General features: G+C 36.6%; 1 protein-coding gene across 2 annotated transcripts; it reads right to left on the bottom strand.

The window, feature by feature from the left end:
- Positions 1-39,937: 39,937 nt before the first annotated feature.
- Positions 39,938-200,546, bottom strand: LOC102690782 (leucine-rich repeat transmembrane neuronal protein 4). 2 transcript variants are annotated; one of them, XM_015346213.2, is made up of 3 exons: positions 199,732-200,546; positions 184,174-185,714; positions 39,938-49,872 (listed from the first exon to the last, which is right to left on the bottom strand). In XM_015346213.2, the coding sequence occupies exons 1-3, from the start codon at positions 199,733-199,735 to the stop codon at positions 49,654-49,656; spliced, it is 1,764 nt and encodes a 587-aa protein (XP_015201699.1). In that variant the 5' UTR covers positions 199,736-200,546; the 3' UTR covers positions 39,938-49,653. The 2 variants fall into 2 exon arrangements, with proteins under 2 accessions (XP_015201699.1, XP_015201708.1); XM_015346222.2 differs by having other exon boundaries at positions 49,784-49,872; positions 184,124-185,714.
- Positions 200,547-288,358: the final 87,812 nt, after the last annotated feature.

The raw sequence follows: 288,358 nt of genomic DNA on the forward strand, positions 1-288,358 counted from the left end.
TGAATCACATAAAATAATGTTACTAACATAATACCATATTTTATATTACAATTATTGTAATATATTACATTGTAATGGGTACTTTTCAGCATCTGGGCTACAGTTCAGAATGGCATTAGTACTGCTTTCAAACAGCAGGATGGAAACAGGTTGTTAGCATGATTAGTGGAGGTTTGTTTCTTCAATGACATGAATCATTTCCTCCTTTGTTGTGAGCTCAGGCAGATTTCAGAAACAGCGGTTTATCGTGTCTCAGCAAATGGAGTTGCTGACCTTTCTGTCTCAAGGTTGCTCACCTGTGCTAAGGAAGGATTTTTTTGTGTGGAGATGTAGGGCCCACATGGCATTTGTATTTATCCCGCCAGCTTTAAGAATCTAAGGCAGATGTTTGGAAAAAAAAAAACTACTGGCTGTGTCTTCAAAGGCTTCTGCCTTTCTCAGGTCTCTCCCTGTGTCTCTCTTGTTAAAAACACAGAGATGCTAGAAGGTTTGATCTCTAATATCAACTCCTCTGCTTACATCAGTCGTCTTATTCTTATTCAGAATAGTCTTATTCTTAGTATCTTGAAGCTGGTAGCAGGACATACAGTTGCTCAATAAGAAAATCCCCTCAAGTCAAAGAATTCCTCTCGTACTCTTTGGTGATCCTTATCAGCACAGTTTATATTCAAAATGATGAGAGGAGACCTCACAAGTAAACATATGTGGTATGGTTGTGGATCACTAGGACCTTCACTTTTTATGCTGTGGTAAATAAGACATCAGTGGTTTTTAAAACGTTTTTAGTAGCACAGTGGCTCTTACTGTAAAGCCCCCTGGTTCTTATAAATGCACAGTGGTGGATAACTGGTGGTCTAACTAAAGTTTGTTTTACCTGCTTTGGGTCATGCTCCTTACTCCGACTGAGATTCTGTGACCATCCATGCTCAAGTGATCCCATTCTTGTTGAATGACCTCTAATTGGTCAGAATTCCCTTCACCTGCTGTGCAGCACTGAACCCAGAGATTGTGCTGGACGCATGTGAACTCACAGTGATATTATACTATTGTTTTTCCAGATGGTGTCAAGCTTCCTGTATAGTTCAGTGTAGATCATAGTGTGCCAAATTGTAAGTGGTTAAAAAAATGGGCATGATAGATGAGTACATGAACAAGTTCTTGTTGAGCTCCTCAATTCAACAATGAAGTAAGTGTGAAACGATGTATAGCGGGCAACTTATAACGGGGGCCTCCTGTATAATTTTGATATAAAGATTTCCTAAATGATGTACATCCACAGCAGAGAACCATATACTGTATGCCTTTCATTGACACATATACTTCTGGAATTTTTCATGCTCTGAGTTCTACTGTGCTTACAGAACGTTCAGAGAAAACAGTACAACCTTTGCATAACTGCCTAGTCTCTCTCAAGAGTCAATGCCATGGAGCCATAAGTGAGGACACTGACCTGCTCAAGCCAACCGAACATAGCCCTAGTTACTCTGAGTTGATTTCAAGGTGCTGTTTGGATAAATTTGATTACAGTTGGCTAATGACTTGGCTCAAACTACAGTATGTATGAATTAGTATATAGGATATATTTTGAACAGAAGCAAAAATATCCATAAAAAGGCAATAATCTTAATATATTTCGGCAAGGCTTACTATAAGAGCATTGCAAATGCAGATAATATTATAATGGATTCATATATAATTAATTCTTGTGCGAAAGAACAGGTTAATATGGATGATTTCAGGCTTCCTCAACCAGACAGTGTAAAACTTATAATGTCAGCATCTGAAATTTAAATAATAGACATGGAAAGCAACTATTTTCTTACTCAACTTCTCAGAGTATCTACTGTATATTCTTATAAGGAATGCTTGTGGTGATCTATATTGATTTTTAAGCAAATTACAGTAAGGAAAACTGAAGTGAGAGATCCATTAAAAGTGTGGCACCAACAGTCCCACTACACAAAAGATCAGATGGAGAAATAAGAAATTACTTTACGCAGTGAATTCAGGGGAAATATAGGTCAGAGTACAATTTAGTTTGGATTTTAGACAGGAAGGATGGCACTTTGTACAGCAGAGAACACGTGTCAAAATACTGAGGTGTTGGTTTGGCAAACCATAATCCCTTTGGTTGAGACTTTGCTGATTTGGGACAAGCACCTTACTTTGACTGAGATTCTGTAACCATCAGTGCTCAGATAATCAGATTTTTGTTGAATGACCTCTAATTGGTCAGAATTTCTTTAAGCCTGCTGTACAGCACTGAACCCTGAGATTTGCTGGATGCATGTGAGTTCACAGTGGTCCCCCAACACCAGTTACTGTACTGTACAATTTACTTTTCCTTAGGGATTGCAATCCCAGATCTTATTAGGACAGTCTTGCTTAGCTTGTGAAATCTAGCGAGATCAAGCTAGAAGGTGCCACTGTGGTGTAGATATGGAATCAGTACTAATTCTGCCTGAGGTACAAAACAGATTCATCCCATAAAGAAGGAACTATAGCTCATATAGTTTAATACATCATTTAAAAAGAATACAAGGAGAAAGAAAGCACTGTGAAAATGAGGACAAAATAACAGGATCCAGTAGAAGAAAAGGACTACAGTATACTGAATTGCAAACCCAGGTAACAAAAACAATATTAGAAAGGGCAAGAACGAGATAGAAAATAAAAGTGCAACTGAAACTGAAATTATGTATTTTCAGTATAACAACTGTAGGAAACACCAAAGAATAAGGTAAAATGTGTTGAGGTGATAATAGATGATAAATGAGAAACGACTCATGTATTAAATTAATTTTTCACTCAGGTGTTTACTAAACAAGAAACAGACAATGTGCCCCATGCTGAGGAAAGACAATGTTCTGAATAATAATGGCATAGTACAGGCAGTTGTGTTATATATACTGTACCATAAATACTTAAGGTCTCCAGGGTCAGATGGTACAGTACTCTACTAAATACATTTAAATAAGCAAGGAGTGTTATTCATAGACTATAAACAAAACTTTTCATGCAATGCCTCAAGGTAAGGATAATCCCCATTCACTGGAAAATTACTAAAGTAGTGCATCCCTAAAAAAATCCAAAGTTATTACAAACCAGTAAATCTTACGTCTATTACATGTAAAGTTACAGAAACAATAATTAGCACTAAGCTAGAGGATCGTAAGTAGTCAACAACAACTGATGAAATTGCCTAGCTATCTGGTGAGAATTCTTTGATGCAACAGCTATAATGGATACACTGCATATGATATGGTACTGTACATTTAAATTGCTAGGCGTTTTTGGTTCATCATAAAATAATAATTCTTACATTATAACGATTAAATGTGAATGTATTTATTCGGATAAAGGACTGCTTAAAGGATAAAAAGGAATACAGATAAGGAATTAATGCTCTGTTTGAGGTGATGTCATTAGTGGAGTACCATAGGTATCTATATTAGGACCTCTGCTGTCCATTAGTTTCTAGTTAGCTTGTGAATTTCCTAGGCGATATCAATACATGAGGGATTAGCAAACAATGGAAATTCAGAAAAGATTTAAATAGAATTCAAGGCTTGACAAACACCTTGCAAATGCCAGTTAATGTAGGCAAGTGCAGAATGATACATGAAGACAAAAACAAACTATAAATTCAAGTTAGGAAACACTGAGCTAGCTTCAAGAAGTTACTTTTGAATAGATTTAGGTTTTTATTTTGACACATCATTAACATTTTCTAGGCAATGTGCAGAAGCAATAAGAAATGCAAATAGAATGTTAGGATACCTTCCATAGTGTTTATTTTCCTGTAAATGAAAGAGGAAGAGAAGGTGACAGAGGTGAGAGGTGGGGTTGAGAATGGAAGGGGGCAGGGGGAATGTTGTGTGTGCAAATATCAGTGTCGTGAGGGGTTCTTTAATTAAGATTAAAAGGATGTGAAAATACGGGAAATATGATCAATGAGGCCCCTTCAGGTTGCTTCCCCGACAGTACGGCTGATTAGATCGCTGGTGATAAATTTGAGGCCTAGAAAAAAAACGGGATTTCTGTGAGTCATAAATTGCTCTCTGTCAGGGAAATGTAAATCAATTTGACGGCAGCAGATTGATGGAGCTTTTTCTGCCTGAGCGCGCCTTGATTTGATCCTGGTAATACCCCCCCACACCCTCCCCAACCACCCTTCTGTGACAGGTACAGGAAAAAGGGAGAGAGAGACAGACAGAGGGAGAGAGGTTGAGCAGAGATGAAAGAATATGGAGTGATAGGAATTGGGGAAAGAGAGGGATAGGGTGTTAAAGAAGAATTAAGGAGAATGAAAAAAGGAGGGCCCAGAAAAAGAAACATGTGATTCTGAAGTCTCTTATAAGCCTAAGGGAGAAAAGGAAAGACGAGCAATGTAAATGCGTTTTAAATTTAGAATCACTGAATTATAGTTTTCCAAAAAATAATTGCATTTTTCTACAATGTGGTACACTTTCCTATATGTTTGCAACACAAAATTACTTAAATAAATTTCCATCTCCCATGGTTCTTAAAGGAATGGTGTATGTATTGAATTTTTTTTTCCATGCTGAGACAGTGGCTGGGTGTTATTTTATTTCTATAATTTAATGTTAGCTAAAGCTTATGCAACTGTACGCCTTATTACAATGCTTTAATGGTCCCTAAAAATAAATAGAAGCACAAGAAAGAAGGGAAACAAGCGAGTGAGAAATGGCAATTCCGCAGCTGCCTGACAGATCTGCTTTCTCTATCAATAAATTCTCACGTCTCTCCGCATCACAAAGTCATTCCTGTATGCTTGTAAATTACAGATGGGGAGTCGACCAGCAGACATCCTATTGCAGTTCCATAGTCTGCTATCAACTGTAAGCTATTGTTCTGAATTAAGAGGCTGATCTCAATTTGAGCCTGTCTACAGGTGCTAGAACTGTGATGTGTCTTAAACACATTCTAAATTCCTGGGCTGACAAAAGTTCCTGAAATTAATTATAAAGTCTGGTGAAGAATTGCTGAGTATAGAGGAAGATAGAGAACATTTATTTTTAAAAGAAAGAGAATAGTGGGTGAGGGAATGTTACCAAGCCAAAATGTAGCTTAAAATGAATCATTTTCAAAAACAACAACAGTGGTAGAACCAACTCATAACTTGTTTGATCCACAGATGTTCCATCATTTGTTTTCATATTTAGGTAATTGTACGTGTGTCTCTGTCCAGACCTCATTGTGACGTAGAGTTGGTTTTGATTATGAAGCATTACTCACTCCACAGCACTGCTGCACATTGCTGTATGAAATTTGTGCGTAATTTTTCAACCTTTTTAGCTATGAGTCCAGAACGATAGCTTGGAGAGAATCTTTTTGGAAATTTTGGAAATATACTTAAACAGCAATCTCTCCATTTCACAATCTACTGTGAAAAAGATCTTGAAATGTTAAATGGAATCTGACAATGAATAATGAAGTAGAGTAATAGTATTGTTCTATTTTTGGAAAGGTTTGTCATAAATTATTTAAACAGAATGGACTGAGATTCTAAAAATATCCTTTATATTGCATAGTAGATCACCATGTGTTGCTATAGCTAGTTACTCAACATGCTTGAAGTTTTATTTTAATTTTCACATTTTGATAATTGTAAATTGATAGTTCCATATATAGTACATGCGTTTGACAACACCAGCTTGCATTTGTGCTGGTCTCTTGTGCCTTAAAGGCTACTGTCCATCAGTCTGAAGTCATTTTCAAAAGCTTGAGAAATGCCATTCTTCAAACCTCAATGCAACAAAATCTGCCACAGCTGCCTGTCACATCAGATAGACAGCAGCTTCCAGAACCACATACAGTACACCAAATGTGAGCAGATGTCAGAATTTTAAATTGGGTTTAAAGATATATATATACAACACTACTACATCTTTTTGCTTTCGCAACCTATGCGTTTGCATGAATTTAAACATGAACATGTGTGTATAGGATTAAGAAGCTTAAGGGAACATCCTGCACTGACAGAGACCTAATACAAGTATTCAAAATCCTCAAAGGCATTGAGTGGATCTCTTCAGCATGAATTGAGACATGAACAAGACAAGAGGATACAAGTGGAAACTAAGTAGAAGTGCATGTAAGGCTCTTCTTTACCCAAAAGCTTAGCCATGTTATTGAAGCCTGACAAGGTTATGAAGAAATGGCAAGAAGAGAATCTTGGATTAATTAACTATCAACTACCAAATGACCAAGATGGGCTGAACTGCCCTAATAGTTGACTACTGTAACTTGTGTTCTTAAGATGTAATTATAATATAAATGTTCTCTAAGTTACTTGTAAGGCAGTTGTTGTGATAGTGGGAAAGCAGATGTTCTAATGCTGTAAGAAAACAGTATTAGAAAGGCAATAGCTATAATTTATCTTGTGTCTACGTGTCTATTCTGAAGGCTCTGATCTGTTGAGGACCATGGTTCAAAACAAGTACAGCTTGATACATGAGAGTCTGGGGATTGGACACTGTGTTGCTGGAGCAGGAAATACAAACCCATTAGATGCTTAAGTCTACAGGCATCAGATATACATAATTAGTAATCTTTTTAATCCCCATAGAATGAGCATACTTATTAAGTGGCATTTTCAGCTTGACATTATTTAATGTAATTTCAAGGTCATTTACAGGCCATAAACATCAGAGAAGAATTCAAATGCTGTGCTGAACCTATTCCAGTACAATTATTTGGTCCAGGCAGCGTTGTAATGAAGTAAAAAAAAGTGTTAACAAAAGTAGTCTATTCCAGAGCAGCTCATAAATCCAAAGCTTCCAAAGTGACTTCTATCCTGGACAGGATACCAGCCCATCTCAAGGATTACTCCCAGTAATACCAGTACCCATTATAAACCTGGGTGTACTGAAGCAAATAGAATAAAGTACCTCACTCAAGGGTACAACAACAGGTCTGCAGCAGGTACAGTACTTGAACCCACAGCCCACCAGTTATAAGACCAGGGACTTATTCTCTACACTGTGCTGCCCCCTCTATAATCATGTAATTTACGTTAATTCTGTCATTATGAAACAAAGTAATTAAATGGAATAAATCCAAATCATATGTAGGATTTACACTCAAGACTGAAAATAAGAGACTTTCACAGCAGGACTGTCAACATTTGTTTTTATGCTCTGAAGACCTTTTTGCTTCCATAACTAGTATGACATTACTAAAAATCTAAATTACAATGAAATTGATTATTCATTGTCTTTATTTATTGGTAGATTTGTATCTTTTCACAGGTCTTACACACCATTCAGAAAATGTTTAACACATTTTACCTTGGCAAAACACTTTTAAAAGTATCAGTTTATCTTTTGTGTGTTCATGACTACCCCTGACAAAGTCCTTAGAGGTCCAGAGTGCAGAGACCAGTTTTAAAAAAGTGCATAAGTCATTAGTATGGCTCTCTAAGTGGCTTTCTTCTCAGCAAAGTTATTGAAACTCCAGTGCTTGGCACCCTGTGGGAGCTAGTGGGTTGACAAATTTATACCACCACTCTAACAAGGCAAAGAAAAAAGAAAAAGAAAAAAATAACATACTGTGTATTTCTAAATCTCCAGCTCCCACTCTTTCTCTCTCCCACGCACTGCATGAGGCCTGCTGTCTTTCCATTTAATAAGGAGCCAGGATTTAAAATGCGGAGACTGCCAGTGAGCAGTGTGCATGCTGAATTTATGCCGCACTCTCGTTAATGACATGGCTGTTCATTTCTTACGCTTCTGTGAGCTGCGTGTTTCCCATGTTGTATCCTTCTCACTCTTACTCACTTGCTCCTGCACTGCTTTCATTTAGCACTTTAAGAATGGGAAATTTCTTTGTTAATTGGAGGTGGAGTGTATACAGTACTTCTAAGCACATATACATCATTATTAATTGGATATGAGTTTTCAGTAATTGTTTAAACATACTGTATGGTCCTTTCTATTACTCTGAATTTTAAATAGAAATTCCAGGTCTTTCCTGGACAAAGTGTAAGCATTTCTCCTGTATTGCATTACATAAGGCAAAGCAGAAAAACAAATCCAGCTCAGCTGGAACAAAAACAAGCAGACACTGGGGCCTTGAAGACCTTCATTAGGAAGCCCTGTACTAGATCATACTCAGTACTTATGAAAATATACAGGCTTTTCAAGAATTGTGTAAATACCAGGTTTAAAAGCCATTGTGATTTGTTTAAGGGGGTGGGGGAGTATTGCTGGCTGTTTAGTATTGAAATAAGGCCTTTACCATGCTAAATCCATTTTCTACCTTCGTATGTAGTTTTACTGCTGGCTGATATCATTCTGTCTGTGGTCTTTTCATCTTGAACCATTCTCTTTCCCTCTTGTTACAGCACACAACATGAGGTCCACACATCAAATATTTCTCCCATATCTGCTTAATAATTAGCATATTGCAGCAGTCCCTATTATACATTAACATCTAACCAAGGTTTCAGTTTCTGGCTTGGGAAAATTAAAGGGCATTGAAAAAGAACAGGAACCTAATTCATATTTCTAGTTAGTGAAAAAGGTAAGGACGAAAAATTATCTGTGAGCTAAATTGCTTGAGATACACATCATTTTTAATTCTTTACTTAATGAGATTAGGAACAACCTTAGATATGCCTTAACTCCTTGAGACCCATTTACTGTATATAAAAAAGCTTTTAAGAGTACAGTTTAGCTTAAGAGCGTAACAGCACCATCTCACTTTGGACCTCTGGTCCAGGGTCCAAACTCTCACCACTATTCCATGCATCTTGGATCAATGGTATTTTACAGGCACATCCATAAACTGACACTGAAAATAAAATGTTATACAAGTTTTTAATCCCAAAGAAATAAAGCAACTTATTGCAGTGACAAGTCAATTTTCTACTATCATGTGTATTATATGTGATGTAAAAAGCAGAACAGAACACTTATTAGCTACAAGAATAATAACTATTCTACAAACACACATAATAGGTCTTTACATCATTGATTTGCCTTCCCCATTTCTTGTATCCTGACACTCCTTTGATGGTTAATTGGCCTCTTTCCAAATTATGCTTGAAATGAAATCAGAAATGTAGCTATCCCTTATTTTGGAGCACATTCACTAGATTCACCCAACTTTTCAAAAAACAAAACCCCAATAAAATCAAGAACAAGAGAACATACTGTATAAAGTACATATCCTTAGTCTGTTTATCCTTCAACAATTGACAGCATCAAGAGGCTCGCTAGCTCCTCCAGAACCTTTGTTTAGTATTCATTAAGACCCACTTTCAAACTAATTGTGCCTAAGACTTGAAGTAATCATACTCTATTGATGTTCAGGTGGGTAGCTGCGTCAGCATGCATAGGCTGCAAAGGAACAAGTAATAGGTTTATTCCATGCTGAAAAAAAGAAGAAAAAGAACACAACGTTTCGTCCGTGGAGCCTTCTTCAGGTGTGAAGACCTGAAGAAGGCTCCACGGCCGAAACGTTGTGTTCTCTTTCTTCTTTTTTTCAGCATGGAATAAACCTATTACTTGTTCCTTTGCATACTCTATTGATGTTGTAAAAATGAAATTTGTCAAATCAACAAATGCCAATGTTTCTTGTAAAATAGCCAGTTGAAATAACAGTCACAGTCCTTCCATCCAAACTTTGTTGAAGAGCTTTTGCGCCCATTGCCTTTCAGGGGAGCCAGAAACTATCCTGAAAGGCAATGGGCGCAACGCAGAATACACCCAGCAGGGGGACATCATTCCAACACAGGGCACACAGAGACACAAGCATACAGTAAACACACTCTTACACCAGGGCTAGCTTCTCCCAAAAACCAAATAAACTACTAGTGTGTCTTTGGACTGTGGGAGGAAACCAGAGCAGCCAGAGGAAACCTACGCAAACATACTGTAGGGAGAACATAAAAAACTCCACTTAGATAGCACCACAGCAATTGAACCCAATGCTAACCATTGAACCACATTTTTGCTCTAATCTCATTTCCTTCCTCACAAAAAGATCCCAACTGTTGATTGCAAATATAATCACAATTTATGTTCTACAATTTGAGATTACATTAGCCATAATGGCCAATATAAGGTACTGCTATTGCAGTCCACTAACACTGGAACTAATATAGATCATGGATGGGTGGTCAATTCATCAAGGTCAATAGAGTCCACTGGTTTACTTTCAGTCTCAGATCTTTATTACTCAATTTCACTAATTGTCTAGATTATTACCTCTTTTATCAGACACTAATAGATACATCCTTGTAAAACCTGCAGCAGCCTGGTGGTTGCAGACATTCTCATACCTGATTTGGATATTAAAAGTGAAACTAAAACTTTCAGTCCTATATTTTTTCAGTTGTGTTAAATAGGTCATATGATAAATGGGTAGTGAAAGGTCCTGGAGAATTACAGTACTCAATGTTCTAGAGGTTCAAACCTACAGCACACACAGAGCTTATTTATTCCAAATCAGGAAATAACTGGTCAATTATTAAGTGAAATTAAATAAGTGAAATACAGTTCATATTACCCTATTTCTGCCATTGTACCAATGCACATAGCCATTTCAGATTAAGAAATTAAATTTAGGTGTTTAATTGGAAATTTTTATTTCATAGTGAGACCCGAACTTTGAAGCTCAATGTTTCATATTAGAGGCCCGTTTAAGAAATCAAATCAGATAAGAAATCTCAACAGAAAACCCTGAAGGAGCTAGAAATGTGAACCATGAAGCATCAGCCAGATGGCCACACTCATTCTTCAAGGAGATTCAATCTTTCTGAGAATAATACTTTTTTTAAGAATACATCTTGGTATGTGATATCTGAATACATTGACACACATTAGGAATATCTATAAAGAAGTTATTAACAATTACATCCTAAAGTGGAACTAATTTCTAAAATGGAAATATAAAATATGGCACCCAGAATGCCTTGAAAGTTTTAACAGACCACAGTAAATATTCAATGATTATTAGAATCCAAGATATCTCTCTCAGATGTATAACAAGTCTATTCTGGTGATTTTATTAAAAAAATACAAATGTAACTCTGATTTGATTCAATTCAAAATGGATTATATCTTATAGAACTATACTTTAAAAATGTCATTGTTGTTTTTATTTATTATATGCACTGTTAAGCATGTTACATTTTTAATTCAAAAAAAGGAAAACTTGGGAACATAAATTGGGTTCAATGGTTTTAATATTAATGACAAAAAGAAAACTTTATGATTATGCCAATAAACATATCAAATCTGGGTAATGCTGGGAGGCTAAAACAGACCATCATAACCCTTCCATAAACAATACAGAGCACAATAAAACAATATGAATAAAAAACATGTAGCAAAGTAAAATGTAATATAAACCTATTAGGACCACTGTTACTGAGCTTTGTCTACGCAGAGTCCTTGTCAGTTCTTTATGTCCTTTATGGTGTCTTCCATGACATTTTCCAAGAATTTCAGGAAAGTGTCTCCTTATTTACCATTATGAATGATTTTGTACCTACTGTACTGTACAATGTCATTTGCACAAATGGTTGTAAAGGAGACTGACATGGTGGTGCAATTTGTCTGGAGTAGAGTTTGTATGTTCTCTTCGTGTTTGCATTAGATTCCTTCAGAGGATATGGTTACCTCCCACAACTAAAAGACAGGTACTGTAGGTTAATTGGCTTCTAGGAAATGTAGCCATTTTCTGAGTGTCTGTGTCTGTGTGTTCCCTGCAATAGACTGCCATCCCATCCATGATGTAACCTGCCTTGCATCCATTGCTTGTCGGGATAGGCTCCCGCTTCCATTTGGCCCAGAACTGGATACAGCAGTTAGAAATCGGATGGATGGAAGGCTTGTAAAGGAATATGCATGTTATACTGTGTTATGTTTATAAAGGTCATTCAAATCAAATTAACCATTACCCAAATCTACATTAAATGTTATCAAATGCTTTATACCAGGAGAAAGAACTAACTTCACAAACTTTATTGAAGATCATTAAAATATTTTTCCCATAGTTCATACTGAATTACAAGTTGAATCAGTAATCCTCAATTGTGGCAAATAAATATTTGGAGGCACTTGAGACATGTACTGTAACAGTGCCCTAAAATCTTCAATGGTTTTAACTTTAGCTGTAAGTCTCCCATTCATCAGACAACAAAAGAGAAGAAATGAAAACAAAAGCAAGGAGATAAATATAGTGTCTCCACATCTGAAACAAAAATAGAATTTTGACCAAAAAATTCAAAGGAGAGGAAACTTGAAGGAGCGAATCTCAGATTCCTTACAATTTCTACACTGGCATGTTTTCATTACTTCCTTCACCAAATGATCACATGTAGTCCAAATTGTGTTATGCAGAAGCGGAGTTGGTAATGTTGAATACTATTTTTATTTTACTTCACTTTACTGGCTTGAAAATTTTATTTTATTTCATTTGAACTTTTATAAAATTTTATTTATTTAACTTTATTATCTTATACTGAACATTTGTGTATAAAGCAAAAATGTTTGGTTTACAGTAAAATTACATTGTTCTTTTTCACACTACAGTTGGAGAACTCAAGTCATTTGCCATTGGTCGCATGGTACTTGTCACGGACGTCCAAAGGGACTAACCGTGGGGAGCAGGAGAGTGGAAAAAGACCCATATGCGTAGCGGCGAGACAGGAAAAAGGCCCGGGCTCATTAGTGCAAAGGGTTCAGGAATGCCGTATAGAAACCTATGCCCTCAGGGAGCAGACGTGGGGTGCCCTGGTGCTAGGCGGGTCTCAGGACATCCAAACCTCAATGCTGAGCGAGGACAGAGTGCAAGACCCGGAAATATATAGCCCAAGGGAAAGAGAGGGACAGGAAGGACAGCAGACCGGAAACTAGGGACAGAACAGAGAAGGAGCGCCCTCTGGCTGCAGAGGGCGTGACAGTACTACTGAACTGATAGACTTGTACTTCTTAATGAGAATGTGTAACATTACCAACCTATTTTTAGCCTGTTTTATTACTTCATCTTTCATTTTTAATGTTATGCTTATCTTTTGTCATGACAGGAATTCACCTCAGTGTGATTGGCAAAGATCATGTACTGTAATTCTATCACAGTTTTCTTCTGGGGTTTACTGTCATGTTTTTCTTGTTAACCAGTCAGTCTCTATTTGACTGTTCATCATTATTACATTCAGATGAACTCTCCTGTTATTTAAAATTTGAGACAGCCAACAGATAATTCATGTAGAACAAAAGCCCTGCTAAAATGAGTTATCATGAGTTAAATATTATAAATCAGTACTTTAATGAAGTTGTTTTCAAAGGACATAATCCCAAGGGAGTATACTGTAAAGTATATACTTTGGACTGCCAAATCCTTGAAGATCCATAGATGTGGGGTGTCCTTGTACTCTTTGTTGGAGTAGGAGCTACCTTCATCACTTAAACACTTATTGAGTTTTATATTCTTTATTTTCTCTGTTTCATTGTGTTTATAACTATGGACCACTGATAATTTTAGTTTAACTTATATATCTTGAAAACCTGCTTAAACTATTAGTATTATCACAATATTAAACTCTTGTGTCACAACAGCATCAACAGAGCTCATTTACAAAAATCACTATAGTTTTTAAGAATGAGGGCTGCCCACTAACAAATTAGTAATGCAGTGCTGCTGTAGATTGTCAATAAATTACATCTGAAAACAACAGAAATGTTTTTTTTTCTGTTTACTAGTGTTTAGGGCTAAAATAGGTGCATTCAAAACTGTAAAGAGTGTGCCATTTCTTATACACTTGATTGCAAAATAAATTGAGTTTTGATCTTTCTACTTTATTTGTCTGTAAGCAGACTTTGTCACAATTCAGCCCTACACTTTACAAAACAGTTTTTTGTTCTGCAAAAGACTATTGATTTTACAAGTTAGTTGGTTCTGGGTTCAGAAAATTAAAACTTCTATGAAGACCATACAAAAAAATGTAAAAAATTATAAATTATGTTTGAATCCATAAAATTGGATAGCGCATAATTCAAACATTGTTCAGGCAGTGGTCTGCTGTCCCTAGTGGTTTGCTGAAATATATACGGTATATATATCGGCAAGACAATTGTTCTGTAAAACTCAAGGGACAACTCAACATACAGTATGACTCTTCCAATCCACCCTACTGCAGTAGCAGCAGTTTTTTTTAACCAGTGCTTTGATTGTTACATTGATCTTGATAATTAACAGATAATGAAGGATTTTTTGTATCAAGTTGAACAGCCCAGCAATATAGACGGAGAGACATAACGAGAAAGCACTAGGTATGGATTATGGAAATGTGAATATTACTTAGCTCTCACCATTTCATAGTGCTGATAAGCAGAGCCTTCTAAATACTTAGACATTTAATTCTACTTTGCATATATAAAGTGAAATCACTGATAGCAGGGCAGTGATAACAGTGAAATTGGTATATATGTGCCTTCAATAACACCTCTACAAACATTTTTTTCATTATTTTATAAATTAGATCTTCTCCTTCACTGAAGCAACTACCCCCTCCACTCCCCAAACATGTCCAATTAATGCATTGGTTTGTCATAGGTGAACTCCAAGCTGACATGGAAGGTCACCAACACATTAAACACTAAAAGCATATTCTTAGTCATCACCCACTCCTGCTTCTCTCAACTTTTAAATTAGCCAATATAGCCTGCATAGAAAAATAAATTCTTCTGTACTCAGAACTTATTTCTATCATAATAATTTATAAAAAATATATAAAACAGTAAAAGGGAATTGGATCCCCAAATCCAAATAAATATTTAAAATATTCTAACAGGTTTAGTTTGGAACAATATAAGTTGCAGTGAAAAGCATAAAATGTTCTTATCTGGAAACACTTGGTTGAGTTACTTGGAGTTGGTTTCCAACCATTCCTGTTCCAGATGCTCCTCAGAACAATAACAGTAGTCGCATCTGTCGGAGTTCGGGGCTCTGTCATTGAGTTTTGATCACTGAGACCTTCGTGTTTGGAATCTAAGTTTTTTCTCTGCCCCTGGCTTTGCTTGTCCTCTGACTCCTGCTTTGTCCCTGTCTGCGTCCCAGGATAAGCTTATGGACTTCATTTGCTGTGTGTCACTGGCTTGAACTTGGACTGTTACTTGATCTCAACTACCGGATTCGCCCTTGGCATTATTGCTACTGTGTCTCCTTTGGTTTTGATCCTTGTCTGTACTACCACGGACTTGGACTGTGTTTGTCTGCACCACAATCTGGCTCCCTGGACAGTTACAGCACTATACTCCCCTGCTTGCGTGGATACGTGCTTCACAAATGTACAAGCACCATGCTCCTCAGCTCCAGAATATGTGTTCCCACAGTCTCAGTAACAAGCAGCACTGGGCAATTTCCTGTGAGCTGTTTGCAGTCTCCTCAGCTCAGCCACCACTTGCCTAGCACTTGGGTTTTCTACACTCCTGGATTTGCACTCCAGTGTACTGGTTTTGTTCTTTAATACAGTACTTTGATTGTGTCTAATTTTCATACATATATGAATGTAAGTATATATTTTACAAACATTCCACCACAACTTTCCTATCAATTGTACTAAAATTCAACGCATAACTATATCTGAACATTAAAATCTTGAATTTAATTTCCTCACTTTATTGTTCAGTTTATTGTCATATGCACAAGTACAATGAAATGCTTATTTGCATGTATGCTCCTAAACAAGACGTTAAGGAAACACCAAAAACAAAACACACACAGAACAGCGGCAGCAACAACAAGTTAAATAATATACTGTACATCTTAGAGAAAAAAAAAGAACACATCAGTGTAAGCCAGTGGTAGGGGTAGAATTCAGTAATCTGACTGCTTGTGGGAAGAAACTGTCTCTGTCTAGACATTCGTGCCTTTATGCTCCTACTGTATAACACTTAGCAGAAGAAAGGGGGGAGAAAAGTTAGAAACCAGGATGAATGGTGTCCTTAATGATACTTCCAGCCTTCCTGAGGCAGCGAGTAGTAAAAATGTCTGAAATAGAGGGGAGCTGTACTCCAATCGTTGACTGCGCTGACCTGATCACCCCCTGTAACGCCTTCCGGTAGGACAATGAGCTGCTGCCAAACCACACTGTAATACCACATGTGAGCACACTCTCAGTAGCACACCTGTAAAATGTGGTAAGGACAGTTGAAGACAGTCCACATTTTTTCAGTTTTTTGAGAAAGTAAAGGCGCTGTTATGCCTTCTTTGTAGCTCCAGTTACGTGCTGGGACCATGTTAAATCATTAGCAATGAAGGTACCCGGAAACTTGAAGCTGCTAACCATCTCAACAGCCAACCCAATGATGTGAATAGGGCTGTGGTTCCCACCCTGCTTCCTAAAATCAATGACTAGCTCTTTGGTTTGCTGACATTAAGGGAGAGATTATTGTCAGGGCACCACTCCACCAGGTTCCTGACCTCATCCCTGTAGGCTGTCTCATCATTTGTAGTGATTTGGCCAATGATGGTAGTGTCATCAGCATATTTGTAGATGGAATAAGAGCTGTGTCTGGCCACACAATCGTGGGTAAAAAAGGAGAACAGCAGTGGGCTCATCACACTGGAAGAAAGTTTTTGGAATTCTCCCATTTATACAGCTAGAATTCTCCCAGCATTCCAATTATAAAAACTTTGCAAACCAGGAAAATTAAGCTTTTGAATATGCATTATAAAGCAAGACCTAAATTATCCACCTCTTGAAAGGAAACTAAAACCAAGAGTATCTAGGAGTTTAAAAGCTTCAATTCTATCATCCACCAGTTCCTCCTTCTCCCCACCTCATCCTGTACAAGAAACAATGATCACTAAGACCCATTCCCTAAGCCGGATCTGTAGCTTACCTTTCCTCCATAATGCCATCCCCAATTCTCAGTGGGTACTAGGATCAAACCTGGAACAGGACCAGCAGTAGGTAATGAGTACTTACCTCTTATTCTTAAGCACACATTCCAGAAGTGGCTGGAGGATAGGGCTTCACTGCTAATTGGATGAAATAAGAACATAAAAATATTAACATTGACTAGAGTAAAGACATTGAAGTCAGCCTTGCACTGGTATTTACTTTTGTTGCCTAGGTTCTAATAATCATCTGCCTACTGCCTTTCTTAATGAACTGTGCATAACTTTGAAGAAGATTTGATTAAGAGAGATGTTTCATATATTTAATCATCACTTTTGGTAGAAGTGAATGGCTTATCCAGCAACTATATATTTTACTTTGGATTAAATGTACAGTAGCTGAATTAGATTATTAATTGCCAAAAAATCAACAATTGGTAAAATCCCTTTTTACACTGCAAGCTTATATTACTTTGTGTTGTATATTTATACGTATAGTATAAGACAACACATAAAGTACTGTGGGTCAACCATGCATTGTAAGATCTCTCTACAGCCCAGTAGCTGTGGTCCTGCTATCACAGGGAAGGGCGGTGACGTCACCCGCTCTGGTACGCCGGCTCTTACACACACTGCTTGTCGGCCGTAAGCGTTACAATACTATAATAGACCAGAATAATACCAGAGTAATTCACTTGGATGCTAAAAAATGTCCTTATTCCAAAATAGTGGATCCATAATCAATGAAGGATGCCTTTTATCCGGTGGATTCCAAAATTAGGAAACCACTATTTCTAACAATATGATACAACAATCAATTTATTAAAATACAGGATATGATATTATTGCAGGGCTCAGAATACCTGAACAGAATCTAGTGTCTTATTCTTCTGAAGGGGGCATGGCCCAGTTACTTCTCCTATAGCCCACTTTCCTCTTCGCTTACTTCCTTCTCTAGGTCTCATTCTCTCCTCTGATCTCACTTTTTGTGTATTATGTGTAATGTGTATCCTGACTTGAGGCCCGGTCTAGCTACAGTATATTCCATCCATGACGACTGGCTTAATAACCTTAATGAAATATTTGGTAACTATTAAATATTGATGCCCATTGTTAAATATTCTAAGAGGCTGACTTAAATAAAGTAACATTTAATACAGCTACTTGGCCATGCTTGCTGCCACAAGGACATAACACAGCTGCATAAACATTTACGGGCATTGTATCCTCCTTTACCAAAAGATTTTATTTTCTTGGAAACTTCAAACATTTGGATATTCCCTCAGATGGCAACAATATCTTTCTCATTACAGGTGTCAAAAGAAAAAAAATCACTCAACTGAGAATTTTCTGCACCATTGTGTTTTTCAATCATCTCAAAGGTTAAATGGAATTTTTTGCCTTTAAACACAAATATTTATATTCATATACTGACCAACACCAATGCTTTTGAAAGGAATCTTTTCACATCGGCAAAAATCGTTTTTGTTGACTGTGCTATCCCTGACTTCAAAATGAAGCAAATGAAGCAATGGAGGTTTTTGAAATGTTATGAAAATGAAATAAGTGTGTTATTTCATGTACTGTTGTTAACTATACAGTCTCATAGAATTTTAAGATCTAAGGGTTGATGATTTAAAAACAAGTATTTCAATTTTTACTACCATACTTTATTCCACATTAACATCACATTTACAAAAATATAACACGTATAATTATGTCTACATACAGTATATCAGGTAATTTCTAAAGCAGAACTCTGGTGAGGCATGATCATACATATACATACATATATTCATATGTTTTTATTACTTTTTAAGAAATGGCAGCAGAATGATTACTTTAGGTTTTAATGTGAATATGCAGTGTACTGTACATATTTACAGTAATTCATACTTGTTTTGCCACTGTAGGCAGATTAAAGTACTGTACATATACCAAACGTACAAATAACTTTTCTTTGATGCAATGTTTACCTGCAATATCCCATATCTTAGCTTTTTGAAAGGATATTGTATAATTTTTGTCCACTTGTTTTACTTCCCTAAATGAAGGAGTAGACATCGACCTGGCCAAGGCCCATGACACAGTGCTGGCTTGACTGTGATTTTACTTTATGTGAAAAAAATGTTAGAAGACCATGAAGTGACAGTTAATTTCTTTAGAAATGACTACTAATGCCTAATAATTGCACATTGATCACTTTCCAATCTCTTATAAAGGATTTAAAGTTCTTCCAATAACATATCAATACTGTAATAGTGAGGAGTTTGCATGTACTGCCTGAGCACAGTCAGAGCACTTCCTTTCCTTAGCCAGGTAGCGAGCAGTGTGCGAGTCTTCTCCGCCATATACAACGAGGGATCTTTCCACTAAAGGGAAAAATAATAGTTCAGTAGCCGTTTCACTACAACACTGGTTCAGAGCTTGAACCCCGTCTGCGCTCTCATGGGGATCTTAAATAGTAAACCCGCTGAGCCTCAGGTGCTGAAGCTGCGCATTCCCACGTGCCTCAGAGTAGGGAGTGCAGTGGGAGGTGTTCTCCACTGTCACAATAGTCTAAACCTAATTGCACATGTGATATTTGTAAGGGTAAATAATAAAGAAGGTTGCCTTGAAGATCAGAAGTTTTTCAAATCTGAAGGACTTGAGAGACATATTTTCTTTCTTTTTCAAGGAGATTAAGTATGTCAGTAAGATTGTATAGTACCTACACCAGGTTGGGGGTTCAAATCCCTCAAAAGACTATTTATAGTTAATCTACAATTGCATGTCACTTTTTGTTTTGGAGACGTTTAGAACTACAGTAAACAACTATTAATGACAAAAGTTATATATTGTGACTGTACTTTAATTTTCTTGAATTTAATTGTGAAAACAACTGGAGGGACACCTCAATCTTTGTCAAAACACTTTTAAAACAAGTCTAGAAGCAAACTAAATTTGCAAAAATAATAACATTAAATTGATTAAAATATGACATGATTTAAAGCAGCAATTTATTAATGCTAGGGTTGGAACAATATTGATTTTTGTAACTAAAGCCATTTTTTGCCATTTGTTTCAATGTCCATAATAAGATATTGAACCATTTCTATACATTGAGCATGGTACACAAGTGAATTTGTTCTACTGATTAAAACGCCATGAACTGATCAACAGGGAGCCTACTACAGTATGACAGTTACACACCATAATTACAGTATGTAGCCAGCATTGGAAAGACTACAAGCGAATCTAAACAAATGTACTTTTTTGCAACAGTATGTTAATGCTTTTCTGGTGAATTTTGTTCAAGATATTTAATAGACCATGGACTATGAAATACGTCCAGGATTGCTCCTGGGTCCGTATCACATTGTTGTCAGATCTCAGTAGCTAAAATAGTCCCAATGTGCAAATCGCGATCTGGAGAAGGCCCCAAAAAAGCTCGGACCGGCCCGGCTTGTGCCATGTACTGGCTGGTATAGGATAGGTATAGGATCTACAGGTAGCTCCCCTGTGGCCCTGTATTACATAAAGCAAGTTAAAAAATTACAATGCATGGTAAGTATTATCAAGAAAAGTACGGATTCCCACCATATTTTTTACATTTTAAAATACTGAGACTCATTAAATCTAAGGGGCACTTATTTAGAATAGCACACATACGATTTTAAAACCTTTTCCCAACAAGAGAACCCCAGGTTTTGGCAAACATGAAAGGATGGATGTTTGCCCATTATGCCTTTCGGAATGTAGGGTCAGCAACATCCTGTTGCTGTTACCATAACATTGTTTTATTATGGGACAGGGTTGTTAGTCTAGTGTCGAACATGCAACATGGAGGACCTGGCACCCAACATAGGACACAAACCCACTACCCTGAGATCTCATGCTCTACCAACAGAGCTAGTTGGGGCCCTTTGGCAAACATAATCAACCCATAATATGTAGATATGTTCTAATCGTTTGTTTATAAAAATATGTTAATTCTTGTATTAAATCTTCATGTTGATCCAGTTGTTGAAATTAGTCAAAATCTAATTAAGGCATGAAGAGAGAGTTAACAATCTGGAGTTCAGTTCAGAATAATCAAGTTTCAGTAATAAGAAGAATGTTCTTCCAGGAATTGTGAGGTGCAGACCAATAGAATTACAGAAATTAAAACATTAAAAACAGTGTAATTCATGCACTGTTTGCTCCATGCATTTATACTTTATTAAACATTTTGTTTTTGTAAAACCTTAATAATCACTCTTATTGACATAATAAATATGTTGTGGGGAGGTGTTTATCATAAAATACAGAAGAAGTGGGTAATATTTAATATTTAAAAGTAATACCATATTCATATTCATATTCATATTACATTCACAAAAGATAAATAATAACTTTCAGTTGTCAGCTAATGTGTTTCTTATCTACTGTGATTAGTTTAGCAGTGGAAAAATAAACAGGGTACAGTAGTTTACAATACAAGTAACTATTACACACTTACAGACACAAAATACAAAACCTAATACTATTTACAATTGTGTTCAATAAGAGTGAGCTCTAAGCATCCAGCACCGAACTTCCCTAGCTTCAACTAAATCCTTATCTTTGATCAGGCTAATGCACTCGGAAGCAGACATAAATCTTCACGTCATTTAGCATCAGGGTAAATAGGACTGCTTTCGTAAACTAAATAATCTTCCACAGATGAGCCAGAACTCTAATCCCCTGCTTACAAGGAGACAAACTGCCTGGTTGATTTAAAAAAATAAATAGCTCCACAAATATTAAAGTAAAGATCCTTTCCTTCAATTTAGTAGAACAATGTTCAATGCTATGTACTGTACCTCTCAGGTTCCATTTCATCAAAAAGGAATCCTGTTGTATGGTTGGCTTTAACTTGCTCATTCTCGCCACATTTTCTCTTCGCTCAGTATCACTGGTCACCATATAGGGTTTTTCTGATCTGTAAGGAAGAATGTCATCTACTGTATCTATTGGTAAACCAACTTTCAGGAACAATCTGGATTTCCTTGGATGTCTCCTATCACATGTCCAGTCTTGCTTTGTTTCTGAGACATGACAGGATCAAGCTTTAATGTGGTAACACTGTTCCTAATAAGTTGCCTTAATTATTGAAGAATTTTAAAATTCACAGACTTTCCTTATACTACTACTAATAATAATAATTGCAGAGTTCAACCCTGCAGAGTTACGTCCCAGTGTGTGGTCTGTGTGTTTTTTTTTATGTTCCACACTGCTGACCCTTGATTGTTCTCCCTCCCCCATTGGCCCACCATCACACCACTGTTTCAGTATGATGTCAACATCAATTAGCTTTCAGCCAATCAGAACACATCTTATTCTGGATATACATGGAGGTTTTCTGAAGGAAAGAGCCTTTTGTTTGACTTCGGTCCCATTTGGTTGTGGTTATCGCTTCGCTTCGCTTTTGGTTTTTGCTTCGGCTTTGTTGGTTTGTTATTTTACATTGTGTGTGTGTATTTTTTTATAGCTGTGGCTTTGTTGTTTTGTTGGCTTTTGTTCGTTTGTTTGTGTTCATCCTTGTTTTGCCATTGCCCTAACGTGTTATATGTTCAACTTGTGTGTTCTTTGTACCCTGTTCCTGTTGATTACTCTTGTTTTCCCTTATTTGTATTCCTACTGTAGTTCACTTGTGTTTTTGTGTGAACTTGTGTATAAGGTTAGTTTAAGTTGTTGGGTACATTCTACACACTTAGTTGACTTTGTATTAGTCACACTAGTTTAGTATGGGTGAGTGCCGTTTGTCTTGTATGGTTTTGGGTAGTCAGTGGAGGTTAGCTAGGGTGTTGAAGACGCCGAAGACCGTGTGTTTCGGGTTTTCTTTTGTAGTCAGGTTAGCTTTCCCTCACCTTCCTAGACAGCTCCATTTTGTTTATTTTCTTTTCTTTGGCACCACTCTAGTTCTTTACCCTTGTTATCACGCTTCCTACTGCCTCACCAGAACCCACCTGCTTCCAAAAGAATTATCCTAAATGTTACACCCCTTTACCCCTAGACACTTGGGGTCGTAACACCTGGCCAAGTCAACGTATCCTTCTTTTCTTATAGTAAATGTCGCCTCTGACTTTTCAACGTAAAGAGGTCAAACATAATGAATAAGGATGTTTTGTTTTTTTAGTAGCGCACATATGGTTTCTATATTTGTTCAATAATAATCACAACAGATTTATATATGACCTTTAAGAAAGGTCAAAGGCTACCAAAAAAGCATTTTTTGATGGAGCATTATGTGTGGGCTAATTTTTCATTTAATAAAACGGACAGGTCAAAGGTCTTACATGGCTGCCAAGAAATCATAATTTATTTTATGTTTATAATACAAATATAATAATCTAATATTTACAAATTGTAACACACAACTTCCAAATGAAAACAAATGCTCCCACATTCTGAAAAGTAATTGTTGTAATGCAACGGGGGCTCAGGCGGGCGCCCTTGCCGCATCTGGTCGGCCCCATCCCGACTGGAGGCTTGAACCCGGGACTTCCGCGTCTCTCTGCAGCGACCTAGCCCCGTGAGCTAAAGAGAGAGTATATAATTTCTACAGACACTATAACTACCCTAACCAATTCATGAATAGCTTTCCGCAGCTCATAAGCACCCAAGTGATACCATTTGTTGAATGTTCCTATTTCCAGTGAGGATAATGTTTTCAAGTCTTTTATGGGTCCCTAGTTACTGCTTTTGTGACATCCTTTCCCTATTTCTGTATTTTTTGCCAATTTAATTTGATTGCTTACTATACCAGAACCTAAAAGGTTGATCTACAGTAGAGTATGAAAAACATAGGGCTAAAACTTGTCCCTGTAGTACAGCATTGCTAACATTATCTCAATTGGGGGTTATGGCATTTGAGATGACTCAAACCAGTAACAGGTAGCTCCCCTGTAAATTCAGTAACCAGTTTTCTGTCTTTTTGTATAGATTGTCTTGGTTGTCTTGTCTTGGTTGTAAATATTTCTCTAATTTACCTCTAAGTATAATTTACACAACTGTACAAATAACAGGAACATTTGATACATCATTGTATGGTTCTGTTTTTCCCCATTTTAGGAACTGTTTTTACTTTTGCATTACTTCAATCTGTGGGTCTAGGTCCTGTCTTTATTGACAGCTGAAATATCCTCATTAAAGGTCCATGAATAACATCCCTTGTTTCCTTAAGTACAACAAGGAAAATACTGCCAGGCCTCACTGTAATTATTTATTAGTTTTAAACCATCCTTGTGCCTGTAATACCTCAGTGACAGTTATATTAAAATTTCTCAGATCTAAAGCTTTGCCCTGACTTTGAGCTTGATAACTGAGTGCTAAGACCTTTGCCCTTGACTTAGTGCTTTGTCCAGAGATTAAAGTCTGTGGCTGTCTCTTCTGTTCTATTTACTGTGGCATTATGACAATTTTGGAATTGCAGGGATTTTCTGTTTATGTCATAATTTTCCCCTTTCCTCTGAATTACGGTTTTCTTCTGGAAGCGTTTATTACTGTCAAATGTAAACAAAACCAGTCAAGTAAGAGAGACCAACAGGGATCACTCCAATACTACTTGTGTGACAGTGCCACTGGTTTGTTTTGTTCTAAATCAGTTGCAAATTGAAATATACCTATGCAATGCAAAGGACTAGAACTGCTCAACAGAACATCAGATAGGCTTTCAAGGATAAATCAAGCAATTCCATAAGGCTCTCGATAGCGAGAGAGGGCCCTCAGTGGTCAGCATTACCTGAAAATCTCAGCATATTATGTTTGGTAAGATCTCAGAGAGATATACTTTTATTCTGTCACTTTTTGCAAGTGCTATGAAGATATTTTTGTACTTTTTATCCAACCAATAAATCATTGCCAATTGTTTCTTCAAGTCAAGGATAAAATTAATTACATAGGAAATAATGTCAGAATGGTGCTGATTCGAGGAGTGTCACATCGCTCACTGATACCACCTGCAAGTACAGTATATGGGCAGCTTGGAAGTCACAGCCATTTGCAAGAAAACAAAGAGAGCTCTGGCAATTATTGTCACTATTTGTGAAATCTCATTCACATTTGGACAGTTTGAAAAGGGACGTGACTTAAGTTTGTACTCTTTGTGTCTGGATTAGAGAGATCTAAAACTCAGAGCAAGTTTTTAACATTACTTGTTGAGCCACCCATCATATGCCTTGTTTTAAATTAATGTCTCAAAAGCAAGAAATTGCATGTTTAAGATAGATAGATACTTTATTGATCCCCTGAGGGAAATTGCAGTGCAACAGCAGCTTAACACAGACAACACAGCCACAGTGTAACAAATTATATAATAATAGTACAATACATACAATACACTACAAGAGTTACTCACAGTCCGGACACACAAAGAACAGACTAGAACAGAACAGTACACAGAAAATTCGTTTCACACATATGAATATAAATATAGATGTAAATGTATTGCACAGGTCCCTGGCATATATTGCACAAAAAACGGTTGTAAACGGGAAAAGAAAAAGAAAGAGAACAGATGTAGCAGTAGATGTGTAGATGTGTTCAGTCCAGAAACAGGTCACTGTCAATGTTGCCTCTGCCCAGACGCAAGGTGGATGCGATGTACAGTCTTATGGCAGAAGGCAAGAATGACCTCCTGTAGCGCTCTCTGTCGCACCGTGGATGAATCAGTCTATTGCTGAACGTGCTCTTCATTTCTGCAAGCCTGTCATAGAGGGGATGGGAGATGTTGTCCATGATGGCCTCTAGTTTGGACACCATTCTCCTCTCAGCCACTACCTCCAAGGGGTCCAGGACAGACCCAATGACAGAGCTTGCTCTCCTGATGAGCTTGTTCAGCCTTTTAGAATCCACTGCTCTAATCCCAGAGCCCCAGCACACCACTGCATAGAAAATGGCACTCGCTACCACCGACTGATAGAACATATGTAGCATCTTACTACACACATTGAAGGACCTGAGCCTCCTCAAGAAGTAAAGTCGGCTCTGTCCCTTCTTATAGATGGCCTCGATGTTCTTAGACCATTCCAGTCTATCGTCGATGTGCACTCCCAGGTACTTGTACAAGTCCACCATCTCCACGCCACTCCCATGGATGTAGACAGGAGTAGGTTTGACCTTTTCCTCCTGAAATCCACCACCAGTTCCTTTGTCTTTGTTACATTCAGTTCCAAGTGGTTCACCCCACACCACTCCACAAAGCTGCTGACCAGTCCTCTGTACTCCTCCTCCTGCTCACCCTTGATACATCCCACAATTGCAGAGTCATCTGAGAACTTCTGCAGGTGGCATGACTTTGAGTTGTACTTAAAGTCCGAAGTATAGAGGGTGAAAAGGAATGGAGAAAGAACTGTCCCTTGAGGTGCCCCTGTGTTACTCATTACCTGTTCAGACACACAGTTCTGAAGTCTCACAGACTGTGGTCTGCCTGTCAGGTAGTCAGTGATCCACGAGGTCATGGAGGCATCGACTTGCATCTCCTCCAGCTTCCTCCTTAGAAGTAAGGGCTGGATGGTATTGAAGGTACTGGAGAAGTCGAAAAACATGATCCTTTCAGTGTTGCCAGCCCTGTCCAGGTGTGAGTAGGCCCTTTGCAGCATGTAGATGATCGCCATTTACTCACTTTTACTCACTTTAAGAGTGAGTAAATGGCTTTTTGGAGAGCCAACATCTTGTGTGGTTTAATAATTAATTATTTTTAAATATTCTAGTGCCAAAGTTATTTTTTTATAAATGATAGTAATAATAGAGTGAAATAAATGATGAAGTACATGTTTGACACACAAAAAAAAACACAAGACCATCTTGTCATCTGACCCTGTATGAGGTATTGCATTCTGTGTCTGTGTTGGTTTCTATGAGTTATTGTAATGTGCTCCTTTTAGAGTTTTGGGAATTTTGGGAATTTTGGGAATTTAAGTATAGCATCTCAGAATTGTTTATTTTTCTTTGCTTTATTTGCTATTTCTTTCTATTTATTGAGGGTAAATGTTTTTTTTTTGTGGTTTGAACTGAATTAACCTAATTACAGGAAATTAACCTTGTATGAATTTTATCTACGGTGAGCTGGAAAGGAATGTTTAATGTTACAATTCTAGCAATTCAGGTAATTAGCACTATAACAGTTATTTAACTGCATGATTACACCCAATAATTAGACATGGATCCCACAATTACACAAATGGAGAGATACAATTTATTTCTTTGTGTAATCACAATACTTTCATACCACGTACACCAGCACCCTCAATTTATAATATTATATTACTGCCAAAGGTGTTCACCCTGTTTTATCAAGTAATGGTTATTAAGGGGCCACCATGTATTCCACCCCTTTTAATAAATGAAAAACTACATGCCCAAACTGAGAAGCAATGATAAATAAAGATTTAACAAGTACAAGATCAGTAGGTGAAAAAATACAATTATAGAAAATTACAAAACTGAATATGGTAGAAATGATTCCCAAGTGTTCCTGATGTTTTTTTTTTCTTATAATGACATTATTGGTAAGGTAGATATTGGCAGACGTGTTTTAGTAAGTTGAATGTGTTGTGCTAGTGCTGCATTTTGCTGCATTTCATCCGCAATGGATAGCCATCCTAATTTCATGAACTATCATTTGCATTTTTTAATGGCTACACTAATGAAGTCTAACAATGGAGTTGAGAGCTTTATATTGTATTCAATATATATTTACAACAAAACAGACAAACACGTTTCAAGACTCCAGGCCACAACTTTATCTAGATTTTCTAACTTTTTAAATTCAGAAAATGTAGATATGTATCTAAACCTAAAATATTTAGTTATTTGGGTAATTAGTAAGTTAATGAATTTAATTTTAGTGGACACTCCTCAAAACAGCACCACTGAGCCCTGTTATGGAAACATCAGACTTAATTCTGACTATCAAACACAATATGATGTAAAACCAAGTTACCAAGAGCTTTCAAGATTGAAGCTTCCTCTTTGTAATCAGCTGTGTCTGTGTTTCCTCTTTTTTTGTTGATCCTGTTAAGTACATTCTAATAAAAAAAGATAGGACCAAGCATTTAACAAAATAAATTCTATGAGGGTCTAAAACAGACACACATTCTATTTTAAGTGTTTTGATTACTGGACAGACAAAGGTTAAACTTTCAATCCATCCATTTGCTAACAGCTTCTTCTAATTCAGGTTGCAGGGGAGCTGGAGACTTATCTTTGCCTTGGCACAAGCACCGCAGATCTGGAAATGAATGCAGGGCCACAGTGCTGTGAGGCAGCAATGCTAACCACTGTCCCACCACGTCACCTGGTTGAACTTTCCAAAACGGAATTTGAAATAATCTCATCCTTTAAACCCATTTTAACATGCTAGACATGACATAGAAGTATTAGTCAGTGTCATTGTGAAGAGGGTCTTTTGACAGACAATCATTATTGACACCTTAGAAGGCTGTTCTTCATTACTGTGACTAAACCACCTGGCAGTAACTCCGGGGGTGATCATAGAAGGGCGGAGCGGTGGCTCTGTGGCTAAGGATCTGTGCCTGTGACTGGAAGGTTGCTGGTTCAAATCCTGCAGCTGGCAGAGGAGTTCTACTCTGTTGGGCCCCTGAGCAAGGCCCTTAATCTTAACTGCTCCAGGGGTGCCATACAATGGCAGACCCTGAACTCTGACCCCAAGCTTCTCTCCATGTCTGTGTCTCCATGGAGAAAAGCTTGGGTATGTAAAAAGATGAATTCCTAATGCAAGAAATTGTATAGGGCTAATAAAGAAACCTTATTATTATTATTAAAAATATAGGACTGAAGAAAATAGTTTAAAATGTTTTTGTTTACTTGGTGATTGTGTGCAAGGAATCATATTTTAAAAAAATAGAAAAGACAAAACATTTAAAAAAGATTAACTGATGTTTTTCCTGGGAATTTCCTACTGCCAGTTTTAAAAAAGCTGTCCAACTATTAATCTGTGCACCAATACATACTGTAGTCATGGACACTAACTACTAAGACTAGTACTGTTACTCCATAAATGCTAGGGTACTCCTGGCACTCCAGGCACTGTTGCACCATGAGTGTTGTTAGCAGAGGAGTGCCATCCAAGCTTTTACTCATAGAGAGGCAAGCATCCATTGCCAGCATATCACTCTGCAACTCACAACTGGAAACCCACTGAAGCGAAGCAGTTTTGAGCCTTGTCAGTACTTGGATGGGAAACCTCCTGGGAAAAACTAAGGTTGCTGCTGGAAGAGCAGCCCCCAGCAGGGGGTGCTCACCCTGTGGTCCATGTGGGTCCTAATACCGCAGTATAGTGACGGAGACACTATACTGTAACATGCGCTGTCCTTCGGATGAGATGTAAAACAGGTCCTGACTCTGTGGTCATTAAAAATGCCAGGGCGTTTCTTGAAAAGAGTAGGGGTGTAACCCCGGCGTTCTGGCCAAAATTTCGCCTTGCCCTTTACCAATCATGGTATCCTAATAATCCCCATCTATGAATTGGCTCCATTACTCTGCTCTCCTCCTCACTAATTGATGTGTGGTGAGCATTCTGGCACATTATGGCTGCTGTCGCATCAACCAGGTGGATCACATTGGTGGTGGTGGAGGGGAGTCCCCATTACCTGTAAAGTGGTTTGAGTGGAGTGTCCAGAAAAGCGTTATATAAGTGTAAGAAAATATTATTATTATTATTATTATTATTATTATCCATTTAAACCACAGGTCAATTTAGGGTTTGTAACCTGACACATCATGGTGCAACACATAGCAGAGAAATTTTTATTTACAAGAACAATCAAAATATTAATTAAATTGTCATTTGTTTATATAATTCCCCAGAATTACACAGAAGAAACACAAAAGAAACATGCATGAGAAGCTATCTGACAGGCATGTAAACCTGCTGTACATCACAATTTCTTATGTAATAGGTGGCATTTATTTGTGAGCTGCTGCAAATGTTTTACTTCTTGGTAGTTTATAAATGATAAGGTAACACATAGAAAATGTCTATGAAGACATTGTCAAGTTCTATGGATTTGATGGTGAGAAGATGCTTTCCCCCCATCAGTGACAAAGGCAAATTAAAAAAACAAAATCATTTTAATGATATCTAGCAAGTTAAATGGGTTAAAAGGTGAGAAACATCAGAACACATTTTGAAATAAACTGTTATTTCACCTTATAAGCCATCACTGACACAAATAATTTGCTTTCACTATGCTGTCATGTTTTTATCTCTTGAATAATCTTTATTGAGCTTTCACTGTGCTACACTCCACTAATAATGCTATTATTTACAACAGTAAGCTTTTATAAGGACTTTTGATCTGCTTCTTTTATGACATGGTTAAGTGGCACCTTTTATTAATGTTTACTGGTAAATACTTTTTAATTAAATAATATAAAAGAGAACTGTCTGATGTGCTCTACCTTGTTCATATTTTTTTCTGGCCACAATTTTCCAGCGTGTTTCTTTATATGTTTTCCAACCTTAGGCTTTTAGAAAAATAAAAAAAAATGGGTTAGAAATGTTTCTCACTTTTATCATTAAAAAAGGAGTCAAACCTGTTTTACATATATACTTCATTTCAAATTTATCTGAAGGCATAGGTCTTTAAGCTGTTTTATGAAAGTATACAGAACATTAGATTAGCTCTTGGATTTATTTAATTTTATTAGCAGGTTTAACTGGCTAAAAAATGCTGTGATTACAAAAGCTTTTCAGTCATTTTATAACAATGTATTTTTTTTTATTTTACATATCAGTACACTCTACAGCAGTCCAGAAATTCATATGCTCCTATTCAATTCTGATTCACTCCAAGAACAATCTTCTTAATTAGTGACCTTAAAGTTTATTAAATAACTAAGGAGTGTGTGCTCAGATGTGGAACATGACAATGTGTCTGAAGGTTATTTAAGTACGCTATTGACTGCTGTACAAATGCCTTTTCAAAATTACAGTATCTTTTAAATTCAGTGCTTGGATTTAACCTGGCCTTGAATTAAATCTGAACCTCGAACTCCAAATTTAAGTACATTGGGACACAGGAACATTTTCAGTTGATTGTTGTCAATTGAATATTCAGAATAGGATTTGCAGGTTGTGATTGATGTCTGCTAAATGTATGTGGACACCCTTGTTTCCTGCTTTTCCTTCTCTACTAGCATTTCATCTGATTTTAATTGAAAGTTAATTAAATGAATAGTTTGCTTAATAATTTTATATTAAACAAACCTTTTGTAAGTACAATATTGCAAATCTTCTAGAATAATTAATAGTGTACAGTACATTACTCATAAGACGTAATTAAGTAGATTAATTGTCCAATTAAATGTATAATTAAATAATTGGGAGTATTGAAGCACCAACTCTGGGAGAACTCATTCCTTGGTGCTTAATATTAATTTTGGGTTGTGTTGCTGAATGCGCATTGACATTATATACTATGCATGAATGCGCTGTTACCACATGTTGTCTTCAATTGTATTTTAAATCATTCCTATTTAGTTTTTCCTTATTCAATAACAGTTAAATTCTGGATCTTAAAGTCATATGTATGACATGTAAGATGATACAGTACATTCTCTTGTTCAGTGTTCTTGCAACCGTGATCTGTGAAAGCCCTATTCCCTCAGTTTCTGCAGGTGTCTTCTATTCGTGTCTATAGACCACATTCATCTTGACTAATAACGACAATAATGAGATTTCAGTTGTATTGAAAACCATTTACAAGGGTTAAATACCCTAGCAGGGCTTTATTGACTGCAGGATCTTATACTGTATATGAGACAATGTTGGACATAGGATATTTAATGCTTTTGTTCCCTAAATTTGATTAAATATGCTTTGTGAGACAACTGGAGGCTGCTACTCCTAAAGCCAGTAAACAGACTACTGCACTCTCCCTCCCTTAACTTTAGCCAACATTCATTCACCTACAGTACATACAAAGTTAAAGCAGTACAGTGTACAACATCATAGTACAGGTGCTGCACAAATTAATTACTTCTGATAAATTAGTTATAAATTAACACAGGGATGGGCTTCTAGATCATTTTGAGCCTCTTTTTTACGAAGATACTTGTAAATAATCTTTCCTTAGATGTGTCTAAAACCCACAAGTATGTTGGTATTCAGTGCCATTTTAATAGATACTGTACATGCGTTAGAAAGCATTAGCATCTTATTAGCATAGCTACATGGATCTATTTTAAATTTGTGTAACTTAGGTGTAAGTCTAATGTGAAGAGGTACCGCATCAGACATTTCACTGAACATTTGAGCGTCTAGGTGCAATGATGCTATACATAGGCTCCAATGTTTATAAAGACTGGGAAGAGATTAAGCAAATGTGGGATATGCAGTGAGAGATGAGATGAGGGAGGGCAGAACAAATTGGAGGTACAGTAAATATTGAAGCATACTGAAATGTCTTTTACAGCTGAATCTGGACAGGTTAATTTAAAACACACAGACGCGGAGCTGTTGATGAATGAATTTGTTCCCACTGTCACACCAGCAGGATGCCTATTCTCAACCTATTGGGAGGTTTCTTTTCTTTAACATTCCAAGTATGGTTTGTCTAGCAATCTCTAGATTTCAGTGTCCTTTAGGCTCTCAACATTTCTCATTCCTTTTTTATTCTTTGAAAATGACACTTTTTAGTGTGTACAAGGAGGTTCTCGGCTCATTACACCGTTTTTCATTTGTGCAAACTAGCATGCAAGTTTTACATGCCAAAAAGAAGTGATCTGAGAATACCATTTGAATATCTTTAATCTTCTTACTTTTTTCTTTCCATAGCATTTGCATACATTGTCAGACATTTATTACATTCTGTACAGTACATATTAATGTATAAATCTTCAAATTTTAGAAGTGTTTGCACACAGGCTAAAAGTTAAACATGTACTGTATACATTATACAAATTCTAAGTCTTTCCCTAGTTGAAGACATCAAACATTGTAATTTCTGGACATATCGTAAAATGATATTTTATTTGCCTTTTAAAACATTTGCTCTGGTTAATTGGACTTACATTGACTTCAACAAATGTGTCAGAGCACACACACTGAATTACACTAGGCCATTTTTATTTGACATTTTTTTGTGCCTATCTTAATAGACAAATGGTACTGATGGAGCTAGCTTTTTCAGATGTGTTCTGATTGAGGGCATGTAGGCTGTCTCTGTGTTTGCAAGAGGACTCCATTTTTGCCTTCCAGAGACACGTTTAAAAATAACCTGGACCAGTACAGAGTTGACATTCTGGCTTTTCACTCAGGCAATGTAGAGTAATGAGAGTGCCTGAATGCTGCACGGAACTCATTCCCCTGGGAAATTAGCAACAGTAGCAGGCGGTTCCCCTCATCTCTGTCTGAAACTGAAAGCTACTCTGAGGTGTTGGGCTGCACAATAAATGCCATTGGGTCTGAGCGCCTCTGAAGTTATGGAGATGAAAAAACAGTTAAAAAAGGAACAGTGTGGATGGCAGTGATTTAACTTACTGTACAGTTTTAGAAGTATAATAATTGTTAATTACTAAGTGATTTATACATTTCCTATTTTTTTCAGACAGGTTCAAAGAAAGTTCATATTCATCAAAGAAATGTCTGTGAGAGGACCTTTGAATGTGTAAGTCCATCTATGATTCTGCTGTTTTGATTTTTGAGAAATCAAGATGCACAGCCATACTTGGTTTTGCTATCACTAAAATACTTTTTTTAAGGAATAAAATTAAATAAATTAAAAAAGACACTTTTGTGAAAGAGGTTTGTTAGAGGGTAGTAGGTTTAGACAAGTGGGCACTCTTATCTAAACTACATTCCCCAAAAAGCTGTGGGGAATTACCTGCAATCCTCAGTCACTTGAACAATTGTTGTAAGACAGGTGACAATTTTAAATGAGGAAAGGGGGATTACAGAGTTGGTCTTTTTTCTACAGTCTAGGGACAGAAAACCGGTTCTCTGTTATGTAATCTGTACCAGAGAGAAGGACAGAAGAAAGGGTCTGACCAACTGGGAAACAACAAAATTGATGAGTTTGAAAGCTGCAGAGGAAGAAACTTTATTTTGCAGCCTGTAAGCTGCTTAGCTGCCTGGCTACAGCTAGAGAGACTGAAGAAATCTAGTGAGAAGTTCAAAGAGTAGCTTATTTTTTTTGGTTTTGTGGTGTTTAGTATTTTCCCTCGCACTTTAATTAGAGAAACACTTTTTCTTTACCTTACAGTACAGAGCTTTCTATCAACATTCCTGTTTTACGACACCCTGCTCCCATGTACAGTATACAGCCAAAACATTTTTCAACTCTTGACTTGTATACTCCATCCAATAACTTAGTTGAGCCCAAAAGTGAGGAATGGTAATAATTTATTGATCAGTACTTATTAAAGTTCTTTTTTATGTTCCAAAAAGCTCACACTTCAACTTACTTGACAATGCTATTAGGTTTAAATTGAAATCCCCAATAGTGTCAGAGCTGGAACAATTAAAAAAAGACTAATTAGCACATCATGAATTGAATTAAGTCGTTGAGAAATTCAATGATGATGCAAGGGTCCTCAGGACATGACCTGTGAAGCTGTACAGTAGGAAACAGAAAACGTACGCCAACTGATGTTGTGAAGGGACTATTAATTTGATATGGAGTTAGAATTTTTCAGCTGTGCAGTCCTGCTGTACCAGCTGAAGAAAGGCTAAGGCTACATTAAAGGGACTTCCTAATATTGCTGATTTCAAATTCATTTTGAACCACCAGATATCAGTTAAAAGGGAAGTACAATGGAAAAATCCATTAATTACAGGAAGTGTTTCCTTGTGTTTAATTATTACATTTTCTATGTATTGTTTTTCATAGCGCTCAAGATAATGGGAAAAATAATTTCCGGCAATCTGAGTAATATTAACATATTTTACAATATAAAATGTTATCCAGCCATTTAGCTTCTAACCCTTTTACCCAATACAGGGTTGCATGGAAGCCAGAACATATCCTGGCAAGCAACGGGTGCAAGGCAAATATACCCTGGATGGGATACCTGTACATCGCAGGGCTCATATAGACATAAACACATATACAATCACACCAGGGCCAGTTTCCCATCTATCCAACCATTCACCAAAATGAAGTGTGGCTACAGCTTGGTAGTGGAGTGGTGGGAAGCAGTGAAAGAAAGGACAAGAACTCTGATACAGACCTACTGCAGATGAAAAAGATGGAGGTTTATAGCTCAGCGAAGTCTTCAATTCAGCCTGAGCAAGGGGGCTGAAGGAGAGGCTGTGCAACCTGTACACTGAGAAAACCAAGTCTTTCCTGTCCAAAGCACAAAAGGAACATTATGAGAATAATGAAACCTATTCATCTTATTTCTTTAACCAAGTCTAGGATCCCAGAAAAAAGGACAGTGATCCACAGCCTGTGAGGGAGAGTTGGAAGAGGAGTTGCTTGACAAGATCAACAAAATGGAGGCAGCAGGGATGCTGGAGAAGGTGAGGGAGGATTTGGTAGAACCGGTGACAGAGGAGGAGTTCAGGGCAGCACTTTTGTCGATGGAGAATGGCAAGGTGAAGGGGCCAGACAGACTTCCCAAGGAATTTTACTAGCTGCTTCTTGGACATCCTGGAGACAAACCTGGTGGAGGTGGCACAAAAAATCTTCTGCCAGGGAAAACACAGACACATGACGAGGGAAAGTGTCATCTTCCTGTTTGTCAAGGTGGGGGGTGTGTGGCCAACCTCTGGAGGCCTATAACAATGCTCTACATTGATTTCAAGATGTTGTCCAAGCTGCAGGCCAGCAGACTGAAGACTGCCCTGCCCCACATTATCAACAGTGACCAGACATGTGGGGTGGAGGGGCAATCTGTCAGTTGGAAACTCCAACTTCTTCCAGATACCATCGCCTGGACCAAGGACTGAAATGTAACCATGATGATAGTTTCTCCTGGACCAGGAGAATGCCTTCAACAGAGTTAACAACAGCTATTTGTTCATACTGTTGGAATGCTTCAGATTTAGAGAAAGCTTCAGCTTCTGGATAAAGATACTGTAATCTGAAGTGGGCAGCAGGGTCAACGTCAATGGACATCTAGGGGATTTCATCCCCCAGAGTAAGACAAGGGTATATTCTTCACCTCTTCTCTACGTTCACTTAACAGAACCATTGGCAGTGGTGGTGAGACAGGACCTGGTCATTAATGGCCTGGCGATACCGGGGGGCACGGGAGAAGTCGTGCATCAAGATCTTCCAGCACACATATGCTATGACGCTGTTCCTGAACTCGGACAGGGAGTTGCAAAAAGTGCTGCAGGTTATGGAGCTGGACTCCAAGGTACTAAACAGTACTAAACTGCCAAAAGAGCAAGGTCAAGTTCATCGTACCCTGGAGGGTTAGGAACACAATGCCAGAAGGTCTCGTGCTCTGCACGGGCCTCCTTAAATTACTAGGGGTTTCAATCCAGAGCCAGGACAGTGAGGCCATAAACTGGACAGAGAGGACTGCCAAGGTGAAAGCGAATGCTGGGTCTGTGGAAAACACCATCGCTGACACCCACAATGAAAGTGATGGTGTTGAAAGTGGACATCCTTCCGGCTTTAGTTTACCTGGCCTTGGTGTACCAGGTGCCAGCCAGATTCAGATGAGAACTGCAAGGAATGGTCTTCAAGTTTGTCTGGGGGGGGGGGAGGGCAGGTCCTGGGAAGGACACAGACAATGGAACAAGCTGAAGGATTTTAACTGGATGGCCGTGCACCAGAAGCTGGCAAACAGAGAGTTACTTTACAGGCACTCTCTCACCAGGAACCCACTCTGATCCCGGGACATGTGTTTTCAAAAAGATGCAGAAGCAGGTGTTCTGGTACTATCCCTTCACTAAAGTTGTGTGGGGCTAAGTTACCAGTTCATTCTGCTGGGGCTGGCACTGACCACACTGGACAAAGGGACATACTTTATTATCTGCTGTGTCTGCTGGTGTCCCTTAGAAAACAAGGACTATGGAATGGGAGGAATACTCTCATGTAGCACATAGTAGAGGGCAAAGGAGTTGGGGTGGAGGATCCTTGAGACCCTCACAGAAAGAATGAAGCGTGATGCAGCCAGGTGGTGTTTCTCTACAGCAAAAGAGTGCTGGAAAGGACTATGGGTCTTATACAAGGGCTGAAGAGGAAATACTAAAACCTGTTCCTTTGAGCTCCTGCAGAAAAGCTGGACTATTGCAATTTCTGAGACAGGACAGGTTATAACGACAGCAAGCGATACAACCCTGGAGGCTTGGAGGGACTTTGTTATTCAAATCCAGCCTTAAAAATTGTTGCTAAAAAGATTGATTGGTAATGGACAATCACCACTTTGAGACCATTTTGAATTGTAATAATTGTATTGCTTTATTAGAATTCTATTCTTTGAAAGAGTTGCTGGAATAAAGTTTATTTTCATAATAATGTACTGTATATCTTTGGACTGGGGAAGGAAACAGGAGCATCTGGAGAAGACTCACGTGGACACAGGAAGAACATACAGTACAATATAAAATTATATTTGATATTAAAAAGTAAAATTGCATCAAGCTATTTTTATAAAGAAAAAGGCCCATTTTAATATTGTTGTTTTTATTAGCTCTTAAATATAATTTGAAACCTTAAAGTAGATTTTTTGTGGATGTTGCAATGCTGCTGTATGATTGTAATCTTTGTCCTAAAATAAATGCATGCTGTAGGCCTATTCATTCAATGATGGCATATACTATTGTTTTTGTGAGCTTACAATTGATATTGTCACAATAATCAGTAAAGAATGTGGTCTTTAGAAACCCTGAAACATTTATAATTCAGATCTTCAGGGACATTTTTTTGCATTATCAATGATTGATACTGAAAACAATGTGGAGACAGAAAATAGAGGAAAATGCATGAAATCTAGTATTGCAATTAGCAAATAACAGGTTTTTCCTGTGTTAAGTGATAGCTCACAGATGGTTTAAAACATGTTTGAGGAGGCAATATTTAAATCTTTTTTAAGTAACATTAGCCTCCCCTCAAGAGCCACCAGTGATTGGCACTTCTGTTTCATTCAATCAAACCAGCATTTTAATTGACACTGGTGCTTAACATCACCACAATAACTAAAGATGAAAAAAAATATCTTGACAATCAAATGGAGAGGATTTTCCAAGGTTTCCTACCTAGGCTTGCCAGCTGGCCCCAGATCAAGCTAATACTTTGAGACAGGGTGTATTTTTCACATTTCTTTTAAACAGGAAGAAATTGACACTTGAGATGAGCATTAATTGTCTGAAAATTGAATGTTGTGCAATTCTCATGAGGCAGCATTAAAAAGCAATAGTGCTATACAAAACAAAAAACAATAATGTAAATTATCTGCTTGTATGGTTTTGCGTCATTCCTTTTATTACATTAGTATTTTGCAGAGGCCAAATTATAAATTTGCTTTACCCCTCTGCCAAGTAATACAGCGCTTTATTTCACACAGATTCTTTACTGTGTTAGTAATGTGGATCGGTTCTTCAGATCATCTGAACAGTGAAAATTACAGTTGGCAAAAAAAGAAACAACCCCACAAATTATTTAATACTGTTCAGTTTTCTGCATATAAAGTATAGTTTCAATTTGGAGGAGACATACAAAGCTCATTTTGTCTTAAATTGTCCAATTGACCTGGGGCTCATCCCCACCCCTAAGCTTATACTATGAGTTTTGGACTAGGAAGTTCTAGTAAATTGGTCTAATAAAGACAGAAACTTCAATTCCGCTAAGTAATTGAAACCCCTTGGGTAGAACGAAAGACAGAAGACCCTCTGACTCATGTGAGTTAGAACAAGCAGTTTTGCGCTAACTGGTGCAATTTGTCTGATTCAGCAGTTAAACTTAAATGCCAGATGTTTGTTAATGTACATTAGTGACAATCCTATTGTGAAGATGCGTATTAAAATTGAACAAAATTGCTTGGGATTCTTCATTACTTATGGTCGAATATGAATATGAATATTATTGTCATTATAATTTTTATTAAAATGTTAACTGACTTGCAAATTGATTGAATAATTTGTCTAACCTTTACATCACTGATTTAAACCAGCAAGCTTACATTTTGATTAATGATTTAAAAAAGAAAACTGCAAGCCACAGATAATTTGAACACATGCCAATCACAGTGAATCTAAGCAGCTTTTATTCATTTGGAGGGCTAAATAACTTGCAATCAACACCATTAAAAGCTTCCTGGAAACCACAATATGGCTAATCAAAACTAAATTGTCTCTAGTATCGATGACTTGTACTAATATAAGAAAAATAATAACATGGAGAATACAGTACATGTAACTTTGAAGAGCAAAAAATAGCCCAAAAATTTCATCTGTGGAAATCTAAAAATTTTATACCTCTTATGAAAAAACAGAACTACAATACTATTCTTATTTAACTTGTTCTCAGTAATCAAATAATCTCAATTTCTGAAAGTTCTGAAAAACATGTTTGAAGGTGATATAATTTTTTTTTCTCTGTGTTTAGAAACAATGAATATATGACCTTAGAAATTAAGGACATATGCATCAATATTTTATTTTCAGTAACTGCTTTGTTCTATGACAGATGCGGTCAGCTGAAGCCTAGCCCTGGAGGCAAAGGGTTTGAGGTAGGTTACACCCTGGACAGGGTACCACTGTCATCAGTGTCAGAGCACATACTGTATAAGGGGAGAGCAATTTTCAGACTTTCATTAACCTGGAAAGGGTGTTGTTTGTGTGAAGAAATCAGAGCACCTGTAGAAACTCAGACAAATACATGGAGACCATAAAAAATCCAAACAGAAGGAGTCCTATTCCAAATCAGAACCAAGATATCTGAATTGACTATTAGAAGCAGTAACCACCACTCCACTGTACTGCCCAGTAATAAAATCAGTTTTCCTTGAAGAACATATTGTTTGAACAGGTTAGTATACCATTATTTAGGAAACTTAATTCTGATTAAGTTCATTGAGTCATACAGTACCACAAATACCCATTTTCGACTGTAATGAGGTAAATATACACAAATATCACTGTTTTTTCATTTATTTTTATTTTTCGTCATCAAAATTTTACAAAACATTTCTGACAATAATATACTTAAAGAAGAGCCATGTTTTGCCTGAAATCAGGATGTCATGGAACGACTTGGGCTGTTTACAAAACCATGAGTAATGGCTTGTCCTGGATTATTTACATGCAACCAAAGGAAAAGTATTTTGCGATAAACTAAACTCAATGTTGAAATGATCAGGACACCTGGAAAACAGGGCTGTCAAAATCAGTTCCTGAAAAGACTGCATAACTTCCCAGTTTTAATTCCATCTAAGCCTCAAATTAATACTTTTCTGTCAATTTTACATCAACTGGATAGACGTGAAACTTCTGCCCACTACTGAACTAGCTTTTCAGCTACCATATCTTGGGTCATGTGTGTCATGTGTTTCCAGACCTAAAACCTAAAGCTAAAACATTTTGAAAAGACAAACATCCAGTTCATGAGATAATTAGATTACAGTACTTCCTTAACTTTTGAAAAAAAAGGTTCCATGTACTATGAATCCAGGATATTTTTGACAACCCTGTTATTATATGAATCATGTTATAAACGTAAAATATTTTAGTTTTTATATATTTGTTTAACCTCTTTACCTACTTGATTCAGCCTCTTGGCTTACAAGACAAAGAGGGAATGAGGCAAATAGAAACATTGGTTTGTGGTTGGTTAAAGAGTACAGAATGGGGAGGGCAACGTGCATGTGCTGGAGTGAATATAAAGGTACGACAATTTGCGTAATGTGAGATGTTGAGGAACATGGAATTCTGTCCGTCTAATAATGAACCTGATTGACCAGCTTCAAACTTCAAGGACTGAGAATAATATACAATTATTGATTAATAGACATTTTCTTGGATACGTTTCTTTATGGAAGGAGAAATCTCCCCCCCCCACTCCCATTTGTAAAAAAAAAAAATCAACTAGTGTATACTATTAAGTCTCAAATTCCACAGCATTGAAATCAGCAGACTCATGAGACGTCCAGCCTTCCATCGACTCTCAGTTCTATAAATGGGCACTTTAGTGAAATAAACTATGTTGGCACAATTTTTCACTGCTTTTGTTGGATAAAGTGATTGTGACAAATACGTTTGTAACTGATAAATCAGGGAATTGTATTCCTTAATGTTTTTTTTAATGTAATCTTAAGAATGTTCATGGATTTTTATGCTCTGTTGTTCTTCAAATCTTACAAGATCTAATGGTTTAAGTTAAGATGTTAACAGTTTTCAGTTTTGTAAATTTCAACTTAGTGAAGATTTTTTTCATTTTCTTTTGAGTCTCACCTTTTCATAACATATATGTGCCCATATATGTGAAAGTGTCTTCTTTCTACTGTAGATTAATAGAGTGTCTTGTTGGGACTTATTCCCTGTGCCAAGAGTGGCCTGCTGCAGCAGAAATTATGTGAAAAGGCTCCCCAGCCAGTTGAAGCAGGGGAGAGATGCTTACTTTGAAGTGGTTTCAAAACATTATCCTTCCCTTCCATTGCTGAATTTCCTTATAGCCTTCATAGCCTTCCTTATGTATTTATTGGATGATTCACTAGGTCAATATTACCATTAAGGCTCAGGCTGTCACAGAGCACTAGAATTGGCTGGAATTACTCCATTTTGAATAATGAAGGCATACAGCAGGGCCTCCCAGCCCTGGGACCCCATTGTCTTCTGGTTTTCATTATAATTTAGCTCTAAAGTACAGTCCTGAACTTCACTATTTCTTCATTCATATTTTAACAGTTTGCAGCCCTTTTGCAGATATTAAGTTACATATAAAATCTCAGAGGTACATTGAAAATCCCCAACAGTCTGAGACCTGCAATCTACCAAAGAGCTCTAATTAAAATCATTATTAGTTCAATTAAGGGTGCAATTAAGTAACTGAGGGCATAGTGGGGAATGAATACCTGAAGGCTCAGGGATCTCAAGGACTGGGAAACCGTCATGTATTGTAAAGTGTATGTTTTGAGAATAACTGCGCAGGACACACATCCATGAGTTTTGCTAACACAATCTAAATGGAAATTGTGAGCTGTTTCTGTTGGCGTTACTGTCTTGCAAGGCAGATATAATAACAACACTTTTTTTAAACTCCCCCATCCAAAGGTACTGCAAATGGACTGCAAATAAGGACTTTTAACTGATGTCTGTGACCTTGACATGGCATTTATGTACATACTCTTTGCAGGGAATGCTTGCAATATTCAGTTTTAGACCTTGTTATGCAGGGTTGCAATTCACTGTGGTATTATGTGTGGTGGGATCTAATTAGGTCATTGGGAAATACAGTAAAGTGATTAGTGGAACTAAAACATTAGAATCTGGATACAATATGAGGGTGTATTTATGTGGCTAGTGCATACAACTATACAGTATACTGGGTCATTAAATTGGAAATATTCATACTTTGTGTAGGGTAAACTGTAGTTTTACATTTTCTGAAACATTAAAAACTGTGCAATATTAAAAGGTCTAATTCTCATTCTGCAATAGCACCTGATATAAGTAGTTAGACGCCATTCTATTAATATTGCCATAGACCAAAGCTTAATCCTAGAGTTGATAATGATAACTGAACTGAGAGTACAGGACTCTCTCTGTGTATGATACTGGTCCACTCGTTTAAACCCTTTGCAATAACATATGGTATTCTTTTATATAGAAGTATTAAAAAGTGAGATAAAACATTTGTCTCAAAGAAAAAACAATGACCACAGTACAGACGTAAATCTATAACCATCAGGCTAAGAGCTTCAGATCTAGAGAGCCCTAATCAATATACTGTACCACTGTGCCTTCGCAGCTTAGCCTCAGCAAGCCCAGACCAGGATTTTACTTTCATTCGTGCTTCATAAAACTCTTCATCTACTTAATCAGACTTCTTGAAACAATTTATTTCTCATTAACAACTGGATATTTCAGACTCTACAAACTTTATCATTTAAAATCTAAGAATAATTCAGAGATAAATAGAATTAAAACAGATTAGTTAAAGACTGATGGTTCAATTAAAGATTTAAATTAAGCGATTAAGAGTTTGGTAGGAATAAAAAGACAGATGACAATGTCTCCCCAGAATTGTACTGGAAAACATTAGTAAGTAACATAAGAGAGAAATCATATTGTTCTATGCTCTAAAAATGCAGTTACAGTATATGCCACATGGATATTAGGATACCTACTGTATGTGGAGTAATGTACAGTACAGCCTTTGAACAATGTGATCACCACTCAGTTCAAAACAGGTCAGTATTAAGCATAGACAAATCTTAGAGTGTAGGTAGTGGTACACCTGGGTGCATACACTAAACCTTTCTTTGAGCAGGAACACTGTGCTACATGCTGTAAAGAAAAGTGAATGACCAGTGAGCTTGTCCAATGGTGAATTGGTTCAAAACAAGACAGCAACTCTCCCCCCTGAGGACGAAAGCAGCGTCACAGTGAGCAAGTGCTTTTTTTACAGGCCAGATTTGCAGTGCTTTCAGATATACAGAAACTGTATGGTGTTTTTTAAGTAGACCTTGACTTATTTTAACTGAAATAGAGGCAACAGAGGACTTGATGAATGCAAAAAATGTCAGTTTAAAAAAAATAGGTCCTCTTAATATGCACTGAGAGTGCAAGTTAGTGCATAGACATCAACAATAGACATAATTTGTCTGATCTGCTGTGAAACTTGGATAATAATATTACTATTAATTATAAAAACTGCTACTCTCCATAGAAACCTCACTACTTTCCTTTTCTCAGATACAGTAGCCAAATCAGAGTAAGAACATTTATACTTAATGCAGCTTAGTATGTCTTTTTAGACTGCGTTGTGAAATGCTGTACTGTATACACATTTCTTGCACTAAGAAAATGCACATTCAAAGGACAAAACTCCCATCCTGCTTAATAAGATTGGATGGTTTTGCCTTCTGAGCTTCACATCTCAGTCCCTAGCTCCCTAGCCATATCTATAGCACTCTCTCTTGTGTGTCTGTGTTTTCAATTTTTATGAATGAGACAGAGATGTAAAAAGGCATTCCTTGGTATACTCCAAGCTTTACCCCCTCCTTTTCAACCTCTCCCCCCCATCCGCCCTGAAGGCAATCTGCAAGTTCCCAGCAGGGACATAGACCTAAACCAAAGAAATAAAATAAAGTACATCTGTGTACACTGGCTCAGACTGATGGCTCCGAGTCTGAGCATTATATATTTACTCTTATTCAAATTTTTGTTTTAAGGGTGTGTTGAGCACTTTTATACCCCTGCTCACGAGAAAATGTTTAAAGGAAATTAAAATGTACAGTTCTGTGGTGGTTGAGGCATGCTTTCACACTTCAGATACAAGTCTCACTGGAAAATAACATGTACAGAGCGATGTCTTTCAAGATGAAAAGAAGCTTGTTATCCTTACCATGTAGTATAGTGTAGAATTATAAGGGATTTTGGCAAAGTGGGTAAAGGTTTACCTCCAGCATATAGTAATTTGCTGCTCTTTACAGTAACTGGATGAGACTACCTGCTTGCACTGTATAATGGCGGGAAAATGTGTGTGGAACCATAGCATGTGATGTGCTCTTGTTTATTCTGTGGAATTGTAAACTTTGTTCTTCTTCCAGGCTAAAGATGGATTCTAAAACCTCCGATTCTAGGGCTGTCATCTGGCTCCATACTCCCTATGATACTTTAAGATATGAAACATTATTAACCAAATCTTTGCTGCTGTTCTGCATATAGTTTGAAAACAAATTTATAAAATGCATTAATAACTTATGTCAATCTGATTTTGTAATTTGGTGTTTCTGTTTTTCAATGATCAAAGCCAACATGGGAAGGGATCAGTATGATGGTAATAGATCAGTATGATGTGCGAGTTTGGAGCTGTTATATAAAAAGAAACTTTAAAAATGGAAATACTTTTCTTAAATTGTATTTTTAAGCTACCTACGGGTTATTTAAGTTTCAGCTCTTGCAGTAATGTCATAATTCTATTTCAGATGTGAGCAAACCTCAAAACCTTTCCTGTCATAAGATCTCTCACGATCATAGAGCCAGATAACAACCTCATCTGACACGAGGGTTATCACCATTTTGTAAGAAATAGAAATCAAACCAATCCTTCTAATCAGGCTTAACCTCCTTGATTTTTTCTGTTTACCCAGTTTGTCAAATCAGTATCTCCCCAGGCTTCTTTAATCAACAGTGCCTACAGTGATGTGTAATGTAATTCACAGAACAGCTACTGAGTTGTCAAGAGGCTGTTACTGTAGCTGTGTTGTATAACAGAAAGTGCCTATACAGATACAGTATACAGTAACTACAAAAAGTAACATACTTCTTATAGCTCATTCCGTACTGTTAAGTTTTTTGAGTAAATGGTAAAAGTTTGTCTTCGTCTGCATTAAAGATGTCTTTTGTCATGTGTATCTTTTTTAGTTTTGGGTGTTGCGTCAGACACCCCTGCTGTGTCCTTTTATGTCTTCTACAAAATAAATACAAGAAATGAATTGGCTTTACTCTTCCCCTTGACATCATCAGTTGTTATTGCTGTTTTACAAGTTGAGGGATATGGTTAATACTAATAAACTAAAGAACTTTAATTTTTTTTTTTAAATGAGTAAATGGCAGCTGTGTCAAAAAATTAATTCAGTGGATGGGGAAATTAATTTAAGAGACCACGGGCCTTCACATAAAGATGGTATGTTATAATCTATGGAAAGCATACTTCATAACAATGTAGAGCAGCTGTACCAACACACGGGCAAACAAAACTCCAAAGCTTATAATTAATAAAAACATACTGTAGAAAAAAGACTCTGTAGTTTGGGTGTTTTCTGTACTTTTTAAACCTGAAATTGTCAGTTCCACTCCCAGTGTGGAATTGCCATGTGTTGTTCAATCTGCCTCTCCACAATTGCAACAACAATTTCACAGAAGAGGATTGAGAATGTTCTTCTCATATACACCAGATGTTGAGATACTCCACATTTGACATTTGGAATTGTCAATGGCAACCCATAGATTCCAATCTCACATAGCAAACCAAGGATACCCTGATGACAGGATGACAGCTCACTCCATCCTGATGACATTTGGAGAATTTTGGTGCAGTCAGACAAAACCCAATCTCAACAAGCACTTCCTGTCTGAGACCATTGGGTTACCCACAATTTTCTGAATAAAGCTAAATAGATCAGATTGTTCCACTACAGGGCAAGAATTAAAATGTTAAGGTGTGAAAAAAAAAACTTTCTCTGTCCTTACACTGCTGAGGGAAGGGACTTTGGTTGCACATTCTAGTCCCACGATACTTTTGTGAGCCTTTGGAATCCATCACAGAACAAGACAAAAAAACTAAACATACAGTGTTACCTACTGAAACATGACAAATCTCAGAATTTTAACAACAATTGCCAGTGGGCTATGCCGATTGACAAAATACAGAAGTATCCAAGTACCCTTATCCTTGGAAAAAATCTTAACAGGAAATCAGGAACGCACTGCTAATGTCAAAGGGATTTCACCCCCATCTCATAATATGTGCTGGTCTGTTTTTACCTACACATTTTTAAAATTCCCCGAAATGATTCATAAAGCAGGAAGTAAAAAAAAAAATAGTTTTTGAAAAAAATGCCGTTTATCAATAACCGTGAACACTTCTCTGACAAGCAATTTAGTTTCTGTCATTTTCTGAAAAAGGATACACGGAGACCTAGATTACAGAGAATGTTCTAGTGCTCATTCCAAAGGGACTGACAGGTATAAGATGCTCTCTTAATATTTCTATTTTTTTTCCTCAGTGCAAGGTCTCCTGGCATGATAATTAAAAGTGCTAGAAAAAAAAATCAAAGGGAATTAATTAAACCTTAGAGGAAAAATGGATCTGCTTTCTTTTTCAGAGGCTGTTCCTTCACTCTCTCCTGATCAGAATGTGTTCTATAACAGGCTTCATCTAACAATCGCATTCTTGTCTTTACTCTTCATGCTCCATTTAACACAAGCATTTACCGAAAGTTTCTCCACTGCTGTTTACAGCGACATTATAAGTGTCCTCTCCAGTCATGCAAACTAACAAACAGACAGAGAAATTGGTGCCATGGCACTAGTTGATTGACAAATTATGATTCAGAATCTGGCATGCCTGGGATGGGGTGTGTGAAGGCATTGCTTACTAAAAATGTTTTAAACACAAAATGAAGCTGATGGTACAAGGTCACTTACAAGTTATTAAATAAGAATCTAAAATATGCATTGAACAATATTTAATCAAATCATAAGTAGTTTCATTTGGTGGGTAAATGAAAAAGATTTTACTAGGCATGTATTAATTAAATATATTTTCTAACCACAATTCATGACAATGGGAAATGGGTTTTCTTTATCACTCTAGAATATGTACCTGTATGTGATTGTATAAGATGACCTTTGAGTTTCAGATTGTGTTCTTTCAATGAATCTCTAAAACTGATCCATTCTCGGTGTTATTTGGCATGTTAACAGTTTTTTAGTTCCAGCTTCTTTCGTAGAAACGTACTGTAGGAACCATAAAAAATATTTTTTCTAGAAAGCTCCTTAAAAATGAAATGTTGACAAAGACAGGCTATACAGTGCCAATAAGAAACAGTTGGGGCTACTTGTTAAGTATCTGACAGTGTGGGTTACTCCAAGTTTAAATGGACATTTCTCACACAAGCCAAGCTGGTTCAAGAATACATGCTATAATCAAGAGAGAAAAGTGAACATTCCAGGAAATGTAAAAAGAAGCAGATTCATTTACCTTTAAAGCAAAGGCCAATACGTCAATTCACCATTCCATCTTTAGCCTGTCACCTACCTCTTTGCTTGCTTGTCTTCCACTGGCTCACCTGGGTGTAAAATAAGGCTCCTCTTCTTGGTCACCAAGTTGTGTTTTCGAAGAAGTAAAGACATCCTTTTTTATTCTATTTACATGAAAAACAAGTCCGGTTTGATTTGTTCATCTGTTTTCTTTAGAGGTTTCTCAAAGTCCCCTGAAGCTTACACTGCCAAACATGAAGTGCACCCAATGAAGTTCCACAAAGCTGGAGGTCTCAGATAAACAGCAATCTGTTGTTTTGCCCCATCCCACCCCTCCCCTCAATCCCTAGGTCCTCTTCAGTTCTGGAACCCTTTTCATCCACCTAGGATTTGTATTGGCATTGCAGGCTGGCTATTGTGTGTGAAGTCAAAGTAGCAAAAGGGATTGAAAGACAGAAAGGAATCCACACAGATGAAAACATTGAAGAAAAGTCCAGGAAAAATATTGTTTGACATCCACTTTCAGATAATTTTCTTTATACATATATACACATATATATGTATAACTATAAATATAGACACAATCTTATCTTCAAAGGTTGCTTTGGTCTCCAAAACATTCTGGATTGTCACTCCAATCCCTTGCAGTGGGAGGTCGGTGCACAGATGATGGAAGGTTGTCGTGACAATCTAAAGTGTTCCAGAAGAAAAATCTCCCAGCAATCTTTTAAGAACTGAAACTGAATGGGGACCAATGACACCGGATGGCATTTTATTAGTATATTATTAGATTAGTATGAGTGAGCCATGTTGGATAGGTTTGTTGTCTAAGGCCTTTTAAAAGCTTATAGTAAATAACACAGAGTAACATAAAATAATGATTTAATTTTTTCGTGAATCCTGAAGTGAAAAAAAATACATATACTGTACAAACCACTCCAGATCTGACTTGTTTTTTTTTCTGTAAAAATGGAATTTTAAAAAACATTTTATTCTAAATGAAATGTTTTTTGAATCTGGGCACATCTATATAGGTTGCTCCACACTCAAATAATAATAATTATTGGCCTTACATTTTAAATGACACAATTAAAAGACAAATCCATATTTTTAACATAAATTCTAAACAGCTGCACCCCAATTAACCTCTTTCAATCCAAACGGCTCAATTCCCGTAATCAAATAATCACTAATTTGTTTCATTCCCTTAGAACAAGTGATTGACAGCCTTATTAAAACTAACAACATGAAACCTTTGAGGACTAACAAACTTTTTTTGTTGTTCTGCAGTTCAGCTTCTTTTTCCCCATGTTTTCTTCCTCTTTTCCAAGCGTATTTATTATATACATCTCTCACACTTCCACTACAGAAAAGGGCTTACTCTTCAAATTTTAAAAAGGCCTTTAGTAAAGACATTGATCATCGAGCAATAAAGATGGCTCCATTGACTAATAATATTTTAAAATATTACTTTTTTGAGATAGCTTGCAATGATTTTGTCACCTTGTATTTTTAACCACAATGAATTACAAAATGACATTTTTTTATAACAGGAAAATGGGTACTATCCATGTTGCAGTACAGTATGCCCTTTTGTAAACAGTACTTTTCCACTTTCTGCCTTCCTTTTATAAACTTTTTATTATACATATATGATCCTACTCTCTTTTATTACAGAATGCTTTGTACTGTGTGGCGGTGTGTGTTGCATGTACCCTTTGAAGAACTGCAGAACACATTCAGTTTACTCAAAGGAAGCCTGTTGCCAGTTCTCACAAAAAAACAACACCCTCATCACATTTGCCACCTGCCTGTGATCCTCTAAATAATAAAGCCAGTCAGGTTCAAATCAAGCAGGTAAACAGTAACATCTGGAAAGGTAGGAAGGTGCGATGTCCTTTATATATCCTTTCCATTGTGTGGTAGTTTCACTGTGGAGATGTCCGGGGATCTGTGAGGGAGGTGGCAGCCCGAGAAGGGATAGTGAGAGTCTGTATTGTGCCATGCTCCCGACCCCCAAGTTTCTCCAGGCTTTGGGGGGCTCCCTCAAATCCCACATTGAGGTGCAGAGGCTGATGAGCCTGACAGTAGTCCACAATTGGCTGTTCGTACCTGTAGAAGGTCAGCGCACTCACCTGGTGAGGGATCTGTAGAACAGAAAGAGAAAGAGAGAGCAGGTGACAGAGACAGAGATGGAGGGAGAGAAAAAGAGCAAAAGTGAGTGGGATCAATCTCTTTCAGGTCAGTATTCAATATTTCTTGAGCTGTTTGTTATCCAGGCTAATGGATGATTTCAGTGTAAAAACTCTTACACTGAACTAAGAGTGTAAGAATATACACCGCGGAGTATATCAAACCAGACTCCTGAAAAAGAAAATATTGACACATGAATGGGTTTAGATGGCACAGTGGCATGGCAGTTAGTGCTGCCATTGCATAACCCTTTTCACATTGGGCTGTTTTCTTTGTGGAGTTTGCATAATCTCCCCAGGCTATTTGATTTCCTCTCATCCACCAAAGGAGTGTTGGGTAGGTTAAGTGACACCTCTACATGGTCTGTAAACGCTTGCCCGTATGTATTTTACTGTATGTGAGTGCCAAGGATGTAGTCTTGTCTAGAGCTCTGTGCTTCTGGAATATATTCCAAGTTGCCATGACCTTTACCGGGAATAAGCTGGCTTCTGATAATGGATGAATGGAATAATTCATGAATGTTCCCATCCCCCATTTCATATCACAGGAGTGATACAGGATTCAGCTTTCTATCTCACATTAATTTTATATATTTCACAGTGAGTGCTTAAATCTGTGCTTTACTATCCAATATTATTTTCATATTCCTCTGGAGATCTGTGCTTTTTCAATAGCAGCTATTCCTTCTTTTAGCCCCAACCCCCCCAAAAAATGGACTAAAGACTGGTCATACATAGACCAATAAGAGAGAGTCTAGATTTGTTGTTTTTTCTGTACAAATCTATAAAACAAATTAAATAATCAAATTCAACACTTGTTTTCTTGTTATTTTTATTGGTCTTCAACAATGCATGATAACACACACACACCACCATTTTTTATTTTTTATTATTTTCAGAGACGATTACATCCTTACAAGAAGAAAAGTAAAAATGACTAAGTACTCATAATACACTATAGAAGTCATTTTTCCTTATTTTTAATTTTAGACTGTATTGTACAGTTTAAAGTTCGAGGTTTGGATCTGGCCTGAAATTTGTCCTTTTAAAATGTTACTGTATTTACATTGTTACATTGTATTCTAAACTGCATTCTCACATGTTTTACCCAGATTAGTTGGTATTATTATTTATGACACCCTGGTGGTATATAAGAGTAAGCATAAACACAATAATAAAGCATGACTTTTATTTCTCAGATAAAATTGGGAAAAATAATAAAAGGAAAAAAGTATTATAAGGTGGCAGGTCTCACTTTGGGAACTAGTTTACTTCACTCTTATGTAACAATTTAAATTAGTAATTGAAAAATGTAATGTATCTATTCTTTACAGTCTGTAATATATAAAGGCAGTGTTATAACTGAAATATTAAATATGTTTATAATTTTGTATTAATAAATATTTGAATTTGAATAGCTTAACTGCTACACATTTATAAATTCACATTTGCAGTTCCACTGTATTACTTTGGCGAAACAGACACAAAATAAATATAAACCATTTTAAGCAGACAGCATTGTTTCTAACAATGTTCATGTGAAGTAGGAAGAAAATACTAATTTTGGATAGCACTGCAAAATTGAAAAAAAAAACATGGGAGTACTGTAGTACAATTGAAAAATTGGTATCTAGAATACAAAACAGAGGATCCACAGCAGCAGTATGCCTGAATGGTTCAGAGATGTAGGCCCTCGTTTAGTAATATACTCCTTATTTCTTACTGCAGTAATGTGAAATTCTTCAGTTCAATGAGGATTTAGTTGCTTTGTCCTGAGTGTCCTGCTTCATCTGAAAAATGGTTATTCCTTTGCATTGTCCAGTTTGTCCAACTGATAAATACAGTACATACTGTATATGGCCTAATTTTCCCAACAGGCAATTTCTCCATCACAATCATTTAAAGCAGAGTGGGCAGTTTGCCCACAGGGAAAATAAGGACCTTAGTGTAGGTCATGTTTTACTTTTGCTTCATCAAGAAATCTATACATGGAAGAGACAAGGGTTCTTTTTCTTAACACTCTCTATTAAGCCTTTTTGTGTCTTTGCAATGTCAGCCAAGTTGCTTAAAAAATGAGGAAGTCACTGTATAGAAACTAGTGTGCAAACATGGCAATCTGCACTAATATTAATTGTGGGCACTGGACTGAAAAGACAGAAACATATCTCTTTTCATAAACTCGCCAAGATTAATATTAATGTGAGAAAATATAAATAGAATTTGTGTCAAGAAAGTGGTATAAACAGTATCCATCTACTATATCTAGACATGAGCTGAGAAAATCAATGTTAAAATATTTGCTGACTTATACAGTATATAAATAAATGACTTTCTATCTGTTTTCTGTAATGATATTAAAGACATTCATGGAAAGGTAGGGCCTCTAAGTTTTTATTAATACATTCTAACAACTGATTAGCATGTTTTTCATGTTTTTTGTTGGTCACGCGCCTCCATTTATATTATTTTCAAATTATTTCCTCTGAATTTGAGAACTTACATGGAGACTACACTTCTGAATTAAATTTGTTGAAAATTTGTTTCCAGCAATTAACCCTTATCCTTAGTGTAGCAGGGTCTGTTCAGAGTATAGTAAAAAGTGACAGACTGAAGGAAATACTGTAGTAAAGGTAGAAATGTAAACCTAGCTAAACATCGTGCATAGTGTCAGGAGTCAGTGCACGATAGTTGCTATTATAATTTGCCTACTGTAACAAATTAATACAAAACAGTTAAATAGAGAAGCACTGCAGTACATCTCGCTACTGAAGGAAGTAAAGTACAAAACTTTAAATGCAATAAACTGTTTAAACTACATTTGAGACACATACTATATATGAGTTCTGGTTGTGTTTGTTTTTTTCTCTAGTTGCAGACTTTATTAAAAAGTGATTACAACCTGTTTTTTCTATGTTTTCTAATAAGGAATCAACAGCTCCTGTAGTGCTGATGTAAATGTGCATCCTTTTATTCACTCAGCTTCTTAAACATTAAGAGTTTGAAGGAAGTAGTTCAGACGTTAACACATACAATACAGTAACATTCTGTCAGGTCAGGCAGATAGGGTAAATGGATTCTGTGCACGACTCAGGAAAGAGAAACACCAAGCTCAATTGCTAAGCAAAAACGAATACCAGGAAGTGAGCAAGTAGGTCTGTACACGGGAGAGACAACGAGGGAACGACAATCCAAATCACTAGGCAAATAACGAAACCAGGAAGCAAGCGAGTAGGTCAGGTCATGGGAGAGACAACAAGATGGCAACAATCCAAATTGTAAGGCTACAGTAGGTCGAAAAAAGAGAGAAGAGTATAACGCGCACTTGGGAGCTCCAAGAGTATCCGCAATAGTGAGGGGGGAAGTGAGGAAAGAGAACAAAAATAGGGACGGGAGTGAACAGTGATTGGAGTATTACTTGCGGCGTGAGTGTTAAAGAGTGTGCGCATGGGAATGCAAGAAGGGACAGAGACGCGAGTGGAATGTGTAACACATTCTGTATAAAACACCCCAAAGAACAGTGAATCTGTGCTTGAAAGATATCAGGGGTTAAGTAACCCCTTCTCTTTAATGACCACTGTCTGGTTAATTGTTTGGCAACTGGATGGGTTCTTTCATCTTAGTTTTAGTTCATATTGTAAGCCCAGAAAAAATAAATCACTTTAATTAAAGTAAATTATCGCATTGAGGGAACCAGATTTTTAGTGTTATCAGACACATGAAAATGAGCAACTTGTAAGACATTGATTACAAATAAATGAAGACATACAGTGCAAAGTTGCATGAACTGCTTCTGAAGGAATGCTACTGCCCCTTCTGTTGCAGAATAATCAGTTTGCATTGTAAAAAGTTTAAGTATTTTCTTATCATTTTATAAATCTGTTATCACTTTTAAACACTGTTTTAATGATAATATGTTAGCTTCTGGTGGTTTGTCTTGAAATTTTCAGATTTGGCTGTCCTACTGTCACGATCGCTAACCCCTCCTCTTGAGGGCGCTCCAGCCCTTCCTTGTTCCTGCCCATTGTCTGCACCTGTTCCCTATTCCCGCTCCCCCTTAAAAGCCAGACGCAGACCTCACTCCTGGTTCCTCATTGATTTCCACATCATGAGAGCCTGGGGTCTTGCTGCGTCTGGCTCCGTTATGCTTTTAACTTTCTGTTCCTAGTTCCTGGTTCCCCTCGCTGGTTCCGACCCGGTTCGTGTCCCCCCCCCCCACCGGATGGATCGCTTGGCTATGGACTTCAGCCCTTGTTTCTGATTTCCCGTTTGGATTTCCTACATGGATTGTTCACCTGGATTCACTCCCCTGGACACCAGCACTGCATTGACACGCCCCCCTGTCTCCAGACCCTCTCCCGCATGCCTTTTTCCCTAGTGTATCTTCACTATTCTGGATCGTGTCGTCCGCATAGGGCCCGGAAGGAACTGCTACATGACACCTAGTATGCTTCATAGTGACATAACGTGCCGCAAACGGCTTTGAGATGCTGCTCAAAATGTTCTGTGTGCCTCTCTCGCCTGTTGTGTTTGATTTGTGAGGAAACAAAATACAAAGTACATAACATGGAAGAGCCACAACAATTTGTTAGATATGCATTTTTATTTAGTCACTCCATTCATTTTCTGTCAAGTGTCACACTAATCGACCACATTTGCAGAACATTCTCATGACATAGATATGAACACTGAGTCGCTGGGTTTTCAAAACATTGTATTCATCACAGTGTGAAATGAACAACTGGGTGAGGAATTAGGATTTTTGTTTAACATGGCTGAGCAGGGAAAACAACTGTAAGTGCCCTGTAGAAATTACAACCTAGATATACAACACATAGCAGATTTTAGAAAGCAGTGAGCAACGAAGCAGCAGGCTGATAGCTCTGCTCCTTTAAGCAGGCACAAGAGAGCTAAGAACAATGTGTGAAGGCTCAGGGAGTGCAGTGACAGCACAGCGACTGCCACACAAAAACCTGATGCAGTGGCATTTGCTCATTCCCTCTAATAAACTGATTTTCATGCAACGCGGGCATCCTAAATGAACGTGTAGAATACCATTGCCTTTTTTTTAAATAGAGTCCTGACTCCATTAAGCGGAAACAGCTTATTACATTAGAGGCACTTTGTGGATTCTGTGGGACTTCCTTTCCTTGCTCTGGTGCTTCGAATTAATTAAGTGATATTAACTTCTGACCATTCCAGCAGATCCGACTCAGCATCTGATCATAAATCTCGCTTCTTTCAATCGCTTCTCCTCAACACACTATCCACCACCTGGCTCAGAACAGTAGCTGCAGAGTTTTCTCTTTCAGAAGACATGGGGCACCCTGGCCTTGAAAGATTATTATTACTACTCTACATTAGGAAAGTAGTTGCTATAACTTTTTAAGTAACTACATACTATTAAGGTTCTACATTATACCACATTACAGTATGTAATGTAATAATAATTTATGTAATTTAAACAAAAGAGTGAACTATTGTAAGTGGAATAACTCTGGATGATGTTTTCTATCATTAATTTTAATTAGAATGAGGTAAAATTAATGTATTTATGCAATTATATGCCACAATAAAACAAAATAATCCACAAACTGTATTTTTGTTTTGGTTTGTTCTGTTACAGTTTGAAATTTTCATCTATTCTATCTAATTTGCTTTTAAATAACCTGGGTAAAAACATGGTAATAAATAATGTGGAAATAAAATCAAAACAGTTTTAGCTACATTGTATATTTAATAATTGATATTCAATCACTGTCAACGTCTCTGCAACTTAAGGTTATGACTGAATGTATCTGAGAACTTTGTATTTTTTAGTCAGTCTGTGTACATTGATTATAGAAATCCACTTTATGCTGAACTATTGAAACTTACTCAAAATTATCGTTGGTTAATCCTGATGTCTGCATATTGATTCTAGAGCATATACTGAGATTGGAGAGGTAACACTGTATTCTGATATAAAAAAAATATTGATTTTCTTTAACATCCTAATTTTCTGAAGCAGCAGACATCTATTAACCCATTTTCTGCTGAACTGCAGTTCAAATGAGGAAACACACTTTCAGACAAGCAAAGCAAAAGGAGAAATGCACTTTAAAAGTGAAAAAATTAAGGGGAAAGGATATTTATATCAAGATTCCATACATTTCTTGTTCTTATTTACTGTAGCTTCTTATCTGCTTTTTGTGATTTGAAGGAAACTTGTAATCAATGAGAAAGAAAACTAGCAGAGGAGTCAGTAGCAAAGAAAACTTTTGATTTCTGCCCTCTAGTAGCAAAGCAACTTGATGTAAAGTGAGAGTTTGCAAGTATGTAAGATGAGAGAAAGCCCAATTATGCTTAGAAAAATTCCAGTTGAGTCTGTCTTGGAAGATCCAAGTTCCAAGAGTTGGTTGGAGAGAGTTGTAAATCCTTGAGTACTGTGATTTCAAACTCCTAAATAAAGTGCATGAAGAAAATGAAACATGTATGCAAAAGAGGGAACAAGAGTGATAATATTTAGAGTCCTTAATTAAGCAAAACCCTGATGCATTTAAAATCTCTCCATGTTGCACATAATTTTAGATTGTATTCCATATATTTAAAGGATTGATTGTTGCTCTGTTTACCCACACTGTGGCTAAAGCTCTGTATCTGTGACTGGAAGGTTGCCGGTTCAAATCCCGCGGCCGGCAGAGGAATCCTACTCTGTTGGGCCCCTGAGCAAGGCCCTTAACCCCAACTGCTCCAGGGGCGCCGTACAATGGCAGACCCTGCACTCTGACCCAAAGCTTCTCTCCCTGTCTGTGTCTCCTTGGAGAAAAACTGGGGTATGCGAAACGATTAATTCCTAATGCAAGAAATTGTATAGGGCTAATAAAGAAACATTATTATTATAACATTTGCTTACATACTGTATGATTCTCTAAATGATTATTTCACGTGTAGCGGCAAGGCTTATTAAAAATACAGGAATTAAGTTTGGTGCTTCCTTGCCAGTCCCTCTGTCTCTCATCTCAGTGGTGCTGGATACCGAGAGGCTATTCCATTTGGTTCACATTTAAGGTGTTTTTCTAGCTGATAGTTTCCTGATAAGGAACCGCTCCCAAAGCTGAGACTCACCAGCCACCCTAATAAATAGTTAACTCTGGCACCTTACTGTCTGGGAGATTCCAAGGGAGAGACTCATCCCAAGTTGTTTACAAACCCAAGGTCACGGTGCATGGTTATTCATCCTCCACCTAGATCAGCCAATCAGGAACTGGTAGGACAGGGTAACCCCACGTGGGTCTCGAATGCTCCAGAAACTTCAACCAATGAACGACCATAGTTCCTGCAGATAAAACAAGCAGCACAGGGCCCAGAGACAGGCTCCTCCAAGGTTCCACCAAGGCTCCTCCAGGAAATTCTCAGACTCATCTCGGACAATAACGTAATGGCCAGTGGGTCCGAGTGCCAGGACTTTCCTTTGTTCTAAGATTCGAGAATGGAGGTTGCCGCGTGTAACCAAAGGATCCGCCCGAGGTTAGCCCAGCAGCAAGCCTCGTGAACCCACCAATGCTCACCTGATCAACGAGTGAACTACAGTCGGAACTGTGGACAGCTGTCCCAGTAAATGCACAAATCCCCTACACACGTTACCAGCAAATTAGTACCTGGCCTTGGTCCCCATTGGCAAAGTGTGAGAGTGTAAATCTCATGTATAGTATGTACCTGTGTCATAGCCTCTCCTTATCAGCTTTTGAAAATATATTTGTTAACACAATATGATTCTTGACTTAGTAACTACTATTGTGTAAACATTTACTGTACATTTGGAAATGTACTGAAATACTTAATATACTCATGCACATAGTAGGGTTACTAACAACAACCCTAGGGACGTTAGTTAGAAAACCATTGAACAATCCAACCTGAATCAACATCTGAGAATTACACACAAAACATAATGACAAACTGTGCAAGATATCAATACCTGAAAAATAAAAAAGTGCAAACTGTATGCAATATTCCTTTAAAGTCAGGTTTTTGTTAGGAAAAGGAAGTACATTGGGTAGCATGAAAATGAGTTCAAGCTTCCTCTGTTCAATAAATATGCCCCTGTGCAGATGTTACTGTACCACTGGAGAAGGAAGAGCACAGTTTAAGTCAGCATTTGAAATCCTCTGCAATTTCCTAACTGTTCCATATCCAATTAAGGTAATCTGTGTGATTGGATGCTGGCTCTGCTCAGAGTATTTGCTATTCTAACTACAACCTTCATTAAAATGTATATTCTAATACTTCTCAAAACCAATTGTAAGGAAATGCATTAAAAAATGAATTAAATTAGTACTATGCCAATCTGGTTTATTATTGTGCATTAGGCCCACCACTGAGGCCATGTGCTCCCATGTGCATATGTGAACAACATTGATCGACTGAATTCCCCATTTCACTTTCTTGTGTAGTCTTTCAAGATTTTTTTCCTTTTTTTAAAAATAAAACAATAGTGCTCTAAAAACAGCAAAAAGCAGAGAATGAAAAAAGAAGTATACAACTGCATGTGAAACATTCTACCATATGGAATTTTGCACTGACAAACAAAACCTATTTATCTGCATCTGCAGAGCCTCAGCTGTCACAAGCAAGACTGCACGTCACAATAAACTCCCACGTTAAATGACGTGCTTTCCCTCAAGACTTATACAGAATTCTAAAATATGCAGGTTTATATCAATGTAGCAGAGCAACTCTCAGCCATCTGTGAAGGTTTGTGCTACAGGTTAGAAAAAAAAGTGCAGGTATTTGCATTACACAGCAAAAGTTAGATCTGTTGCAGTTGTGTTTGATCATTGAGCTTCTCACAAAGGTCTCACAGGTATAAAAGTCTAGTGAGCTAGTTGTGAAGGCAGGCTAGTTTAGGGCTATGATTAGACCAGGGAACAATATATATTTTTCTAAGTAGGGTTTAAGAGAGATACACACTGGTTGTCCTGTAAATTTCAAAAAGGAAACCATGGTTTGCTTTTCTTTAAGGTTAAGTGTTGAATGGTAAAGTGCAGCTCAGCTCTTCTATTATTTAAAAGTATTTTTACAGGGGAATAAAATGGGGGCACAGACGGGGTGGTAAGGTTTACAATACATCCTTCTAACCATCTTACCAGGTTAGGGAGGTTCTGACCCAATCTCTTAATCCTCAATTCACAGATAAAGGCAGAGAATAGATCTTAAAAGTTATTGTTACACAATTAAATCTTTTCCACTTTAAAACCTCGCCAGGAGTATCTGGGATTTACACATCTCTGTACACAACACCGGCTCTTACTCTCCCAACAACCCTAACCCTTTCCCTAACACACCAATACAATAGGTGTGTCCTGTGTCCAAACTGATGGGGTGCGCCACTGGAACATTAAAAGATTTTAAAATGATGATCTGCATTTGTGAAGCAGTTATGTTATGTTCCATACAGCAATGGCATGAAATTAAAGACGGCATGGATAAAGACAGAGATTTCCCCCCCAAAATTAAAATAGTCAGATAAAAATAATAAAAGTTGCAAATACTACAGTATACTTGAAGTGCAACAATTATTGGAATGGGACTCAAATGAAAACTAATGAACAAGTTATGAGGGAGAAATGAATGGTTTTCTTCCATAATTAACAAAATAACACAATTTTTAGACAATGCTTTTACCCTAGATTAATTTCATTGAAATAAACAACAAAATATTTGCTATGTAAAGCTATATTATTTTTCTGAACTTTAATCTTAAACTCACCTTCCTGAACAGAGTCTTGAAATAGGATTAGATATTTCAAAGTGATAAATATTTTTTAAAAAATAAAAGCGTTTTTGGCTCGTCATAGCAGTAGGCATTCATGTTTAATCAGGAATATTGGGATAAAGCTGGCTATTATACAGCTCTGGCTTTTAAGACATGATTCATAGTGTGGAACAGCCTGGGCACTATCCAGGGGGATACATTATGTGCTGCAGACTGCAAACACAATTTAACTCCCTCTCCAAGCTTTCTCCTGGGCAGTGACTGGCATTAGTATGTTCAACTCAAATTAGCATAAACTGTACGAGTATACAAAAAAAATAAAAAGGTTTTGAGGAATTTAATCAAATATTTTTTTCATGTACTGTATTTTGTTATAATCCAGTTACCCAGGTGTGGGCCATAAAATCTATAAAAGTGGCAATTCACATATTTTTGCATTCAAGACCTTATTTAGAAATCCTGGGACAATGGATATTCTTTGAAGTGTTTGCCTTGCAGCAGGTGAACTAACAGGCAGATAAATAAATATAGAAAATATTTTTTCTGGTAAATTAGTCTGGTTAACTAACTCTGTGGTAAAGCATTAAAGTCTCCAATAGTCATAAAAAGAAAGACCAACAGAGAAGGAAAAAGGAAAAGAGAGAATCAGAAGGAGGTGAAGACAACAGAGAAGACATGACACAGAGAGAAAAAAAACACTATCATCCTCCTGTTCACTTAATCTTATGACATGCAGAAGGGCCTTGTTCTGATTGGACCTGGAAACCAGATTCTGTTTAAGTCAGGGCTGGGCAAACTTTTTAGGGCCAAGGGCCACATACAATTTTGAAGCCTATGCCCTATATATGTTTAAAATCCAACATATGCTTATTAGTTCGAGGTTAATGATAATCTGAGAGAAAAAAAACTCACCAAAAAGGCTACTTGGGTAATGAGAGCCATGCAGCTGATCACCTCTTTTTGTGAGAGCATCAAAATCCATTGACAGCTGTGTTGTGGCGATCCGTAATACACAGCTCAAGTGGTGGTCACTCACCTGTGATCTGTGACGTGACTTGTTGATGTTCATTAAGCTGAATGTTTGTTCACACATTTAAGTAACACCAGTCTTTTTTGTGTTGCTTGTCAAATGTGGGAAAACATGGTCTTTTTCAGTGTTGCGTAGAATTCATCTAGCTTTACAGTATGAAACTCTTCCTTCAGAGTTGCGTCACACTGTAGATCGATCAGTTCCAGCTGTAATTCTTGTGCTGTCATCTCGTAGTCAAAAGTCAGAGAACATGACACCAGAGTAAGAGACCTCTCAAAATTTATCAAAGTCAGCTAATCGACGGGAAATTCTCCATGCAAGTCTTTGAGGGACTTGTTGTACTCCTTGCACATGTCCTGTATTCTCTTCGGTAGTCCAGCATTTTTCCCAGTTAGATTCAGAGATACATCTGTTTTAACATTTACTAATTTGCTCCACAGTAGCTTCATTCAGTCAATACAACCAGACACCTTGACAAACCAGTCCGAGCCCTTTGTTCCTTTTGTAGATTCCACTGATAATAATTTCCACTTCCATAATTTTTAAACTGTCATTAATTCCCCTGACAAAAATTAGAAGCTGTGCAGGGTTCTTTATATCTTTACTTTCATCCAATGCAATTGAATAAAACGTGAAGTTCTCCATTTTATTGTTCAACTCACAAGCCAAGTCTTCACCAATTACCTCGACCCAATGGGTAACTGTTCTGCATGATAAACCTATTTTCTCAAATTTGCTTTTGCTCTCTGGACAAAGAATATCTGAGGTTTCTATCATACACTCCTTCAAAAGCTCCCCTTCAGAGAATGGCTTGCTTTGTTTAGCAATTTATATGCAAGCAGGAAGCTTGCCTTTGTGCTGGCCTCTTGGATAGCAGAAGGGTGGAAAAATACATTTTGCTGAGCCTGTAAACTATCAGCTAGTTTGGAAGCTTTTGTTAACTCTGCATACAGATGACGTTGGAACATTTCTGCGGTGAAATATCTGTTGCACAACCTGTATGTTGTACACTTGTACATCACATTACATTAGTCATAACAGTGCTTAGTGAACACGAAGGACCACATTACACCTCGGTTCATGGGAACTTGAATGCAAGTTTGTGACAACATGGCGACACACAATACTTTCTCTTTGAACTGCTTCTCTCTATTTCGTAACAACATAAAACAAAATCACAGACAATGTGAAAAAAGTACAGATTAAAAAAAATCATGATAAGCTTTCTGTATAAGGTTGACACACTGTAAAAATAAAAACAGTACAAAGATACTATTGGGTGCAGCTTTCTTGAGCATTAAGACAATATTGGCAGTTCTGGCACATTGATCTAATCAGCCTTGAGGTAGACTTATGGAATGTTTTGCCATTCTTCCAGTTGCTCCTAGCAGCAGTTGGACAGTGAAGGTTGGCTAGTTGTAGTTGTCTCTTGTTCATGGCATTGACAAATTGGTCCCACAGATATTCTACTGGAGACAGACTGGGAAAATGCATGTCACTGTATTTGTATAGTTCTGATGGAAAATCTACACTTTCAGACTGGCATGCAGAAAAAGAGATGGTTGACTCAAATAATTCATCACTGTGTCATTGATCAGCACAGTTCCCCTCAATCTGCACACAAGACATTCTTATGAAGAAACAGATTTCTCCTCACGTCATCACAGTTTTGTCCTAAATAATGCAAAAGCTCACCACATTGCTCCACACACATAGTCTTCAATCAGGTCTGCCAAGAACAAAATGATATTCCATAGTGAATGAAAATTTCCACCATTCTGTCTTCCGACAGCACAGATGTTCTCTGGTCCAAAGAAAACTGTGATTTGGTCTCCCAGCTGTCAACACTTTATCCCTGAACTGTTTCTTACTATGGAGATAAATGATGATAGTGAACTATAGCAATTCTGATTATTCCTGTCTTATTTCTTCTTAAATTTCTTGTGCTGTAGCTACTGAAGTCTGAAAATAATTACACTGCTGGACAAGATGAATGACACAATCCTGGGCCAGTATGGTGACTTTCTCTTTTACAGAATTTTTCCTGTCCCTCACAAAGCTAATTTCCTGGTTCCTCTGATCTAGGCCGTTGACTTCTGAAGCAGAGCATCTCAATCTAAAGCCAGTAGGGAATGGTCATATCTTTCTATGTTCTTGAATTAATTAAAATCATCCTGTGTTGAAGATGAATATATACTCATTCTGAATGAATGTTTTTTTTTAATCCAAACTCTAAGTACCTTGAATGTTTATGAAATTGTCAGTTTTTTTATTATCCCAAAGGACAGTACCTCTCTGTTCTATTTACAATGTAAAGCATGTGAATTATTAATGTAAAATTCAGACTTATGTTTTCATTGTTCATCTGAATATTTGTGCTTAGCAAAATGGAAATGATAAGGTTTCCTTAGGAATGTTTTTTTTTGTCACAGTCAGTGATGGTTAAATCTATTGATCGCTTTGCTTTGTGCCATTATTACTGTGTTCATAAGGAAAACTTGTGATCAAATACTCTGCAGATAAGCTGTAGATAAAATCAGCCCTCTGGGGAGAGGGAGTATTTTTTGTTGGAAATGTTTAAAAAAGAATGATGGGAAATATTTTAAATCATAACTTACCAGGAGTTAAAATCAATAAAAAACCCTTTTATCCACAAATTGTATCAGGGAGCTTGAAGGCAGGGATGAACGATCTTTATTTTGTGAACATGGATTAAACCCTAAAAACTTTTTTCCGATAATGTAAAAGCACCTGTCATGAAAATAAATAATTAAGCCTATTAAAATAAAAGCATGACCCTAAACGTATTGTTTTAACAAGAATCACCACAAAAGAGTTCTAAGGCATGAAACAAGATAGTAAGGAAAGAATCACTGGATAACTGTGGTCAAAACAAGGTTAAGGTTAAAACAACGATATTCAGTTTTAGAAAAGCTAGATATGAAGAAATCAGTAGAGAATGGATCGTCTTTTTTAAAAAAGAAGAAGAAATATGTCCAAATAGTTGACACATGCAAAACGAAATCTAGGTAACGGTGGCAAAAATTGTTTAACAATTTAGAAATACATCAATGTAAAGAAGAAAATCTAGGTCTATTTAAAAGAATACATTCAATTGCAAGGTCAATTCAAAGAGATATTGTGAAAACTATTAGATACAGTAATATTGCTATAGAGGTCAAAACCAACACAAACAGTTCTTGATCACAATAGAAAAAGAACAGTGAAGGACAGTGAAATAAAAACCTTAAGAGATAATGGAAAAACTGTTGATTGACAAGAAAATGGTAGATATTTTAATTGTTTTAGTGGTACTGCATTTTTCCAATTGTTTTCAAAGAAATAAAGGGTTATTCATGAACCATCAAGTCAACTCTCTCTCAAACCTCCTAAAATGGCAGGATGCAAATCTCATATGGATAAGCTGCCCATGAGAATGATCAAATGATCTTTCTCATTTTAAGTCCTCTACATCTTTCCAGACATCTTACCCCAGTGCATAGGTAGAGCATTGGCTACCCCTTTATTTAAAATTATTTTTTAAATGATTTTAACAGCATGGAAATGAACCCTGGCTACCTCTATTCTTAACATGGCGAGGGAACAATTACATGCACAATGAATGGATGACAAACAGTATTCTAGTCCATTCACTGAAAACTGCTTATTCCTGGCATGGATTGCAGCACCCAGGAGCCTATCCCAGGACCTAAAGATCCCCTACCTGTAAAATTCCATTTGAATTCACATTACCTATGCTAAAAGTGTAGATCTTTAGAAATATTGTCTAAATTTAAATCTAATTTTCGTTGTATTGGCTTTTATGTAACTAGAATATACCTTAACTTCCTTGAGCTGTTTTTAATTTAGTATAGTACAGAACTTGATGCAATTGGCATTAAATGGGATTCATAAGAAATCAATTAGTTTTGTAATTAAGATGGCTTACGAGCCAGCTCCAAAATGTTATTGCTTCACTTCTTAAAGAACAGCATTTCTTTGCTAAGTTCAATCTCTTGCCTGTCAAAGTATATTAATGAAAGTTTTCCAAAAATGATGTCAAGTCCATCTGGTTGATAAATAGCAGTTGTTACTAGTCCCTATTTACATACTGCAAACATGCTGTGCACGTAACTAATAAAGCTCCCCTGGAGGGCATGTTCTTGGTTTCCTGTTTAAGGTTTTATTGCTGCAGTCCTACCCATTTGGTGCATGAAATATAAATATACAGTATCTCAGTTAATGCTGCTTTTTTCCGGAATACTGTCTAATGTGGACTGATTTCAGCATGAATCTTTGTAAAATGGTCAGTCCAAGCTTTGTGATAGGAAAAGATGAAAAAAGCCACTGAAGAAATACTAACTGTAGAATTAATGTATGCTGCTCATCAGTAGTCTTCATCCTTATTCCTGGAATGTCTTACCTTTTTAGGTTTTAGAGGTTTTTCTCTTGGTAACTCAAGATCATGTTTAGATTCAAAGTAAATCAACAACTCACTCAATTATGTTGTGGCAAGCTTGGCTGAAATGGAAATTCTAAGATCCTGGGGCTCTCCAGGACCAGAATAATATACAGTTGATGTAAAGAAACCCTTACTAATGTACAAATTAGCAATTCTTATTTTTTCAGTTGCATTTTACATCTTCCTAATGATGTATGCACAACAGACGTGCTTTGTGTAAAGTGTATATTTAAGTCATTATTTGCTATCTTGTGATCTCAAAAGAGAAAGCTGTATCATTTCTTCAGGGAAACGAAAGCAGCTTTGCTCTGGGTTATGGAGAATTTCTGTTCTTTAAAAAATGACAACAGATCCAAAGCATTTAGCACTGAATTTCTGATTTCAGTTGGCATAAGAACGCTTTTTTATGTTGTTAACAAAACAAAAAAAAACATTGCACATTCCCATTACTTTCCTCTGTCTCCTTTCCTCTCCCTCCTCCCCATCCCTCGTTCTTACAGTATATGCAAGCACACGGGCAATCAGTGCTTGTGCAATTGCACTCTTGCAATTAATTCTATTTTCTAAGCTATTGGGTTTGGATTGCTTATCAAAGCATTCACTCAAATCATTTCCCCTTGCGCCACTTTACATTAAGGCCGGCTTCGGTGAAATTATTTTTCTGAGAGTCATTACAAGACGGGCAGACTCTCTGTGCCAGGATCGCTCAGACAACAGCTTGATACTGACACTGTGGGAATTGTGAGGCGATTGGCATGTCAGGGATGTCTCAAGCACCAAGTCTACTAAGTTTTCAGAGAGATGGGTTATTAATTATATGATCTATACATTTTGAACATTGAAGTCTGTGTTGAGTATTTGCAGTCAAGCCTGGCATAGCAAATTTATTGTTACTAAGTGTGCATTAACAATAATGATGGCAGATCTATCCCTCAGAAATGTTCCAGCACCTTTACGAACACTTGAAAGTTTCCATATTAAAACTGCAGAGCATTTTTGCAATTTCTTAAGATGCACCTTACTACTGTATATCACACAATTAATTTGCTGTGCTTCCTATAGTTTGTGTTATTCTTTGTCATACTTTTCTAAGATAAAATAATAAATTTATTATTATAGAAAAAAATCACAGTCACAGGGATGACCTAGCAAAAAGGCTCACATCAGTTTTCCGCAGGAAGCACAAGCAGTGAAAGTGAATTTCCTTACAGGACATGGCACTGTTGACAGATGCAAGTGTGAGGGAGAAAAATATCATTTTTCATGATCGCATCAGAATAAACTAAAATACCAGAACCAGAAAATTGATTCAACATGCACCTAATATTGGTTACTGCGTCTGAGAGGTTCAGCATCATAAAGGGACGACATTGTAGTCAGGATGGTACAGAGACGTGCATTAATTGACATACTGTAGGAATGTTCTCTCCTATTTAGAGATTGGTAAATTGACTACAACTAAGCATTCATCTAGTTGCAGGGAAGAGCAATCGATCAAGGATCCTAATGATGAATGCAATAGTGGATGCCAGTGATATATTATATCATCAAGCCAACATACAATATCTTTACCATGATTTCATTGATTTTTAATGAATTTGTGCTTTTGCCATATCTACTTTTAGATTTATGTTTATAGTTTAGAAACTGTAGCTTACATTGAACAGCCATAAGTGTCACCTACCATTTTTATCCTTAGCAACTAGAATTTCATTATGGCAAAGAAAACTTCTGATTTCCAACTCGAGAATATTAACTTGCAAGCAATATAATCGAATTATGGAACATATTCATATATGAGGATATGGAAAGGTTGAGTTACAAACAATTTCACAGGACACTCTTGACTAGGGAAAGGGAAGGGTTACTGCTATCCAAAGCTGCATTCCCCTGTGGATAGGCAGAATCACAGTCTGCCAGTCAACTTGATTGACAATCCTCTGTCCTGACAGATGTATAAAAAATGACATTCAGCAAATGCTGACTAGCAAGACTGAAGCCCCAGTAAATCTGTGAAGCGTCTCTTTAGCGAGTGTAATTAAAATCGCCTAAGTCTTCAAATCCCCAATAAATATTTCATTAAGCGAGTTTGGGTGGCAAATGGAGAGGCTGTTATTGTTATGGTGCAACAATAATTCAAAGGATCCTAGCAGAGATTACAGAAAACGAAGTAGGAAAAGAGAAAAAAAGTTAAAAGAAGGAGAGACAAAGTACAGTATTTGGCTGTTGTCAAGTGCTTTTTCACATTTACCTTTCAAATCAGATCCTGAATTTTATCATAACATATGTGAGTGATGGGAAAAATACTGTGAGAATATGAACAACCCTCGTTGTGAACAACTTTCATTTTAACAGTATGAGGTACAAACACAATCAAATACTGTAGATGATACATTTTTTTAAATGTCTGTAGCTAAAATTCCATCTCATTCATTCAGTAGGATCATCCTCACCTGAGGTTGTGAGGAGAGTAATGATATGTGGAATTGAACTGCTTGTTCCACCGGTTCCATCATTTTTCCATAGTATTGAGATCTGGGGATTGTTACGGTTAGGGAAGGTGATGTGAGTTTGTCCTGTACACCCCGGTCATTGCTTTACAATTAACATAAAATTCATTTGGCTGGTGAGTCCTAATATTTTTGTTTATTTACAGATAGTTCTTGATTTAGTCACCTCAAAAATAAATTTCATTTTTGTTTTCAATTTAGGATGAACAAGTTCTCACTTTAACATGCTTGGCTAAGGTCAGCAACAGGCAACTTGACAGAGTGTTTGAGATCATCTATGCTTTGAGACGAATAGTGCTGCTTGGATGACACAAGGGCAGCTGGTTTATCACTGAATATTCTCCCAGCCACTGGCCATCACTCATCAACTCACACTTACTAAACAAATCTATAAAATGTCTTTAATTAGTGTCTACATTGTGTTTTGCTTCACAGTTGTCCATAGGCAGCAAAAACGTGTTTGTATGAGCAAAACCTGTTTATTTTCTAAAATGTCTCCTCATTTTGGAACAGATGTTTTTCACTTAAGCAACTACAGGGGCCATCTTTCTTAGAGAATGAACCCTGTAAATCCTGAAAGCAAGTTGAATAGTTGAATAACTGCTCTGTGTAATATACCTAACTCTAACCCTGTGCTGCTTTTGACAGCACTGTTATTTCTCAGAGAAGTGGGATCAAATTCATGGGGCTACCTTCAAGCCACTGACAGTTGTATAACTGTAAATGAGAACTCCTGTACCTCTATTTATTTTGTAATAATCCCAACATTATTTTTCTATTGAACTAAATTAACTAAAGGTAATCATGAAAATATGAATGATGCACACATGTTGTATTCTGTATATCCTTCAGAAACAACTTAACATTAATATGTGTTCTTTGGGGCTTCTGTAAGAACCCTGCAGAATATTATTTGGGAAGTTTTGTATCCAGCATGTTTTTTTTTAAATGTATGTAGAGGGAAATACTGTATGGTCAGAATTAGGGTGCAAGTGGTTGAACATCAAAAAGATATGAGCTATAAAATTGTGAGTTTAAAAAAATAGCTGGGAAAATGCTGTGTTCAATCCAAGGTTAGCAAAATAGGAACCTATAGAAGTCAAACAAAAACAGTTTATTGTAAAATGTTAGGTATCTTGGTTGTAAAAAATCTAAATGCATAGTTTTCAATCAACAATCATAACTACACAGCTGTCTTTAAAAAAAAAAATAAGTGCTGTGCCTAGGGCTTAATAGAACATTTATGCATCTGGTCTGTGATATACAATACACAAAAATGTAAAGTGATTGAACACACCATGGGGTGACTTCTGTTTGTGTACACGTCTCTAAGAAGGGGACTTAAAATCTAATCTGTCACAGTGTTCCGTTTAGTAATGGAGGAAATGGAGTATGTATTACTTATTGCTGTTTCTGTTTAATGTCTACGGAAGGGGATATTAGGAGGGGGAACACTAAATGAGTAAAAGTAATAAAATCCAGCCTAATGTAGCTTTTCCTGAGAAATATTTTCTTTATATTTTGTTGGAACATTAGGCAGTTTGGAGGAATGCAGGTTCTTTTCTAATTTTTGTTGTTCCATTTAAAATACAGCAAAATCACTGGGCCATCTATCTTACCCATTACATCATAGATTGTTAGCAGTGTCACCATTTTATGTGGGGTGTAGACAATAATAACCTTTTTTTAATTGTTCAGGAGATCAATGGGAAACACTTGTGGGCAGGACAAGCCTAAGAGTGAATAAATTATGAAAATAGAAAAATCCAGAATGCACAAAAAACCCTGTGAAACAATCAATAAAACAATGAACTTGCAATCCTGGGCCACGTCAAGATCATTTTCTCAAACCATCTGAGAAGCAGTTAGGAATGTATCCTCAATCCTCCAACTTTGATTCACTGAGGACTGTTGTTTCAGAAGATTATATAACGTTGTGGTTTAGAAGTGTTACAGAAAAGCAACCTTTAGACTTTGCACAATACAGCAATATTGGTCTTTTGTATTTGTCAAAATATTTATTGAATAAGATCAGCCATCAGACAAAACTGAGGAATGTATTAATTTGGTTTCTGTTTTTCCATACTTGGACAGTCAAATCAGAACACAAGAGGTGGTGATATTATTTGTTTAAAACAACGTTTTTCTTTTTTACCACCACCCTGTTTAATAAGTCTTGTACTTTGCTGTGTTTTTCTTTCGATCAACTTTGCAATATTGCATGCCCCTTTCTACTGCCCCCATTCTGATAGCACCTCCATCATAGCCAGTCTCATTCTTTAGACATAATTCAGTAATATAAATAATGCAACCTCATTTGCTCATATGAGGCACTTATTGATATAATGACAGTTTGATTGTTTCATTGAACCCAAGTCAAATTTATAATATGTGGTAAGGTCAGTCACAAAATGTGCTTTATCTCAGCTGGGCTTTCAGGATGAAATTCTGAATCGTTGTCTTTATCCAACTGGCTTCCTCCTTGACACACATGCCAGACGTTAAGAAATCTTGAGAAAAACACCTCACATTCTATGTATAGAGACACACATTATGAATACACTATAATGCGTTTTTATATCAAACATGTACTGTGGTTCAAACAACATTGAATTAACCTTCTAAAAATAGCTGGTTAATAGTTCACTGAACTGAGTAATGACTGATTCAGCAATTAAGAACCAGCTTTCAAAGTCCTTATCTGGAATGCATGAGAGAAAATGAATGCCATGTTGCACTGCAGGCTGCATCACATTCAAACCACAAAAGATCTGTGTGTTGCCTTGCAAATGTTTTGACTTTGATGGGGGTGGTGGGCATTTAAACCTTGGGTCTAATATAACAGTGTTTGAACTAGCTGCTTTTATGTTTACTATGAAAAGGAAATGAAAAAAAAAATCTTTTGGATGCACTCAACAAGGTGTTTGTATTCTTCAATCAACTAATTCATGCACTGTATGGCAAGAGCAAACTCCCTTTGAACAAGGAAAGACTTACTTATTCCAGCACAGAAGAAGTGTCCTTGCTACTATGAAAATCAATAAAAAAAATTATTTTTGAATTAAGAAATTCAGAAGGTTAACATTAATTAGATCAAATTATGCATACAATTTAATGCACACAACCACACAAACACACTCACATACATACATACAGTAGGTACAGACAGTCAGCACCGTGTGGCCAATTTACAGTGCCTTGCGAAAGTATTCGGCCCCCTTGAACTTTTCAACCTTTTGCCACATTTCAGGCTTCAAACATAGAGATATAAATTTTTTATTTTATGTGAAGAATCACCAACAAGTGGGACACAATTGTGAAGTGGAACGAAATCTATTGGATTTTTGAAACTTTTTTAACTAATAAAAAAATGAAAAGTGGGGCGTGCAAAATTATTCGGCCCCTTTACTTTCAGTGCAGCAAACTCACTCCAGAAGTTCAGCGAGGATCTCTGAATGATCCAATGTTGTCCTAAATGACTGATGGTGATAAATAGAATCCACCTGTGTGTAATCAAGTCACTGTATAAATGCACCTGCTCTGTGATAGTCTCAAGGTTCTGTTGAAAGCGCAGAGAGCATCATGAAGACCAAGGACACACCAGGCAGGTCCGTAATACTGTTGTGGAGAAGTTTAAAGCCCGATTTGGATACAAAAAGATTTCCCAAGCTTCAAACATCCCAAGGAGCACTGTGCAAGCGATCATCTTGAAATGGAAGGAGTATCAGACCACTGCAAATCTACCAAGACCTGGCCGTCCCTCTAAACTTTCAGCTCAGACAAGGAGAAGACTGATCAGAGATGCAGCCAAGAGGCCCATGATCACTCTGGATGAACTGCAGAGAACTACAGCTGAGGTGGGAGAGTCTGTCCATAGGACAACAATCAGTCTTACACTGCACAAATCTGGCCTTTATGGAAGAGTGGCAAGAAGAAAGCCATTTCTCAAAGATATCCATAAAAAGTCTCGTCTAAAGTTTGCCACAAGCCACCTGGGAGACACCCCAAACATGTGGAAGAAGGTGCTCTGGTCAGATGAAACCAAAATCGAACTTTTTGGCCACAATGCAAAACGATATGTTTGGAGTAAAAGCAACACAGCTCATCACCCTCAACACACCATCCCCACTGTCAAACATGGTGGTGGCAGCATCATGGTTTGGGCCTGCTTTTCTTCAGCAGGGACAGGGAAGATGGTTAAAATTGAGGGGAAGATGGATGCAGCCAAATACAGGACCATTCTGGATGAAAACCTGTTGGAGTCTGCAAAAGACCTGAAACTGGGACGGAGATTTATCTTCCAACAAGACAATGATCCCAAACATACAGCTAAATCTACAAAGGAATGGTTCACAAATAAACGTATCCAGGTGTTTGAATGGCCAAGTCAAAGTCCAGACCTGAATCCAATCGAGAATCTGTGGAAAGAGCTGAAAACTGCTGTTCACAAACGCTCTCCATCCAACCTCATTGAGCTCGAGCTGTTTTGCAAGGAAGAATGGGCAAGAATTTCAGTCTCTCGATGTGCAAAACTGATAGAGACATACCCCAAGCGACTTGCAGCTGTAATCGCAGCAAAAGGTGGCTCTACAAAGTATTAACGCAAGGGGGCCGAATAATTTTGCACGCCCCACTTTTCATTTTTTTATTAGTTAAAAAAGTTTCAAAAATCCAATAGATTTCGTTCCACTTCACAATTGTGTCCCACTTGTTGGTGATTCTTCACATAAAATAAAAAATTTATATCTTTATGTTTGAAGCCTGAAATGTGGCAAAAGGTTGAAAAGTTCAAGGGGGCCGAATACTTTCGCAAGGCACTATACATGGACCTCTTTTTGTATACTGTAACGCAACTGGGGTTCAGACGGGCGCTCAGCCAGTGAGCCAAAGAGAGATCTCTCTACAGCCCAGTAGCTGCAGTCCTGCTATCACAGGGAAGGGCGGTGACGTCACCGCTCTGGTAAGCCGGCTCTTACACACCCTGATGGCCGTATGCGTTACAATACCAAAGAGGGCAGTGGGGGACAGAATCCCACTACGTATCAGTTTCAACCATTTCAGGTCTTACCAACTGCAGGCTTTTGTATTTAAACCACTGCCACTGCCTGATTGTTATCATTAAATCTTTTCACCTCATTTTGCAAATATTTAATAGATTATTGTGAAAGTAACATATTGTAAATACTGTATAAGTGTTTTTCTGCTTCAGTGGTACAACATACAGTATTTGTGGTACAACAAATCCTGAATTGGATAAAAATAAATTTGAAGAATCAATAGTCTACTATCATTCAGGAATCTTCACTACTGTCACGACCACCAGGCAGTCAAGACCAAAGCGTAAGCGAGCTAATCAGACCCAGCAGCGGGTGATTATTAACAAACGCCGCCGCACGAGTTAAACCACCTGCGCACACTCATTGCGGTGCGCACTGCTATTTAAACCATCTTCACCTGCTTCCCACTGCTCGGTATTGAGTCTACTCCTTGAGAGCTCTACCTGGCGTTTTTCCCCGTACCTCGTTTATTCTGGTTTTTGGATTCCCCTTCTGCCTTTTCGACTTTGCACCTCGCCTCTCGACTCGGACTGTCTGCTACCGGTGAACTTCCTGGATTACGACTTGCCTTTCGCCTTTTGACTACGACCTTGCCTCTCGTTCTGGTTTGTTCGCCTGCCTCATCTATCACCCGTGCCTGCGTCTGCACAGGATCCGTGTATCTTCTCACCAGGGATTCCTAACAATACTATCTAAACTTATTAAACTTAAACACAAAGCCAATAAATTTTAAACCCACAAAGCCATTTTATTTCAGAATCTAAGCTTATTAAAACTATTCAGCTAACTAAGGTTATGGATCAGTATAATAATTTTGCAGAGGGAAAATGCCACCAAAACATTTTTAGAATATCTCCTACCTTTTCTGTTCCTAATCTCCTATTTCCTACCTTTTCTGTAGCATAATAGGTAAAGGACAGATTTAATTAATGTACTGTCATGTGGACAACCATCTTTGGTTGATATATTGTACGAGTCCTAGTGTTACGAAGCGTTCTTTCAGGACCCTATGCAGAGGACACAATCCGGAGGGGAGTGAACACACACAGGGAGGAGACGAGGAACTGGGCTGGTAGAGGAACTGGAGGGGGGGGGCGTGACAAAGGTGCTCCGGGAGGCGTGGTCCAGGTGAACAGTCCAAAAGGGAGTCCAAAGGGAAGTCCAGTGCAGGCGGAGCCGGGTGATAAACCCAAGATGAACAAAACAAAGTTTAAAGCCGGAGCAGAATCCGGTGAGGGGTTGTAGACAGATATGACAAAGTTAAAAATTGGAGTGGGATCTGCTGAAGGGTCTGGGGGAAAAAGGGGGAACAGAACCAGGCGCTCCAGGTCCGGCACTCGGCTGGTTCAGGAAACCAATGCAGAGCCCAGAACAGAGTGAGCATCTGGCTTTTGTAGGGATGCTGGAATGGGGAGCAGGTGCACAAAATCAACTAAAAAGTGAACGAGCTGGAGCGCCCTTAAGGGGGAGAGACTACAATTGCGACACCTAGCAAATACCCTTTAATTCCTGAGGGGCACTCTTTTTCAAGCTGTTCCTCAAGAAGGTATTTTCTATACAGTACTAAATGCATGCTTACTGTACATTACTATAGGTAGAATTTACAGCACTCCAGCTAGTTAGATGGAGTTAATGTAACGAAAGTTCGGGAGGGATGACAACAACCACGCTCAATCGTTCCCAGCTGTTACCAACGTGATATCTCTCTCCCTCGCGTGCAACTTTTGCATGCCACCTCCAACTCTGCAGAAACCCCTTGGTAAAATGGCATGGGGGTTCTGGCCTCCTCGTCCTATGGCCAGGAGGTCAGCCCTCAGTCAAGCGTGTTAAACCAAATATCAGCTCCATGATAGTTCATTACGCTTTGATCTTGGGCGTTGTCATTCCTAGTGAATTGAGACCAGAGTGCTAACTCCAGTTAGCAAACCAGTCTCAAACGGTCCTCTCCACAGTAACCAGTTCAATTTAAGCATTAATATTTTATTGGATGCTCATTTTGGAGTGGATCAAATAATTTAATAAGTAATCAATTAGGTTAGTTAACCATTGAAGCAGTTAACCATTGTCTATTTTTATGTCAGAGTTTGCTATCTCATATAATTTAATTGCCATATAAAATAATCTTCTGTTTTGGCACTAATTAATGCCTTTACATGCTTTTACATGGAATAAAGTTTTATGATAATACATTTATAATAAAGATGTTCAATGCAGTTTTCAACCTTAAATTACATTTAATAATCTTGGTATTAGTTTCTCCATGTCTCCATAATGAATTCCTTTTTTGGATTTTGCCATTCCCCACAGACTTTTGGGATAGATGCATTCAAATGCTTTGAAATTCACATGGAAATTTTAAAGCCTGAAAGGTTGTAAGTAATTAAACATTTTGCCAAATTATCAATCTTATCTTCCTGCTTTCATTTTGCATCTATTATCTGTTTGTTTGAAACCTGAAATTTCTGTATTCACTGCAATGCCATCCAGTGTCACGATCGCAAACCCCTCCTCTTAAGGGCACTCTAGCCCTTTCTTTTTTTTCCACTCATCTCCCGCACCTGCTCCCTGTTCCAGCCCCTTTTCAGTTCCCCCTTAAAAGCCTGGCCCCGTTAAGGTTTTAGTTTCTGTTCCTATTCCTGTTCGCCCCGCCGGTCCCGACCTGGTTCTGATTTTAATCATCTGTCTTGGATGGATCGCCTGGCTTTAGACTTTTGCCCTGTTTTGGATTTCCTTTGTTGACTCATCTCTGGATTGTTTGCCTCGGCCACACGTCCCCTGACTATCAGCACTCCATGGACATGCCCCCCTGTTTTCATTCCCGTCTCCTGCATGCCTTTTCCCCATGTTTTCTTCACTTTCCCTGGATTGTGTCATCTGCAAAGGGTCCGAAAAGAACGCATCCTGACATCCAGGGTGTGGTGTCCTTAAGAGGCAGAGCCCTCTTTTACTTCTTTTGCCAAGGTAACCACAACTTAGTGGAGTTTGAATGTTAATGAGACTCAGTTGTGGGAGAGTATGAGACCAGGGTGGCTATGTCCTGGAGGGGGTCCAAGCCAGGACGTCAGTCCTGAGTTAGCAGCAGGATAACTAGCATGTAGGAAGCATGTGTAGGCTGCAAAGGAACAAGTAAAAGGTTTATTCCACGTTGAAAAAAGAAGAAATTAAACAACGTTTCAGCTGTGGAGCCAAAATGTTGTGTTTCCTTTCTTCTCTTTTCAACATGGAATAAACCTTTTACTTGTTCCTTTGCTGTTTAAGGAGAGCATATGCATTATGAGATGTAGATATAGGGAAAACAGACTTATGGCTGCAGCTTGAGAAACCTCAATAAAAAGAGAGAAAAGAGAGTGTCAATCTTGGAGGAGACTGAAGAGGAATAAATGTGTGTTGTTTGAAACCCCAGAAGGGACTGGGAAGAGCAGCAATTCTGCAGGGAGTTGTATAGAGATGAAAGGAAGATTTAAAGGGGAGGCAGTCCGTTATGGTATGTGAGAACTGGGATGTCCAAGGAATCTGTTGAGTGAGAGTTAATGTGAGTAATGTGAGGTAATGTGAGTTTAGTGTGTTAAAGAATGAGTCAGAGAGTGAAGTGAGGTAGAGAGACCCTCCCCCTGGCAATACAGAGTGTCAGCAGTGCAGGGGAGAAGAGTCTATCTAGCAGTGGATCTCTATAGAGCTCCGTTGTGAGTGAGGAGCAAGAGTTAGCAGTGGTGGATGCACACAGGGGAAATGTGCACAAACAGCTGCTGATGTGCAGCCTGGGATGAGAAAGTGAGGCGCCAGAGAGGCTGTGTGGATTTTAAAGTGAGTGTGTGAGTCTAAGACTGAGACGGAGCTGCTAGAGCCTTAGTGTTGAGAATGAGAGTAGTCTGAGTGCTGTTGTTATTGAGGACAGCAGCTGGTGGCAGACCCAGAGGTCTGAGAGCTGGCTGGTCGTTAGTAGACCAGTGGCTGTTGTGAGGAGCTGAAAGCTCTGATCAAAGTGGAAGCAGGAGGCTCCATATGTGATGTTTAGGAGCAGGGAGATTCCTAGAGAGAGAGTGTCTTTGAGGTGTGGGGAAGGCTTTGAAGAGTAGCAATAAAATAAAGAAAAAGAGAAAAAGTTCCCAAACAGTCTGTGGTGAGAGGTGTGTCCAGAGAGGTGGACACACCTGTTTTGTGCCCAGAGTGATTGCCACAACCCCTTTAATGCGTCAAATCATGCATCCTCTTAAGGGACGTCTAGTCTGACCATGAAGGATTAAAAATCCGATTTACACCAGGATTGTGCTTAGATATGGTAGGCAGTATTTTGCAATTATAATTATGGAATTAATTAAAATTTGTTGTTCAGTAGAAAGACTCATAAAATCACAGAAGACATAGCCTATCCATTCTCTTGTTTATCACAATCATAAACTCCTTACAGGCAATTATCCTTTATCTTTTTCACATGAGAATTCACATTCCTGCAAATATTTTAAATAAGAATGGCCTTCACTTGCTTGTGGACCTGCAGTTGCAATATGAGCTTCTAGGCTCTTCTTTCTTTCTATACTTATATCTCTGATCTGCAATGTGTGCCAAATGCATCCCCTAGGGAGTGAGGTTGTTATACATCCAAAGTACAATCTGTTTGCTATCAGGAGTAAAATAAAGTGATTGGCTTACTCTATTTGTTTCATTCTATTAAAGGCATGTGCTGCTTCTGATGCAGTCAAAGCCTTGCTCTGAGGTTCCATTGTTGCTGTTTCACTCTATTTTAGTGGTTCTTACTCTAGGTTGATGCTTGAAGGCAAGTGTAACTGAAATGGATGGGTGAGGAGCATACCTCCTGGTTTATATTTTTGTATTGCATTTTATGTAGTTTACTGGAGCTTGGGAGACAGTTTTGATCTTAATTGTGCACATTTCTGCTTACCTATGTGTATAAGTCTCACACTCAGGACTTCCTCTTGCATAGCTCTCTCGTCCCCTACCCACCACCCCGTCTATACCCTTGCGGGAACTACCTAGCTCAATGCTCACAATACTGAGGGGAGTTTTGAACAGCCTATCTTCATGGATATATTCATTTCACGAGGAACAACAACATCTGAAAATCAGATGCATTGCTAGTTTTTCAGTATTTAAGTTTTGGCTTAACCCGCTGGATTAAGAGGTAGACTCTTGACAAAAGGATGATGGGGCTCAACTCCCATTTAGAGAGAGGAATTAACTAAGCAGGAGCTTCCAAGGTGGAAATAGGGTGGAGGCAGGATAAATGTGAAAAATGTGAGAATAAGTGTGTGCAACAGTAATATATAGCGAAAGTCGGCAATGACTGTGATTTAAACTAGCTGGGTGAGCTGATTTGCCCATCGTTATCCCTCCCGAGCTTCATTTAAGAATGTCCATATAAATGCATGGCCCTCTGGACTTCTCTTTGTGCATTTCTCTTGCACCCCTCCCACCACACCTTCTGCAGCCTTGCAGAAGCTACATTACCTAGCTAATTTCACCCGAAAGCGAGGGGGAGTTTGGTCAGCCTTGTCCTTATGATCAGGCTACCATTCTCTCAGCCAGGAGAGTTTAATTTAATACATTTTGCCCTCAATAGCAATTATTAGGATCTAACTGAACTGGAACACCGACACTTGTGTATGAGAAATCAAGACTATTGGTTCACCAAGTGATTGCATATGATTTCTTTGTACTGTACAGTATATGTAAACTCTACCAATTTTTTGAGTATTTTCATCCTTGGAAATTTTCTGAGTATCTTCTTAAAACTGTTAATATCTGTATCAGTGCCAGTTAATTTTGTCCTAAATCTGTACTGTAATTTGCATTTGTTGTAAACTTCTGCTTAAAACTTCAGTAACTGCCGTTACACTGTTTTAATCTAATTTTACACTGCTTGACATTGATAAACCTTTGCAAACCTTTTTGAAATTGTGCATGCTATGAAAAGGCACATTATATATTAAAGGCTGGCTGAATGAATGCCATGCTAATGATGTTCTTTTAAAAAAAACATATTTTGAAATTGTATGGCAGATCCCTGATTGCTTCCTGTTACAACTGAACTGTTTGTATAAACAAAATGTATTTGGTATAACAGCAGAGTGAAGTGTGGTTAAAAGATAGAAATTCTGTTGTTAGGACGTTATTTTCCAAAATTATGATAAAATATGCATTTTTCTCTGCAAGTCTTATTTTTTTACAATCATCCCTGCATTATTTTGTCTAATCAGCAAGGGAAGCCAGTATAAGTCAATCTCCTTCCAAGAGAAATGTGCATGATTATCAAATTTTCCAACACAAGAAAGAAAGACAGAAACAAACGAAAACACAAAGAAACTTGCATCACTGATGAAAAATTAGAAAGAAACAGGAATTGTGTTAACCAATAATGTACAATACATGATAGTCTAATGGAAAACTGTTGTAAATGTGGCAATGTTGTGGAGCAGTCTTTGTTCCAGGGAGCCTAATATTTATTTTAATCCACTGCTGCTTTCCACATAAATGGGCTGAGAAGAATGAAAAGCAAATGTTGCAATTCTATAATATCTATAGGCAAGAAAAAAAAAAAAGAGGCAGCTTCATTGTCTGAGATTACCACTTGCCGTAATGAATCTTTTCTGTCCAAAATGTTTTTTTTTTTTATTTTGCAATCTTTTGTACATGCTTGTACTTTTCATTTACCATGTTTATCTCTGTTTTTCAATTGTTACCTCCAGCCAGTGTTATGCTACCTGCCTCTTTTCTCTAATTGCCTTGCTGCCTGGAATGTTTCTTCTGGTGTGGATTAAAAAGTGGCTTTCAAACTCAATTGTGGAGGGGTGGTGAAAAGGAGAATTACAACCACTGTTTTGGCAATTAAAATAGGCTACATGGAGAGGGGAGATTTAGTGGTTAAGATTTTATTTTTAACTGGAGGTTCCCTGTTTGTGTTCTACCTGTATCACAAACTGTATGTCTGGTAGTTATGTGGCATATACATGTCTTTGATATTAGAGTTGGCATGTACGTAGCTGTGAAAATCTGAGATAAGACATGTGAACGCCTAGATAATAAAGCTATTCCAAATGTGACTAGCCTGTGTGTCGATATTAGCAAGATGACTTGCTTTTTGTCAACTATGGTAGTGCTTTTACCATGACATGCCATTCCAATATGATTGAAAATGCAAGTATTATCCACCAAGAAAATATTACATTATATTAATATATACCCTTGATATAATATATAACCTTGAGCATACAAGTTACAGAATCCACAAGGATACAGTACAAGTTCCTAATAAAAGTTGGAACACTTAACTCGCTGTTATTAAAATAATGTTCTAATTCGGAGTCAAAAAGAAAATCATTTTGATTCATTCAACAAAGAGCCCGAAGAGTCAAATGAAACTACAGAAAAAAAAGCTGATTGATACGAAAGAAGTATTTATTTTTGTGTTCTGGTAGAAACCATCAAATTAAATAATTGTACATTTTACATTCTGCAGAAAAAGAGCCAACATCCTTTTGTCTGTGTCACTGTCTGAGATGTGTCTCTTGCCTTGGAGATGTTAATGACATAACACTGACTAATCCTGACTAGGAACCAAAGGGCTAAGGGCAGACTCTGACATGCTGCGTCATGTGTCACATAACTTTTGAAAGCTGGGATGTGGTATTACAGAAACAGCAGGATCTCACAATTATGCAATCGCGTGCAGTTAGGGTGTTTCTACCAACTGGCACAGACCACTACAAGCCTGTGATGCTAGTATTATCAAATGTTAACAGGAACTACAAGCTCCAGTGCCAATTACACATACGTACATTGACTTTATATGCTGTATAAATATACAGTGATTTCATCATTGTGCCTCATCTTTGTGGACACATGAATCCGTTACTCAATCTATCAATACAACAATTTTATTTTATATGCAGCTGTAGCATTTTAATTAATTAGTAAGATCTGCTGCTCAAACTACTGTATGAGTGTTTAAAAATATTTTAACTAAAATTTATTTGAACACAGCTTTCTTTCCAGTACTTATTTTCCATCCCATGGGTCTCTGTCTGTGGTGTTAGAGAACCCTAATCCTGCAGATTACTACTTTCAATCAGGGGTGTGAAAACATATGTGGTAAGGCTATAGAGGGTGTCTGTCATGAGCACAGGATATGGCCTACTGTATAAGAAGAAGGAGTAAGCTTTCTATCCTTTTGATATGGACTAATGTCTGTGGGATTATTTTGAGACCCAGAAATCCTTCTTAATAAGAGTAGAAAATACTGGGGCAACTAATTTTAAGTCAAAGACAAGACAAAAGAGCAAGGCTTAGGTGACTAGTATGGCCAAGGTGTCACAGTGGCTACATATCACCTTAATTTTGATTTATTAAACTGTGTTCTCATAGTTATTTGAGAGTTTGAATAAAATAAAAGTCCTTGTACTTTAGTTCTTCAGGACCAGGAATGAGGGACTTCTGGTGTATCCTGTACTCTAAACAACACCCATCCTTGCTTGCAATCAAATACCTTGCTTGACTCATTGTGGCTCAATCAGTGAGCAGCCTCTTAAATATCCGACTTGCCCTCCTCTTTTTTTCTCTTTCTGCTGTATCATAGAGTACTACTTTAGAGAAGAGCAGTACATTTCTGTCACAGGCCAATGCTTTGAAGGAGACAGAACGAAGAGCTAGATAGGCTTGGGAAAATGCCGCCTAAGTGCACATCAATGTATTGCAGACAGGCCATTTCATTTCCTAATGTATTTCATGGGTTTATGAGGCCCTGATGTCCGCTGAGAAAGCATATCAAGTTAATGTAGCAACACGGCTACTTGGTGTTATAAATGCAGTACTGCGGAGAGATATAATCTTTCATGAAAAACAGCAGACACCTTATCCTAGGGAAAAGAAAAATTAAAATGCAAGCCTAATAGCAATGCAAATGGTCCTATACTTGCAAACAAGTTAAAAAAAAGAAAGGCAACAAGTAAACAGAGAATCCCAACCAGTGGAAAAAAAATATAAAGGATGATATGCTGAGCAATTAAAAAAAAAGAAAGAGACCTGCAAAGCTAGTTCAAATCTAGATAAAATTAAAGTTGACCCGCAAAGTTAAAGTCTAGAAAGTAGAAAAATATTTAATCTATGAAAACTAAGAACAAGGGAGGGATGAAGGAGTGCAGCAAGATGTTTAAAGCGTGATCCTCCAGGTTCCGTCATTCAAACCTGACATTGAGGTAGTCATTCCAGAGATAAAAATAATTGCTACATATTGTAGCTTTAATTACCCCCCTAATTAAAAACTTTGGCATGATTTTGGCCAAATTTGAGGATCACCCTCACACATTTCACTTTTCATCCCTGTCATCCAATCTGAATATAAATTGCATATATGTATTAATCATACTGAGAATGACTATATTCCATATACAGCAGAAGAAAAGGGAATACAGAAAGAGCAACCTTTTGCAGCATAGAGAAATCCAACACACACCACAAAACTAGCTCCTTGAAACAATGGAATTTCATTAAAACAATACTGGTTCCACTGAAGTTGTGCAATATAATGGAACACAAGGGCATAGATTTAGCTTGGTCATATTGGTTATATTTAGTTTGGATATGCCAGCAGCCATATCACTCTGCAACTCACAACTAGCAACCCACTAAAGCTAATCAGGTGTGAGCCTGGTCAGTATCTGGATGGAGACCTCCTGGGAAAAGCTAAGTTATTACTGGAAGAGGTGTTAGTGGGGCCAGCAGAGGGCACTCACCCTGCGGTCCACGTGGGTCCTAATGCCCCAGTATAGTGATGAGGATACTATACTGTAAACAGGTGCTTTTCATTCAGAGGAGACGTAAAACTGAGGTCCTGACTCTCTGTGGTCATTAGAAAAATCCCAGGGCGTTTCTCGAAAAGAGTAGGGGTGTAACCTGGCCAAATTTCCCATTGGCCCTTACCAATGATGTCCTCCTCATAATCCCTATCTATGAATCAGCTTCATTACTCTGCTCTCCTCCCCACTGATAGCTGGTGTGTGGTGAGTGTTCTGGCGCACTATGCATCATCCAGGTGGGGCTGCATATTGGTAGTGGTGGATGGGAGTCCCCATTACCTGTAAAGCGCTTTGAGTGGAGTGTCCAGAAAAGCACTATATAAGTGTAAGCAGTTATTAATGATTATATATACTGTTTTACTACCAAACATGAACCCTCAGAACAATTTTGAAGGACCCCTCAAGTCATTTTAAAAAATCTGTGCTAGTCTTGAAAGATGTTTATGATGCTTCCAATTCTATTATTACACAAAATGGATGAACTGCATTTTCATGTTTTATTCTCTAATTATATTAAATACATTTATAAAAAGAGTTATTTCTTGTCTCATTTCAGATTGTCTTTTCATGTATCACCTTTGGGGATTCAGATCTCTTTTTTCTGATTACCACTCTGGATTGAAAACAAAATTTTTGTTAGAAAGATATCTCTCTTTTGCTCTTCTAAGTATCTTTATTAAACCTTATTTGAAAGCATATTGCAGAACACATTTACAATAACTTGTTTTACAGTAATTAACTAGAGGAGGATATACTAAATTGATCAAACCAGATTGGATTTTATTGATTTGTGTTTGAAATTGATTTTTAATAATGAATATGATGCAGTCTGTAAATCATTGCTAAAGTTTTTGTGCCATTTGTTTAGGTTCTGCTTGTGCAGTATAATTTGAGTAACTCTTTGTATAGCTAATTTCTCATAACAAATAGTGATTTAAAATGCACACAGTAGAGTTACTTTCACTTTTATAATGATAATATGGATTTATAAGATTTTTCACGTATATATTTTAAAGGAGAACAAAATGAAAATATTATTAATATACAGTATTTTATTATCATACATCTTGCGGTTGCTATAGTTACTCACTGATGAAGAAACATACTGATAGCATCTAATTTGTTTTTAAGTCTGCCTGTCATATTAACACCATATGCTACTAAATAAAAAAAGTACCCATAATGACCGATGGTTTTTTATTCCTGGCCAACACTTTTTTTTAGACATGCTGGAAACCGTCTCATAGCAACATACCTGAGGCAAGACTGTAAGAACTAGAAAAAGTCATTATTTAGAAAAGAGAAGGATGGATGATAACATTAAAGTAGTACTGATGTGAGAGTCACCTACATCATTGACCCTTTCTACTGCCTTTACCCAGGAAATCCTAGGGAACTCTCCAAAGTGGTCTTTAATCTACTCAAATCCCTCAAAAGACTATGGCTAACTCTATTTGAGAAAATCCAACAAATGGAAAATTATTTTTGTAGGAAACCAATTGGAACACATTTTTATTGTATAATTTCCATTATGAAATCGTGAAACAGTTAATAATTTATATTGTGAGAAAAGCTCACAACACAAAAATATATAATATGGTCAATTAAGATATTATTACTGATGCTGACTGAAGTTGGCAGTTTAGTTTAGGACTGCCAGGATAACCCAGGAATTGCATAATAAAATGGTCTTCAACTTGTTACAGTACCAGCATCCCGCCACGAGAGGGCACCCAAACAGAGAGTATGTACCTCTTCCCCCCTGGGAGGTGTAGGTTAATCAGACCTAGTTAACCCATCATCACGCCTCCCCTCCAGCCTACTTAAACCCAGCTCTCTGGTCCCACAGTGTTCAGTATTGGTTTATACCTTGAGAGCTACACTTCTGGTCCTCTGTGATATCTTCCCTGGACCCCTTCTTGGCTTTATGGAATTCTGGCTTGCCTTTTGGCCTTGGTTTTTGGAATCTGTCGTGGATACCTTTTGCTGGGTTTTCTTTGTGGCTTCTTGACCTTGATGGATTTAGTTTGGGCACGATGACGTCATCACCCTCCCTTTGCATAGCAAGGACCTCAGCAGGACCTTCTGTTGCGTTACGCGGAACAGCAATGATCACAACTTCGTCTTTGGATTTCCCTGTTTATTCAGTATTTTTGTGATATCTTATCTGCATTGGGTCCATCCCTTGCAAATACAGTAGCTGCCCAGCAGTGTAACACAACTAGCCTCTGTTTGTGGATGTGGGACATCATAATGTAAAATGAAATGATATCCAAGACTGCAGTTGCTATGGAAGTCTGAGATGTAAGACAGGAAAGCTACCTGACTTCTGGATCAAAGTCCATACTGTATCTGCAGGTGTCATTTCATTGAAACAAAGCATGGTGAAGGCAAAGTAATGTTATTTTGTAGAAAATCTTTAATTTTTATTCACCAAAGCTTTATTTTAAGGCTGTTAATTAGGCTTTTGTGTGGATGCTAAAGAAAGCTGGAGAAGCTAGAGACAAAATCCTTGAACAAACAATAGCCCTTGACATCATATCTAGCATAAGTTATTTTAGAATGAGTGACAGAGAAGGCCTGTATAATCACTTGCAAATGTCATATTTTTGCCAAAATCTGGTCAGGCATTTGGGAAAATTCAGGGTCCTATCCCTCTCCCACTCTCTCTCCCTCTCAATCTCTTTTAAAAACCGATCTGAATCCCTTTAATCTTTCATTAAAACAACAACAACACAAACACCGTTAATTAGTTAGATAATGAGCTGTTAAAGTTATTCTGATAATTACAAGGCATTTGAGGATTGTGATGACTCCCCCCTCAAGCTGTGAAGTCAGCAGGCACTTACTTCCCCCACTGCAGCTTGTGAACTTCACAGGAGTGTGAATTTGTTTTTTCAGGATCCATCAAGGACCCCTTTTAAACTCTTCAAAGCACATAAACACTTTCAGTTTGTTTACTAGAATGAAAACCTTCAACCTAATATTTGTTAGTGTTAAAAGAAGTTAGTTTAGGCTTAGGTTTGAAAGCTTGAATTAGAGAGTTTAATAGAGTTCATATCAGAAATAGGGTTAAGGTGAGGGTGCATAAGAGTAGGGTTTAAGGGATAGTGTTATAATTTTGGATAGTTTAAAGTCTGGGATAGTGTAGAGGGATAGGTATAGTGTGTGGGATAAGGTGAGAAAGTGAATGTAAATAGGTTAAGATTACAGGAATAATATTTGGGATAGGGCAAGAGGCGTAGTATCAGATAGTTACACTACACTATAAAGTTAAAGTAGAGTAAAGGTTAATTTTTGTAAGGTTAAGGTTAAAGAAATAACAGATTTAGAGAACAAGGGTTAAAACGTTAGGAACAAAGTTAGTGTGGGAAGGTATAAAGTTACAGACAATAAGGGTTAATGTTAAGGATATACAGTACCTGTAGTTACAAACAGAGCTAGGGTAATGGTTACATAAATAAAGTTATAGGGATACAAATAAAGCCTAGTATTTAAGTTAAAATAAGAGTAGTGGGTTATTGGCAGAAATTTGGGCTGAAGGATGCAAGGTTATAAGGTTCAGGGTTAGCCTAACAATGTTCGTCTAATCATTTATAGTGTTGTATCTTCTGAAACTCTTCACAAACTACCATGCAGTCTATGATTACACCACATCAACACAGATTCATTGTAACATAGGTATTTTGTGTGACAGAATTATCAGAGAAGCAACTACAACAAAATTATTACCTACATCACTTAGCTTATGCGATGTGATTTTAGAAAGCATATAGCAGGATGAAGTTCTGAAAAGAAACAAACTTTGTATGCCTCTTGTGTTCAATAAATGCTGTGTAAACTTCTATCCTCCACTTGATATCTTGCTTTTCTGTAATCATCTCTGTTCTTGGCTATGAAGAAAGATGTGAAGACGGGGGTTTGAATTTAATCCTTTCTGTAGGGGGTTTAGACTTCTAAGTCACAAGCTGGGGTTTATGGCAGGAAAGGGGGTTAACTGATAAGGATTGCAGATGCAAGCTAGGAACCCCCCTGGGTGTAATGTTGAACTGACCATTTGTCCAGAACATCGTAAACTGGCCAAATACCATGAACCCCCCTCTTTACCATCAGACCGAGTGACGTCAGAAACGGAGAAGAAAACACTATATAACCCAAAAGTTTGTAACAGTACATAGAACAATACTTCGGTTTTGTTGTTTCTTGCGGGAAACAAGACTTCGGCTTTATTGTTCCTTGCATGCAATAAACTCATCTGTTTTACTTCATCTCGGGATCAAGAACCTTATTTCTTCTGTTACAACAGCTAGTATGAAATATCAATTGACTACAGGTATAAAGCAGCTCAATTCACCTGAACAATCGGTTGCAGCAGCGTTTATTTCTGTTTCTTTCCTGAACTGCCTCTCCAAAGAGGCAAGTCCTGAGAAAAAAAAAGTCTAATAACACAGGATCAGTAGTCGGTTGGTTTCCTTTCATGGTCCTTTTGTCCACTCAAGGACTGACCTGCTTCAAGAGAGACTCTTATAACAAAAAAATGCTAGACCCCAGGGTACATTTCATTTTATAAAAATGGCATTCTCTGAACCAAGACGAAGGCAAAAATTGAACCTGCACATTCCATAATCTCTGTCACATTCAATCACAGTGGAGTGACACGATACACTTTAAACCAACTTGGAAAACTGAAAAAAAGGTTTCAGTTATAGTTTTAGTGTATAAAATTGTATGGCCTAAATGCATATTTGGGACATACTGTAGTTTGAAGACTAAACATACTTCCCATATCTCTAGTATGACAAGAACATACACTGACAAGATTAGAAAGGTTACAAACAAGAGCAGGACATTCAGACCATCTTGCTTGTTTGGCCACTACCATTGTAATTATCTAATTAATAGTTTTAATTTTTAAGTATAACTTAAACAAACCTACAGAATTTTTCTCGTTAGGAATGGAAGTGAGTGAGTTCCAGACGTCTGCAATTCTCTGGGTGGAAATGTTCCCTGTTTGCTGTTCCATAAGTTTAATCAAAACGTCTTGTATTTAGGGGAGTCTGTGAATGATCTTGTTAATTTTGAAGATCTTAAAGTGTTGATCAAGACAACACTTTTGGGGATTTTGAATGTCTGATTTAAGTTCCCATGTAATGTTTTGTGCAACAGGCCAAAAATCAATCAGTTTAGTTATAGTAAGGGTCTTTAATTTATAATTGTTTATTTGAAAAATAATATCAAACAGTTATATTTCAAATCTGCTTCAGAATAATTTAAAGAGAATTAGTTTTACACCATGTCTCTGTCAACACCTATATTCACACTCATTCCAACTGGAACAGCCTTTAATTAAATCTTCCTAAAAGATTACCATGCAGATGCAGCATGCACTGTCCTGCAAATTTCAAGGAAAGCGGGGACAGAGAATGGAATCGTTGCCTCCACTGCAGGTCTGCCTTGCAGTGTCTTGACATTAGTGCTGAGTGTTCAAAATCAGTTAAATTACAGTGTGATACTTGGGTGATTGGTGTGTAATTGAATGGTTGTTCAGGAAATTTTTGTGCCGCTTCCTTCATTGTTTTAATTTCATTGTAATACACGGCTGACCTCTGCTACTGTGATCTAATCATGTTTAAATCAGGCAACGGCAGTGAATACAACCACAGTTTCCAGCTTTTTTAGTAGGATTATTAAACCATTCATCTCCCCACCCTGTTCCAGTTTTCCTTACAGCTCCAGTTGTTTTATCTCTTCATTCTCTGCCTCACTCTTTTTGTAGAAATCCCTTGTATCATATTCTGCATGAAACAATATTATTGTTCCACAACAGTAATTATTTAAAATATTTTTTTTGACCACAGAACAATATTCTAACTTTGAAAAGGATTTCTAACACAATGCAACATAAACACATGGTGAAGGAATGTTTAAGAATTAAACTTCAAAATCCCATACAGCTAATTGTTCTGTAAACATGCTTGCTAGTATAAACCTGTTTTTGTTTGCAAAATACATCAGACAATAGAAGTATATGATAAAAATGTGGTTAAAATATGCAGCATATGATTTATGTAAATTTAACAAAGATTGTATTTTATAGATTGTATATAATTCCCAAGTGCCACTAATTTTGTCTTGTAGGTTTATTATTTGGCAGGATTTCTCTATAGATGTTAGCCAAAAAAATAGTTGAAAATGGGCCAAGGAATACCTTCAACAAGATTTGTTGGTGAACCTGGGATCTAAATTTAAGCAATGTGACCCAGTCTCTTTGTTGTAAAATATCACTTTCAGAGCATTGATAAGATTTTCATTTTTTGTGTTCCCATGGTAATGATGACAGAGCTAAACCTAATGATGTAAGGCTAAACCTAAAGTAGTAGGTCTAAGCAGAATATAGGAAAGCAGAAGACTAGTGTTCTATTAGAGTGTACGCTTTTCCTGTGCTCTTAAATTGTGCTGAACTTCTAGACATGCATACTGTGTCAGGTTACAGTTCTTTCCGGACCCTATGCGGACGACACAATCCGGGTTAAAGTGAGAAAACACAAGGGAAAAAGTAATGCAGGAGACAGGAATAAAGACAGGGGGGGGTGTCCATGGAGTGCTGGTGATCCGGGGAGGTGTGGCCGATGCAAACAATCCGAAGGATACTGTAAATCCATAGGCGAATCCAAGAAACGGGCAAAAGTCCATGACCAGGTGATCCATCCAAAACGCAGGATTAAAAACAGGAACCGGGTTGGAACCGGTGAGGGGAACAGGAACAGAAACAGGTTTATAAACTTAAAAACATAACGGTGCCAGGCGCAACACGAGCCCGGGCTCCCACGATTACGAAACCAGATGCAGAGCCTCGAGTGAAGTGAGCGCCTGGCTTTTAAAGGTGAACTGAAATGGGGTAGGAACAAGGAACAGATCCGGGGAATGAGGCAAACGAGGAAAGGCTGGAGTGCCGTTAAGAGAAGGGGTTTGCGATCATGACATACTGGCCCTATCACCACATGGAAAATTGATGGAAGTGTCCTAAAATCTTGCACACAGTTCTCCAGGACAAAAAAAAAACATCTACAGTATTTGTAAGGAAACCAGTACCTATCAGTGATTTATTCCCTTTCCAACAGAGGTATAATAGGGGTACAACATTGTCAAGAAATAAACTACAGCTGATGCCTTTTTGTTGAACATGTTATTATTGCTTGTGGGGTCACTCCTGGCAGAAGAGCCCTGTTATACACATTAGGCCAAATTTAAGTCCATTTAAATTCTGCAATTAATCACAAATTCATGCTCAGCTTGTCATAAAAACATTTACAACACATTCTATATTATTACATAAAAGATTTTTTGTGTACATCTACTACACCTGCCGCTTTGTGTATTTTGTGGCTTGGTATAAAGACACAAAATCATAAAAAAAGAATTATTCTGCTCTAAAGATCAAATGCATAACTCACAGTCTATTAACCTGTTGCAGCTGGCTCGCTCATTTTTTAATAGTCTTCGAACAGACAGGAATCCTTTTCACAGCATATTTTTTTTACTCTCTGACTTCTTTAGTTTACAACTTTGGTTTGTATAGAAAAACATCAGAATAAAATGTTTTAATTTCCTTCATGTCATTCTTTTTTAACACCACTGAATTTTTTTGGTCTCGGAAACAATATGAATACCCCAAGTGTATGGCCTTTTATAAAAATAAAAAGCTTATAACATATCCATTAAAATATTATTAAAATATGGTTAATAGCTTATACATAACATAGCTATAACCAGCACTTTTACTGTACCTTAGCTTCAGTCTTAATAATCTGGATTATTAACCCCTTTTCAGACAATCATGCAATAAGATGAAATGAAGAGTCATGTGGAAATAGCCTGTTGAAGTATTTTTACTTATTCAATCTAAAAATATAACATTGCTTAATACACATGGAAAATAACAATATTACTCATGTCACTGGTAGATTAAATCTATTCATTCATCTTCCTTCACAAACTGTTCTGTAACTGTGTCATAAAGGTTTCCTTGACTTCTCAGTTTGTAAATTAACATTTTTTACTAATGTCAAAACCCAGAGGCCAGACACACACAATTAGGAAGCAGGCAGTTTGAATTCATAGACATTAAGCTATTTTGTGCATGTACTGTACTACCTTATACAGTATGCTGTTTTCATTCCACATCACTTAAGCTGTTTTAAGATGATGTCACAGAATGATAACAATAACAGTACTTGAAGTGCTAATTTGACAGGGGAATGTATTTTATGATGACAGCATTAACCAGATTACTGCCCTTGATGCAGCACACACCACACATGATAGACATTTGGAAAAATAATAGAAATAAATTCCGTGGGAGTAAATGTTCTGCATGCTGATATTACACGTCTGGCCGTTCATTCACTGCATGACTTGAATGTCATGAGTATATGCCCTTTGATACTGTAAATAATAATGCAGGCTGAAGAAGAACATGTGGTTGTAATAGGATGGAACACAAAAAATAGGGGCAAAAATAGAGAGGAGTTGCAGAAAAAAAGAGGGAGCTACAATATTCTGTTGGCTTATTGCACTTGTGTTTAGTAAAGTCTATTAACATTGTTCAGTGAAATCTTAAAACATTCTAGTTCTCTCTTGTGGAGCTTTTTTTTCTTTTTCCCCTCTGGAACAATTAACTGGTTTCCAGAAAATAAAGGAAAATATTGATTTCAATAACCTGATTCTCTTAGTATCAACCCTCATATGTTCCAGAGAGCAGAATCAGATACTTTCTCCAGTCCCAGTCTATAGGTCGTCCTCCAGGCAAATATACAACTTTTGACAAAGAATGATCTCTTAATCTTCTAGTTAGATATTTTCCTTTAGCCTCCCATCTATTCACCTGTCCTTGGCTTAAGAACCTGACTGAACTCCCTGTTTATACACTGTCGAGGAAAGTCATGTGACTGTTTAGGGGTAACACTTTAAGGAGGTGTAGTGTTTCCAAAAGTAGCCATGTTACCTCTGACCTGAAGCAAATACAAGATTTGTGCAGAAATTAGTGACTTTTCATAGCCATCCTTCTTACCATTATATACTGTATATACTCTTATATATATTTTTTATATATAAAATATTATATATATTCTTAGCATTATATATATTGTATATATTTATGGGTATACAAAGTTGCTATACAGCACATTTTATCTATCAGTCTTTACCATTTATTTAAGTTATTTACTATTCCTTATCAGAGCAAAATATATTTTGCTGTCTGCTTCTTATTGTGCTCCTTTTTAAATGATTATACATTGAACAATGGAAGGCATAATTGGAAATCTGTGTTCCCTCATAAGAAATGTTTTAAATTTACCATCTTAATAATATGACTGGCACATCAGGTCTGCTTTTTATTTATTTAATGAAGAAAGTAAAAAAAAGACTGTCCAGATGTAACAATTGTGCAGTGACCCACATCAATAATACAAGCAGAAGCTTCTATTATTGATGTGGCTGAAAATGGGAAGAGACAGGAGATGAAGAAGCCAGCTGAACACATTTGATGACATTGCCACAGAAAGGGAGTGTACAATACAGGTTAGCTCCAATCCAAACCAAGTCACCAAGCTCTTAATAGTATTACAATATTTGTCACATTGATTTGTCTCCAAAAATGAAACCCAAGAGAATGGTGGAGATCCTGGCAGCATAACGTGTTGTGTTTTTATAAAGCAATTTCAATGGTCTCATTAACAGTTCTTCTCATATCTACTGTGCATATTGTTAGAGATGTTACAAAAAAGCACTAGCCATTCAGTTTATCCTAGAGCTACTACAGTATGTAAATCTCTCAGATCCAGAAGATTCTAGTGAATCAGCCTCCACAACCTGACTTGTTCTTCTTTTTTGTCTTTTCTGTTGAAAAAAGGGCCCTGATATAAGTCATAAAGTGGCTCTGGGAAAGGATGAAATGATTTGAATTGCTTTCTGTGACATTATATTTTTGAATTAATTATTTAATGAGTTATCCATAAGTAATCCATAAGTAAACTTATTCATAAGTAATTGTAATTGGAATTATAACATTTTACCCAAAATAATACAAATAGGACTGCTTTTTCACTCTCAGGAGTTCAAATAAAAACAAAATGGCCAGCTAATATCATATTCCAAGTTTTACAAGGGGAGTGAACATAGTAAGGCTTAAGTAGTTCAGGTGCATAACTGCATCAGCATGCATAGTCTGCAAAGGAAGAAGTAATACGTTTATTCCATGCTGAAAAGAGAAGAGAGAAAACACAACGTTTCAGCTGTGAAGCTTTCTTCAGGTGTAGTAAGGCTTCAGTAGAGTATTGCTTAGCAGGAAATAAAGTTGAAGTGAGTCCCCAAATTAAAAACATAGCCTTAGAAAGTGCAAAAAGCTTACACTGAAGTGTTTGTCTCAATCTATTACTTATCCTGAAATCAGTAACTTGTAGAAAAAAGTCCAGAAATTCAGCAAAAAAACCCCAACAAAATTTCAGAATCATAATTTGGGTCAACATTGATAACTTTCTCCACTGACTGAGAACTAATACTGAAAAAAGTTTTCTATAAAGATCAAAAAAAGGAAAGGTGTTACTAACTGCTGCTTGGGAAGCTTTATTTTGGAGGATTAGTACCAGACAGCTGTGTCCTTCTGACCTGGTTGTTTTCTCCGAGCACCAATTCAGAGCTCTGTATGTTGGCCAAAGAGGATTAATTCTTGTTCCTCCACTCTGCAGGCACCTACAGTAGGCTACAGATCACGCTACTATGAATTGCCTTCTCTCTGTTTCTCATTTTTGTCTGTTTTTCTGTGTCTGTGCTTCCTCAAGACCATCTCAGTAGTGAAATTAAATTGTCCTCAATCTCCATAACCTCCCTGGCACACAGAGACAGGATTAAAGGGTTTTTGTAGCAGCAGGTTCAATTCTGAACCTGCAGTCCAATTTCACAGAGAGGTAAGAGTAAAGCATATTATTGCAGAACAGATGTCCTCACCATTTTCTAGACACAGACACAGCACCCTAGCTTCCTTTACAATTAGTAAAAAACATATTTATTAAAATATAAGAGAAGAGAAATCTTCCTGGAAATAAATATCTCATTCTGAGGGGGAGCTTCTGCATGGGACCTCATGTTTTGTTCTCAGTTTTGGTCTGTAAAAGAATTTATTGGGCGTAAAATATCTCAGTACTTAAACCTTTCATATGGAAAAAAACATGTCGATTCTGAAAAAATAGGTCAGATATAAAACAAAAAAACAACATAAACAGAGAAAACATGAAAACAGAAGTAAGGTTGCAAATGAGAGGGGGCCTTTTGACCCATCTTGCTTGTTTTTTATGTAATTGAGAGAATCTAAAAATGTTATACAGCCACTTCCTGAAAGAGATTATACCTCAACCATCATCACTGATCTTTGTTTCAAAAAGTATTAATGTTCTCATCCATAATTCTCTTTCAATATTGTAAATTTACATTATGTCCTTGTGTCTCTGCTGTGTCTGAATTAGTCTCCTGGGTTGACCATGTTCCTTAGGGAGTGATTTTATATTCCCGGATCAAATCTCCTCTTCATCTGCTTTATTCTAGTATGTAACAATTCCCCAAAACCAAATATCATTTGTGTTGCTTTTCCTTAATTTGTAAGGCTATAATATCCTTTGTATGATCGTGAGCAAAACGGAAACCAATATTCTAAATGAGATCTTTACTAAAGCATTGCAAAAATTCAACATGACTTCCCTGAGTTTAAATTCCACAGTTTTTGCTAGATATTCAAACATTCTGTTCACTTTTTAATGTTTTCCTGCCCTATCTTGGTGAGAAGCTAGAGGAATCTAAATAAATGCCTAAATTTTAATCAGATTGGAAAGAGGCATGGCCCCAAAACAGATGTCTGCAGTCCACTTTACTATTTGTTAACGTTTTTTATCCATATGCATATAGTGTATTGTCTTGAATTCCTACAGCTCTGATAATGTTTGCATAAGGAATCTTATCAAACCCTTTCTGGAAATTCAAATAGATAATCATATAGCCATTTGCTTTAGAAACAGTATATCACCTGTTCTCATTGCTTGCTCAAAGGAATTTAATAGGTTTAACAAAATGTTTTTTAAATACATTATTGTAGTCTTTTAAATTGTTCTTATTCTGTAATCATTCTACTAGTTCAGCTTTCACTATTGCTTCCAATATTTTTTCTAACAATAGAATTGTTTTCCAGACTCTGTTTTGTTACTTATTTCTGTGAATTGGTGTAACATTTATAATTCTCCAATATGTGTGAGCATATCCTTAGAAGAAGTACAGTGGTTTACAAAATTATTGTACCCTTTTCAATGAAGTCCTCTCTCTTTGAATTAGAAATGTGTACACAATTATTAAAGATATTTTTTAATTAAAACTTGAGTCCTTAATCTGACCACCTTTTTGGATGAAAGATGTTGAAAGCCAGCAAACGTTAATTTGATTCATTCACTTAAAAAAATTGATTACCTAATTTGAAGGTAAAAATGACTGGATACCATTAGGCGGTGTCCATATGTTTGTAAGGCACTATGAATTCACATTAAGTTATGAAAATAAGAGTTACATCCTAACAATTTAACCAAAAATATCTTCCTACAGTATGTTTCTCAGACAGACGAAGTGCCCTTCAGATCAGACATAGCTTCTATCTGCCCTGACCTGGTGGACAAAACACTACAGTGTATATACTGTATTGTACCCTGAAATAGCTGATGATACCTTTAGTTTTTTTTCAAATGCTTAATGAGGTATAAGCCAAAGCCATGCACTGTTTCTGTGATAGTCTTCCTGAATCTTTTAATCAGTTTGTAATAGGTCCTTCTATTACCATGCTGCCAAGTGAAGTCATCTTGGTATTCCCCGATACCTCGACTACTTTGCAAAATTTACATTCTTATCTTAGTTCTCTTTATGAAGACCCTGCAGCTACCATTGTAAAAAAGATCAAGAAAATGGCTTGTTTAGGGCTGCAACATACTGTACCTGTGTAGCAATTTAATATATAAAAGATCCTTTATAATTGTTCAGCAGGGTAATATTTGACTAACACTACATAATTACATACTGTAGAGTACTTTTTTTCTGAAATTGAGATTCTAACACCAAGGTATTCTGCTTTTCATCATAACCCAGGTCTCTCAATTGAATCAGTTGTTGGTACAGTCATCATTATGGGAATCTTTAGGCACTGATTGTAGACACCTTGACAACCTACAGAACTGAAGATTTTTTCAGGCCGGAGCTCAAAACCACAAGTCAGTTTAAAACCACAAGAATTGATTACAAATTCTTATTGAGTATATACTGTATGGTATACAGTACTAGACTCATATACAGTAGGTATAGAAAGTCACCACCCCTTTTCATAATTTTTACCTTTTGTTGTATGACACTCTGAAAATAAAAACAAATTAAATTAGGCTTGTTCCATTTTTATTTACACACAGTAACCCACATTAGACAAGTGAAAATAAAATTCTAAAACATTACATTAAAATATTACAACAGGAAAATACCTTATTTGGATAAGTGAACACCCCCTTACAATTGCATTTGTAAACTTGCTCAGGTATAACCAATCACCTTACAGATCACACAACAAACTAATTGGGTCCCACCTGTGATCACTTTTTTATTTTGATTAGTTTAGAATAAAAGCAGCTGTTTCTAGGATGCACCTGCTTGGAAGTGCATTTCAAAGCAAAGAATTCACTATGGGCAGAAAGGTGCTTTCAAAAGAACTTCAAAATAAAGTTGTGGACAGGCACAAGTCAGGAGATGGGTACTTTATATACACATTTCAAAGGCTTTAAGTATCCCATGGAGCACAGTCAAGACCATCATTAAGAAGTGGAAGGCGTATGGCACCACCCAGATCCTGCCTAGATCAGGTCGTCCCTCCAAACTGAATGACCGAGCAAGAAGGAAACTGATCAGAGAGGTTACCAAGAAGCCGATGGCAACTTTGAACAAGCTACAGGCCTTTATGGCAAAGACTGGTCATTGTCTGCATGTGACAACAATATCACAAGTGCTCCACAAATCTGGCCTGTATGGGAGGGTGGCAAGAAAAAAAATACTGTGTAAAAAAAGCCACATCAAGGCTTGTTTGTTTTGCTAAAAAGCCCCTTAAAGATTCTGTGGCCATGTGGCAAAAGGTGCTGTGGTCGGATGATACCAAAATCATTTTTGTTTGGCTGGAATGCAAAACCGTACATCTGGTGAAAACCCAATACATCTTACCATCCAAAGAGCAGCATTCCTACAGTAAGGCAGCATCCTGTTGTGGGGGTGTTTCTCTTCAGCGGGGACTGGAGAACTTGTAAGGATAGAAGGGAAGATGGACGGTGCAAATTACAGAAATATTCTTGAAGAAAATCTGTAGCCCTCAGCCAGGAAGTTGAAAATGGGAAGATGGTTCACCTTCCAACATGACAATGACCCAAAGCACACCGCCAAAGCAATCGTACAGGACAGGAAGGTGAATGTCCTTGAGTGGCCTAGTCAGATTCCAGCCCTAAATCCCATCGAAAATCTTTGGAATGACTTGAAGAGGGCAATCCATCAACAGTCACCACCCAGTTTGACTGAGCTTGAACAATTCTGTAAGCAGGAATGGGCAAATATTCCTCCATCTAGGTGTGCAAAGGTGGTAGAGATGTATCCAAACAGACTGAAGTCTGTAATTCAAGCAAATGGTGCTTCCACCAAGTATTAACTCAGGGGGGTGTTCTTTTATCCAACCCAGTTATTTTTTTTCTTTTTTTCACTTGGATGTTGCAAGGTACAATTTGTAAATAAAACTGGTAAAAGTCTAATTTTATTTGTCTTTTTTTGGGCTTTAGGGCAACAAAAGGTGAGCATTTTGAAAAGGGCGGTGACTTTCTGTTCCCACTGTATATTGAGTACAAGGTTCTATTGGATAAGATTTCTTATGAATTTATACCACATACACCCACTACTCCCCATGCACAATTTAATACATGAAGTGATCCTTTTGCTCTGCAGAACCAATATTCCTTTTATTCTTTAAAAATTTTTGCTTATTTAAAATCCTCCCCCATATACTTTTTCCCCAGATGAAGATTTCATACTGTATAAGACTGTGCATAATACACAAGTACATTTTCTCTCTGATCTTCTTTTAAAAAATAATAACACCTACAAAAGCTTTCATAAAACCTAGAAGCCACACTCATCTCCATATCAAGGCATAGCATGTAGCAGAACTTTTTACATTTCAAAGTGCAAATAAAAAGTGAAGAACACTCACTGTGACAGTTTCAAACCTGACAGCTGTTTAGAGCTGACAAAAGATTATTATTTTTTACATGTCTGTATGTTTAATTTAGGTCTTTGAAATTTGAAATGAGTTTTGACTGAGATCACCTGTAGGTTGAAAACAAATCTGCTAATGTTAAATTAAAGGAAATCTATTTAAATCTCATCACATCTTTCTCATGTCAAAATCATTTTCAACTGTGCAAAGAGAATAGTCAATATACTGCACACCTAAAATCTAAAGTTTAAAATATATTTAAAGTCTCAACAGTTGTTAAACAGGTGATTAAAAAAGCAAATGACTTTTTGTTGTAATAAGAAATTCTGGATATGAAAACCAAAGATCCCTGAATGTGCTGCACCTACCAGAGGGTCAAGGTACTGTATCCATGTATTCAAGGAATGCTAAATATAAAAAATATAATATCAGAAAATTCACAAATTTCCTTAAGTAAATCAGACAGATATTTTTTTTTCTTTGATATCCTTTCACAATCTCAGTGGAAAGCTCTGAGCATAGCCAGGAAAAATGGCAGGATATGTCAGCCTTGAGTCTCTCAATTGCTGTGGTGGAAATTCACTCAAATTAGTGCATACTTGCTAGGGGACGTCATTCACTGACAAAATGAGAACAGGGAGATGGGAACCTATGGCCTGATTTGGCATTAACATTAACATTCACTAATGAGAAAGAACAAATATATACAGTACTCAACAAAGCAAAATTAATCAGTCTGATTAAATGAAAAACACACTCACTTCTAAGTATTAACCTACCATAAATGACCATAAAATAAACTAAGGATTTAACTTATCCTACTGTTGACTTTTCAAAACATGGATTCACTTGATGGAAAAGCTTTATGTATGTACTGTATAATCAGGTCATGATTCCTTCATGGCCTCACCCGTAAAGGTGCAGGTTGAGTTCAATAGCCCAGATGTTGCTGGGTTGAGCAAATTATGACTGGTATTCTTCAAGGGGAAGAGCACAACAGAGATTATGTGATCTAGCACTGGTCAGGATTCTATTGGCTTGTCATGCAGGGCATCTGCACGTTTGCAGTGACACAACTGAGAGATGTGTTGCTCACTCATTTCACAGTGTGGAAGCATTGTTTAAACTGGCTTTATTCCCTACATATCGTACTGTATATTAATTCAACTCAATTCAAGACCTTTGGTTCTTGAAAAAATAACAGTGCAGAGAAACAAAATTCAAGCAGGAACTGGGACTAACCAATGAGTGGCTTCCTAGTCTAATGTGTTAGTAAAATACAGTATTTATATCAGTTTTAGAAACAAAGCAACTCTTGTCGAGTTGAGTATTAGGGTTAATTACTAATGGTGTCAATAAGACAAAATAAACCAATAAATGTAATTGATTAAAATAGGTTCAAGATTTCCTGGTCAGTCAGGTGAATCCACCCTATTCATCAATGATTTCAATGATCAGTATGGAGTGGAGAATTTCTGAGACCAATATGCCCTGCAAGGTATGTCCCTTTTCAGGCCAATATGCCCTGCAAGCAGAGACTTTAATCCATACTGTTTGTTTTAAGGACTGATCTAAAATCTATGCACTGATTGCCTGGAGTTGGACTTAAGCATTGCAAAGGTAAGATAGGCTTTGAATCTTTTTTTTAATAGAAAAGGAATCATTAACATAACTCAACATTGCAAACAAATCACTAAAAAAATAATTTGATATTGTAACATCTGCCAGTGTGGCAACATGTCCATACTTAGCTGTTTGCTGCCATAGGAAGGTAGGTCAGTCCCTTTTCAGGCCATAACAGCCCATGGGGAATGGGGGGTAAGGGGCACTACGTTTCCTTGACCATCCAACACTGGAAGTGGAGGTGATGTGGTCAACATCATGCTCTGGCTGGCCTTTTCCCCCCAGAAGGATTAACCCCTGGTACTCATTTGGAAAGCAGGCTTAGTGGACCTGGGAGCCAGCTGGAAGGAATTAAAGCAAGCTATATCACTTGCTCTTTCCTGGAATTGAACCCAGGATCTTCCAATCAGGAGCTAGACACCCTTGCCGTCTGAGCCTACCACGCCTCCCCTTTCTGCTATCGTAACACAAAATCAAGCACTCAATGTTAATAAAGATCTCATACAGTATAAAATCCATTCTAAACTCCCAGTGACACTCTCACCAGTAGATAAGAACATTTAAGTGTGAAGGCAATAAACACATGATCTGATCACCTGTCAAAAGGAAATAAAAAAATAATTTGATGATTTCATGTTAATAGTAAAATATAGATGTGAAGTGGACTGTGAAAACACAAAGTGATATAATTACAAGGACGTTAGAACTGTGTTGTGATGGACATTGTTAGTATGATGGTAGTAAGTGGAGCGTGACATTAACAGAAATGATGTTAACCAGGCTTGATTGTGTTTGTTTATTTTTAGAATGAAGAGTGAGGCAGTGGGGCATTCTGGGTAGATTTTAGCACAGAGAGGTAATCTGTCCAGCTGGTCAGAAATCACGGAATGGATAGGAATTCTCTTAGTTAAACAACAGAACTGTTGAGACCAGATTTTTAAACCAGACAGCAAAGGGTTTGGGGTTACCCTTGCTAGCATTTTGGAAGCATGTTGGGATTTTTCTCTAGATGTGAAGAGATGGGTTCACATATGGACAAATGAGTCTAGAACAGTTTGAATTTTGGTGCTGAAAAAGTTCATGGTTGTTAACGGATTTACCTTTGCATCTGAGATGAGGAACTTTGATTTTAGACACATACTGTTCATGCATAAAAGGTTAGATCTTCATTAACATGATAAAACATGAGAAATTATTAGTTTAATCAATTGTTTATTAATCCACTCTGTTCTGCTACTTCAACATTATTTTTTTGTTGCCATGTTTCACCTATTTATTTTATCTACAATATTACAAATAAGAAAATGATCATTAACCCATTTTCCAGACCTGTTCTGCATGTCAAGGTTAATGATGCAACAAACACATAGCCAACTGTTTTATTTCTCATATTTCTTTTTAATATGTCTAAAAAATGATCATTTTCTCATTTTAAGACCATGCACAACAGCTGAGGTATGGCAGGTATGGAGGTTTTGGGTATAGAATTAGGTAAAACAAGATGATAATGTAAGGAATAAAAATAGCAATAATTAGACACGATAATCTAGAAAGATTCCATTAATTCCTTAGAGTAATACAATCTTTTATTTTAATCCAAAGCTTTGGAATTAATATTATTTACTACACAAAAACCTTAATTTTCATGTCTATCAAATTAAAGAGGAAATTTCTGCTTAGAGGAACATTCAATTGTTATTTTTTCATTACACTGTATTGACAAATGAGTCAGATCAATGAATACTGATCAGTCACTTATTAGGTAGTATGAACTGAACAGGTTCTGAGCTAAATAAAATCAACTGAAACAAATGAGTAACATATTTACATATGCAGGAGTTCACATGGTTTTTCTTCAAAGTACATAACTGAGCAGACAACTATGAAGTTTTGACAACATGGCATTATCTAAATATTTTCTTGGACTGTATCAAGTTTTTGTACTCTGTTTATATTTTTTTGCTTTCTATTCTCTTATGTACTTTTCACATTTATATACTGTACACAGTATGACATTTACTGTAGCTTTTTTGGGTGCATGCGGTGTGCTGAGATTTTGCTGAAGGTAAGCATTGTAATTTAAGGATTGGATTTCTGCTTTGTTCTCACACATTAAAAATGCACAATATCTGTTGCATACAGATATACAGTATTACACTGTAACTAGAGAGAAACCTGTGACATGGGAAAGAAAAGGATTTTGACAGTACTGGTTAACAAAGTCATCAGTATTACGTCCTGTTGACCTGTTGAAAGTTTTTTCTATGAGTAAACTTCATGGCCTCTTGTTTCCCAAAATGTGGATTTGTAATATGATTTTTAAAACACTATATTACTACCACTTTTTATATCTTTTCTTTACATAGCCCTAACAGAACAGAATAAAAGAAGAAAAAAGACTGTTCGTTTACTGTAGTTATTGACTTCATTTATATACAGTACCTAGGTCTAACATTAGGAGTGAATTGAAGGTCTCTGGAGATATAAGCTGGAGTGGCATGATAAAAATATTTAATTTATGCAACATGGACGTTTAGTTTATGTCCTTTATTTCATCTTGTCACTCTTTTATTTGTACACCCTGGAACTACGTGGGTGTAGATCCACCAACAGCTGTAACAATCTGTGAAACATCTGCTGGTTCTACAGAACCATAAACATTAGAGAAGGTTTTTCTACAGCCCCTTAGTAACTTCATTCTATTAAATTTGTGCCTTCTGTCTTCTTCCTTGGAGAAGTGCAAATTTATGCTCTTGAAACAGTAGGTACAGTATATATTTTTTTCCACCTGGTACATAATTGGAACCTCTCTATAATAAGCAGAATAAAAACTATAACAAAATTAAATATAAATATATATCTTAAATAAAAATACTTTTGTAGAGATATGAAATATGCAATACTCTTCTCTTATCCTATAGTTAGCATACCATACAGACAAAGCAGACACTGCAACTTACTGTACAATGAACAGTTTATTCCCTTAATGCATTCTGGTTTAGTTCAGCTACTTCCCTGGGTTAAATATGAAACCCATATGTTTTTCTTTCTAAAGGTAATTTCTGCATTTTAAAATTTGAAATAGATGATGTTTGACTAATAAAGCAGTACGTTTTCTAATACTTTTACCATGAAAAAATGCCTACTGTCTGTGACCTTTCTGTCTGTGTTGCATTAAATTAAAACCACTGAACTACTGAAGTTTGAAATTTGAGACACTTCTGCATAAAGTGCATGAAAAATTTAGGACTGAATTCAGGGATGAATGGGTGGTTTGGCAATTATTAAGTTAATTATAATTCTGAAATAGTAATTGCTAAAGAAAACAACGTTCTGTTGACTATTATAGTAATTGAATATACTATTCTAACACTGTACTGAATAACCCCCTTTTCCTACATAAGCATGTCTGTATACTAATTAAAACCTAGCTAAGATGTCTTAGAAAATTGTGTTGGAGAACTTAGGGAATAATCCCAAAATGAGCATGAGGTCTTGATCCATAGTGCACTTCAAGCCAATTTCCAAACCTTGCCAGATATGAAACTGGATATTTTGTTTTATTCCACTTCTATAGTTTTAGAGCATGGCAATATAGCTAATGGTTTAGGTTGCTGCCCTGTCCATTAGGCTTTGTTCTTCCTTTGTGAATGGTACGAGATGTATTCATTTCTCTTGTAAATCCATTAGGCCCCATAGTCCTGGACCAGCGATGGTATGTGTAACTGTCCCTGGTAAACAATTTTTCCAGATGCGCTCAATGGCAAAACATCAGGAGCAGCTCTGCAGACTCATCTGCATTCAGTTTTGAGTTCAGATTGGCCTTTCTCCTTTTAATATAACAACAGTTCAAACCAGCAGCTGAAGCTGTACATGCTACCTCCTTTTGTCTCCTGTTCATACAATATATATCAAAAGAATGACTGATATCTAAAGAAGGATATCCACTGTTATAGGATGGAGCTATTAATGTGATTGTAAGAGTAGTGAAGTGGTCTTGATGTGAACGGGAGCCAATAACCTGACTGTTCACTGGGAGAAAATCAGACCTTTTCATCATTTTCATTTGTTGATGTTCCTTCTTGATCCAAAGGTTCACTACAAGATAGTTTGGGGTGCACCAAATATTCTGTTTCTCAGCAGTTCTTATGAGCTCTACAATACAGAGCTCTGTCCATCCAATACACGTCTGCTCCATTTCTGCTGGATCACCTCTAAATTTTAGACTGTCTGTGATAGGGGACCTTTAAGCACAGCAACTACTCCTCCTTAAATACTGTAAATACAACACAGGGATCATTGCTGATGTGCTGTGCATGCTGCCTGTGTAGATTACAGTGCTGACTACAATAGACACAAAAGTAGCAAACAAATTTATATAAGATGGGTTGTGCATTTCAATGTTTCACGTTCGAACAGTCAACAACACATTTTCTCAGAAATTGTAGTACAGTGTCTTAGAAAATCGGGCTAAATCTAGCTGAGACTACTAGGCTGGACAAAAACTGTTTTGATCACGTTACTATACATAGTTACAGTACTCATATCTTTTTTAAAACCGAATATTGTTTAGATCATATGAAAATAAGAAAATTTTATCCTTAAAATATTTTGTCAGTATGGTTACACATTTACTGTACAATATACTGTAGAGCACTGTATGTTACACGTGTAGTTGTGCTATGATCCAGTCAGGACTTGGTTGCAGCCTCAGACCAGAGACAATGCCATTCCCTTGATAGCAGTGAACTCCACTATACCAAAAGACTGTCTCTTCTGCTGTGACAGATTCTAGACTGTCTAGATTTCAAGGGGATGATGTCACTTCTGTAACATGTTCTTTGCTCTGATCCTGTTATTTACCGCGATTAGCACAGGCTAGAGGAGATCATATGTAATGATTATAAAACCCTACATACTGTACAACAACAGGTTCTAATGAACCTGTGTGGAAATAAAAAACAGAGAAAGCCAAATAGCATATGATATTGGTATTTGAAATTACTAATTAAAATGTATTTTTTATGTTACCTTCTTAGCATGTTATCACCAGTGATGACTTCTAGCTGATACATTTGAAAGTGGTTCAGTGTTTTAGAAATGGCCATATTAAAATTGAGCCCCCACACTTTGTGATTTATAAATTAAGCTCTGAATTCCACTTTTAATCCAAATTAATCTGGGATGGCCTTTGCATTACTTTCCTGAGAACAAGCCATAACTGACCATCTTTTCCAATCATTTTCCAGGTTTCTGCAATGTGTCCCGGAATTATTATCATTCTCTTTTTGTTCAACTCGAAGAACCGCTTTTGGTAATCCACTTTCATATGACAGTATAGATTAATGCAGAGAATCGCTATAATATTTCTAATCTCAACATTGAAGTCAGAAGATGACTTGAGAAATCTTGTTACTTTTCTTCCTCTGTCGGATTTACATGTTTCCCCTTCTTCAATTGTATTATTAATTAATGATTATTTTAATTATAGCAAGTTATAAAGGAGCATGTTGTTGATCAAAATCAACAACACAACAGTGGATGTGAAGGTTTTGTATCTAGCTCCTCCTGCACTAAACCTTATGATCCTGGAAATTCTCCTGTACTTGCTTGTGCAACAATTCCCGTTGTCTTATTATTTGAGATCTTATAAAACAAACACAGGAGAAGGCATTTTAACAATCCTCTACATGCTGATGATGTGTTGCTGCTGAAGAAGTATTTTAAAGGTAACCTTTTCTGTTCATCAACCAGTAACAAACATATCTTTAAACTGAAAAAAGGGCACTGCAATATCAATCTACTGCAGTACACCATGTATAATGGACATGCCCATATTTTTAGATGTAGCTAGAAAGAAGTTGATATACCTGTGATTTACCTGTAAATGTGATGAAAAACCTTTTTTAAAAATCCTTATTTTGTAAAAAGCATCAGGTACAGAGACAATTAATTATTGTTTGGTACAATGATCACTGGTACTTTATTTTCAGATTGTAGCTACTACACCCACTGTTCAGTGTCTACCTCACCTCAATTGACCAATCATCAGAACATCCCTGCCAAGTTGTAAGTCTATGAACTATGAGTTCACAAAGGAAACCATTTCTATGGTAATAGCCTGATGACCCTTGTGTATTTATTCCTTCCATAGTCTGCTGATGAAATTTCTTAACCTTTTCTCTGCTGCTAACAGATACTGTCATGGCTCCCACTAACTCTGATACCAAGATGCAGATTGGTCGTGAAGCCACATATTGTTTATATGGCCAATGTAAAGGTCACCCCAGTATGGAAGAGAGGAAAATATCTTCCCCTGGGGTGTCATGCTAGGCAGGAATCATTTTTCCAGCCTATAGGGTTGTCATTGAGTGTTGTGTAAGATATCAGCAAAACAGTAATTAGGACAACTCCACCTTTAAAACAAATGTCTGCTGGTGAAATGGATGAGATTTTCTACTACAGATTTCCTTGGCATCAATGCAATTTACTTAATTAATCTGCTTTCTGTCACATCTCTGTTAAGTAGTTTTTTTATGAGAGTGGACTACTTTCTTTTAACTACCTCTTTACTCTTTTGTGGATATATACTGTAGGTAACCAAATTAGCTATATAACAAAAACGTATTGAAATAATTTAACAACTTAAATGAAATCTGCCTTTTCCATGATGGGCAGCATTCCAGAGTCTTTTTGACTTCATGCTGTTGAATGAGAAAGCAAATGAGGTTTACATTGAAGTGAACTGCACTGCCTTAAGTTCTTCTGCCATCTGAGAACACTAGGCAATGGTTTAGAATAACATTTGATAATTTTGTCTGATTATTAGTTTTAGGGAATGGATACTGCAATAAGTTATTCCAACAAATCTATCATGTAAAACTACTATTTTGATAATATCAGCACACAAAATACACAATCAATTGGGTTAAACAAAAAACACCTTTAAATCTGTTAGGAATTTATTTCCTCTCCTGCCAGGAGAAAAAAAGATTTCTTAATTTGAATTTTAACCAGCACAAATTCTTTGGTTTTACATTACCTCTGTCAGGGTCATTCTGAAACCTCAGAAAACTAAATAATGAAAAAACTAAATAATCTCTTCATGCAGCTCCACTGTGGGTAGTGCTGCTATCAGAAAAAGAGTAAATCCACACTGTACCCAGTCTAATGACTGTGTCTATAACTGTCCTGAGAGTTAATTAGTGATGAAGCAAAGTCCTGATGATATGGAAATAGAAAATTCATGAAGAGAGAACAAAACTTGTCAGGTCTGAATTTCAATCACTTGTGCTTGTTTCATAAAAAGAGCATTTAATTAACAAAAAATGAAAACATTGTCTCCTTCTAATGAAATTATAAACTTACACTGTATTTGTACAACTGAGCTGCTTATACTCCATTCTAAATGATTAAGATGCATTATTGGTACTTATTTTGGCAGAGAACATTTCCTCTGGGAAACACCAAGCCACTTCAGGCTGTGATTACTTTTTGGCAACATGGGTCCAGACTATATTTTTATCTGATAAATACTTCAGGCATTTGTTAGGTGCCTGTCATTTAAATGGAACTAATGAAAACTATTTTATTTATCTTCCTGTTGATAGGCAAATGTCAATCAAAATTAATTCTAGCATAAAGTACATTCACAACCAAATAGGTGGCAAAAATGTAATATACTGTAATATAGGTTGTTAAGATAGATCACAATAAAAGCTAAGGTTAAACACCTAGCTATACATTCTGTGCATGAAGCTTTGTGTTGCATGAGAATCTTTAAGTTATTTACAAAACTGGAAATTGCACGATGGATTTGGAAATGAATTCATAAATTAACTATTTAAAGGGAAAATGTGAAAATTATCCATTCAGTTTTTCACACCACAATTTCTAATACACATTTTTCAATGGAAGCTACTGTAGCAAATCACATGATTAATAAAAGCAGACTGAAGCCTAATAAAAACAAACACATGTTGGATATTTTGTAGTAGTCATCAACCACTATTGTATGGTTCCCCCACCTGACTGAAAGAGAGTTTGGCATAGATAGGGTGTGTGCAAGTAGTCATTACTACTGTATCTGCAGAGACTATGTGGGGTGGTACTGTATGTGTATTATGCAGAGCAAGAAAGAGACAGAGAAAAGGAAGAGATTGACTCTTAAGTGAAAAAAGCAGGAAAACCAAAAATTACAAGTTGCTGCTTAAACCAAGATTGACGAGCATGTATGTGTATTTGAGAAGCAAAGAAGGATGCTTCCTAATTGAAAATAGCTCATGAACCCCTACGGTATACTCTAAGCACTACTCATTCTGTTATTACAATGTACAGTACTTACTGTAGCTTTCAGTTACCACCAATTGTTTAAATATATTTCCACTGTTATGAATTTGTCCAAAACTTTAAAACAACTTATGTATACCTATATATACTGTACACACAAACACATATTGTAGTTCACTTAACAACCACCCATCTTTCTTATTGTCAAAGTGCAGGGACAAAATCTTGAAAAGCGACAAGCCAGTGAAATTAAGGCATGCTGTCAGATTTACTGTGCACTTCCCAGCTTCTGAATTATTCAAAATGCTCTTTCATCATCTCCTGTTTAAGACCATCTTTTTCAAAGGATGGGGGCTTGTTCTGACAGTGCACACCTTGTGGTGAACCTGATAGGTTTTGTTCTCCATGACACAAAATGCAGAGTATTACTCACACACCCAGGTTCACACATAAAGATAGATCTCAGAAATTATACAAGACTTCAGTATGTTTAAGAAAAAACAAAAAGATTACTTTTATAAGCTTATTTTGCTCCAGTGGAAAAAACTGCCTTCCTTTTTTTCTGACTAAAGAAAAATAAAATCCAACTGGTTTTCTAAAATTAGGTTTCATTTGTGCTAGATTGGTACCTCTAAACCTATATAACTTTTCAGGAAATTGTGAGCAAATCTCACTCTGAAGCAATAATCTTTGAAAACAAACCCTATAATTTCTCACTGACATTCGAAATCTAGATGGTGCTGAAAGTGATTCATTTATTTGGAGAGGCTTTTAGAAAATTGGTGTTCATGCACTCCAATACACAGGCTTATGATCACTGGAGACCATCTACAGACTTAAGGTATTGTGCCTATCACTTGGGAAGTACCTTCTTACTTGGAAAGTCCAAAAGTTTATTTTACATTTTTCATAATAGTAAAATGCAAAGATGTTCACAAGATTCTACTTTAAAACATCGTCACATCGTCTTTGGCCTATATGTTGTATAGGCTGCAGTTAATTGAGTTGTTTAGGAAAAAGACATGCATTCAACTATTATCAGTGATTATAGTTAAAGGGCTGTGGGTTAAAACAAGCTTTAGGACAATGATGAGCATCAACTAAGACTTATATCAATAGAAAGCATGAAAAAAAGCACTGCTAAGTCATGTAATGCAAAGTAAAATTGTCTTCCAACTTATAATCTTTGCTTTTATTTTGATTACTATTATAGAAAAAGAAAAATAACCAAATACAGTACATGCAAGAAACACTTGGTACGAACATGTTCAATTGACACACTGTCAGGGTTTTCAAAGGAAATGAGCAGCGACATTGGATCGTTTTCAATTAATTATTCCACAGCAAAACACTCATTGTGCTAGCCACGCACTTTTCAGGTTTAAATGGCAGTCGACATAGAACTGAAGGAGGGAAGTTGGGGGGAGCAGACCTACATGAAAAGAAGAAGCAAGAGGTAATGCAGAATTAATTGGCAGGGGACTGTGATCAAATTGACAGCTTCCTCAAGACACCGATTAGCTCAGTGCCATCATAACAGTACAGACAGTGTACTCTGGAGACAAAAGGCAACTGATTCATCAAAGTCCCCATCCAAAGTGAAATAGTGTTTTGTCAGGGAAAAAAAGAACTATGGTATTGACTTCGCAAAAAAAACAACTCAAATTGAATGTTGAAATCAGAAGTGTTCAGTCTTTACAATTTCTTAGCACATAATACAAGAATAATTGATTTCTCTTTTCCTGAAAATGGTATAGATTAGATATTGTTAGGACACAATTGTCTGCAAATGTGGTCCACTGAGTTGCTGAAGTGCTTCAAGTTTTTAACTATGACATTGGTAATTGTTTAAAAATGGAAAAGCATGTTGTTATTGGGAGACAGAATTAAACTTAAAGAAACTTAGAAAAAAAATCTGAAAAAAACACTTTTTATTAATTTTTTTTAAAAACTTTGTGTAGTTATTTTAATTAAAGGCTGCAGGACCATTATAGAATCTTGCATTGCTCTCATTTTTTACACAAGAAACACTTCACCTTAGTGTAATACTGTACCTTGTATTCTGTTCCATAGCAGAATGGAACAATTAGTTTGTTAACATTTTGATTAATTGATCATTCAATTGTTATGTAAAACAGTTTATTTGAAAATGCCTGCTAGTGTGAAGAAGTAATACAGGTCAGTGATTGACTGCTCCTATTGTGAGAAAAACGTTAACAGACTGGTTGTGTTTAGGCCCTATTCCAAGGCTTCACAAATGAAGTTCTGTCATTGTATTGCTAGACACATTTTTGTTTCACCTGCTAAAGATGGATTCTCAGATTTATAATGTAAGACGACCTTCCCATTATTTAAGCTCAGGAGAGAGCGGTAATGGATCAGCATCTTGACAGGCTAAGCGAATGGTTCCCAATAGACTGCCATTTATCTTCAGGTCCGTTTGCCCTCCCCCAGCACCCCACCCCCCTTTGCTTACCTGGCAAATCAGAATCCCACAAAAAGGTGACTCTTTTTAGAAGCCACACGTTCCAGTAAAGAACAGAAGCAAACACAATCATACATTTAGTTACCAGGGAGGTGGTTACATAATTAGGCTTTTCCTGGTGATTTTGTTGTTAGTAACTCATTGGACAATCTCCAAATATATTTACATAAGATAATTTTCCAAACTACGAATTGTGATTATGTACTGTACCAATCTAGTTTAAATTTATTCACAGTATTTTTCATGTTTTTATCACATATACTTTTAAAAATATATAATAAAATACTGTATACAGTAAGGTGATAGATAAACAAGATTTCTTGTTGAACAGACACTACTTTTATTTTCTGAGTGGCACCTTGATCTTTATTTTTCTGCATACTGATAATTGTGGAACACTATTCCCTAGCAACAACAGCCCAGAATGCAAACAAACGTCTTAAAGTCTGTGGTTGCAGTTTAGGGAGCATCTCCTCATGTCTCAAAAGAATGAAAAATCAATTAAACCAGGATTAAGAAATTAAATTACAGATAAAATGATTCAGCTAGAGCAGAAACGTAAGGAAAGCCTGGAATTAGACACAGGTAATGTTGCGCATTTGGAATAATGACTTGTTAAAAAGTGTCTATCCTTATTTGATATACAGTAGAGTAAAATATTTAAATATGAAATGAAACATTAATCTTGGTCAACTCATCAGATTACATAACTTGCATTGTTAATAAAGCTCCTGTGATGTCTGGCTACCCTCTTTATATAAAGAACAGAAGAATGGTCAGGAAAGGGAGAAGGTCTCTAGGTCGACAATGTTGTGTTGGTTATTAGGACCATATTGATTTAAGAGCCTTCTTAAGTAGTCATTTGTACTATAATGCAATAGTTGTGTTCCTGGAAAGCTCGTTATGGAAAATTATGTTATAGAAACCATTGGTTCAATGGGAATTAAGGGGTTAGGAGGAAGAGAGTTCAGATTCACAATACATTTTTTCTGTTGTTATTGGTTATATTATTACAGTACACTGACTAACTTACTACATTAGTTTCAATGTTTATTTCTGCATATGTGCTTCTAATATATGTATTTGTGATCACTTTAAACAGAAAACAGTGAAAACAACAGATAAAATAAGTTATTATATGCATATGTACAGTATTTACAGGAGGACGTTGAGACAACATTTTTTGTAAGTTTTTTAACTATACACTATACACTACTAAGTCCAGTGGCACGAATGTTCTTTCATTTCTCTCATAAACATCAAGCTTTTGTTCCAGAGTAATATTTTTCCAATTCTTTTCACTAGCCAGCAGCCATATCACCCTGCAACTCACAACTGACAACCCACTGAAACTAAGCAGCTGTGAGTTGCTCACCCTGTAGTCTGTGTGGGTCCACAGTATAGTGACGGGAACACTGAGACGCCGTCCTTCAGAGTTGTAAAACCAAGGACCTGACTGTGGTCAATACAAATCCCAAGGCGTTTCTCGAAAAGTGTAGGGGCATTACCCCAAATGTCCTGGACAAATTTTCCATTGGTCTTAACCACTCATGGCTTCCTAAAAATCCCAACCTGTGAATTGGCTTCAGCACAATTTTTGTTTCATAGCAGAAATTACATACAATTTTAAAATAGGATCCCAGCCAAAACAATTTACCACAAATGGGACAGTAATTTGTTCCACAAACATACACACACACATCGCTCTCTCTGTGGGTGGAAAAGCTACAGTTTTAATTGCTACACACTGTTATACATATCAGCTCCAAAGACGGGAGAAAAAAAAAACACAATTAAAAAAGTAGGAGGTATGTTCCAAAAATTGGACACTGTTTCATGCTATGCTATTCTTGGTTCCCTTCTGGAAAGCGTTTTGAAAAATTCAAAAATATTGGTACATTTTCAGTACATCTTCTAATAAATTTCAGTGCAAGTTTGTAAACTCAGGGTAGTTTTGGACATGTTAATTAAACATAAGGTGAGAGCGAGGGCATTGTGCATTTGAATGTCTACTTAATCTGCCAAAGCAAGGATTGTACTGTATTATAAAAAGTATTCTTATTTCATATGACTGAGTGCAATAAGATTGGTACCCCATACGTCACATGAGGGACCTTTCCAGGTAAACCTGCCAATTTGCAATAATTTACAAAAATATTTTTAGCAAATAATTTTACACTAAATTCATTATTAGCCTTATGTGACAGATATTATAATTCAGTGTACTTGCAACTTCGCAATAGTGGCTTCTGGGTCATCTGGGTCACCAGTACTTAGTGGATTGAATATATGTGTGTTCTATACCCTATTCACATTGGTGCTCAAACTAAAAAAAAAAACATTATGTACTGTATTTTGCAAAAGCTGAAATGGCCTTTGTGCATGTGTCAGTCATCCAGCTCTGAACTGCACACAGTTTGTAGTGTGAGAAATAATTGAACTTTCACTTTTCTGTATTTGGTTTTGACATCTTTAAACCTATTTAATTCAACAATGCATATGCTTTGCCTAGCTACATATCAATAAACCACAAATATCCTATAGCAAAGATGTTGGGAGAGTCCCGCCTATCATGCTTGACTTCATCTAGAAAATCAAAATGGCCAAAATAACAAAACACAAAAGGTCCCCTGTGAATCAGTGGTAATATATGTTAATAAGTGACTCAAAAACTATGACTAGAGGATAATCATATGCAAATTAGACAGCCTTACACTGAAAGTAATTTGTCCCATACATTACAGGTTACGAGCGGTTTTATGTAATAAATCATATAAAAATGGTAATCACTTAAAAAGAGGGGTGAAGGGACTGATGAATGACAATCTTTCGAAATAACGGAAGGGGTGGTGCATGAATGTACAGTAGGCAGGAGTGACCCTCTTTGATTCATGACTTAACACGTTACTCCAGAATAAACTGATCTACAACTTTAAAGTATATCATATCTATCTACTGTATAGTATCTATCTAGATCACAAGACCAGACTTTTGTCTCACCAGTCGGCCTTACTGGGCACTGTACAGCTTCTAGGGACTGGCAGATACCTGAGAGATGGCAGATTAAATCCTAGCAGTGAACAAACCACACATCAGGCATTAGTACAGTGATTTCTAAGGCCAATGTTTATTGGTCACTGGAGTTGCTGCAGAACTACAGGGAGGAATGTAACAGGGGTCATTATATTAGAACCAGTTCTGGTCTCGTCTGGAGCTTAAAGGGAATTGCAAGTGTAAGAAAACCGGCTCAGGGACGCCAAATACGTAATCATAGCCAAAATGTAAATGTAGTGGCTCTCTGAAGGCACCAGTTCTGTAGGGTTTGGGCATTTACTGAGACAATTATTAATTGTAGCAGTAAATCACAAAGTTGATTCTTTTGATGGCTTTAGAATCCAACCATGCGACATAACTCAAACAACGCACACACACAGGTACTAATACACGAGGATACATTTATTAATACATAGAATATGCATGTAAACCTAACAGATCTTATCGAGAGGGTTATCAGAATACAAAAGGTATATTCGGTCAGTTACAAAGAGTTACACATATCAAGAGGACATACGTTCAGTATATCATTCATTAAGACCGTTTCATAAATAAACTTGGTTATAACTTCTACATTAGATACTCAAAACAAGTACATAACTCTTAGGAATTAAATTGATATCAACTGGTTGGGATAACAATTGAATTCTCGAGCTGTAATACATTGAAGTTGAATACTCATCCAATTTCTGGGGATTCAGATCTCCTGCGGGCACAAAGAAACAGTTGCAGGCTGTTGCTGTCCAATCCGTGCTCTCTGGCTCCGTGCCAGGCTGTGCTGTGCAGCTTGTGACGGTGCGCTGCTGATGCTCACTGTTGGCTTTAACTAGCAAAGTTTGTGCACAGGAGAAAAGATGACTGTGGGTCCCAGCAAGTCAGGAAGAGGACCGGTTCGTTCCTGATGAAGAGCTAGTTCTGAATAGAACAAAGGAAAGTTCTGGCACTGGGACACACTGGCCGTTCCGTGGTTGTCCGGGCTGAGTCTCAGGATGTTCTGCCTTGGGAGCCTTCTGCTCCTGGGCTGTCCTGCCCTGGAATTCTCCTTTGAATTCCCTTTAGAACAGTCCACAGAATCCTCTCCAGAATCTTACTGAATCTTACTGAATCTTACAGGCTCTCTGTGTTGCCTGTTTTTACCTGGAGGAACTTCAGCTCATTGATTGGTTGAAAGTTCCATGGGCATCAGAGTCCCACATGGGTTACTTGGCCCTACCAGTCCCTGATTGGTTGATCAAGGTGAGATATGAGTCACTTACTCCTGACACTTAGGAATGCAGTCCAGATGTCCAACTGGCACTCCCTAGACAGATAGGCACCAATGGAAGACCATTGATCATGATAGCCAGGCTTAGCTAAGTTCACCCCCCTTTGGGAGGTTGTTTCTTATCAAAATAAAACATCTTAAATCAGCCTGCATGAATAGTTTCTCTGTGGCTGCACCACAGAGATGAACAGAGAGATGAGGTCTAATTTGGGAAAGCTCAGAAACACTTAATTCTTTCTTATTAATAAGCCTCGCCGCTACACAGGCCTTCTGGACCAGAACAATGGGCTGAGGGGCTGAGAAATCCCATAGAGGTATTGAATCAAATCTTGGTCGCTATGAACCACATTTCCAGAACGTCTGATCGGAAGATATACAGTACAGGGCTTTTTTCCCTAAATTAAGCCATATTTTAATCTTTGAACCCTGTTTCGTTGATATACAAGATGCATTTTAAGTGCAACATAATCTCTTGAGATTTGAACTGTAAGGAATGCCGAAAACAAAAAGTGCTTTTTTACACCAAATAATAAACCTTAAACATATAAATACATATTTCAATATATTTTGAGACATTGCAACTTTGCCAATTACATTCAGTGTTATTACTGCCACCACCATTGTAACTGCTAGTAATAAAAAGTTATAAAATGGAAGTAGAAAACATGATGAACAGAAGAAGAATGGGAGAAGGACAAATCAAAGAGATGTTAATAAATATTGGAATGATTAAATAGCATGGTTTTTATAGTCATAAAACATGGCAAATATCTAACAGAATGTTAAGAAATGTGGTAAAACACTAAAATATCACTGAACATTTTACTGTAAGAGAGCAAAAGAGAATTATCAATCTACCACTAAAAAAGAATAAATCAAGGTGAGGAGAATAAATATCAAGGCAAAAAAGTTTTGAAAATTACTTTTGTCACTCGGGCAAGTATACTTTTGATTCACTATTTTCCTGATGTAATACAGTATGTACATCCAAACATTTTACTTATTTTTTATGACATTCTTATAAAAACATGTAATATTTATGTACTATGGCTGCTCTCCACACTTGTGCTCACCTCTTCAGTGAGATCTTTTATTCTTGTCTTTTATATCTTGTTCTATTTTATTCTTTTAACTCCTGTAACCAAACCACAAATACATGACCTAGATAACATGAAATCAAACATTAAAGCAGTCATGCACCATTGCAAATATAAGGTTTAAATAAAAATATTTTACATAGGAATAAATGCAACTTCTTTTGCTTTTAACATGACATTGTTCTGTATATACAGTATGTTTAACATACAGTAACATTCTATTATTTAAATATACAATTGAAAGAAAATAATTAAGAGAAAGAGAGTGATTTTGAAAGTTATTATAAACTTGCAGGAGTAGCTTTTTTTACAAATTGCACCATGAAGCACCACTTTCCAGAAGCATTTAAATTGAGTTTTGTTTTTCACTATGTTCTGAACTAAGTAGTGAGTTTTGAAATTGTGGAGCAGTAATAAAGCATGTGGTTGATAGCTATGAGAAAATAAAACAGGTATTAACACTCTACTTGAATGGCTACTAAATAACAGAGGCAAGTTTCAAATTGAGGACATGGCATTGATGTTCTTTGGCATTGTTTGTTTACCAGATAATGACAATTAGCTAACACTTCCAAAATTATCCAAGCTATTTTGTGCTTACATAAACTGTTAATGACATCCATCTCATTGCCAGAAACCTGCTTAATTCCTGGTTAGGGTTGCAACAACCTGGATCTCTGAAGGCTGGACTACACCGTGGATAGGCCCCGGCTCCATTGCAAGGCAGATAAACACAATATAGAGAAACAAATTAACCTTAATACATTAATTAAATGTATTTGCTAGATGGGAGAAAATCAAACCATGGAGCAAAACTCCATATGTGGGACTGAATCCAGGACACAAGAGCTGCAAAGCTAACTACCACCTGTTAATGACATGTTCTCTAAAATTATACGGCAGTTGCTATAATAATATCATATATAATAAAATAAAACTATATATAGTTTAAAGCAACTACTGTATATTTAGTAAATATAGTTGTTTTAAATAACAAGTGATGCAAAATTATTTTCATACAATAAATTAATAAAGATATTATATGGAAATACTGTACTGTGTATTAACTTACATACTGTACTATATGTTCGAAAGGTGATGTCAGAGAAGTTTCAGAAGCTTGGCCCTCCAATGCTACATATACAGTAGGTTTTTCAGTGTACAACACAGAACCCTATTCTTGAAACTGAGGGAAATTGAATGATAAGAGTGTCATACCTTCATTTCACATTGTCTTCAAAAATCAGAAATCATTTCTCTGTCTTCTCTGTTCCTAGTAGAGTCCTCTGTGAAACATTCTGGTATTTGAGTTGAACACATAAAAGTTCATGCTCAACTGTAGTATGGCTTCTTATTTTCTAACCAAGTAACATCCTGCGGCATTTTTCTCAGCACATTAGTCATTTTTTTTGCTTTCTTGTCACTGTGAACTCATTTTTACTGCCGCAAAAGGTTAGTGCTGGGAAAAAAAACTTGACTGCCTCAAATACATGAAACCAGACAAGTAAAAGGGGAAATCATATTGCTTTAGTCATTATTATTATATTATTTTCTACAGTAAATGAATTCTGAGCCTTGCATTTTCCTTTATATTTATTTTTCCCTATGTAGATCTGTTAAAACACTTTCTGTTGATTATGGATTTAGCTACAGTACTTTCACTGGCTTTACAGGTTTTTTGTACCATTTCAGATAAATGTTGGTGCACTTGAATTACATTATTTGTGTTTTGGGTAGGACCATAAGACCAAATAAACATGAGAACTGCTGTCCACAAACCAGGTTCTTTGAGATCAGTTCTCAAATTTAAAGTTCTAAACCCGGAAAAATTGATCTTGCAATGGACTTTTAAGGTCACAATAAAGATAAAAATATTTTACAGCTCCTTTAAATTTCTCTTCTGGAACTTTTAATGTGATTAAACCAAATTGAGCCAAATTTACTTATTTATTAATCTTAGAATTAAGGCATTTTATATTGTATCACATACGGCCGACAGGCACTGTGTAAGAGCCGGCTTACCAGAGCGGTGACATCACCGCCCTTCCCTGTAATAGCAGGAGATCTCTCTTTAGCTCATCGGGCTGGGTCCCTATTGAGTGACACGGGAGTCCCGGGCTCGAGCCCCCGACGGTGCGGGGCCAACCTAATGCGGCAAGGGCGCCCACCTAAACCCCTGTTGCCTTACAATATGTTATCTCAGGCTAAAATTATTTTTAATAAGTTAATATGGATAATGTAGAAAATACTTGGCTTGGTTTATGAATTTTACCACAAACCTGATAGATTGGCATGTGCAGTCATACAGATAGAATACTATAATAATACTAATACTAATCCTTGAGCTGAGGATCACCAGACAACTAATATGCTCAGTGTCCTAGATATCAATATTTTGGACTTTTCATCTGATGTCAATGCAGTAAATGACAAATACTATTTTCTTATAAAAGATATGAGCAGGTTAAGACCAGGAACATGCATTAGCAGAACTGAATTATGCATGCACCCTAGTTATTCCATAGCCATATGGTCATCCTTTTTGTTATGCCTTTAAATAAATTTGGTTCATAAACATGGTGATTGTTAACATATTTCCCCATCCTGCTGCCTGCTGCAAATGTCACTTTCCCTCAGCTTTTAGAGACACAAGTATAAAAATTAAATTGAAATAAATTCTACCTTAACAGTGTCTGAAATGAATCCTAAATAAGATTACGATTTGCAACTGCACAGCAATGTTTCTGCTTTGAGATTTATGAGGTACACATTTATAGAGGTGTTTTGGTGCTGTCCTGTACACGCCATTAAAGAGAAGGTATCTGAATTTATAAAGGTGAGATGATATGTCAAGCCTTTATAAACTCATAAAACCCAAAGGCACTATCACCTATAAAAAATGTGTTTAAAACAGTGCCGAAGCCTATAAATGTAGTACAAATGCTCCCTGGAACACTGCCTAAATAAAAAATTGCTTATTGTAACATTTTTTATAGCTTAACCTTGGTGAAATTTCTTTAACACAGTTTGATTTACACTTCCATATATTTTTATCACATGTGGTAACAGTTAATCAGCACAAAAAGTATTGTTACAAAATTAGCTCCACCATCACTTACAACTATAATTTTATCTTTAATTAAGATTTTCTGGATCAGATACTCTCTGCAAAACTACTTGTCCATTACCATCATCTGTACAAGAAACGATCATGGTTTGAATTCAATTCTCAGGAAGGCACAACGCTTTGCATGCTTTACCGTATTTTCTTTTATTTACTTAGATATGAGTAGATAATAAGATCTTCATAAGGAACAGAATTACACTTTCCTGTATGAACATGTTACAAAGGCACCTTGCCCATCATAAACCTGATTACAATGGGAGAGTAAAGTTTAGACTAAACTGCATTTTGAAAAGAAATGTCAAAGATAGAATGGCTCCATTTTAGCTTTTAGATTTTAATAGCAAATTCATCCTTCAAACACCACAGGGAAAGTACTTCACAGGCAGTTTCATTTTAAAACTATGAAAAGACTTGAGCTGTCATTTAGGTACTGACTTTTAGTAAAACAATATTTCATTATTCTTAAGTAGCAGATCAACATGACACACTAGCTTGGGGCATCTTCCCATAACAAGATATTCAGACCCTGATTTGTCCCAACGCCCAGTAGATATTAAAACGGGAAAAATTAGCCAGGATTCAAATGACTATTCTCACTTCCCCAGAGGGATCAGTCTTTATTATTATGCTGTGCTAATTTCTTCACTGCAAGTCATTCAGAGAGACAGGAAGGGGAGACAGTCTTTCAATCACTGCTGATAATTAGAGTTTCCGCATATATCAAAAATGGAACGTTAATTCTGTTATCAGTGATCCAGGGCAGCGATTAGTGAAGTTAGCGCGGGGGAGGAAGAGCTCTCTGGTCTGATTACACAGATGAAATTACACACTCCAACTCCTCCAGAATACCAAAGACTATCTAGAATTAGTGGCATCACAAACAAATACGGTAAGTAACCAAAAGAGTAGAGGTCAAATCTGACTTCCATGTAGATTAATTTTAGTTTATTGTTCATTTTGTGCTCTGTAAATTGCTGAAACAAAAATAACGCTTTTTATTTAGTGATATAAATGAATTTAAAGTAATGAAATCTTAGAGAGGGACTACAAATCGAGCATACTGTTCTACAAAAGCTGGGATTTCTCATGTGCTTCATATCAAACATTGATTTCATTAATTATGTTTTCCAACAGGAAATAAATGAAAACCTTGCTTAGAATTGTTTGAGAGTTTTATATTTGATTAACATATCCTCAAGAGGAGATATTTTGCTTGTTTTTCCACACATGTATTGTTATTTATGTTTTCTTTGAAGGATGGCACTGTGGATAGCATTATTGCTTTGCAGTACTGTGGCACTGGGTTCAGTTTTGGACTTTGGACTAGGGTGCTATCTGTGTCTGTTATAAGCACATTGTTAACTAGAATAAGGATAGGAGTTTTGAAATATACATTTGCACAAAATAACTATTTTATGAGTTTTGAGCGAATGGGAATCTATTATGTAGAGTTCCATTTGGGTAAACCATTTATACAAATGGGACAATGTGAACTGCATCTTAGTTTTAAAAATAGAAATTGGATTTTAGGTTTTATAAGCTGCATTAAGATGATGAAGCAGAAATATATATTTAATAGAATCTTAACTTAATACATCAGTATTTGCCAATTCACTCAAAATAATAAGTCAAAATATCCAGCAGTTGGTGGTACTGTAGCTTATGTGCAATACGAGGCTATAAAATCCAGAGCATATCAAACCGCTATACAATTGAGGCTTGTCTGTTCTCCAAAGCTTGTTTCACTGTTGATGGAGCACATAAAGAAGAGTTAAGTGCCTTTTTACACGAGCTACACTCAACGTAAAATAGAAGTAAATACTTGCATATTCTTGTCCAATAGCATATTGGCTTTAAATAGAATCAGTCTCCAGGCATGTGTATTCTAACGTAAAACCAAACTGCAGCATAACAGCTACTGAAATTGAACCCATGATGTTCTAATGCAGTCACTGCTAGATACTTGTCTAAAAGAAGCAGAGCCAAATATGGTATGTGGTCAATCCATTAATCTTCAAGTCAAAAAAAGAAACAAGCAAAGGCTTGACTTGAAAATTACAATGACTTTCTCTGCACAAACTCCCTGACAGCTTGATGCACTATGCTGACTGATGTAGCTCTTTTATAAATGTTGTCACAGGTTATTCCTTGTGCAGTCAAATGTTCCTGTGAAATTATTGTGTGAATGGATGTAAAATAGTTTTAACTATTTTTTTAGTTGATTATAAAATTCAACAACTATTAAGGGACTTGACAAAGTGGCAAAAGATTTCAGAAGCCATTGTAAGTGAGGGAGGGTGACATGGTCAAGCAGTGGTTAGCATTGTTGTCTCACAGCACTGGTACTCTGGGTTCAATTCTGGATCTGGGGTTCTATCTGCTTATATGTTCTCCTGTTCATTCGAGCTTTCTCTGGGTGCTATGGTTTCATCCCACAGTCCAAAGACATACAGTATTAGTAGTTTTATTGGCTTCCGGGAATATTGGTCCTAGTGTGAGTGTGTGCGTGTCTTTGTGTGCCCTGTGATGGAGAAGTGTCTGATCCAGTGTGTGTCCTGCCTTAAGCCTGTTGATTGCTGGGATAGGCTCTGGCTCCCTTCATGACCCTGGATGGATGGATTGTAACTGAGGGACATATACTGTACTTAATTTTACTTATTTTCAATGCAATCTAATAATAACATGAATGATATTCTATAAACAATATGTTAATATACATTTTATGAGATTAGAAATAGTTATGAAAAATTATTACATCTAACCCTAGAGTTATGGTCAGGATTAGTGGTTTATTCCTAATTTCCAATCAATCTACAGCAAAGGTAGAGGTAGAGGTAGAGCCAACCTTTATTCACAGAGTTTTTTTATATAACACTAATAACATATTAAAAATCTCTTTTATAAAAAAATAAATAAATACCATTTAGACCTACCTTAAAGTATTACTGACAGAATTAACTGGAACAGACTTCTTCAATTTGTTCAATTTGGAAAACAAATAATGCATGCACGATCTATGGCTTTTCCTGCATTTTCTACTTGCTCAGGGACAGGTTGTGCCCTTTAGCCCTCTAGTAGGTAAGGATTTGAGTATTGTCACTAGATGTCACTGCCCAAGCAGTGAGTGAGATCCGGATTGAGCAGGTTTGATCAAGAAGAAACATGCAGCATTCCCAATCAGTCCTAGGTTTCCTCTAAGGCATGTGAGAGCTTGCACTGTGTAAGATAAGAAATGACACTGAGACAGAGTCATGTCATAATAGCACAAGCACAAGCCCTCATTCTCCATAAGTGGTACAGAGATTGCGACAGGAAGCCGAGTTGAATCACAAGTGGCAATTCCATATTGAGAAAGTATAGAATAGAAAAATAATTCCAGCTTTCAAAAATAGTTTCACATTTTATTCCTGAGGAATCTCTAATTTCTATAATTGCTTTATTATGTAGAACAGTTTAGCAGTAGTGTGAAGGCCTGAAAAAGTTTACAGCTACTGTACCATAAATCAGATTAATCTCTCACAACATCAATTTTAAGAAGAATAAAGGAGATGCTAAATACATTAAAACCCTCTTAATATACTGAGAGGCAATAAAAATGCAATGACATTCACTTTAAGGAAATCATGCAATAAAAAAAAAAACTGAGGTTACTTTTCTCACCAGTCTGTATTAAAATAAAAACTTAGGGATCATTTTAGTGCGTGGAAAAAAAATGTGCCTTATAATAATAATGCATTTATGTGCTCTACCGTTCATGGTACTCTAACCAATGATTATAGAGAATTTCCAGGCTTAGGGGATAGTGTGTGCTGGATGTTATAGCACTTGGTTGAACATCATCTCAATGTCTACCATAAACTATTTCTCAGCTTTAGAGTGTGTTATGACAATGACTAGTATTATAACCGATTGTCCTCTTCCTAATACTGAAATGTGGCTTCACACTAAAATAGGGAAACAAACATTTGACTTTAACACTTTTGCAGATGTTTTCAGGTTGGCTAGAACTATGGCTAATTTTGTCAGCAGCACTTCAGGCAGGTCAGTTATTGATAGAAAAATCTGAAAACATAGTTTGTGCTTCTGTATGCCTTGTCCTGGCAAAATGCATTAGTATTAAATATTGACTAGCCTATCAGCATTGCACAGGAAATTGAAGCTGGTCATAAATGATGGGAATCATTTTCTTTGATTAATCAAGGTTTAATCCAAGCTTTGGTGATGGCAGGCTCCATGGACAATCAAAATCAGGGAGAATTGCATTGTTGAATAACATTAGTTCAGTTGTGTTGAATTCAAGCATGAATCCAAATTTATTGTTATACAGGTTAATCTGAATTAATCTGAGGCTAACTGGTACATGTCAAAATGTTGAGAGCCTCTTGCAACCAGTGCTTTATTCAAAGTACTGTACAGTATGTGTTATCTGGGCAACTCAGTTTCCAACATTACAATACCTCCTAATTACATTTCCTTGTGCACATGCTTTTTGCATCATTGGATTGCACTTTACAATTGCCCAGGATGATGAATATGAACGCCTGTTTAAGTTGGACCATTGGATTTGACAGTATCATTCTCAAACAGAAAGACTGCATATGTGAGATGACAAGGCTGATCAATTTCCTGCCAGGCTTCAGACATTTTTCAGGGCACAAGGTGGTTACACCCAGACATTGCTGCATATTTTCATTGAGCTGTTATATCACAGTTAATCTATAAATGTATGAACCACGTATAGCTGTTTTCTCTGCTCATTGCATAGCATTAATAAACTGAACATTAATAAAATGATCTAAGCAAGGTATTGGCCGCATGAACACTTCATGGTGCCATAATATTATTTTACTCAAGGCATTATATTTTTATTGCCTCTCATACCAGTTCAAGGGACTGAGCTAAACTGCTGACATTAAGGAGAGAAACTGAACAAGGTCAAGCTGTTACCATAGACAATAGTATACACATAGTACTCTTCAACATCCATATTGTTTTAGTCATATGAAGTACCAAAGACATTGAAGAGTTATTTAAAATAATTTCCATTTAATTTTTATCATGTTTTTAAGTACAACAACAAAATATTTAATTTAAACAAAACACATTAAGTAAGCCTTCCAACTGTACCAAAACATAGATTCTGAGACATTTAATTTAATTTACAGTTAGTAAAAAAGATCATATACTCTCATTTTAGTCAAAATACAGTATTCAGTTAGAACTGATATTACAGTAAGTGGGGTGGATATTACTTTTAGTATTTGGGGTTTGAGTCCATGCATTCCAACTAGATCCTGACCAGGATTTTTCAGATTAGTGACTGATATTAACAAGAGTGATAATATATGCCAGGTTGTATATTCAGTTGAGTCAACAATTAGATGGATTAATGTACTTGATATCTAGAAATGAAGACCAGAAGACCTCATTGCCTTCAAGGAACTAAATCCGAGAACCTTGATGACAGAAAAAATAGATTGAGAAAAAATGAATTGTTTGGAAATCAATGAGCGTTTGGATTCTCATTAACCATTTCCCTGGTTCAGATCTACTAAAATGTTGCATGTGGTGCAGAACTGTATCATTTGGCAATAATGAGAGAAAGAATATCTCTGTTGATACATCTCTCACCCTTTAGCAGTGATGAATTCTATACATCCAGAGCACTGCGAAGTAGTGAGTCACTGGGGATCAAATATTGATCGTACTGCATCAGCTACAGCCCGTCCAATTAATTACATTTCAGTTAGGTAATGCCAGTAGTATAGAAGGAAAACAGTTTTAGTTATTTCTGTATGCTAGCTAGTGAGAGGTTTAAAATACACAGTCCAAGAACGTTTATAGGCTTCTACTTACAACTTTGAGTTAGGAACACAAAACAAGAAGCTTTATTAATCACAGCTAAGTATACACAAAAGCATTTACAAAAGTGACCTACTGTAACTGAACCACCAGATACTCTGAAGTGTGGCTGTGCTAAGTTGCAATACCATAGTCACCCTGTGCACTATAGGACATTGCATGAGAACTGGTTACGATTGCACTGGACTGAGAAGGTAGTGAATCAGAGTTGGAACAAAATTATGAAGGTTCAGATGTATTAAACATTTATTATTGCATGTGGGTCAAAAAGTCTGGAAGTATCTACTATATACAGAAGAGACTCTTCAACATATCTAAAAGACAATGATAGATACATAGTTAACTGTTTAAATCATCTCCTTCAGATGACACTTCATATACTAAAAATGAAATAATGGAACTGATTTGTGTGTAATCTCAATTTATTCCTAACTAGGTGAAGTCGATGTCTCTCCATAGTTGTGCCATTTAGGTTGACATAGGTTGTAGACATTTACTGTACATGTAAAATAAAGATTGATAACTAATTTGAGGTGAAATTTTAAAAGCAGCAAACTGTGGGCACAATGTTAAGCAATTTGTTAAATAAAAAATCGGGCACAAAAATTCAGATAAAATTAAATACTGTGCTGAAATGATTTCCTACACAAGAGCTATACCCCAGTGTGTTATCAAAATGAAGAATGAATTAAAAACAATCAATGTTATCTGTGCAGGAATAAAAACTTTCAGTGCATCTGTCTGAATGTCTGTCATTTTAATTCTTCCTGTCACTTTTCTGGGGTATGATCATCTGTTGCTTAAGCATGTTTCCCAACATCGTCAGCATAAATTGATTTCAAATATGCTATCTAAAATTGGGCATAAGGCACCACAGCCTCTCTGCTTCTCGGCTCAGCTGTTCTCTGCTGTCAGGCATGGAGAGAGTTACATTGATGTGTCTTGGGAATTGTAGGGATTGCAGACAGTCTCCCAGCCCTTTAATGTCACTGGGGAAAGAACAGGCAGCTCTTCCTCAGGTATTCTGTACCTTCTTTCTGTAGGTCATGTTCAGAATGCACTGTTCTAGATAGTCATGATTAGGTTACTGAGGGACGGTGGATAAGTCTTGGCAGCAGTAGTTGGAGTTTTGGTTGCAGCAACATTATTTCAAATGGTGACAAAAGATGTACTGTAGCAGCATCATTTAAAATAGCAATGGTAATAGTACTAGCAGCAGCGGTGGTGTAAATAACAGTGCAAGTAGAAGTCTTTGTACAGCAGTAGCAGTAATGGTGGTAGATGTGTAAGCAGTATCTGTGGTATCAATTTAGCAATAGAAGTAGTTGCAGTGTGAGCTGCAGTAGGTGTTTTAATGATAATACCATTACTAGCAGCATTGACAGTAACAGTAATAATAGTACTTTTAGCAGAAATGGGATGTTAATAATAACCAAAAAAGTACCACAAACTGTGTACTATTATCTATAGTATTAGTAGCAGCCTCTGTAGCAGCAGAAGCAGCAGTTTGTCATTCCTTCTAATCATCCATTTGTTATTTAAGTGTGTTTCCTCGTCAGGAATGAAATTGATATTTCCCTTAACCTTGGCGTCTTCTTTGACAGCCTCCTACATAAATTCTGCATTGTAAATCATTTGGTATAGCAACTCCGAGAGCAATATCATTGCATGAGGATTGATGTGCAAGTGACACTAAACTGCACAGAGCTCAGTCTCATAAGCCCCAGAAACAAACATGGTTATCTGGAGTAATTAGCGTGAGCTCAACAAGCTTCGCTCGTGAGTGCTGACAACTTTTTGACTGCATTAAATAGCTGTCAGACTGCAAGGTCAAGGTTCAGTCCTTCATATTTCAAATTTCTGTACTTCTATCAAACTCTGAATTTGACACATTTACAATGTTTCAAAAGGCCTAAGTGATGGTTCCACACAATTGCCAACAGCAGAGACAGTGCATTTGTTGGTAATGTGTCATGTGTTAGAATAGATGAGTCATGCTTATTTCAAGAACACTAAACACGGGCAAAGCCCTGCTTTCCTGTATCCACATATCTTTCAAACCAGATCGGAATCGGCCAATCGGAAAACTGGCGTTTCTTCTTCATTTGAATTCATGTCAACATCTTAATTGTGTGTGTATTGTTCTATGGTGTCTGTAATTGAAACTCTGAAAAATGGAACTTCTCTGATATCCCTGTGGTAGTTTGAGAAGTGTTGTTTTCTCGGCATCTCGTTGTAAATCAGGGAAGGTGTGTATTCGATGGCTTTCTTTGAGCACAGGCTGACCTAATCTCTAAGACCCTTGTGTTGTGTTACTGATTTAATCAGTAAATCAGTCAAAATGAGTAAGTTTTCCATCTCTCTATCCAACTATGAAATTGTCCTGAAATACTTCTATAGTGCAGCACCAAGTCATGGAAGAAAAACTGATTATAAAATGCAATTTAAAGAGGCCAATGTTTTTAATTTTGACAATGTGACAGCAATATTCTTTTATGTCACGCATTGGGTAAAGAACAGAATGTATGCATTTAACTTTATGGGTCAACACATAAAATGGACATACACATTTTAAAATGACGACTTATCTGTGGATTAATAAGAATGTCCAAGAGTTTTAATTAGATATATAAATCACTGTAAATTATTTATTATAGCACCTTCGAGAGTTATATCATTTCATGAGGATTGATGTGCTTCATGTATTACTGTACGTCATACTCAAGAATATATTATTAGTAGAAAATTATTTGGAAATGTTATCACTTCATTTTATATCGAATACACATTGTGAGAGCTCAGACAAGAACCATTACCAGAAGGCAATGGGGAATGACCAGCCATCCTGAATCACCTGACTAATTGGTGGAGTACAATTGGTTGGGTGACATTTAAAACTTGGAAGTTGAGGTTTCCAGGGGGCCATTGAGCTATGTTGTACAATTGCACCAGAGTGGTAAGGAAGCAGAGAACAAGTAACTGATCGATGAGACCATGGACATAGAAAACACAAGATTTTGGTCTCAGAGAGAGACTTATGTTTTGGAGCTGGCATGCAGCTTAGCTGCCTGAATCTGATGATCAATAGGAAAAAAATTTTGTTGCTTGCTGAATATAGATACTAAATTCTTTTTAACAACCACGTTGAAGTGCAGCATTATCATGAGCAAAGGTCTCTAAGGCACACTACCAGAGACAGATCTATTACACCATATTTATTCACGTCTTGTCTTATATATATTAAATGTGCATAATTAATAAAAGACAGCATGAAATAAAATGGTGTTATTTTCAGATATATTATTTGCATAATTGCTACATTTTGCCATGAATGGTGCAATAATCCTACATTTCTGATTCTTTGCACATTGTCTTACACAGGCAGATTAAATGGAATTAATCTCTTTAGATTTGATCAGAAGAAATTATTAAGGGATTTCATTCATCTGGAATTCCTGACTGGCATTGACAAAGACACCCCAATGGGCTGTTTCAAAATTTGAAATGAAAACAGGACCAGGAAACACAAATGAAGATTAGATTGAATTGGATTTAAAACTATTAGAAGGCAACACTTCTCTACACTGGTGGGTGTCTGCAACACACTGTCTTGGCATGTCGCTGAAGCCAACTTCCTGGGCTTATTCAAAAAACCAAACACTGTTATGACTCTTATGTTTAGCTGAATTGAATTCTTTTATTTGTAGCTCATATTTTCAGATTTGCTAATTGGATTTATAGCTTTGTATTTCAAACTAACAAAATCCAGCTTCAGTCTAAGGCAGGCCACCATAAATCATCATGAAGAGACTGTAATCTATGACCTACTGTACCCACTTAACTTAGGCATCAGTTACCAACTCATAATTAGAATTATTATATTATTAATTTACACAGATTTGAAATTAATGTACTGTATAAGCAGTTGCCATGATATTAAACAGAAAAACTCTTCAGTGCCTTGATATTTTTAATTTGTGTGTAGACATTATCTATAGTATGACAGAGAAAGCCTGTTGAATTACGACTGTATATATGGTAATACAATATATAGGACTAGGATTTGTTATGCCTGTGGGGTATTCTTTAGTTTGTGTTTGAAGAGAGGAGTTAGATTTAAAAAATATACAGTTATAGGTAAGAGTTATAAAGTTATATAGTTATAAAGGTAAGAGTTAAAGAGAGAAATAAAGAGTGAGAGTGAAAGGAGATCTGTGCTATAAAATCTCTATTTGTATTTCTTATTTTTAGATTAAATATGTTTTGCCTGAGCCCAACATCTTGGCAATGAGAAGACATTGGTGTCAATCAACATGCAAAGGTAAGGCGATTATCCCTTTGATTTTATGGTGTTCATAACGGAATGTTTGCCTCCTTGTCCATCTGTAGTAATAATAATAATAATTGCTTACACAGCGTTTTTCTGGACACTCCACTCAAAGCACTTTACAGGTAATGGGAACTCTACCACCAATGTGCAGTATCCACTTGGATGATGCGACAGCAGCCAGAACACTTATCACAAATCAGCTATAAGTGGGGAGGAGAGCAGAGTGATGAAGCCAATTCACAGATGGGGATTATTAGGAGATTGGTAAAAGCCAATGGGAAATTTGTCAGGATGACGGGGTTACACCCTGACACTTTTCGAGAAACACCTTGGAATTTTTGAATGACCAGAGAGTCAGGACCTCAGATTTACATCTCATCCGAAGGACAGCACCTTTTTACAGTGTCCCTGTCACTATACTGGCACATGAGGACCCACACAGAATGCAGGGCAAGCACATTCTGCTGGCCTCTTTAACACCTCTTCCAGCAGCAACCTTAGGTTTTTCCAATAGGTCTCCCATCTCACACCTGCTTAGCTTCAGTGGGTTGCCAGTTTGAGTTGCAGAGTGACATGGCTGCTGGCTAGTAAGAGGGAGAGTGGAGTTGACCCTGCTATCTGTAACAAGAGTGAATGCATACCAACATTCCACAAACATCATGAATTCTAGATCTACATCCATCCTTTTTCTAACTGCTTCTTCCAGTTCAGAGTTGTGGGGGAGCTGGATCCTACCGGGGCAAGCAAAAGGCCCAGGGGAGTGTATACCCTGGATGGGATGCCACTCCATTGCAGGGCAGACAGACACAAATGCAGACAACGAACCTACTGGCATGTTTTTGGACTGTGGGAGGAAAGCAGAGCACCCAGAGGTAACCTATGCAAACACGGTTAGAACACACAATCTCCATGCAAATCTTCATAGTACTGGGCCCCATTGAGCTCAGGGCCCAGTACTATGAAGCAGCAATGCTAACCACTGCACCACCATGCTGCCCTAGTTCTACTTACTTTACATAAATACAAATATGTACAAATGTTTTAAACATACGATTTTATTTTTTTCAATATACAGTAGAGTAGAAGGATGCAGATAATGTTCCATGAGATCACCAGGGTAACCCATCTCTGCTTTTACAATCTGCCATTTTGTGTGAGACATTGCCAAGTGCTGACTGTTTCACGTTTAATATTTTACACAGTATTGTGGACTTAAAAAATGTATTGTCTTTCTGCTTCATTGGTAGTATTTGTATAATGCTCTAGACGCTTGTAAATCCTCAAATGGATCCTGCTGTTTTGCAAAGGAGATGTCATATTTCCCTGTTCTATTGTGTCTTGTCTGATTTGTACCTTGTTTCTTACACAGTGACATAGATGGGGAGTAAATCTTGCTCTGGGAAAGAAATTAGGAGTTCCATATCATAAGATTTTAAACCATTGTGTACAGTTTCAGTTTAAAGCTGCATGTCACCGAGCTGTGACCACAAGAAAAGTATTGCCTTTGTAGAGCCCTCACTCTCCCACCTTTTAATGAAGCACAGCCCCTCATCTCCACAACGCAAATAAAGAAAGCCTTTATTTATTGTTCGCTGTCAGCTAGGCTGATTTAAGCAGCCTGTTTCTGCGAAAGGACACGGATGAACTCCGTGAAAATGGACCGACATCCATATATTACATCAATGGCACAGACCCTTGGGCAGAAACATTAGTTAAATATACGAGACAGAAAGCCTTGACCAGGAGTAGTGATGAGCAGTCCGTCGTGGAAGGACAGAAATGCGGAGGGACTGGCTGTAGGGCAGGGGGAAATGCTGAAATTAATGTTTCATGGAGAGCAAGTCAGAAGCCCTTTGCAAACATCATAGAGATGCACTGCCACAACTCCCTTTCTCTCAAGGGAAGTGCCTTGTCCCTTCAGGAAAGCCTGAGTAGGACTTGGTTCCTGTTAGCAAGGACACGGCTTTCTGAAGGAAATACAGAGCCCCCAGCATAACATAAACACTACTTTCCCAACAGAGCAACCCAAACATTGAAAGTGACAGTTTTAATGCAGAACTTGATATAGAAACTTTTTTAGTACTAAACTCTTCATGCCTTATTTTTCATTTTTAGAAATGTGACTTGCCAACTGCATCCCCTCATTTATAATATTAAATGCATTAACAAATACACAAACATTAGGACCAATTTCATTCAGCTATCTTTCTATTAATGGAATGAATATTAATTAGCTCTTTCTCCATTCACAATGCTATAGGAGAAGAAACTGCTTCATGACTTTTCATTACAAGTTTTTCTGTACATTTTTAACTGCTGCTACTACTGTAACTCCCACCCTTGCTTGGAAGGTTTTTCATTCTAATTACATACAATATATACTGTAATATAGAGGCATAGGGTGGGGCAGTGGCTCTGTTGCTCAGGACCTGCGCCTGGAAGGTTGCTGGTTCAAATCCCATGGCCGGCAGAGGAATCCTACTCTGTTGGGCCCCTCAACAAGGCCCTTACCTCCAACTGCTCCAGGGGCACTGTACAATGGCTGACGCTGTGCTCTGACCCCAAACTTCTCTCCCTGTCTGTGTGACTCATGGAGAGCAAGCTGGGGTATGCGAAAAGACAAATTCCTAATGCAAGAAATTGTATATGGCTAATAAAGTGATCTCTCTTAATCATCTATGGCACTAGTCAAAGTTATCTACTACTAAGTATATCATGCTGATGAACATTAATAAGGGTTCAATGTGTGCTCACCTTGACTTTATACTATATGTTACAGGACTGTTTCCTGCAGTGTTATAGCAGGACAATTAAATAATTAATATTAATGTTCATAATGTATTGTTCATAATTGCTGCTCTTAGCTGTGACACTAATCTAGAATAGGGTTCTTTCTAATACTTATCTAGGTAGCTCATTTGGCACATTGAGAACAGTGTTTATTTGTATTTAAAAACTATGTAATTGAGCATTAAAATGTATTAGAGTTAATAATAAAATATTGTAAAATACAGTAATAGAAAAATAAGTAAAATTTTTATGAAGGTCAGCGTGCTTAGTATGTGTAAGCGCTTCTACTAAGTACTAAATGTTTTTGTGTATATTGTAAAAAAAATAAAAACAGCCATTTGTACCTCCTGTAATTTATCATGATTAAAAGGATTACACACTATCAATAGCCTCAATACCTCAAATATACTTACTGATAGCAAACTAAGGTGATTTTACTGCAGACATATACTGTATGCACATTCATTTCTATCACGTGACAATGAGACCTACCACCCTGAACTACCCAGTAATGTGTAATGTTTTGAACTATTTTGTTTTAATTTCCATTCATTATCTAATAACTGCAGGAAGGCTGGAATTACCTAATACAATTTTAATGACAAAGCTGAATTTTAAATTTTAAATGGAGACTCGGATAATTGTTAAATTAAACAATGCTTAAATCACAAGCATTTTCCTTCTGTGTCATTTCACACTTTTTTTTCTCTTCAACATACCCTGTGAGATTCTACAGCATGGTTTCTTGATAGAATATTTGCCATGCCAAATGAATATATTTCCAAAGGGGATTCTGAAGGGTTGTGCAGTTTAGATAGCATGCCATTTTACTGGTTTCATACTACCGGATGAGACTGTTACGGTGACATGATTGCTCAGGAATCTGAAGTGCATTTAAATTCCTCCTTGCCAAGGACCAGTCACAGTGGGATTTTGCTTATTCCTGATTCTTGTAGTAGCTGTAGAGCTACAGTACATCTATGAAGGGGATTTGAATCCATGGTGTTATTGCACACAATATACCACTATCGATCTAAAAAGAAACACTAGACAAGCAGGAGATAGCTCCCTTATATGATCCATCAAGGAATGTGCAATTTTATAATGTTATACAGATTTATTTTTTTACAGGGTAAAAAAAGTCACCAGCACACTTCATAAACCAGTTATAAAATGGTGATGCTCCTATCTCATTTCCATTACTGAGTTGATCAGAGACAGAAAAAAAACTCTAATACTCCTCAAGAAACTGATAAAAAACAGGGACACAGAGGATAAAATAAAGCTAGCCCTTTAAAATGATCTGTTCACCCATGAATAATAATGCTCTAACAAAATAATAGTATTTCCTCTGGTAAATAACGCCTATGCAACCTTGCTTTAATTGTATAAGCAAAATGCAATTCTAGTGGCAAACACTCAACAATATGTTTAGACAGAGATGATTAGATTTTTGCTTAAATGCTATTTCATTCTGGCCACAGCTATTACAGTACTTTTAAAGAAAATTAAATTAAATAAAGTGGGTCATCATTGCAATTCAACACACAGGAGACAATACATACATTCTTCCTGAGTTCTCAAAGTGCTGCCAATTTTTGCACGCTTTTTTCTTCTTGTTCATGGCACAATGACAATAGTGTCATTGTGGTCTTTCACATGCCCTTCACAAGAACATACCTAGATTATTTGATTTATACAATATTGACATAAATTAGTCCCCTGGTGAGAAATGCCACATTTAAAATCCCACAGTTGCCAATTGGTAAAAAAAAAAGGGTAATCTACATTAGTGTAATTTTTGACAAGTTTTTTTTTTGTGTGTGCCTGATGTCGGTGTGCCTCACTAATTACATTTCATTTGTAGTTAATGCTGCAGTCTACAGTGGCAACACTAGTGGCACTTTGGCAGCACAGCAACATATAAGGCTCTGCATCCTGGTTTATTTTTCCATCCATGCATTTTCTGAACTTCTTTATTGACTACTGGGGTGCATGGTGGCACAGTGGTAAGCATCACTGTCTTGTAGCCCTGGAGCTCTTGGTTCAACTCCCTGGGTGTTAATCTGCATATTCGTTCTCCCCTTGTTTGGGCAAGTTTCTCCAGGGACTCCAGTTTCCTCCCACAGTTCAAAGACGGAAGGTTGTCTGTGTTTGTGTCTGTCTACCCTGCAATGGACTGGCGTTCCATCCAGAGTGTACCCTGCCTTGTTGGGTCCATTGCTTGGTGGGATAGGCATCAGCTCCTAAACAACCCTGAATTAGAACACACTGTTTTTGCATGGGTTGTCTCTGGATGCTCTGGTTTGCTCTCACAGTCCAAAGACATACAGGAAGGTTAATTGGCTTCTGTGAAATTGGACCTGGTGTGAGTGTGAGCATGTTTGTGTCTGTGTGTGCCCTGTGATGGACTGGCACCCTGTCCAGGATGTAGTGTATCTCACCCAGTGCTTCCCAGGATAGGCCACCATGGCCTTGAATTGGATACATTTTTTATTGAAAGTTACATGTACAGGTATGTGATGATGATTTACAGTGTAATACATTTAATCGACTAAATAACAAAAATGGAATTAAATTATAATTTAATTAATTACAGAGAATAATACGTTGCATAAAAGTTGAATATGCTGTTTTTCATCAGTATCTGTTCTACATTGTTGACAACAAAGGAATAAACAATTAAGTTAAGGGGCTTGTGCTATACAGTATCTGCAGTAGGTAGAAAAGGAAAGGAATATGCTTTGGTATTGTAGATTATCAAAGGCATAAAAAATTACATGAATGGAACACATACAAATCAGAAACAGTGTAGCTTCAGTTAAACGTGTCATATTAAATATGACTTGCTAGTTACTGTAAAACAAACACCCCGAAAAAAATCCAATAGTTTGATATTTCCACATTAATTGCTGTCCCTGCAGAAATGTATGTTCTCTGCATATCCATCTTCAACAGGACCTTGTAATGCTTAAGGTAAAGCTACTCAATAGGGATGTGTTTGTACTACTGTATACTTTCATGCTGTAATGTAGCTATATTATTTCTGTCTCTGGGCTGTTTGTTTTCAGGGTGCTGGTTTAATTCACTTTTATCTTAATGCTGTTGATCATCATTAACGTTTCCTTAACACTATCAAAAATAAAGACAAATCCAAACTCTTATTCAGCTTAGTCAGTTTGCTTGGCACCGAAGGGGTTAGAAGCGAGTGGTGACTCACTGGCCGAGCGAGAATCAGAGAGAGATGTTATAACTCAGTTGGGCTCTCCTGGGGAAGTTTCTAAATTACACTCAAGCACCGACAGATTGTCAATTCTGAGGCCAAGTCCTGCTTTCTGGAACATGAGGCAGGTTTTCATTAGGTCTCTTGTCAGCACCTGCTTTTAAATCTCTGGGGATTTATCTATTTATTTACTCATTCCTTTTTATTTAACACAATCACGTCACCAAATTGAATTTGATGACCCCCCTCCCCCCAAAAAAAAATCCCCCACTCCCATCCTTCCATGTTTTCTTCTATTCTACTGTGTGTCCTACGAATTGAATGTGCTGCCTCTGAACTTTATATTAGGGACCTTTTGAAAGGTCACAGTTGTAGTAACAATGACTTTAATGCAATCATGGGAATGAATCAATTACATGTGCAGAAAGCCAAAGAATCTAACTGGTAACAAATGTTTCATCATTTTTTAAGCTGTACCCTGGCGATGTTGATGATGAAGAAGGCACGCACTGTTGCTTGTGTTGGCTGTAAATGTATTAGTTCTCTCGGGCTATTTTAATATATCAGAACTTCTCCAAAGACAAGTTCTTAATAAGTAATAAGTTGTTAATGCTGCAAAACAATTATCACCCTATCAATATACTGTATACACCTACTTAGTTATTATTTTTAAATACTTCATATTCACTAACTCCAATGCAGGGCCAGAAAAAAAAGAAACAAACATTTGTATACCTCTAAAATATATAAAATAGTACAATATTAATATATACAATAGTACAAAGGAAAAAAAGCATACAAATTCAATGTCTTTCAGGAACAAAGGAGTCACAAACCGTCTTATTCTGAACAAAACTGCAAAAGTTACAGTAATTTGAATTTACAAAATCACAAAATTAAGACTGCTTATGAGGAATAATGAACACCCAATAGTTAGATGCATCTAGGATATTCATTCATTTAGCTACAAGTACAGTATGTATAGTGACATTTGGTTGAACTCATGTGGTTGAAGGACAGCTAACAGGCCACAGGATGAGGAAACTCAGAGCCCCATGCAGTGTGACGTATTAATGTGGGAGCACATGTAAAGGTGGTGATGGAGTGGAGAAGGACACATGAGATAAAAGAGGGGCTTGGATACAGTATGTTATGAAAGGCTAATGATATAGTGAATGATTATGATTTTCAACAGCTAGGTGAAAGTATCTTGGTTGTTGTCATCCACATCAAATGTCAGTTAAGAACTTTGATTCAAAGAGGAATATTATATTAATCATTTACTATGGCTTTACTATGCATCTGTGCAAACAGTAAAAAGATTCAGGTTTCTCTATCTGTTAATAGGTATTTCTGGAATGTAAAATACAACAAAAAAATTGAATAGATAGATACTTTATTGATCCTGTGAGGGAAATTGCAGTGCAACAGCAGCTTAACACACACAACACAGCCACAGTGTAACGAATTATATAATAATAGTACAATACATACAATACAATACAAGAGTTACTCACAGTCCGGACACACAAGAACAAACTAGAACAGAACAGTACACAGAAAAATCGTACCACACATATGAATATAAATATAGATGAAAATATAGATATAAATATAAATGTATTGCACAGGTCCCTGGCATATATTGCACAAAAAATGGTAGTAAACGGGAAAAAGAAAAAGAAAGAGAACAGATGTAGCAGTAGATGTGTAGATGCGTTTAGTCCAGAAACAGGTCACTGTCAATGTTGCCTCTGCCTAGACACAAGGTTGATGCGTTGTACAGTCTTATGGCAGAAGGCAAGAATGACCTCCTGTAGCACTCCCTGTTGCACCGTGGATGAATCAGTCTATTGCTGAACGTGCTCTTCATTCCTGCAAGTCTGTCATAGAGGGGATGGGAGAAGTTGTCCATGATGGCCTCTAGTTTGGACATCATTCTCCTCTCAGCCACTACCTCCAAGGGGTCCAGGACAGACCCAATGACAGAGCTTGCTCTCCTGATGAGCTTGTTCAGCCTTTTAGAATCCACTGCTCTGCACTGCTGAATGTCTAAGATGATAGACTACTCAGATGCTTGATTTAACCCTCTCCTCATTCTCCCCAAAGAACATTAACTCAATGCATTATTTAGTAATCATTGTGCTGCAAACATTGAGAAAGACAAGCACAAAGCTTAAATGGCTGTGAAAGTAGGTCAGTCAGGTAAGACCATCAACAACTAAGTGGTCAGATCAGCTAAAATGTGTTTTTCTTCTTTCTTTTAACTTTTCAGCATGGAAGTAACCTTGGTTTATTCCTCTGCGGCTTGTACTGCTCCCTACCTCTACAAATGCCATTTTTCTTCACAAAAGTCATAGTTTCAAAAATGATTACAAATAAACAACAATAAAACAACGTGAAAATAATTTTAAAGCTAAGCAGATGAAAAATAACATACTTGGAAAGTCCACAATTATGTTATTCCATTTCAATATATTAATTAGTAGTATTTTACTCCACTTTGTGGAAGCACTGTATTGTCTTTCAACAGTTTTATCCAGAATATAGCATACCATGCTTCGCACTAACGCTCGTGGCATTGATTGAGCAATTCATTTAAGTGACTGCTTGACTCAGGTTGCTACGAATGAATGTGGAAAAAAACAGCTAAAAATGCTTAGAGCACTTTTAGCAAAAGCCTGGTTGCTGGCTAACCTTGTGAACCTTCTGAGTGGGTTTTGCCTAATGCAAAGAAATAGAAAGGAATAAAGTATTGAGCTTTAAAGCTTTAAAGCTTTGAAAACTTCACTGAACAATTGTCTCTCAGGTACTTCCTTGTATTGTATTCTGATGGGATAAATAGAGCCTGGAATTGCTGAAGCTTGATGGAAAGTGCAGGTTTGCCAAATCTCAGTAAAGAATAAAAGATTAATCATATAAAGCAATTTTGTTACTGATAGAAAGGATCCGCGTAAAACTAAAAGACATTTATTTTATTTTCAAAGGTGAAGCTCAACCAAGGACCTCCTGCATTTAAATAAGGCCAGTAACAAGGCAACTGACTGTATCCCCAGTGTCTTGCCTCAGGCGATTCATTTTAGGCAGGCACAATATCACTCTGTCACTTTTCTATGAGAAGAATTAATCAGTCCACAGGGCACCATGCTGGAAAATCAGACATCTCTCCGTCAATCAGTGAGGACACAGCTAGGGCTTTGACTGACAGCTTGTGTATAGGGCCTTACCACAGTTCTCCACCTCACAAGTACCCTACACTGGCAACATCTCAACTCCACCGTCTTTTACTCTCTTGCCATTGAGACCCCTCCTCTCTGGCACTAATTTGCCATATTTTGGGAGATATCAATAACCCAAGAATATTACCCTCATAGCCTTGACAATTGGTAGCAACACATACTGTATAGAGTTTCATAAAGTTTCATCGGTGGAGCACAGTGTCAGATGACAATTATACATACAATATCCATTAAAATATTACAAAAACATGTTAAACATGAGACAAAGGAACTATTTTCTATTTATCATCCAAAAAACTCCAGGTCATGTGACACATATTGCTTATCCAGTTACTCATTGCTTACTGAAACAGAGTTAATAAGACAATATAGTCTCCTCTCACCCCTACCACAAGAAAACATAATTGTGGTACTGAAAAGAATACTACACCAAAGATAGCCTTACATTCTTACACATTTTGTTATGAGCCACAACAAAAGCCTTTTCCCCAGTCTTATAAATCATGTTATCATCAATCACTGGCACATTTGCTCTATAGATGCCAAGCATTCATTGTTGTGAGAAAGCAATAGGATGTACGTCAGTTTAATCCACCCATTTTAGTTATTAAAACATTCAACTAATGGATAATTATTAATTAACAATAAAAATAATAATAATAATAATAATAATTGCTTACACTTATATAGCGCTTTTCTGGACACTCCACTCAAAGCACTTTGCAGGTAATGGGGACTCCCCTCCACCACCACCAATGTGCAGCATCCACCTGTATGATGCGACGGCAGCCATAGTGCAGCAGAACGCTCACCACACATCAGCTATTAGTGGAGAGGAGAGCAGAGTAATGAAGCCAATTCATAGATTCAAAATCCCACAGAGAACCTCTCAGGGGTTTCATGGCCAGTAGTATGAAACGGAAATCTGTAGCTTACTTAACCTCTCGTTTCTAAAATGTGGTCATAAACCGGATTCTGAAAATTTGGCCATAAACCTTTAGTGAAGTAGATTATTGCTGCTTGAATGCTGAAGTTAGCATTGATCTAGTGGAATGAACATCTGGCAGACATGGCTTTTATTGACAAACACATATGAATGACCCTAAATATTGTCATCTCTCTCCAAAATTATGTATACTGTAGTCAGTCATAGCTATGCAAGTGTTCACATTACCAGAATTTACTGTATATGATACAAAAAAAATATTTTCTCTGCTATTACATTGAGTTTATTGTCAAGCATGCATTGAAATAGTTCCCATCAATGCAAAATCCAGTGCCTGGTCATAGGCTTTTACTGGATGCAAGTTATTATTGACAGCTTGTTCAGTATTGCTGTGCACTTAAAGATAACTATACATCTCTGCTGCACATGGTATTTCTGCCCACAACCCTGAAAGATGATAACTTTTATCGCTTCCTATTTGTATAAAGCCAATTATTTATTTCTGCATCATATAAGAGGTGAAGGAGTGGGCTGGCTGATGCTGGAAATCAAATTCTCATCATTAGTGCTCAAGACAAGTGTGCCACTACATCACAGTAGGGCTGAGATATCCTATGACATAGGTAATCTATATCCTCAGTATCATCAGTAACTGTACCAAAGAATGTGCAAATAATTTAGGATGAAAGAGGTGTTTAGGTTATTTATCCTAGGTGGGCCAATGGATAAGGTAAAGATTTTTTATCAGAATGTCCAGGTTTTGATATTCACCTACTGTGTCATATTTTGCTATTCACTCACTGTGTCATACAGTAAGTTATCCTTTGGATAAGCCATGTAATGTCAATTCTATTTTAGGAGCCGTTGCAACAAATGCAGTTGATGCATAGTTCATCTGCTACTCACTAAGATGCTTTACCAAAATTAGTTATTTTATTAGTGAATCAGCTTGCATCATGATTTTACTATCTGTATCATGTTTCAGCTATTGCAGTTTTTCCGAAATCATACTTTCTAGTGTTTCAGTGACAACACAATACATGATAGTGAATTTATCACCCAAAGTAATGCTTCCTATATTTCCAGATAGAATCTTAAGGACAAACTGTTGTATGAGTCAATTCTTACTTCATACTGATTAATAGTTTAGGTGACATGTTTTCATTGTAAATGACTGAAAAACCTGGTGACATTTAACTCACATATGAGGTTAATCTGTGATTAATAAGCATAATTAATAATTTTGATGGATATTGTATATCCAAAATATTAAAGGAGACTGGGCAATATGCCTTATAACAAATGATGTCATACTGAACCACCTACATTATAAGGTTTCTCACTGCAAAGGTTAAAAAATGTTGAAGCTCACATAATTAACAAACATAGATATGAATACATGTACAGTATATGCATGATCAGGTGAATTATTTACTTTTGTTTCCTTTCTTAAGATCAAACTTTAGAGTAAAAATCAACCATGCAATTAAGAGAGTTTGAGTTTCTGGTAAAAAAAAACCTCTTTGACGCAGCACATCACAAGCTATGCCCAGGAAGCTTAGTGCAGATTGGTTGAGAAGCACATTCCTTATTGACAAATAAAACCTGCAAACACCCATGGGGCTGCAGAGGTCACTGGCACTGGAAGCCAAGGGAGCACTAATTCCAATTTCAAGTTTGACTATTTCCAGTCCTTCCATTGGAGGCACGTGTGTTTTAATTGTGTGCAATCACTAGTCATCTAGTGATATGACTCAGGTTTCAATCCACAACGTCTTGAGCATAGAGCTCACCCTGAACTTGGTCAGGTACTTTTACTAGTTGATCCCCTTGGAAGTCCAGAACTATTGAAACATTTGCTCAGATTAGTTAAGTAACTCAGAATTGGTTAAAAACAACTGTAAATACCTGTAGTTGCAAGTAGTTGTTTACTTGCTTGCCTGCAACTGGCAGCAGGAAAAAAAGTGGCTATAGTCTCCACAACCAAAATAAAACTGAACAGGGAAATGATAATCCTTTATTCCCCACTTTATTCCACTGACCAACAGAGAGCCATTCATGTGCAACATGCACTGCGGATGCATCACTGCAAGCCTAAACCCTTGTTAAATTTGGAGCCTCATAAATCTAGAATTAACATCTCTACAAAGTAGTCAGTAGGATGCTAGGAGTCTCCAGAACACCATGGAAATACCCAGTCACCATTCAACACGAGCATGTGCATTCTCAAACCCCGTTGTTCCATTTCTGAAAAGGTCTGACTGCAACATGACTGATTAACATTGACTTTGACATCCAATTTATGGCTCTGTTCTAAGTTCCTGAATATAATGTACTGCAGGCTTCGCGGTATGCTAACACTGTACAGTTTTCTTCTGAGGCCTTCAGAAAAAAAATCTGAAGCATAAATTGGCTTAGCACAGGACCCCCTTCTGACTAAATCCATTTACCGAGGAAAGACAAGGCATTTTGAAAACGGAGTATACTGTAGTACGTGGGAGTTGGCAATAATGAATTCTGATCTCTGTGCAGAGCTACAGAAGCATGCCGCTTCCATATGCTGAAGAGCTCGACTCTCACAGAAGCTGGTACACAATAGATGTCTTGACTGCAGCACTCAGGGTTATACCCTGGCAATCTTGCAATTCTTGCTTATTTCACTTCAGCTCGACAGCTAGATAATTATACAGTGCAGTAGCCTTGAGTCTTCTTTTTTTTAAAAAAAAGAAGGAAAAAACACGCCTACACATGGATTTTTATTTTTTGTCGCTTATGCTTTGAAAATCAAATAAAAAAAAAAACGCTTTGCCAGACACACTTCTTTTAACTGAAGACATATCTAACTTAAAGAGTACTGTATCTTGGAAAGTGATAACATTCTGAAAGTTTTTAAGGTTCTGATTTGGTTTCTGTAAAAAAAGATTTCAAAGAATCTTCCAAAGATTTAGCATTCCATAGAAAGTGAGTTATTTTATCACTAATTCATTATTAAACATCACAGCCATGAAGACAAAGTTTAAATAGTAATCACCAACAATTTATTTTAAGCTTTATTTTGACCAAAACTATTTAAAATAGCATTTAAAATCTGAGACAAGCATTGAAACTCAAACATGTTAATCGTTCAAAGAAAAAGTGACAGCTGTCAGGCAGAACAATACAGTAAACTACATTCACAATTCCTGCAACTAATATTATGGTATTTTATCTGTTAGGTAAGAGATATGCAAGTAGTTTTTTTCCCCTAATCTAAAAAAACATACTCTGGCACTGGAGAGATTTGGGTTGCTAGAGTGGAATAGCATGTTGACTGTGGCTTCACAGCTCAGAATCATCTGATCAGATAAACATCCCTCTGTTGAGCTGAGAAACCAGATGTCTTACAATTTATGAGACTCCAAATTTCCAGAACTGACCTGTGAAAGTCATGTGTTGAACACATCATATTTAAAAAAACAGATTGCAAAGGAGCATAAGAGCATTAAAGCAGAAAGGCAAAGAGAAGTAAAGGAGTATTTTAAGTAAAGGACATTTTTCATATTCATGCAGCTGTTTCTTTTTTAAAGTTTATGCTTGTATTTAGATGCATTCTTGAATATCCAATGTTGCTTCTATTCAACATCAGGCTAGCATGGTGAATTATTTCTTTCATGAAAGCGATCTTATTAACACTCTTATTTTTCCATAAAAATCTGGCTACTGATCAGTGTACTGGTCAATGTTAGTACTGTAAATAGGTGTTGAAGGTCGAGCTTATTTATAATACTTATATTCCTTAAAAGTCACATTAAAAGGGGATTTCTGGTACAAAATAAAACTCAATCTCAAACATACAAAACATTAGATCGGAACATAGCAAATTATGTCAGTGTATGATAATTATAATTTTTAAAAGTTTCTACATTGCCGAACTCAAATGTTAGCATTCTGTATAGCCTCCTAACCACATTTGATGCCTTTTCTAAAGCACAAAAAAGAGAAATACAGGTGAGATGTGATTAAGTATGGTAGCTACTGTACAGTATATCCTAATTGTTTGGTTTATGCAGAGAATTGCTATAACACTTTACAACAATAACCTCTGCAGAGAGTAGCTCTTCAAAGTTAAAACCAATGAACATTCTTGTGATTGATTGGTGCCAATTGCCTGGATTGGCCATTATCAGCATCAGTCATGATTCAGAAAGACAACAACTGTTAAGAGAATTACATGTTTGATGATATTACAATACATACACAAAAAAGGTTTATTAATACAGTACAATATGTGCTGAATGAGTGAGATCAAAAATATTTCTGCTTTAGGTCTCCCATGCCCAGCCGCTACTAACATGTTTGACTTTCAATGCAGTAGTATCAGAATTGAACTGTGTGAACTGTGAAGAATATTATAGAAAAGGCAACTTTTTTTGTTAATCAATACTTTTACTAAGATAAAATGTACAGTATGCACATGCAAAGCAAATACAGCAAAAGTATCTTTTATGAAACTTTTGACAACATCCCATAGAATGCTGGTAACATCAATCAAGCCTTGAATTTAGTTTGAAACAATCTGAAGCATCGCTTTTTGTTATAGCATGGTATTAAAATACAAACAAGGGCCACATGAATGCCTATCAGTAAAAATCTTCAGAAATTGGCATGGTGATCTGAAATCTACTTGGTTAATAGCTCAGAATTATCAGGAAAAAAGAGCTAGGGACGCAAAAATATAATCAGTTCTAGAGTACAATATATTTCTATCTTAAAAAAAGTATATTCTCTGGCTGAGGGGTTAAGTACACATCATATATCTACCACAACCATATCAGACACATCAATCTCACAATGTAGATGCCAGAGATTGGGCATTTGTCTGTTTTGACTTGGATCTGTCAACTATATGATTTGTGTCAGCATTTATATCCACATCCAGTATCATATTCAACTCAACAGGTTTCTGCTGGGATTTGATCAGGAAATTAAAAAAAGATTGAACAGATTAGCAAATTTCTCACTAATTTAAAAACCTATTAAAGATGCCAAACAGATACAATTAACAATTTGTTAATTATCTCTGAAGTTATATCCCCCCACACAGTTAGGTCCTCATAATAAGTTAAAAATTAATGATGTGTACAAGGTATTACATAAATTGAACATTCAACAACAAAACTATGTAGTGATTGCAAAGTGAAATTACAGAAACTAGAAGATGCCAGTTTGTGAGAATAAGACATGGTGAATGTTTTCATGCAAAATAGTGCAACTTTTACACAGTACATAGGTCTGAGTTTATTTGAGATGTCTCTCTCCTTTTTGGTTGGGAAAAAATATGCAGGAATGGAAGACAAGCACTAATGAAACAAATAAATACTACAACACTCTCTAAAGTCAGGAATCATGGGACTGGACAGGAATTTATATTGGAACATACAGTATCAGTGGTGAAGAACAATAAATATACTAAAAATATTCCGCTCCAGAATTTTTGCATGATATTAATGACAGGCATACGAATCTTGCAGATGATTTAAAGAAACAGTCTCAAACCGATATAAAATGAAGCCAATTTACAGCCACACATGAAATGGGTAACTTATTGAAATTAAAAGACGAAATAAAATAATTTAAGGTGCAGTCAGAATGAAGGAGGAAAAAATAAATCCAGTGAAGTGTGATTTGTAATCAGGCTTCATTTTGTTTTTTTTTGTTTTGTTTTGTTTTTTTCTTTTCCCGTGTGGGTGAATTGAAATTATGTTTATCACATCTCTACCATAACCATGATTAATAGAAAAATGGTACATGACAATCATCCCCTGACCTGTGATGTAAATGTGTACCAGCAGACTGAAGGACTACCCTGACAATAAAACATGGCAGGAGCATGAAATATGACAAACGGGAGCTTTTAGCTTTACCCTGTTTTAGTGAAGAAAAACTGACCATGTCTAGGCGCATGAAGGAGATGAGTACTTTGGATTAGTGAGTGCTTGGATTGCAGTCTGTATTACAGGTCTCATCTAGAAATTTAAAAACACACTCAATGGTTCTAAATATTATTTCTTATCATCTTTTTCCAAGCATTTTCTATGAATGACTTCCAGCAATGTGGGAGATATCATTCTGGCATCAGTGGTCATTCTTAATCATTTTTACATGGTAGTTCAAATCCTTCAATGCCACTGTAGATATATGCTGTTTAACACTCCAAGAAACCTCCAGATATTTAAATTGCTCCAGCAGTTAAAGAGAAATCTGATGTGAAATAAAAATCAGTGCTCTCACTGTGGCATCCTGAACCACAAAAATATCTGATTCTGATGCAGTTTGGCACTTGTACTATTGTAACATCTGTGGAAGCACAAATGCGAATTTTATCTTAATACATATCAAAATGGAAATCCATGGAGGGGAGTCCCCATTACCTGTAAAGCGATTTGAGTGGAGTGTCCAGAAAAGTGCTATATAAGTGTAAGCAATTATTATTATTATTATTATTATTATTATTACTACTTTATCCAGAGCAGGAGTCTATCCAAGCAGGCAATGGGCACAAGGCAGAATCCACCCTGGAGAGGATGCCAGGCCATCATTGGCAGAATGGAAATTGTGTTCATAATTTTAAGATTAGGTTTTACATTAAAATAAAATATGCAGCTTGGTAGTGGTGAAATTAACAATAGGTATATATTTAGCTTTACATACAAATGACAAATGGAAAACGTAAAATTGTCATTTAATGGTGGCATTTTCAAACAGCTGTCTGAGTGGATAGAATTGACGTTTATGATTGAGCAATCTACTTCTGCCTGGAATGACACTATCTGTGCCATAGAAGTGCAAATGCTGACTAGGTCTTTGGGCCTAATTAATGAGGCATTGCATGACAACACCACACTTCTTCACTATCTCAGGTCAGGGTCATGGAAAAGCTTTCCGTCTGTGTCAACTCACTAACAACAGAACCACATCATGCTAAAAAAGATGCTATTGTAACTACCATCTCCGGATAGTTGGCAAATTCCAGAATAAGATAAATTGTCCTGAGAACACATTATGTCTCTGCAACATCTGACATGTCAAACAGCCTTATGGTGTGAAATAATCCTTCCCATTGTGTGCAGAAAATAATACTGTACTTCATTGGAATACCGGTCTCTTCTCCTGTTTCACAGATATCACATCCACATATGATCATCTTCAAGCTTCTCTACTACACAGATTAACAGGTAATTGTACTTGGAACTCCCAAACAATAGAAATTGATGGTCATTACTTTAGTATCTTTGTGGATTGTTCTCTGTCTATGGCATCTAAATACAACAGGTTTTCCTGTGGCCAGGGTGAGACTCTATAGAGAGGGACTGGACAATTTATTTATTTACTCCTGCATTATACAGTTTTATTCAAGGGTGAGAAACTCCTGTTTTGGCCCACTGTGCATGTGCAGAAATCTCTGTCTTTACCATCATCCTGGCCTTACAAGAATCTTCTAGAAGGGCTCTCCAGTACAAACTATATAATGGATGAAACTCCTGTTGCTGAGGCATACCTAGAACAATGCTGTTTGGCTGCCACAGAAGATTACTGTTTTAAAAAAGTTCTAATTCATTATGTCATATTCTAATGTTGGGTGGAGGTTAAGTTTGAATATGCAAAAGAAGGGTTAAGTTGAGTGAAAAACTCTTGTTCTGATTCTGATAGAAGTTTAAATTTCTCACATCCTTCTCTTTGAAAGCTGCCTTGCAAGTAATATTAGATATACTGTTAGGTAGTATTATTTTTCATTTTAGTATGTTATGGATTGTGGAGGTCAGAGTTTAATTTATTAGTCTGCAGTGTGTACCATTTAAAGTCACATTACAGATCACTGCATACTGTATATTGCTATGTGAAGATTTAGGTCTGACCTTGGGATACTTTTTACACTACATACAGAAGATTTTACACTACATTCTGACTGACCTAAGCTATCCCACAGGAATAGAATAAAAACAAAATTCAGTTTTGCATTAAAATGTCTTTTCTCTAATTTTTAAAAGGTACATTCAATTCAAACTTGTACCATTCACAACAAAGTTAACTTTCACTTAATACCTGCTGATATTTTGATAAAAAATAAAATGCCATTTCAACACTATATTACTACAGAATACATATTTTGACATATTTTGAATACTCTTATTTCAAATAAAAAAAAACACATTAATTTATTCAAATTGTGGTTCAGGAAGTGAACCTTGCATTTACACTATTTACCATGTAATCTTAACAAATTCCTTTTGCATGAAATTAAAGAATCTAAAGTAAATTCCTTCTTCAAAACTAAGGAATCTAAATTGGTGTCCTTTGAGTACACATAAAAGCTTTTTCTAAAAAAAAAAAGATGAATTGAATTAGTTATTGCTAGGAAAGAACTCAATCTTTTATTCAGATTGTAGGCAGAGTTTCATATGCATAATGATAGATCGAATTATTTTTAAATAAACAGAACCAGCCACCATCTGAATATGACACTGTAGGACAATGAACGCTCTGCAATTACATTCCTTCTAAGACCTAAAGAGACTTGACCGAATTTTAATTAATTCTGAATTTGACTTTTTGAATTCAAAATTATATGGCTCTAACATTCCACGTGATACTATCAGATAAAAAAGCTCTTCAAGGCTATCAGCTGCTGTGTACTGTATCTCGGATAATGAATTAACTGCTCTGGGTGCCATGATTTCTCTGACATAGTTATACAAATTACATCTGACTTTGAATTGAGGCAAGATCCCTGTTTTTCTCACCTTTTAAGATCTAGAAAGTGCAGGTTGACATGGAGAGCGGATGTTTTACTATAAGGATAATACCTTAATTATAAAATAATAGTTAATACTTTCATTATTACAGAAAAAGAAAATGGTCCAGCTTGATGCAATAGCTGTCAATCTCTGTCCCTAATAAACCTGGATGCATCTCTGGTTGGTGTTAGCACTTACAAACTCATTAAATGATGAAAAGTGTATATGTAAATGGTGCTCTCAAAGCACCAAGTGTTCTCCACAGTTCTCTGTCTCCAAAGAGCACCCATCAGGGTATCCTCTCTCATTGATGCTGTTAACCATTTCATGAGAGCCCCTTGCACAAGAACTGTGCCTTTTTTCATACTGATCAAATTTTCAGTAGTTCATTTCTAATTATGATGATGTACTGTAAGCCAACTAATATAAAATGATAGCATGTGTATTTTGTTAGTGTTGGTAAGAACTTCCTGCCTGAAGAAATGACAGCCCTGGCCGTAAAATCAAAGATGTCATAATCCCTAAAACGTTTTGCAGGACCTGATATGACAAAATGCACCAAAGTGTGAAGTAAATCAGAATCATGTAAGATACAGGCACAAGTTTTGTTTGATCAAGTCAGTTCTAATATGTGATGTTTGGGAGAGCATGAGAATGAAATGAATGAGAAGCATGGATGATGCAGGCAATGGTATGTAAGTCAGTGAACAGGTGATAGTACAGGCACCAAACACTTGGTCACTTGACAATGGAATACTGGGGTGGGTAGAGGAAGATGTTGTGGTGAACAGGAAAAATGTATCCTGAGCTGAATTCTACTGATGCAGAATTACTGTAGGAGAGCACCGCATTTCACTTTTTTGCTAGATGATATCCCGTTATTTCTTAAGGATACTGCCTTCAAATATTAGGAATTATTTTTAAACAATTAAATAATCACAGAATGTTTTGGCTAGTGTGTCCACATGCATAAAACTTAAATATTCACATTAAACATCTCAGGAATTATTCCAAAGACATCCGCTGAAATTCACAATAGTAAGTTAATGTTTTGTGGTTTTAGAGATTATGAATTTGAATAAAAACAGATATTATAGTTGATTTATTTAATCTTGATGTTATTGTTACCTTTGTAATCTATGAGTGAATGATCAGCCATTTGTGTCATGGATTGACGTACTGTATTTTTCATGACAGACTCATTTTCTTCTTAATTCTCTCCATTCATTGTTGGTTTCATTTCACACCTATCTTCACTTCACCTATCCTGACTTCACACTACCTGATTGGCCACACTGTGTGTCCCATGCTCCCGCCACTCACCCTCCCCAGCTTTTATTCTCCTATGCTACATTACCTTTGCTTACTGCCCTGTCTTTCTCATACCTGAAGAAGGCTCCACAGCTGAAACGTTGTTTTCTTTCTTCTCTTTTCAGCATGGAATAAACCTATTACTTGTTCTTTTATTATATTTCATGTTGGTTTGTTATGCATGTTCTGCTGTTGTATTAATACATGCTCTATCGAACAAATTGAACCTTTAATTATTTCTAATTGTTCCAGTAAATTAAAGCAACAGGACAAATGTCAGTTTTGTTTTTGTGTAATCCCACAGAGGCTGCAATACTGTACAGTTCTGAGAGATTTAGAAACAATATAAAAAAAAGAGGGAGATAGGAAGATTTACCAATGCTAAATGTAGCCAGGGATGACATTCATAAGACAGGTCAGCTGGGATGAAGAACTGCCATTGGCGAAATCTACCATGTGACAATATATTTTTATTGTGCTCAGACTAACATCCGAAAGCCAAGATAAAAAGTTAACTTTATGCTTGTACTAGCAATGTTTTGAAGTCTATTTCAACTCTAAATCCATCTACAACACTTGTCAATAGTTTGCTGCCTTACATTTGCATTAAACATAATAAAAAATGTAATATGAAATACACAGAAATACAATACTTGACATATTCTGAAACAATCAAGCTTCATAAAACATGCTAATACAGTATATTTTGAGTATAAAGGAGCTTCTGTCAAAAAAGTCTGAACACAAATCAGAAAGAACTCATTACCCATACATGCTTGGAACAATAACCTGAACAAACTGACTGGCAAATAAACTGAACATAAAGTGCTTCCATGCAAGGATATTGCCAAAATTGTTACAAAAAAATAAATACAATTAATACATTAATGAACAATATTATATATAATTAATTATATCCATTGCATTTTCAAAATTCTATTTAAAAAATCCAAAGAAATTGCAAGTAATGCAGCAGTTGTTTCAGCCCCCTTTTTGTAAACTGCATTTCCAATCTTTGGTGAAGCTGTGCTCAGTAATGTGAAAGTAAGAACAATATCTCACTCAGCATCACATCCCTAGTCCTGCCCTGTATAACATGGCCACCCGTTTTACAGAAATAGAACGGGAATGACAGCGATCTGGAGCTGAAAACTAATTGGGAAAGACAGGGAGAACTCAATAATGTCAAACATGAGCAATGCTGGGAAAATCGATAGGCTCTCCTGATCTGCAATTGATGAAAAACTTCTCTCCCCTCGCTCTGGGATTATCTCACCCCCTGATTTATCTCTAGCAAAAATGTTTTACAGGAGATGCAATATTGATTTCACTCTCCCCACCTCACATCCCTTCTATTTTTTTCTTTTGGAAATATACATAACTGATCGTAATAACCATGGAAACTAGCTATCTGTTGGATAGCTGTAGAGCACAGTCACTCCTGAGAGACACTTTGCAAAACTGGATAAAACCACAACTGAGGCACTGTACGCCCCCTTACTCCATTCACTGATGACTCAGAATAAGTCTTACCAGGAGCCACTTAACAGTCACATAGGAGGCTTGGATCAAGTTACCACAGGTGGTGATGCTTTTTTTTTATTTGAAAGGAAAGCTTTGCCAATTTTGTGGATAAATCTGCAGGCAAATTAACAACAACTGTGAGACTTCATGTGCATTATTTCTTTGGTGGTCATCTATCATAAATCCATGTTGTATTGTACATGGTTTGAGAAACATTTACATCAACAGATCCAGGCAAGCCTCACAATGAAACACATTGCATTAAATGAAAAAATAAATAAATGCACAGTTAAACATGTATTAGTGTGTTTTGACTTTGGTCCTCAAGGACCACAATACGACAGGTTTTATTAGCTTTGTAAACCATTGAATGCAGTATAGTTTAAACAAGTATTCAAATGGTTCAATGAAGGGAATAAATAGTTGAAGTTAGAGTTCTGCTTATTAAAACATAAGAAAGAATATACAAAAGAGGTTTTGTACATAAAATTCTAAAAGAGGAGGTCATCTGGACAATCTTGCTTATTATTGTTCAGATGTTTCATTATGGAGTTCAGAGACTGGGTTTCGATCACTTGGTAAAACCCAGGTTATTTGTAACTCTTTAGTAAGGCCACATTTCTTGTTATTCTACTGAGTCTGAATTGATCCCCTGGATTTACCTTATTGATCAATTCTCTTCTCAAAACACTTTGGTCTAGACTGAAGAGATTTAACCACTTTAACCTGTCCATATATGACAATCACCTGAGACCAGGAATCATTATTGTTGCTCTTCTTTGAATGTTTTCAGTGGGGTGATCAAATGTTTACATTTCTCATCAAAAGTATTACAAGGCAAAAAAAAACAGCCTTGGGCAGTATTTGTGCAAACTATCCCCTTATCTTGTATTGTCACCTGAGGAAATCACAAAAGCAAAAGATCAAGGTGTTCAAACAATTGTACAAATTCTTAACTATAAACCAATAGCAGTTAAATTAACAAGACGGTTAATTTAAAGACGGTTTTCAAAGACGGTTTTCCGAACTCATACATCAGAAAGACCACCGAAACTAAAATTATTCTGCAGTTAGGATCACACATTCTCCCTTCCCTTAACGACAGATTACTGTTCTTTTAAATTTTCTCCATTCATTGGAAGTTTCATTTCACACCTCTCTGCACCCATTCTGACTTCACACCTCTTGATTGGCCTCTCTTTCTGTCCCCTGCTCCCGCCTCTCACTCCTCCTCCCTCCCAACCTTTGTTCTCCCGCTACTTTACCTTTGCCTACTGCCCTGTCTCTCTCACACCTGAAGAAGGCTCCACGGCCGAAACGTTGTGTTCTCTTTCTTCTTTTTTTCAGCATGGAATAAACCTATTACTTGTTCCTTTGCAGCCTACGCATGCTGACGCAGCTACCCACCTGAACTACTACCAGTTAAATTAACATATCTGACTTCATGGAGGAAAAGACATACTGTAGTCAAACAAGGCCTTAAGACATTATACAGTATAAAGAGAATACAAATCATTTTCAGCTAAATTCTTGGTAATCTGAGCACTAAAATGGCCAGATTAGGTTTTTTATAGGGGACTGTTGTTTTATATTTGTAAAAATACTAATGACTTATTTGTAGAATCCACCAGGCTTTAGGAAAATCTCTATTTTTTTAGCAATGCATTATTTTGAATAACAAAATTGTGCCTCAGTTGCTGGGCAGAGATCTGTGTTCTCATGTCTCTGGAAGACAGGACTCTAATGCTGACAGTACTGTAAAAATATTGTACACAACCATGAAGTGCTGTGCTTTTGTGTATTATTTTAAATAAATATTTGTATTTTTAAGTTTGTCACTTGGTTATTGATTTGTACCAGGCTGTAACAGAAAAACAAAGAAAATATGTCCTACAGTATATGATACTATTCTATTCATGATATTCTCTGACAAATAGGGGGCGTATAAATATTAACATTATCTAACAATGCATTTATTTATGGCAGTTGTTGGAATTCACTTTTAACACAACTAAAACTGGTTGTTTTGCTATTTTGTTCAGTTCTGTCTCCCTCTTTATGAACTGGAATTACATTGGTAATTCATCAATCTGTGGGTACTGCTCACATCCTAAATGAGTTTTGAAATACCTCATAGTCTTTCAATAATATCCCTTGTTTACTTAAGTATAACGATCTATTACTTTTAAATCTAATATAATGTAGAATCTTAGATTCAGATATACATGTACAGTACCTGTATAGTACTGTACTACAATGGCTTAATACTGTTGGAGGACTTGCTTTGTTATCTTTTATTATCATGTTTATATCTTCTATAGTTAATATGAGCACAAATGCCCATTTAGTGTGTTTATGTTTTTTTCACCCTCTATATTAGTCCATCCATCCATTTTCTAACTGATTCTTCTAACGCAGTGTCACAGGAGTCTATCCCAGCAAGTAACAGGTACAAGGCAGGGTGCACCCCGGACAAGATGCCCGTCCTTCACAGGGCAGACAGACACGGACCCAATCATAGCACCTGGAGAAACTCACACAAACACAGGGAGAACATACAAACACCATGCTGACAGCACCCCAGATCTGGAATTGAACCCAGAACTCCAGCATTACCAGGTAGTAATTCTAACCACTGCATCACTGGGCACTCGTTTATGAGTCTTTCACCTATTTTCTAAAAAACTGCTTCTGATATTACATTTCTATTAATGCTGTGGCGCTACAAAAAGTATCCTTTTAGTAACCTAGCTTGATATGTCTTTCAGAAGTTTTAAAACACTTTTTCAGCTGCATCTGCATCATACCGATTGGCAACAGAGTGAGAAATAAAAAACAAAGATGAAGAGCGTTAACAATTTCATAGTGTTTATTTATTATATAGAACTGTGGCATTGTGATGCAGTTGTTTTGCTTTTTTATTAAAAATCAGATCACTCACAAAAATCAGGGCTTGATGCACTCACAGTGCATCAAGCCCACTTTCTGATCAACTATTAATACATTTCAGAACTAACAATAATCTTCTGTAACTTAGCAAAGCAGGCATTTATACATTTTTTTTAAAAAAGCACTACATAGCAAGACAGAATATATTAATCTACATCTTGTTGGCATAATGGGTCTTCTTCTGAACTTAAAACAGTCACTGAAGGCTGGCTAAGTGCTAAGATTCTCCAATGAACTGAATGCAGACATTCATTCTTCTTTACAGAAGCCTAATGACTGAAAGAAAAACTCATGATCCTCATCCATATTCTAAAGGACATGATTTCAATTTATGACATCAATGACAAGAACAGGGACAGGACGTGATTCAATAAAGGCAGCTGGGTAGCCTTCAGTGTTTGCTTTTAACAGACTAGTGGGAGTTTGCTAATGCAAGCTTATAAATATCACATTATATGCAGTGTGCAGAAGTATAATACATAGAAGGACTCAGCCCCCCCCCAGTCAACAAAAAAATACTGAATGGCATCAATCGTGTAGTTTTGTATATGGTCTCAAATGAACAACATGTGAGTGATGGAATTACTCCATGGCAGCATTACCTATTAACAAAATCAATATTTTATTTCAATCGGTATTTCAATATTCCTTTGACTTGCAACATTAAAAAAATTCTGAGACTGCACAAGGAAAGTCAATTTTGTTTAGTTCACTCAATAGTTGCCTCTCTTACTGTATATGTTCCAGTCCACACCATATACAGTAAACATGGCCAGCTGTAATGTTTAAGACAATACTGTAGCTTTCTTCCAATTTATGAAAATTCCATTTCCACTCAATCTTTTGCATGTCTTTTAGATCTGTCAACAACTTAACAACTACAATAAACATAATAACAGGGTTCTCTTTAAATGATATTTGTTAAGTTTTTAAGAAAATAAATATTGTAGAATTCCTTTACAGGAAAACAAAAACAATCATCTCATTCCCATTTGGAACCGATTACTGAATTGAGTTGAAAATATTTTGAAACAATTGTTAAAAAGTATTGTTCACACCGTTAAAACGGTTATTTTCTGTTGTGGGCAAACAGTGGCAAAAGGCACTCACCATTTATCTATCCTGTAACGCTCAATACCAAGTGTAGGGCAGAGAGTCACCAGAGCAACAGGGCTAATGAGGTGAAGTGCCAAGTTCTTGTCTAGGTCTAAGGAGACCAATCCCTTGGAGGGACAATATGAAATCACCATCAAATCTATGCTGTGTGTCTTTGAGAGGAAACTAGAAAAAAACAGCAAACACAAGGCAAAGATATAAGAAAAACACACACAGAGAGCTGTCAATACAGAATCAAGCCCAAGCCTCACAGTGGAAATTCAGGTCCTAAATCATTTAGAGGGCTTAGAGGGCAGGTTATCAATTTCCCCATATCAGATTTTTTTTTAGATTGTGTAGAGATTTAATTAAAATTGTTGAAATCTACTAATAATCAGTGTTAAAACAAAGCACAACAAGAAAAACAGAGCCTCTTGAATTCACTTTCTTGGACTTTGGCCTAAGAGCCAGCACGCTTTCTAAGCCTGTTTATTTAAATCCTTGACATCTTAACAGTGTAGGGAAGGAAAATAATGGTCCAACTAAACCTCATTTAGACATAGACATACTAGATTTGTAGACATTGTCCCAGGTGTAGAGCTGTTAGAAATCACTTAAAGCGAAAAAACAAATCTGCTAGATTCCACACTCTGAACACCAGAGATGAGAACCCCTGCGCTAATGAGAAAAAACAACCCAGTTTTTGAGTGGGTGATTGTGGCACAGCAGTGACACTTCATCTTGCACATGAAGGCTGGACAAATATGGATCCAGACAGGAAAAAAACTTTTAGATCAAACAGCAATCGTCAAGTCTCTATGTGTTCAACTGTAGTTAAAAAGTTAAAAAATCGGCAAACTGAAATGGAAAAGAAAATATGAAAATGTCAATAAATCTCTTTCTATATACTGTATGTAAATTCACAAGAGAAACAGTCAAACGCAAGTGACTTTGCATGTCCTTGCAATGCTACCTTAGCTCTTCTAACATTGACAGCTCCAAGCACCTTTCTGGTAAAGAAGACTCAAAAAGATGACACCAATGAGACAAGGGACTCTGTAACCAAGGCAACGCACAAAGACCTTTATATCAGGACAGAATCTCAAGATTAAGCCATGAGACAGAGCCAGGAGCAGCCAAGGATCAAAATGAAAAGCTACACATGCAATCTGTGCTCAGACAGGTAGGACACTCACACATATCTCTCTTCACATAAACACAAGCTGCATTCAAATAGCATTTCCTCTGATCAAAAAATGAATTACAAGATAAAAATAAAAAGAGGCCCAAATAACGATACATCATCATTTACCAGATGCTTTTCCCCAAAGTACCTTATAAATGGTAGAGGATAACCACTTTATCTATGAACAATTCTACCCAGGAGGCACTTACAACAATAGAGATTGAAACTCTTGTAAACAGAGAAGAAGCAGCATTTTGAGGGACCTTCAAACAATTAGGAAATCTCAATTCCAAATCCCTTCAGTAAAAAAAAAATAATAAATCATTATCATTAATAAAATAATGATTTACTTTATGTAAATCTGTTTATTCTACATGTAAATGTTACCAGGAAAGGAAGATTTAGGTTCTTTAAAAGGTTCGATTCTGATTTCATAATAATGATGACAAAAGTATTCTGAAGGAATTAACTAAAGTGTTTCTGCAGTTATCACTGCATTTCCCATGGCATTTAAAACAAAAAAATTCTACCTGTTATTTCATGTTGTTATTTGAATCTGTGTACTGAAAGACAGTTGTAACAACCTGTTTTCACAATTCTTAAACTAAATGAAACTTTCAATATTGATCAAACTGTGGATATTGATTCTATGTAACAAATAATTTATGAATCAACACAATGAAGACACTTTTTTATGGTGACATGGGAAATCAATGGCAGACTTGAACCAGGAACCTTAAAAAATCATTACAAAACTTTACAAAAAGGAGAAGGCTCCATATCTGAAAAATTCTGTTTTTTTAGTATTTTCAGCACGGCATTAACATTTCATTGTTCCAATACATAACATACTGTAAATATCTGTACTGTATGTATACTGTACTGATGCACCATAATCCTGCAATGCAAAGCCATTTGCTTTGTATCAACTGGATATTGGAAAAAACACATAATATTGGTTGCATTTTAAAATAGCAAGTTTTGCTAGTTTTGTTCCTTAGTAGTAGTATTTTTCTTTGGAATAACTGAGCTTAAGTCCAGAAACCAGGAAACTAATTCTATAGCAGACAGGTCACATACTGGAAAGCAAAGAGTTATCAGACCAGCTCAGAAATATCAAACACTTCTTGTTCATCTACAGTATATACATGTTTTCACAAAGAGTTTCAAGGAGGAAACCACTTGCTCATCAACAGAATGATTACATCTCACTATCTGCCTTCGAATGACCTGCATGCTTGGATGCCATTTAGGAAGCTGTTTAGCTGTTAAGGATAATGTATCAGTGGCATCAAACAACACTTCCTGCACTTCAAATACATCCTAAACCACAGCAAAGGCATCACAAAATGTCTATGTGTTGTTCAAACCCTAACCCTAGTTTGCGCACTTTTAGAACATACTGTACATCAAAAACCTAGCTTTTAAAGACATGTTTTCAAAAAGGTTCATAAATAGATAAAATTGCCATCTTCTGTTGGTCACTGGTCGTATATGTTGGTTGCAAACACACTAGAGAAGAACTTCATTCACTGATTCCATTTTTTCCTTGACAAGCCTGACAGAACAATGGAGATGGCATGTACTGTAGGTCTTTATTCTGAAGCTGCGTTGTTCAAGGCTGCTGGTTAGACAGTAGAAGTGTAATAATTAGAGCTTTTTAGAGCTTGTATGGTAAAAGCCATGGTGACAAGGCCCAAGAAAGGTGCACCAGCAGCTGCATGTGTGGTTAAAGATAGTGGTGGCTGGGCACTGGGAAGATACACCGCCAGCTGCGAGTATACAGCAAGGATGCTAGAGTGAAGTACCAGAGAGGTTGTGTGGTTTTAAAGTGAGTGTGTTGAATCTCAGCATGAGAGTAAGGTGCTGGAGAGTCTGAGTGTGGGAGTGAGATGCTGGAGACTCGGAATTGTGGTAGAGTGTGTGAGACTCAGCCAGATGGCACGAGGAAGTGATGTCAGCAGCTGGTTGCCCCGATGAGGGGGCAATGTACAGTACCACTTGCGGTGGAGTGTGTGTAAATATAGGAGTGTATAAAAGTTCCCCCAAAGGCTTTGAAGGACATGTCCAGAGCACCCTACATACCTTTTCATGCCCACAGTGGCAGCTTCTACCCACATGGTGTCACAATATGATTTAATCCATTAAACGTGAGTATTGTATTTTGGTGTTCTGACTTCCTGACTAAATTCCATATTTCATATTATATAGAGCCAGTATGGCTTAAGGAGTTATGCTTTCTTAAATTTTTCCCTTAAAGTATTGGGAGGAGTTTCAAAGTTCTATTTTTCCACCCACTGTATAGTAGTACTGCTATTGCATAATGGCTGCTGCACATAACCCAGGTGGGTGCTGAATTTCAGTGGCAGATGAATTGGTTTCCCTCCTACATCTGAAGTACTTCATGATCCATTGTTATGAAAAGTGTCATAGAACTGCAAGTAATTAAATAATTAAGTGAATGTTGGAAAGATGAGTTGAGAAAAATATTGATCATTACCTAATATTTATGGGCCAAAATCATTGACCATTTGCAGATAACACATAGAGAAGAGGAAAACTTTAGGGAAAGAAAATTAGGGGGAAATATTTAGGCTTTGAATTCTATGCAGTGAAACACTGTATTTAATAATGGGGGTCAAATAATTGTAAGATTAATTAGATAATATACACAGCAGATGTATATAATGGTAAGTGTATTACTGTAAGTATTAGAAAAAATATATTCATGCACTGTATTTTAAGTCATATTATATAGAACCTGTCAGGAACAGTTCTATCCGGGCCCTATGCGGACGACACGATCCGAAAGGTGAAGAAACAATAGGGAAAAATATCATGCAGGAGTCGGTCAGGAGACAGGGGGGCGTGTCCGAGGTGAGCAGGTGTCCAGGGGAAGTGAGTCCGGGGCAAACAATCCAAGCATAAATCCAAAAGGGAAATCCAAAATGGGAGGCAAAGTCCAAGACCAGGGTATCCATCCAAAGTAATTAAAAACCAGAACAGGGTCGGGACCGGTGGAACAAGGAATCAGGAACAGGAAACTAAAACCATAACGGAGCCAGACACGGCAGGACCCCGGGCTCTCATGAAATGGGATTCAATGAGAAGCGCCGGGCAAACGCCTGCGTCTGGCTTTAAAGGTGGAACTAAAGAGGGGCTGGTATAAGGAACAGGTGTGGGAAATAGGACAGAACGAGGAAGGGCTGGAGCGCCCTTAAGAGGAGGAGTAACGATCGTGACAGAACCATTTTCTTGCTTTCAACAGACACAAATAAATTCCAGGTATTCTTATTGTCAAACAAAAAATAAGATGCTTCAGTAAGAAATTTACATGACATGTCGTACACTCTAAAACAAAGAACGATGCAAAGGCAAAACTTAATATTTAACTGCTGATAAAAGTGTCTTCTTATAAATAATCTTGGAGATTCCAATGGACTTATTTTGCTTTGTTTTGATCCCTGTAAAGTGCAAAAACAGGCTTTATTGTTTCAGCACAAGCAGTCCATTCTTCTGGGAATTTAGAAGAGGACATGAAGCGAATGCAAGTGCTTTGTTTAGTCAGAAGCTTGCAGCCACTTAAACCAAGTGAAGTGTTTACAGCGCAGAGACAATGTTATCTGTGTGCATAACATGGCCTCATTCATGCTCCCATTAAAAATAGGCCACGCAAGACCTCCCACAGAACATAATACCAAGCAAGAACTTGTAAAAAAGCACAAATCTGTTTATTATGGGAAAAGTTATACTGGTTATTCATATTTGAGTAATTTGTTCAAAATTGAAACACTTATAAATTTAAAAGTAAATTATGACCAATTAAACTTCTGTGCTTTTGAAGCATAAGAGTAATTGAACTGTGTCTTTTTAACCACTTGAGTAAATTAGCCTGTTTCACTGGGAACATGTGAACTCCATGTGTGAACTTTGCAGTGATAAATGGTGTGTGTATTTCTAATTTAAAACTTCTTATCTTTCAAATTCTCCTCTGAATTTTGGACTGGTACAGTATGGCACTTTATATACTTTAATATACACATTGAGAGTATTCACTTGGTTTGTACATAAAACACAGTTCACTCCATAAGTACAAAACTGATATTATTTTATTTTACAGTCAAATAATTTGTATTTTTTGATAATGAAAATAATATAAATTATAAAAAAACTGATATTATTTTGGATCATTTGTTACAATCGTGATAATAATATAACAAAATCTTTACATTTAATTCAAGTAACTGCAATCACTGGGGCTCATTCACTTAAAGTAAATTCCAAATTGTAAAAGCAACTATTGTATTTGGTTACATATTTCGTCGAGATAATAACCACACAAAGTCTGCAACCCATAGAGTTCACCAAGCTCTTTGTGTGTTTATTTGAGATGCATGCCTTTCTTGCTGCCACTTTGAGTTCTTGTTTGTTCTTAAGATGCTCTGAATTTTATCTTATTGAATTTTATTTTATTTTAGCCTGTAAAATGCATTCTCAGATTTACATGTGAAGATTAATGTAGAAAGATTTGAAACTTTTTACTCTTCATGCATTGGCTATATGTTTTGTTTCTTTGGCACCCTGTATGGTAAAATAAGTTTGGTGAAGCATTTTCTTCTACATGAACAGACAAAGTGTTTCTGTAAACTTCAGAACCCATTCTGCTGCTGCCATCAATACTTTCATCATCGATAAAGTTAGACAGTTCCAAAGGCAGCCTTGGATGACATGACATCCATCGTACTTCACAAATGAGCTAGTATTCTTTGGAGAATCTGCAGTTGGAGTTTGTAGTTTGAAGCAGCCATTTTCCTATTTCATCTTTTTACTTACGAGCAAATTCTAATCTGGCATTTCTGTTCTGGGTGCTTATATCTAGTGGCATAGCCTTTGCAATTTCGCTGTCTCAGTATTCAGTGAACTGTAGAGCTTTATACTCTCACTCCTGCACTCTGGAGGTTGGAGTTTGATTTCACTGACAGTTTTAGGGTTTTCCTTGATATCCCTCCCTGATTTCTTCTGACATCAATTGCAGATGTTTTTTCTTGGCCAGTCTGGTCTGATTGGTACTTAGACTTATTGTTTCTGTCTTTGGTATATTACAAATTGTTGATTCCGATATGCTCAGTTTCTGTGCTATTGCTCTGACTGGGATTTTCTTTTCTTTCAGCACAGAGCCTTTCTATGCCTTTAATTTTGATTTTTGGTGACATACAGTACTCCAAACAATGAAGCCAAATCAGGACAGGTGAACAGGATGTCTGCAGGTCTTTTATGAGCTTAGTCATTCAATAACAAGTACCTGAGATACAAAAGACTCTTGTTAACCAATTGTTTTTCTTCTTCATAATACGGAGGTTGAACAGTATACATTTGTTTAATCTACTCAAAAGAAAGGAAAGGAATTGGCTATTAGAAACAAATAATTAGGCTTTGTTCTTCTTCTTATTTTTTATATGAGAAATCATTATGAAAGTTCATTGTGAAAATCCAAGTTTAGACTTCACAGTCCCAATACATTTGGAGGGCATTGTAAATATTTTGCAGTCGTTTGTCTCCAGTAATCTCTGGATTACTTTCTTTCAATCAGAACTCACTAGAGTGTCTACAAAAAAAAAAACTCTCTTCAGAAAACACAGCAGTCAAAATGTTTCCAATCTGCTTGTTACATTAGTTTTCCACACAACCTATTCTGTTGAATACAGCACATCTAAAGAGCTTGTTATACCAAGCACTCATTCTAAGATTTATCATGCACTTTGCAACATATATTGATAAACAACATGCAGAGCCATTACTGTTTCCTTAGGAGTCTTAGAACAGGGTAATGAGGCTCAGTTAGCTAGTAGGACTTGGACTGACTGAATTGGATCTTTTCTCTTTCCTTTATATTTCCACTACTGTTGTTTTACTATAGACAATTTCCCAAAGGAATTACTATGCTTCTTCACAGCATTTCTTGCTCGTTTTCAGATTTCAGTTATAGAGCAAAGGTTGAAACTGCTGCAGTGTGACTCACAAATTCTTAATCCAACGCACCACTTAGAAAGACCACCACGCCTATCTCCTTAGTCTACAGGGCTACAAGGAATGGAAAATGAGAGAAAGAGAAAAGATGAAGAGGAAGCAAAAAGGGAAGAAAAAGGTTAAGACAGATCTTTTCCATAAGTTATGGAAGTTCTGATGGTAGTTAGTGGTTAGTGTACAGGTTGGTCCCAAAAACATAAGTTGGCTCAGGTGTAAAAATCAATATTCTCTTTGAGAAAAAAGGCAACATGAAAATTTACTTCCTTCCTATTTTCCAGCAAACTCAGCTCCATCATTCCTTTGGCATTCAGAATAAAATCCTATTACAGTTCAACAGCCCAAGCTTCCCCAGAGGAGACAAGAGGCAAGTACATCTTTCTCAGGGAGAGAGGAAAACTCTTTTCTTTCCACACAGGGGGTTATTAGTTATTCTAACCAGAGGAAACACTATTAAGCCTTCTGTTTGGTGGTCCCACACAGCTCTGTGAGATGCAGTCCTACATAAAAGGCAGCTGATTGCAGCAAAAAAAAAACAGCTGGAGCAGCAATTAATTGTAAGAATGCCAAAGCCAGCACCTTCTATCTTATTGGTAAATGGGTTTTATTTACTCATTTTTGAAAGAACTGCTGTTATGGTACAGTATGTCCCAATACCATATTGGGAAACAATCCAAAAAAATCTGTCTCTTCAATACAAGCAGAAATGCTAGAAACATTTAAAACAACACCTGCAGAATACTGCATACTATATTTTATACTGTGCTGTATGAACACTGAATGGCTAAGAAATCTTTGCCAAATGAATTGAATGTCTCACTAACAATGATTGGGATAAGGCAGACTTCCATCAACGTCTCTTAATAACAATGCCCGAGATGTTCTCCCAAAACCATGGAACATTTGGTTCAATTCAAAACTCCTGTACATTCATTGCAACGAACATGTAAGGTCATCCTATATGAAGAATTGTCACCATTTCCCAATCTTTTATCCATTTTCTGATCTTCGATTTTCAAAATGAAAATAATCAAATTGTGTCCCTGAAATTAAGGGTGCACTGCTTAAAGTCAAGAGCTTTTTACCAGGAAGCAGCATCTTCTAGTTAATAGTTGAATTTTGTGTGGATGTCACAGGATACTTTGTGACCTGTTACAATTCTGGTCTCCAGTGAGAAAATATTATCCTTAACATAAACAGCATAAAAGTACAGAAGATGACTGAAGATGGAACACCTGATAAGTTCTATGTTAAACCATTGTTTGCAGATGGCCAGACTTCTGGAATAACATTTCAGAAGCTATTGTATGTAGTGAAGAAAAGTTTTGAAATCCCATAACCATCAAGGAATTTAATTTTATTTAAGAATAAACAATTAACCAGTCAAACAAATAACATGTTTGTTTTGACAAAATCAAACAATGTAATACATTGGAATGTCTAGTATTTAACTTTCACTGCTTATTGATGATAGGGTCACTTCTGACTTTGAGTCTGAAGCATTCTTGATATTGAAATAAGAGCCCAATGACTACAGTTGATAAATGAGATGAAGAGTATTTTACCCTGAATGAGACCTTTCCCAGGCTCTGATTAGTGCCAGGTGTTCTGCGGTCTGTTTTCTTTTTCAAGACACAGTGATTCACAGCTTCCTGAACCGATTGGTGAGCTGGGCACTTCCTTTCACCAACAGGCACAGTGCCCATAGGGCCTGTCTGTACCCTCAGTTATGAGCTGGGCCAGCCTGGCAGCACATTGAAGAGAAAGATGACCTTGATACACAAATCAGATCTCTTTCCAAAGTCTAAAAACAATCTTGATTGTTGTTAAGCTTTTTAACAATTTAACAATTGTTTGTTTAGCTCTCAAACAATGGTGCTTTTTGTTCGTTATTCTTATGTTTTTTGTCACGTTATTAACTCAAAACACTGAAGCTTACTTCTCCTATGACCGGAAAACATTACTGGACATCAGAAACAACTGCAGGGATTTCTCCTTTAGTTCGCTCAACCTGGATTACATCAGCTCGTCCATCCTCTACCCTGCAGACCCAGAAGCCGCGGAGCCACCTGACCGTGACCGCCGGGAGAGGAGACGGCGCAAGCAGTGCGAGCGCAAACAGAAATGCGGTAAGAGAGCCGGGCTGCAAATAAGACTAAAAGAACAGCGGAACAGACCACCTATACCCAGCCTGTTCCCCGCTTACATACGGTCCCTAGACAACAAACTGGACGAAATAAAACTCAGGCTCACTACTCGCCAGGAAATAAAAGACTGCTACACTCTTGTGTTTACGGAAACGTGGCTTCACAACAACATACCGGACTCTGCCATTCCGCTGGATGATTTTTTAACTCTCCAATCAGACAGAACAGCCGCCCCTGGTAAAAATAAAGGAGGAGGTCTGTGTATTTACGTCAACCAAGCATGGTGCAGAGATACTACAGAAATCGTGATCCACTGCTCACCCGACTTAGAATACTTAATGGTAAAATGCCGACCCTTCTACCTACCTAGGGAATTCACGTCGGTCATTATTACTGCTGTATACATACCTCCTAATGCTAATGCTAAGGAAGCAGTCAAAATGCTGTCCAAAGCTATTAGTAAACAAGAATCAGCACACCCTGATGGTGTTTTTATTATTGCAGGCGATTTTAATCAGGGAAATCTGAAATCAGTCCTGCCTAGCTACAACCAACACGTTGACTGCCCCACCAGGGGAAACAACACACTTGACCTTGTTTATACTAATGTACCTGGTGCTTACAAAGCAGTACCTCACCCCCCTCTTGGACAATCTGACCAAATCTCCCTGTTCCTACTCCCAAACACACCAAGGCTCCAGTTATAACTGTAAAAACATGGACCAATGAGGCAGAATCAATGCTTCAGGACTGTTTTGAGTGCACAGACTGGAGTGTGTTCAAAGATGCAGCCTCCCATGGATCCCACACCGATAGTGATATGTATGCATCAGCAGTCACTAGCTACATCAGCAAGTGTGCTGATGATGTGGTGAGCGTTAAAAAGATACGCAAACTCCTGAATCAAAAACCTTGGATGAACACTGAGATCCGCTCCCTGCTCAAAGCCCGTGATGCAGCTTTCAAATCTGGTAATGAGGAAGAACTGAGAGGGGCTAGGAAAAAATTAAGAGCTGGCATAAAATCTGCAAAGAAACAGTACAAATCCCAGATAGAACACCACTACAACACCAACACTAACCCACGACGCATGTGGCAAGACATAAATACAATCACAAGCTACAAGAGCAAAACAAGCCGTGTAAGCGCTACTGACCCCTCTCTTCCAAACAAGCTTAGCACCTTCTATATACGCTTCGAAGCTCAAAACCCTGAACCAACCACCTGGACCACTGACTCCCCTACCACCCCACCCCCCACACTATCCAAGCTAGATGTGTGGAAATCACTAAGTAGAGTGAACACACATAAAGCTGCTGGATCTGATGGTATCCCTGGCCTGGTACTCAAAACATGTGCCTGGCAGATAGCTGATGTCTGTACCGACATCTTCAACATGTCTTTGGCCCAGGCCACTGTACCTAGCTGCTTCAAGACGACCACCATCGTGCCAGTACCGAAAAAATCAGCCCCCACATGCCTAAACGACTACCGCCCTATTGCACTCACCCCCATCATAATGAAGTGCTTTGAAAAACTACTTATTCCGCACATTAAAGCCAGCATTTCAAAAACACTGGATCCTCTCCAGTTTGCCTATAGGACAAACCGCTCCACAGAGGATGCAATCTCTATAGCTTTACACACCACACTAACTCACCTGGATAAAAGGAACACCTATACAAGAATGCTGTTCATTGACTTTAGCTCAGCATTTAACACCATCATACCCATAAAACTTTCTACCAAACTCAGGGCTCTAGGTTTAGATACAACTCTCCGCAGCTGGATCCTAGACTTCCTCACCAGCAGACCCCAGACTGTCAGGATTGGCAACCTCACCTCCAACACACTCACCCTTAACACCGGTGCCCCTCAAGGCTGTGTGCTCAGCCCACTGCTTTACTCCCTGTTCACCCACGACTGTACTGCTAAGTTCAGCACAAATACCATCATCAAGTATGCTGACGATACCACAGTCGTGGGCCTGATCACTGACAATGATGAGACTGCCTACAGGGAGGAGATAAAACAACTTGCAGACTGGTGCCGAACCAACAACCTATGTCTCAACATCAGCAAAACCAAAGAGCTGATTGTTGACTTCAGAAGACAAGGAAAAGTTCACTCCCCCATCTACATAGAAGGGTCTGCGGTGGAGATGGTGAATAACTTCAAATTCCTAGGTATTCACATCTCTAAGGACCTTACATGGACACTGAACACCTCCAGTCTCATCAAGAAGGCACAACAGCGGCTATACTTCCTTAGAAGGCTGAAGAAAATACACCTACATCCACTGATCCTCACCAACTTCTACAGATGTACGGTGGAGAGCATACTGACCAGCTGCATCACAGTCTGGTACGGCAACTGCACCGCATCCGACCGTAAGGCACTGCAGCGGGTGGTCAAAACTGCCCAACACATCATCGGCAGTGCCTTACCATCCATCCAGGAAATATACAACACCAGGAGTCTGAAAAAAGCCACCAAAATTATGTCTGACCCCACTCACCCCAGTCATAACTTGTTTGTTCCCATACCATCTGGCAGAAGGTTCCGGTCACTCCGGTCGCACACAACTAGACTCCAAAATAGCTTCTTCCCCAGAGCTGTCAAGTTGGTGACGCCCCCACTCCCTCCCACCATATTATGATCTCTCCTAACGTCTTCCTGTACCCACAACGACTGTACTCCTACACCACTGCACACACATGTAAGCCAAAATTGTACTGTTTGCGGAATTTTGCACAGTTTTGATTACTTGATTACATGTTATTTATGTTATGTTATTACAGTACATGTTACTGTTATTGCTATTGTGTTACTGTCAATTGTCTTATCTTCTGTCCTATTTATATACTGCACCTGAGTGACTAATGAGAAACACTTTTCATTATACTATGCACCTGTGTAAGTTTAATGACAATAAAGTTGAATTGAATTGAATTGACAAGATAGTTTTCTTGCACCATTGGCAGTTCTGCTTCATTTAAGTTGTCGCTATCATTTGACATTTTTTTTCTGGAGAGGTCATTTTTAAGAAGAAAAGCTGAAAACAGATGAAAAGAAACCCACAAAAATACATTCAAAATAGTTAAATTGAAACTGGTCCTGGCTGAATTTTGAGATTTAAAAAAATAATTTTCGATGTGTTGACATACAGTCTATTTAATTTGGGTTAACAGATTTTGCTTAGTGGTATTACTGTGTGTATTTCATGTTCTTATTCAGGTTTATTATTGCTGTGTTGGTTTGTTAGTGTGAGAGAAGTTTTAGTTGACCTCTGACCCAGTGTGGTAGTGAACATCTGAGGGGAGAATGCACCCATGAGCTGCATCCGTTATTTTTTTCTTCTCGTCTTTTACTTTATGTTGTCCCCAATCAAGTTTGATGACTGGATAGTGAAAGCTACAGTATGTTTTCCTTCATACAAATGCCTACAATTCTAAACCAAACCCAGGATTTTACAGTTCTGTCACTTGGATAAAAGTATTCATCTCATTTCTAAAACTTAGAAACAACACATCAAATCATGAAGGTGATAGATAAAACTTCAACAGTGCCTTAATCCATTTTATGAAAATTAATCTATTTTGTGACAATCTAAAGATGCCATAGAGCTACTTTAAAGAGTAAGGAAGCTAAGCCCAGGTCTGTAGAATGTATTTAGTCATTATCCACCTTATCTGCTAAATGGACTTCCAGTGCTACAGCAAATGGCTGCTGCTAAGAAACCTAGAAAATGCTGTTTTTTAGTGGGGTGTGAAGTGAATCATATCCTGCCTGTTGTAACGAAACAGTTCTTTCCAGACCCTATGCGGACGACACAGTCCAGGGAAAAGTGAGGAAACACTGGTAAAAAGTAATGCAGGAGACGGTAATGAGGACAGGGGGGCATGTCCATGGTGTGCTGGTGCACGGGGGAGTTGTGGCCGAGGCAAACAATCCAAAAGTAATCCAGATGGGGAATCCAAAAAACGGGCAAAGTCCAAAGGTGGTCCATCAGGAACAGATGGGTTAAAACCAGGAACCGGGTCGGAACCGGCAGGGGGAACAGGAACAGAGACTTAAAAACATGACGGAGCCAGACGCATCAGGACCCGGGCTCGCATGTTATGGGAATCAGATGCAGAGCCTGGAACCAACTGAGTGTCTGGCTTTTAAGGGGGACGGGAAGGAGGCTGGAACAAGGGGCAGGTGCACAAAATTAGGTCTGAAGTGAAAGAGCCGGAGCGCCCTTAAGGAGGAGGGACTACAATCGTGACACCTGTAAAGTGTATTGAGATACTATGGGCTGGAGAGCACAGTATTAAACGGGAAGTATTATTATTGACTATTTATCCAGAGAACTGAGGGCTTTTGGTCAACGTCTGGTCAAAATGAGAACAAAGCTTCTTATGGACACAACAACAGAGAGGCTACTGTATGTCTGTCTACTGCAGTATCTTTGTTTATTTCAGAAGTGGTAAGGGCTGACAAACAAAGGCACGTTTATCACACTTCAACATATTGCCAAGGCTGGGGACAGAGTACTGCAGCAGACAAGGCAAACACAGAGCAAGGTAGAATACGATGCATGGAGGCTAATTAGAAAGGCCAGATTAATTAGTCTTTCTGTCTTCTTTTCTCTTGCACTGTAGAATTCTCAAAAAAAGCCTTTTGTTGGCCACAGTTTCAAGACCTGTATTCTCATACTTTATTCCCAATTTCCTATAAACATTATAGTGTTACAGGAGAAATACATTGATACATTAGCCTAATGTTTCCTTTGCACAATATTCCCATTGCTGAATGACTGTAATGCATTTTCTGCTGAATTGATGTGTTGCTGTTTACAATGGGTATAAGTGCAGTCCATTTCATTACCTTAGATCAGTGCTGAATTAATGTTACCAAAGACATATTCTTTTTAATGGCAAGAAATGTTGCAGTTTAAATACATCCTGTGTTAACCTGCAGTTTACACCTGAACACTGATTGCATTCAAATAATCAGATTTTAAGGTAAATATACAATGATCTATTTATAAAGGATATTAATCTATACAGTACATGTACTGTAATGCTGATCTTACAATTGCACAAAATACAAAAGCACAAACTTCATATTATCCTGTGTCCTCCTGACAATTTGCAAAGTCTGTATGTACTGTATGCATGACTGTGCATACGGATGTACATGAACTTCAAAAGTTTGGACAGACTTAGATTGAAAGCAAAAACATGATTAATTTCAAGCCGTGCTGTGAATCCATACTCTGGCATTGGGCTATGGTTTATTAATCCCAGCATCTGCCAGTCTTGCCATTCTATTTTCTCTCTAGAGCATTAGCTGTTCCATTGTGGTGATAAGAGAGTGTAGAAATGTGTGGGTCACTCCACAAAAGCTGGGGCATTTTCTCCAAATACTTTACTCTTCTTTGGACATTTATTTTGCTGCTTATTACTGGGTAGGAAGAGACTTTCACCCTAATTAACAGCTTTAATGGCAATATCCCTTTTCCATCACAGAATAGGAGATACAATTCAACCTCCTTTATTTGACTGCGGACATCTGTGAACAAACACAGTAAAGACATCATAACAGATTTCTTTGCTGTGAATCATACATTTCTTCTAACTCAGCTTTGATGCAGTAAAGTAAACATGTGCTGTACAACCTTACAGCACATGTAAACCTTACAGCATCAAATAGAAATCCGATAACCACTTATCTAACTACCAACACGATAGTATCTGTCATGCTAACATCAATTCTCCATCTTCCACACACAGGAAATTGATATTCTTACCCACACCCCATAAAATACTACAATTTGATGGGTTGGTCCACAACAAATGCCAGCTTCAATCTAGTCACCCCTAATACCCTAAACATAGTGTTCACATCCATCATAAAAAATTAGTTAATAGCAGAATAAATAATAAATAACTTAATACATTATTAAGTTGTTAACAGCTTGAATCTAGAACTGTAGTTGTTTGCCCCCTAGAGAGAAACGGACAGACAAACAGCAACAGAGAAGTAATACCGTGCTCCAATGGTAGGTTTTGCAAGTCTCATTGCTATTGCCCTTAGAAATAACAAGTGACAATACCATCAACAAAAAGCATTTTCAAAAATAAATAAAAATGTTATGGTTTATTGTGCTTTCTCTCACTCTCAAAGGGGTTCTGTAGCAGTAACAAAGCATAAGAGAGTCCCCATGCTCATTCTCAGATCAATAAATTCAGTTTATGTGAAAATCAGCACAACCTGGCCATTTTTTTATTTGATATTTACTTTTTCCACCTAGAGCAAAGTGAAAGAAGATCTAAAATGTATAATATAACATCCCATGTTATTTGTTTAGTTTTTACTTTTAAAAGTATAGGGCTTGCTGACAGGCGCAGCGAAATATAATGTTTAGTGTCAGCTTTCACAAGTACCTTCAAAGAACAGTCTTGATTTGGGGGCTTGTTTTGGGGGAATATCAGAAAGAAGGAGATTCACACAAAACATGTATCCTAAATGTTTTTAAACTCTTCATTTTGCCAACAATGTTAAAATATGATGATTTAATAAGTTGCCATAATTAAAACGTGTATATTTAACATTTTCCCCATCAGCAAATTGATGAATAATCCCCATTTGTTTGTCAGCATGGAATAAACCTATTACTTGTTCCATAACAAATAACATACTAGTTTATCCATACAAAGATTTTGCAAGCAGAAATAGGTAGTAACTTCAGGATAGGAGATGGCAGGTTGCAGATAGCATAGAGGAAGGAATTGGATTCATCAGAATTTTGTAGTAGCAGACATCCTGCATCCAGCTCCTTATATATTCCTAGTAATATTCTGCAGGATTGTTTTAGTGATCCCAGATGGATTACTGGGGGTTTTCTGTAAGACTCCTAAAGAAAAAGATCCATTAGTATTTTGATGCAACTAATCCTGTAATGTTTGTGTGTATCCAGGTTTTTGTGGATCCAGGAATGCATGTTGGGTGTTCTGTAGGATTGTTTTATGTACAGTATGTGAGAGTGAAGGGGACCTTACTCAGAATTTAAGTCCGAGCCTTGCCCTAGCATTTACATACCTATTTAGACAATACCTTCTTTTTTTTCAAGATGCATACTATAACATTCGTAACTTTTTAAAAACCACACTGTGGAGCCCCTTCAGCTTTCGGAGGCACCTTGGGCACCACTAGAATATAACAGAGGATGAATATTTATCAGGGGCGGCAGCACCAAGCTGTAGAAAATAAAAGCTACTTCTTTTTGATTGACTTGGAGTCTCAGAGCTATAATTCATTTGGAATAGCAGAAGTGCCCTTGTGCTGCTTCTCTTCACAACTTTATTATAAGCCTCATAAATTACAGTGAACTCTGTTTAAAATGATTTTAATCATCTTAACAGTAAGACATCATACCCACCTAAACCAATGTATTTAATCTATCTATTAGAAATAGATCAAATATTGAATGGTGTTCCCCCTGAATCATACATCCATGCATCCAAGGTCATTTAACCTTATCATGCTGATGAGCCCAGAAAATGAGGTAAAAAAGCTGTTCATAGCAGGTGCATCACAATATTGTCTCCTATAGCACCATGATTGGAAAGTGCCAATATTGGATATTCCTCACGTTTTGGATTGTTGGAAACTCATCAAATACCCGCCTCTACCCAAAGTTGGAGATTCACTTATCAAGATAACATCCAAAAAGCTTACTATAACCATATGAAATGCCTTTCAGCTAATTCATATGATCAGTTCAATAGGTATGTTGTATTATAAATGTACTGTAATATAAAGGCACTGGTGCATGCTTTTAAACATTTCCTCTCCCTGAAGGAGTTTCAGCATCATGTGTTACCCACAAACCACTGGGAAGACAGAATTACTTGAAAGGCTTTCTCTAAGTGAGAATTAATTGGGATCTGGAAGATGTTTTTTTTCTTCTTCTAATGTAATTTGTAACTTATCTTTTAGCACTGTTATTGCAAATAATTCAAAGACACGTAAAAAATAAAATAACTATCGCTCTGTCTCCTGCATCTTAAAAATGTTTTTTTTTTCCTTTTCGAATCATTTAATAAAAAGGTGGATGACTTTGCATGACAATACAATACTCATGCAGTCCCATTTTCATAAAAAAAATCTCAAAGGAAATGGAAATGTTTTAAACATTCATATCATGAGTTAAAACATCTCTTTTGCTTCTGTGTTTTCCCATGTGATGGATTTAAATGAATGTGCCATTGCTGCCTATCTCTGAGAGCTGTTTATTTCTTTCACCAGCTTATCTTGTGTGAGTGAAGAGAGTTATTAAAGAGAGGTGTAGGGCTTATTAGGAGATGCCACTTTGGAATGTAAAAGCATTGTTTTAATTCACTCAACATGGTGCTTACTGAAATAATCCAAGTCATGAGTGCTGCGTGGATCTGGAACTGAAGTACTTTGGTGTGCAGAGCAGTTTGGCAATTGAGTTCTTTTTTTAATTTTGAATTATTTTGTTGTACTCACCTGATTTCAATTGTGTATTGTTTTTCATGTCAGCTCATAGCTATGAACCCTGTAACCACAGAGAGGGGAGAATGATTCCTCTGACTCAAAAGACACTTAAAAGACGCTTGTCTTTTAACATGTTACACACACACCAGAGATTCAGTGCCCATATACTGTAAGGATCTTCCCTTACTAATATCACCACTAAACTGCAAGCACCAGGAAGGGTACAAGGGCCTCTGTGTCTCACTGTGAGCTAAGAGAGCACTGTCTGAATAATCCTGCCCTGCTGCTTGGCAAATCCTGGTCAGTCACAGTATGATGACCCAGGTTCAAACACATGCTTGGAAGAGCTCCTTCACTGGTTGAGCCATTTGGAAGGCCTGACAGAGTTCATACAAAGGGGAACAGCTGGTCTGGGTCTTATCTCTTTTTTTGAGTCTAGGTCAGCATTGGTTTGAGTGTGCAGAGAAGGATCTACAGTATAAGGTCTGCGTGTACATTCCAAGTGATGACAGGACAGTTAAACTGGAGGCTGTGTACAACATGCACCAATAAATAACCTTAGCACCAAACCAAGTCATCCTGTGACACAGAATGGCTAAATATTAGTTGTCTCATATTACTACAGTATATCACACTAGACCATGCCCTCAAGAAAAGCTGGCAAAACAAAAGCCATTTAAAAGTCACATAATTTAACACACTGTATAAAATGCAAATAACAAAAATAAACATTTTATAATCACACTGTCGTTGGTGGTACTGTAGTTATTTCATGGTATTCTAAAGAACTGATGTTACAGTCAGATCAGCGTTTTTAGTTTTTCAATTATGGCGATAAATAGTAATCAAAGGAGTGTACAAATTCGCAAGTTTGCCCAAATAATGTGACTCCTTCTTAGCCACACAAGGTGTTACTGTACATTAAAATCAAAAGCTGAAGAGTTTGTAGTATACAGTTTGGCTGTGCTAAATAAGCATGCTCAGTTACAATGGAATCATCTGGTTTTCACATTGCTCCTTTACATCTCTATGAATTTCTTCTTCAATGTACTGCATGACACAAGGCCACGCATTGATATGCTCCATTTTGTGCTGTCAAGGCACACCTTTAACTATGGAAGTACTTTGGCTATTTGGATGATTTATCTGGAATAAGGTCCTACTCACACCAGATAAACATCATCCCTTTCTTCTCATACGCAGCTTGTCATTTAGTTCTGTTATATTGCAACTTGAACCTCTTCTTGTTCAAAGTGAAGATAAATTTTGGGCAATCTAATAAGGTTTTTATAACTGGAAGGTCTCACTTATAAAGAAATGTACTCAGAACAATATGCTTTAGTTTTTCTTTTGTAGTTATTCGTGTCTTTTTAAAATGATCCAGATTAAATTTATGCCTCGTTAACTAACTGGTCTACACATACCTAATTACTGAGAATCCTTCCATCCACATACAGTATGAATTACTATAATATCTTGTGATGGTTCAGATCAGATTAATCCATTTTTAATTGGGTTAAGGCTATAACTTATTCATTAACAAAGAATCTGTTCATTAAACTTGATTTTAAATACTTAGAATTAAAAGGTTAATCTTTTAATTCATTGAAGTCAGTACAGTTAATAATCCAGAATACACTGGTTTATAGTACAGTATATAAGGATTGGGGCACAGTGATTTGTATGTGTGCATTCATTTACATCCAGTATGTATTTATGCATCAATACATGTATGGGTGTATACTGTATGTATGTGTATATGGGAATGTGGATAAGGTTTCTTTCAAATACCAAATACATAACGTTTAACAGTTACAGTAGAGTGAAGGATATTCTGCTAACAAAGCAGTGTATAACTTTTTATGGCAAAATATGGCATTAATAATTTTACAGGAAGAGAAGATTTGTTGGGATTATATGTTTTATATGCAGTAATTATAAATGCAATCCTCACTTCCTTTTTTAACATAATATGGATTTCTTTGTTTCTGTCGAATTATCATAACATCAAACAGACAAAATAATACAATTTGTAAAGGAAGGTGGCTGGATACAATAATATTAAAATCCAGAGACATGAGGTGAAGCAAGACACTTGTTTCCAACTGATTAGTTTTGATTTTGCACAGAGAGATTTTGTGTTCAGCATTCTACTCAGCCTTATACAAGTGGTTTTATTTTAAATTGGATCAATTTAGAAGAAACAGCAGATGTCTTATAAGAGTCTGGATGCTGATGTTCTAGACCTCACCACAGGATCCAACATGTAAATAGAAATTGGGGTAAACTGTTACTGGTATAATTACAATAACTTCAGTATTTTTTGTATAATCTCTTCGATTATCCTTTGTCCCAGGATCCTTCCTTTAATATATCAAAAGTTTAAATGCAAATATTTTAACCTGATCTCCTTAAATGTCAGAAACTAATGGAAAACCTCTAAGGAGGTTGCTAGAATTGCTAGAATTGCTGTTATTGAGGTGATTCTTTCACCAATACTGTTCCATGGTGACAGCAAACACTGTGCTATATCTGTTACTGTCCTATCTACTTGGTTATTAAAAATCCCATTGCTTTCTATGGGTGTTAACTTCAGTGTCCTGGATAAATTCTACTTGGAGTCTTTGCAATCTTGTCAATTTAAAGTTCACCCTTAATTCATTCTGTTAATCTTTTTTCACTTTTGCATTTAACCTTCTGTGTAGTTAAGTGTTTTCAGGCTTAATGGCTATATCCTGTAGGTTGCTCCATATCAGAGACAAGTGAATGTTTTCTAGACTGTTAGAATACTTACAATTACTTACTTATAATTACTTAAAATATACTAATCATAGGAATTGTATTTTTAAAGAGGTAGAAAGGAAAATAATATTTTCTTCAGTCTTCAGCTGATTTCATACTTGGAATGCTGAAATAGACAAGTAAAAAAGCTGGCTTTTATGGTTATTAAAATTAAATGAATTACAGACACTAATGTGATTTTTTGCGAGAAACCCAAATAATGCCTACAAACTGTTAGCACAGTTTAAGACAGAATAACCTAACCTTGTGAAAAAACCTTATAGCATTTCCATAGAAGCAAACTGTTGAAAAATTTAAATCAGTAAGGCAGCCAAATTGTATTACAGTTGTATGGCACTGAAACAGAGCAAGTGAGCCTAAGTTATGACAGTCAGGTAATTAACTTCCTAAATTAGCTAGGAAACTAAAAAAAAAAGACAAATGTCTTTGAAATAGCACCCCTGAGATTCGCCAAACTATACGGCACATTCACATGTGCAGCGCCACTCAGTGACACATTAGCTTTCCAATTTCCGCACTGAAACACAATGAATTAAAACCACCACCAACAAAACTATGCAGCAGATAATTTGAAAGTAGTGCAATGAAGGTATATCTTTCGTGTATCTGACTTAAAAAAAAACTTGATTTACCTTTTATACTGATTGTTATTCCTAGTACAGAGTTTTAACTTGGATATGAATGACTAAATGATTATCAACTTAATATTCTAATGATTTGATATTCTGCTCAAAGTGTAGTGACAGGTCTGTCATGGAAATGTTCAACTGTCATACTGTCGGTGCCTACTCCAAGGATTTTACTATGGCTTTATTTAAGATAAAATCAGCAAATACTTATAGAATATATAGAAAGATGACCACCATTTCATAGTATTATGTAAAATCAAGTTTAATAAGGCAATATGATATTGTGAATAAATACAGAGGTAATAGCCACTTATGAAGTTTAAAAGGTCAAAACAAAAAGTATCATCATAAATAGTTAAACCTGCATCAGAGCTGTCAATTTATATATACATACTGTATATAGTTCAGATCAAATGCTTTTTAGCTTTAGCTAATTTTTAGCTTACATGCAAATATTATAAAATATAATTTAACTTATGTACATCTTTATGTTTATAATCCAAAGATTCAGAGATTCAGAATCGATGCATCAATGCAGAGTTAAAACGTAATGAAATACTGTATCTGTATTGTGTTAAAGTTTCTCAGAACTTAGATTGTGAATATTGGAAAGCCTAAGAGAACCAATGTATCTTCGATCTGGATTTCACTGAGAAGAGGGCAAGGGCCTCTCTAATAGTAATTACACCTCATACATAAACAAGAAGGGACCCAGATGTTATGCTTCAATACCTTATGCAATCACCCAGCATAGTGTCAATGCATAACAAGACTGTGATCGCATTGTTTTCCCCATCAGCATTAATTCAGAAGCAATTAATAAAAAGTTACTTGCAGCAGCAGGTCACAAAAATCACAGGGCACTGACATTTAGCACAATTGTCATTCACATCATTCATGGAGGGGCCAAATGGCTGCATCCTGAGATAGCAATTTTCAAGGGGATTCTTATTGAGTTACCTGTGATGACAACACTTTCTCTTTTCTTATCTCTTTTTTCCTCCAGTCATGCTTAAGCCTTTTCCCTCTTGCTCTGAGTCACTTATGACCAGGTCATGGAAAAACACATGTCAGATAAAAACACGCTCTAGCTGCCTCTCATACTGCTTGTGATCTCTCTCATAAAGGCATCAATTTGCTATGATTAAATCTGAGTTCCGTTTGAAAAGGCTGGGTTATCAAAGGGCCAGCACACAGGGTGCCTAGAGGCTTCAGCCCTCTGCAGTGGCTGTAAAAAAATAACCCCCCAGTAAGCACCTGTCTTTTGCAAAAGCTAAAAAGTAGTGACACACCTGGATATACACTCAAACAAATACACAAATACAAACAATATACAGTAACTTCTATAGGCAGCCTTGCAACCCCTCTTCAAATAGCACAGCTGCCTGATCTGTTATTCCTTGTTTACGCTGTATGGTTCACTTCATATCTTTGCCAATTACTCTGGTTTAAACTCATCTCTAGCTGGAAGGTTTTCGAGAAATGACTTATTACTAGATGGATCCCAGTTCAATTCTCAGCCCTACCTCTAAATCATTATTTGCTACCAGAAACAAGTTATTTAAATCTCTTGGCTCATTCCACCAGATGTGATATAAAACAGTGGCCCTGATATACTATAGGTGATTGGAACAGTAGCTGTTGACACATAGTTATTTTATTAAAGGCTCAGTTAAATAACTAACCTGATGCTTTGTTTATGATTTGCTTTAGAACACCAACTAGGGCACGCTGTTGGGAATACAGATAAGATATAGAGGGAAAAGGAAGAAAATAGAAAAAGGGAATGTAATAGCAACATTTCTGAGTTAAGGTTACTGTATGTTCTTCATCACTCATGCTTCTTCATTTCTATACTTATCAGTATAGAAACATACTGTATACAACCTCTGTGTCAGTCCATGTCAATTCAATAAGCCAATATCACCATAAATAACAGACTTGGTTGAAAATGAGCATATTAGTAAAAGCAATGAAAACATTTAATTGGTTAAATCCTAATGAGCAACATAATAAACGTATATCCTACAGCTGGAAAAAGTCACAAAGTTATAGCTGGTGCTCTGACATTTCACTGAATTCACATTACATACAGTTGGTAAAATCTTGAAGCTGATTAAGATTTGTTATCACCAGAGATTAACAACAGAAGTTCTATTGTGAAGGTTACAAGGTAGTAGCATGTGTTGCCACTATTGGAAACAATACTCGTATCATCATCCAAGTGTGTACATGCACAGTAGGCACTTTGCATTATGAGGTCTAGTGGGATTCTGTCTCATTATTCCCAAGGTGTTTTCACATGAGCATGCACTCACAGCAAGTGAAGCAGTGAAGAGCAGCAAGTGAAGTCCCAGAGCTTGATCCATGTAGCATTTGCAGTCAAGGTGCCATCAATCACTACAGGTGGAGGTATGCAGTGACTGCACACTAATGCCAAAACTATCACACTTGGATGATGATACGTTGATCTTAGAGGGGTGCCATGAGTTGCTTTCTCCCAGATTGTGGCCTCAAATTCACAGACAATTAAAATTGCTGTTTGTGAACACTCTAGACATCAAGTGAGCTATAATGCACTAGTTTGGTCCAGCCTCCAATACACCAATAGTGCAAAAGAGTTGTCCTGTTTATGCAACAGTTAAAGTCACTTAAGGTGATCACAGTCATGAATAATCTACTAATCAAAATGCGCTAAAACATATGAAAAAATGTATATATTATTTATCTAAGAACTTACATGTACAAATAAAGTGATACATTTGTTTGGAAAAATTGCTCAGTATAGTTCACGGGACAAATTTGTTTATACTGTACCTCGGAGTAGACCATTTTCTCAAAAACACAGTGATGTCAAAGCTAAGAACTTCTGAAATGAAAACACAACACAGCCACCAAAAATCACACTTAGATTTTTAGTTATTTAAACTTAACATAAAATAAATATAATACTGAAAAAAATACTTTTTATCATTAAAGACTCAGTGTGTCATCAAAAGATTTATTTTAACACTATGAGACAGATCATACAAAGGAGGTGGCATATTTTAGATAGTATAACATTGGACACACAGGTTCGTTATCACATTGATCTAATTTTGGAATAAATCTAATTTTGGAATGTATCTCTACTCTAGAGATATAAATGATTTTACTGAAAAGAACTGTCTTTACAGACCTAATTGCAGTTTCAGGACAAAAGAAAAAAGAAAGCAATTTGTTTATAAAAATGAAATTGTAAGTATGCGATAGATTGCTTCTTTGGGCATGTTTGACATATTCCTTCCCACACGTGAACATATGAATGATGATGACTAAAAAAGGAAAAAATCTTTAATGAAATAGACTGAAGTACGACTGACACTGCATGATTAAAAAATTATGTTTTCTCATGATATACTGCCTTCCACTGCTAAAACTTAGAAAGAATAGGAAAACAATATAGGATTTGACCAAATGGTATATGACATTCATCCACCTGAGCTGGACAGTATAATAGCGAAAGTTTGTTATGATTCTTGCACTGTACCTTACCAGGGAAATTTACCACTGATTGTGATCTCTATACTATTTTGTGATTACTCCTGCTGCTATTGTTTTATGTGTTTTGGAATTAATGATTTAATTGCTCAGTGCAACACCTGCAGAATCGTGACTCTACAGAACCGAGCTGATATACTGATATACTACAGTTGTGAATTCATACTACAGTTGACTGTAGACAGATAAAGCATTGTCACAACTTGTGACACCTGTATACCTATTCCCATAAGAAATATCTGTAGGAAAATGCACTATTTGAACACCTGAGTTTATACACAACAGATTTTAGAAAGAAAATGTAATTCTCCTTTACAAGTATTTGAAATAACTAAAAGAAACACACAGTAAAAATTATTTAAAGTTCTTTGAATCAATAATTTGAATGAAGATAATAAGCAGTAAAATCTACAGTAGTACTAACAATTGAATGTGCATTAAATCAGAAAGTCATACAGCACAGGCAAACTATCAAACTACTTATTTATATTTATCAAGAAATCACTTTCTTAATCCTATTCAGAATTGAATGTCTGAAAATGTAATTCTGTCTATAAGTACTCTTTTTTCCATTTCTCTTTTTTATATCTCTGGAATAAAGATGTAAAAACTGAAATTGTGCACATAGTTAGATGAATGTTTGATCTACAGTATGTCACAGCATTTCTAATTAAACATCTTAAAGTTCTAAAATAAATCTCTTGATTTATTTGTGTGGTTTCTAGATTCAGTGAATAAATTCTGGATGTGATTTTGGTGACTGTATGATACTTGTTTCAAATACTATTAGCTTCTGAAATTGCTGTGTATTTTTTCATATCTAAAAAGTGGGCTGTACCATCCAAGCCTTAATAATAATTTTCCAGCAATTATTAGGAGATGACCATTTACATTTCAGACTAGTCTCTATGGAAATTGCTTTAATTTTATTGATTTTCAAATTTGAGATACATGGTGACCTCAAAATGTTTAAATGATTTGACAGGGAATAACCCAGCAGTTAGTAAATATCAGTACTACATCAACTTTTTCTAGTAAAAAGGAAATTCCAAGATAGCAAGTATTATGATTTTTCCAATACAGCTGCACCTGAACTTATTGCCACTTTTCTTGCTAGCTTGCAATATGGAACCAACTGTAGGATGAAGTGAATTGAAGGGAAAACACCACACACTGATCTACAGTATTCCATATCTCACAGAAAAAAGGCAAGTAAGATGGAAAAGTAAGATGACAAGATATGAAAGACATGACATTTCCTAAAGGAACAGGTAAAGGTTCATTCTACTGTATGTTGGAAGGTAAAGAAAACAGACACAACATACTGTAACATGTCAGAGTTGTGAAGATCAAAGATCTCTTCAAACCGTGAGTTCCCCATTTCACCTCTAATGGCCACAATCTTTCCTTTTCTTTTTTTCTTTTTTTCGTTCTCATATGCTTTTTTTATTTGCTACTTTCCCTATGTCCCTCACACCCGAAGAATACACCACAGCTGATATGTTGTGTTTCTTTTCTTTACCTTTCAGCATGGAAGGAACCTTTACCTGCAGTCTGTGCATTCAGACACAGCTACCTACTCAACATGACATTTTGTAACCAAGAAGACCCAGTATCAGCAAGGTTACAGAAAGCAATGTAGTGTTACCCAATGTAGCAAAAAACAGTAGATAATTTTCTGTAAAATAGAAATAGAACTCAGGCTAGACATATGATTGCTCTCCAATAAAAATCTGTCTTGGCATGAATGAAGCCACTGATTCTGACTGGCAGCAGAGTTAAAACCCCCAAAACATTCTTAAAGAGGCCATTATGGCTGAGATTTCCCTAAGGGGAAACACGATATTCTTTTCCCTCCATGATCTTGGCATGTTGGTTTCTCAGGCTGACCTACAGACCCTGCAAGCACACTATAATGATTCACCCTCAGCAATCGTATACGGTATGGATGAGTTGCGATCTTGCTAACACTCTGCCAAACGGCCCCCTTAGCGAATAAACTCTGTAGTCATTTCATGAAAGAAGAACAAAACTGATTGTTTCCAGGTACTGAAAAACCTGTCTCAAAAATCTAGCACCCTCATCAAGAAATGATCAGCCATTGCCCCAGGAGAAGTCATCTCCTCAAAGAGAGCAGTAAATCAGGCAGGATAGAGGGGATAAGACACATGTCTTCTGAGGAAGAATCAGATAGAGGCCAGGCTTTACTGTGACATATGAAGCATAAGGCCCTAGGATGCTATATGCCCTAGGATGTTCATACCAGGCTGTAAAATGTAACAGCAATAGTTAGAGCTTGAATTCTCTACAATATTCAACAAAACTGTTTATTGTATTTAAGCGATCACTTCTTAAACTAACATCTTTAACAATTTGTTTTTTATATACTGTTTAATAAAATAGTGTTGAGATAATTGAGATCATACTGTATGTGACCTGCTCTGCCAAATCCAGACTCTTCAAATTTGATTCTCAAAATGTGACACATTTGTTTATGCACATACCCTAGTTTCTAAAGTTACCTATGGAAATCTGAAAAAGAAAAATACATTTTCTATGATTTAGTATATTTAGATACATTCTGACAGTGAGATTAATTCATACTGTTATTGTAATTTATTTTGTGAAGTTTTGGGAAACCGTACAATTTGACTTCAGTTTTCAGAAATGGTTGGAACAGGTCCCATGCTATGCAATGAGGCAATAATAATTAGAGAGAAGGTTCTCATAAAACAAAGAAAATCATATAGCAAAATAAGGACTCGAAAGAAGAGTAAAAATGAACAGATACTGGATGTTACTAAGAGTATCGTATTATGCCTTTACATTGGCAAATCTACACTGTCAAAAAGAGAAGCAAAATAGGTAGACTTCAGATGAGTACTGTAGATTCCATGTGTGCTATAATTTAGAATACAGATTTGACTCTACCTAACAAACCCTCTTGGAAAACATTAAATTAAATTAAGATAGCATGCTTTATTGGCCCCAGTTAATCCACACTCATATCATACTACATCTATATACACTGTATTGCCCCTACAAAAATCAATAGAAACTAAAATACATATCAGTTTCTTCATAATTGTACAAAGTCCAGGAACCTCAAAAACACAGTTGAATTGCCCTGCCATTTTGAAACACTTGCATGGCCATAGCATAAATCACAACCTTCTGTGTGAGCATCTGTGTGAGGCTCTGCATGATGCCTAAGACCATGCTATCCCAGTTACCCGCTGTGTTAACATCTGTTCCATTTTTGTGTTTACTGTTGCGTTTCATTCCTATTATATCTGTGCCAAGACTGCTCATTATAATATGGCAGAGCCCTGTAATAATTAGAGAGCTGAACATGCAGTTGTATAATTAACGTAGCTGAACAGAAAACTGAATAAGTTTACACAATGATACCTCAGTGAGGCGATCCAGAAGAATGATTTATTTTATGCTGGCAATTAATTTTCTTTGCAGAAAGAACATAGAACAATAGACTACTACATATGAAAACTGACAGAGCTGTAGGGTAGACAATGGAAACCTGAAAATATCCAATGAGATATGCACATTTTAACAAATTTTATCAAGTTAAATAAATGCAGTAAGGCAACTTTGGAATCTATTACAGGACATCTTATTGAAAAAAAAAATGCTACCGGCTGTATTCACATAACTTCTCTCCGTTAACCTGCTGTGACTCACATACTTTAGCTCTGCATAAATTAATATATATTTACATTACATTACATCCCCTAAAACTGTTCAGATCACACAGTTTCTGATGGCTGTGAATAATGATGCAAAACAATTTGAATATGTGTCCTTGAATATATTATGATTCATTGATTCCTTAAACTTGAAGAAAGGCAGAAAGGAACAAAGAGAATGGAATCCTACTGCAAGGGAAATCTCTAGATATGATACAGTGCAGATTAGTACAGTATGTAAAATCTGAGACCAAGTATCTTTAGTTTGCAGATGTTGAAATAAATAGATTATACAAAAAGATAATCTATGTTATATAACATATTTTCTCCAAACTCAAAATAAAATAATTCAGCTAAGCTAAAAAAAAAAACATTTATTTAAATAAAACTTTCACTGCACAGTAATTTGAAGTAATTCAGACTTCTGTATGATATTTACAATAGAAGTTATGTTAATAATTACATAATAAATAATACTAATACTATAATAAATACATCATAAAAAGTCATTAAAATATAAAATATATAAACTAAATATATTAGTTTATTTATTTATCTCTATTTAAACACTTAGTGAGACTAAGTTTGGATTCAGGGCTGTTTAACAGTCCCTAGAAAGAACAGTAGTTGAGTCATTACAGTAAGCATCTCAATTACAGTGCATTGGAAGCCTTATTTTCTATCATCAAACAAATGACCGAGACAATTCCACCTTTCAAAAGCACTGAAAAATTTACCTCTCATTCCCCGCAGTGGAAATGGTTTTTAGGAGGATGGCGGATCATACCTCGCATTCTCTGGAGCCTGAGATGGTGTAGGTGCAGGGTCCTGTCCCGTTAACCAGCACATCCATGGTCTCAGAGTTTGTGGGTTTGTAGTCCACATAATACTCCTGCAGGGGGGAGCTGAGTGTACGCTCGGCCTCCCGTGCCTTTTTCCTGCGTTTGCGGACCATAGAGTGCTGCTGCAGCTGCTTCATGCTGCTTGGGTACCGCTTCCATGAGACATAGATCACCAGGAGGATCATGGCCACTGAGAGAAAAAGTGCCACGCTGCCTGCAATGATCTTGTGGAAGGAGACGTGCTCGAACTCTGGCTCCGGGGATAAGGTGGAAGCACCTGAGGGTGAGGGACTTGGAAGGACTCCTTGGGACTCCTCCTCTCCCAGCTTGGGCACAGTAGGCTTTGGGGGTAGCCTGGGTTTTGGTGGAGTCTGGGCAGGAGGGAGAGGCTTTTCAGTAGAAGGTGCAGGTGTCTCTTTACAAATGCTATAAGCCTCCACAGCGTCCATCACTTTTTCCCCTTGCACCTCCTTGGGACCAGCACAAATCATGGTGGTCTCCTTGTTCCCCTTGAAGTTTTTGAGCCAGGATACCAGGGGGCAGATGCTAGGGCTGCAGTCCCACACATTGCCAGCAAGGCTAATGGTGGTCAGGGAGATCCAAGCAGCAACTGCCTCCTGAGAGACGTTGCTGAGCTTGTTAGAGTCCAAGTTAAGGGTCTGAAGGTTAGGCAAGCACTGATAGATGCTGGCCTCCGCCACTTGAATATCATTTCCTGAAAGGTCCAGCTTCTGCAAGGAGGTCCAAGTCCAGGATAGACCCTGACTGATGGAACGGATGCGGTTCCACTGCAAATAGAGTGCACGCAGGTTGAAAAGGCGTGGGAAGTGGGAAAAGTTGATCTTAGAGAACTGGTTGTGCTCCAGATGTAGTTCTGTTAGCTTGAGCAGCCCTGCAAAGGCATTGCGTGTCAGGCTACGTAGGCGGTTGTAGCCGAGATCCAAGAATTCCAAGTTGCGGCAGTCCTGGAACACTCGGACAGGCACGCTCTTTAGGGAGTTGGAGCGCAGGTGCAGGCTGAGCAGCTTGCGTAGCCCTTGGAACTGCCCAGGTTGCAGAGCTTGTAGCTTGTTGTAGGACAAGTCCAGGTTACGCAGGTTGGGGACAGAATGGAAAGTGGTGTTGTGGAGCTCTGTGATCTTATTGGAACTCAGGATGAGCTCCTTCAGTCGGCGGATGCCTTGGAAAGCATTGCTGTCTACACTGTTGATGTAATTATGGTCAAGGTAAAGCCAAATGAGTTGATTGAGGCCAGAAAACTGGCCGGCTCGCAAGCTTAGCAAGCTGTTATAACGGAGGGAGAGGCCTTGGCAGCCTGCCGAAACATTGTTTGGTACGTCACGGAAGGCATTAGACTCACAGTATACAATCTTCCCATCACAGCGGCAGCTCCTAGGGCATGGTCTTTCCCCCAGACAGAGAGACACGAGAAGCCAGGCCTGAAGGAGTAGAGACACAGCCAACCATCCACCTCTCATTAAGAACCCTGTGAAGACAAATTCAGAAAATTTTCTCTCATCAAGGTGGTTATGGACTTGTAATTCACATTTATAGGTTAAACAGCTATCTAAGCCATAGCCAAAGCCTAACAGGGTAATACAGTAAACATACTTCCATGGTTTGGAGACCCAAAACCCTACAGGTTTTATAGCAATCTGAAATCCTTCAGTTTAAGAATGGCTACTTCAATAATGTGCAAAAGCTCAGGCAGAATGAAAACTAGAAGTAGCTCTCCAGGACTGGAAAGGAATATAACTAGGCTTAACACTGAAAGGACAGGCTTCTCCATCTGTAGTGCTAACTAGTTGTTTTATTTTACCCACATGACCAAAGGGATAAAAAATAAAAATGCAAACCAGCTCATTTAGATTAAAATGCAAGAGGTGATGTTTATGTACATAAACCTGGAGGCGTTCAATTTAGATTTTGCACTTCACTCTGAACTAGAATGAAGCACTTAAGGACACTGAATGATTCATTGCTAGATTTTTTAGAGTAAACTTCATTTCAGGCTTAATTTATTGGTTACAATGTCGAAAATAAAATCTAAAAATGGTTTGGTTTGTATTTTAACCCTACCACAACCCAATTCAATTTTGTGCTATAATGACTTTGTGATAAGCCCCTTTAAATGAAGGTTGTGTCTAATATTATAGCAAACCACTTCAGGAATCATGAACCATTTTAATAGAGCAGACTGACTTTAACAGTGCCTCAAATATAACAGATATACTGTATGAGGATCTACTGAAAATATTATGATTAGAATCTAAAAAATAGACAAAACTGTGACCAAAAAAAAGAGACAAGACAATCAAACTGGAAAAGTAGAATATTAATTTCTAAGGAAGGTGTATACTCCATGTGTTACATGGTACAACACCAATATATTTCAACTTGAGACACCTGCAGAGCTCTCTTCAGCATAATGGACAGCACAGGGTAATGGATAATGGGTTGTTCAGTATGGTTAATGGTTTGGTTCACACATTTTATATTTTGAATTCTGTAACTACTGTATATGTTACAATTTAAATTTCATATTTTAAAGTCTACATTTTGGCTTTCTTCTATATCATTACTGACCATGTGAAGAACTATGTGAACCCATTTCGTTTGCAAGTTAGAAAGAGAGAAAACCTTTGCGCTGCAATCAAAATATTATCAATATTGCCAGTCATAATCTGTGAAGCGTAGACTAGAATACCCACTGGAGAGTAACCTCCACATGCAAATTCACACTTACTGTATGCAGCTTGCCCAAAGACAAAACAGCAAAGCAAGAAATAGTCTTAAACAGATGTAAAACATAATGGGCCAATATTCATAAAGCCTGTTTAATAACGCTAGTTTAATAACACTAGATACTAACATTAATTTTAATGAAAGTAAACAATTTTTCACTATAAGGAATTTGGTTGCTTCTATAATGGCTGCTGCTACTACTATTTTATCAATCTAATTGACATCTGCAATGCCTTTAATATCTATGTTTTTCAATTTTAAGTATTAAACTCAATCTGGTGTGAAATTAATGAGTTTTTTAGCACCCATTGATCATAATTTTAAAATTATAAACACTTAACCAAAGAAAGTTCAGAATTCACATATTTCTCATTCTCAAAGGTTATTAGCACAGCTTCTTTGATTAATTCTCTGATCAATTTCAGTACAATCCAAACTAATACAACTGTACAACAAAAAATTGTGTTAAATCAAAATACCAGAGTATTGTTACAGCAAATTGTGATTATTGAAGAATCTAGATACAAAGGGTAACACCTGACTTGTGTCAGCATTTTCAGCTCTCAGGAGCTTTAAAGCAAGGGGATATTTGCTGAGATGTACAGTAGGAATCCGAGATTCAGTGATCAAAGCAATCGTAAAGTTTACATTGATTTACTTTAGTTAAGTAAGTTTTCGATAAATGATTATATGTCAATCATCACTTCAGAAAAACAGCATAAAACAGGCATGTTGGGAAGAAAAAGACAAGAAGACACAGCAGGGATGACTAGAGACAGAAAGGCAGAAGGCAAAAGCTCCTAATCCTGATGATCCAGAAAGCCCAGACTGTAGTTAGGTATTTGAAACTTGTTAAAACAGCTTGCTATTTTGTTGTTGTAGGGAACTACAGGTTGTAGGTTGTGGGGGAATAATCCCCCAGTTAAAAACAGCCTCTCCTTGTTAGTGGGAGATATGCATTAATATTCTGTTTGGTTTACAAGGAAGCTTTATCTCTTATTTTGGCCTGTATAGGCATCATATAAGTGTTGAATACTTGGTAGGAATCTGTAGTTTTTCAGGGTGGTTAGGACATTACAGTAGGCCTCTGAAATGCCTTTCTGGTAAATGTGTACATAGTGCAACTTGTGTGTTGTATTTTTATGTTGTGTGTTGTTTTGTATATCATTATTTATAAATATTTGTTTAACCCAGTGTGTATGAATTATTACTCTTTTCATCAAAGCTGTGCCAGAGACCAAAGAACTCAGGTGCCTCCAATTATACCAACGTCTTGGGTAAATACTTAGCACAATCTCCAAGTTGGGGGTTATGATTATTTTAATTATTGATTTATCGGCTTGGTCATTTTCTGATATTCACCATTTTCGTAACCACCTACCTATTTGTAAAAATATATTTCTATTTCTCTTCTACAATATGTCTGTTCCAGCATGTAGGCTCCAGATCTATTCAACTACAATATGCTAATTCTAAATGAGATGAAAGTTTTGATTGTGTAAGGTCAGAGGAGACACTTAAAATAATGAATATCCTGGCTAAATTGAGTCTTACTCAATCCAGGCAGATACTTATCAGAAAGAATGACAAGCACTATCATTGCTCATATGAGCCTGTGTGCACACAGAACAAAATCCAATGAAGCCTCCTTATGTGGAGAAAATAATTGCATTAATGTTCCAAATTTTGTAATGAACTTGCTTTCCATTAATTGTGAGGCAATTTTTATTTTTAAGATCAGTTTCAATACCTTATCCATAGCTAAGAATTCCACTAAGAGTGTTTCAGCAGTGCTTAGGCAACATATGCTAAATATGTTATTTTATGTACACTATGCATATGTTTATCCATATGGGTTGTTTTGGGACTTTTTTAGGAATATCTTTTTAACTCCAACTGATTCCAGATGGAGAAATCCATGAGGTTTTGCTTACAAAATGGGAAACAAACTGCCATCCATCTCTCAAAGGAGTTTAACAAAAAGTTAAGAATTCCAAATCTTTTGGAAATATCCGTATGGTAAAATTGACAAGATACAAGCTGTTTTGGCAATGGTTCAGTAGCTTCTATGTACTGAGAATGCTAAATATTATCAGCAATTGTTACACAACCCCCACCTAAAATATCCCATCATTAAATGTACAGTATAGAAACATTTTAATCTTTTTTTTTCTTACATCAACCAAATACCTTGAGATTTTTTATATATGAAGCATGTTTTCTTTTGTCAATATAGGAAATTGAAAATTAAATTGATATATTCCATTCTGCTTATCTGCATTGGTCATTAAACAGCATATATAGAGACATTAATCTTACTTTATATAAACTCATAAGATATATGCCTCTCTTTTCAGACATGCCAGGATGTTTAAAAGCAACTACAAATGCTACTATGGTAAAAATTATAATTCTATATCTTTTACAGATGTATTTGAATTTAACCCTCTTAAACCTGTGAACATAATGCTTATCTGAAGTCAAACATTTTAAAATCAGCTGCAAAAAAGAAACAAAAGCCTACATTATTCAACACCTTTCAGTGGCAACACCTATACAGTACCTATTTAGTTTTTCAGTTCCCTGTGGGTTTCCCTCGTACCCTCATTTTTTTTTTTAGGTAATGGTTATGGAGGAAATGTTTTGGGACAATTTTTGGGAATGCAGACAAATTTCAGAGGAGAAAGCTGCCACCCTTTGCTTCCAAAAAAACATCCCCACTGAAACTCAACACGTGGCCCTTCCAATTCATTACATTGCAGCTCTACCTGTATATTTAATACAACCTTCAGCTTAATTGCTATATTTATCTGGCTACAGAAATAGCAATTTAACTGCTTGATTGTACCTAAACTCTGCAGTGCCATATTTGCAATTGTTTCTAGTTAAATATTACTAAGCAAATTGAGTAATACATGGATAGTTTTGCTCAACTAACATCTTTGCTATGACATTGCAGAGTGTTGTCAAAATCTAACACTAAGGGCAGAAAAATGTTAAAAGTGATTAATCAATACAGCAATACTACAGTATATTTGCTTACTATCTGTGGGATGACTTTTCAACAAAATGCTTTTGGCATATTTTTAAAGAGGGTTCAGGTAAGCAAAGATATATGGTCAGACATAAATCTGAGAGAAATAACCACAATCTCTGACTTATTCAGCCATGGTAAAACATATTAAGTGTAAGCACAAATGCACCAACAGCTGACTTACAGTATGGGATATCTTAAGGTGAATTACCAGGAAAGATGATAAGACTTTTTGGCAGCGAAATTTGTGAAGAATACTGCAAAATAAATAAGTACATAAATTAAAATGGACATTTAATTGCTTAATAAGGTCCTCCTCCTCCTCAAAACTTTTTTTATAACATGTTGTGTCACGATCTTGGCCTTTATTGTATTTTAAGTGATAGAAACAGTACACTTTGTGTATTTGGCCTTTGCAAAAAACAAAATAAGGACCTTAATGTTTAGAACACCACTTAAAGAAGATGTGTAATTTTGAGTGGGATGCAGCCATGGGAAGCTGTCTGTGTTCACAGTGGGGGAATCAGAGAGAAGGTATGAGACTATACATCAGTACAAGGGGCTGTGACAGTGTCCATAACAACACTGTGGCTAGAGCACTGCGTAGGAGGCAGATTCCATATCTACATGGCTGATAAAGTAGAGAAACACTCTGTATGTACGGACATCAGGGTTTGATTATGAGTTACAGTCACCAGAGGGGGGAGAGATTTTTCTTGGCCTCAGTAACTCTGTGAGACAAATTACCTACAAATTAAAAACAATATCCCGCACAGAACTGGGAGATAAACCCTGTAGGATTATGGAGTCCTGTCAAAACAAGCAGTTAAAATCCTCTAGGACCCATTTCATAGGAAAACTTAAATGATTCCCGAAGAATCCTACTGTATACCTTACATGTTTTGTAGCCTGTAGATTAGCAATAATTTACTCCTCATATAGTAAATTGTTCTACAACAGTCTCCCACTCAGCAATAATATTCAATATGCGCCCTGAGAAGTTTAAAGCACTAAATTGCAGCTGAAGTCTTTGAAGACCCTTTATCATCTGATTTACCTTCCATCTCTCACTCAATTAAACAATTGAATTGTAGCTGATTGTTAAAACATTGTTTTTTTTCAGTTAAAAAAACTTGGATGATTTTATTAAGTACTATGATCCCAGAAAACAACTGTTGTGTGTAAGATATATGGAATGTAAGGATTGTAATTAGAGAACATACAGTAGCTGCTTTTTTGGTGTGAGGGTTTGAAAGTGTAATTTCCACCTGTTTAAACATCCTTAATTGGAAGCACCAATTAGGAGAAACCTGTTGAGCACAGTATAGAAAGCAATGATATAGCAAGCACTTACTTAGCAAATTGAGTACTCCAAGGATAGTTCTGTTCAACAAACATCTTTGCTATGACATTGCAGAGTGTTTTCAAAATCTAACACTAAGGGCAGAAACATGTTAAAAGTGATTAATCAAAGTATCCTGTGCTACTTGCAACACATATACTGCATCCTTAAACATAACAGAAATAAAAAGAAATCATTCTGCCACAGTAAAAATAATATAAAACTGGGATGATAGACAAAATAGTAAGAAAAGCACAAGTTAAAACTATAATGCATTAGCAGAGAAAGCAGACCAAAAAAGATGTTCATTCAGTGGTAAACTTGTAGGTATAGAATCGTTGATCGCAGTAAAGAAAGAATATCATTGAGCAGGGTTTTCGGTAAAAGTCGACAACAGTGTAAGGGTGATGATAGGTGCTTTCTAAACTGAGGTGTCTTGAGTAGATTTCAAAAGATGGTCAGGAACTGAGAAGTTCTGATTTAAATGGATAATTTACAGTATTCCACCTAAATGGGGTGAGGTACCTGAATAAAACGGTGCTGGTGGTTTGAGAATGAAGAAAACAGTCACTCAGGAGGCAGAGGAAGAGTGGAGAGGTCGGGAGGAGATACTGGGAGAGATGGGGTACCTGGAGAGAGACCAGGGTAGAGTGATAGACATTGGTTGGCAAGAAGTGTTTGAAATTGATGGGTAGGGCCATTGAGAGGCAATACAGGGACCAGATTAAAGTTGTGACATTAGTAAAATGAGATGGAGAGAAGAGAAGGCAGAGTTATGTGCTAGAAAGGGCAAGTAGCACTGGCTGACTAGTCCATGAGGGAAAGCACCTTGTTTTTCATTGTGTATGAAAATCATACAGGAATTGTGTACACAAGCTAACATGGAAGGGGAAGATGCTGTTCATTATTTTAATTTTAGCTTTCATGAAGAAGTGGCAGAAATGGGCCGGAGTAGAAATGTGATGGGAATAGAGAGGTTCAAGAATAATACCAAGGTTCTTGGCAGAAGAGGAATGGAAGATACTACTGTAGGTTAACATAAGGGAAAAAGGGGGAGGGAAAAAAAGAAGGTTATCCTCAAGAGGTTACATTTGAAACAAAGGAAATGCATCCAAATAAAGATGACAGAGAGACTGACATTAAAATGGGAGGAGGCAATGATATTAGAGGGAGGAAAAGATCTGACCATTATCTGCATAGAAATTACATGGAAAGCTGTGGAAGGAAAGCAGAGGTTGTAAGCAATGGGTGTAAAGAGAGAAATGCAAGGGACCCAACAAAGACCCCTGGAGGACACCAGAGAGCACCTTAGGTTAAAGGAGAATCAGTTGTATGTTATGCTAGTGACTACCAGGCAAGCAACTGCTGACAGAAGAATATCATAAAGCAAAATCAAAAGCAGCAAAGAGTACGAGGAGGTTGAAGACTTAGAGAATCTTAGAGAAGCAGCACAAAGAGCAGTCAAGTCTGTGAGTATTGGTAAGCAGGCTGAGGTGATTCAAGTAGCAAGTTGTGAGAGAGGTACTGTAAGTGGAGAGTTTGCAGTGAACTGCCTGTTCACTGATTTTATAAACAAAGGGGAGACAAGAGACAAGGAGATGCTTCAACAGATAGATAAATCAAAATGGCCGGTCATGCACAGAAAACTAATTGCGAATATGTAACAAATGTATTTTTTAATCTTTTGAAGATGATAATGTGGATAGAAACTGTAATTATCAGTCTACAGATTCTGAACACAGGTCTTCCAGAAGTGAGGAAAAGGCTGAACACACTGTCACCAAGCATGAACTACAAACAACTGTATCATGGTCAAAGTGATAGTATTTTTTTCTCATTTGCATTATTTTTTTAAAGGCTATACTGTAAAGCGCTTTGTGATGGGTGCACAAAAAAGAGACTTCTAGAATTTTATTTGTTATGGCTATCGCTGCCATTTTTTTATTGTTGTTTGAATGTTGCATAACCTAGTGCAATTCTAAAATGACCTTCTATCTCTTCATACCTTCTTTTTTCAGTTTTTAATTATTAATAGTATTAATTTGGCTGATGTTTCTATCCCCAGCAAGTGATATTTGTGCCTATTTATACAGGTGGGTATTTTACTGAAGCAATTTGAGTGAAGTACCTGCTTCAAGGCTACAATAGCAGTCTTCTACCCACGATTTGAACTCACGACCTTCCTATTATGAGTCCAAAGTCCTAATCACTACTCCAAACTGCTATCTGCCATTGATTTTTTATTGTTGTTGATGTTGTTTTATTTTATTTTTATACTTGTTTTTGTTATTATCAGTTCAAGTGCAATATAAAAATCTTCTTATACATAAAACCAATAACAAAAGCATGACCTTAACCTAGTCTGGTCCATTACAAATAAAAGGTACTGCATATACAGCACGGGGTACACTGTATTCATAATAGTATAAAGAATCTCAATAGGATTTTACTGAGATGTGAGAAAACATGCAAGATATTTTTTTTCCAAGTGAGAGAACAGCAAACGTTCCTCGTTTATGAAGAATTTAGTTTTTGCCACTTGGTCTTATACTAAAAATTATATAGAACAGGGGATCCCAACACTGTTCCTGGGGACTCACACACTTGCTTCTTTTCATTTCAGCCAAGCTCTTTACTTAATTGAATTCTTACTATAATTTAACTAAGTTCTTGCTTCATTGCAAGCTTTCCATCTGTTTTTTTTTTTACAAAAAGTCAGAAAAGTGACTAATTTAAACAACAGGTGGAAGGTAATAAAAAAATACTTTTCTGCTTTAATAATGAATGAATTTAGCATTTTATGAAGCCCAAACTAATACTATCATTATCTCACTCAAAGGTTTGTTTATGTAATGGAGAAATCAGGTGAAAAACAAACCATACTGTATGGGTTCCCAGAAAAAGGGTTTAGAACCTATGATATACAGTAGAAGACAACCAAACTATAGTGTTTTTGTTACACATAACTGCCTTTGAAGACACCGACAAAATCAGCCTTTGAGAAACACCAGATTGGGAAGTTATATAAAGGACCATTTTCAATACAGGGATAGAAATAAGAAGCCTACTTTTCCAGCCCCCTGAACATTTGCCAAAACCACCAAAAACAGATGCTGGATATACTGTACCATGCCTGACATTTGTACTCTATACACAGATCTGTGAGGATACATATAGATATTGAAAACAAAAATGCTGCATCTGAAGTGGAAGTCAAACTCTGTTGCAACAGGTGCTATATTTGCATTCCCTCTAAGCGGCTCAAGGCACCAGTGCATGTCTAATGATAATGAAGACATAGAATTGTTTTCTTCATGAGCAAACCAGATTGAGAAACTTAAACCTTTTGTGGTTCCTGTAGATTAAAAAGCGTTGTTCTCCAAGATCCATCACCAGCCATAAAATGCAGCACTATAATAGATTAACTCAGTTTGTGCTGCAATTATTCTAAAATAATTAATTCAACAGTTATTTTAATGAAATAATAATTCAATAATGGCAAACAGTACATACAATTCATTTTTTAACAGGTTTTATTTCATATTCATTACATTTAAAACATACTACAAATTATTCTGTAATTGGGAATTGATTGGGGACAGACTCACTCACTTCTCTTTAAGTCTTTTCTTTATTTTACAGGAATAAATCTCCAGTTATAAGAACAATTTTATGACCTGACTGACAGGTCTTATTTGCACCGCCTAAATGATTTGAAATATTTGAGTTTAAATTTCCATGATGCAGTACACGATTGTCCCGATTACAGTAGCATGGGAGCTTGTCTTGATTACTAATGGGACATTTCCTAGTCAATTCCTAATAGTCCTGAGAGATAGAGAGCAATACCTGCCACTAGTGCACTAGATTGGATGACATCAGTTTTGAGACAGGAACTGTCCTGTGGGACTGCTGATACACAGCAATGAAAATTTCACTTAATGGAAAAAAATACAAACAAATCAACACTAACAATTTTTTTACTGTTGATAGTACTATTTGTTCTCGAGACCTAATTTTCCCTGATGGGAACAGTTAAATCTGAGTAGATCCAGAACAATTCTCAGCATCACCTATCATCATACCTCAGAAAACAGAAATGACTCCAACTTCTGCTCCCCAGACAGGCTTTCATCTACAACACAGTTATCTGTTTTGACACTCTCCTGCTATATTACATGGGAGAGCTCTTAGACGTTTAATCAATCTGTCTTAATGTTTCCTGGTGCTCAGTTCAGGACAGTATTCAGACTGGTCATATGAATTTCAAATTGTATTTATATTAAATAAAAATATATAACTCTCAGTGATCATCTTCATTCTTCTACCACTATGAACACATATTGCATGAAGCAGAGAGCAATTTGTAGGAATCTTGTTTTTTTTTAAGAAGTATTTTAGATACTGTATAACCTGCTTTCTAAAGCCCCCAACAAACTGCTATAAATCTTTTTTCCACCGTCTTTTAAGCTGTTTCTGTCTCTAGTAATTGTGTTCCGTACAACTGCTTGTTTTTCAGAAAGAAAACTAAAACCCAACCAAGATTGTACTGAGTAGGCAAACATTAGATTCATCCTGGTTCAATTTTGCACAGGTTGAAGACCACATTTATATTCACTGATTAATCTCCCAGCCAAACCCTGTATGGCGTGCATAGTAATACAAACATACACACTGACTGAACTAGCGAATTTGCTAGGTACACTTACTGTGGGTATTTTACGTTGCGGCAAGCGGCACGCCACAAAGACAGAACGTGTATTTTTTCTGCAAATAAAACACATACTGTATACCCTGCCCTCAGTGGGATAAAAAACTAATTATGATTTGATTCATGAAGAGAACACCCGAAGCAAATTAATTGACTCGGCTGAGACGCACAAGACCTGTGGTCGCGGCCAAGTGACTTTCCTGCTAAACTATTCTGATTTAAGGTTTGGTTCTACCGCTTATTCATGAAGAGTCAAGTAACTGCTTTCTGTGCAAACTATCGTTGTACAGTAGTTTGAAAAACAATATCTAAAACACTGATGTCCGATACCAAGTACATTAAGACTTGTTTTTATTAGTGCCATAATTTTAGGGTAAAGACCTGATTAAATCAAAAGCAGCACACCAAGCACTGTACAGCAAAGCGAATAAACCACATTCGCTTTGATTTAATCCCCTCTTGGGGGCAGTCAGCTCCGTTATAGGAGGGGCACCACCAATGGTTAAAGGATAATTACATGATTAAGTGGCTGAGGGCCCGCTGAGGATTTTATTGGGCCACTTTGCTAATTAAACTCGCAGCCGGAGCAAAAACCAAAGCAGGGACAACCGTGTTGGTCCAGTAGCGCTCTCCTTCAAAGTCTGCAGGTGTAATCATACTAAATCATCATCATCATCATCATTATTATTATTATTATTATTATTATTATTATTATTATTATTATTATTATTATTAAAACGATGATGATGATGGTGATGATGCTGATGATCAGTTTGATGAAGTACAGTAGACGATTGCACTGCGGACAAAGAATGTACCTGCTTTGCGTACTGTATTACTTTTGCCTCTTTTCTCGGGGTTAAATAACAAACCTTGAGGGCCACTAGGATTCTTTCGACTAATAATGAAGACATTTAATTTTGTTTAATAGAAAGCGCCAACTCCCCTCCTCCTCCGTGACGGTCATTAATAGAAGAGTCCAGATGTTTCCAGCAGGTATTTTGCAAAGTATTCTGTGCCAGAGCGGCACTACCGCTTGGTATTTTTTTAACTGTTCCTTTTTTTAAGCGGAAGCAACGGTAAACACGACTGAACGCCTCCGCACCTTGTTCGGTTATTAATTTGTATTTGCGAAAACAAGAACAGCTTTTAAAAATAATTTCGCAGAGGCACTGATGGACTATATCTTGGTACACTTTATGTAATTAAATCAGTTGCCGTCTGTATCACAATGCAAGTTCACAGTTTTAACCCAAATAATCCCATGTAAAGCACAGATGTTGTCTAATTTACAGTATCATTGATTCGGGGATCAGATAGCACAGAGGCGCATACGCAAGTATCTAATACTGTACAGTAGTTTACGCAAAGGACATGAATGTCAGAGCTACAGTATGTATTATAAGAGAGGAATCACGGTCTCCAGTTTTTAGGCTATTATAGAAACTGTTCTTTGTGTAATAGTGCATGTTATTCACATAGTAAATTTAACGCATAAGGGACTAGAGTAGAACGTCCCAGGCTTCAAGCGAATTTAGAAATGTGCATATAACTTTTATTGTAAAACGTAGCTTTCATAAATAATTCCATGTGCTGTTATACAGGCTTGAATTACATAATACCATAGCAACAGAAAAAAGCTACGTTTTCATCTGACGACGAAATCCTTTAAAAAATGCTGCTAAGTTTTTTAATAAATACGACTGTCCAACTGCCACAGTTCAATATAAATCATTTCGAACTGTAAAAACTGTAGTTCGACAAGGGAGACTATTCACAACCGATCTTACTAGTGTATCTGCTCTGTGTCATTTATCGTGAAAATTACCAAGTGCAGGTTCAGTTTAATCTCTGGTTCACTTTGGGCCTCCGCACGACAGGCTACAGACACATTTCATTAGATAAATCATTAAATCGGCATGTAGGCTTTCGTCAGATTTCTTTCTTTCCGTTAAAAAAAATATCGATTTTGTTATAGAAGTCCAGTCATTGGAGCGATATAACAAGCAGGTTTTACGATTCATCTTTGTTTGGAATACTGTCAAAATGCTCATCTGTGTATAACCTAAACAGTGGATGCAGACAAATACAGTACCAATGGCCAGAAGGAAATACAGGGGAAAAACCCCCGCCTTAATTGTTCCCATAACCGTGCACTAATCTAACACATCGGAAAAGAGTGAAACTAGACATTAGGAAGGAGTAGATGATCTACAGTCACTAAATATCCGATTATTAACAATTAACACGCACACAAATATATTCATTGATATACAGTACGAGTTTGACCATACGGCTTCAGATCTTCTATTGCAAAGTTATTATTGAATCCCAGCACATACTGCATATACTGTACGTCGCACAACAATACTGAGATGCCCTTAACCTGTGTTGCTCAACCTTCTCCACAACAATTACAATGTCGCACAGAGCATCAATTAATCCCGCACTCAACGTTACCTTCACTTTCTTTGAAGGGAGAAGAGACGGAAGCAACAGTGTTGCACGTAATGAAAGTATACTCTAGACCGACGATAGAAGAAACATAGAAACGGTCAGTCTAGGGCCCGAAAGTTGCAGAGAAAACTGCATCCAACCCCGTCTTTTACTTTTGTCCTGCATCACCACCAGAACTTGAATCAACCCCAATAATAGTAATTTATGTTATGCTTGTGAGCCCCCAGTAACATTTGTATTAATCTTACAGATTTATCATTCACCTTAACAAACCGCATAACCTGTGGATACCACAGTTTTCCGCAGGGTAAAGTTGCTCGGCTTCCGGTGTTAGCCCTTATTAATAGTTCAGTCAACTGATACTACTATGTCCTAATTTATCTGCCAATCAAGGACCGAAGTTTTTAACCTGTCTGAATCGTCAATGAATCTAGTTTTGGTACTGTAGTTGAATAATAACACCGTGATGTGTTTTAACATACCGTATGAGTAATAAGGAGACGCACTTAAGATACATCGACTTACAAATAAGACACTAAAGCATGGTGTAATTTTGGATCAGAACGGTTTGCGTCAATTAATTTTCTGTTTTGTGGGGAATGTTTTTAATGCGAGCTTTCGTCTCTTTTTTTGTATGTGCCAGAAACCAATGCACGAGTAAGTCACCGCGTTAGTGTTTATTATAAGCGTACAAGTAAAATAATTTTCCTCGGGTCGTAAGTGGCAGTAAAATGGAAAAACGGTAACCCCAAAATATTCTACAGCGCTACAGACACGAAAGACATGCACCTGCTGTACTTTCAACAAAAAAGCGTTCACGTACTGTACCATTCAGTAATAAGAAATTATTTAGCAATAATTTTTACTGCTATCACCACAACTGTCAGTTCCACTACCAGTATGTTACTGCAACCGCTACAGTTGCTACGACTATAAATAAGTATGGAGAATTACCTTTGTTTAATACCTATTAAGCAAGATAATGTGAATATTCACTTGCCATAGCCTAGCATCAGCTCCCTTTGCATTTCTGTAGGTGAACGCTTGATACTGTATATTTTTAAGCTCCAAAACAAACATACGCACACAAAAACGTTGATTTACAAACATCGGTATGTCTTTATAAAGCCCAAATTAATGCCATGAAAATACCACAGTTACTTTACAGCTTTAGTACCATTTTGTGGTTTTTCAAATATGCTTTATTTTCTTACCCATGACTGGCAATCTGGTATCAGGCTCCTTTCCCCGGGTCTAAAGCCTTCTAGCGCCCGACTCCAGAGTCTGCATGACACGCACTCTTCTCACAAGGCACCTCTCCTTTGAGGGTCCGGTTCTAAACCCGATCCGACCCGACAGAGCAGATAAGCGCCCGCTGCCGCCTCCACGCACACACAGGGTGCACCTGCCCGCTGTTGCGTTCCTGAGGTACGGCAAGTGTGTGCAGCCTCGCACCCAGATTTCAATCCCACGATCTCCCTCCAGCCATGCAGCATCTCTCAGACCTCCACCGCAAACAGAAGAGCATCTACAGTAGTTTTCCCCTAAATTCGGGACGCGGGAAGAATAATAATAATAACAACAACAATAATAATATTATTGTAAATAATAATGAGAAGGAACCAGAAAACGAATTAAATGAAATCAAATCCGAAATAAAGTTTAGGGAAGCCAGATACTACTTCTTAATTTCTTTCCTTCCGTTCCATCCATCCCTAATGCCACGATGTGTAAAGATCACTTTCCTGGTGAGGGTTTAGGTTTGCAAGAATAAAGTCGTCCACAAATCATAAGTTCCGAATCGAATGCCACTGGCTGAAAGTCCGTATTCCACTGCCACTGGCCTGAGAACGAATTATGTCCGCGACTCGTTCGATCTAACGCTGTTTGCAGGCAAACAGTCCTGGTTGAATGAATGCGCCTTCTTCTCCTTTTCTTTCTCCTTTTCGTTCGGTTCCAAATAGGACAGAGGTATAACAGGCGTTTGTGTAGAAGCAATGTTAAAGGCTGTCTGTCTCCGCTCAACTCCGCTCCGCAGAATGACTGTGAATGCCCTCTTCTGGCGAAAAGAGTCGCGTAATCCTTCCATCCTTCCTTCTCTTTTTCTCACACTCTGAAACAAATGCAAAATTGTACACGCAACTTCCCAGGTGGATTAAGCAGAGTTAAAAAAAGAAAGGAAACGAAAAAACAACACAAAACGATATATTACACTAATATTACACATATGCAGCATTTTATCTGTCATTCTAATAGGAAGGAATGGACAGAATGTCTTGGGACAAATTATAGAATGATAGTTGCTGAGTATTATAAAACTGTAAATATAATAAGTATAAAATAATGCAATGGTGAAGGCGCCATTATTCAATTAGGGAAATGTGTTGTACAGTATCACCGCAAACTTTTTTAGTTTAACACTAGTTTTGAATAATTTGGACATTCTCCCGCTTAGTTAAAAAAAAGCTAAAGAGATCTGTGGAATTCTTGTAAAAATAATTCAGAACCTAAATGTTTTTAACGTAAAATGTTCATTCAAAATGTGAACAACGGCTGAAGGACACAAGTGAAAATAAAAGGCACGTGCTTCTGGGACACTTAACACAAAGCGTCGTGCACACAAATCATACTACCCAGCCATGCTGTAGAAGGCGACTTTACCTTGTGTTATTGTTACAATTAATTTAACAAGGTAGGCTCAAGTGCCCCTTCTCGTTAATAACCTTTTACTTTTAGCTACTGTACAGCGCTTTGAGAAACTACTCTTTTTGAGACTTCCACCCATTTAGTGGTCTGCATTTCTAAGGCAGTCGAGTCCTTTGGATTGATTCAGATAAAATCAAAACGAAGAGAAAAATGAAATATAACAAAATTAAAAGCTCTTTTTTTAGTATTTGGCAATAATGAGGTTTTAAATGTCTTCCTAGAAACAATCGGATGAATTAGGATTATATTTAGTCTTTAAAGGGTGGAATTCTGATGGTCAAGATTTAATAGGTACAGTACAGTAGAAGTTTCAGCATCTGAGCAATATTTAAAAAATATTTTTAAAGGGAATTAACATCTTGCAAACTTTTTGACAGTGTTAATGTAATTACATTAGAGGTCTTGTTGTTTCTCTAATTTCTCCATGTTCCCGAAACATACAGATATGTACTGTATCATTACTACAGCATAATCTTCCCAGATTGCACCTAATTTCTCTTGGATTTCAGGTACAGTATGAATTTTACTGTTCGCACATACAGTACAGCTACTCTTTCTGAGGAGCCATTACTCCACCTAAACATATAAAGTTGTATAGGGACTTGTAGATTTGATTCAAACTATAAAGTATTTATGGTAACTGTGATATAATCTGTTAGTTTTGTAAACAAAATAAAAAATACACAAAGGATTTAAACAACAGGAAAGTAATGCAACTGTACAATATACAGTATACACTTTTTCCAAACAATTTTCAGATCATTTTCCAGGAAAACATTTTGGGAAAATAAAATGAGCTACATTTCTTTTTTTAATTTGTATCTTTCTTTCTCTGATTTTCTGATGAGATATAACAGACATGAGAAGGCGTGTGCATTATTTTCAAGATAATGATACACTAATGCTAGAAAAAGAATGTATTGTAAATAAACAACAGCAGAAAGCCTAAGCTGTTAGTAAAATGCAAATTCTGCTTTCATGATCAGATCTTCAGAATTGTTAATATACAGATCTATAAAATGATTATGTTTGAGTATATTAATGTAAACAAACACTATGGGGAACAATATTAGAAACTTAATATTTCTGGAATGCATCAGAATTATGGTACAGTGCCTGGTCATTCGTATATTTTATAAATTAATGAAGGTCCTGCTTGCTGACCTCTTAATGGTATTCACAGCCATGGTCACTTCATTTCATTGTCATTTCATTTTTCATGTCACTATCTCTCAACCGTCTATCATTCAGCTAATTACAGATAATGGATGCTTTAGTGTACATGCTAACTGTATATGTAATAAACCATTGTTGGCTGGAGACAGCAAAAATAGCAAATATTAAACAGACATGTATGAGAGACAGACATTTAGACACACATGAAAGGTAGATGAATGGACAGACAGACATAGATGGATGGAGGTGTGGATTGATATCCAAAGAGAATTATGTAACGCTGCTCTGTAGAGGTGAAAAGGATCCAATGCAGATGCAGGAGTCGCAGGGAGGTAAGTAAACGTACCGAGCAAATCCAGGAGCTGAGTCGTAGTCCGAAGGCGAAGGTAGGTCGAGATCCGGTAAAGGCACTGGTGGCGAACAATCCAAAATGTGAGACAGAATCGTGGTCGAAAAGAGAGCTACAGGGTCAAATCCAAAACAGGCAATGATAGCAAACAATCCAAGGGGCGAGACGAGATCCGAAGTCCGAAGGCAAAAGGTGCAGGCAGAATTCCAGGAAGGCAAAAGAGGGGTAAGAACGCTAGGCTGAGCAACAAGTAGAGAACTCAATACCGAGCAACGGGAATCAGGTAAGAATGGTATAAATAACCCGGCGTGCCGCACGGTAGAGCGATTGCAGGTGTGTTAACTCGTGCGGTGGCGCTTGTTAGTAGTAATCCGCTGCTGGTGCTGATTGGCTCGCTTACGTGTTGATCTCAGCTGGCTGGTGGTCGTGACAAATTAATCATCCTTAACCAATTTTTTTTAAAAATAATTCTTTACACTTATACAGTACAGTATAGCACTTTTCTGGATACTACACTCGAAGCGCTTTACAGGTAATGGGGACTCTCCTCCACCATTACCAATGTACAGCACCCTCCTGGATGAAGCGATGGCTGCCATAGTGCACACAGTATGATCACCACAGACAAGCTATCAGTGGGGAGAACAGAGTGATGAAGCCAATTCATAGATGGAGATTATTAGGAGGCCATGATTGGTAAAGACCAATGGCAAATTTTACCAGGATGCCAGGTTAACACCCCTACTCTTTCTGAGAAATGCCCCTAGGATCTTTAATGACCACTGAGAGTCAGGACCTTGGTTTTACATAACTTCCACAGGAAGGCACCTTTTAACAGTATAATGTCCCCATCACTATACTAGGGTATTAGGAGCCACACAGACCGCAGAGCGAGCACCCACTACTGGCCCCACTAACAGTTCTTCCAGCTGCAACCTTAGCTTTCCCAGTTCTCCCATCCAGGTACTGACCAGGCTCTCACCTGTGTAGCTCCAGTGGTTTGCTAGTTGTGTGTTGCAGGGTGATATAGCTGCTGGCTGGACTTTTACGTAGAGCAAGCTTTTTCAATTGTGCGCTAACAGATATTTTAGATTTTTTATCTCCTTTATCCCAGTATTTTTTGCTTTCCTTATCAGAAGAATGAAAAATGATGTCAGCACTTTGAAAGGAAACATAAAACAACAAGGACATGCATTAAATTCCTTCTCATCATCTGGCTGCAGCGTAAATTTTAATAGAGGTTAGAGTATGGTGCTGTGTCAGCGTGCAGGCTGTAATGGAACAAGCAGAGGTTAATTCCACTCTGAAAAGTAAGAGAAAGAATAAAACATAATATTTTGTTTGTGGGGCTTTCTTAAGTTGAAATGAGAAAAATAACTGAAGGATTCACACCTTAAATGTTGTGATTTTGCTTTTTACTTTTCAGTGTGGAATTAATGTATTTGTGAATATCAATAGCTTTCTGGTAAAAATACTGTAATTACTTGTGGACATAAAACAGGAATTTAAATTAATTTCCATTCATAATATTCCCAGTACAAGGTTGCAGGGGAGCCAGAGCTTGTCCTGGCAAGGACAACACCTGCAACAGATGCATGACAAGATACTCCTTAGATAGGATGTCAGTCCATCAAAGGGCACACACAGACACAAACACAAACACTCCCACACCAGGGCCAATTAACCTACTGCTACGTTTTTTGGACTGTGGGAGGAAACCTGGTGCACCTGGAGGAAATCCACACAAATACAAGGAGAACATACAAACTCCACATTGATTAGACTGTGAGTTAGCAATGCTAACCACTATGCCACTGTGTCACCCTTGTGATTATGAGTTTTAGAATAAATACAGCTTTTTGTGAAAGCATTTTTCTGTGCTAACATTTTCTAGAAGTAAAATTTCACTCCTCTGAAAAGGTTGATTGCGGTGGCACCTCCTCGCTGTTTTTGATTAGAAGGATCCAAATTTATCCTGATGCGTTGGGCTGCCCCATAATGTGCACCAGATTGCTATTGATCGGTACTAACCTCTCTGATACTAAAACAAGTCAGCAGTAATCCCCGTCCTGCCCAACAACACAAAATAAAGTAATACCACAGGTGATCTGTAATAAGACAGAGAAATGATAACTTGAGATTGGAATTTGCCTGGTTGTATTATGCAGAGATTGACACCAGTATGCCACCAGTATGCCCTGTCAAGGCCAGAGAATACCTTTGTTGACAAACAGTAAAGTTGTACAGAGACAACTGAAAGAGATGCTGTTCAGTTTGTTGATTGATTTGTTCTCACATTACTGCAATGTACATTTATTTAGTTTATGTTCTGATTAGATGTACTGTATGTATTTAGGGATGAAACAAAATTCCTTTTTAACTTGTAAGTGCCATACCATCCTCTTTATCTCGCTTTGTCTCTATATTCCTATTCAAGGAAACAAAGTAGACTCAAGCTGGAAAGCAATTTAATCCTTTTCAGGCTTCTCATACTCCAGGTATTTGCATAAATTCCGACAGCAGGTGCTATATATACAGTATGTCATGTCTGTTTTTTTTATTTTGAGTAAATCTTCAGAAACAGACATGAGACATTAATGTGATGCTATAGTGTTTTCCTGCCTCACCAATAGAATTCAACTTATGGCCTGTTTGCTTGTTATATTTGAAATAAATCAAATGGCTGTAAAAATGGTGTTTTACAGCTATGTTTTTGTAAATATGTTATTTCTGTCATACTGTACATAATGGGTAAACTGAAATGTTCTATTATGTCAGTTCAGAACATGTAATTCTGATGCAACTTTATTTCTTAAGAACACATATTGTAAACACAGGAATTATGGAAAATTGGATGTTGTAGAACAATTAGTAGAAAAGAAGGCATCGGAAGGGCATGGAATTAATTAAGTAGACCTTATCCCTATTGCAATTTCCTCTAAATGGATATAGTTCAGTTAACTTAGGTACATTTAAGAATATTGAAACATATCTGATATGTGATATTAGTGCACACACCTATAGAATTCAAAGTCTACATGATCTTTGTTCATTGGGCAATCTTTCAAATGATATTTAACCACTACCAAAAGAAAGAACAGAAGTTGGTGTATCTCAAAAGGAAAAGAAAAGGAAAATTCACTTTTCAGCACCCTTAAGGTATCCAACGCTTCATTGTAATGTTTAACCTTGGATGCCAACACTTAGCTTCTGTATTAATGGAATACAGTGAAGAATTCCATTAATTAAAAATAAGCTGCTTATGCTGATGAGGGCCCAAGCAAGTTGGAGTCTGTTCCACAAGTAACTGTTCTCACCTTGGACAGAATGCCAGTCCATTGCAGGGTCATGAAGAAAGGACAATTTAGAAGAGTCAGTCAAACCATGGAAGGATGGAGGGTGCTTAAGCATCTGGAAAAAGCCTACAGAAAAATACAGAAAGAACATACAAGTCTCACACACAGAAGTCCAAGGTTGGAATTAGCCCCATCACACTAGAGCTGTGAGTCAGTATAGCTAATCAGCAAACTATTATGCTGCCCACAGTTTGCAAGTCAGAAGTATAGCCGTGTTGTGTCAGATTCAAACCTGTTCATCAACCTAGCTATAGAATGAAAGAGAAAACCTCTTCTAGAAGCTCTTCTCTATGAAATGTCAGAAATTAAGTGGATGGCATACTGTAGCTTGAAATTAGAAGGGAAGATTTGATAGCTGTGTCCTGCATCAAGATACACATTTTTGCTCACTAATCCTAATTGTTCCAGCTGTTGCTGATACAAAAAGCTCACCTTAAAAAGGCTCCACAGCAGAAACACTGTGTTTCTTTTCTTCTCTTTTCAGCATGGAATAAAAATTTACTTGTTCCAAAAATACTCTTGCCCTGTACTTGGGGCAAATGATACAAAACAGCATCCTCAGCTGCTCTCTGACACTCGAAAGCTTGAGTCCTGATTAATTCACACAAAAACTCTCAATTCTCTACTCATCTCTATATCACTTCATTCTCAGCTCCCTCAAATTTTGAAATAATCCATTTTCATCTTTCTCTCCATGCAGAAGTCCCCAGTACCCAGCTTAAACATTAAACCTATCCATTTTCTTCTGTCAGTTTACATTGTCATGTAAACAATCAGTAAGTTCAAGAGGAGGAAAACCTGAGCAGAGCAACATCATTTAATACTTAATGACCTAAAAATACCTTTCACAGATGGCTGTACAGTAAATGTGAAGCTTGGCAGCTATACTCTCTCATCCAATCTCTTCCCCGGGATACAATCATTGAAAAAAGCTGCAATACTTACGTGCATTCAGTAAAGTTTTATGAGGGAGGAGCCTGCACATTATGAGAACCATTCTGTATTCTTTCTTGGTTAATTCAGGTAACAGGTACTATTATGGATTAAATTCAAAGAGCTCAGACCAGCGTGCTGACAAGAATAAAAAAAATAATACCGTGAACAGCAGTTTTGGAAGCACATTAGGAAGAGAGGAACTAAACTGCACTGGAGAAGTAAGTTCTGAGAGATTTTTATTAACAATGCACTTCTGGGCACCTTCATATTACAGTATGTGCTTTATCTATGATGTATTTGTTCCTGGAGATCCTTAGGATCTTTTGGTTTTCTTTCCTGAATTATTTAGTGCACCCATTGCCTAAAATTGGTGATAATTTTTGTGGCTTTAATGACTGTCCAGAAACATGAGTAAGAAATGCTATTATTTCTATCTTAAAGCTTTTTTATATTTATATTATTACTGTATATACTATATATAATGTACTTTATGTTCTATTTTATTAAATTTAAATAAAAAGCTTTATTATTTATGAATGCTATATTAACTAATGATGTGGTTGACTGATAATTGGAGCAGTATATTTTTCACACACCTTTTCACCTCCTCCTGGTTTAATATGGTGTCTTACCTCTTCTTATCAATGGTGCTGCATTAAGGTACAATACTACCTCATAGCCTATAACAAACATCTTATTTCTGAATATTATTCAGTTTTGCTGCCTGATTGATGAATATTACTGCTATCTTGCCTCCTGGAAACAAGAATAGAAAAAGACATCAGAAAGTAAGAGTTTCATCTTATATATCTAAGTTCTTTGCGCTTATAGGAGAACAACCTTTCCTTTCTTAACGTTTTCAATTCTTTATTCCTCCAGCTCAACTGTTGCTGCCCTCAGTTACACCTTGGCTTGCTCCACATGAAGGTTTCCAACTACAGTAGGTTGTCCTCATGAACAATCCACCATCCCTTAGCCAACTGGTAGCAGTCAAAGATTGTCTCTTACAACCTGCACATAATCATCACATTGTGGGGTTTTCAATTCTCCTGAAATGATCCATTATTCATATAACTTGCCACGTACAAGTGTCTATCATTTTTCACTTTAAAAGGATCGTGCCACAATATTGACATTGATGAAAATCCACAGTAGGTCTCTTCAAGATTCTCCTCGACAGTAAATCTCTGAGGTTAGTTGGGATAAAGGTCAGTCTGACAGTACAGATGTTAACCAGCCTGATGAAGCAACACACAGATGGTCACAGCTGGGATTAATGCAATTTTAATGGAGATGACAGAACAGCAAAAAATTTTGTGAGACAGACTAAAAAAAGAACTGCTGTCAGTGCAACTTAAAATGACCTGAAGCCATCTTTTACATTAGCTTTTCTGATGGATTCATTGAGGAGCAGTGTACAGTGATAGACATAAAGTACATCTTTCCTTGAATCTGTTTTTGTAGAGCTTCTAAGTGACTCAACAGTGCTTCCTAGAATATCTTGTGATTGACGTGGACTGGGCATACATACTGTAAGTTGCAAAGCTCTCTCTTGAATTGCAAACTAAGGAGGAAAGAACAAAATGAAAATGAAAATGAAAAACAAGCAACAATGTTCCTCAACAATGTGGTAACAACCTTTGAAGATCTTCTAATATCCCTCTGGTGGTATTTTCAAATTATCTAAAATTATATTTTTAATTGTAAACTTTGTTCAATTTGCAATGCCACTTAAGAAAAAGAAGAAGAATGCATTCTTTTCAGAGAACCAGATAATTATTCCTACCTCTAGTTTCAAATTTGAAAAGATGTTTTTGAGGTTGTGATTAAAACTGATGTTTTATTACATTAAATACACTGAGAGAATATATTGGACAGTACTGTATTGCAAAATGTTTTTACTTTAGTCCACATGGTAATGTTAAGTTTGTACCCTTCTTGTAATTGTGCTATTATATTTCATAGCCTTTAATCTTAACAAGGTTTGGCCTGGGGTTTTAGTAATACACACTGATCTTCATACCTTACAACTGTGCCTCAGTAGTTGAATGGCTGGGCAAACAACAATCCCAGTCTTTTGCACGTGCTAGCTCCAATGGTGGAGCCACAGTGCAGTTATTGGAACCCCACTAGGGCCCTGCTACACAGGGTCATCGTAGAGTACCACAGACCCTCATATCATACTACTTATTTCTTAATATCATACTACTTATCATATCATACTACTTATCATGTGCAACAGTACATTAATTTGGTGATCTCAAAAGAAAAATCAGAAGTTTGAGGTGCCAGTTAAATCAAATAAAATGGAGCATTTTTCTAGCTTGCAAAGGATGAAGAGGCTGAACATGAAGCCTCAGTAAACTCTAGCTCATTGCTTGTTAGCAACACACTGCACAGCACTCCTGTGGAAATCATGAAGGAAAAGTTTTAACACGGATAGAGCACTGTTGAGGAATACACCACACCAGTGATCTTCAGCAAATCCATGGGCAGGGACCTGGGGTCAGGTGATAGTTATGCAAACAATAGAAGCCATTTTACAGAAAATATAACACATGGACAAATAAAGCAGTATATATTTTTAAAGGCCTCTACAAAGGAATTATAGCCGACAACACTGAGTGTAAGATTTGGGGGATGAATTTCAAATAACAGAGTAGGCTACTTTATTAATATGAGGGTGTTAATGTGTGCTATCAGGGGAGGGAGATGAAGGGGCCCATGAAATATTTTCACTGGTTTCTCGATCACCAACTTCCTCCACTGGTTGGCTTTGGGTCTTCATATGGTAGTCTCAAAGAAAAAATAATTTATGAAAGAATTGACTATCATAAAAGACAATCCCAATTCCTACGTTTCAGTTCAATGAAAGCAGTTCAGTTTTATACTTGCAATTATTATTGTTTTTATCTTGCAATCTTTTATTAGGTTTGCCCACTGATCTATCGGTAAGGAAAATTATCTTTACACAGGACTTCAGATAGGAAGCAGAGATTTATTTTTATTTTTATTCATTTTTTGTTTTGAAATATTTAAATGTTGTAAGATTACCAGCTAACACTTTATAAATAAAGCACTTTAGTGCCAACATTGAGAATTCTTCCTGGCTCTATTCACACATTTAATTTTGACACCTAAAAACCTTGGTCAGCTGTGACCAATACTATATAAATAGTCAGAAACATTTTCTTGTTATTCTTTAATGACTTGTTAGTTGTTTTTCAAAAGTTATTTGAAGGCTGTAGACACCTTTCATTGTTGAATATCTTTTATGCCTTCTGAAAGGTGGAAGCCAGTCCTCTAAAATATACAGTAGCAATTTTTTATTGATTGCTTTTTAAGAAATAATATGCCATATAAAGACATAATACCACCTGTACAGCACTTACTGTATACTGACTATCACAGTCTCCACCATGCATCGTGGAGGGAGGAGGAATAGTCACAAGGAACATCTATTTTAATTCTGCTCTTTCTCCAATTATATAAAGTATTCTTCCTTTCTTGGTAGGGAGAAAAAATGCTATTTTGGATTTTACTGACCATGAAACACATTTAAACAATCACAAAGCTTCTTCAGAAGTTAAATGAAAAACATACTGATACAGATAAAATATAGGTATTTGCTAAATGAGTTCCACCTTAAGTATTGGTCAGTTTGAGTGTGAGAGTATATCAGTTTTTTGGAGTGGATCTATGTGAGGAGATTGGAAATTAACTTTGTTTATAGATCCAAAGGCAATGCTGTTTATCAGCACTGCTCTCATTAGATACCTTACTGTCAAATTATTTCTGGAAGAGCGTACGTTCTATTTTTTTAAGAAAAGCACAGGCAGCTTGCAACAAGCAGAAAGATTTTTCTTTGAGGCTGCTGTCAAATTAAAAGCAGAAAGTTGCAAGCAGATGAAGTATACTCTTTCCTGATTGCCATTCCTCTGGCTCTCTCTGAGTATGTCTCTCCATTCTAAGACTGTGGTGTGATGTCAAATTCACATGCAATTGAAGTATGAGTATGCTAATCAAATTTGGAAGTGGGATGGGACAGGCACTGCTTCTTTTCTGTATCTGTGAGTATCACACATTGAGTTTCACATTGATATTCATATCAAAGTGTGTCACTGGATAACCAAAGTAAATATAGGTAAGATTTCCTCTGTAGCATTCTTGCATACCACCACCTGTAAAAGTACAACTAATTTTAAACTAAAGAATAACAATCACACATTCAAATGTTAAACCTTGAAAGACCTGTAGAGACCTACTTTATACTACCAGTCTTTAGGTAATTGTAAATATTGGTAGAAGAAGCAGCATATGAGAAGAGGTAATATTGAACTACGTGGACAAGTCACTAAACCTTTGATTGTCTAATATATATTCATCCTGAATAACACTTTGGAGGCTGTAACCCATTTTATATTCCACGTGGAATGGAAATACAGAAGGAATCTCTATAAAATATATTAAATCAATTCTATGACATAAGTTATATACTGTACACACTGTGCATATAACATTGAAGGATTCACGTTACATTTTTTTATCAGAAACTTTCAGGCTTTGATATTGTATGTTCTGCAGATGCTACGCAGGATACAAACCATACATTTTTCATATCAAGGCCAATGTACTGCTGTTCAGGGTTAATATTTACGAGATGTTGCACTAGAAAAAACAAAAAAAAATCACTTATTCCATACTGTATATCAACTGTAAGGCTAGAGGGATCTTTGTACTAGAAGTGCCTGTGAATGTTCGACTCCAGTTGGTGTGGGCTCAAATCCCATTTGGGGCACTGCTGTGTAATTCTTGCATTTCAGAGGGCCCCAGTAAATTGCTCTGTTGTACAAATATATACAAATATAAGTCATTTTGAATAAAAGCACCAGCCAGATAAATCAATAATTAATCAAATTACATACTACATACTGTAGTAGTAGTCAACCCCAACCTAAATAATGACCCAATACCCAATATTTAAATTAAGCTTTGGAATTAGTCAGTCATGTTTAAAATAATGTTGTTAGACAGTGTTCTGGTTACTTACTGTACTGCGAACTAAGAATAATACAGTATTTAAAATGGTGAGAACTTTCTTAACTAAAACCAACTATTTTCCTATGTTACAAAATGAGTTCAATGAACACCATACTTTCTTTCTTTCTTTTTTGAAGACCCACAGAAGAAAGTGACTACTCAGTGTATTTAAAAAGAAGATGTGTAAAGTAAGTTAAAAATGGTTGCTGACAGTTAACTTTAACTGCAAACTTTATGGTTTCTTTGCAATAAAATAGATGAAACAAGAAAGATCACCATTTAATCAAACACGCATAAAAAAAGATTAGTTCTTTGAAGGAAAATTCTTAAGCCAAATATTTAAATGCAACATTACCTGATTTGTTTTACAATGACCATACAGTCTTTCAATTTTTTTTCTTCATATTTTAAATATGATGCTGTACTCCTGGATGGAGTGAAAACGGTATTCAGGGCACAGATATGAACTGATGTTAAAGTTAATAAAAGATGCAAACTCTTCCCTTCTCATTTGCATTAATTGTGAAACTAGTCAGGAATGAATAAAACAAACTAACTGGGAATTATAGTGTAAATGCTTTTTAAAGAGAGGAATCAGTCACATTTTAAAACTGGATTGAGGTGTGTACAGTATGTACAGTATATAGACTAGCAGCTTCAATTTGATAAGTCATAGGCAAAGGCTAGAGTTAAAGTTAAAACTTTCAAAAGACCTTCCAGTCTTAGTTTACAAACTTAGTACCTTATAGCACTCCTCCATTGATGGAAGAAAGGGCATCTGACAAATGGTATCATCTTTTATCAGCCAGCAAGTCCTGGATTTACACTTTGCTATCAAACTGTTCTTCATGCTAATTGCTTTCTCTGGTGCTTATTTAAGAATCAGTCGTGTAACTTTTAAAGAACAATGCCTCACCAGAAATACAGTGTGAAACAGCTTTTCCTGTACTGTAGGTGTGGGATTGATGTACAGTACAGTAAGAGAATATAATGGATTTTTATATTTGAGAAAGCTTTGATTAGACCAATATGTACAGTATATGCCAACCATATTCATAATTTTTAAAAATTAAAGTTCCCTTGGAAATAAGCACTAAAGAATACAACATAAGAGGTTAGCCTAAATTGGGAAGTACTTGGGTATATACCTGGGGATCCTGGGAGGACATGCTGTGGAGCACTACGTGAAAACACAGAAAAGCTTCTTTCTAAATGAGCTTTAGCGGATCTGTTTCTAAATCTTGCTAAACATGCCCTCTAACAAACAAGTAACATTGGTTGTACATTACATAGGTTAGAAAAGCAGTCAAAGGTAGGGGACTGTAATTTAGGCACTTTCATTATTTGTGTAAGATCCAAAGTATCTACAGTATACCAGGGACAGTCAAGTTGAACCAGTGAAAAACTGAAACACAATTATACAGTATATGAAGAAACTGGCTACACTGAGGACCTGCAATGAAATAAATTGGTTGGTCTGTATTGATTCTCTCAGTCTTTAGCTTTTTGTCTATTAAATTCATAAATACAACAAGCAACTTGATGAGACAAATCAGTGAAAAGTGCATTCCTTCAAACATTATCAGCTGCTTTCTTGAATTATCCTTTACTTTTACTGTCTCACTTACCTCTAAATTATGTTCACTGACCTTTCAACCCTGGTACTTTTTGTTGATAAAAGTGCAATTCAAAAGCAATGCAGGCAAATACAACAGCAGAACAACATGGTTTCCAGTGGTAGTTATATATTATAACGGTCATTACTATACGCAGCCATACAACACCCCACATTACAATGTAGCAAGTCAATAGCAGGTACTCGCATAACATTTTGTACTGTATTTGGAAATATGAGATTTTCACAAAGTAAAACTTGGCCATTGATGTTTTATAATTTTAAATGTAAAGCTACAAGTATAAAGCAATAAGATGTTTCAAGAGAGATATTTCCCCAGTTCCTTCAGATCCTTCAGTTCCTTCCTTCTCCTAATAAAATTTTTTGGATAGCAATATATTAGTCAGTTATTTTATTCAGTTTTCACTATGAAATGTCAGTGAAAGTGGTTTCTTTAATTTGATTTTGCTGTAATGGAAGTGGCAATTCTTATCACATCTCCTCAATTACTGACTAGAGTTTTCTAGATTAATTTAAATTGCATTAATTGTTTAGCCCACATTCATATTTTATACAGGGTAGTTCATGATTATGAATGATTTGTGAAAGATGGTCAAAGCGGTTGATTGTGGAAGACACAATTAGCTACACTTAAGAAAAGCACTGTCCAGTAACAGCTCATTCTTTACCATTGTCATTTATTGTGTTTGGTTAAGTAGACTCCACAAGCACTGATAGCAATGAGATTGGAGCCTGATTATTTCAGTCCCACCATACATCCTCTTCCATTCAGACTGCCACTGGATCTCCTGTGTTCTTTGATATACTCATATTTTTATATCCAGATGAAATGAAAACGTGAAAGTTTTAAAATTGTTGGTGCTTAAAAAGAGGCCACAGCATGTGCAAATACACAGTATTTTATGATTTTACAAATTTACACAAAATTTTGATTGGTACTTGTACCTATGTACCAAGGCAATGATCCTAGAACATTTGGATTTTGGGATGATGAACTACATCCATCATTTCTTTTAGTCACTACTCCAAACCTGTAATGATGACATGTAAATGACTTAGAAAGCACAGCTAACAAAAAGCTTATGGTAATTAGGGATGTGAAGCTTATGTCAGAAGGGTAGTACAGAGGCCTTCAGTGTTCTAATTAATCAGCCACAGGCAGTATATTATATAGACTTATTACACTGTAATCTCCCACTGCCAACCCTCCACCCTATCCCTTCTGGGCACATATATCTTTGTTTGAACTGAATTGGAGCCAGCAGTTCCTAAAGCTCTAAAGGAAGGAGTATTTGTTATTGTTTATCCATAATTCTATTTCCCCTGTGACCACGCCATGGCAAACTGCCAGGATCTGATCCAAAATAAGACAAGAAAAGAGAAGTAAATAAAACAAGAAAAAAATGGACAGATATGTAGGAAGAACCAGTACATTAAGAAAAGTATTACTGATAATTAGGAGGAGAAGATGAAGTGGGAATAATATATCTTTGATCATTTTTGAAGCGTTTGTCTAATTCCAATGTTCCAATCTAATTGATGTTGGGTTTTATTTCTGTTTTCTACACTGTTTTTAGTTTGTGCATGTACTATATATATTTGTTATATAGTCAGTCTACACTAAAAACATCACTTTTAAAAGGCGTGTGGACGTGAGTGTCTGTTTAACATTAACAGAACTGTCTACAGTTTACTCTTTGTATTCCCATTTGAATTATTTCACTTCTAATAAACATTCTTTGCCTTTTAACTTTTAGAAAACAAAAATTGCTTTGACACCAAAGACTACACTGTGTATATCTTCTAGAATACTAATAGATAAAAGCTTATAAATACATGTACACTCTCCTCCGTTAGAACCACTTCAGGATTCTTAGCTTTCAACAGCATTACAGTAGAGTCTAACATATAGCTTTACAAAATGGGATGCCCTTGGAAATCACAGCTTAATGAATATTCTTCTATGCCATACATGAGGTCATGAAAGAAAAATGGCACGGCATAATTTTAGAATCCAGTGCCTCCAGTGCCTTCAACACTTTCCAGCCCTTATTGCTAGGAAGGAAGCTGGAGGAGATGCAACTGGGTGCCTCCATGATCTTACAGATCACAACTATCTGACAGGCAGACCACAGTTTGTGAGACTGCAGAACTGTGTGTCTGAACAGGTAGTGAGTAATACAGGGGCTCCTCACGGGACAGTTCTTTCTCCATTCCTCTTCACTCTCAATACTTCAGACTTTAAGTACAACTCAAAGTCGTGCCACCTGCAGACGTTCTCAGACGACTCTACAATTGTGGGATGTATTGAGGGTGGGCAAGAGGAAGAGTACAGAGGACTGATATACAGCTTTGTGCAGTGGTGTGGGGAGAACCACATGCAAATTAACGTGGAAAAGACAGTTGGTAATAGACTTCAGGAGGAAAAGGGTCCAACCTACTCCTGTCTGCATCCATGGGAGTGGTGTTGAGATAGTTGACTTATACAGTACAAGTACCTGGGCGTTCACATTGATGATAGATTGGAATGGACTAAGAACACTGAGGCCATCTACATGGAGGGCCAGAGCCGACTCATCAAATAGGCAAGTTCTGTCATTGGGTCTGATCTGGACCCCTTGGAGGTAGTGGCTGAGAGGAGAATGGTGTCCAAATTAATTGCCATCATGGACAACATCTCCTATCCCTTCTATGACATGTTTGTCAGAATGAGGAACACGTTCAGCAATAGGCTGATGCAATCACGATGTGACAGGGACTGCTACAGAAGGTAATTCTTGCCTTCTGTAATAAGACTTTACAACTCATCCACTGTGTGTCTGGGCAGGGGCAATATTGACCTGTTTTTGGACTACAAATGAATTTTCTGTTTACAGCTGTTTTTGTATTGATACTGTATATGCCTGTGGATTTGTGCAATATATTTATAATGTGCAATACATCTTCTTGTGTACTGTACATTCTGGTTTGTTTTGTATCTTCTTTACTGTGTGCAATTCCATATACTCCATTTGTTACTGCACTTCTCACTGACTGCACCTACTGTATTGTATTGTTGTTTTATTGTATCATTTTGTTACATTGTGCTGTGTTGAGTGTACCAGGCTGCTGTTGCCCTGCAAATTCCCTCCTGGGATTAATAAAGTATCTATCTACAATGCTGTGAAAAAGGATTTGCTGATTTCCTCTATTATTGCATATTTGTCACACTAGATGTTTTCAGATCCGTAGACAAAATCTAATATTAGATAAAGGGAATCTGACTGAACAAATAACGCTTTTTTATTATGATTATTTCATTTATTTAAACAAAGTTATCCAACACCCATATCCCTTTGGGAAAAAGTAATAACTGGTTGCACCACATTTAGCTGCAGTGACTACAACCAAATGCTTCCTATAATTCCATATCAGTTTTTCACATCGCTGTAGAGGAATTCTAGCCCACTTTTCCTCACAGAACTATCCTTAAAATGTTTCTGAAACAGAGCAGAATTCATGGTTCCTTCAATTATGGCAAGTTGTCCAGGTCCTGAGACAGCAAAGCATCCCCACATCATTACACTACCACCACCACGTTTGACTGTTGGTATGATGTTTTTACTGCGGAATGCTGTGTTTGCTTTACACAAGACATAATGGGACCCATGTCGTCCAAAAAGTTCCACTTTTGACTCATCTGTCCATAGAACATTCTGCCAAAAGGCTTGGGGATCATTCAGGTGCTTCTTGGCAAATGTGAAATGAGCATTTATGTTCTTCTTCGTTAGCAGTGGTTCCGCCTTGCTACTCTCCCATGACGTCCATTTTTGCCCTGTCTCTTTCTGATTATCGAGTCATGAACACTGACCTTTTTTTAGAATCCTAACTTCCTGGATGAATTTATGCTGCGCCCTGAGAAATTTTGACAGGTCGGCCACCCCAGGGAAGATTCACCATTGCTCCAAGTGTCCTCCATTTGGAGATTATGGCTCTCATTGTGGTTCAGTGGAGTCCCAGAGTCTTAGAAATGGTTTTGTAATCCTTTCCAGACTGATAGATATCAAAAACTATTTTCTGATCTCTTCAGGAATTTCATTTGATGGTGGCATAATGTGCTTGTTGAATCTTTATACTGGCAACTTCAATCTGATGGTAAGGGTCAAAATTAGTGAGGTTTATATTGTGCAGGGCTAGCTGTAATAAAGCCTGGCTGTGTTCAGTCAGCTGACTCTAAATGTTCCCTTTAACTGGGTTAAAATTACTTTTTCACACAGTACCAGTTGGTGTTGGATAACTTTGTTCATTAAATAAATGAAATAAGTAAAAACTAAATTGTGTTATTTGTTCACTCAGGTTCCCTTTATCTAATGTTAGATTTAGGTTGAAAACCTTAAAACATTCAGTGTCAAAAATCTGGAATAGTAGAGGAAATCAGGAAAATACTTTTTCACAGCACTGTATCTCTCTAGAAACCAAGGAGAACTAAATTAAATGCTTTGAGAGAGGAAAAAAACATTGCTGTTTGGAAGGAAGCAAATGCTTGTTATGTTTCTTATATGTTTTACTATAAACACATGGTATAATGACAAGTTCTTATGAGGTTATCTGAAAAGCATGCTGGACAGAACCTCCTGACAGAAGCAGTGAATTTTCACTTTTCAAAGCAGTTTTGCTTGGAATGAATACCATTCTCAAGCACTTACTAAAACACTCATATGAACTACAATAAGACACAGTAAAACAAGAAAAATATTTTTAATTCAAATCCAGAGTGAGTGACTTATTACAGTATATACATTACTACAGCATATAAGCATGAGGGATAACAGGGTAAATTAATAAAATGACAATAAAGTTAGCACAACCTGGAAGTGTAATGCAAGTGATGAACAGAACAGTAGCAATTCAGTGGGTACTATAAGATGCTAAAAACAGCCTGATATTCAATGTGAATAAATAAAATATGCAACTCACATTACCACTTGAAGAGTTGAGAGCATTAAAGCAATACAGTGTAAGACTGATTGAAAAATGTAATTTACAGCTGTGAGAGCACAGGTGCTGTCTAAACAGATGTGTCTTCAGAAAGTCATACAAGAAAGTAGCAAAATGTAAATCTGGTCATCATTGTTGGCATTTCATGCCCCCCTCAACCAACCCAAAATTAAAAGGATCAAAACTTGGTGTTGCTTGAAATCAGAATAATGACCAACATGAAGTGAGTATCACAAAATAGGTCCAAATGGACCATCTGCACAGCCCCATCATATGTTAATAAGCAGCCTTAACATAGAACAGGCAACACTAACTGAAGCAATGGTGAAGCTTGGCCTTCTGCATAAGACAGAGCTTGATGCCAATACTCATGCGCTATGCTAATATTTACACCAGAAGTGTACATCTCCTGTCAGAAGACTCAGCGATTGCCCTCTGTTTGTGGTGGAACACTACTTAATTCTCCTTACCTATTAAACCTTAAAATCTCAAATCAATTACACTAGTTGAGTGGCACACAACTCTTCTTGATGTGGTCCTTGAAAGCCACAGACCAGTAGGATTTTTAAGTATATTTCAACCATGGATAATTGACACCTTGCAAAAAATCTTATGTCTTCTTAAATAGAAGCCCTTCCATCCATCAGTCTCATCTGGGGCTATTTCGTTATTGCCCCAATAGCCAATACTAATTGAACTGAAAATATTTTTTCCCGGTATAAGCATTACTGACTGTAGGGATAACAGAGAAATAGAACCAAATGAAGGAGAATGAAATCTCAGTGGAAACTCTATATGGAAAGAAGCAACTTATAGCCGTTCAAATGGAGCCTGCATGCCTTTCAGAGGTGGGATGAAACTCAAACCTCATGCCACTATGCAGAACATGCTTACTCCACACAGATAGACATCTCCAGTTGGAATAGAGCCCAAGACCCCATAGTTGTGAAGCAACAGTGCTGCCCATGTGACATCCGTAATAATGTTACAGTTCACTGCTGAAAATCACAATGATTAAGATCTCACTCTGTATAAAAATACATTATATTTACATATATAGTCAGTAAATTAAAAAAAATAAAATTAATCACATTAACAAAATGAACTGCACATCAATTATCCAAGCATTTTCAGGTAACATAGGAGACCACTACTGATTATTTCTCTTGATTATTGTTTTTTATTCATTTAAAATGAGATTTTCTACCAACAAAGATATCCAGGCTTCCCCTAATAGCCCAGACCTTTGAGAGTGAGCCGAAGACATTTCCACAGAGACTGTTCAAACCGTCCAATTTCGCTGGCAACAAAAGCTCTTTTTGAAGCCTCATGCCTTGATTAACAAAAGGTTTCTTTTTTTTTTGACAGCATCATTTGATTTTTCATTATGACCATGACGGGAGATCGATTCTTGGATTTCTCCTCCTTATTTCTTTCAAATTTAGAAATAAAAGCCTCACAATGTTGCCTTGAGGTTGAAAAAAAAACTGAAATAATACAAACAACAGACTGACAGGATTACTACAGGGTAATCAACACGAGTTGCGACAGGGTTAATGGCTGGGGGTGTGGAAGTGGGTGAGTGTGTAGGGGGGACTTATTAGAATTCTGCTCCGTGCTCAGTTTTCCTTGGGACCATTTGTTTTAGCTGGAATTTTTTTTATTCCGCCCACAGTCACCATTCTCTCTTTCTCTCTGTCTCTCCAAAATCTGAACTAAATGAGATGCTTGTGTGTGATTTGGCTCATTCGATTGGCTTTCATGGCAAACGTTTTGCTGAAGAGGCTCGGCTGTGTCGATAAGCCATTAGGATTCACAGAGGGAGAGGAAAGAAAGAGGAAGGTGTTCTGTCAGTCACAGTGTTTAAAGTGAAGAGCTGGAAGACGGCACAGTCACTGGGGTCAGTGGGCCTGTCTTTCTGCCTTTCAGTACTTTGTCATTTTGGACTTCACTCCTCAAACTCAAATAATTGGGAAAAAAAAAGAAAATGACATTAATGAAAAAAAACAAAACACAGCCAAGCATTTAATATAATAATAATAGTAATTCAATTTTGTCAAAATAATACATAAAAACCACGAAACAATAATTATCTTTTCCTCATTTGTATAAAGCTATAAAAGCATTTGCCTCATGGAAGAATGGTACAATGGGCAACTCCAGAAATTACGAATGTGGCTACGTACTGTAGTGCCGTAAGTTTACTGCATAAGGTAAGTCAGAATACTCTAGGCCAGTGTTCCTCACTGCTATCCTAAAATTGTAGAATAAACATAAACTATGTGAAAAATTATGTATATATATTAAGCAACATGTTATCACCGCATGTTTGACATTTGGATTTTGCCTAAAACAATTATGTCTTACTGATACTACCGTGTATCTAAAATGTCCACTTTGTGTTATACAACAGAGATTCGATTTGTCAAAGGAATGTGAACAATCATTTTTGTATTTTTCAATCGTAGAATTGAACAGGAAGTTATTTGTTCTCTTAAAAGCCCTGGGGTAGGTTTGTGGGAGAGGTAATTTCTGTTTTCTTTCAATTTTGACATTGCACACCTGTTCATATCAAGCTGAATTATTGGATTTCCTCCACACTTTCCTCTAATTACACCCTGGTGCTTCATCAATGCTGATTGATTCAGCTTTGCTCCGTAGAGCTCAAATGACCCCTTTAATCATTTCATATCCTTCTATCTGGATACTTTGACTAGGCCTTAGCAAAAATGAACAATTATTTCAGTAACTGTGATGAACTTTAATTGGCTTAGAAACTTAAGGTAATATAGCTAAACAGTGATAAAATTGAGAGAAAAGTAAGGTCTTTAGGATATCAATGAACTGATTTCCCTTTGTGCCAAACATTTACTTGTGAAATGTTTCATTCAAGGATGCCTATGTACGTATTTTACATGGTAAAAACTGAATCACCCAGCATTGCTTAAAATTGGTTTACTGAGTAATAAATCACATTGCATACCACAACAATCATAATTACAAATACATCTATCTCAAATTTAGATTTAAATCTTTGGGAAAGCTATATCACCTAATACAAGTTCATTTCTAATTACTTTTACGATGTATATACTGTAATACACATCCATATTCTTTGCAAATGAAATGCAAATAATACAGCTACAGTATGTACTATAGTACATAAACTGTATATCAAAGCTGAAGATTCTACTGTTATAGGGAAGGAACCTTATTTGCAAAAGTGTAAAACAGAGTAAGTCATTTATGATTTATAAGAACTAAAACTGAGGGGGAAGAAAAGAGATGTGGCATTTCCACTGACCGTAAACAATAAAAAAGCCAGTGTTAACATTTAATTCTTAACGATTCTTATTGATCTGAATGCTAGATTGACTATGAAGAACATTATTCACAATAACTGAAGACTATTTAAAGAGAATACAAAAACACTTCATTGTAAAATAATTGCAGGAAATACAAGGCAGAGAAGCAAAAACTCACTGTGCTGTGTGACATAGTTTTGAAATAAGTTTATGATGACATATATTCAGACATCATACATTCCTCAGAGTCCTAGTCAGTTCAGATAGAGACCCTTCATTGCTACATAACAGGTGGCCTGCTTTTTAAAATCTGAAGACAAAACCAACATATGTCTGCTCTACTTTTGTTTCGAAAACCTGAACTTCCATGCTGTAGTTCAGTCAATCCCCATATGATGTAATGTGATTACAATGTCTTTGACTTTAATTCACTTGGACAAAAGGGTGACACTTGACAATATAAATGAGAGGTGTGACCCTGAAAAAGAAATGAACAAAGCCATTTAGGACCTACGCACATAAACCTCCTTGAAAGCAGGGTTTCTGCACCCTACTTGCTGTAATCTTTAATAAAGCTGTCTCTTTAAGCAGTGGGGAATTGGGAATACCAGGCCTGAGGCCAGGGCTGGTGTACTGTATAAACCTTTCCACCCTGACTTAGTCTGTAGATTGCCTTTGCCTTACCAGATTCCCCCGTAAGCCTGTTTCCTAAATGTGAGAGCAACACTGGACTTCTCTTTTCTAATCTTACCCTTAAAGTAAAACAAACTTCTTTTAATCACTAACTGTACAGCCTGCTTCTCCCAGCAACCATATGGGAAATTCTAAACTTCCTTTAACTACTGTAGTCTAACCATAACTTTTAAACTTCATGGCTTTTCAATTAGACTCAGACCTGTGTGTTGAGCCTTTGTATAGAGAGAATTACTGAACATAGCTTTAGCAGATCTTACTATTGTTGTCTCCTATGGATGCCTATACTTTTTCCTCTCTCTGATTGGTCTCTAAGCAGCACACGCATAGTGCAAACCATCACTGAGGGCTTCACGACTGCTCTATTAAAAGCCCCAAGAAACAAAAAAGTACGCAATTCACCAGAATCGGCTTAGCTAGGGAAGGCGACCACCCATCTGTACAAAGTCACTTGCCTCCCTTAGCTACATAGATTTAAATTATATAGATAATTAATTTAAAGCAACAATTAAATACCACAGAATCTGTGGTATATTGGGTGATATCTACAGAATAATAATTCATATGACAGTGGGTATACTTAGATTTGCTTATGACCTGCTTGATGAGGGGACCACTTGTCTATATGATTCAGGTGTCCAGCACCTTTGGCTAGTCCACTTAGCTAGTGGTTCCCAATCTTTTTTGTTTTATGTACACCCATAGCCCTTTCAATATGGCTCAAATACCCCCTCGTCCACAATAAACCAGTGTGATCCTACATTTGTTCATTTAAACTGATATTAAACTGGATATTATTATAATGATTCAGTTTCAACCAAAAGACCAATTATTGATACTTTGGGTGAAAAACACAGTCAGACTCACAAAGTAGATTCATCTCCCTTTAATGAGACACCTGAGCTTGTTTGTCTTTCAAAAGTTTTGACAGTTCTGGGGACAGTGTGGTCATGGCTGAAATCAGGCTATTCTCCACATTGAGTCTGTTCCACTGCTTGGTTTTGATTTGGGTCAAAGCTGAGAAAGCCACCTCACACAAGTAGGTAGATCCAAAGGGTAAATGTTCATTAAGTGCATATTGTCAGAGTCTCCACTCGCCTCCACCTTCCATTGCACTCTGTTCACCGCAATTAACCTATTATCCAACCACTTTCCACTTTTTTTTCTACTTTCTCTCCATGCTCACTATTGAGTTCTTCTCGCCTGAGCTAAACCTTTCTCGCCGCTTGATTGTCTCGCCACTTTGGATTACGGATTTTGCTTCCCACCGACTACGGACCTGCCTTACAGATCGGATGTGATTATCAGACTCGACTCTTTGGTTGAAGGTTCTCTGCGCTCCTTCTGACAACGGAACTGCCTAATGATTTGGACTTCGGTTATGGGACACTATCTCTCTCATGACCCTTTACTCCAATCCCGCACAGGGTCTAAATTTGCCACCTAATGGTCCTTGACACATATTACCCCAACTCAGGGTATTCCTTTTACACATCACACCAGAACTGTGTCAGTGTCTTGTCTGCATGTTTCATCTTCAGCCCACAGTCTGAGGACACATCCATTAGATGTTCCTGCAGACTGGCAGGAAGGCTGCTGCTGCTCTCAGTCACACTGAAAAGGTTCCTGACCCAGTCCAGTGTAGCAGACGTGGTTTCAATATCAATGAAGTATTACACACTGTTGAGTCTGGACACATGTTCTTTCACAATTTTCCCTACGGCAGCTCTGTCTGTATCAGTGGTGGTAAGATGGGGATGGAGCATTGGGAAACCGCTCACATCTCCGTCCTCACATTTCCTCTTCCACAGTTTGACCTTCCTTATGAATCTATTCAACTTGTCATACATGTTCAGGGCGTGTGTGTCTTTACGTTGTAGTGATACGTTGAGTTTATTCAGTTTGGTGAACACATCAGCAAGATATGCCAGATGCCCAACCCACCCTGGGTCTTCAGACAGTGTTGCAAGGGGGTGCAGGTGCTCCTTCAGATAAGCACATACCTCGGTGTAAAGTTCAGTCTCACTAGTGTTTTGCCACGGGATAGCCACCAGACAACAGTATGAAGCAGTAGCTACTTGTGCTCTGATTCAATGTCTTGACAAAGACTTTGAAACAAAGGCCTGGACTGGTTGGGAATCACTGCACTAGGCCATATATATATGTACAGTATATAACAAGCTGCAATATAATATTTAGATGGTATTGCAAGGAGTCAAAGTACAAAAATAAAGATTTATATGATAGTGAGCATGGTCATAAGACGCTTGAACAAGATTTCCTGCTGTTTTTTGTGTAGCGATGACTTGAAAAAATGGGTCTAAAAATTGCTGGGTAGCAGTTCATAGCAATAGCTGAAATTATTTGAGCACTGCTTTTAGAGGAATATTCTTAGATTCATTTGTAAGTTACATGAATAGAGGGGTGACCACCTGGAAAATCAGATGCCTGGCCTCTGTACTGCTCTAGTACAGTAGCTGCAGCCTTGTAATGAGAGGCAAAGATTTACAGTGCTAGTAACAATATGTCATGTAAAAGGTAATACAGTGAGCATGTTTTGCACACCTAAGCTAAATTATAATTGAAGCAAGAATGATGGAGTACTTCAGTATAAGGAGGTGAGTTTAGTAAAAATATGCTTTTAGTCCCTGGCCTCTTTTCCTTTTTCTCAAATGCAACATTAAGCATTTGAAGTCCAGCATCAGAGAGCTTTTAATCAGAGAGTCTGGAGTTCTGTGCCCTTCAACTGACAAAGCAGCTCCTGACTGAAGGATGGAGAAAAACTCAGCAAGAAACCAGAAATCTAGGAAAGTGAGAACCTGGATCTCAATGAATCTTAAAATGATGCATCTACAGTATGTTCAAGTATTTAGAGGGGATACTGAAACAATTCCCCTTGCTTCACATGGGGGGATGCTATTGAGTACAATTACTTTTCCCATTAGCCCTTTTGAAAAGAAAAAGTGGTAATGTCTTACAAATGTGGTTATTTTTTGGTTGAGTAGAACAGGAAAATATATTCAGACAGAATAATGAGACTGGACACAGGGGTAAAACAAAACTCAAGCAATACAGGAAACCAGCAAGAAAAGGGGTTGGAGTGTTTCATCAACAGAGGGTGTGTGCTATTTAGACTTAAGTGTGGTAGTGCAAAGTGAGAGTTTCTAATACAAGTGGAAAAGTAAGACTTAGAAAACTTAAAAATCTCAAACAACAAAGAGAGTAGAGAGTGAGCACTTTTATTCATATTACCTGGAATGTGAGCAGCCCATCACTGAATATAAACTGGTTGCAGATCCTTAACTAAATAAACTGTCTCTGTAATTTGTTGACATAAAAGAAGGGGAACTCTTTTTATTAGTTACAAGGATCTACTTTACATTATGAGCACAGAGGAGAACTGATCTGAGAACAGAATGACAGAAAATTTAGGTTGCCCACTGAGTAGCAAAAACTTTTCCTGGGAGAAAAAATTGGATCCTACATGTTTTTTGTAACTACAAATAACCAGAGAACTGGTAAAAGAAGAAAGTAACCCCACATTTGTGCATTTGGGAACAATTGCCAAAAGAATAACCTGCAGTCAAAACAAACCAGACATGGTAGTAGGCAAGATGGAGAAAATGAAAGACAAAACCACAACCCATAGGAAGCATAGTGCAAGCAAGGCAGTGAAGCACATACTGTACAGTAAAACTGTCGCCTCTTTATAAAGCAAACAAGAGAGAGTCTCCCTCTCAAAGAAACTCTAAAGTCAAAATGAAGTGTAGATACAAAAAAAAGGCTGAAGTAGAGATAATATAAAAAATGTGGAGGTTGTAGTGGATGATAGATAGCCGCACCCAGTCAGAAAAGTATGTCAACAAACACAATATTTGAATGGTATGGGCAGTTTAAGCAGAATCCAGAAGAGTTCCCTGGCAAAGAGAAATATTACAGAGCTAACCCCACAACCAACAATTAGATGCAAGTGGCAACAGCCATTATCTCATGATATGAAGCTGAAATTATCTTCCTAGCAAAAAAAATGTTTAATATTCTTTCTATACAGATTTGCAAGCAGAAAAACAACAAATTACAATTTGCTAAGTCTGACAGTCAAACAAATGTAAATGTTAATTAAATAAATGTTTAAAGTTAAACAGTGATATCAGACTAATGCAGTAGTCCCTGAATAATTTAAAGTAATTGAACATGCATTAATGCAGCCACAGTATACTGGCAGTGCTGGGAGCTGGGAGTCAAAGATGGGAGTTAATCTGGACTAGCAGCTACTCAATGAAAGCCTATTTTTAAACAATGCTGTCTATGTGTTGTGGACTTCTCATGGAGTATGGGATTCCTCAGTGGGATATTCCAAAATATTAAGCTAGCTGCTTTGAGGACTCAATAATTTTGGAACTTTATTAGCCACATTTCTTTTTTTTACGTTTTTTTATTTTCATTTTCCCATCATGTTGGATTTTCATTGGCTTTATAAATACTTTTGCATTTTGCTTATGATGGCTACTAAAGCTTCAACTACAGGAGTTTCTCAAATACTGCAGAGTCTCTTAAGCTCCATTTTTACAGGAATTCTAGGCAGCAGAGTGGACATTGTAGTCAATCTGTTAAAAAAACAGAGGGCAAGAAAAAAATGAACGAAGATGTTGCTAATTATTGCCAAATTGAATGAGTAAGGTTTGGTCTTGAAAAGTGTCAGTATACTGTAACTCTGCACGGATCATTACTGGTAGTCATTGCACACATTTGTCTTGTATGGCTTATAGGGGAACATAGATTTAACTAAATTTCACTAAATCTTCTGCGCTCTCCCTGCTGACTGAAACGTAAAATGGTCATGACGAAAAATCTTAATCCACATGTTGGATGTGGCTTCCTCTAACACATGGAGTAGCCACCTTGCATTGACGTTGAACTGAATTCTGAGAAAAAGTTATACCAATAACCAACAGGAAAAAGACAGGAGTTAAGCATAAATAACAAATGTATATTCATACTGCCTCCCATTTAAAGCACTGATAACAAGGAAAAAAGTCACTCGCACCTACTGTATATTTACAGTAGGCTAAGTAAAGCAATTGTACAGCTATTGTCTACAAGACTTCATTCCTCTATGTTCCAAACGTGTTAGTCACAATCTTCTAAAAATGCAATTCATAGGGGATATCTCACTTTCTGAAAAGTATACAATTTAATTTAACCTTAAAACAGGACATTCTTTCTATTTAATGAATGATCCTGGACAGCCTGTATGTCAAAGGGGATGAGCATTTTTAAATATTTCTTCTTTAAAGATGCTATTAAAGCTAAAAGCGTTTTTAGAGTGAAAAACTGTCTTCAGCAGTCAAAGGTATTACTAGCTAAATCCTTAAGCTGGCTATCAGCAAATGCTTAGAGGTCCATAGAAGGTGACTCCCACTGGCACTAATTACTGAGCAAATGGCAGCAGCTAAACATTGGTGCTGTCCTGCTGCGCTGTACTGTAAATTAACATCTGTGCCAAATACTAGAGAGACTGGCAAGCCTCACTCTGCCATCATACTAATTGAACGTTAATAAAAGCGAGTAGTTAGCGCTCCAACACCTTATCCCCAGTATTCAATAATCTTCTCTCCTCTGGTTTTGTTGCTTAAATATGTTTTCATTTTTTCCTCAATCCCACTGGTCCACTTAGTTCTGTGTTCAAGGTTGGATTAAGGAAAAAAAGTGTGTGTGTGTGGGGGGGGGTCACAAAATGAATTGCCCATTCCAGTGCTGTCCGACACAAAACGTTATTTTATGCATTATTTTAGTCACATACTGTATACAGATTTTAGTAGTAAATACAGTAGATACACACACTGTAATGTACTGTAGATAATTCAATGTCTAGTACTAAGTATTAATACTAAGCAGATAATGTATGGGTTTATACTGTATATAAATAGTCTACAGCGCTAAATATGGTAGCTGTTGCTGACTTTACTCAGGTACTGTAGCCCACATACATTTGGCACAGTAATACAGCAATATATAAAACATGTTACGTTTGCTTACTGCCCTGTCTTTCTCACACCTGAAGAAGGCTCCACAGCCAAAAAGTTGTGTTTTCTTTCTTCTCTTTTCAGGATGGAATAAACCTATTACTTGTTCCAATATATTAAACTTTACAAATACCTGTAAGTTAAATGCAGTTATCCACACATGTCCAGTGGTTCATTGAATAACCCCAATCTAATGCTCTCCAAATCCATATTGTCAAAGGGTCTCAGATTGGGACTTTTCCCCGTCATTCTGATCTACTTACTGTATATGGTCATTTAAACGGTTGAAATGTTTGACAAATTGCTTTTCAACACAAATTTGTTTGTAAAACAGGTTTAAGAATAAAATCTCTTAGAGAATTCCCCTTCCTCTGGCTGACTCCTTAAGTTTAGGTTCCAGTCCATACTAATGCACAAATCAGGCATATACTGTATCTCACATGGTTTATTTTGCCATTCAGTGCCTATGTTAAAGACAATATTTAGCACATCTTGCCAATAATACATTACTGTATAAACACAGAATGTGGTTGCAGTTTTCTGTTGTCCTCCAAATGAAGAGCTGTCAGGAAGAACTTCATTCTTAGAATATGCTTAGTGGGTGGGTCAAGGTTTTGATTTATCTTGATTCTTATAAACGAATCAATATTGCCTTACTGGCAATATTGATACTGCTAGGGCAACAACAACTGTTAGTCCCCAGTGCTGAACATAAGGTGGATGCTTCTGACCAAGCCAACATGTGAATGTATTTGCAGACATTGCTCCTTTAATATGACAGTTTCTAATACTTTTTTTTTAATCAACAGATACAAAATTACATCTAAATAACAACTGGGTCAGCCTTATTTATTATGATCTATTCAGACTGCCAAGTTTAGGACCAGACTGGTGCTTAAGTTAGTCAAATACACGTTATTGTAATTTGACAATAGAGCAGTCAACACTGCATTCAATTTTAATATTAGTTATCATCTAAAGAATGAATATCCTTCATTGCATTTATCTCTATTTTATAGGTGTTATACTAGATAGTAATAGGCATAAATGTAATATGACATTATTGTTTTGCTTTATTCAATTAACTAACTAAATCAATAGCAAACAGTAGGCTTAACATAATAATCAGAAGGAATTATTATTGTTATTATTAGCCTTTTTAATAATGAATGTTTGCTGTTGTACTGCATATATTAACATAATCCTGATTGCTAAGGCTTTTCAGGAAACAATCCTCCCAGCACCTGAAGCAATGAAACAATAATTGAGAACCAATACTAAAATGCCACACAGAAATATATATTTGCAATTTCCAGGTCACAGAGTGGTTATTCCAACTCAGTCTATCTTTGAATTAATCACATTTGGATTGAAACTGGTGTTGCAGCCAAATTGCTGATGTACTGTAGTCACTGTACTATTCTTTGCATCTCTATGAAACAACCTGTAAATTATATATATACAAATTAAATGCTTTGCAGTTAATGTTAATGTTAATGTTACTGTTGCTAATCTAGTTGCTAGAGACTGAAAGAAACCTGGTCATGATAATGTTGTGAGTTACATCAATCAACAAAAGATATGCTGAACAAAATGGCACTGAATAACGACTATACTGTGCCATTGCATCTGATTTTCACTAGGACTTTTAATTTAAACCTTAATACATCTAATAAACAGAGTGAATGCTGACATTTTTCATCATTCCCAGCTCTCATAAATACTGCTATATGTAGTTTGACATTTGATAATGTTTATGAAGAAATCATTTTAAAAAGTTCTAACTAACACACTATTAGTGCAGCTAAGAGTTCACTTAAAATCAGATGAATAAGCAAAATGTTCGATTGATAAAAACTAGGAAACTGTTTTGAGGACCAGGGTTAGATGTCATAATGTTAAGGTTATCTATAACTCCAACCCTCCCTGTCTTTATAAGGTATTTGATGTGTACAAATACTATACACGTGGGTTTCAGAGAGTTTGTCTTTGGACAAGAGGAGAACATACAACATAGATCATTCTGAGGTGGCTTGATGCACACTGATGAGAATGAACACCTCTACAGCAGCTTATTTGTGTGACGTTTCCAACATTGTTGACAACATGGTCATGTATTACTAATAGCAATCATGAGATGGCAACGTTTTCTTTCTCATGTCTTTTATGTTGTACTTTTGTTTACATGTGTGCTGTTTGTTTCCCAAAGATCATAATGAAATAAAAAAGTGGAAGGAAAAAAACTAAGTAAATAAGGGACTGAAAGGGCAACGTTCAATAATTCAACCTGAACCTCTTTATGATTCGCTTTGATGTTTAGCTTCGTTTAGCCGCCGTCACCCTCCGAAATAGCCTAGGCCTCTAAGATTTATGATTTTGCTCACAACCCCGGCAGGCAGGCTTGAATAATTCACAATGCACTGAACAGCACGTGCCCTGAATGTCTTATACAGAGAAAGTGACACACAGAGAAAGAGGGAATGAGAAACAGAGAGAGAGACAGCAAAAGTGAGTGAGAGAATGTGAAAGAGAGACTCTTGGCAAGAATCACAGATATCTTCATATCCACTGGAGCCAAGGTCTCCTCTAGGGGCATAGCTAAAGAAAGACAATGGCTCTGGTTGAAGCCTCACATGCTTTTACTGAGTAATCAATCTGCAGTTCTGGAGACACCAATGCTGGGATTTACCAGGAAAGCCCATTAGTCTAAGATGTAAATATTAAAGTATTTTGTTTATATCGCATTTGTTTCCATTTAGATTATGTTCATCATCATGATATGGTAGGAAAAAAAACAATGCAAGGCATATCTCAGTGTGCCTCAAGTGGCAGCTCTTCAGGTGAAGCACAGGATATAAAATGCATTCTCAATATAATGCCCTATAAACACATTTTATCCAGTAAATTATCAATTAAAATACTGGATCCTGCTGAAGATTTGTTAATTACTAGATAAGGTTTCTTGCTTTACATTAATTTCCAATCATTGTTTTACATAGGAGTTGCTGATTACAGTTAACTGACCTCTGACAATCAGAAACCTTACTCATCACAAGGAAGTCTGTCATTGTTTTTACTAAGTGTGACCAATAACTGTTCAGACTGTCTGCAGATGCTATTCTTTCACCCACATTGGTACTGAAACAATGCACACATTCAAAATGAAGGGAAAAGGCACAGAATATAACCCTGTAACCCTACATTATTTTAATTAACTTTATTGTTAATGTTTTAAGGGGAAAATACTTAACTTTTGCAAAGTTTTGTAGTTGTGTATGGTTGTACAGTATCTGTCCCAGTCATTTCCAAATACAAATACAGTAATCTTGTTTCTTCACATTATTAACTATCACCACTTGAAAAGATTGTCCAGAATGTGCTATTACTGTATATGTAATATACTGTATACTGTACATTATGTTGTGGGCAAACGTTCCAGTGGGCATTAATATGTCTTTAATGCATTGTTCCTTGAGATAGAAAGTCCTGAACGTATGTGTTTTAATAGAAATGAATTGTGCTCAGTGTTTGGTATTTAATTTGGTTTTTCATTTGAGTTAAAATTACCAGAAGTAAAAGTTGATGTGATTTTAATTAATACAAGAACAGTCAAAGATACCATGTCTTGCTTCAGTATTAAAAGATCATTTGGTTGCTGTTGGTATAAATGAGAGTGACCTGCCTGTGCAAGAAGCTGATCTGTTTCAACACGCAGTAGACTAGTTCATAAACAAGTTTCTTGACAGGTTATGTCCTGGAATTTAGACCATATTGTAGGTGGCACTGGGTCCAGGACCATCTCATCCACCTGATCCTTCTGTGTAAACTTTTTCAGACAGCAGTGGCCACAACATGAAAAATAAATCAGGAAGAGATAATCTGTGTGGCCACTCAAGGATAATATCACACAGATGAGATCACTGTCTTCAACATCAGAGTTGCTAGCAGAAATAGAGGTGGTATGTTTTCACTAATATATGCAGTTTTTTTTTTAAGAATCGCACATTATTTTTTATTATACCCAATAGATTTGGAATAGCCATGTCAGCGGCAGCTGTTCTAGATGCATGGTGGCAGTAGTGAAATAAAACAAACTAGGCTGATCTCTAGGGTATGGTGACAAAAAAAATAACATGAGCCTTTAATTACAGTAACTGAAACAAGAAATCCAAATATTTAAAAAAGATTATAACAGAACACAGCTGTGAGTGAAGGGAGGTATGGTGTGGGGAAGGGAAAAGTCGATAGAAATACAGTACACTCTTTCAAACTTTAAAAAAACGACTATATGACCATGAAACAAACATGCTGTAGCTCACTGTATACAGTACAACTATCTTTCTTGCTCTCTTAACTCCAACTCCACAAGTCGGAACACACAAGTGTACACTCTTAATTTTTAAGCTCCATCCCCTTCAATTAAAATAATTTCAATGATACCGGGGCAAGACAGTACAATGACCTACAGTATGGTGAAAGAATTGTAACATGTTTGCAGAGGTGAGTCAAACAGAATATTGAGACACCACAGAGCCCTAACATGGACAACACAAATTACTGACCAAGAAGACACAACAAACAGCTACACATACTCAGTGTCTGGTGTTAAATACAAATGTGAGCTGCATACAATTTTGTCAGTGCATCAGTAAATGAAATGTGGTCTGAAGGGCTAATGTTGTTTTTTTTTTCCTTAACATACTGTATATGGTTTGCCAGCAACCATGATGTGGGATTTCAGAATAAGGCCTTTCATGCTTTAATGTACGTTTGCATATACAGTATGTATATGTTGTCTCTGTCCATATTATGGAACTTCACTGTCAAAAGCTGGTGCATTGACCAGGTGCTGGTCAAACATAATGACCAGAGATAAAGATTCCTTGAGTCAGTAGTTGTTCTATTTCTTCAAACTAGACAACTTAACAGTTTCCCTCCGGGATTGTGCGAAGTTTGTATGTTCATCCCATGTTTGTGTGGGTTTCCTCTGTGTGCTCCAGTTTACTCTAACAGTCCAATGACATACTGGTAAATTAACTGGCTTCTGGGAAAATTGGCCCTGGTGTCTGTCCTTGTGTGTTCCCTGTGATGGACCAGCATCCTGTTCAGCATGTATCTCACCTTTTACCTCATGTTCACCTAATGGGATGGGCTCCCCCATGACCCAGAATTAGACATAGTGGTTATAAATTGAATAGATGGATGAATTCTGATTATAATTAATAATTATTTGCATCTGTATAGTATTACTTTTCCAATGATCCCAACATGCTTTTATATATAATGTTTTTACACATAATGTACCACTGAAGTGCAACACCTGCCCATAATGGAAACCAGCCATAATCAGCTGCCCCATCATACAACAGGTCAGTTGGAGAAGTGAGAAATACCGCACCAAAACACTCAGCTTTTAAAATTGGATGTTTTATTAAAGCCAGGTAACTTTGTATGTGCTAAATATTTTCTCTTATTGACGTGATTTCTCCCTTTAACTACAGTAGGCAATTGTCCATTCGTTTAGTTGTTTATTTTGTGTGTATGGAATTATTGTAAAAATGAACTGTTTACCCTTTGGGGAAAAAGGAAAAGTTGCCAAATAATTACATTTTAAATATGTTTATAAGTACCCTGTAAGATTTTGCAATTAAAATTGTCACCTTCCATTAGCCCACTGCTGGGGGAGGGCCTTCTTAATTAACAGATTAAGATCTTCACACTGACGATGATATTGCACAATTTTCTGCACTAACCCATTTGGAATTCTGAAATTATGCATTTGAAATTCCAGAAATATATGAAGCTACAATTAATAGTGGTCTGAAAATATCAATATAAAAATTAATTGTTACTCCCAAGACTGCTGAAATAAATTGTGCAAATGCACAAGTCGATAATTACTTTGTATTTCACTTTGGTATTGAAACGGTGAAGTACTGTATAGTGAAGGATTTTCACCATATCTCTAGTAATAATCATTCCACATGAAAAACAAAATAACATAAGTAATTTATTTTGATGAAGTTAATTATTCACCACCATCTTGGATCAATTAGACAAATTGTTAGTGTTGACTGTGTGTGTTTTGTATGAGCAAAAGTATTGGGACAATTAAGTGATAGGTGTCTCTTGTTAGTTGTGTTGTGCTGGTGTATTTTGCCTTACAGCTGTCACATGTGTCGAGGGAAAAGGTAGGGAAATAGACCTTGTGCTGAGTCAGAGAGAGAGATTAAACTGAATTCCTAAAGTGAATGTAATCCAAATGGCCGGGCTACAGCGAAGATGGAGATCAGGAGCAAACGGTCAGAAATCCAGAGGGTCACAAGAAAATCGAGAAGCCGCGAACTGTATGTGTAGCTCTGTCTGAGGAAACCTCAATAGTGAATAAGGACAAGTTGCAAAGTAGGAGTTTAAATACACAAGGTGAGTTTATTAGTGAGTGACCGGGTGCTCATGGGAATGCGACGGTGTCTGCATGCCTGCGTGCAGTTTGTGACAGCAGTCAAGCATTTTGTTATGTGATCCTGTGATTAATACAAAAATGTGTAACATAATCAAAATTTATTTTTAGCCAATCATTTGTGATGCATTGTCAAACTTTTGCTGTAGTCACTGAGTCGTTGCTGGTGGTCTTACTTTATTTTCCCTTAAGCATGTAAAAGGTACACTCAATTGGATTTAAACCTGGATTAAAAAGACACTACTGTATGTATAGCAGCAAAACAGGGGTTAGCCGTGGCTCAGGAGGTCAGATGATGTCAGATGATGTCGGATAGAAACCTATGCTCTCAGGCCGCGGAGGATGTCTCAAGACATCAGAACAGCAGTTAGCAGAGCAGAAAGAGAAAGTAAATAGGCTACACAACAAGACACACTGGAAAGACATGAATAATCACAGGGAACTAGGAACAGGACAGAAGTAGAGTGCCCTCTAGGTGTACAGGGAGTGACAAGCATGACCTCTCATGTTTCATCATGCTTCATGATTGAGGTGATTCTCTTTGGAACATGGTTTTCCACGGTTTAAGCTTTCTATTATTTTGGTGAAGGTTTACTGTATATTGGTTTTGTACCTTCAAGCAAATACTGTTGAAACATTAAAATCTCAAAGTCTGAGTGTTGGTGAAAGAAGAGCTGTTTATTCATATACATATGGAAGATCAGCTTGTCAAAAGCTTATCTCTCTGAAAGATGCTGCTCAGTGCTTTTTTATACACAGTAATAGACAAACTTCATACCTTTAACATAGATTACCTAATCCCTAAAACGAACCATTAGTTCTTAGTCAATCTTGGATAATGGAAAACAACTCCTTATTGAGACTTTCGTTATTGTTTACATTTGCAAAACAATACATTCTACTTCCCTTTTTACTATATTTAAGACATGAGCTGTACTTTTCCACTGACTTATAGATGCCCACTCATATGTTCCCACTTGCCAATGTTATAAGCAGTTAGGAAACTAAAAGATAAGCAGTTTGTTAGTTTTTTATAAAATTTATAATATTCCTAATGTTATATACTAATACTAATACTAATCTATTTTTTGTTGTTCCTGGTTGCTGAACATCTGGTGGTGTAGCTTTTGTATGTCTACTGTTTCATCTTTTGAAATCATTTACTGCAAATTGTGGATTCTTATACGTTCACCCCTGCACTCTGACAACTGAAACAGTAATTTCAGGATTTTCCTTGACAGTTCTGATAATTTTCTGTCATCAACTGCAGATGTTTTTTCTTGGCTGACCCAGTGTTGGCTGAATGATAATTAAAACTATGGTTTTGTCTTGAACATATTCTTAATTGTTAATTTGTGTAAGCCCAGCTACTTATTTGGCTTCAATTGTATTTTAGCTGCAAAATATTTTTTTAACAAAAAGTTCATTGGTCCCTGGCCAACAAGCGACTTGTCTGCCATCTGTCCTAATATTTTATTTTATATAGTTAAATGTTATAAATTTGTTTGACTGACAAAAGAGAGTAGAACTGAGCTGTCCATATGAAAAATAAGTTTAATTATTACCTTTATCAAACATAGATAACTTTGCAATTGTACTTAGAAGTCATGTTTGTATTTAAGGAGAAAATGTAATTATTAGAGTTTATAGTGACAATATAGTGAAAATACCCCTTTAGATCAGTGCTCCAATGCTTTGGAGAAGACTGAATAATATGAGATAATTAGATATCCTCTAATTGAACTCTGTACTCTTTATAAAGATAACATAAGACCTTGCATTGGTTCAAGAAACTGATACAAAAAGTGTGCATGTGACTTTTGACATGGTTACAGTCCTTTAGTCAAGCATCATGTGACATTAGAGCAAGGCCAGTTCAATACCTCTAACAGAAGGCAGAAGCCTCTATATATCTATAGAGAATTTGTAGGCACAAGGCAGATGGCAAACAGTTGGAGCTGAGTAAATATGTGGAAGAGATGGTACACAGGCGGCTGGGGTTTTGCAACAGCGCCATATTGTGTTAAATTTTGTCTCAGTACACAGGAGACCAACTTTGTAATGAGGCCCATTACAAAAAACAAAAGAACCGCAGTGTGTATTGGTATCGCTATCACAGGCATTGTTCTTAACCCAGTAAATATTACATGACAACATTATGGGAATTGCAACAAACATAAATTAGAAAAGCTAAGTAGAGCAAGAAAATTAGGTTTCAGCATATGTGTGTAAGAGCAATGTGTGTACATTTTTGCAATACAGAAGTATATTAAACATTCCAGGAATCATTTTTAGTTCTGTTTCTGTCTATACTGTATATTCACATATAGATAAAAACAACATTGTACAGTATCTATAAAAGTATTTGATTTGGTAGTTGCAAAGAGTAGATCACACACAGTGCACAATAACAAGTATTGTACACCTGTATTATCTTACACTCTTCTGTCTTTGCAGAAATCAGGTTATGTTATACATGGGAACACATTTTCTGCACGTTTAAATAGACAGTAGGAGACTAGGAGAGTATTTTTGTGGGCACAGCTATCAGATTACCAGTATAAACCAATTTGCTGCAGCCAGAGGGTAAGGTAATTAATTGCTCTGAAATTTAATCAATTCATTCATTAAGATTCATGCTATTGTAGCAGTGCTCCTTCACTGTGTGAGCCTGTCAGAGTGACATAACCCACTAGGACACCCAGGACTGTTGAGTCTTCCCCAAATGGAAGGCCGCCCTTTTAATGTAGTGGAATTCACTACAGTTGGAGCTGCAAGACTTAGATGCTTAAAATATATTACATGGTGTTTATTTTACACATTCATTTTCGGATGTTTTTTTTGTACTTTGTACATTACTTTTTTAAAAGAGACCTGCAAATTTGATTAAAATTTAGCACCAAAGACAAGGATGAAGCCAATCATAATATATCTGTAATGTTTTAAAGACTGAATCAAGTTATATCTCTGGTTTTTCTGCAAAATGTGTTTCCATGAATTAAATGGAATGAAACATTTTTAACAACTTCCTCAGTTTTACACCATCGTCAAGGCAAATCTCCTATGGCTTTTGGCGTTAACACCAACACATTTTCACTTTGTACCTTTGGTAATGGGAAGTGCTTGTACATATTTTTTGTCTGAGTGCCACTTTCCTAATAAACCCCAGGCCCCAGTGCTGTGCTGCCTCAGCTTGCCTGTTTTACAGGGGAAATCTCTCTACCAAACTTCCTGAAATGTGCAACCGAGCCGAACTGACATGCTATTCATCCACCTACCCGCTCCGTTCTCCCTGTTCTCCCCTGGGTACTGCAGACATACGCTGTAATCCATTTACGCCTAACCAGCAAAATCACAACATTCACTTTGGGTTCTTACATCAGTCACATGGTAAAAGTACTTCAAACAGGAGCTGGGGCTAAACATGTTACTCAACTGCTGCTCATGCTTATTAAAAAAATATTGTACCATAGTCCTGATAATGTATTTACTGTATCTTCCAGTAGCAATTTTCTTATTGTAATTTTTTATATGAAGTTTCTTAACAAAACCTTTGTTAATATGGAGGATAGAATGGGAGCATTTCCTCACAATCTCTTAGCTTTCCAGATTTCTACATCTTTCTGTTCTTCTTACCTTCATATTCCCGCTCTCTCCCTCATTCCTCCACACAGAATATGTCATAGTCTGTGGAATCTGCTATCCTTTAAGTTTTCAGCATGGGATTAATCTCTATTTGTCTGTTTTTTTTTAGTTTTGTAATGTTTGTTTGTGTTCCCTATTTTTGAGTCAGCAGGAATTCAGGTAAACCCATGGTTAAAAAATGAACTTGTTAGGGTTCCTTGTTACTTGTTACAGAACCTCCACATTCAACAACCTTCAGATAAGATATAAAATGTGACCCTCTAGCAGATACTAATGCATAGTTCATCTATTTGTTTTTGTAAGTTTTTTTTGGTCTATAAGCTTCTTCCATATAACAATACTAAATATGGAAATGTTGACACTACTAACAGATATAGCAATAAAGTTGTCCAAGGGTTATTTTTATCTTTGATTCATGTCCAAAACCAGCCATGATTACACTCAGACAAAATTGTTTTAACCACACATTTTGACAATAAAGAGCACAACAGCAAAATAAACATGAATCCAGAATACTTCAAAATATTGAGCCATTTACCATTACAATTTCCAAAAACAAAATTTAACTATGAATTGATTTGAAGGACATTGAAGGTAGTTGCCAACTTAAATTAGAGGTGATAGTTTTGACAATACTGCCAGCAATAAATTATGTAATGAGCACTGCTGTTTTTGCTTGAGGTATAATAAAAAATTAAAAGATGATTACAGCATATAAAAAAACTCTTAGCAGACTAATGTTTACAGTAAGGCAGGCAAGCTCTCACTGAAGTAAGGAAGACATGGCCATCTTTCAGCACCAGCAGGAGGAGTTCACTGATCGCAAGATAAGTGGGTGCTGCAGTCCTTTGACTGCTCAGCAAATGTCAAGACATTAATTTTTCTATTTGACAAGTCACCACTTGTCATCATTACAACATAACAAATAGATCTCAAGCAACTTATGGCAGACAAGGAAATCAATTGACTATTTCTCATAACCAAAATGCAAAAGTGAAATGGAAATGCCATTTAAAGCCACATAGCTCTTTGGTTATTAGTTGTCACGACACCTATACATCAGATGCAACTATCAAGAGTGTGTTACCGCTGTAATTGACATCATTGCTCAGTAAGCTATTGATTTTGTTTTTATTTTTACACATCTCTTGAAAGCACTGTTTCCGTTTTTAACACAATCTATCCTGCAGCCCTAAACCTCTTCGGCTTTTCCCTTTGATTTCTGCTCAAGGAGTGCTCATACAGGAACAGTAAATGCTGACAATGTAATTACTGTATGTCCAATGCTTGGCTCTTCTTTGGAAATTGATTGAAATTTTTTCCATACTTCAACATTGTAAGCTAATGGTGGCTTGAGTGGCTTTGTTAAGTGTATAGATAGCCATCTCCCTCAGGGTGTAAACCTGTTTATGTTTGTGACAGAAGGGGCTGCCTTCTAGCCAAACTCTGTCTCACTTTCAGCTCTAGGACCAACTTCCTTCTGTTTACAGAGTATGATAAACATACATACCCTGTGTCTTAATATATTTTATGAGCTTCCTTCATCAAGTTTTAGTTTTTTGGGGTTCATTCTTAAACTAATAACATTTAACCCTAAATACATAATTTAAAAAACTCAGGATACAAGTTGTCCAGCGGCCAACAGAGTGAGGGAGGCCTGGAGAGGGCCAATGAGCTGAATCTTTTCTTTAACAGATTCGATACAGGGTCCACTGTCCATTCATCCCAGACACCCTCTTCATGTTCTCAGTCACCCCATCATGTGATCCCTCCTACTCCTACTCCATCTTTCCCTGCCCTCCTCGGCTTATCCATCACAGCTGACCAGGTCAGAAGGGAGTTGAGGAGACTCCATGCAGGGAAGGCAGCAGGTCCTGATGGTGTCAGCTCCAGAGTGCTAAAGATCTGCGCAGACCAACTGGATTCAGTTCTGCAGTATATCTTCAAACCTCAGCCTGAGATTAGAAAAGGTTCTGGTGCTCTGGAAGACATCTTGCCTGGTGCCAGTACCAAAAAAGGGGCACCCTAAAGTCTTGAATGACTACAGACCAGTTGCACTTACATCACACCTAATGAAAAGTCTGGAAAGGCTTGTACTGGACCACCTCAGAACCCTGGTGAGTACAGCACTGGACACCCTGCAGTTCGCCTACCGGTCACACCTGGGAGTGGAGGATGCAGTCATCTATCTACTACACAGAGTTAACTCTCACCTGGAGAAGATGGGGAGCATTGTGAGAGTTATGTTCTTTGACTTCTCCAGTGCCTTTAACACCATCCATCCACCTTTACTGAGAGATAAGCTAAGGGCGGCGCAGGTGGACACTCCCCTGCTGTCCTGGATTATAGACTATCTGACCTGCAGGCCACAGTATGTACAGCTACAGAGCTGTGGGTCCGAACAAATTGTTAGCAGTACTGGGGCTCCACAGGGGACTGTCCTTGCTCCATTCCTGTTCACCTTTTACACCTCTGAGTTCAGGTACAACTCTGAGACATGTCATCTGCAGACGTTATTGGATGGCTCTGCAATTGTGGGGTGTATTAGAGAGGGGAGGGAGGAGGAATATAGGAGCTTGTTTACCAATTTTGTGGAGTGGTGTCATCTTAACCACCTCCAGCTTAACACCAGCAAAACCAAAGAAATGATCTTCGACTTTCGAAGGAATAAGTCTCCGCTGAACCCTGTTTCCATCCAGGGTGAGGACATAGAGGGCGTACATTCCTACAAGTACTTAGGGGTACACCTGGATGATAAGCTGGAGTGGTCTGGTAACACTGATGCCCTGTACAAGAAAGGTCAGAGCCAACTCTATTTTCTTAGGAGACTCAGGTCCTTTGGTGTGTGTAGAACACTGCTACACATTTTTTATGAATCAGTGGTGGCGGCGGCCATCTTCTACGCTGTTGTGTGCTGGGGCAGCAGCATCATGACAAAAGATGCAAATAAGCTCAATAAACTTATCAAGAAGGCTGGCACTGTGTTGGGAATGAGCCTTGACCTGTCAGGGTGTATAACGCTGCCCTAGGCTAGGACTGTTAGCCCTTCATTTGCTCCTCAATGGACAGCATGTTTACTTCATTGTATTTTTTGGACAATCAGTCTGTATAAACCTATGCATATTTTGCACATATTTTATTGTTTTTACAGTGACTATGATCAGCATATTTTGCACACACCTATGTATTGATTTATTTTTTTTATTTTGTTGTCTTTTGTTTTATAACTATTCTGATGTCTGTTTTGCTTGTCTTGGGCTGGACTGCTGTAACATCAATTTCCCTACGGGATCAATAAAGCATTATCTATCTATCTAAATCTAAAGCAACTATTACTTTTTGTTTAAGATCTATGCTTGTCTACAGCCCTACCTGCAGTATATTCAGTCCCTTACTATAGCCCAAGCCCTCTTTATTACCCCAAACCTAAAAAACATTTGGTATGAGCATAAATTTGGATTCATATTCAGAAAACTGGAAAAAATTCAAAGCAAATGGATCAGTGACCTAAGCTATATAATAAGGTTCAAATGTAATGATACAGGTTGTGTGTGCATTTGGTGAGAGGAGGAATATCAGTGGATGAAAATGCCAAGAATGCACAAACCCATTATTAGGAACAAATTGATATAGATTACTTCATTTGCTGCATCTTAGGGGAAGAATTTCCATCACAGCTTTGTGATAATGCAAATTCAATTCATTGACTGCAACCTTTTAAAAGGAAAGTAAAAATACAACAAATACATTAACACCAACGGCAACTGCAATAGGACAATCATCATTCCCTGTTCTTTTTTAAGGGCATACAATTATTTTATTTTTTTTGTTAAATTGATTTTTCAAACTTGAGCTGATCATTGTGAGATGCCCAACTGGAAATTGCAACCTCAGGCTGGTTTTAATATTCACCAGCATGGGCTATGTTCCAGAACAATTTAAGATGGCCTGACCATCGTACCAGCTAGTGGATCATCATTATCAGGACCCCATTAGCCTTCAGTTATTATGATTACATAAATTTTGTGAATTTCAGGAATGCAAACTATAAGTTTTTACTTGAATATGTGCACCATGTGTTACTTGGAGTAACCAAACAACAGACTCAATACAAAATTGCAGTTTTGGAAACAATCATTACATTGATGCCCCTCATGAACAACAAATAATCAATCCCTAGCTTTAAAAAATAAAGCCTCCACATTGTATAACCAGACTTCAGATTTTGTGAAAGAAAATACTAGACATTATCCAAGTAGATACAGTATTTTAGATTCTTATTTAAGTGTTTTCCATGTCTTCTGTTTATTTTACTAACTACAATCTCTTTCAGTTTGGTCTGTTAGTCAAAGCATTTATTTTGCTTTAGAAAGTAAACAAATGATCTTAACTTTGCAGATTTGATGTGCAAAATACAAAAAAGGTTTTAAATGCTTTGATTCTAACATGGGTCTAATCAAGTCTATAATTAGTTCAAACCAAGAATGTGTTTGGGAGCTTCAGCCCATTGGTTTCCTAAGCTTCTTTAATTCATGGACTACAGTGGAAGCCTGAGGAAAAATAATACATTTTATCCACCCTTTTCCAGAGATCTTAAGCAATAAACAATAAAATCTGGAAAACCTAAGAAAGCTGAACCTTGCTGGGGCTTTTGTTTGACATACAATCCGATGTGAGTGGAGAAATTAATCTTTTGTTGTAAAAGGAGAAAATGATTATACAAAATGATTATACAAAGATTGTAGTATAAATTGTAGTAGATTGTAGTAGTTTATCCTTGTATCTTCAGGGAGTGCAATTTAATATATACATTTGTTCTTTAATCAAATATATATATATTTAAAAAAAAATAGTTTGTCTGTGATTTATGGCCATCATAATTATTTTAAGCTTTAAAAATATATTCCATCAGAAATTAAATTAAAATATATATTTGTGTCATTAGTTTCTCCTAAGACATAACAAAATGTTAAAAGGTGAAAGACATTTTTAAATATTGTTTTTGTGATATCTTAATTTACTAAATTTGTATACAATGCCTATCCAAATAAATAAATTAAGAAATATGCATTTGTTTATAGAAATAAAAAAATAATGTATTTTGTTTTTTATAGTTTCAATGTCTTCGAGGAGTTATTAGCGTGTTATTACTGTACGTTAGTGAGAAGAACGTTATCTTGTTCTTATGAAATAGCAAATTACCTTGTAATTATGAGATAGTAAATGATATCGTAATTATGAGATAGCAAACGAATTAATATATATGCAATAGCAAAGGTCATTTAAGTGTATCAACAACCTGTTACATTGTGCAACGGCAGCACCTTGAAGCTAGTGAGAGCTGAACTGGAACTGAGGATTTAGTGTTTAACAACAATATGCAATGCTGCAGAATTTTCCCATATTGTACTTTCCAATGGGGTTTATTCAGAACGAAATGTTTCTAACAATTTGTAACTAATCCGAACACAATTTTATCCATGAGGACAGTCACACATATCCTTAAACAATAATGAGTATACCATGCGATTGATTCTGCTGCTTAGAACTGAAAATCAGTACGACAAATGTGCTATATGTGGCCAGCAGCCATATCACTCTGCAGTTCACAACTGGCAACCCAATGAAGCTAAGCAGGTGTGAGCCTGGTCAGTTCCTGGATGGGAGACCTCCTGGGAAAACCAAGGTTGCTGCTGGAAGAGGTGTAAGTGTGGCCAGTAGGCCTCACCTGGTTCTAAAGCCCCAGTATAGTGATGGGTACACTATACTGTAAACAGGTGCTTGGATGAGATGTACAACCAGTTAATTAAAAAATCCCAGGGTGTTTTTTGAAAACAGTAAGGGTATAACCCCAGCCAAATCTCCCTGATAGCTGGCACACTATGGCTCCCGTTGCATCATCTATATATAACACTACTTTATTAACCCTTGACAATTTCTTGCATTAGGAATTATCTTTTCACATACCCCAGCTTGCTCTCCATGAGGCACACAGATAGGGAGAAAGCCTGGGGTCAGAGCGCAGGGTCTGCCATTGTATAGCACCCCTGGAGCAGTTGGGGTTAAGGGCATTGCGCAGGGGCCCAACAGAGTAGGATTCCTCTGCCAGCTGCTAGATTTGAACCGGCAACCTCCCAGCCACAGAGCCACCACTCCGCCCCAGGTGGATGCTGCACATTGGTGGTGGTGGAGAGGAGTCCCCATTACCTGTAAAGTGCGAGTGTCCAGAAAAGTGCCATATAAGTGTAAGTAATTATTATTACTATAATTAATTGTGTGGTGATCACATAAATTACATGAGAATGTGATAATCTGTTACATTGTAATTACGAGATCAATTGCTTTCTTGAAATTAGGAGATCAGTTTCTCATAATTATAACATAACTCATTAAATATTGTCTTTCCTTATTGACAGTAATGCATTTTCACATGACCAGACTGAGATAAACCTTTACGAAAGGTTACAGTCAAATGAGGATGATTCAGTCCCTCCATCCTTTTGGTATTTCTTGTAGCTTATTGTCTCAAACACCTCAGCTGTTTCTTGTAAGCAGTCAGAAAACAAAACAAAATTGCTGGGTAGCTGGTTCCTCACAACTCCATTCTTGAATCATCTTGTTTTAACTTTTAAATTTACTTCCTCTTAATTTTCACATGTGTCCTCTAGTTCATATTTCCCCATTGATTCTGACAAAGTCCAATGGGTTGTCTCCATCAATGACACTGAGAACTTTGTTTATCTGAATCACGTTCCTTTGTAGTTTTCTCATTTCAAGACTTTCAGTAATTAATTGTGCACCCTATTGTAAATGAGGTCTTACAAGTTATTTATTTCAACAGTACACAATTTCAGCATACCATCCCTTGATTCAAATTATATGTTTTTAACTATATGTACAAAAATTATGTATTTTTATTGCTTCCTCATACTGTCCACAAGAAGCAAATGATTTGTATACAAAATGCCGTAGTTTGTTTTCTTTGCTCAGTCATTGTGTTTTTCATAGTTATATTGGCTTTCTATTCCACAGACTGCTGGTGGAAAAAAATACACAAAATTTGTTCTTTCCATCAGCAAATATGCTACATTACCAATTTATGTAATTTAGTTATGAACATAAAAAACTTGTACTGTACATAATACCATAGGGCATTACAGTTTAATAAAAAAGTCAGTCTGTTCCCTGTAACCACTACTATTGAGGAAAATTAAAAGATTTTCCACTTTAGAGATCTTCATGATTCAATTTTAACTTCTATGATACAGAAATCACATTGACTTCCCATTTACTAAAATAACAGTAGAACAGGCAATCACAAGAAATTGAAGCTTGTTATAGGACAGTATTTTCCTTTCCATCAGTGTGACTAAATCATTTGAGGATACATCTTGCTGGATTCCCTGATGGCTCAGATAAAGGCTGGCCTTACAGTCCAGACAAAGCCATATATTGTAGCATTACTGCTTGCAATTTGAAAGAGAGAGAGTTAGTTTTGTTTGGTACTGCTCTAGTATTCACATATTGCTGATTCTACCACAAGGAAAAGGGGGCAGTATGATCTGAAGAATGGCTATTAGATGTAAAAGGGAAAAGGGGAACAATTGAATGGCAACAATCTTCTTTCTGGGTCAGAATTTCCCACACAATGTCTCAGTAGGTAATGCGTTGATACTGTGCCATTCTTTGGATGAGACATTAAATTGAGATTCTGAATACTTCATCACTAAAGATTCCATGGTACAATATAGGTCACAAGACCAGGGGTCTTAACCCCGGGGTCCTGGTTCAATTGTAGTCCAGTCTATGGTCAGTAGTTGAAGCAATTTCTCACTTCTCTAACTAATGTGGAGTAATGTTTGATGTACAGTATATCAACTCCTGTGTGCTGAACTTCAGTGGTATATACTGTACAAAAATCCCATCCTATATGTGCATTTGGCTACTTTGGTATGAAAACTGATAATGTAAACAAAATTGAAGTTATACCTAGAAGGCCAAATCCGATTATATTATGAATGTCCCTGGTTTTCATCATTTTATATTCAATAAAACTCCAGTTGTGCTTCACCTGTTGTTTTAATCTATGCAACATTCTTTGGCTCCAGTACAGTTTATCACTATACTATTGTGATTCCCCAAGAAGTTTAACCACAAATTTGCTTAGGGGAAAGACTAGTCAACAGTTTTGTCAAGTTTGTAACAGCTATTGTGAGTTTAAAGAGAGAAAGAATGATTACAAAATATAGAACTTTAATGTGTACAAAGGTTCAGTCTTTGCAGCAATTTATTATCAACAAGCCAACAAAAATGATCAATGTCACATGCTAGTGAAGTCATGACTTGTTTGCACCTCCGATAGGATGTTTTCTCTATCACAACTCAAACCTTTTGAAAGACTATCAAATGGCATTTATGTAGTGTGTATACACTTGATTTATTTGTTAGTCTCAGACAAGATTATGAAATACTGTACCTGCAGTTTTAGCCTCAGTCTGTGAAACTAACCACACATTCACTCTCACTCCTTTAGTGTGGTCAACATAAGAACATAATTTTACTGATTATTATAGCTCACAATGTGTCCAAATTATGGTGTGGTATACTTAGTTGGATTTAGAAATGAATATTTAGGACCTAAGACAGGCTCCAACTCATGCTATTGTCCTAAATTATTGCCATTGAAATGTGTTATTTGCACTATTTTCTCAGAATTCATTTCTTTACTTCCCTCTAGTATCTAAAGATATTTGCCCTATACAAACACCATGCTGTGATCTAGTTGCATAACTAAGCCTTAAATGAAAAAGGTGTGCTCTGTATGTCTTGAAAAGGTTAATTTGTTATGGGTTTTTTTTGTATTGGTTGATGATGAGACAAGCATATTTCACGAAACACTAACAGAAAGGAAGACACAATATTGTGGATAGCGTGGCTCAGAGTATGACTAACGTAAAACATTGTTATATAAAATTATCACTTTTCAGTAAGGTCATAAGAGTCATTCGGTTCAATTCAGACCACCTGATTTGCTCCAGCATGGGGGCTGCCATGGTCATTGAGGGATTTTATTAAATTGAATAACCTTTTATTATTTTCTCCTTTGCTTCCACTTTTCAGAGCGCATAGTGGCAAAAATACACAGCTAGTAACTCAAGAGTAATACTTTCTCCATGGTAGCCAAGATTATAACTTATCTATGGCTAATTGTGGCGCTATCCTTACTTTTAGCTAGCAGATAGCAATCCACTGGTGGTTGATACATTTTAATTATTATTGATGTAATTTATTTGTATTAACATAATACCTTGCCTATACACCCCTTTATACACCCCTTAATGGTAGTCTAAAATAGTATACATGTTTTGCAAATTAGATTTTTTTCTATATTTTCCATATACAATATTTTCACTTGACTTTCTTTTATTCTACAGCATTTTAGCTTTTTTCTTCAACATCTTGTACTGCATTTTGTCATACTTTATGGTACGTTCTGCATTTAACCTTATTAGGCTTTTATAAGTTTGAATGATTTTAAAAAGGTTTAGAATCTGTCACTTTTAGGACAAGGGATTGATATAGCTCCCATTGACAACACAGCAATATCAGGTGCCTGACCAACCACAGAAAAATGCTGTTACATGCCAATCTGTGGAAAAAGTGGAAATTTAAATCCACTACTGGATGCTTGTCTTATTTTGAGTACTACATTTTGGGAAAACTCAGTTGCAGGTAGCTAATGATGAAGCTCAGACTGATTCAATCTGTAAACTGTAGTGGATCTATTGACTGTCTACTGGATGAGCCATTTTTGAACCAATGCATGATTAGTTATCAGCTCAAGGCATGCAATTTGGAAAATACTGTATGAACCATTTTTGAAAGACACATTTTTGGACTGTATACTGTACTTAAAATAGATTATTATATGTTTGTTAATCAACTCATCCATACATTAGATCATTTTTTTCCTGTTGGCATAATCATTATCAAACCTTGACTTACTTTTTAATTACCTGATGCTATGCACTGCTATCTAGAGAATTTGTTTTGGGATTCTCTGAAAGTGTTGCCTTTTACCTGCTGGTGTAGCTTGGGGTTTCAGAGGTTGTGGGCTTTTTGTCTTGAAATGCTGCCAATTTATCCATACTCCAGGCATAGGAGCTAGTGCCAATCTTTGTGGTTGAACAATGTTAAAAGAGCAGTTCTCACCCCAGTGTGCTGTTAAGACAACAGAAAGACAAGTTATCAAGGTAACTATTTTGGACGCTTACAGTCGAGGCATGCATCCTCAGCCTGACGTAGACTCTAAATTGCTTCCTATGAAATTTTAAAGACTGTCTGTGACTGCGTTCTGAATAATTGAACAAGGTAAAGACCTGATTCTTCCTGGATAATGAATCCCAGTGTAACAGACTGTGAAAGACTAAAAAACATGAGGAAGCAGAAGGGATAAGCACTGAGACAGGCAATTGCCACTCCTTTCTATCCGAGCATTTATCTTTAATTATGGATACTTGTGTTCAGTGACATGTGTGTTGTGGGACACCGAGTGCAGGTTTGATGATTACCTTAGGAACTTTACTTCAGAACCGCTTTCTTTGTCAAGCACTGCAACCCAGCTCATTAAAAACCTTCCCACTTTGGGGGGGTGGGCAACAAAACAGCTTTGCATTTTGGATTTGCCTTTTATTGTTTAATTGCTTTCTTAGTCTTCCTGTGTAATCCTTCAAAGGTTTTCTGTGGATTAAAAAAAAAAGCAGGCACACTCCCAAGCACTGAGCGATTATGAGCATGGTAAAATGTATATCATTTTTAGCTCTGCTTGTCTAGAAAGTAAAACAATATAGATCTTGTGTTTCAAACTATCTACCTACTGTTTTTAACTTTGGACATTTGATTAACTTAACTGATTGAAAATACATTTTCTAATAATAGGAAGCCTAGGTGGTTAATTGTAAATGCTTCTGGGGATTGTTTTTTAAGTTTAAAGGCATTGAAATGGTATTGCCAAATCTCAAAAACAACATTAGTAAAACTGTCAGACCCAAAATGATGTTTAATTTCAAACTCTAGATGTAAAAGTCAAACATCTCATTCTAGAAAGTAATGTCAGGTGTTACACTAATAAAAATAAATAAAACATATAATAGATGGAAAAAAAATGGCTCGATCATGGAGTAATAAAGTACAGCTTTTGTGTCTTAGTCCGTAGACTTCTAAAAAATAAATGAATAATTCTAAACTCCCTTATCATGGCAAGAAAATAAGATTTGTTTATTTAAAAAAATATAGAATCATCAATTATTTTCCCAGTAATCATCATAGAGGCCTTTAAATATCAATATATCAATTTATTTATCAATATACTTAAATATTTGAATGTCATTGAGAGCTGAGAGAACTCTATTAATGGTGACTAATTCAACCATACCCTGAGCAGTGTTCAGCCATATGTACAATACGATGCCATTGAGGAAACCTGGTCACAGTGAGGGAAAAACATAACCCAGGCACCAACCTGCAATCATTGAGCTCAACCTGTGTTTGAGTGAGAATTGTTGCTGATTGAGCTGTTGAAGAGGGGTGCTAAGATTTTTTTTTTTTACCAGTGCAAAACCAATTCTCTGCTTGCACCATGCTCCGCTGCAACTATGCAATACATCAGCCAGCAAATTAATTCATTAAGGCTACATTATGCTTCAGCAAAATATTGAAGTTAATTGTTCAGGGGGCCCTTGGGAGAAAGTTTAAAGTTTCCTGAAAGGGACAGACTGAGAAAACAAAAATACTAAACAGCAGAGATGAAAATTACGCTTAAACTTTAATTACCTTAAGCCTTAACACATACACTTACAGCTACTGTAGTGCTTTATGTTCCCTCCTTCACATAAAGGATTTAGAATAATATATAAATAAAAAATAATGTTTTAAACTAAATGGCTTTATACTAGATAGTCTGCACTGTGGGGCAAAATAACTTATTAAACTTCCTGTTTACAGAAGAAATTATTTTAAAAAATGTTCAGCAAATTTCTTATAAAGATCAAATCTGATCAATGCCAGCAGTATGTTACTTGTTCTTCACTGGGTTACTTATGCTGCTGAAACAAGCAAACAAATAATAAACCTTTGAGTCTGGACAACACCATTTAATGAAATACCAAGCTCTTTCCTCCAACGACTAACTCCATATCGAGCATCAACTCCCTTAATGTGTTTTGGCTCATTGGAGACTATGCAACTGTTCTCTGATTTAGCTAATTTAAGCATTTAGGCAGCTGAGCCTAATCAAGTCTTGTCTTTTATTTTTCAACAAAGGCATGAAATTACCTACCTGTTGAAAAATACTATGTTACATTTTATTCTGCAACAGCTAGATTATGTATTAACAGAGTTTTTTGCTTTTTAATTGGACAGGCTGTGAAACTACTTAATGGCATGATCATACTACATTAGAGCACACTAGAATTTATGAACCTAACAAGAAAAGTTGTGTAATTTATAAATTATATTTAAATTCTAAACTATTATAATCACAGAGTCTGCCCAAAAATATTCCCTATCATTTTAATGTAAATAATCTTTTCTGATTTTGGTACTACTGTTAATACAAGAGTATATTTTATTGGCCTTATTATTTCATTGAGCCTTTGCATTTTCCACCAAATATTATGCATATGGTTCCACTCTGGAAGGCTGCTTACATCAATCCATTTTCTAATCACTTTATCAAATATACTGTAGGTTCACAGGGAAAACAGGGATTTACCCTGCTTGTCTCCACCACTGAGCACACACAGACACAAACACATTCAAAATTTCCTAGAAGCCAATTAACCTGCCAGCATGTTTTTGCAATGCTCCTGCAATGTGTAACATACACCCTATCCCTTCCAAAAAATGCCTGAAGGAAAATTGTTCATTGCAACTATAATCTATTGGTCTAGATTTTCTCAAGAACTAGGCTTTGCAAAAGAGTATTTATTTTACAAGCACAAAGTTGTGTGACGTTTTAAATGACAATGAGTAATAGTTCAAGTCAGGGTAACCAGTTCTAAGTCTAGGGTTCAACTGGAAAAGACTGTGAAATCATAAGAGATTGTAGTCCACACACATATGTTCTTCATGGTATGTAATTTATGAAAGAGTTGCATAGTTGTCCATTACCACTTGAAGATGTGAATACTGTATGTACCGTGATTAAAATATTTGAATATGAAGTGTAATTGTTTTATAAACTGTATAATACTGTTGACTTGCTCTTCAGCAGGGCGTATGCAACCTAAGCTACTGTATATAACAAATTGATTAAATCTCAACTTAATTTAAGACACATACAGTACTGTATAGTAGTACTGTATACCACTCAGTTTGACAAGGGTTCTAGAATGTATAGATAGAAACAATCACAAATGTAAAGTCACTGATGCACATGTCCAAAAAGCTCAATTTCCATTTCACCTGACCATAAGACATCGTTTCAGTTGTCATTCAAATGATATCTGATAATTTCAAGTTTCAGATTTTGGTGAATTCTACACCTAATAGAGGTTTATGACCATTTACTGTACCTGCAGTCTTTTGAAGAGCTCTCTGACCTTAACCATGATGATTCATTGTCCATGTATTAATTCTTTTATGCTCCAAGGAAATAAGGAAACTTCTAAAGGCCTTCACAAACTTCTGGAGGCTTCACTGCACTTCTAATGAGCAAAATGTCAGATTGCAGATTTGTTTTAGTTGAATTTTATTTAAAGGAATACTTGGAAGTTTGAATTACGTCTTCTCATTTTCTGAAATCCTAATAGTTATGATAAATATAACTTTCCTTTTGCAGAGTTATTATTATAACATTATTAAAATTATGCAACCTGAAAAAATCTGGAGGGCATAACAAGAAAAATATATGTTTAATTTCAATAAATTCACAAAATAAATCTGGACAATTTCATTTTTTGTAGCAGGTGCTTTGAGATTTGTTGTCAATAGGGTCGATCAATAGTGGTCTACTGAGCAATGTGTTAGGCTAGCAATGTGGTCACCACTGGAAGTAGTACAAGATGTACATCTGTGATGGATATTTCTCTTTAGTTGCTATGCTTTTGAGCTCTTTATAATTCCTCTCATACAGTGTGGACTAGCATGTACCTTTTCAATGGTCTCTCAGCCCTGGATACTGCATGTCATCTCAGCTCATCCCACAATATTCAGTGGGGCTCACATTTAGCAAATGGGGCATCTATGACATACTTTAATTGTTACATTTGTAAAAAAGCTGTTGCTACATGAGCAGCGTGAGAAAATCTATGTGATCCTACTGGAATGTTGTCATATGTGGAGAACCCATTGTAAGAGTAGCAGATGATCAGGACCTGAATCAATTTAGCACTGTGTATTGTATTTCGGTTGAGGATTTACATTTGTACTCACAGCACAGATATTATCAAGATCTCTTCTGAACTGATGCTTGAAGTTATGCTGAGGAGTTTGCCCTCAATTCGGAGAGTTTGAAATTTCTTTCTTGACCTCTTTTATTATCTATATTACTAATTAACAGAACCACTTTGAAGAACCTATCCTAACCTGAAGAACCTAAAGTTCCTTTGGGTTCCTTTGTCAGCTAACATTTGATTCTGCCCTATTGTTGTATGAGATTTTTTTCCCCATTCACTACATATTTAAAGCGCTACCATGGTAACACTTTTTGATAAGTGAAGGGTCTCCTGATAACTAATGACACTGCAGCATGTCAGTATAATATTGTATTAGGTAACACATTTTTCCACCAAAGATTTTATTTTACCATTCTTAAATTATATTATACTTCCACTTTTTCTATATTCATATCTTGTACTACATGTATAAAAACTTATAGCTACTGGAAAATATGTATAAGTAATGGTACTTTGGCACATGAATATCCTGGAGAGATTTACTGTACACTGCTCTGTGTTTCTTTTCTCTTAACATGCTTCTTACTACTTCTGCTTTCAATCACAGCTGACATTAACTATACTATAAAAATGGGACATATATACTGTTATACTGTACATAAAAATGTAAAGGACAACTTTTTTATTTTAATAAAAAAAACAGCACATTTTTCAATTTTGTAAATTTGCAATCACATACAGTATAAACAGAATCAGAAGGTGGTGTTGCCTATAAGGTCCATCTACTAAAAAGTATAATTGCACAATTTTCCCACAGTGTACTTGCCTCATATTATACAAAATATGTCAGCCTGTACTATAGATATTTAGATTAAGCCCTTCATAATGCATATTGTAACAAACTACCAGATTTAGGTGCATCAACTCCATTTTGTCTGTTTTTTTTATTTAAGCTGTCAGTTAAATAGATACAGACACAGACATGTACAGTAATAACAAAAGGGAAACTTGTGGCTAAACCAGATACATATGCAGGCTTTCCCTATTATGATAAACTATCAAATGCATTTTAACCTACTTTTTAAGGAACTAAAGCAGTTTGGAAATGCAAGCACATTTTACTTAATTTGCTGGAATATATTTACACAGACATTTGCAAATGGAGAAGTCAAGAAGGTGAGGTGTTGAAGAAGTATTCACTTGCTTTTCAATTTTTATTCAGAAACCTGAAGACTAATATATTAGAGACTGCCTCTGTTGCACAGTCACTGCAGGCTTGCTGCATGCTCACCATAATGGTTTATTAAATAGGTAAACTATACATGTAGCTATTGACTTCACAAATATGTTGCTTCTTGTATTCTAATTTACTGTCCCCTTTTCTTCAGACCACCAGCTCAGGTAAGACTGAGCTCAAGACATGATGCAGTCTTGCCGGGTGGGGATTTCACTGACTGTCTCCTGGAAATCATTGAAAGCAGCTTGCTCCCAATTACACATGCAAGTGAACAAGCCTGGTTTTTGATTTCTCTTCAGAGAACACATTGATGTCTTCAGCAAGAAACAACGAGTCCTATACTGTAAGAGACAGCTTCCCTATGGTGTTGAAAGAATTCCTGAGCAGGAAAAGAAGCAGAAACCTCCTTAGTTTTGTGACCTGTAAGCTTATGATAATAACTTTTATTTATAAAGAGCCTTTCCAAACCTAAGGACATTGTGCATTGTGAATAAAGCCAAAAAAGTACAATTAAAATAATAATTTTTAAGTTTAGTTTTGAAGAGACTAAAGAAGTTCTGTCTTGTAGAGTCTGAGGAAGATCATTCCACAGCACTGGAGCAATGACAGAAAGGCATGGTCACAAAAGGTCACTCATTATTTTATACATTTCAGTTGTCTGTTAGTTGTTAAGCCTGACACATAAAAAAATTATGAAGCTTACCATGGAAGGACAATGGTGAACTGAGACTGTATCTAATGTCTAAAAGCAATATTTTGTTAACCAGTTTTTGATCATTTTATTTTTTTCAGGAAAACAAATAAATAACAAATCAACACTCTCCTAAACCCTTCCCCACTCATCAATGATACTGTATCTGCTTAAAAAGAACCTTAAAACAGTATAATATAATAATACAACTGCAAGAGAAATACAGTTCAATGAAGATTATTAGTAGGCATTAATACTAGCAATCTAAGGACCTGCAGTGTCATGGATCTGAACAACAGTAGAGACAAAAGTAAGAGCATGAGAAATGTTTTGAGATAAGAACCCAGAAGATATATTTTTAAAAGGGTGCAATACCAGGCTGGGTAAAATATATCTTTACATATCCATACACCCACAATTGCAAAGAAAAGAGAATCTTTAGAGAACGATAAAAATACAGTATATGACAATCTGTGGATATCTACTCCATCCTTGAGAAATCAATAACAAGTAAGCTTATCAAAAAAAGCCGTTACGTCATCATCTCATAACTTTTTAATCCATTTTCAGAACTGAAAATCTCAGCTTCTAATTAGTAAAATTTGTTTTCCCCAATATCAGTGTGTACCCTGAAATTGGACCTATGAAGCAGTTTAAACTTTGAAAACCATGTAAAGAAAGACTAAAAAAGCTTTTAAAACATGTCACATTATGTACATTTAGGAACATATGTTTCTGCTTTTAAGTCTTGACATCATTATACTGATTTGGTGATTAGGAGCTGTTGTGAAAGCCGTTTCCTCCTTGAGTAGCATGCACCTGTGTGTCTCCCTTCAATGCTAATTGAGCTGATTGATTGAGTGCTTTGATTGTTTCAAAGCATGTTCACTGCTTGCCAGATTGATGTTTGATTAGTGAATTGATCTTCATTTTTATCCTTGTAGAAAAAAAACAATAACAAAACAAATTCCTAGAGTTGCATTTTGAGATTGATTTACACCAAGAGGTCACCTCTGCTGTGTCTGGAAGCTAATTCTCTTGGAAATTAGGGAAATCAAACGACCAGCTTGTCTGTGTGAGCAGCAGATGTTTTGAAAATTACATTGCATCCATGAGGATAAATAGAATATGATAGGCATGAAATGAGTGTTCAATCTATTAGGAAAAAAGGGAACACAATGTGAGTTTTGTTCAAGGCAAAAGAAGAAAAATCCTTGCAGAAATATAAAAAAGCACTAAGAGAAGAAATTGAGAGGAGTTTTAAAGGTCACTTAATAGGGTAAAAAAACAATTTTCAAAATCTCAAAATCATACAACATTTTGGAATGGAGTAGTACCAGCCACACAAAATAACTTATGTATTACCAAGCAGAAGCACTTCAACACCAAAAATGTTTATAGAATTCCCTTATGTTTTTAAAGGAATGAGATAAAACAAAGAAATATTGATCTGGCTGCAATTCACAATATCTATTTTCAATCAATTCTTTCTTTCTGTTGATTAAGAAAAAGCTATTATATAGTTTCAGAGACAGTACATTTCTGCCAAGGGTACTTTAAGATCAATTGTTTCTATTAACAGCTGTTAAAAATGCACTGATCATGTAAAAGTGTTTTTTAATACTACTAATTTGATACTACAATTTTCACTTTATTGTGCAATGTTTCATAGATTATTCCTAGTGATTTCTTTTAAATGTGCTTCAAAAATCTTTAATTCATGTTTAAATTGTAAATAATACCTCTGAAAACTTTCAGTGGTCCACAGGTGAAGCAAGCAAGAACAGAAAAGGGTTGGGCAGTACCAATGAAAACCTGCTTAAAAAAAATCTCTGTCTCAGGGGCAGCCTGTTCTCTCTGAAGTAGAGTATATGAAAATGGATTTACCAAATCACTCTTGACAGTGCCAGCATATATATCAGAGAAACAAGCCTTGTGCTGAAACCAGAGTTGAGGGCAACATAAATCCACCAATACTGCACTTACAGAACAAATCAAATCTTGGACTTGCTAAAAGAATGGGCCATTAATAACGTTAATGTTTCTTGAACACACAGCTGCAGGAAAAGAGGTGCACAGAGAGCAGGGCTGACAGACATCAGTGTAAGGACTCGAGGAAGATTAGCCCAGATGGCACCAGTACCATCTCTATAGAGCTCCACTGACACGTTGCCCTAACACCCATTCCTGTCTGGGAAAGTGGAAAAATGCTCATGCAGAATGCAGTACATGAAAAAAACCAAATGGGATTTAAAGCTCTCTGCTTTGTTCTGAATTACAAATTCACAAATAAAACTTCCTTTGTTTTTCTTTTTCTTTTCTTCTTTTGGTCTATCCAGAATGACTGACACTACGGACGTATGCTTGTATGATAAGCATGACAGACCTTACAGAGTGACATATCAACCAACTTGAGAAAGCATGTGAGAAAAGAAACCAAATGGGATATGTCGTAGCAGGCAAAAGCAAGTTGCAATGTTGGCCATTTCAGAAAGCTGTGAAATTGACCTTACTCCTGTTGGAATAGTGCTGATACCGTACACACAGTGTCCTGATCATTCACAGCTAAGATCTCACTGACCGAGGGGAATAAATAGGTAATGAGGAACAAAGTATGTTTGTTAAACTCTGTACAAGACATGAGAAGGCTAAGACCATACTATATTCTAGTGCTTAATGGATATCCTGTACAGTTCTGGTTAATGATGGATGCTTTTTTCTGCATATGTTTGAGTGTATTTGTGTTTTTAAATATCAAGCGTTCTGTGCACATAGAACAGTGAGGAAAAAGAAGACACTGAAGCTAGACATAATTAGTCATCAAAAGTGTGAAAGTACAACAATTCAGCTATGTCTTCAAGTGTGCAGAAGGTTGCACACACTTTACTATTTTCTTCTGTTTTTTTTTTCTTTTCAGTGTGGGGTTAATCTCTGCTTATTCATTTGCTGCTTGTACATTTATTGCAGACCCCACTCAAACCTCTTCAGATCTAAGAGTGTATTTACTTTAAGGAAGAAAATTGTAGACAGTACAAGTGAGAGATGTTTTTCTGAATTGCTTGTTGATCGTTACCTAACACATCCATAGGCTTTTTTTATCAGGGAATGAGAAAACCAAATAAGTGAATATAAAATGGCCATGAAAAAGCTTATGATTAAAAGAAACAACACAAAGCTGTTATTTAAGAGGTCTGAACAAACAGATGCAGCTGTTTGTTCTTGTACCACAACTTAGCCAGGGGGTCAATGTGGTTAAGGAAAAGGACAAACAGCCTGCTGTGCAGTAAAGTGCAGCTTGATTAAAAAGGAATTTTGACACAGAATTTGTGACATCATCCCCCCCCGTTTATACAACAAGAAAACCTTTTTAGAAAATAAAGAAAAATATTAAACCAGCAGGTCTCTGCACGCTGTTGTCAACAGCCAAGGAGTGTTTATTGTGCTGACATAGAACTGTGGTTTCATGGTGTAATTCCAGTTACTCAAATGAAATTCCCTGAGGTGGCACGCTAAATGAAAGGTAAATCTCAAAAATATAGTTAATTGAGGAAAACAAAGACACAGAGATGGAGATCCTTGAAACCAACAAATAAACACAAAGAATAGGCCTGGGATTCTGTTACGTGTGAGCATATCCTGGTCTTTCAACTGTTATGGTGTGGCTATTGCCAAGATCTGATTTACTGATCAAATGGCTACTATATGGAAAATAATCATAATACATTAATGTCAGTTTTTGTGAAGTTTAAAAAGTATACAGATTTTGTCCTGTGTTGGTTTTGCAAACTTCATGGTTCTGATTCATTAAAAATGTGCAGTCGCATCTACCTAGAGAACTACTATCCATGCCTATTGCTGTTTGTCCTTAGACAAGATGTACTCCTTTTTATCATTTTTAATTATTTGATAACAAAACAGACTTTAATAAAAAAAAATAATCTAACCATGATACAACAAATAAAATCCCAGATCCCTATCCCCATCCTTTCCACCCTCATATAGAAGGGCAACCTGCCATGTACTTAAAATATACATCATCAAACGTCAGCTAAAATGAAAGAGCAGCATAAAAGAAAACAGGTAAGAAAAAAGGAATACCAAAAGAGTTAGAAAAAGAAAGAAAAAATACTGCAGATTCTTTGTAATTTCGGTTGCAAACTCCCAGGATCAAACAGTCTGATCTCCAGCCACAGACATCCGGCCATGCATAAAGCTTCCAGGAACAAAATATCCAAAAAGAAAAGGACCCATGGATACCATGGAAAAGTGCCAGAGGATTGCTAGTGCAGAGCTATCATTCACTTAGCTGGCATAGTATCTGCAAGCCAAATTCATTTTTGTTTAGTAGACAATTTCAGTGAGGAATCAAAAATAATTGGAAGACAGGATATTTTTCTTAAGTTTTAATGCTAAAGATATACATTCATTTTTCTTCAAAAGTAAGGAATCACTGGACATCCCTGGACTTGACTGAAAAAGTTCTCATCAGATTATGCCCAATAAGTTAATTGCATTAGAAATCTTAAATGTGTAATAGAATACATCCTATTTCTTCATCTTTCCTATATTCAGCAGTAATTAGGTACAGTAAGTGATATTCACATTTGTTGAAAAAGGACCCGTAAGGAGAGCAGTCAGTACCATATCAAGCAAAAGCATTGCCAAGTAGGTCCCAAAAACAGTGAAGTAATTTGTGTGGGATGCCATCAAAATGGGTGACTTTCATGTGTTTATGTTTTTAATTGCATTTGTTAAGCTTTCCCAGAGTGATCAGGGCACTTGATTGCAGTGCTTCACTTTCTGACAAACAAGGTAGTGAGAAATTATCCAAAAACTATAAGCATCTGGCCTAATCAGGGGAGCCTTCAGAGCTCTACAAAGCTGAATAAAAAGAGCAAAACTCTCTATTTGGTCAGGGACTGAGGTAATATCACCATTTACTGTTTTAATAAACAAGATATTTACTGATGGTTCATTACACCCTAAATGAACTCCTAGTAAATGACTGTGTCTGTTGCTTTGGATGCAATAATTTTGTCTAGTCCTGTGAATGAGAAATTCAGTATTACTCTTGAGTACAGAACTTAAATCTCACTTTGTAATTTCTAATGCAGCTATGGTGAAGAAGAAGACATTTTAAAAACTACCTTCAAGCATTATTTTACCTTCTAGTTCATTAATTTTATTCGTCAGAGATTTAAGTTGGAGGCAAACAATGTGATAAAGCTTTTGATAAAACCTTCCTGCATACCGTATTTCAGGCAAACAGACACAAAATCTTGATTCAGATGAATAAATTCTGCCAATTTGAGTCTGAAATGTGTGTGGAAGGATTTTCCTCTCAGTAGAATTATGTTGAAGTGCCATTGTATGACTTTATATGGAAAATCATTATACTTAAAGGAGAGATAATATAGCAGTACATTCTTTACATCTAGTACACATTGAAACAGAGCCTTGGAGGCAAAGAAAAAAATCAGTTCTCCAAAGAGATCTAAGCCTATCTGTGAAACATCTTTACACTAAGGGATTATGTACTCGCCACACATCTAATAATTTCAAATGGTTTAAGTGAAGTTGCTGACTTATATGTACCTAATCTGGCCTCCACAAGACCACTTAATAAGAAGGCTCCTAACTGTACAGTATTTATATCTACAACAATAAACAGATGGCATTTAAAAGGGCTTGGTAATAGATCGTAAAATGAATTTTATTCTGTAGGAAAGAGAACAAGGTTGTAAATGCAAATCAGCCTTTGGTATCTACTTTACTTTGGTAACATAGTTATTTGGACGGACATTTTAGCAGTATCAAACCACCATGAGTATTACTGCTTACTCAATACAAGACAACCACAAAATAGTGTGTATTAAACATTTTAAAATTGATCCAAACCACAGATAACATTCTTGGATCATGCCTGGAATGTATATTTCAGGCACCTTAAGGCCAGTTATATGTATCAAATAGATGGATTGGACTTGAGAAGATGAGAAGCATAATTTAATCCTCTCTTCCTCTAGCCTTAACACCCAGTTTGTGGGGATGCCAAATTCAGGAATTCACAAATACACTCCCTCCCTAAACTGCAGGAAGTTAGATGCATCTCCCCTGCCCTACGCAGTTGACTGCTGTTATACTAACTGCTGATGCAACTCTTGAAGAACGTCTAATTAATTTGTACATTGATTATCATATGTTAGCTGTTGTCTATCATTCCTTCGGCCCTTCCTCTGAACCATATCACATTAGCTGAGACTGTGGTCATCAACGTTCTTTGCAATACTTTACAGAAGATTGTTTTCTAATTAGATCATGTGACACTAAGTGAGAAATGGACACTAATATTGGAGGTGCTCTTTAACCCATAAACATTTCAGTCTTTATTGCATGTTTTCATTCTTTTGCCGACATAACTCTTTGCTAATATCACATTGAGGATAAAGCACATTTGTTCCTTTTCTGCCAACCTGGAATGAAGGTGTTCCAATGATTCACGCCATTGAAAGGCCTTTAACAGAACTGTGTGATGCTCTCCAGGATACACGTTCTATAACACTGACTTACTTTTAATGCAGTCATTTTAGGATGTACACTTGGACTTGAACACTCAGGCATATGCAACGGAATAGCTATCGACCATAGTCGAAAATGTCAAGCTAGAGTAGTGTCAATTATAAAGAAATACTAACTTCTTCACACACTCTGTGAATTGAAAAATAAGTTAGCAGACCATAAGGACAGATCCCTCTGCAATGATATCCAGCTGTTCATTCCTCCTCTGGCCTCAAAAGGAGGAAAGGAAGCCTCTTTCTCACAAAAGGTATTGGTACCTCAGCAGACCCCCTTACTCTCTTGCCTACATTGATTGGTGCTACTACTGAATAATGCTTTATTCAGGCGCACTGACAAAAAGTCCAACTGTACTGCTCCAGTGATCAAGCAAGCACACAGTGGTAGCTAGCTGTTCCTGCTGCAGAATAGACCTCAGGCAGAATTCTGTCTTTGTGTATGGGCTTACCCTCTCACTCGGCACTTTGGGAAAAATTTTAAGTCCCAAAGTTCAGAGAAGAAGTGTGGCAGGCATGTGGTTCTGTTGTCAGTTCAGTGTTGTTAGTTCAGTTGTTTCAGTGGAGAGAGGAGGGCTGTGAAGTTAGACGTGCAGTACTGGTTTCTACCTGGGGAACCTACGGGTTGGTGATTGGTCAAGAAACTACCAGGTGGAGTGGGTATCCACACCCGCATGTGGGTACCGCATGTCCCTGATTGGTTGGTCATCTTGTTGGATGACTGACCAATGGCCTGTTACTTTTAGGGTTATCTCCAGATGTGCCTATGTACCTCTGTCAGACATCCAGGCACCAGCAGTGGACATACATCTTAAAGGAGTATTGATAATGGATCTGGACTGTCCTGGGAAAGATTCTTATAATAAGATAAGCTCATCTCTGTCCCTCAGTCGCATAGACCACTAAATCCTGTGGCTGAGACCAGGGTCAAAGGTCAATTTTTTATGTTCAATCCAAAATATATAGTCAATCTAATCCAGTCTAAGTTCTGAATGTTGTTAACCTCATAAGGTAATAAGAGAAAAGAAGATTACGATGTGGAAAGAGGGCAGAGCCAGCAGTGGGCGGGAAGGAGACATGTCGTACTCTAAATACCAATGAGGGAATTTGGGGATATTAGCTATGAAAGAGGAGTGTCTGAATGGACCCTCATAATACATTAGGAGCTTGAGATTTATACGTTTGCAAAAAGAAACAAATTGTGTTTATAGTTACAGTTGTGTTACCGCTACTAAATAGAAGAAAATATTTCTAAGTAAAAAAAGATTTTGATGTATGGCAGTAGGGTCAAACAGGTATGACCGGGTGAGAACTGTTACTAAAGGGGTAAAAGTAGGATCCATGCAGAGTCTTCTTTACTGGGGAGATCGGTGTATTGGTATGTTCAAGTTCTTAACTCGACACCTACTGTACATATGGAAAACATACAGTATGTACAAATTTCCCTACTATGCTACCTAATGAAACAAGGTCTGTTACAGGCCCCAATCTGTGTATGCCACAAATTCATATTATTTTTTGGGGGTAGGAGTGTTAAAGGGGTGATCAGTGTAGTGTGCTCTCTGAAGGCACCAGTTCCGTCGGGTTTGGGCATTTACTGGGACAATTATTAATTGTAGCAGTAAATCACAAAATTGATTCTTTTGATGGCTTTAGAATCCAACCATGCGATATAACTCAAACAACGCACACACACAGGTACTAATACACAAGGATACATTTATTAATACATAAAATATGCACATAAACCTAACAGATCTTATCGAGAGGGTTATCAGAATACAAAAGGTATATATTCAGTCAGTTACAAAGAGTTACATATATCAAGAGGACATACGTTCAGTATATCATTCATTTAGACCGTTTCGTAAATGAACTTGGTTATAACTTCTACATTAGATACTCAAAACAAGTACATAACTCTTAGGAATTAAATTGATATCAACTGGTTGGGATAACAATTGAATTCTCAAGCTGTAATGCATTGAAGTTGAATACTCATCCAATCTCTGGGGATTCAGATCTCCTGCGGTAGTTGCTGGCTTGTTGCTGTCCAATCCGCGCTTTCTGGCTAGGTGCCAGGCTGTGCTGTGCGGCTTGCAAAGGTGCGCTGCTGATGCTCACTGGCCGGCTAGTTAGTGTTGGCTTTAACTAGCACAGTTTGTGCACAGGAGAAAAGATGACTGTGGGTCCCAGCAAGTCAGGAAGAAGACCGGTTCGTTCCTGTTGAAGCTCTAGTTCTAAATAGTGATTCAGCTGTCCACAGTTCTGACCTGTTCACGAGGCTTGCTGCTGATGCTAACCTTGGGTGGATCCTCTGGTTACTCTCTGGCAACCTCTTAGACTCTTAGAACAAAGGAAAGTTCTGGCACTCGGACACACTGGCCGTTCCGTGGTTGTCCGGGCTAAGTCTCAGGATGGTCCGGAGGCGCGCTGCGAGAATGTCCTGCCCTTGGGAGCCTTCTGCTCCTGGGCCGTCCTGCCCTGGGATTCTCCTTTGAATTCCCTTTAGAAAAGTCTCAGAATTCTACAGAATTCTACTACAGGCTCTCTGTGTTGCCTGTTTTTACCTGGAGGAACTTCAGCTCGATGATTGGCTGAAAGTTCCATGGGCATCAGAGTCCCACGTGGGTTACTCGGCCCTACCAGTCCCTGATTGGTTGATCAAGGTGAGATATGAGTCACTTACTCCTGACACTTAGGAATGCAGTCCAGATGTCCATCTGGCATTCCCTAGACAGATAGGCGCCAATGGATGACCATTGATCATGATAGCCAGGCTTAGCTAAGTGCATCCCCATTTGGGAGCTTCCCTTATCAAAAGAAAACATCTTTAAATCAGCCTGCTTGAATAGTTTCTCTGTGGCTGCATCACGGAGATGAACAGAGAGATGAGGCCTCATTTGGGAAAGCACAGAAACACTTAATTCTGTCTTATTAAAAAGCATTGCCGCTACATCAGTATCTTTTCTTAGGAATTTACTTCGTTAAATGTAAGATGTTTGACTGTGTCATGGAGTCTAAGTGTCTAAGGTCCTCCAATTCAAGGAGGGCAGAGGTTAGCATTCACCACATTTGGTGGTTGTAGTAGGATCTGCACATACCCTGGAGGTCTGTCAAGCCTGCATGTCCAATTTACACTTCCCTTTCACTCAAAGATAGTGCTTGAGTGAACTAAGAAGGAGGGGTAATGTGATGGAGTAAGCTGAGGCTTAGTTAAAGCCTCTTCCTTCACTTGTGTAAACTGGACACACATGCCTTGATTGAATGCCTGTGGAATTAAATCCACATAATCTGATATCATCTGATTGGCCCTATGCTTAAAAATACATTATATATAATGTTTTTAATGGGTTTACTATAATAAAAACATTAGTTGTTTCAAGTAAGAGCAAAGCAATTGAATAACTAAAACAGCTAAAGTTAGATGCTGCTAAAGATAAGCTTTTATTCAGAAATTCAGAATGTATTCACCACCTACATCTTTAAATTTAGGCAACTGTGGATGCTATTAACTATTGTAAAAATCTAATTGAAGTCTCTGAATAGAAGAAATACTCAAGAAATGTCCACCTAATATGATATCCTGAGAATGCATAATATGAAATTGAATTATTAGGTTTTATGACATTTCATCTAGTCCGCACTCTGACTGTACTTGTAAGATAATCCTAACCTTTGGAAGAATTGAGATTTTATGTGTTATCTAGATTTTTAATAGTAGTAATTATAAAGCAGCATTTATCTTATATACAGATTAAAGAAGTTAATTTAAAGCAATTCAGTTGTTTGTCTTCTTTTTATGACAAACCCACTCATATAAATTGAGCAGAATATAATACTACAGTGTCTTTGTATCACAAAAAAATGAATAATGTCATAGAATGCATAATACATCCTCTGTACATTCAAAAACAAGTTTGCTAGATGCATGTTCTTATCCCAGGGCATCCTGGTAAGAATATTATCAAAGATTTACAAGCTCTTGTGGAAGAGTTTTCAAAATAAAACTTTAATAGAGTTCTCACTAAGTGCCTCTGTGGCAGTAAAAACCATTCATCTTACTGGATAATAAAACCTTTGCTTGAACCTGTTTAAGCCAGAGTTTTGTCTTGAATTCTGCAGCTGATTTGATTACCATCATGTTGGTGGGTTGTAAAGAGAGGAAGGAAGAGTAATAAAACATACTGGCAGGGGAACACAGATGTACCTCCTGGCAGGTATAAAGCAGCTTTAAAGCAGTGTGAACTTTAATTGGGCTAATACAGGCCTTGATTTTTGAAATCCTTCCAGCAAAGCCTGATTCCTGCTAATATCTATGGGCTTAAGATTTTAAATTTGTTTATCTAACTGTATTCAGAAGATTTGATTCATATCTATTTACATTTCTAAATGAGGCATTAAAGAAAAACAAAATGCTTTCAGACTTATACCAAGTGGATTTAAATGAAAGTAAGGAATAAAATGACATGGCATGAATGACTTAAATTGGATATTCCCAGTCAAAGATATGTTGCCTTGAACACTTGGTAAAAGTTCTTTCACATTTTTATAATGATTCTTTTTTTTCTTAGCTTGTGTTTTACTATATACAGTATATCAGTATAATTTCATATTGAATCTTAAGCACTATTTACCCAAATAGCCAAGGAGTTCAGGTTGAGACCTAAAAGTCTATTCATTGTGGGTATGAGACTGAGCTTTGTCATCATCTCAAGGCTGATGGAGTAACTACAGTACTTCTGGGATTTGGTAGGTTATAGATAGCCAGGTTGTCCTCATCTTTCTGTGCAATAGGAATATGTGGGACTTTACATTCATCTATGAGCTTGTACTGTGATCAATTGGATACTTATTGCTGTCTAAAAAACTGCTAAATGTCTTGCAAGGCCCTGTGGAGCTTATCACATGTAAAGTAGCATGTGACTCTACTACATGTGTGTGTTGCAGGAGAACATTCTTATCTTTGTTTAATTTGTGCATGTCTAATCTTTGTAGCTTTGAGCAGAGACAGAGAAAAAATAATTGGCAGGTCCAAACCTAAAGAAAACTGTAAATGAAAACAGTGTATAAAAGTCTGTATTTAACTTGCAAGGGTTAAACATTCACATTGTACTCTTATAAAGGTGTATACAGTAGTGTAAAGTGCAAAATGGTGTAAAGTGTAAAAAAGCAAAAAGAAGCTCTAATAAAACACAAAAAAGCACAGGGGAATGTGGTAAAGCATGACCAATTAAAACTCATGGCAAATTAAAAGAAATGTGTAGTGTACGTATGGTAAAACTACAGGAAGACTGTAGAAATAGTATGTACTGTAGTTTTACTGTGACACTTCTATAATGGGTTGGCCAATATGTGAAGTGTGTGCATTTCTTTGGAGATAAACAAGATTAAACAAATTAACGCCAGTGATTTATATGAACAGCAGTCAGAGTTAAGCCTATATGAAGTTTTTTTTTTCTAAAAAATTGCAAAATGTCTAAAGCAATAATAAATAAGAACAATTGAAGAAAATGGCCTCAGGCTTGTTTTGCTGGCTGCCTCCAAAGTTAGTATTGTGGGACTAAGCCTTGGTAGCCTTATCTGAGTAAACATCCAACATCAAGCAGCCTTTGATTAATATGCTCTTAGTATACATAGTTTAAATTTTTTGCCTCGGGTACCATAATTCATTCAGCACAGGATTTGAACTGGCAGGAGCAGAGATTATTTTAAAGATTATCTTAAAGGGCAGCTTCTTCTTAAAAATTAGTAGATTGAGATTCAACAGTGTCAAATTTTGCCAGCATCTCCTATTCCTGTTCATCACATTATCAGCTTGATGTGGCATAGGGAATAGGAAACCATTCACCATAATGCATCACCATCTAACTCTATTCCCCAGTCCTGCTGTGGCAGGCATATAAAAACTCTTCCCACCCTCTGGGTAGGTATTGATTAATACAAAATCTGTGTACATAAAGATTCTTAAGTACATGGCGAGCTTGGCTTGGTAGTCAAGAGTAAATCACAACATAGTAAAATACTTCTAGTCAAGTCAATAGAACTGAATAGAACTGAATTCTTCATTATCCAAGGAATGCAAGTGTTTTTTAGGTTTTAATTTATAAAATGTGGTAATATATGGTGATGCTGTATTTATGACACTCCATTGAAATCTGACATTTACTGTACATGTACCTGTATCTAGCAACTGAGACCTTGGTCTTAAATTATTTAATTAAGTTTGTATTGTTCAAATGATTGCATCATCCAGTAAGGCAACAATGAAACAGAAGACCACATTCACACTAAAAATTAAATTGATATTAACAAAGGAAAAAAAATACAATACAAACTTTTTAATGTCAGTGTCTCTGTACAAGTGACTACAATTTAAAGTTACTTTTACTTTATGGATGCAGACACACTATAACTTCCTTTTTCATTTCCTGCTGTTACCTTTAAATTTAACTACTGTAAATATCCAATACAGCATTATACAGTATATTACACAGTATAATATACGTTAAAGATTGCAACAATATTTTTGTTTGTCTGTATTTAGGTTATTAGTAATATTTTTCCTTACATAATGTTCATGTCTGGGACAGTATTCCATGAGGAATACTTCTCAAGACCATGAGAGAGAGATATGTTGATCATAATTCAGGGACAAAAGAATCGAGATAATCAAAGAGCAGCCCCATGAGATTGTAAAACCAAGTAAGTTATCACAATAGAGAAGCCGAAGTGTTCAGAAAGGCACCTGCATCTAAAAATAGAAAGGTGCTTAAAAGTGTTTAAAATGTAATCACAAATAGAATTCAATTCTCTTGTCAAGGATGCTATAATATTGATGATTTTATAAATAAACACATTTAAAACAATTGCTTCAATGTGTTCAAATATATAATACTGTTTCATAATACAGACCCTCATTTTCAAAATTGGCACACAGTTTATGGTCAAAACCATTTTGGAGCAAATGTATTAATTTATCAGTTTTTCATCCGTGTTACAGTAAGTTATACTGTACCTTTCCTTTAAGGAGAATACAGTCTATACATTATACATACAGTATATAACTTGCTTATAGTGTGGCACCTAAAAGAGTGATCTATTCCTTCTCCCAGGCCACTGTGTGCATCCCAGATCATGTATGTGATAGAATTGAAGGCTATCATTAGGAGACCATTGCTTTAAGGCTTCCCTCTGAAAACCCTAATCTGCCTTCAATAAGTCCACTATAATTTCCACTGAGCCTGGGAAGAGATGCTTCCTGCCATCTGTCTCAGCCAGTACTGGATCAATACATTTTCTCTAAATCCATTATTTCTTGTAATTTTTGGCTCGAACAATTAGTTATTAGTTTTAGCACACTGCGACCAAACTTTGCCACTAGAGTATGGTGTTTCCCAACGCCAGATGATGCCACAATTTCTATGATACACCCCATGTAGGGAGCAATAGCAGGTATCTTTAATTAGCAGGATTCAGTAAAACAAACACACAAACATAGCAGTAAGGTAAAATATAATGTTCTGTTATGTACACAGGAAAAACAAAAACCCAAACAAAATGTAAAAACCTAAAATGCTCTTTAAACTATACGTACACTTCTTCAGTCTCTCTATATCTACAGGCTAGGTAGCTAAGTAGCTTACTGGCTTCACAAAAAACAAAAATATTTCACTCAAAACTTACACTTCAGAAAAACTCACAGTGCAATGAAAAACAAAGTCCAAAGCTCTAATCTCAATGGTGAGTCAGTCAGACATTTTCTTCCCTCACTTTAGCACAGCACAAAACAAATTGACTGACTTCACTTCCTGGTTTTTAAATGTCACCCAACCAATTGACTTCTTTAAACTGGTTAGGTGACAAAGGATGAAAGGTTGTTCCCCACTGCCCTTTTAAAATACAAAATAAATGTCAAAATATACCTGTTTTTCCAAACAATGTATTTAGATTATTTAGACAAAGCATATACCCCTTCATCCTGATGTATCTCATTCTGTGGATTTGCCCACTCGTGATGCCAGGACAAGCCTGTTCTGAGAAACATATTTGAAGCTTCTATAAAATTTTCAGAGGCCTAAAGTTTCAAACTGTTTTCCTGGCTCTCTTCAAAATTCTCTCATGTGTAAGAAGTATCAGTTATATGTACTGTAGATTTCCTACACTCCTTGAGTGTTTTTATACAGTACATCTTTGGTGCATGTCGCATTTAGGGCTCAGTGACCCATGAACATGTATATGTTTGTCCAGACTCCACAAAAAAAAATACCACAAGACAGTACCTGAAGGTGGTTGTACAAACCATGCATTATTTATGTACAGTTTATATTACTTCCAGCAGTCACCACACAAGATTCTAGCCTGAAGCTTTCAAGATAAATGTATCTATATCATGTATGTTGAGTAAAAGGTGAGGCTGCCACAATTCCAGGTGAGCTATAGTATGCCAAATATACTATACAGTATGTTGCATATTTCATCTCTATTACATTTAAGAGCTAAATGAACTACTGAATGACTTTTGGATGTACAGCATACAGTAAGTTCTGTTTCATTTTCAAATGTACTTATTAGTACAGCACTTAATGGTTCTGGAAAGCCTGGCCCAAAGTTTGTGAATAAGATCAGAAAAAAATAGTTACTCTACCAAGTAGTCATTTTTATTAAAAAATCATGCTTAATTACAATTTACGACAAACCAATAAGATGAAACTTTAAAATATGCTATCAGGAGAGGAACAGGGTATTATAATTTATATTCCAATCTTAACACTAAATAACTTGACTGATATTTGCTGAATTATTGCTGTATACTAAAATGGATCGAAAGTTTCTACTTGTCCATTTAAAGTTGCTACTTTACTTCTTTGCTGGAAATAACCAAAAGGTTTCTATTAAAATGCTCCACTATTGATACATGCAGATTATCTCTTGGTGACTGTCCTGAGCGTTAGAACTGTCCAACTCTAGAACAGAGTTCTAGAATTCTTGAGTATGAAACTTTGTCTTCTTTTGGGTGTACTGTATTTGCTAAGAAACAATATCACAATTCTGCTGTGGGCAAATGATTCTTTAGCCAGCCAAGCAGCAGATGCTAAAATCTTTAATAAAGAGATTCTTTACCTGACAGTTTGTCGTTTAAAGTTTGCCCTGACATTTCTATACTGTATATTCCCTGGCACTTCAATCAAAACGTATGAAAATACACAATTAAAAAAAGTTCATGTTAAAATACATTGTTACCTTTAACTATGGGTAATCTAATTATAAACCTATAAATAATGCATTATGTAAAGACATATAAAGAAATGCCTAATTTTCATCTCTTTTTGTTCTTGCAACTGTGGTGAACCATTAAAAACAAAACTTCAAAAAACCAATAACAGAACATACACTGTTACCATATTTTTGTTTTAATTTCCTTGCCAGTTTGTATTACTTCTTATTGTTTTTTTTTCTTTAATCAATTTCTTAGTTTCAGCTGCATTTGAGATGGTTGCCAATCTCTCTCTGTTTTCTGCAAGGCTACTAAAATGAAAAGCAAGCCATATTTTTGGATACGGGCCTAGACTCCTTTTTCTGTGTGTGTCTCCCTCTTCACAAACACCTCTTCCCTGAGCTCTGCTCAGCAAAATGCTGTAGGTTCCAAAAGAACAAGCATGATTATTAAAGCAACTGATACACAGCAATCTGTTTTGCAATCTATCTCTCTGTCGATCAAACCTGTCCATTTTCCTTCTTGGAAGATGAAGAAAGTGAAAAAAGTGTCACTACTGATGAGAATGGTTTACTGTCTCCTTTCATGTGGAATGTTCTGATCTTGGTCTGATACTGTCTGTGATTTTGCTTGGCCAACATTCCCGAAGGGCAATCAATGGCAGTAGCCTGTTTCTAAAGTTACATGTTACAGTGGGCAATGGCCTTCAGAATTCACACAACATCTGTCTCTATTTACATAGAATTCCCACTGAAAGTGTTCTAAGCAACTGGCATAATGCTTCCTAGCCATAAGGTGTCTGATTAACCACAAAGATCTCTGACTGATTAGTGTTACATCGCATTTGAATTACAGCTGTTTAATATGACATCCCATTGACAAAGGAAACATACCTAAAGTATGCCTAGATCTTGAGTGGAAAATGGATTGTATAACATTCATCTGTAAAGTGGCTATATTTTAATAAAACAGTAAAATTCAAGCATATGACAATTCATAATACATATTGAGCCATTGAGAAAACATTACCAGAGACATAGCTCCATAATCCAGTAAAGACCTGAGTGACTCATAGCAAATGCATACAGAAGGATTCCATCACAAAGTGTCAGTGTCAAATATGAGTTTGTCACACTGTGCTACTGACTCTAATAGGGTGCAAACTTAGGAAGATACTTTCAAGTATTAAAGTATAATGTTGTGCAGCTGTGCAACTTACAGTATTACCAATGTACAGTATTCATGAAAATCTGGAGCTCTGCAACAATGAACCTGCAGCATAATGTCAGCATTAGTAAATAAAAATACAAAAATAGGCTAATGTCACTGGTGGCACAGTAGTTAGCATTGCTGCTTGCAGTGTTGAGGCCCTAGGTTCAATTCTGGTGCTTTCTGTGTGGAGTCTGTATGTTCTCCCCATGTTTGTGTGGATTTCCTCCAGTATCCATTCACATTCAAAGGACATACTGGTATGTTACTTGATTTTGGGGAAAACTGTCCCGCTGTGAGTGTGCATCTGTGTCTGTGTCCATTTGTGCCCTGCAATGCCTTGTGCCTATTGCTTGTAAAAAATAAAGTGTATGTTTTTATATAGCTTATAGTACTTCCCAAAAGCTTCTGGTAGTACATTTTCCTGTTTTCTGTTCCTGTTTCACTGTTCTGAAAAAAATACATTGGCTGTCAATATTTCTGTGAATTCTGAATACTTGAGCCAGATTCCCACATAATCTTGGTTTAGGACTAGAGGAATTTAGTTATTTTAGCCTGTGAATGCAAGTCAGTCCTGTAAAACCATAAATGTGTCTGAACACTGTTCTCTGGAATCATTCCAGAGAAGCAATATCTTTTTTATAATGGGGTGACCAGACTTCTACACAATTTTCTCAGTGACGTTATACTAGTGCATTGTACTGTACATACAGTACTGTAACAATATATCAAGGTATCTTCAAATATTTTCAGTTAGTTCATTAGATGTCTGTAAATTGTTACACTCCTTAATAAAAGGAACTTTTGAACATTCCTTCGTTTTTATCCTGAGTAATTAATGATAAAAAACTACTAATTAATGTTCAATAGATAGCAATTTCTCTTCCCTGTGAAATGTATTTGCATTTACAACTTTTAAAGCTACTGCACAAAAATATTGTTGCTCTGGAAATCCCTAAAACAAAACCACTGAAGAGTTTGTTGCTCTTCCTTCAATTCCACATGTAGTATTTCATTAATTTGGGATCTACAGTATACAGAACACTTTAATCTTTCGAGTTAAAAATATTACAGTACGTACAAATCAGTTTCTGCATTTTTAAATATTTTACAGAGTAACATTTCCAGACACTGAAAAAATAATTTTCAGTTTGCACATTTGCATGTAATGGGACATCTATTGTATGAAGTAAAAGCAAAACAAAACATCAAATTCAAAATTCAGAAATTAAAATTCCCCTGTCTTAAGGGATATTATGAAATACACTGCTATGTCATTAGAACACGTGTAATGGCCTTCTCTCTTGGCGTTCTTTTTGTTTCCAGTGCGCACTTAAGAAATCTAAGAAGGTATGCATTTATACTCAATAACAGGTGGTATATCTTTGCTCAAAGGGTTGTGGTGCTATGGATATGGATGGATTATGGATGCCCATCCGTAAAATCACATTTTTCAGTTCTTTCTGAAATTATGAAATGTGAATAAAATTGGAATAAGAATAAACAATAGAACTAGAACAAAACTGACTTAGTCTGTATTTTATCTTTTAACACTAAGTTGAATTTAGTCTGCAGCTTCAATATTTATTATGTGATTCATGCTTTTTGGGTGCATTTCTTTGAAGTAACACTACTGTAGGTCTTTGGATCTTACCGAAGATGAGGGATACAGAAGTGGCACAATTTTTTAGATAATTCTGCATTCTTTGCATGCCAAATGGTCCTTCAATAGGCTAAGTTTTCTGTCACTTCACCTACAGACATACACCTTTGGGAAGAACATGAAGTAGAGCTTCCTTTCTTAAATTGTACAGCAAAAATGAATGACCTAGTTTCTTTTTTATTGCTTTTCTCTTGTAAAACAAAATTTGTACCAATTAAAAGAATCAAGCTTAAAATAAAAAGACACCCGCATCTTGACAAGTCAGTTATCTTACCCCAGTGCTCAGCTTGATTTACTGTAAGTGTTTTGCTTCTCTTAATGTTTTTCTTCTAGAATTATTTTAAAATTCATCAACTTCAATTTAACCCTTCCCTTTTTTACTACTCAAAACAAACATTTGCAATGTACAATTCTAGAAACAAGGATCTCCATTGGGGTATATGATGTGTCTTCCAATAATGTAGACGCTATAAATTAATTAGCATTATTGGTCTGGTTAAAGATCATTACCTCAAACAATCTCATCAACCTCACTGAGGCATCAGAGAAGCCCCAAAACCATATGGACATCATGAAAAGAAATGTTCAAGTGAAATATTAGCTTCACAATATTTTAAATATGTGAAATCACACTTTATAGCAATGTATCCAGAACAGCAAAGTTCAAACTTCTAGACAAGAACATTTCCAAAGACAGCAGGTACCAAACACCTGCATTAGTTCACAGCCCACTGTCAGTTTGAATCCTGACAAATCTGTTATTTCTGCAATTGATTACCTACAAACGCTGATACAGAGTAGGATAACTGACATTACCAATCCACATTTACCACTAGAACAAGCAAGGGTCTGCAACAATAAATGACCAGGTAATAAGGCTATTTTTTTTATTTAACACATTAATGATGGTGAAAGCAATTACTATTTTAAGGGGGCAGAAACTTCAAAGTAGTGCCCTCCACACATTATGATTATTACTCATTGAAATGAGCTCCAAATGCCTCTTGTCTCCAAAAACCAATAAAACAATCTATGGGGAAGCAAATGAAAAGAAAACCAAATTGCTAGGACATACGGTATACAGTAGTTAAAAGTGTAGAATTTAAATCAAGGATTGTAATGTGAAAATTGAATAACACAATAGTAAGACCTCAATTAGAACAATAAAAAACACTTTTGAGCAACTGCGAGGATTCCTCAGGTTTCAAGTACTCAAAGAAACTTAAAGCTTAACATAATACATATGAAAATAAAATTCATGATAACATACTTTCAATGTAATTTAATAGAATTGAAACACATTTTAATCTGTAAATGCTGATCCATTTGTTTTTAACCAAAAAACATGCTGTATACTATATATTCATTTATTTAGTTTATGGAATTAGGCACATAGCTTTTCATAGCTTAGATATAAATATACTGTATGTCGAACATGAAAAATCATTTAATTAAAGAACACATTTCTAAGCATAGAAACTTTCTTCAAATCTTTTCCCTAAATTCTTGCCTACAAATGAAATCTTCCCTTTCTTCTAAATCAATTCTAACCCATTCTGCGCTGTATTCTTAATGCCTTGATTATGTTAATTATTCTGCTCATTATATTCTTAGTTTCAAAGTTTAATCATCTATTTTATGCCGGTCATAAGCACTGTTTGCTACATCCACGAAACTGGAAGTTCAGAGATTTGTTTTTGACACTTTGATAAGAATTTAATGTCAACACAAATAACTTGATTATAATTATTTTTATTTTTAGTAGCAGTAGTATTTTCAGCAACAAAACTAACCCCTTCCAAACTTACCTGTTTTGAGTCAGATTTACTTTTTACACTTGAAAAACCATTCTGATTTTTTTTCACTTAACATATGTATTTTTTCCAAATGTTTTATATGCAGAAAAACTTTCTAATGAAAATGTTTGAATTTGACACCTTGCCATAGATGTGATAGTCAGTGCTGTGTTAAAACAAACAAAAAACAAACTTTGGCAAGAGATTTTTAGGAACAGGGTTAAGAACAAAAGTTAAAAGATTACAAGAAAATACAGTCTTAAAATGGAAAGTTAGACAAGAATAGAGACTATTATTGGATTATCTCTCCATTAAAAGAGTCACTGGATAGTTTACTGCTAATTCACTTTACGGTATATTAACAATCCACCTTGTGTTCTTCTTCTTTTTCCATTTCTTATTATCTGATAAAATATGATGAGAAACTGATACAGATTGGATTAAAAGTATGGTGACCATGAACAGCGAAAGACAACACTGTATTTGGTGCGGATGGTAATTGCACATAACTGGCTGGAAAAACAGTCTATCAATCATTGTGCTGCAGAAGCTGCAGAGAGAAGTATACAATAGCAGGATGTTGCAGAACCACATGGTGAGTCACTTTGCTTTTATATATACACAGTGACCAATGCATTCCATTTTAATAGGGATACATTTTTAGTTTCATTCACACTCTTGATACATTATTGTAAAGGCTAACAATTGTTATTATATTTATAGAATATGTGATTTAAAAATAAAAATATTTTGATTATTAACATTGTTGAGTTTTGATACTATCTGCAATTTTTTTAATCTACATAGATTACTATGATTAGAACAAGTTACTGTTACTTTGTAAAAATATATACATTTATTAGGCACCATTTAACTTTATTGCCCAAGCCTTGTAAGTACAGTAGCCTCAGTAGAACTTTTTGGCCTCACTCTTTTTTAATTTTTGTTTCAGTTGCAATACAGATAGATGTACAGATATCATATGGTTTTGTCAAAGAACATTTGCAAAGATGATGTCCAGATCTGTGCATCTTGTGGAAAACATATCCATAGGGAACTTTTAAATCTGCTGAAACAGAAATGGCATACTGTGTGAATTTATTTCATTACTGCACAATTTGACAGAAATACAGATGCTCAATATGTAAATATGTTAAATGGTCTGAGGTTGTGAGATTGCATTTAACTTAAGATGGATTGAAGATAAAATAAAACTGTTTCTTCTTCTTACATGGTGGGGGATGTGGAAAAATGAAAAACACACAGAAAAAAACACAGGTATACATTTGGAAAATAAATTCAGGCCCTGACACCAGCTTGTTTTATGAGCAAGTTATGAATATTAATAATTACATACACCCAGATGTCAGGGAATACCTAACAGTAACAGTTGTAGGCATGTGTTTTCTTTGTTTCTGATGCAATGGGATAGAAATACTTAGGGCAGCAGTCTTTAAAGGACAACTAAATATTTATTTAGCCTTGAAACATAAGGCTTAGACACACAACCTCTTATATAATTATTTCCAGAGATAGTGAGTGCATGCACCCAACCTCCTACAGTCTCTTAGAATCAGGACATTGATATTAACCCTACAAAAGAGGCAAAAATACAATAAATGAAAATAAAGATGGAACCCATTTCTTAGAAAATAAAAGGTTTGCTCAGAATTGAATAACTTTTAGATCAGATCCTATTCAAAAGATGATCCTTTCTCCCTATAACAAAAAGTTCATCAACATCTAAGAGAGGTATCTTTTGCCCGATGCTGTACTGTAGATATCACAAAAGAAAAAAAGGATAATAAAAATTCTCAAAACTATAAGACAACAGTACTATAATGAGCCTTTTTAGTTCAGATTACCTGGTAGATTCTTCCGGTGTGTCATGTGGAGGAGTGTGGTTTCTTCAGTTGGCTGATATGAGAAAAAGCTCATGACAATATATGGAGTCTTATTTATTATGTATGTGGTGCTACCTTTTTGCTGTACCAGATCTAAAAACAGGTTTCTTATAATTCTCCCAAGAAAGGTGTGGTCATTTTTAGATTTTTCTAATACCCCCTCAATTCTTCAAATAGTGCACATTGTCTTGACTTAATGATACTGTTAGATACTGGTCATTATCTCTTCATAGCCAATCATACAAAAATGTACTATACACTTGTTATTACATTATAACTTTCCACTCTGTAGGATGGCTCTTGGAATGATCACAAAGTACAGTGAACAGAATTCTTTGCAGAATAGAGAATTTGAGTTTGATAGCTATACAGTACTTCACTCTTGTTACACAGATTACTACTGTATATACTATCAAGCCACAGGTATTGACCATTAATGAGCAATCAGAGAATAGTGGTCTTCATTTAGAAAGGAAATTAAGAATTCCCTTTGATGTTGTTTCAGTTAAATTCATTAAATAACATGAATATCTGTGATCTTTCAAAGGTGCAGTTTTTTTATCCACTTACTTGGTGCTCTTGAAGATGCAGGGAACCTAAATGACAATCATGAAGTGCTTTACTTGTTTAATCCATGTAAATCTAAAGGATTGTAATAATAACAACATATTCTGGTTACCCAGAATGAGATCTCCTGTAGCTCGGCTGCCCTTTATATCGAAGATAATAAAAATGTGGAAATCAAACTCTTCTTCTTAAGTAAGAAACTAAAGGAGTTGGTGTCTCCTGTGCTAGCTAAGATAACCACTGTGCAGAAGCAGTCAATGAAACAGATGAAGTTTATGAAAATTACGATGGCAGTGCCGAGCTCACGGCAAGCTGCAATAGCTTAAACCAGGGGTCAGCGACCTTTCAGAAGTACTAACAGTTAACTTAATGCTTAGTAGCAGTCTGGGGTTTTCTGGGTGACCAGAATGTTAGGCCTTGCTTGTAAATGCTGTACATAGAGTAACTTGTGTGTTATATGTTTTGTTGTGTATAGTGTAGTTTGTGTCTTGTCATTAAATAAATATTTTTTTAACCAAATGTGCCTGGATTATTACTCCTCTCAACAAAGCTGTGCCAGAGAACAAAGAATTCACATTCCTCTTATTATACCTGCCTGTTGGGTATATTGCTAGAAATCACTTTCAAGTTGGGTGTTATGAATAATTATTTCACTTATTGATTAAACCGCTCGGTCAATCTCTGATTTTCACCATTTTCGTAACTCCCCATTTGTAACAATATCTTTAATGTACCTGTAGCTGAGAGTAACATGCAATAAAATTCTGGGGAATATTTAAGACAATTTAATGTTTTATAGCACTACTGTAAGCCTCTTCATATGCAAAAGTAATACATCTAACCAGCACAAAAAATATCCTAAACATCCTCACCAGAAAAAGAAATGTGTCTTCACTAAAAATGCAAACAGTTTGACTACTGAGTGCCAAAACTGTCTGTGCTAAGTATGATCTGTAACAATCTTACAAGCTATATCCTTGTAAGGGTGGATTTTATTCTAAGATATTTGTCTTATCTACTCTATGCATATTTATCTGACGTGTGAATAGAATCAAATTGTTTTTGCAGATGTTTCTTTAGGGAATGCAGATTCAGATTGGAAAAACAAAAACTTGTTTTTGAGTATGCAATGTGAGATGGTTGTCTCATTGGGAGATAAAAAATAATATATATATATAGAATACATCATAGAACAGAATAATTGAAAAGGCTGGAAATCTGGGGATCTGTTTCAAAGTTATATCAAAAGAAAATGGACCCTGCATTTCTGAAGATTTTTCATTTTCATTTTAACAAACACCTTTGGATTTATAAATAATTAACAGATTGATTTTTTTTCTGGTTTGTTGGGTAAAAAGCTATTAGTATTGTTACTTATGAGAATCTATACTGCAGGTATACATCTTCACATGTTAGGGTCTAGATTATAATGTAGTCATTGTGCACTTCACTGTTGTTTATATTATTCTGCATATACTAATACACTATTTATTATATATACAGACTAATACTATTATATATAGAGTATATACATATCAATACACTATCAATATATATTGCATTTGCTGGTTTCATAATTAAAATAATCTAGAATGTATAATGCATTTAATCTGGCATAATATGCTTACATAATAATTTAATTTTACTTTCTGAAAATGTTGTCAAGAAAGATATAATTTTAATACAGTAGTTGAAATGAATGTTATTTCAAATGGAGAAACTAAAGATTTGTTCATTCATTGAATCCTTTTTGTTATTACCTGAAGGTTCAAATAGTTTGCTAAACTTGATGTATTCACTATAGTTAGATTACACAAAATAGAATACCCTGTAACATCTCTTCATTCATATCTACTGTATACCTGAATAGAAAATCATTTAAGAGTTCTTATATGAGTAATACATCTATAAGAGTAATTATTAAGAGATTTTAACATTGATCATTACAGTTTAAATAAAAAAAAAACATCTGCTAGACAGTAGTTACTTCATTCGAATATTAATGAAAGTGTTAAAATATTGTAGCTCTTAGAAACTGACTCGTCCAGTAAAGGGGCTCACACAACAGGAACAACCATCACTGTTTGATGCTAACAGCTCATTGTGACCAGGATTAAATCAGCATGGCTGATTTAAGGTTGGGATTATTTGGCATATAGCAATGCCTACAGTCCCCTGTGCAAATGCAGTTTTGCAGTGCTGTTAGTGAAAGACGCATTCCTCATCTAATAGGTGCTGAACCTTTGGTACGGGACTGTTGTGCCCATGACACGTTAAACTCTGAGAAACTCAAAATGGCTCAAAGGCAGTCACTTTGGAAGTATGGGCTCTGTCTAAATGTCCTTAGTCTACCCTGTGTGTTGTTGCCAGATAAATAGGTGTGAGCAGAGATGTGAAAACACACAAGTGGAGATGGGTATAAGAAAATCAGTAGTATTTTTTTAAATAAAAAATACCTGCAGTACAATTTAAACACAATCAAGTCAGTTAGATAAAAAGCAATAATAAATAATCTGTTAGGAATGAAAAATGGCAAAGAAATGTATTAAACCAATATTATATATTCAACAAAGACAATAAAGACAGTATGCCTAAAGCAAAATTATATTAATATGAAACAATGGAAAATGCTGAAGAAGTTAAATAAAAATGGAACAGCCTGCTATTTTCTTTTATGTCTTAACTGTTCAGTTTTATCTTTTGAAGAGTAAGACATCTGTTAATAATCAAATGAAACTGAAATTAAATTTGTGCTGCATTGTTCATCAGTCTGTCTACCAAAATACCATACTGTAGGTACATTTACAAGTCTTTGTATAAGGAAAAAAAACTGCCGACTTTACTGAGACAGCTATATCAACTTTGGAGATGTATAACATATCTTTTTATATACACTACAGAATGTGCTCTTTAAAATCTGGGAGGTTTTACATATTGAAGAAATGTGTCAGTTAATATATTTTGAGTTAACCTATCAGGAATAAGAATTATATGGTGGGAGCCTGTAGTAAATGAATCATTTAGGGGACACTTAGAGTCAAGTGTTGAACAGAGACTGAAATACAATATATCATCACCAAACCGTGCACTAAAATGGATCAAGAATGAATAAGATTTAAAAATAATTTACATTTTAAATGTAAAATAATTTTCTAAGAAAAGCTTGCAGTTGTCATTGTAAACAGTTTTGGGAAGAAATAATTGTGTTTGTCATTGTTTAAGTAATGGATCATTTATAAATGTTATTTCATTTTACCTAAAAGACAGAAACTATTGCAAATGAGCTACAGATTTTAAGAATAAAATGTTAGTTTTTGCATTTTATCTCGCTTTCATAAGATCTAGACACATCCAATTCCTGGTAAACTTGGGATTCCAAAAGCAATGGAACTCTTAAAATTTAATGTAAGGAGCTTTTGAATATTTCCAAAGGGTTTTGCCATCAGGAACTGTGAATTGCTCAGAAAATCTGTATATACCTGGTGTTGGATTTCTGCAGATCTCAGTGATCTCATGCCTGTAGAGAACATTAGGATAACATCAGGGCATAGCACATTCTTATTTTCTTGTTTTCTTATACACCCACCAGTAATCTCATATACTACTAACTACCTTTTTACATCTTCATAATCTAAACAGCCTTTTATCTAAACTAACTTTTAAGATCACTTTTTAAAGACATTGTTTACATCACAATGAGTGACAAAATTGCATGTAAGGCAGCTTGGGGACTATATTATCTAAGTATGCATACAGTATAAGTGTTTTGTCACATATTATGTGTTCCTTTTCTTCTTTGTCTGCTACTTATCTCCTTGAATCGAGGATTCCAAGCCTTACTGGTACAAACAGTATAACAGCTGGCAGTTAACAAAGATTGAATGACACTGTCTAGACGCCTGTTAATTACCACACATTTCCATGGTGATATGTGGGATGGCAGCAAACATGACCTGGGAAAGAGAAGAAACTCCAGAACAAAGAAGGATGGGATAATGTATTGTTTCACCTGGTCACCTGCATATAGTCACTTCTTGAATTAGCCCCAACTCACTGGATATGACTACACCTCAATGATCTCCAGAATACTCCTGCCCCTCATTTTAGTTCTGAGCTCTGGTCAGGAACAGGTAATTTACTGTAAGCCTCAGCCAGGAGTACTCACGAGAAAGGAAGATTAGAGAAAAGGGGATTTGCACCACTGGACACAGCAAAGGACAAGAAGACAAGGGAGGATTCAATAGAGAGCAGAGGAGGAAGCCTCCCGGCATCATCATACTTCCTCTATAACCTGTTTGTTTCTGGAGAGAGACAGGATAGAAAGAGACTGGTGGAACTGAAAGACTACACAGAAGAAAGACCATCTCTTTCTTTAGTGTAGTTGAAGGAGGCTCCCAAGGATACCAGACAAATCTTATTTGTGAGAGTGATGGTGATGATGGATTTTGTTTCCTTTTGGGACTTTCATTTGGATCACTGGGGACCATGAATTTAATGTTTGCTTTTGTGTGTGTCCATTGTGGATATTATATTTGTGTGTTCTTTTATAGTTTGGTAGTGATACATTGTAACCTTCTAGTGTAACAAATTCCGTAATATCACATTTGTGACAGTACCCATATTGTAAGTGCAACATTTACCTTGTATTTCACAGAAAAAAGAAATGTCAATGGAAAATTCTAAATGTATTAACAAAAGAATGTTTAAATTGCAGTACATTCCATAATCACTAAGTCATTGTGACCTGTTTTTTTTCTATCAAAGTAAAAGTATCTCAAAATAAAGCTCTTACAATAGATGCACACTTCAATGAGTCATTCAAATTCTACTATAATACAAAGTTCTTAAAAAGAGTGATTGTCCTTTATCAATCAGAGCAAGTGGATCTGGGGCTGGCTTTACACAATGAAAGAGACCCTCCAAGCCCCAGCACTTGCTGTAGTCCATGCCCTTTCCTTGTCCTGGCTCTGAAACTGCGGTTGTCCAGTCCAATACAGGAGCTCTAAAGAAAATAGGTTTTCTCCTTAGACCCTGTACAGGGTCCACAGCCCCTTCCAGCACCATTGAGAGGCCCCATTTGGCAATGTCATGCTTCATCCTTCCTCTATGGTTAACAAGGATCCTCTCCTCAAGCTCCTTCACTCCATGCTCTGTGTTGTTTTGGATGAAAATGTTTCTTACATTCCACAGTCCTTGTTTTGTTAAGGACATCAGTAGTCAAAGGACCTCTCTGGTTGCCAGCCTCTGATGCACTGCCATCCAGTTAAGGTCCTTAAGCTTGTTGTCCACCAGTACTATATTTTCTTTTAATGATGTAAAAACAGGCTTTATACTGTATATTGTCTGGTTGCATAAAATACCAGATGTACAGTATGGGATAGTATGCTTGGGCTGTGGTGTAGGTATCCAAATAAATATATTCGGGTAATGTACATATCGCACACCATTACTGTACATTTCAATTGAAAAAATGTTTCTGAAATGTGTAATATGTACCGCAGAAGATAATTCTTTATAGTTCTCCCTAGGGCCTCTATAGTTTGGGCATGATGAAAAATCCAGCCATCTGCAGCACAGTGCTGTTTTGCCTAATTTTTGTTCAAATACTGTCTACAGAATTGGCACCTTATTCAATATAAAGTATATAGAGTTTTCTGTATGACTAAAGAAAAATGCATATGTCTTAAAATATAAAACATCAAAATAATTTACTTTACGTAATTTCATGTTTCAGTTTTTCTTCTGGGATTATCATTACCTCACAGTTACTCTTTTCCCAAAACTCATGTAAAACTTTTATTTCTGACACAATACAATTTTAAGTATATGCAAGATACTTTATTTAAACAGAGTTAGTATAAAAGTGTCACGATGGATCTCTGCTTAATTGCAGAGTAGAATAGACTGAAATTAATTGAGAATTAATTGCTTGAGGGAATGGTGGCCATTGTGTCATTATAAAGTTAGTTTAACCTCCCAGCAAAATTAGTCCTGTGGGATTGTGGAAGCATTTCATATTAACCTGGTAGTAATGAAGTGATCCCAATATGGAATAAAAATGATAACAATTCACTTGTTACGTTGAATCTTTATTACTGCATTTGTTACTGATAGGGCAACAAAAAAGATTCCCAAGACCTTATAAGGATGTGTTAAGCATGCACTTTTTAGACCATTTGTATCTTCATAGCGACCTGCATCATTAGTACATTTCACAAGTATTTACTGTAATTGTTTGGGTTACAAGATAATCACTTAAATCTGCCTAGTTAAATTATGGAAAATATTGAACTCATATTAATTAAGAAGGTCATGGTTGTCAAAGGAACTTTAGTTTGTTAGAGATACTGCATATCAGTAAAGCTGATAAAAACCCTTTGGACAGTCAGACTTTTTTTCTTTGTTGTTAAACGAATCTGCACTCATGCAAGCAGTAATGTTGCTCTTCTTAGACTGCTATAAATACATTGAGTAGGGTTTTGCTTATAACCCCTCTTTCTTGTTTAATATGGATAGATTTAATTACCTGATCTACAGTTTACTAGATAAACAACATCAAAAGAAAAAAAATATAAAACAATAAATTATGCATAATACATTTAGAATTTGAACTGCATGTCTGATATAAATGTTATGATATAGATATAATTTACTTTTCACCAATTGACTCTATATTTATCCTAAGCCCACTTATCTGAGATCTACAATGCAGAACTGCTATTAATGTTGCTATGAGATCACCATGCCAATTTTTGTGGATTTGTTCTCTCAGACAAATGTTTGTGTGCCTCCCCACTGACATTTTAATTCCACACTCTGAAAAGACATTTTGGGTGCATTTTCTTAGTATTAACCTTGGCTAGGTCAGTGATTTCTGCATCCTATAGTTTGCAAACAAATAAAATTATATAAATAAATAATACAATAAAATAATTCTACTGCATTTGTCTTAAAGTTGCATAAATTCTATCTTAAGAAAATTACTGTATTTGGAAACTGAATTGGCTTTTGTACAACATTCTCAAAAATATCATTCTGATAATTAGCCTTATTAAAAATAATTAAATTCAGTGCTTAGACATCATGCTGACTTTCTCATGTAGTTTTAAGAAAACTATTATTTTAATGGCAGTCAACCCAGTGATTACTGGCTTTGAGACTACAAAGTTATAAAAGTTTTGCAGATATCCCTGTCATTTTATTGGCACAAGGGGAATTACTGGCAGATCCTGCACCGATAAACTCCATAATTCTCCTTTTTGTTCTAAGCAATATAGCTCCAACAATTTCAACTTAAACGGGGGGAATGTAGGCGGTTTCTCCAATATCTTCTTTTACCTTGTGTTTCTCTTGCAGAAGCAGCTGTGCTAAAGGTGCTTAGATCTTGCTGAGCTAAAGGATAAGTCAAAGGCCAGATCTCCTGGAATTGATGGCATCCCTTCTGAATTTCACCTGATGTTTTTACCATAATTAAGTTCTCTTTTGCTTGGCATTATACATGCAGTATATCCATTGAGGAATGCTGTTTTGTAGTGGAATATTAATACCTCCATTATACAGTATGCCTATTGAATTAAAACAGATCCCACACTTTGTGCGTGATGGTGCTATTACATCAAATGGAGGTTTGTATGACCAGTGCTGCTCACCCTGATAATATGTGATTTTGTTAAAGGGCATCTGGCTTCTGATAATGTTCACCATTCTCTATAACATACACATGACTCCTCTATAACTTTCACATTATCTTCTGCCTGATCTAGAAGTTGAATTAGTGACCATCCTGATTACATTTCCCCTTCAGGGATCTGCAAAAAAACTTTGCCCCATGGCCCATATTAATTCTCTCTCCTTCAGTCTCTTTTGCCCCTTCCTTTGTCACTGTCTGGCCCACTTTTGGCCTCCCTCTGTATTTTCCATCTGACCATTTTGTCATAGCAGGGAGTCCTACCCACTGTTTTCCCATAGCCCCATCATCCCCTTTGCAGCAGATTACTGGCACATCACAAATATAAAAGAGCATAAAATAGCTTCACCCTCATGGACAGGTTGTTATTCTCTCAGCAATGAGTACCCCTATTGTCTTTAATAATACTCAGTATTGCATATTGAATTATGCAGAAACATATACTGTAGTTATACTGACTGAAGATAATTAATGTCAATCCTTAGCTCAACAGACAACAAGTAATGTACTTTCAAACAATTCAGTGTTTTATACAATTAACAATCCCTGTACTTTCTTGCTTAATATTTTCCAATTCTATGATTTCCTATTCTCTTCTGTAAGCCTATTGAGAAATATTACATTGGAGAATTTCTAAATTCTTATTTAGAAATAAGGATTATATTCAGTGTTGCATTTTGCAGTGTACAAGGTGTATGTGATCATTGGTATTCCCAAATTGTTAATTTTATTTCTAAAAAACAGACACTTATACAGTATGTAACATGTTTTGTATTTACCTACCCTTTCTGTTTTAGTAAAAAGGTTATAGTAAGATCACATTTATTTTTGTGGTTTTAAATTTTGTTTTTTATTTCGAATTTATTGTTGTCTCTAATTTATTTTATTTTGGAATGTGTTTTTGCATTTTTCAAGTTGTTCTTGTATTTGGTAAATCAGGACCAAATCTTTTTTTTGTCACTGCTACCAGTAGGCTCTAAATGGATGACTTCTAAAGTGATCCCATTCCTAAGAAAACATATTAACTATCAGAGACCTGAATCATCATGGGGAAATAAATTCTGATTAAGTGATTCTGTTGAGGTGTAAATTTTCCAATCTTAAACATTTTGTGTATTTTAGGAGACGATTATAGATGTTGAGCAATGAAAACAGAGGAAATGTAATATTGCTTTCATATTTGGGTTGTTAGCTTTGACTTCAAATCCTATCTTATGAAATGTTTTGTATGTATGAGGATTATATAGTAAAAATAACTGTAAGAGGAGGAGGGAAGTGCAGGGTGCAGAGGAGACAGATGCAGAAGCAGAACAATCTGGCAGTGTTGTGTTTAGTGGAGAAGTGAAATGAGTGGGAAGTCTGTAACTCATGCAGAAGACAGAGTCATCGGTCCAGGGAAAGCTGAAATAATTGGAAGACAGAAGTAGGAAGAATTAATTCTGAAGCTTGGGGCCAAAGAGGTAGCTGAGAATAGGTCTATGGTTGCATTGAAAGTATGATTGTAGAAAATAGTAGTAACTCTGATGATGCAGGAAAGAGTGCTGTGTTTATTATGGATCTGGTAGAGATAAGGAGTCACTAAAGAGAAACTAAAACATCCTGACACGTTCTGATTAGAGGTCTGCTACCCGACTCGGGCCTGACAGGGCCTGACAAAATATAGTATTTCAGGTTTGTTTTCTAATAAATGAAAATGTATTATTGTTAATATTTAGTTTTAAATGTATTTTTATTAGAAGAAATTCGTAAGTCATTTTGCACTCTCTCTCTTTCGTATGTGTGTAACACAAACTACCTAACTAATTGATCACAATGGATGAAATAAAATGAAAAACACAATGGCAGAACTACTCAAAATGCCAAATAAGTCGGGAACGGCTTCATTATGGAAACATTATGACCTCATGGCAACAACAGATAAAAAATCACTGGTCAAGTACAGTGTAGGGCTTGCAATGCTATTTTGAGTTACGATAGACAAATGGTTTATTATCATACTCTGCTGTGCTATGCTCATGGGCCGCCGTGCCTTATTAAGCTGTGTACTGTAGGTAGGCTACTGTTTATTATCCCATATGGAAATAAAGTACAGCCTATTGCAGTATGATAATTATTGCCAGGTAAGATAATTAATTCCACAAAAATGTATTATAAATATTTGTGTGCTGGTGTGTCGGCTTGCATGACGTTATGACGCGGACGGTACTGTAGCTAAAACCAGTAATTCCTGTGCACAAATTCACTTTGCTTATAGTGCTAGCTTTTTTAGTAGGCCTATTGCGGCTATCAGCCATTCCCCACTTTCAAAAGTACTACAGTTTTATAAAATACTAGTTTTTCTCAGTGCACAGCATTTTCTGTCAGTCAATTCAAGTGCATGGCAGCTGAGCAAAGCATTGTAAAACCAATTCTCTTAGAATCCATCTCCATGTGTGCATGTGTGTCTATTTGCTCTGAGAGGAAAAGAGAGTGATTGATTTGGGGTTTCAGATTTGGCAGTACCATTCGGGCTTGGTCGGGTCTCAAGGTCTCGGGTACAGGATGGGTTTGGGCTTCAATTTCATGCCCGTGCAGGCCTCTAGTTCTGATACAAACCA

This window comes from Lepisosteus oculatus, chromosome 2 (assembly GCF_040954835.1).
Source record: "Lepisosteus oculatus isolate fLepOcu1 chromosome 2, fLepOcu1.hap2, whole genome shotgun sequence".
NCBI lineage: Eukaryota > Metazoa > Chordata > Actinopteri > Semionotiformes > Lepisosteidae > Lepisosteus > Lepisosteus oculatus.

Coding starts and splice junctions, on each gene's coding strand:
- LOC102690782 (XM_015346213.2), bottom strand. Junction 49,873..184,173: donor CAGGCTCCAGAGAATGCGAG/GTATGATCCGCC, acceptor TCTGTTCTACAG/ATCCCTCACCAGGTGAGTGC.